Consider the following 250,429-nt stretch of genomic DNA (forward strand, 5'->3'; position numbering starts at 1 on the left):
CTCCAGAGCATGCTTTCACCTTCCTCTCCCACTCTTCTGTTTTTCTTCTTTTCAACTCTTCTTACTTCCCTTTTCCCCTCAAAACCCCAAGTAGTGGATGAGTAAGGAACTACACTACCTTTTGCATGTTCATAGTTTGCTTTTTGAAACTTGAAGGCTGTCTCCTAGTTGCAGCACTTGGAGTTTACATAAGTCAGTCTGTGTTCCCGCTATTCATTCCTCTCCTTAGAAAGGATCTATGCCCCCAACTGCAGTCTTTAGTAAATACTTTTAAAATGATAGTCATCTGTAGACAGGCAAGTATTCCAGACCATAAAAGTTCAGTTAAGGAAGGCTCTTTTGAGGTAACTATCTCTTGCAAAAGAAACCAACAGAGGTGTGAACTGTCCACAGGGCCCTTTTAGGCAATGAGGTGTATTTTCCTGGACTCAGATGTAGATCTTAATGTGGGAACCATTCTCTGTCTTGCTAGCATCTGTTCTTCTTTTCTTGCTTAGACATTTAATAAGTGGGATAAAAGGGAAAAAGTCAAAGTTTTGAAAGAAAAATGCTTAGACCAGTTGTCTAGGCAAGAGAGCAGAGTAGTCATACTACATTCTTCTTAACAAAAATCAGAATGATTAAAAACAAAAACAAGTTAGTATCCAGATCAGGTACAACCACCACTCACCTTCTGAATTCCAATTTTACATTCCTTCCCACATTCATGAGTAATAATGATGTACTTTCAGCTTTGTTGGAAACCCTATTTGTATATTTTACAAGGTCATTACCTTCAGTAACAGATACCTGCTCTGAGCCCAGCAATTACCACCTCTGTCTCTGCACACATTAACGCACATACACACCACTGATTTGTACTTTCCTATAAAATTACTCTTTCCCTTTTTAATTAGAATGTTTTCAGAAGTAAACCCTATCGTTAAGGCCATGTACGCTTCTATTATAAATACCTGTTGCCAGCCATTAATTATCTCCTGATGAATTACTTTAGAAGATTTTTTAATGCTTACTTTTAGAAGTGGGATTTCTTTTCCTTACTTGTGATGCCCCCATCTTCACACTTACTTAGCCCACTTTGAATTCCACATAAGAAAATGTTCCCTTTTCTTCTGCTCCAGGGGACTTAGATGTGATCTGTCCTCATTTAGTACGAAGATTTTTCTCATACTTTAAGGTGGAAACTTTCTGTATGCCTGGACCTCACTGCTCAAGAATTTCTTGGCTAATTGTGAGGGAAGAATATAAGAATGTTGGGTAGAAACACCTGAATAGTCTCTGAGAACAAAACACCTTCACATTGCATAAATATCTACAGTTGCATAACCATTTTAGTGACTGAAGTGCTGCGAGTCATCCAATAATATTGTGGTTTAGTAATTACACAGTTGTGGATTTATGCTGCGTTTGAATTGGGGAGACGTCCTGGTGCATACAGGCCAGTCCTTTTTTGTGTCATTATATATAAATGTATACATCCACTTAGCAATTGAACTGTGATACCTCCCAGCATAAAATACTTAGAAAATTTTAAGTTAGCTAGTGCTAAAGTGAGTGTTCCTGTACTAGGTTTCCTGCTTATCTCATGGATGGCAGAGAATTTTGGATTCCTAGTTAAGATACCACTCATCATGTAGTACATACACATGAGGAACAGCTCATTATACAAGGACAATCTCAAATTTTCCTCTTCTTGACATCAATTAAATTGAAATAGTCACATTCCTAAAACGGCAGCAATATGTCAAGAATTCCAAATTATAATTTCTTATATTATTTATACCCTTAATCAGAGCAGAGACAATTAGTTGAAGAGTCTGGCTCCTAATTCTCAGAACTAGTTTGAATCTTAAGATTAGCTCCTGCCTTCTGGAACTTGTCCTCTGTTTGACTGAACCTGGTGGACCTCTCAGAATGTGGGTCTTCATTGTGCACTTACTCCATGCTCTATGCAAGATAAACAACCAGCTACTGTGGGGTTTACAAACATGAGTGAGAGATGGTTCCTGTGTTCATACTGTTTACAGTCCAGTTTGTATAGGCCACCTCAGTTCATTCCTATCTTGTAGGCTGGGGACAGGACGAAATGAAGTAGCCTTAGAATCAATCACAATGCTCTCTACTTTCCTACAGCCCCATGCTTTATCTCTGTCGTAGCTATGTTATTCGTATGTTGGCTTTCCTGAATGCACTGTGATCTCCAGAGAACAAGGGCTGGGTCTGATACATGTCTGTAGGGCCACAGAGTCAAGGATGTGCTTTGCAGAGGGTAGGCTCTCAAAAAATGTGTTTAAATCAAAGAATGTATTTGCTTGCTTGGCCTTCCTGATTACAGTGAGTCAGCTTGTTTTGTACCAATATGGTGGACTTCACCAATATGGTGAAGCTGGTGGACCTTTGCCCAGAGGTGTCCACACTTAAGATTGTCTTGGATGTTCTTCATTACTGTTGCAGGAAGAGAAAGTAGAATGAGACTGAATAAGAAGTCAGAAACAGCAGGAGTTTTGTCTCAGCTGTCATTCATTAATTACTTGATCTTGGGCAAGGCACTTAAACTCTATCTCAGTTTCTTCATCTGTGAAATGGGGGATAATAATGACTGGCTTGGCTGTTTCCCATGACTTCTTTGTGAATCAAATGAGATAATATACTTCAAAGTGTTCTGAAAAGCCTAAAGCACTGCACAAGTGCAAGGTATTATTTTGCGAAGAAATCTTCCTTTTAATTCTTGCTTCCACAAACACTTTATCACACACCTCCAGGTTCCTGGCTTATGTGGTAAGATGTGTGGAGTAGCTCAACCTAAGCTTGATACGTACACCAGAATCTCTTCTTCAACATCTATAGCATTGAACTGATTCAGCCTAGGATTCTCCAAAAGACCTAGACAGTTATGCACCTCTCTCCAATTCATATAGATATATATGCCCCTCATTCAGCATTTATTCAAAACATATACCATGAGCACTTACGTGTACTATTGTGTGAGGAACTGGGGCAAAATGGACAACATAAGCTCTCTGTCTTTGAGGGGTTTGGTAGCCTACAGGATCTGAGAGAATAGACTTGAGAACAAATAAGTGCCTAATTCTACATTTGTCTTGGGAGGCAATTTTACCTGAGTTTACATTAGTAAAGACATCTATGTATATTTTTAGTTTTGACTAAAATGAAAGCTAGTGCTGGCCCTTATTCATGTTTTTCTACTGCTAATGGTCTGTTGATTTTAATGGGGCCCCAGAGACTGAGGTTCTTTTGTTTATTTATTCAGATGAAAGTTTGCGGGATCCCATTTTTCTTTGGTTTGGTGAAATTATGAAACTTCAAGAAATAGCAATAGCTAATTAGTTATGGGATCACCTGGATATTTTCCTGCCAATTTTTCCTATAAAGTAGGATTTGCTTTGATTAGAGGCACTGTCCTGGGGAAGACCACTCCCAAGTCCAGTTGAGTATTTAAACTGCAGAGTACATTTGGGGCTGACCTCTCCAGGCAGATTCTGGCATTTCAAGTCTTTGGCTGCTACTCAAGTTTTGAGACACCACCACATGACCCCCTGGCTCCTGACAGGGATTAGGGAACTAGTCACCTAACTGCACACAGAATTTCAGCTTAGCTTTGGGGAGAGCTGAACAGGAGAAAATATATTTCAGTGCAATTCCATCCTGCTAATCAGCCAGGTTCCTAAAGTAATGAACAGCTGTGGGGCTGCTCTACGCAAACATAACTCTCCCCCTTTCAGCTACATTGATCTCTTCCCAGTTTTATCTACTCTACCAAACCTCCTTTTCCTTCTCTTATATTTTCTGTATCTGAGAATAGCCCATGATGCTCCAAGATACTGAGGTCATTGCTGATTCTTTGACCTATATTTCCTCTCTCATCTAAGCAATTACTAGCCTTAGGAGCCAATGCCCATCTTTTCTGCATCCCCACAGCTCCTGCTGTTCCTATCTTGCCGCATTAGGGAATAGGCTCAGGTCTTTATTGTTTGCCTGTGTCTCTACTTGTTCCCTACGTCTGAAAAAGCCTTAGACCTCTAAACATGAGAAAGCTCTTCTTTACCTGATTAATCTTTTGGTTCTTCAATTCTTAGTCCAGGTTTCGAGGTCTTCCCAGAAGCCTTCCCTGCCCATTCCTAGGCTGGGACAGGACTCATAGTCCATCAGCTGTGAACCCCCAACATTCTACTTGTCATAACGGGTTTTCATGGCTGGTGACTGGTCTGTCTTTATTCCTCAGCTACTCACACAGGATTTGGCCCATGGTAATATTCACCAATATGCTATAGGATGGGTTGGACTGACTTGTTCTCCTCTCTCAGTGTTTGCCAACTCCAGTTTTTCCCTTGATTTTCAGCTCCCATTTTGTTTTGTTTTGACTACTTTATATCCATAGCTTCCTTCAAGACATGTGTTTTAAAACACCTCTTTGGTCATAAACTTCTCCTGCTTTCATTCATAACATCTAATCTTTATTCCTCTTGTCCTTGTGGGAATGTATGTGTAAGTTTAAAATTATAACAAATCCAACAAAAGTTATATGTGAACATAATAATTGTTTTTCTTAAAACAGTCACCTTGGGAAACTGCACACCTATTTTAATTAGTCATAGCCACAGTCATTTCTGGAGACACTCTTTGGGGATGAGTACCTTCACATTTTTCTGAATATATTTTAATAGTGACAAATCTAGTCTTTGCAGGTGATGTTTAAAATTTGTATACAGCCAAGTCACCATGAACTATATTTAGTGAGTAAAGAGAATGCTCTAACTGGTAACTCTATTGGTCACAACTAAAAAGTAATGTTATTATCTTTCTCTGAACATATTTGTGCAAGGGAAATTCCAAAGCTATTTTGACTAATTATGTTATTTTTGAAAAGAGTTTCTAGCATCCCAAGGTGACTACTTTCAATAACAATACTTGCTTATTTATTGTAAAGTGCTTATTCAAATCCAGTTTGGAACTTTATAAGCCTATACTCATACCGACTTGTACTTGTGTAGTGTTGTTTTACATTCTAGTTCAACCTCTATTATGTGATAGACACTGGGAATCAGTAAGGCCACGATCTGTGCCCATAAGGACCTCCTAATTAGTTGAGAAGACAGAAATACCAACAGTCCTGTGTAAAAAAGAGATATTTTAATAAGATAAGGAAGCAGTCCAGTGGAGAGACTGTTTGTGAGAGGGAGGAATTTGTTACAGTGTCAGCAAAACCTTTTCAGGACTGAAGGATTAATGATGATTAGAAATTCACTAAGAGAAGGAGGGAAAGGAAGGAAGGACAAGAGTCCTTCCAAACCGAGGGAACAGCAGGTACAGAGACTGAAACAAGAAGATGTATTTGGGGGAATCTCAAGTCGTTCAATACTGTTATTGTGTAAAGTTCACAATAGGGGCAGAGCGGATGAGATGGGGCCCAATGAAGGAAAGGCCTTGTATCTACTGCTTTTAAAAGTTTGGACTTTATCCTGTAAGGGGCAGGGAGATGTTCTGTGGGTAGAATTTTCCTTTCCAGTAGGATTGAAAACTCTCACATCCAATTAGTCACATAGGTTTGTACCCTCCCCAAGATTGTCTCAGATACGTCTCTTCCTTTCCATTCTGACATTTATATCATTAGTTCAGGCCTTCATCTCCCCATGCCTGGAGTGTCTCACAAACTCCTGACTGGTCCTTGGGCTCCAGTTCACCTTTTGCTCCTGACAATCAATTTTACACATGATTATCAGAGCAATTTTCCTTTCCATCAAGTCTCACTCCTGTTCAAAAGCCTTCAGTGGTTTTCCATGATCTGAGAGATAACTACTCCTCCCCCTTCTCGGCTTGTCCTTCAAGATCTCACCAATCTGGTGCCAAGCCCCCTTCCCTCCTTGACTCCTGTCACTGCAAATAGTGCCAGAACTCATCTACTTATTCCCTTATCTGTACCTTTGCTTTTATGGTGGCTGGACTCTGGAATGTTACAACCACACAAAACTTTTTGCTTGTTCTGTTTTCAGCTGTTTTCTTTTACAGATAGTAAGCCCACATGTACCCATGCTTGATCATATGTCCCATTCTCCTCCCTGGAAGTAACCACTATTCTGGTTATATTCTTTTTTTTTTTTTTTAAAGATTTTATTCATTTATTCGACAGGATAGAGACAGCCAGAGAGAGAGGGAACACAAGCAGGGGGAGTGGGAGAGGAAGAAGCAGGCTCATAGCGGAGGAGCCTGATGTGGGGCTCGATCCCAGATCGCCGGGATCACGCCCTGAGCCGAAGGCAGACGCTTAACCGCTGTGCCACCCAGGCGCCCCTCTGGTTATATTCTATTACTATATATTGTATGGTATGCATCCATAAATAATATATAGTATTGTTTTGAAAAAATTTAAACATACATGAATGATACACTTTATATCTCCTTTTGCACTGAGCTTTTCAGTGTCATTTTATTCTTGAGTTATCCCTATTGAATATATGCATGTAGTCTCTTCAATTGCTGTATTTAATTTCATTTTATAAATATACCATACATTATTCATAGGTGGGATTTAGGTTGTTTCCAATTGTTGGCTTTTACAGGGATTCGGGGTGTCATATATGTCCATTGTTGGTTTTTACAAACAATGTTACAATGAATATCTTTAGCAAAACCTTCCTTGAATCCTGCAGGATTCTCCTCAAAAGTGCATCCTGCGTCTTTAGTATCATCCTATTGTGCTGAGCACACTGATACACAAAGTAAGGGAGTTAAAGAAATATTTGCTGAATGAATGAATGAATGAATGAATGAATGGTGTAGCACAACCTAGTTGATGGCCATGTTCCTTTTCAATGGGCTTTGGCGCCTGAGCCCCCATTTCCTTCTTTGACAGCGCTGGACCTTCCCCACCGCATTCCTCCAGCTGGCCCGGGAGTGAGTGTAAGTGTGGGTGTGTGGGGGCGATATCTATCTCACTGGAAGAGGTCTGTCTTTCCGGCAAGTTCAGGATCTTGGCAACCCTAGCGTCTGAAGTTCAGGGTCCTATCACCCACTTACTGCTGCAGAGGCCCGGCCCAGAGGGGCAGTCCAGCGTTGACTGAGTTAAGGCGCGTCGAGACCCGACGCGGGTTGGAGAAAGCTGGAGGGGCAGTCGAGGACTCGTAGTAGATCCCTCCGCGCGCAGCTCGGGCCGGCGCTTCTTCCTGCGGGAAACCCCTGGGTGCCGAAGGCGGCGGAGCCCGGCCGCGGCGACATGGGGGCGGGGTTTGCGGTGGGAGGAGGCGGCCGAGGCGGAAGGACACACGAGGCTGCTTCGCTGCACAGGCGAGAAAGTTTCAGCCAAACTTCGGGCGGCGGCTGAGGCGGCGGCCCAGGAGCGGCAGGCTTGGGGTGTGGGGAGTGGGGGCATTTATTCCTGAGCTTCGGGGCACCGCGCGAGGCCGTGAGCCGCAGAAGCAGGAGGAGGAGAGGAGCGAGTGGGGGACCCTCTGTGGGGACCCCCTCCTCATGTGGATCTGCGCAGGCGGCGGCGGCGGAGGAGGCGACCGAGAAGATGCCCGCCCTGCGCCCCGCTCCGCTGTGGGCGCTGCTGGCGCTCTGGCTGTGCCGCGCGGCCCCCGCGCGTGGTGAGTATCGGGCCGAGGGGTGCTGTCCCCTGCGCCGGGGCCCGCGCACCGCCTCCCTGGCCCGACCGGCCACCTGGGGCGATCAGTGCCCCCCCCCCCTTCCGTCCTCCTCTCTGCGAGAAGGCCGGGCTCCGAGCGAGGCCACTCGGTTCCCCAAAGTTTGGACACCGTCAGGGCCTCCTCCCCCGCACTCCCCGCCGCCTCCTACGCCCCTGGGCCGGTAGCCCCACACACGCCTCCTCCACAGAAGGGGGGCCGGGCCGCGAGCCTCAGAAACTCGCTTTCCCAGGCACTTGAGTTCGGGGAGTTCGGGTGTTTTGCCCTTTGGTTCCGCGTTTCCTGGGGTCGAGGGAGAGCCGAGTGCCGGCTGACCGAGACGAACCCTCGCCGGCCGAGGACCGCAGATGGGCTGAGCAAAGGAATGCCAGATTCTGGCGTGGAGGGAGCGGGGGCAGGGCCTCCGAGCCGCTCAACGGCTTATACCTCCACTGCCAGACTTAGCTTTACCAAAGGGAGGCACACAGTCCGGGTTGGGTGGGTTTGGTTTGGATGGGGACAGGGTTTCCCGGTGCGCCTGAGTCATGACACTCCGAATCCCTGGTCCCCATGAATCCAGTGTGTTTTGCTCGAGTCTTCGAAAGGTGGAGGCAGGAGCAGTAGGGAAACTGGTGTGGCTGCAATGCTGAGCCACATGATTTAAAAATCTCAACTGCTGTTATTCTTTCCGAGGCGCTGAGCTCGGGCGCTGTTTCAGAGTCTGTGTCCAGCCCCAGGAATGTGGTGTGACGATCACCAACCCCTCCAACCTGGCAGCAGCTTTTGCTGTGCTTTTGGCATGGTTGGGGGTGGGGCAGGGGCGGGTGAGGAAAAGTGGATACGTCAATTCAAAGTGCTTCCTTGGAAAGCCTCTTTATGGTTGGATATTAGCAACAGTCTTTGTGAACACGGTTGGACCAAGGAAGGGGAAATCGAATCACGTCTTGTCCATCCCGCCCCACAGTCTTAGATTCCGAATTTCTTCAGACTGTTTAGTAGAAAGAGCTTGGGTTTTGGAGCCCTCTGTAATCCTGGGTTCAAATCCAGCTCTGCTGTGTGAACTCACCAATCAAATGGCAATGAAATTACCCAGCTAATAGGATTAATTAAGAGGATGTATATTAAACCCATGGCAGTCAAAAGGTATTCAGAAAGTCCTTTCAGGGCAGGGCTGTGTTTTGTTTTTTATGAACTCTGCTTCCAGAGGGTTGGTAGCTTTTGCATGTTTGTTCAACTGATTGGGACTTCTTTTCCTGGTCTAATCCGAGGGAAGATTTTACCTTTACCAAAAAAACTAGTACATGAACTATGTCTTTTTGCAAAGAAAAGGTTAAGAAGATGATGAGCTTCAGAAAAATTTGCTCTTTGTTCATTGTTAACAGAGAGTTGGCATGCCAATCACAGATGTTTAAAAGAGAACAAGGTTTTTTGTTGCTGTTGTTTTGTTTTTTTAAAATCTTTTTATCACAGTACAGAGTTGTTCAGCACCAACCAGATCCTTCTTGGACAGCTCAAATTCCATGCACCTCTATGTCCCTAAGAATTTCAGAAGTGGACCAGGAGGGTGTGTGATGATGAACCAAAAATCATTGTTTCAGAAGCATTTAACAAAACAGGGTGGCATTTTTGCCTTTTCTTTTTCTTTTGAGTGAAAGCTTGACTGTAAGTGTAGATTTATGATAAAAAGGACTATAAACAGTGGGCTAATCTGACGATTACAATCCTTGGTTTCTACCATTAACTTGCTTTAGTAAATAACTTAATCTTCATGATAGGTACTCTCCCCACTTATGAAAAGAACTAAAGAAATAATCTCCTTTAGAGAGTTGCAGGGAATAATAAATAGGATTGCAAAGTGATTTGCAAAATTAAGTGTTAAATGGTAAGATCAATGTCAGAAATTGGATTACTTTGACACACAGGACTTCTCTCATTCTAGGACCTCAGTACATAGAATGATAGCCTCTTTCATACTTCTGTACTGATGAGGTATTGCTATTACCAGCTAGCTGTTAGGTGGGCAAGTTGAGTGTTAGTTACTTCAAAGGACTAGATATGGATATTTGATTTTTAGACTGGTGTTCTTCAGATGCGAAACGACTGCAATAAAAGAGATTAAAGAACCTGTTTTTTGGTATAAATCTTAAATCTTTTCAGAGTCTAGCAGAGAAGTCTTCTTGAATCTTCTTAATCTGTTATTGTGTTTTTGTCAAGGTACCAATTATAACACACTCTTCCAAATTTTTGAGTGTTCCTGTATTTGGGATTGGGGCCAGTTGTTAATTTAAGTGTCACTGAGTTCCTAAGTCAAGCAGTCAACCCATCTGTCTAATTGTCTAAACAGCTATCCAAGACCACCTCTTGCTCCTTGTTTTCTTTTGCTTTGTAATGGGAAGTGATTCCCTGGTTTTGAAGCCTGCTAGATAATTTCGCAGCTGAATTCTTCTGTTGCTTAAAAAAAAAAAATCACAAAGAATTTTTTTTTCTTTCGGATGACGATGAAGTTTATCCTAAAACTATTTTCCTTTTTCTTTCTTCTTGTTCTTTCTATATTATTATTCTTTTGCAGGGGTGGAGTGCAGAGGAAGGAGAGTGATTATCTCTTGTCTCTCTTTTCTTTTTCCTGATGTTTTGATTTTTGAAAATATTTACCCACATCTCCTTGGCATTCTTCTGCGCTATTCCCACTCAACTGTCTCTTCCATAGGCTTCCTGTGGTATAGAGGAATAACTTTTGGTTTACCTGAATTGTATTTGTTGAACTTGTATTTGCTGACTTCAGGACCTTTAGAAAATGTTTAAATTGAGTGGGATATGCTTGGATGCTTCAGAGCAGCTTTACAATACATTTTAAAAATATCATACCCGCAGAAATTCTATTTTGCCCACAAAATTTGCATTGATCTAGTTCCCACTCTGATGCCATTCCTAGTGGTTCTTCTCCTTACCCTGTCTGCTGTGGTAGAACAAATCTCCATGTCCTGGCTGCATCAAAAACAGCTGAGGTGACTCTTGGACTCAGCACCCAGGGATTCTGATACAGTAGGTCTGAGAATCTGTATTTTTCAAGGTTTACAGTAACTTGTTGGAACCCACTGTTAGTTCATTATTCTGCCTTGAAGTGTATATAGTGTGTATATGGGGGTCTTTCCTTCTTAATTTTAATAATTTCAAGAATTAATCTAACCTTAGTCAGCTATTCCAGTGTTTAACCCTCTGACTATCAAAGATTTTTAAAATTGCTAACATAAAAGCTGTTGAGTATAATGCCATTTCTTCTTGTTCCCTGGACACAGTGGGTCCCCATTGTCTCTTTAGAAGGGCTTCATATATTTGAATGATATATTATAAATCCTCTCCCTGATCCTTTTCTTCTCTGTTGTCTTTTTTCCCTCAAGCTTCATTCATATACATAGTTTTTGGCTCTCTTTATTTGTCCTTAGTGGTTTTAGAGTAAAAAATCCTAAGCCATGATTTGAATGAAAATATAATAAGAGATTTTACATTATCCTTATATTGTGTTTCCACTCGTTATTTAAGTGCTTTCTTTCTTGACATCTTTATCTGGATTTCACAACTTGAACCTTTCATTTTCCTCCTACTTTTTCCTGATTCTCCTTCTCCTGTCTTCTTCCCCTTCTTTGCAAGTGACTTGAAACTTGAAGGTTTTATTTTCTTCTACTCTGCTCTTTTTTATTGGTCTACCATATGGATAATATTTTGGAAAGATCACTGGACTGGGAGCCAGAAGACCAGCATTCTCTTCCAGGCCCGTATTTAATTAGTGTTGTAATCTTGTGGGAGGGATTTTGGTCCTCCATTTGCTCAGGTATGTTGTCCATACTCACTGAGCCAATTAGAGTCGAGACTAGAATTTCTCTCGTTTGGTCCTCAGTCCAGTGCCTCCTCCATTCTCTACACCACTTCTGTCTTTTGTACAAATGAGCTCATGTACATGAAAACACTTAGAACATCCTCAAGTGCTTATTGTTAATGTGTACTTCTTGAGGAAGAGAATTGTGTTTTTTCATTTATGTGTTTTTTTCTAATACCTTTACCCTGTAGCTGGCACAGTGCCTTAGCATCTAATAGACACTCAATAAATATTTGTTCCATTGAACAATTACTTTTAGTCATTTTCTTATTCTAGACTACTATGGTAATCCAAGACAATTAATATTATTATTATTATTATTTTTTGGTAGTATTTGCAAGAGTCATTGCTTACCTTACATTTGGGGAAAAACCAAATGTTTCCCTTCCCCAGATGTTTTATTTAAACTTGCCATTTTGAATTTCAGTGTGTGTGTGTGGTTTCTTCTCTCTTTCTTTTTTTTCCTGATCACTTCTGCAAATCATAAAGGTCACTTTGACTTTGGAATTTAACCTCAAAGGTGCTGGCATCCACCCCCTGCCTCTCACTTGAACTGTTTCTACTGTTTCCTTTATTACCTAGACCAGCAATTTCTGTTCTTTTGTTCAGAGTTGCCACACTTTATTGTAATTTGGTCATTTGAGGAATTATTGGAATGGTATTTTTAAAATTAGAGTTAACTAAGGTTATGTTTGTTTTGATGTTTTTTTTTGAGATTTTTTTTTCATTATGAGCTGGATATCGCTAACTAGTATTAGACTAAAAAGATATATACATTTAGTAAAGGCTTTTTCCTACCAAGAGAGGTCCCTAAAAACCACTACCACAAACAAAACTCTAAAGATGAGAGGTGATAAATAAAACTCTGGCAGAACCATATAGTGCCTGAGCTATCTCTGCAACAAGATTTGCTCCTTGAGGGTAGGCACTGTGTCACACACGTCCCTTCTCTGGTCCATAAAACTTGTTTGGCATATGCCGAACATGTAGAGTCATCCAGGCAGCAGGTCGGCTTTGTCACAGCACCTGGGACTCCTGCTCTGCCCTCCCCACCTTTGGGACATTCTGGAGGAGAGGCTGATGGTGAATCAGGGGTGTGTCTTTATGCTCCTTTCTTCTTTGAAGAGAGAAGATCAGTTGAAAGGTGACCCCACCTACAGACTTTATACTATCTCTTTTTATAAGTTAATGGGTAGCTGAAATTTTCCTCTTTGTTGACTTATGTGTTGGCAGAAACTTTAAACTTCATCTAGTCCTTCTATCCTTTCCTTGCTGTATCTGCTCCTCTTACAACATCCTGGTCAAGAGGTAGTCTGCGTTTGTGCTTGAACAACTCTTGTGGTAGCTTCCTGCTTTTGGAAGCAGCTTAGTTCATCTCTGGACAACTCTGATTTTTAGAAAGATTTTCTTATATTCAGTTGTAACCTGTCTCCATATGACTTGTGCCCCTTGGCATCTTCTCAAGAATTTGCCTTATAGAGTCCTGAGCCGTGCATGAGTAACAAGGATCCAAAGGGGTACACTTTACTGAATTGATACCTATCCCTCCATAAAAGGAGTTAGACCTAGTGAGGGGCGTGAAGATGATTCCATCTGGGTTGTTTTCCTGGAGATTCTGATTCAGTGGGTCTGAAATAGTATCTGGGAATTTGTAGATTTAAGAAATAGCCAGTTAATTTATATATTAGGGAAATTTGGAATCATTGCAGAATGAATCTGGGGAAACCAAGGATTTTTTGGTTTAGTTTTTGTTTGTTTGTTTGTTTGTTTGTTCTTTGATAGTACTAGAGATAGGTTGCTCTGTTTGGGTGTTGTGGTCATTTTTTTATCCTTGAAAGTGCTTGCTTCTTGCTACATGTCTAGCTTGCCGGTGAAGTTGCTCTGGTATCCCTATAAGGCTAGTAAAGTTGTTCGTTTTGTCTCAAAAAAATAATCTACAAACTATTCAGAATCTTAGGGCTGCTGCGTATGTGTTGTATATGACTTTGGTGGAAGCTTCCTTATCCACTTCATCAGAATGTTAGCAGAGATGCCAGAATACATAGGTGTTCCATGATTTTTTGGTGTCCACTAAGAAATTCTGTCCTAGTCCTTGTGCCGACACTGCCTTTGAGGATGTCTGCTGTGTTCACCCGTGAACACGTATCTGGTGTCAGGAATTTCCCTCAGATGTGTTAGTGCAAAAAGATATAAAGATCACTCATTTCATGCAGTCTTGCCTTTGGGCTGTCTGGGCTGCTGCAGCAAATGGAATAAGGAAGGAAGAATAAAGAAGGAATCAAGGGTCTCTTGAGTAGAACGGAGCATTCTTCAAGAAGGGGCCCGGGAGTGCTCCTCTGACAAAGACACTTAATGTTGCTGTCCTTTACAGGAAGTAGAGAGTGGCTTCAGATATGAAAGGTTAGGCTCATGGCCTCTGGATGGGACAAACTGCAGTGTTCATTTGTAGTGGTAGGTTTGCTGCAGATCCGTGCTTCCTGTCTTCTCCTTTTTGAGGCAAATACCAGTTGTGTGGCAGAAAATACATTGTGACCTTAAAAAGAAGAGTAAAACCAAGAAGGGGGGGGGCATGATAAAAGCCAGAGCTTGGAGTGAGAAAAGTGAGGTGATTATTGTATTAATTTATTTGTATGTGTAAATATGTAAGCTTCTATATAAAACTCTGGTAGGAGCCCTAGCTGTTCGCTCAGAGATTTATTATCTTCGTAGCTCTGCTGTCCCAGTGGTGTGTTAGGGAGGATTGTGGTGTGTTGTTATCCTTAATTTGTGTGTTTCATCATGTGGTAGGGAGTACAGGGTATTCTGCTTTTGTAGATGTGTGGGAATCATTGACCAAGCCGAAGATAGGGCTCTGCCCCCAGGGAGCTGACATCATCGTGGAGATAAGGCAGATGAGCACACAATTAGGAATATGAAATACAAGTCATTTAAGTCACTTATCTACAGTCTCAGAAAGCAGTTTCCTGCAGTCAGGGTGACTGAGAGCTGTAGGGTCTAGGGGAGTAAGCTGCAGGTCTACTAAGGAATAGTGACTCCCATCGCGTTCCTGCTAGGCTTGTCTGCTATTCTCCCCTTTCTCTTTTGTAATTTGGAAGTATCAAAACTTAACTTGGGGAAAAGATAAAGACCCCTTTGTCTGGTGGGGGTCTAAATGTAAATTTGGCATTTGGTATCTATTATATCTATCAGTGGGTTTGTGGCAAGAGAGAGGGCTGTGTTCTTAGTCCTGGATGCCCATAGGCCTGATCTAGGACAAGTTAAGGTGGAGATATCTTCTTTGGAAGATCTAGTTCTCAGTGGTAGTAGCTGAAGGAACTTCTTGTCATGGCCAGGCAATGACTGAGGTACAGTATGGACACACCCAGAGCTGTTGCCTTAGGTGGCATTGATTAATCATACTAACATCTCCCTCACCCACTGTGCTTGTCTTGGCAAAACCCTGTTCCACCAGCTCCTCAAAGTTTGTGTTTTACTAGATATGATTGAGCAAGTCTTGGGGGTCATTTTACTGTCCTTTGCCACTCTTGAACTGTGGGCCAGTTACTTTGGTCCAGCTCTGGTGCCCTTGGACTTTGGCCATTCAGTGAGTGGCCTTGGACTTTCTTCTCATTGGACTGAAGCACCTTCCCCAGAGGCCTGCCTGAGGCAGTTTCTAGTCTTCAAGTCAGTTGCTTTCAGAATGTTGGCACCTGGGCAGCGACTCTGGGTCTTTGAATACATCAGTCAAACATCATGCCAAGATGGACTCATCGCTTCACAAAGACAGGTTGGATCTATGGGTGTTGCAGAACCTGTTTCTGGGTTAAGAGTAGCTCTCCCTCCCTTGTATATATTTAATCATATGAAGAAAGCATGTGTGTATTTTATGAAGTAAGGAAAACATGACGATAATATTTTGATTGGAGTTGGATATCGTCTCCTTAATAATATATTGTCTTTTAACAAATAGCATCACTTTAAAATACAATTTTGCTTGCTGAATAAAGTGTTGTACGAGAAGCTGTGGTTACATTCTAAAGTATACTACCTTGTTCAGAGGCAGGTGCATTTTACAATTGTTGTTGTTTGCTTCTTTTTCGTCTCGTTTTACTCTCATCTGCCTTGTAAGGAGATTCTGGAAAGTTTTTAAGCCTTGAGGGTTAAAGAGTGTATTTTCACTAGACCCTAAGAGGGGCAGGTTGCTATGCTGGCGTAATTATCCAATATTCCAACATTCAAGTAAGAATAATTGGATAGTGTTTACTCACTAATATCTTCTGTTGAGTTTCTGAATATGAATAGTCAGAAAACTAGACAGTGCTAATGTGTTAACTTCTCTAAATGGTAATTGTAGTAAGCTGCAAAGAAACCGTTGTTTAATTCTCTGCTTTCACATGCTTTTGTCTGTCCACAAAGTGTTGAGACTCCTTGAAGTTTGAGGACGTGTATATTTTGATTATGATGTTTATTATGTTTTTCTTTGCTGTGAACATGCCTTTATTTATTTGCTAGATCTTCTTTAATTGGAAATGTTAAGGACATTTACTTTATTACAACATTTAAAGCACTTTCTAATCTTTATGAGGATTATTAGAGAAAAGACATATCTTATGAATCATTCAAGTCCTTGGTCCGGTGTTACTATTTAAAGTAAGTGAGAATATTTCATGACTCCTGTGACATATACTTCCTAAGAGATTTAAGGAAAATGGTTGTAACTAAAAACAAACATTGTAATATTTTAAGGTAGGTTTATGTAGTAATAATTATTCCTCGTGTTTATACGTAATTAACTTATACTTTGTTGATTTTCTCTGGCACCTTTACAAGATTATTTTGGAGGGGAGGTTACTTAAAAAGTAATTACATTTAGAGGTAGTTAAGGACATTGAAAAATCTAGGAAAGTGTGAGAAAAATAGTCACAATCATACCACTCTTCATATTTTGGTGTACATCTTTTGGTCTTTTTTTTCTACCTTTAGTTTTAAAGTGTTGTTGATTCATAATATATACACAATTTTCTGTACTGCCTTTCTTTGATGGTTATAAATATTTCTTATATTTTTAAACATTTTTCATAAATTGAATTTTATTGGTTAAATAATATTCTTTTTTTTAATATTCTTATTTTCTAAAAGACTTTTGTTAAGATTTATTTTAGAGAGGCATGGAGGGGCAGAGGGAGAGGGAGAGAGAGAGTCTTTTTTTTTTAAAATAATTTTTATTTTGTTATATTAGTCACCATACAGTACATCCCCAGTTTTTGATGCAATGTTCCATGATTCATTATTTGCATGTAACACCCAGTGCACCAAAAAAGACAATTATCATATGGTTTCACTCCTTTATGGAATATAAGAAATAGGAAGATAGGTAGGAGAAGGAAGGGAAGAATGAAGGGGGGTTAAACAGAAGGGGGAATGAACCATGAGAGACTGTGGACTCTGGGAAACAAACTGAGGGCCGGTGATGAGAGAGTCTTAAGCAGACTTTGTGCTGAGTGTGGAGCCTGATGCAGGGCTTGATCACATGACCCTGGGCTGAAACCAAGAGTTGGGTTATTAACTGACTGTGCCACCCAGGTGTCCAATAATATTCTTATTAGTAGGGTTACTATGTTTTGACCATTCTTTGGTTTGATTGCGTATTTAGTTGGTTCCATTTTTTTCCTATATAAATGATACACATCTTCATAGAGAAAAAAAATTCCTCATTAGGATTTTTCCTCATTAAGCTAGATTTGCAGAAGAAAAATTGCTATGTCAAAGAGTGATTTAAAAAAATTGGGAAACAGAATTTAAAAAAAACAAACGAAAATAAAAGAAAATAAAAATTTCCAATAATTCCATCACCTCCAACCAAAACCCACTAATATTTTGATACATTGTAGACAGTTTTTTTTCTGTGTCTATTATTGCAGTTGGGATTTTAGCATATGTATAGTTTTATCATCTGCTTCTGCACTACTTAAAATACTGTGAATGTTTTCCTATATATATAAATGTTCTTTAACAATATTAAAGGCCGCATACTGTTCTGTCTTAAGGATCAGTTATATATATAATTTAAACTGAAATCAGTTCTTAGTTTGTAATTTTTCATAATCATAAATAATGCTATAATGAAATTCTTATATATAAATCTTGGTAGGAATATTTATTTTGTTAACACTAAGCTCTCAGAAGTCAAGTTATTGCATCAAAGAGTATGGATCTTTTTGTGACTTTGATACACACTGCCAAATTCCATTCCATTATAGTTTGACCAAGCTATAGTTCCATCAGCAGAATATGAAACTGTCAGTGTTGCCAACTGTGTTCAACACTGGTTTTTGTTTTTAAAACCTAACCAATTCGGTAGGTGGTAAACGCTACCTCACCTTAATTTGCCTCCCTGATTACACAGTGATATTGAATGGTTTCGCATATGGTCAGTGGCCGCTTCTGATTTACTTATTTTGGTAAACTGTGTCTTTTACCCCTCATGTATTCATTTTTTGGTTACTGATTTGAAAAAGCTATTTATATACATTAAGGATATTAGTCCTTTGTCTTGAATGTGTTGCAACATTTCAAATTGCTACCAGTATGTGTATTTTTTTCTTCTAAATATTTATTTAAATTCTAGTTAGCATAGAGTGTAATATTGGTTTCAGGAGTAGAATTTAGTGATTCATCACTTACATATAACACCCAGTGCTCATCTTAACAAGTGCCCTCCTTAATACCCATTGCTACCAATATTGATATCAAAAACGGTTTATTCAATAGGTTAATTTTTTAATCCTTTACTTGAAATGAGCTTGTTCAGTTTTCCTTGTATTTGTTAACTGGTATTTTCTTTAGCCAATTTAAAATTCTAATATGTATCATCAAACAACAAGCTGTCAGTTGTATGTGCTCAGGAAATGCACATTTAACATTTTATAAAAAGATCCTGGAGGAAAACAGTATATTCTGGAGCTAAATATGTGGGTTTTTGTGGGTTGAGGGTAATCTGCTTATGTCCTGTCTTCCTCGATAGCCAAGGTTTTTCAAGTATGTAACATCCGTAAAAGGCAGGGCTTGTGCACTGCTAAATCTGACATTTTGACCTAATTGATAATTGTACTGTGGTCTAGCCAGTCAGTTTGGTCAGACAACAGGATGACTAAGATTCCCTCCCCTCTCTCCTCACCAAATTGATTAGTTGTGGGACAGAACTGACTGAATCAACCTGTTGTTTTGGCACCCCATGGACACCACCTGTTTCTTCCTTTTCTCCCTCCAGCTTCCCACTGCCTTAGTGCAATGCTGTGTGCGCAGTGGGTAGGAGATCCATGTTGTTGCTGAAGAATGTTGCAATAAAGAAGAGTAGACTGCTTGTTTTTCAAGCTTGTATGTTCTTAAGGTATCCTGCTGCTTTTGACATTAAGAGCTCCAGCTGAACTGTTGTATGTGGAAGCCCTGCAGATCTTAAGTGTTTGATTCAGAGTAATTTCAGGCAATATGAATGCTTTCTTAAGTATCATTGGAATTTACTGAGCTGGTTGTTTGCCAGCTATTGCCATATTTAGCATGAAGAGACCTGGGGAACAAGGACATTTCTGACCAACCAAAGAAGGAAACCTTTCTGAAGAGGATTGCGACTCTTTTTGTTTTGTTTTGTTTCTTAGGTGTGGTTTAGAGAATGCCAGTTAAGAGATTTGGTTTGTGTCCACTGGTCTTTGTTTCTGTGCCCCATCCACAAAATTAATTTATGGGTGGGAAGAGAGATTTGATAGTGAAGCTCTTTCTTACCCTGAAGTCTAATACTATTTCTGGGAGGTAATTAGAGAATTCTTATGCCTAGACTGTGCATTGAGAGGCTTAATCAGCAGGTGAAGCTGTTGATTAAAAACAGGTTGATGGGTGTTTATTCTCATCTTTCTTCTTGAAGGCTTATTCGTTTTCTGCTCTGTCACGGTCTGAATTTATTTTGGCCCAGTCCTTTTCTCCATCCTTCTTTTGGAACGATCAGCCTTCCCTCTATGGCTTAAAATTTCTCTGCCTGTTTTTCCATTTTAAAGATGAAGATAGTATTTGGAAGGGGATCAGTCAATATCACTAACATACAACTTATTTTCATAAGGTAAAACAACCCCAACATTTACATAGCAATGTAGAGTTTACAGAACCCTCTTATATAATTTCCTCGTTTATTCTTCACAAAACCTTGGTGGAAACTGAGCCTCAGAGGAGTTACTGGCTTGTATACCATTGTTTAGCTCTAGATAATAAGTGACAGAGCTGGGACTAAAACTTGTGGTTTGACTTTTTAAACCTCAGCTTTTTTTCTTTTTAAACATTTTATTGAATTCTTACTGTGTGTCTGTCATTTTGCTGGGGCTTTACATGTATTTCCTCATTTAATTCACATGGCTGTCCTTTGGGGTAGACAGTATATAACTGTTACAGATAAGGAAATTGGAACTTAGATTCATAGCTTTGGGTGTTGAGGTGAGTAATGTTCTTAATGAAGAATGGAGCCAGGAGTCAGACCTCTGGCTCCAGGGCCTCTATAGTCAACCATGGTACTTTATGTGCATTCATTAGTTCTACCGCACAACAACACAACAACTCTATGAGATGGGGAGTAGCTTAAGTGGGGAAACTGAGGCTTATAAAATGCCCAGAATAATGCAGTTAGTTAAGTGGCAGAGTTGGGATTTAAAGCTATGTCTGTCTGGCTCAGCAATCCTTACTCATTCCAGTATACTAAAGATGCATGTTTTTATGATATGAATTAGTTCATTAGACTGACAGTTCTTTGAATGTAGAGGTCAGCTATTTTTTTTTAAAGATATGTATTTTTTTTTTTAAGATTTTATTTATTTATTCGACAGAGATAGAGACAGCCAGCGAGAAAGGGAACACAAGCAGGGGGAGTGGGAGAGGAAGAAGCAGGCTCATAGCGGAGGAGCCTGATGTGGGGCTCGATCCCATAACACCAGGATCATGCCCTGAGCCGAAGGCAGATGCTTAACCCCTGTGCCACCCAGGCACCCCTGTAGAGGTCAGCTATTAGTAATCCTTTGTATCTTCTGAATAAAAAAGAAATGGATGCACATTAGTTGACTGATGGCCCTTGACTTCCTTCAGTTGATTTCTATCACTAGGTCAAGCAAATTGAATTTGGGTTGAGAGGAGGGGAGTTCTCATAAGGATGAGTCTTTAAGCCAAAATGGGCCAGAGCTATGAGATCTTCAGAGGACTGCTCTCAGGAGCAATGGTCTGACTCCTGAGGGTGCTGCCTGGGGACATTCCTGGCTGTGTTTCTGGAGACTTCCTTAAGAGGGAATTGTCACTATGGGGAGAGAAGGTGGGGATATATTTAAGTCTGGCTCTGAACATACTGGCCCCATGTCCTTGGGCAAGTTTCTTAAGCACTCTGTGCCTCAAATTCATTATTAATAAAATGAAGATTATAGGAGCATGTAATTATTAGGGTTGTTATGAGGATTAAATAAATTAATAAAAGTGTATAATGTAATAAAAATTCATAGTACAATGCCTGGCACATAGTAAGAGTGCAGTAAATAGTAGTTGTTGGTGTGAGTATTATTTTATGTTGCAATATGGACTTTTTGTTGCTTTCACTTTAATCAAAAGTGTTTGAGTGATTTGGACCCTTGGTGAGTAATAGGAGCTTCACCTTTGCAGCATGTAGATTGTTCACTGGTTTTCAGTGACCCTATAAATATTTAGGAGTATTATATTTGAGTCTGTTCCGTTAATGGTGTGTACTTGCAACTTGGAGAAATTTTGTCTATTACACAAATTTCACTGATAGGTGTTAATTCATTTCCCCATTATTTACTAATCAGACATTTGTGGTTGGATGTTATGCTTACTACAGAAATGGCGATTTTTCTGAGGTGTATCTTTCAGGATAATATCAGTTGTTCCCCAGTTTCATATGATGTGGCAAACATCATCACATGGCATTCTGTTTCCCCATGTGCAATACTAGTCTAAACCCCAAATATTTAATGTTTTGATTAGCCTTATAGCCCTTAATGGGCTATCTCTGTTAGGTATTTTGAAATAATGAAAATATCCTATAGTCTGTTATTACACCTTTGCGGGCTCCTGGAAATTTGGGGACTCTCAGGGGTTACCCATCTAGTCCATCCTTGTTTTATAGATGTGGAAACCAAAGCCCAAAGAAGTGACTGGCCAAAGGACCCAGAGCTAGGTCAAGGTTGGGGCCTGAATCCAAGCTCTTATTTTCTAGTGATCTTTCCTCTGCATTCATTATTCAAATGGTCTGTCAGTATAGCGACCGTCTTTTTTTTTTTTTTTTTTGGAGATCCAAAAAGGGAACAGAGAAGGAGTGGAAGAATGGCGGAGGGGAGAGGTGTGTCCATATTGAAAATGTCAGTGACAGCAGAGAAAATATTTGCCCGTGAGCCCCTGCCTGTCCCTTTGGACTTCTCTGTAGTGGTTAAGACAAGCTAGCAGGGCTGGTGTCATTAGTGATTCAGGATTGGATTAGCCAGGACTGGTGGAGTTACTTTCTCAGAAAAGGGTTTCGTATTTTAACATTTGTTTCCCATGACAGTTTGCTTATTCTCAAGTTTTGGCAGCCTTGACCAAATGGTTGTCAGGTTTTTGTTTTGTTTTGTTTTAAGACAAAACTCCACATTTTATGTTGCTGATTTAGTAAACTGTCTTCTACCTACCACTCCCTTCTGCTCCCTCTATAATTATTTCTAAGACTTTGTTTTTCAGTTGTGGGAATACTATGAAAGGTTTTCTTTTATAGTCTGAGATATTTATAATTATGTGTAAGCACACTGTTTACAGAAAATGTAAGTGGTGCATATGGTAACTCAAATACTCTTAAAACACTTAAAATATTTTCCAATAATTTAAATCTTTGCAAAGAAACAGCTGAAAGCACTTATGGTAGAAGAGAGGAGGTGTACACTAAGGATAGCAGCATTTGAACGTAATTAATGTAGATAAAAGTGAATGTCACTTTGGAGGAACGGGGAGTATATGCCTGAAAGTGGACCGAAGCGTGCCTCCTTCTTAATAAAGTGAACAAAACAGACAAAAATCTCTCCTTATGGAGCTTATATGCAGTAACAATAGCTTTCCTATACTGAGGATTTATTGTGTGACAGATGCATGACAGTACTTGGTCAAAGTACTTCAGCTGTTTCCTTTGGTCCTTATAGTAGGTATTTGATTCCTATTTACTGAGAGGTTAAGGGATGGTCATCTAGGCCACTCAGCTGATCATTGGTATAGGCCAGCAATTGGAACCCCTCTTGTACAACTCCAGAGCTCACACACTTAACCACTATAAATAATGCCATCGTTGGATTTGGTGGAATCCTGTAGTCACAGATAATGTAACTTTGGATGTAATAATATTTTGTGTACCAAACTGCCTTAAGTTGTACCCTTCTTAACACGTTACCGCTGAATGAACATTTGCATTATATGGGAATTATTTAAACTTCAAAATTCCATTTTGAGGATTTGCAGTCCTTTCTACATCTTTTTGAAAGTGGGAAGAATGGATTTATGTTTGTCATAATCCAAGGAAAGTTGTTTAGCATTTCTTTCCCTTTTATTTCTTGATCCTAAAAGAAATTCTTTGGTAGATTAAGATCAGGAATGAATGAGTAGCTTTTTTTTCCCCTTAATAAAAAACATTTTGAAAGATTGAAAATGGCCATCCAGAGTCATATTTGTGCCAGTCTTTTTAGTTATGGAGAGCTTTTTTTTTTTCCAGATAGCTCTTTCTTGACTGTGCACATGCATGTGTATTCTTATTTAATTTTGAAAGGGATGTAAGAAACCACATAAAACAATTGGAATTCCTCAGCATATGAACAATGGACGTAACCAATTACTGAAACTACCCAGTACTAACTTATTTTGGCCTGGAAAGTGCAGCATTTCTACATATATCATTATAGAAAAAGCACACTTTTTTCTGTGAACTTTTTCTGTATTATTATTTCCTTTGTTACTCATAATCAATAGTCGTCTGTACTAATAGATGAGAGAATGTGTCGGACACCAACAGATAATTCCAGATAATCCTGTCTGTTTTAAAATAGAGCCCTACACATGCATCCTCACACATGTGGGTCCTTTCAAACATACTGGACTCTGCTCAAGGTTTAGTTGTGTTAGCTGCCCTTTGAATGGTGAAGGGGAGAATGCTCAGAGATATTACGGAAATGAAAGAGATAAATGACAGTGTAGGTTGATTGTTTGTTTTTAATTCTCTCTTGGATTGATTTTAGGTACCCTTTCCTACTACTTTTTGATTTTTGCTTTAGCATAGCTGGTGAGTTTTGGAACCACCTAGACGTGGCTCTGATTCTTAGTTAAGAATATTGTGCAAGCCACTTAACTTCTCTAAGTCTTGGTTCCCTTATTTATGTAGCAGGGATAATAGTAATACCTAATTTGCAGGATTATTTGCAGAGATATTAGAAACAACATGTTTAATTGCATGGTTCTAGGCACAAAACAGACACTCAATGGGGGGGGGCACCCAAAGTTTAAAACTTCATTAGCCTCATGATAATTCCCCTCTTTGGAAGATATGGTCTGGAAGTACTTGTCTCTGACCCTTCTTGTTTCAGTTTCTTCCAAGGATTCCCTTTAGACTCTGCTTCATTGCCAAGGCAAGATTATGGATCACCTGAAGAGCAGACTAAAGCTCTATTGTCTAGTAACTTCAAATTTGTATATTAACTTCATGTGAATTAAAAGCCTTTCTAACATTTTGTCAACTCAAGTTTGCAGCATCTTGCACCTGTCCCTTCAGAAACAGTTGATTCATGGAAAAAATTATTTAGTATTTCAAGTTAAAGCCAGAGAATTTTTTTAATAAGGAAGATCTATTTGGTTGGCTTATTTGTTTCCAGCTTTCTCCCCTGAGTCTTAATGGAAATCAGGTTTGAAATGTTAGAAGCAGTTGGTTTTCAGCATTGGGAAAGCTTATTTAATCAGGCATGTGAAGTGGCCTATGTTGGATTTCTGTGCCAGGGAAGGCTAGGGGAGGTTGAGGAGATTATCACTCTTATAATTCCTGAGCATTGTCGAGACACTGGGTGAGCAGTAGGGATATTTAAAAAAAAATGTTGAACTTAGTTAGACCAGTCCAACACACATCCCACTCATAACACAGGTGTAGGTGAGCAAATTTGAATCATGTAAAAGTTTGTCATTTCTGGGCTTGATGGTGAGGATTTCCTGTTTCACAGAATTTCGGATTGGAAGTTTTACATTAAATAGTGCTTTCTGGTGTATAGTCACTTTTGTAAACATGATCCCATTTGAGCCACAAATAAAGTCTTCTAAGGAGGGAGGCTGGTGACATTACTTTAGTTTTACACGTGAGAATAGTTAAGTCTCAAATAGCTCAAAGGAATTCCTCTAGATCACATGGTGAGTATAGAGCAAAGCTGGGGTTCGAACTCAGGTCCTGATTTCTAGGGCAGTTCTTGCTTCATTATACCACACTGCTGCCTGCATAATGTACCTGAATCTGACTTCTGTGCCCCAAGATAGGAAAGGATTCTCTTCCTTTCTGTTTGATTAGCCGTGCCAGAGCATGACAGCAGTGAAGCAGAAGTTGAGGATTCTTTCCCCAGATGATCGGTTAGCTTTTCCTAAAGCTCTTCTGTGTCCCCAGTTGTTACTGTTACCACTGTTACCTGGACAGGATGTTGATCCAAAGTGAAATAGGCAGGAGAGTGTGGCTGACTCAGCTTAGTCCATCACAGCTTTCCATGTGTTCTGCCAGTGGGTCTGTAATGTCATGTTCGTTTACACGCATTTTATGTGCTCTGGGGTCTATTTCTTAGTATTTTTTCTCAGCTGTTTTTAATGTCTCAAGCCTTAGTTCTTCCTGAGTGGCCTGAAGTGACTTTCCTATTCCTTACAGTTTCTCTAAAATCTCTCAAGAGCATGCAGCATGGGCTTCTCCTCGATGTAATTTTATTTCATAGCCCCTGGCAGTTCTCTGCTTAACTTAAGCAGAATATAAATTGTGAATGCAGATAGGCGTGTCAATATTGCACTGTCACTTATGTAAGTGCACTTTAGCTTTTCTTCTTTCCTTTTAACCAAAATGAGGAAATAGAGAATGTTTTGTTATGGTAGTTTTACACATACACCCACGAGGAAATGCGTAGTTAGCTTCTGTGGGAAATGTAACTGATACATTTCAGGGAACAAAGTGCATGGTGGCTAAAATTTTAAGTCTGCCAAATGTTCATAGGGAAGGAAAGAAAAATGATCAAGCTCTCATATTGTACTTCAGTTTAGCTTATTAATTCTAAGGTTAATGATTATAGGAGTCTCTGCCTTATTTACACCTATCAGTATATGAAAGTATGCTTGTCTTTCCACAGAATCCATTTCACAAGTTGTGCTTTTCATTCAAGGGAACTATCTCAACAAGTGTTCTTTCAAGGGGAACAGCGTAGGAAAGCTTTCCACCCAGTGGCCAACTGGTTGAAGGTTTGATACCTCAATATCAGCAAAATGTCAAGTGGACCATTTTGACCCCTCCAGCAATCCAGCTGGACATTTGGCTGTGCCCTGTGGTCAGCTGATAGCTTCCTTGATGAAGGCGACTGTCATCCAGCCACACCAGGGCCATGCACCCTTCCTCACTAGGAAGTCTTTGAGACCTGGGATTCCCCAGTCTCTATCACCCTGAGGAGACCTTTACTAGCACAGGGATAGCAGTGTTGCTCCTGAGGTACATAGCTTATTCAAAATGAATATAATTTGTTCTTAGAAAGTTGGGAATTGATGACAGTTTTTCTTCATGACGGGTTGAAATGAACAGTCTTATAACATTCACTCAAGTAAAAGAATATTCATGGTTTTGGTAAAGTGTTAAATTTCAAATTTGATAATTTGGAATTTGAATTAAACAAACATCCCTACTTTGTGTGTGTGTGTGTGTGTGTGTGTGCGCGTGTGTGTGTGTGTCTTTTGGGAGGAGGAATAGACCTTGGAACTGTTAAAAAAATGTTTTTTATAATAGTGCCCATTCTCAGGTGGCAGAGAATAGCTATCCAAATGTTGCTCAGGTCTAGCAAAAAGATTTAGGGAAGTTGTAACGAGTTTAATAACCATTTGTGGAGTGACATAGATCGACACACCCAATTACACAAGACCTGAGTCTGAGAACTGTTGATGTGCAATCATCCCATCAGCATCTGCTCATCATTATCAAGAACATAATGGCTCAACTATTTCTTTGGGGCCACATGAAAAGACAGTGTACCCATAGCAAAGGGTAAGTCAGACCTGACAAAAACATAGCTCTCCCTAACCCTTTGTTCCCAAACTTCTCTTTAAACGTTTCCTTTTGTTTGGTTTTGAAATATCTCACGTTATTTCTTGCTTGCCATTCATTTTCCTACTTAAATATCATGTCTTTCTAGCTCAAATTTTTGCCAAAACCATGAAGGGCCAATGTGTCTGGGTTATTTTTCTAATCCATTTCTTTGTCATTTGAAAGCCTTCATGTCTCTGGCTTCATGCTGCTTTATGTGTACAAAGGTATTCAGTATCTTTTCTAGTTTACATTTTTGTTACAACTGCTGTCAAACCACTTATGAGCTCTTTCTAATATAAATCATTTTGGTCACTGTGAGTGGGAGGGGAGGAATCGGTTCACAGGAATAAATTTGCATGTTGAGAAGATAATATGTAATAATTTTCAGAGCACTTTCAAGTGCACTGTATCTTTTATAAGACTATGTGTTCATTTCTGGAGACTGCAAGAGAGACCCTCTGAGACCTATTCGAAAGTCACGCTGTCAAGTCCCAGGACTGGCTGGAGAATCAAAGCCAGGTCTTTATTCTCTTCCTTGGCGTATAACTGGATCATTATTTTATTGGCAGGAATATGGAATCTTTCAGTTTTTAAAAGGTATTCGCTTGCCTTTTGGAAGGTATGTTAGCAGCCCTTTCCAGAGTGGAAAGAAGATAGTTATATTTTCCAGCCTTTTGATAAAATATCATTGTGTTATCTCCAGATCTTATTGTTTCTAACTAGAGTCTGATGGCACTGCATGGCTTCTAAGTTACCTTTTGGAAAATTAAGGTTTTATAGAAATTAGTGTGCTTTTCCATGACTTTCTGAAGGAAGAGACTCAATCTAGTGATACAAATGTGTTCTTTGATTTATTAACACATTATAAACTTTAATTTTGGGGTTTTAGTATTTGATTAACTTCTTTCTGAAGCATGTGTTTGTACACAAAATGGATGCTTAAGTAGTGCTTATTGATTTCGGCAATTGGCCAAATGCAAGATGAGTATTGGTACAACAGTATCGTACAACTTCAGTGCCAGAGTTGCTGTGTGCAGACTGGCTGTGAGACCTACTTTACCTTTTGAGAACAAATGTAGATTTTTCAGAAATCACCCCAAGCCTGTGGTCCAGAAGTCTCGGAATGGGGCACAGTAAGCCCAGGGAATGTACTTAGGTAAGAGAACATTTAGGGAGTAGGTTTTGTATTCCTTCTAAGAGTTAGGCCTTGTGCTGAATGTTAAAGTAATCGTTTCAGAGGTTTTCGTTTTGTTTTGTTTTGGTTGTCTAGTTTAGGCTCCTAGTGGTGAGCTGAGGAGAAGCAAAAGAGAAGAAGCCATTCTAGGGGATTTCCTTGGAGATTGTAGCTGGCTCTAAGGAGTCCTGGTTGAACTAGATGAGTAACTGGTTCCTATGACTAATGAACTTTGCAGGAGTCCTTTTGGTTGCACATGTAGCTCTCTGGGATTGCTATAAGGTTCTAAGTCATCACAGTTTGGAATAATGGTTTTCAAACTTGAGTGGGCATTTGGAAGGTTTATGAGAACACAGATTCCTGGGCCCAGGGCCCACCCCTCGAGTTTCTGATTCTGTAGGCCTTCAGTGGGACCTGATAATTTGCATTTCTGACAAGTTCCCAGATGCTGCCGCTGCTGTTTTGGAAATTATACTTTGAGAACCATTGGCTTAGAGCAACATCACGTGTTTGAGTTTTGGGGCAAAGAGAGCTATGCAAGCTTGGCTGGGATCTTTTCACAGCTCTTCCAGTGCACAGAGGTGAGCCTCCAGATGTATTAATTAATTCATCCAACAAGTACGTGAGTGTCTGCCATGTGTCAGCCACTGTTATAGTTGTTAGGGGATACTGTGAAGAAAGCACACAAAAATCCCTTTGTTTGTGGAACTTCCATGAGCATAGGTTGGAATTAACTTGATATCAGTCCTGCTGCTCATTGATGCTTGCAGGTGAGCCTGTTCCTTTTCTTAGCTCCCTTCTACTTATTTTACTTTCTTTTGGAATCTTTGAATTTAGTAATAATGACATCGATATTACTAATCATCACCACCACTTTTTATTGAGTGCTTGTTCTGTGTTAGAAACATTGTAGTTATAGGTGGAGCTAGGTCTGTCTGATTGCAAGGCCATACTCTTTACTACCATGCTGTAGTCCAGGGTTTTTAAACTGCAGATTGTGACTGCTAGTGGGTCATGAAACCAATTTAGTGTAGGTCTCAGGCAGCACTGTGGGGGGAGGGGGGGAAGAATTGGAACCGAATAGAAAATATCACATAGGATAAGCATTGCTTTTTGAAATTTTTTCTGAGTATGTATATGTGTGAATATTGAGTTCTGACTTAAAATATATTTCTTACTGTAGATCACAGTAAGAACTGTTTGTAAACTACTGCTGTGGGACCATAGGTCATCACTTAAAAAAAAAGATTAGAAAATTTAAGCCTTAGAAAAATAAGTAATTTTTCAAGGGCACAGAATAGTCAGTGGCAGTACCAAGACAAGGTATTTGAGTTTTAGCCCCTGGTTCACTGCTTCCTTTCTCACACCATGCCGCTTCCTTAAAAGGGCACTATATTGCCTGGGAATTGAGTCTTATCTTTTCACGTGATGGAAATATGCCATGGAACCTTTAGAGATGTTGACAAAACCTGAAAAGGGAAGTTGAATGTCCATCTGTTCTGAATAGGTGAAAATTCTGCCATGAAACCCCCAAAGCGTGCAGATGAAGATGTAACATTTCTCCTGTTAGTTGTATACTTGGTAGAATGAGGATGATGATATTAACTAACAGTACCAGGCTCTAAGCGTGTTTCATATGTTAACTCATGTAATTACTAATAATATTGGCATGGCCGTGGCTGGGACATGAATTTGGCGGTTTGGAGTGAGAGGGGGCGTCCTACCAGCATGAGTTAACACTTCTCTATGCTGTCCCCAGTTCCTCATTTTGTTCTTGTCGAATTCAGGGCTATTTTCCTCATAGCCTGGCTTACCTAGGCATGGTTTCAGCTTTTCTTTTCTTTTCTTTTCTTTTCTCTTCTTTTCTTTCTTCTTTCTTTTTTTTCTAGAATATATACCTTCATTATGTGGCAATTTAGGTACCTAATACTTTAACCCTTTAATCAGTGCATTGCTGGTTTGCATCAGGGGCAGGGCTGTGGATTGTCAGCATGATCAGGTGGTGATATATGTCGGTCGTTCTAGAGAATGCTGCCCCAACACTTTATATCAAGGGGCTTAACGGTCTGTCCAAGAGTAATGGGAGACACTTGGAAATAACTTGAGAATGCTTACAGACCCTTTCAGCAAGTGCCCTTTGTGTATCATACCAATGGTCCATGGAAGCTGAGGATATGCAAAGTCAAGGCCTCATCAGGAGGGCCGCAGGGATGGAGATTGGTGGGGAGGAGAGGCTAATACATTCTTGTTAAAAAAAATGACAGGTAGAAGTAGGTAGGGATGGGATGAAAATCTTAACTTGTGTATCATAAAATTCAAGTGAGAAGGAGCCTAAAAGGCCTGGAGGAGTGAGGTGCTTGGCCTTCAGTCAGATGGCTAGATGATAGGGAACAGGCAGGGTTCCTAGGTTATCATTCTGTGGCCCCTTTCATTCTAAGACATGTTCACCAGTGTTGTCTTCCAAAGCACCTGGTCACAGGAAGGAGTGACTGTCACTTACCCTACAGGGAATGAAATAGAGGCACCAGGAACATGTACCAGGTTTATCTTTGCATTTTCTCCAGTTTGTTTGCTTTTTCCCTCAAATGCTGTGTACCCGCAGGGCTATGTGTGTCCTATTTCATGAAATGCAGGGGTAAAGCAAGAACCTCCAACCTTTAATAAAATATATGCCCCAAGAGAAACAGTTTTTTTGAGCATGGACCCCCTCCTCCAACTAGGTAAATAAATATTTTCGAATTATATACATGTACAACTATTAAACCATACATGCATATGTTAACTCTTAGTAAAGCTTAGTTATGTGTTTTTTAGACTGTAAATATTTAGACAGTCTTAAAGTGCTTCTTGTGCCCCATGGGATCGTCGTGCACCCCTCTACTTCTGGGATATACACATCTCATTTTGCAGACCACTGGTCCAGAATGAAAATTGAAGAGTTTAATGTCAAAGCTGTTGGTTCTTTCATTAAATAGATTTTTTACTCTCAATATTTCTAATGTCCCTCTAGAAAATAGTTTTTGAATGAAAGTTTTGAATTAAAATGCTATCTTTGGGTGATGGACATTAAGGAGGGCATGTGATGTGATGAGCACTGGGTGTTCTATGCAACTGATAAATTATTGAACACTACATCTGAAACTAATGATGTATTATAAGTTGGCTAATTGAATTAAAAAAAAAAGGCTTTCTTTCCAGAGTGGATTATGTGAGAATGGAGGATGTACAAGAATTAAGTTGAATCCTTGAGAAAGAATGCTGGTTTTGATCTAAGGAAAATGAACAACCCCCCATTCTTTCCAGTTAAAATTTTTTTGTTTTTGTTTTTTAAAGTAAACTCTTACTCCCAGCGTGGGCCTCGAACTCACGACTTGGAGATGAAGAATCTCATATTCCATGGATGGAAGCCAGCTAGGTACCCTACAACTTTCCCTTTCTTGGTCTGTGTTGGTACAAAACCCTTGTTTGATGTCATTAAGACTTCCCTCCCACCATTATACTGATTAACCTCATACTCTGTATTAGGGCTTGGTAAATGTTTGCTGATTTTTAAAAAAATTCCTTCAGTCTTAACTGGAGAGCAAACTAGAAATGACAGCAGTAGAATGGACAGTATACCACACTTTGCTGTGGAGCTGCTGGTAAATGTATTGGTAACACGCAATGGTTGTTGAATTGTTGTAGGCCTTCTACAGTATCACCCAAAGTTGAGCAGGACTTGTAATCAGAAGTAAAGAAAATAAATTCGTTCATTTCATTTCAGACTTTGGAAGCCCAGGACTATGGGGATTAGTTAAGACAAAGATATACTGAGTAAATGCAGTGAAAGATTATTTTGGTAATTAGAAGAAATTTCATTTTCGTAATGAAGTAAGAAGGAATAACACTTCATTATTTGTGGAGAGACTGCAGAGCAAATTAGAGAGGAATAAAACTCATTTTGGCTACACAGCAGAGCCAGACAAACGCAGGGACATGTATTCTATATATATAGATATTTCCAAATATTTTTTCAGTTGTGAGGATGCAAATCATTAGAATATTAGAGTAGCTTGCTTAGTTACTGTTACTGGAAAAACGAGTTAAACCAAGCACATGTCCTACTGAGGGTGAGTCAACAGTGTCATTTTAACATAAGGAGGGACAGTACATTAAGTGAGTTATTCCAAGTCCTGTGGTTTTCCTCCAGCTGAGCAAAGACAGCTCTTGTTTCAGAAGTGGGGCTTACGTGCAAAAAAAGAAGTTGCCCATTTCCTTTCTTTCTCAATTATAGCTGGTTTTCTTTTTGCCCGACACTTTTCAAAACTCCATTTTCTCCTTAGATTTATATCATTTGATTTTCTGAATTTTGATGGAATATTTATTTGTGGAAAGTATATTATTTATTATAGACCAATTGTATTTTAAAGTCTTATTTCAAATTCATCTACCAATTCATAGACCAGGGTTCGTATATGGTGTCAGATGTCCTTTAAAAAAATGTCGTAAGAGATACAGAAAAGTAATCTATTTTAACATGTCATTATTTTTCTAAGTTTTTTAGTGGTATGGACATGAAATAGGGTGGTATTTTCTGGAACATTATACCAAACTGTAATGATGAAATTTATCCTTTTGACTTTGGAAGACAAGAGTGTGGTGTTCTGAGACTTGTGGAAAAATAGTGCTGTGAGATGTTTGAGGTTTTCTCAAACGGGATCCAAAATGATTAAGGGTATGTGTCTGGATACTGTATTCCTTGGTTTGGGAAGGTGAGTTTTTGTCTTTTTTTCCATCTCAGTTGATTTCCTTTAATTAGGAGAGAAGCAGACCAGATGAAGAAAATATTCTGTGTCTTATGGCATTCTTGGTTTACCACATTAGTTATTACATGCCTTCTCTGACTAGCAGGCCGCACTTTTTCTGTTTAGAGGTTCAGTTTTCACTAACTTAACTGCAGATGTGTTCTTTGGAGGAATTTATTTCCGATCAGTTGAATTATGGGTAGCTTGATCAAATTATGATGGGTTGCCTACTTTTAATAGGGTCACTGTTCTTAAGAGTAAAATCTTGTCAACATAAGATGTGATCATTCTTATGATCTGGTTCATAATTTCTTTTTGCTTCTTGATGCTACACTGAATTGAGAAGAAATGGTATCTAATTATAATTTTGCAAAGGAAGAACTCTGTACAATTCCACCCATTCTTTTACCTCATAGGGTAGTTTGTTTTTGTGTTTTTCCTGAGAAATAATACATAGCAGTATATTGAATCCTAGAGTTGGCAAGTTTTCAAAAGTGGGGTTCTTTTGTTGTGGAGGTAGGAGTGATACTAATGAATGTCCTTGTTAGGGCATGTGCATGAAGAGTGGTTCTGAAATACAGCGTTGGTGGCCCCTCTTATCCTAGGAACTCTGTCTTGTTCTGGTTTTTGACAAGCATGTGGCCATTAGCTGGTCTTTGGCATAAATGTGTTTTATGTACATAGCTGGTATGTGGGTGCTTATCTGCATGAGAATATTCTGTTAATGAGGTTCGCAGGTTTGGGTGGACATCAGGTTTTTTGACTGCATTTCAACAGATGTAGTGAGTGGAAGGATGCTGGACTGGTAGATAAAAGGCTTGTGTTCTGGTACAGGTTTGGCCATCTTGAATGACTTTGGGCAAGTTCCTTATTTCTTTGAGTTGCAGTTTCCTCTTCTGTAAATGGTGCTAATACCAATTTGCATGCCTTAAAGGGTTGTTGTGGGGATCAAATGAAATCATTTGTATGAAAATGTTTTGTAAACTTTGAGGGTATTTTTATTGTAGCATTGCCTTTGGTCAGACTTCTCAGGGGTGAGAAAGCAAGAGTTTGGGGAGCTAAGGTTCTGATTTGTTTGGCCAGTGTTCACATTGGTCTTAGAATACTTGTAGGTTTGGGTGGGGGAACATAGCTGGAAATCAGCTAGAAATCCCTGCCCACTAGAAGCTGAGATGTTAATCCTAAGCATGTGTTGCCAAGTCAATACCACCTCCATCTTTAGGTACAGCAGGTGTTTGTTACTCTCATTTTACTGGAAGGACACCGACCAGCCAACTAACCTAGGATGTGACCGGCTACTTTCTGAATCCACATCATTAGAATTACTCCTTAAGGTTAAGATATTGTATTGTAGGAAGGTTGCTGATTTGGGGGTATTTTCAGTGGAGTTGGAAGAGCACATACAGAAGCCCACTGTGTGCAAATTTATAAACTTGTTCTATTTAACTCAAAAATCCAGATCACATGAGGAGGAGGATACTTGATTCACTTGACATTTTTAATACAAAACTTAAAGTATTTGAGACTTTCCATGGTAACTTCTATTTAGGCTTATAGCCAAAGTGATTACAATGCCTTGGTTTTCATATTTTCGATGAGGTAATGTGTGCTTTGGTGGGGAGGAGGAGAAATGTTATTTAATCACCAGCACTACGCTAATAACCGCATTAGCTAAATCCTTTGTCCCTTTGCTTGAACTCAGGGTTACTTGCTTTAATACTGGTTTTCCAAAGGACTTAATCCAGTTAATGTGAAGAGGTGAGGGTGGGAAGGACATTCCCACTGGGCCTGGAGTGGTGTAACTGGTAAAACTCCCTTTCTAAATCCCTCTTGTTCTATATGAATATACCTCCCATGTCCCTAAAGTGGAATGAGTTTTTACTGAGGAGAGTATTTTAAGAGTGATAAACAAAAGAGATGAAAATATCTCCTCTGCCAGGTCTTTGTGACCTTAGAAAGCTAGAATAAACTATTATTTTGCAGATTTTATTTTTGTCTTCTTTTGTGGGAAATTAGGGACTTGTTTATGTTCTCTTGGAGGGAGATAGAAAACTGGCCAGATCTTTCAACAGTTTGGCTTTAAAAACATTTTCCAAACATTTACCATATGCCTAGCATTACATAGCTGGGTTAAACCTATAGGTAGGACAGACGTGGTTATAGGTATTGCTGAGTCCCAAATCTGTCTTTTGCTGGACACCCTTGGGCTGCCAGGCAGGAGGAGTGGCAGCAAGGGAGATGAAAGGGGTGGTAGGTTAGGGCATCTGCTTTTTTTTTTTTTAATTCCTCTAGGAATTTATGACTCATTCATGGTAGTTGGGGAAGACCAGGCTCCAGAAAGCCAATACCCCTTATAGGATTTACCCCCCAAATTTTAATTTAATATATTGAGGTTTAGATTATTTTTGTAGCTCTTTCTGAGAACTCTGGACTGAAGCTGAAACAAGAGAAGTCAACGAAGAAAACTTTTGTCGAAGGCAACATAAATCTTGGGTTTGCCAAATCAGGTATTGCTGCAAATGGAGAAACCTAGATTTCCTTCCCGTTTTAAAAAACACAAACATGGAATGCTCAAGTTCTGATATGGTCCTGTATTAAAGGAAGCAAAATTTTCTGTCTTTGCTGCCTTTCTTTGCTCATCCAGCAAGAACTGGATGAGCAAGAACGGCTGTGCCCATTTGCAAATCAAGTTGTGGCTGTCAGTGTGTGGGGCTGTTTTTGTTAAAATGACTGTTACAATTCCATAGAAATGTAGGTAGGCTTAGAGATAAATTCTTACCTACATTCACAGTAAAGAAAGAATATGAGTAGTCGAAAGGTTTGTGAGTCAGGAGAGGAATTTTAAAGAGGCTTGATTAAACATTGAAATTATCAGCTCTTCATCAAACATCTTTAAGTGTGTGTTATTACCACTTTTTTCTGTTGACCCTGGGACCCAAGTTCTGTTGGTGTGAGTTGGCATTGATCTGTGTTTGAAGAAATAAGTGAGACGAAGGGAGCAATTGAAAACAAAACTAAATAAAAATTAAAGTTTGGAGCTATAGTACGTGTTTTCTTCCCTCAGTAGTTAATAAAAATTTGATATTTTCCTAGTGTTTACCTTCTTCTATTCCAGGGTTGTTGTCCCAGACATGTTCTCTGGAAATGGAAACAATATGCATTTACCATCTCCAGATTGAGACATTTTACTCACAATGCTGGTTTCTGTGCTTATCTGGAATGTTCTGGGTACGAGCCCAGGGTTTAGGGCCTTTTGAGCTCTTGAGTTTAAACAATTCTCAGTGGAACATAATAAAAAAATAAATAAATTAATTTAAAAAACCCAAACAGTTCTCAGTGATGTGAGTTTTGTATTGAATATTGTCCACAGGTGAATAGGGTTTGGTTTTGGCTGAAGGTGTAGAACCTCTGTCACCCACATAATATAGAAATAACCCAAGTGTTAGGACCTTAATTTTTGCAAGCCCTGGCTTCAGAACAGTTAGCTAGAATGGAATGGTGCTTTATGCTGGACTCAGATTTTTTGTCATACAATGACACTTTATGGTTTTGTGGTGACCTCATTCTTGGGATTAGCCTTAATTGTTACAATGAAAGTTCTTTAAAAAAGGCCGTGGGGAAGGATACTCATGAGGAAATCTGGGGCTGTTCTCTGGATTTTTTCCCCATTTGGTTTTGGGAAGTCTCCTTGATTTTATTTTTTTATTTATGATTTTTTTAAAATTTGATTTTATTTAAATTCAAGTAATTAACATAGAGTGTATTGTTAATTTCAGAGGTAGAGTTCAGTGATTCATCAGTTGCACATAACACCCAGTGCTCATTACATTATGTGCCCTCCTTAATTCCTTGATTTTATATAATGTAACGATCTTAGGTTTTTCCATTTTTATTTTTAACATAATTTTGTCCCTTATTCTTTCTTTTTGGAGTCTACCTCTAGATAAATAATAGAAATTGTCTACTCCATTTTAAAAGTTTCCTGAACAATTTAAGCTAAAAGAACACTTTGTTTATTTTGGGTGGGTAGCAAGAAGATTATATATATTTATAAAATTCTTTTCCAGCAAGGGTACTTAAAAGCATGTATTTAAAATTAAGAGCTTTTAAAAAAAATGAAGCTGTACTTAACAAAATTGTCTTTAAAAAGCTTTAAAAAGGGAGCGTTTACTAAAAGCACAGGAAATTGGTGACAGGCTGAATTTGTTTCTGATAACAGAACAGATAGATCATAGAGGAGATGATAGAAGGTAGAGGACAATAGGATATCACCTCAGGTTGGCCTTTTTTGACCACTATATATAGAGAAATGAACTTCTTCATAGAGAATAATTTAACTTCTAGATTCGGTATAGCTTCTTCCCTTTTCATAGAGGATAATTTAACTTCTAAATCCAATATAGCTTCTTCCCTCTTGGGTTTTATTACACCGAGATCTTGAACCTTTTGGATATAAAAATCCTGTAATTGTTTTGGCCAGTGTCATTTTACAAAGTGTTAGATACTTAATAGAAAAGAAATACATCGGGGCTACTTTGGATCAGATCGGCGCTTATCTTTCTATGGATGTGTATCAGTGCATCTACTCATGGGGAAAATGGTACTATATAATGAAAACATGATTTTAGCTTACCATTCACTTGAAATTTTTCTTACTGTGTTTTCTGCATTTGCCATTTAGATGTAAATTATTTTGGTTTCTGTTCATCCCATTTAAATCAATTCTTAACCACAATAGACATGGCTTAAGATTCATGGGGAAGAGTAGGGGAGTATGTATTATCTTTATGCAAATTTTAAGGCAGGAATTTCCAAATATGTTTCAGTTTTATGAAGATTAGAAAAGTGTAGTTCCACTTTCTCAACTTCTCATCCTTGTTAAAGGCCAGGAGATTTGCACCATTTTTTCCTTCTTACTTTACTTTTCTACTACTTATACAAAATGAAATCAGAATTATTAGACACAGTCACATTTGGGTATCACTATGCTTATTAAAATTGAAGCCTTAGAAAATTCTGAACACATAAAGTGGTTGTTGACTTTGTCAAAAGGTTTTGTGTTAAAGATAGTTCAGTGAATATCTTATGAGTATTGACTATACCTGCTATGGTCCAGGCACTGTGCTAGGTCCTGGGTATACAAAGATGAGCCAATTATGATCACGGTCTTTAGAGGATTTACACAGAGGTAGGGGAGAGAGACAGGTGAGCCAGCACTTTATTAAATCTGCCTAGGAAGTAATGGGAGTACAGAGGAGGAACATCTAAATCAGACTGGAGGGTGTCTGAGGGCTTCTTAAGGAAGGTAATGTTTTTTTCTATGATTTGAAATGTAGGTGGGAGTAAGCGAGATGGATAAGAAAGGGAGGGGAAGTATTTTCCAAATGAAAGAATGTATGTATGTGTAGAGGTGATTATTAACAAATTTACCACATCTGATTTATAAATATGTTTTTTTAATTTTTCATTTTATTTAACTCAAATTAAAAATTTTCTGCAGTCTTTAAGAAGACAGAAAAATGAAGGAAATAGCACAGTGTATAGTATATGTCAGTAGAGCACAGCAAATATTGATGGATTTTGCTCTTTGCAATAAATAAATCCAGTAGTATAAAATAGGGCAAAATCGTAACTTTTTAAATCAAAGATTATTCTGGACTCATCAACTCAGTAAGACAAATATCTTTATAAAACAAAAATTCTACTAATAATGTCGAAAACACCCTTATGTTATTTATAACTTCAGTTTTTGTTGGTTATATTTTCTTTAGTCAAGGTATACCTGTTTTTGAAAAGTAGTAATATTTTGCTATGAACTCTGTAGCCTAAGCCTTAATCTATGGGTCTGATATCAGCATCTCTTAAGTGGGAAACACATTTTCTATTAGATGATATCTGTAAAGGACAGAGAAATCCTTGTAACACTGTCAGGAAAATAAAATTGGTATCTCCCTTGTTGCATTCATTTGCCTTTTAATCAAGAGGAATTTCAAGGAGGAAGACAGATGTTTCTCTACTTTGTTTTTATTTAAATGTACCACTTGGGATTTGAAGCTTCTGCACTTTTGTTTGTTTGTTTGTTTGTTTTTTCATGGCTTGATCCCCAAAAATGGAGTAAAAAAATTAGTGGAAGTTTGTTGTTTGAAATCACAGGGTGCTATGAGAATTATTGCAAATCCCTGATGTCTCTCTGCCTGCCCTCAACTCTCTTACTTTTGGTAATAATGCAAGCAGTCATTTTAGAAAACCTTGCTTGGTTTTACTGAGCCCCTTCCAAACACCATGTGCCTGAAGCAACAGCAGCCAGCTGTAGCCAAGTTCCTAGGGCATAAACTCAGACTTCTTCTCTCTCAAATGCTGCTACTTGAGATTTGCATAAACGTTGAAGAGAAAATTAAAAGGGCCCTGTATGCTGTCTCTTCACATATTTTAGGAACCCCACCCATTTAAGATATTAAAACGTCTTTTGAGTGAGCGGTGGATATGAACACAGATATCACACTGCAGACTGACAGAGCAGGATATGGAAAAAAAAATCATGTGAGATAGACAACAGACAGAGGCTTATTTGAAGAGGCTGCAAAGCAACAAGTAATGCCAATTTACACCGATTACATGTTAATGTAACAAGTGAGACACATTGAAGGCTGCTCAGATTACAGCCGGCTGGGGTGCAGACTTAATTACTCATGTTAGAGATTCCTAAAACAAAGGCAGGCTTTTAAACCAGTGATATATAACTGTCATGATACTGAAAAGCCCTAGAAAACCTAGGCAAATGCCTGGACGAAATTTTAAGGATGATTCCAATCTATCAGGATACTTTGGGCCAGTCCCTAAATGGGCTTATTCCTGAGGTGCTAGAACTGGTTAAAATCAATGACAGCTTATTCTGTTGTTTGCAGTATTTATAGACAAATGAGGCCAATAAACTTGAGTAAATACCAGGACCTTGTCTGTACTGAATTACACAGTGCTAAGCACAAGGGTTTGGTCTTTTTTTTCTTTTTTCTTTTCTTTTTCTTTTTTTTTTTTTTTTTACAGATTTTATTTATTTATTTGACAGAGAGATAGGCAGCCAGTGCGAGAGGGAACACAAGCAGGGGGCGTGGGAGAGGAAAAAGCAGGCTCCCAGCAGAGGAGCCCGATGCGGGGCTCCATCCCAGGACCTTGGGATCACGCCCTGAACCAAAGGCAGATGCTTAACGATTGAGCCACCCAGGCGCCCGTGCGTTGTATTTCTTAGAGGTTCTTTCTGGAGTGGTCCTGAAATTGACATTTAGAGGGTCTGCTAAAGTTATTTAATAAAAGCAATTTTTATTTTGTTTATATTTATCTTAGAGTCATTTGGGTAAATCATATTCTCTTTGCCCCTGCCCCTAACTTCCCTCCATTATGCTGTATGGACTGTAAGGATAGGAATTGTTTTACTTCTGTTTGATTTCCATTCTATGCCTAGTAGAGGGCCATGCTCACAATAAGTTCTTCAACAAATATAGAACTGTATTAAAATTGAAAGGCATTTTTGCTCATATATAGTGTTTATTTTACCTTTACTGTGTCACTTCTTATTCCTACAGTGCTACACCTTTTTTTTAAAAAGCTGTGACCTCTGATTTTTTTTTTTTTGTAGTTGTAGTAGTAGTTCAGTATTTCTTTCATTAGACTGTTAGTGATGGCAGCTGGGAAGAATTTATTCCACTTATTGATATTACATCTTAAATTGCCTAGGGCTCTTCTATTTTTCCAGATTTCTCAGTTTGTTTAAACTGGGGTGTGATTGATTTAACAAGTTTATCATGCATTCATTTAACAAGTTTATCATGATAGCATTTATCATGCATTCTTTCACTTACCAAGAATTTAAGTACCTACTATGTGAGCTAGGCTTTTTTGAGCTCTTACTGTGTATCAGGCATTCGAGGTTAAGTGTATTAATTCATTTAGTTCTTACCAGGGCTCTGAGAGATGATTTTACAGGTGAAGAAACTAAAAGAGAAAGAGATACAGATATAGATAGTAAATGGAGGAGCTAGAATCCAAACTCAGATCCTGATTTTAGCATCTGTGCATGAAATTATATTGCCTCAAATATACAGAAAAGAAGAAATGTTTTCTATCCTCTAGGAACTTTAACATGGAAAAATAGAGAAGACAGCATAGAATTAAGTGCTAAACTATGAGTGAGTTATGAATGTCTTAAGAGTCAGGGGCTCTGAGGGTGAGGCAAGAGGTGGGCTGGGCCTCAGCCGAATGAATAGAGTTGTCGATAGTGAAGGGAAAGTGGCAGCCAAGGAAGCTGAGATGTGGGTAGACATGGAGCTGAGTGCAGTGGTGATCCATGCAAGAGACTGCATGTATTATGGTGGGAGGATCCCAGGAGTGTAAGGTGGGCTGTAATCTTGAAGGTGAGCCTGAGGGTTTAGACTGGAAAAAGTAAGAAATGGCTCGTCCCTGGAAAAAGTGCCGTCTGTGCCATTATGTGAAGGAACTGTATAGACCTCTCAGCTGGTTCTTCTGAAGCCAAACTGAGAGTAAGTTCTGAGAATTAAGAACTGAAAGCCAATGCAGATTAGAGAGTGCTGTACCAACACTTTGCAAGTGGGGCTTCTGGGAGGTTGGATGAGATTAGAATAAAATCCTTACCACTTTGGGGGAGCTGAGAAAATAGATGTCTTCAACTTAGTTTAAGAAGGGCTGACTTGAATAAGCTTATATAAAAAAGAAAAAAAGCCCCTTTACTCACTGGAACATTTTACAAATGTGACCGTTTTCCTTCCTTCCTTCCTTCCTTCCTTCCTTCCTTCCTTCCTTCCTTCTTTCCTTCCTTCCTTCTTCTTTCTCTTTTTTTTCTTTTTTCTTTTCTTTTCTTTTCTTTTTTTTTCTTTCCCAAAGATTTATTTATTTAAGTGAGAGAGAGAGTGAGCACAGTGGGGAGGAGCAGAGGGAGAGGGAGAGAGAATCTCAAGCAGACTCCATGCTGAGTGTGGAGGCTGATGTGGGGCTTGATCCCAAGACCCTGAGATCAGACCTGAGCTGAAACCAAGAGTCAGACGCTGAACTGACTGCACCACCCAGGCGCCCCTACAATTGTTGACTGTTTTCAAACACAAATCTGATTGTGTCATTTTCCTTGCTTAAAGCTGAGCAGTACTTACCCTTGCACTTAGACCAGAAGCTGGGGTCCAACCCCTGCCTTCCTCTTATTACTTTCCCTCCTTGCTTAATAGTCTCCAACCACGTGAACTTGGAATACCAGTCTCATTCCCATCTTAAGGCCTCTGCACTTGCTCTTTCTTCAGTTTGGGGTTGCTCTTTCCCGCATCTTCATGATTCTTCTTCATTTAAATCTTAGCTCAAAGGTACCTTCTGAGAGAGGCCTTTCCTACTCATCCTATCTAAAGGAGGTCTCTGTACGTCCAGCCTTTGTGATTACTCTGTCTCCCATATCTGGGTTCTGTTTCCAACAGAATCTATCACTTAGCACTGTCTAAAATGACATTATTTATTTATTTATTCATGTATTGTCTATCTTTCCCTAATAGAAGGTTCATGGGGACAGGGACTTTATTCTGTTAAGTATGGAATCCCTGACATTAGGGTCTGCACCTCATGGAGTAGATGCTTTGTAAGTATGTTCTTTTTTTTTTTTTTTTAATTATATTATGTTAGTCACCATACAGTACATCCCTGGTTTTTGATGTAAGGTTCGATGATTCATTAGTTGCGTATAACACCCAGTGCACCATGCAATACGTGCCCTCCTTACTACCCATCACCAGCCTATCCCATTTCCCCACCCCTCTCCCCTCTGAAGCCCTCAGATTTTTTCTTAGAGTCCATAGTCTCTCATGCTTCATTCCCCCTTCTGTGTAAGTATGTTCTGAATATTAGAAGCCCATTCCCTAAAATGTTGCACAGAAAATGTGTGAAAATTAGAAATTGGTCTCTAAATTTTGTGTCACATTGCCAAGTTGATGGAGTGATGAAACTGGAATCTCCTGCTTCTCTTGACTTTTGCCCTTTTTTGGGGGGAGGGAGGCATGCACACGGAGACACACACACACAGTATATGAGATTGATTCCAGTCAACAGTGTTTATTGAGTGATCACTGTGGCTTAAGATGAAAACTCCTTTTGTGAGTGACTCATTTCTCTGAGTCTACTAAAACATCAGGTAAGCATCTGTTCTCTAAATGGGATATGATTGAGCATTTCGTTTTTTACTCTACAAATAGAAAGGTGCTTTCAATTTCACTGTTAAATTTAAGTGTTTTACATTGGAAAAAGAGCACATTGAATTTTAAAATGAGATCTTTTCTGGTTTCACTGTAATATTTTGAGTTATCAAAGTTTTAATTTCTCTTTGAATGGCAAAGAATTACAGTATTCCTTTAGAAATACCCCTGAGCAAAGTCACAAGTCTCAAATTTTACTTTATTTTTCTTTTGTCTATTCAGGCAGTATATTGCTGTCTAGATTACACAAGACCTCTAGTGGATTCTGTAGTCCTAGGGGATTCCTTAACATGCGCACTCATGCTTTAGTTGTTCTCAAAGTATGGTTCCTCAGACTTGTAGCATCAGCATCACCTGGGAACATGTTAGGAATGCAAGTGCCCAGGCCCCCTCTAGACCTCCTCAATCAGAAACTCTGGCGGTGGTGTCTGGGAAGCCCTCCAGTTGATTCTGATGCACACTTTGAGCACCATGGCTTAGTAAATGTTAAAGGGTCAAGGTAGCATGATCCTACAGATTAGCCAAATGGCATTAATTATTAGCCCTGTAAGCCCACCTCCTTTTTGGTCACTGAATTTGATTGGTTCACTGAGGCTAGGCTGTAAAGTTATTTGCTTGATGGGTTGCCACATATTGACTTTGGGTTGTTTGTATTTCTCTGAACCTGTCACTGTAATGATTTGCCAGGACACTTAATAGGAACAGACTGTAATTTTTTTGCACCCATGGCTTTCTGAGTCATGAGTGACTAGGCTCTTAATGTCCTTCTGCGTAGATTTCTCCAGGTACCAGGCATGCCTTTCACATACTTTTAATGAGGGAGGTGTCACTCTTGGATCATAGGAGACCTTCAAGAGCATTTAGTTCTCCCCAGTTTAGTTTACTGGTAGGGAAATTGAGCCCCCATGAGGTTGTGCTTTACTTACAGTAGTACAGCTAGTTAGTGGTAGAGGTAAGATTTCAGGTTTCTGGACTCCACTGAGCCAGGATTCCTGCAGGGGGAGGACAGAGCTGCAGCTTAACTTGCTCTGTGCCTGCAGGACATTCCTTTCCTACTGACAGGTTTTCTTTTTTATTTAAAGGGAAAAAAAGCAAATAGAAAAAAGTCAGGAAGTTCTCATTGAAACTAATAAAAGTGTCTAAAGAGAATGAAAAAAGCAGTTTGAGAACTTTGGTATGGAGGAAATAACCTGACATTAACTGTTTTAATTATAGTTGTCGCATTGGCCTTATCAGTGTGGGAAGAGGGAGCATTTGAGCCCTACAGGGAAGTGGGATATGGACAACAAGATGACCCTCTTCCTGAATCTGCCTGTTCGGGCTGCAACTTAGTGACTGTGTGATCCCAGCAGCTGTCAGACATGGGGCTGGACTCAGCAAGAGACCTGGGTCTCAGGCCTAACACTGCCACAGCTAGTGGTGTGATGTTCCATGAGGAGGTCACCTAACCTCCTTGGCCTGCACTTTCTAGTAAATGGGTATAACAATGCCTATCCTGCCCATCTGAGAAGAAAAATGTCAGATAGTGGGAAACAGTGTATCATTGTAGTTAGGAGCACAGACTCTCTTGCAGGTTCCAGACTCCCTAAGGTTCAAATTCTGGCTCTTTAACCCACTGGTGTGGTAGTAGCAGGTCACTTAGCCTTTTTTGTGGAACACAGATAATGAAATTAACTGCTTCACAGCATTGTAGGGAACATTGTATTAGTTAGTCTGTGTAAAATGCATAAAATAGTATCTGGGATTTAGTAAGCGCAATGTGTTAGCTGCAGTGGTTATTACTATTTTAAAAATATTATTTTAAGAGATGTAATTTCTGTAAACATGTTCTCAAATGATTCCATCACTTGGTAATGGTTACTGGGCAAATAGTGGGTTCTTATGCAGTAATTTTTTTTTTTAAGGAAAGCACTTCATTTTTTTTTTTTTAAGATTTTTGAGAGAGAGAGAGAGAGCATGCGCACGCGCACACACACACACACACACACACGCACAAGAGAGACACAAGCAGGGGGAGGAGCAGTAGGAGAGGGAGAAGCAGGCTTTCCACTGAGCAGGGAGCCCGATGCGGGACTCGATCCCAGGACTCTGGGATCATGACCTGAGCCAAAGACAGATGCTTAACCAACTGAGCCACCCAGGTGCCCATCTTAGCAGTAATTGTTAATGGAGGAATTGTTCTAGCGTCCAGCTTGTGCCTGGGCTCCCCTGTGAAGCAGCTGATTTTGATGCCCTAGAATGTCAGGCCTAGAGCCTGTGATATTGAGCAGTTTATTCATAGAATGGTATGGCTAGAGAAAAGTCACAGGTGGAGACTTCTCAATTTTGCTTTCAGGTATTTGTATATAAACCGTCCTAGCAGATGGACATCTTAATAATCTTATAGAAAAAGTTCATTAACTTCATTTTTAGCTTTTGTTGTTTGACTAGGTTTCTTTCTGGCTTGCCTTTCCAGTTGTTGTAAGGATTCTTGGTAAGGATTTTGGTAATGAAAATTCTAATTCTAAAAGCTAAATAATCAAGTTATCCAGCAAGTGAGTGGTAGACTTTAGGAGTCTTTCTCCTCTTGTGGCTGAAATCCATGAAAATTTCTACTATTGCTGTTTATCTCTGAGTAGTCTGTTTTTGGAAGGGATTATGGCGTGAGGTGCCTTTTCACTGCCTTGTAAAAGAACTGGAGTTTCAGAATTTGAGAATTGTTGTTCTATCTGCATATATAAAATTAGCTTTTTATTTTCTTTACTTTCACCCCCCCCCCCACAATCTGTATTCATGGTCTACTCCCCCGTCTTTTTGTGAATCTCTTAAGGCTAGAGGTTATGCTGTATTGATTTCTTATGTATTCCATTTCTCCTTTTCCTCTGGATCCTAATATTGTGCCAGGCATATACTAGGCTCTCAGTTACAGTTTGTTCAATGAATATCGTTGATGTTTCTGATTAGTTATTAAAGTGGCCTGTTCTGAAACCTCACTTGAAGGCTCAAGTAATTCATTTGTATCGTGGTGACCTAGTATTTACCCAGGTCTTCCTAATTCACTGATGAATCCTTATATTATTTATCTGAAGTATTTAAATTTCAAGATGCTTATGGCATGTCATGTTTGTTAAGAGGTTTAGTTTTCTTGTTGCAGCAAATGTTGAGAAATCGTTCTTTTTCATGGTGAGTAATATGCACCATGGACGGGACTGGAGGAGATAATGCTAAGCCAAACAAGTCAAGCAGAGAAAGACAATTATCATATGGTTTCACTCATCTATGGAACATAAGAAGTAGGAAGATCGGTAGGAGAAGAAAAGGAAGAAGAAAGGGGGGGTAAACAGAAGGGGGAATGAACCATGAGAGACTATGGACTCTGGGAAACAAACTGAGGGTTTCAGGGCGGTGGGGGAATGGGATAGGCTGGTGATGGGTAGTAAGGAGGGCGCGTATTGCATGGTGCACTGGGTGTTATACGCAACTAATGAATCATGGAACTTTACATCAAAAACTATGGATGTACTGTATGGTGATTAACATAATAATAAAATATTATTTAAAAAAAAGAGCTTTAGTTTTCTTGAGTATCGTTAGAAGATAGGGATGCAATTGCTGGGAAGCTAGAGGCACAGAGAATTAAGAGTATCATTCAAGATTGTAAAGTAGTTATTGAAGGAAGAGACTCCTAGGATGACCTTCCATGCTTCTATGACCCCAGAAGCCAAAGGACAAATACAAAACAAAACAAACAAACCAAAAAACCTGATGAAAGCTCTAAAGGGAAACCCAGATCAGGTTGGATATGGGAACGGATGTCGACCTGAATTGGGTAACATTTCTTTGCTGTCTGATGAGTGACTTATTTCTAATGTGCATTTGTTTTTATTTTTAGCATTGCAGTGTCGGGATGGCTATGAGCCCTGTGTAAATGAAGGAGTGTGTGTTACCTACCACAATGGGACAGGATACTGCAAGTAAGTTTTTCTCTGTTTGTTTGTTTTTTTCCTTTTTATACATTTTATTTTTCCTCAGTGGAACCCTGGACAAGATTTGGTTCTACTAATTCTATTTTCAATACTTCTGTGAAATGTTACTGGATCTTTAACTTTTCTGATATAGTCTTTGCGGGGGATAAGGATGGAAGGATGTAGATGTCAGATAAATGGTTAACAAGAACTTCTTATTATCTTATCACTATCTTTTTCATTATGAAAAAGACTTTTCAGTGAGTGGCTAGTTACTGCATATTGAGTACATTCTTAGAATCACTCCTCAACATGTTAGTTACGATCTTGTTTTTAAGTCAAACCACAATAGATATTAACTTTAATTCTGCCTAGCGTAAGTGAATATTACAACATGAAACTATGTTTCTGGTGTAAAAAAGTCTAGTTCCTAAAAGAGACCATGAGAAAGATGCAGATGCACCTGTAGGGATGGGATGGGGAGCAGGCACTGTGGAAAATATCATTAGATGGGTTTACAAGACAAAGGGTATGGACAAGATTAGGGAGTATAGGCTGGTTCTTAAGAGCATTTTTTCTTTTTCTCCAACACCTAGTTTAGCTATACTTTTTGTTTCTTTGAGGAGGCCTGTGAGATTATCTTATAAATAGCTCCTCTTTGTGTCCTGTGGACCACATTTTTTTCCTTCTGGCTCTAGCTCAATGGAAAAAAAAATTTTTTTAAGATTTTATTTATTTATTTGTCAGAGCACACGTGCACAAGCAGAGGGAGAGGCGGGCAGAGGGCGAAGCTCAGAAGGGAGTCCCAAGTGGTACTCTGTCCCAAGGATGCTAGGATCATGACCTGGGCCAAAGGCAGACACTTAACTGATCCACCCAGGTGTCCCTCAATTGAAAATTTTTGACAGAAACATGTATCCATTGTACTTATATCATGGGAAATAAGATTGATCATATAACTTTTCTTTAACACTTGCATAGAGTATACTTGTTCTCTGCTTCGGTAGCAGTACTTGCTTAATAAGCATTTTAAATGAGTTTATCCAACATGCTTTTCTTTGTTTTCTGGATATTTAATTGAATAACATAAATATAATAATGACATTGGTTCCAGTCAAGTCCATTCTGACACCAGGATCTAAGTGCCTTTTTTTTTTTTTTTAAAGATTTATTTATTTATTTATCGGAGAGAGGGAGAGAGAGAGCATGCAAGCCTGCACGCACAAGCAGGGGGAGCAGCAGGCAGAGGAAGAAGCAGGCTCCATGCTGAGCAGGACCCTGAGATCATGACCTGAGCTGAGGGCAGACACTTAACCTACTGAGCCACCCTGGCGTCCCAGGATCTAAGTTCTTTAATGTCATAAGTGAGGATTTTTGCAAGTCAGAGAAGATGCTCTTGAGCAAAGTGACAATATTTTAGGCTATGATGACAGTAGAGTTGTTTCTTTAGTTAAAGATTTTTATTTATCTGAGAGAGAGAATGAGAGAGAAAGCACAAACAGGGGAAGAGGGGCAGAGGGAAAGGGAGAGGCAGGCTCAGCAGGGAGCCCGAGGTGGGGTCAGGGGACGCAGTGGACCCGGGGGACACAACATGGGGCTCGATTCCAGGACCCTGGGCTCATGACCTGAGCTGAAACAGCCGCTTAACCAGCTGAGCCACCCCGGCGCCCCAGATGACAGTAAAGTTTCACCATAGGTTGTTTGGATTGGAATAAAGATAATGCTGGAAATGAAATGTTTTTTTGTGACTGATAATGAGCTGCTTATGTAGTTTTTCTAACTCGAAAATAAAAAACAAAAACATGTGATGTAGTCTTCTCTCCGAATGGTAACACAGCTGGAGATAATAAAGGGGAGGAACTATTAAGTTAGAACTGGCTACCAAAATGTTCAGTCCCTTTTTGGCACCTGCTGTCATAGATACTTGCTTTATTCTATCATTCAGCTCTCTGTGGTAGTTAACCCATTAAATTATGATCATTTGTGGATGTGTTTGTTTCTCCTACTGGATTTTGAGGTCCTTGTCTTAAGTGTTTTTGTATAGTTAGTGCTTAATATAGTGCCTGGTATGTAGCTAGAGCTTAACAATGCGTTTCTTGAACCAAAAGGTGCTCGACAGATTTCCTCATTCACATGCTTTTTTAATCTATGTCTTAAATAAGAAGGTACTGTCCTCTCCTCTGAGAATTTTATTTGCTTCACACAGCATCTAGGATGGTAGTACTATACCGAGAAGCACTTTAGTTCTATTTGGACATAATTCAACGTGGTGACTTACGTAGGGGGAATTTCAAGTAGGTTCTAATTGTTGGCCTACATATTTGTGGTCTGCTGTGGGAAGAGAGACTAGTCTCTGAGCACTTACCAGGAGAGGACACTAAGGGTCACTTTTGGGAGAAAAGGGATTTGTGGGCCGTTAGTCTCAAACTCTCCAACCAAGGTGAGAGAGACAAAGTTGCCCCTGATTTCTAGAAGAAGCACTGCTAGGGAAGAGGGAATTCACTTTGTGGTTAACAAAAACGGAGCTGCCCAAAATCTGTCCATGGATGCTTATTAATTGTTGATGGGATAGGTTGCTTAGGGATATAGTTCTGGGCAAGTCCCTCAGATGTCTTCCAGCCCTTTGTGAGGGAAACAAGCCCTCTGAGAAAGGAAAATAAGGAAAAAAGTGGGCAAGACTGTCCTTTTGGGAGACCCATATGAACAACAAAACTTGTAAAAAGAGAGTATTTCTCTGTGTCGGTAAAAGCAATATTAGCATCTTTAGGAGTGGCAGTGTCAACATAAGTGGACACAGGAAAAGCAAGAAAAATATCAGGGAGGCCAACTCAGTCATCCCTACAATGCCACAGGATGTAAAGCAAAATGTTAAGCAAAAATAACACCTATTTAGCAGATCTTTAAGTATATCTTCACGAACTTTGCTTTTTTCCTTGGAGAAAAAAGGTAATTCAGCTTGTTCAGTAAATATTATTTTCCCAAAATGGTAAATGGATATTAGAACACTTAGAAGGTCTGTAAAAATTACATCAGACATGCAGGGCATATGATTATCTTTTTGTTCATGAGATTGCTTAGTAGATTAAGAAAAGAAAGTTGAAGCCAAATTCTTTTTACAGGGGATTGGGGGTGGGTATTAGTGGAAAATGTTTTAAAGTAGAAGGTATCTGACTATCTGCTTAAAGAGCATAATGCTACTGATTCAGCTAAAATATAATGGTTGTTTATAGAAATTATAGAAATCCTTGATAAGATCACATTGACAGATGAGGATAAGTACTTTTAAAGGTTAGTTTTGTACACAGCTCAACTGTTTTTTCTCACTGTTAGGAGCCTAAGTATTCTATCAGTCTATGATTAGACTGGGATGCCAGACAAGGAAAACCTGTGTTAATCTTGCATAAAACTCAATTATTGTTCCTAAATAGTTGTTGTCAGATCTTAATAAAGCCCTCTCTCTACAGAGAGATAAGACATTTTATTCTCTCCCTTGTCCTACTGGGAGGTGTAAATATATAATTAAGTTTGGCTGTCATTAATCACTTTCAAGTTGTTTGTCTCAGGCTTTCAAAGATAAACCATTCCAAATCCCAATTGATTGAAAATCATGGGTAACTCAAGTTCACTAGAATGTTGGGGGAGGGTAAGGTTTTGATTTGTAAAATTCACAAGATGTGCGTTTTTTAAAAAAAAGATTTTTATTTATTTATTTATTTGACAGAGAGAGAAAGAGAGCTAGAGAGGGAGAGAGGGAACACAAGCAGGGGCAGAGGGAGAGGGAGAAGAAGGCTTCCCGCTGAGTAGGGAGCCTGATGCGGGGCTCGATCCCAGGATCATGACCTGAGCCGAAGGCAGACGCTTAACGACTGAGCCACCCAGGCGCCCCAAAGTGTGTATTTTTAAGGACATATTTATCATAGTTATTTAAAGTTCTTATCTGTCAGTTCTTAACTGGGTTGTCTTTGGGTATGTCGGTATCAACAGCTCTTTCTGTTGACTGTGGGTACAATTTCCCTTTACTTTTCATTTATGGTAGTTTTGTTATTTAGTGGACATTGTGAGTAATGCATTTTAGTGTTTACCTTCCACTCAAGAATGGTGAGTTTTGTTCTTACAGGCAGTTACATCACTGGAAGATCACCTTGATCCTATGAAGGCTTGGTTTTAGACTTTGCTCTGGCGGATCTGTTTTGCCTTGAGTCTGACAGTATTGTGTCTTAGTCCTGGGATGTGGTCCTTACTCCCAAGTATGACCCCTCAAGGGGATCAATGGGAAGTGTGAGGTGCTTGTCAAGCCTGGTGTTTCCCAAACCCCTCTAATTTAGTAGGACCCGAATTCAAGCTTCTGACTTCCTAGAACCATGCTCAGCCTTTCAGCCAGCCTTCCAGCTCTTGCTTTCCTTTGGGTTCCTAAATACTTTGTTCATGCACAGCCAGGAATCATTTAAGGATTTGTGTGGAGTCATATACATATTTTAGGGCTACCTGCTCTGTGGTTCTGTCTTTTCCAGGATTTCTCCTCCAGATTCTAGCTGCTTTGACAGTTCCAGATACCTTTGACTCTTCAGCCCAGTAAGACTTCCATTTTCTGCTTGCATTCTGTTCCTCATGTGCTGTATGGACTGAGGAAAACCTTCAGCGAACGAGCTATAGAAATGTAGGTTTCATATAGTTTGGTTTTCTGTTTTTGAGGCTCATATCCCAGTTTCTGCCTGCTTTGGTTACTCTTTGGTACCTTTAATATATTGTCTACAGTGTCTAATTATTGTAAGTAAGAGAGTTGATCTGATATAATTACTCTGCCATTATTTTTAATGATAAAAATTATCATTATAAAGGACTCTTTCAAAAAATTCTACATGCCACTTAGGAGGTAACTATAGCACAGTGTTTATTAAACACTGGAAAGTCACCAGGAGTTACTTAGGTACCTGTGGATGGGGGATTGCATTTGAGAGTCTCTGCTTTTTGCCAAAGTACCTAAGTAGGAACTACATTTTGAAGTAATCATTATCAAAGTAAATTATTTTTACTTTATATTATCAAAGTAAACAAAGTAAATCATTATAAATATAAAATGTTATAAAGTATAACTTTGTTTCACAATTTGCCTAAAATTTGTCTACTAACTGTAAGAAACATTAACAACCAACAACTTTCCTGGCCAGGATTAGGAGTAATGTTGGTGGTCCAGGCCTCCTAAAGCCATTCAAGAAAACTATAGCCATTGCCTTCTTTGTCCTCTTGATATGTTTCTATATAATCGGAAGAGAACAGAGACACCTGGAATCTTCCAGAGCCTGGCTTAGAGTAGAGGATGCACTATCAATATTTGTGTTGTAGTGGTGCTCTCCTAGAAAGGCATTTTTAAAAGTTAAGGCTGACTCAGTGTTTTCCCCTTTCACCTGCCTTGTTAGTGCGTTCAGTGCTGTTCAGGGCAATATCAGATCAAAGAGATCCACTGGGAAAAATGTCAGCTGTTAAATCACTTTCTCTTTCTTTGCTGAAACTGGCTGTGCCAAGAAGATTCCTTCAAGTAGAGTGTCCTATTTTGCAGAAAGCATCATATATACAGTTCTTCTGGCAGATGCTAGCAGAAGCCTGGCCACTTTTCCGTAGTTCTTTTATCTTTACCGTAAAATGAAGAATATTGTCTTTTGCTCACTAAATACCTTTCACAGAGTAATGTTTCTTTTTTTTTAAATAATGTGGTACTTAAGAAGCTATTAATTCAGGAATTAACTTATTGTATGCTCTTTATGTATACCACATATAACAGATAACTGAAGTCTGTGGTAGTAGTTGCAAGTAATTGATAGTGTTACCCCATTATTTCACACTCTTTGGGAAGTCATAAAATAATTATCAATTCATTAACCTGGGCTTTTTAAAGAGGTTCACAGTGAGTCTTACTAGACTAATGCAAAGTGAATTGTGAAATGACTGTAATGTCAGAGCAGAAACTGTTAGTGACTGGTAGGGCTGGGACCAGGGTGAGGTGAGTGAAGCTTTCAGCTCAGGTGTAAAATTTTAGAGGGTGTCAGAAAACCCAGTTAGCAAGATAAATAATATTTTAAGAGTCTCATGCTCTGCTGCCTGAGCTAGCCAGGCAGTTATACTTTAATGCAGTAGTTCAGAATGTCAAAATTAATACAAAAAAACTGTGATAAAAATACCCAAATTTTAAATAAAGAGATCAGTATTACTGACTTTTCCTTTTGCCTCGGGCTTTGGTATGGTTCATTGTGGTACTGGTGTGTGGATTAAGGTATCTGAAAGAGCCCTGTCTGGTGACATGGAGAGGGCATAGGTTTTTATGCCAGATAGACTGCAGTTTGAATCCTAATTCTTGTTAGCAATCAGACCTTTGGCAAGTTAAAGAATATTATGCTAGCCAGTGTTTATTGAGCACTTATTATATGCCAGGCTCTGTGCTTAATTAACCTTTTTATATGTGTCATTGTAGTCCTCATGTAAGTTACATGTCTTAATATCCCTGTTTTACTGATGAGTATATGTGGAAACTCAAAGAAGTTAAATAATTTTCTAAAGATCACATAACTTTTATTTTTTTAATTTTTAAGTTTTTTTTTAAAAGTTAACATATAATGTTATATTAGCTTCAGGTGTACAATATAGCGATTCAACACTTCCATATGTTACCCTGTACTCATCATGACAAGTACACGTCTTAATCCCCATCATCTATTGAACCAATCTCCTCCTCCCCTCTGGTAACCATCAATTCGTTCTCTATAATTAAGAGTCTGTTTCTTTAGGGGGCGCCTGGATGGCGCAGTCGTTAAGCCTCTGCCTTTGGCTCAGGGCGTGATCCCAGTGTTCTGGGATTGAGCCCCACATCAGGCTCCTCCTCTAGGAGCCTGCTTCTTCCTCTCCCACTCCCCCTGCTTGTGTTCCCTCTTTTGCTGGCTGTCTTTGTCAAATAAATAAAATCTTTAAAAAAAAAAAAGTCTGTTTCTTTAAAAAAAGAAGTTTATTTCTTGATTTCTCTCTCTCTCTCTTTTCCTGTGCTCATTTGTTGTTCCTTAAATTCCACATATGAGTGAAATCATATGGTATTTGTCTTTCTCTGACTGACTTATTTCACTTAGCATTGTCCTCTCTAGCTTCATCCAAGTCATTGCAAGTGGTAAAATTTCCTTCTTTCTGATGACTGAATAATATTCCATTGTATATAATACCCCATCTTCTTTATCCATTTATCAGTTGATGGGACACTTGGGCTGCTTCCATTTCTTGGCTATTGTAATTAATGCTGTTTTAAACATAGAGGTGCATGTATCCCTTTGAATTGGTGTTTTGTATTCGTTGGGTAAATACCCAGGAGTGCGATTCCTGGATCATAAAGTAGTTCTATTTTTAACCTTTTGAGAAATCTTCATATTGTTTTCCATAGTGGCTGCACCAGTTTGCATTCCCACCAATAGTGCAGGAGGATTCCCTTTTCTCCACATTCTTGCCAACACTTGTTGTTTCTCGTGTTTTTGTTTTTGGGTTTTTTTAGCCATTCTGACAGGTGTAAGGTGATATTTCCTTGTAGTTTTGATTTGTATTTTCCTGATGGTGAGTGTTGATGAGCATCTTTTCATGTGTCTTTTGGCCATCTGTATGTCTTCTTTGGAGAAATGTCTGTTCATGTCTTCTGCCCATTTTTTAATGGATTATTTGTTTTTTGGTTGTTGAGTTTTGTAAGTTCTTTATTTTGGATATTAAGCCTTTTTGAATATGTCATTTGCAAACATCTCCCATTTGGTAGGTCGCCTTTAGCTTTGTTGATTTTTTCCTTACTTATGCAGAAGGTTTTTATTTTGATATAGTCCCAGTAGTTTATTTTTGCTTTTGTTTGCCTTGTCCCGGGAGACTATCTAGAAAAAAGTTGCATTTGTGTGATGTCCAATGTCAAAGAGTTTACTACCTGTATTCTCTTCTGGGATTTTTATGGTTTCAGATCTCACATTTAAGTTTTTAGTCCATTTTAAATTTACTTTTGTGTATGGCTTAATAAAGTGGTCCAGTTTCTTTCTTTTGCATGTTGCTGTCCAGTTTTCCCATCACCATTTGTTGAAGAGACTGTCTTTATCCCATTGGGTATTCTTTCCTGCTTTGTCAAAGATTAATTGACCGTATAATTATGGGTTCATTTCTGGTCTTTCTGTTCTGTTCCATTGATCTATGTGTCTATTTTTGTGCCAGTACCATACTGTTTTGGTTACTACAGCTTTGTAATATAACTTGAAGTCTGAAATTGTGATGCCTCCAGTTTTGCTTTTCTTATTTTATTTTATTTTATTTTATTTTATTTTATTTTATTTTATTTTATTTTATTTTAGAGAGATAGCACAAGCAGGGGGAGGGGCAAAGGGAGAGGGAGAAGCAGACTCCCTGCTGAGCAGGGAGCCCAATGTGAGCTCGATCCCAGGACCCCGAGATCATGACCTGAGACAAAGACAGATGCGTAACCCACTGAGCCACCCAGGCACTCCTTTGCTTTTCTTTTTCAAGATTGCTTTGGCTATACAGGGTCTTCCATCTTTTTATAAAAATTTTAGAATTGTTTGTTCTAGTTCTGTAAAAAACGCTGTTGGTATTTTGATAGGGATCACATTAAATGTATAGCTTGCTTTGGGTAGTATAGACATTTTAACAATATTTGTTTTTCCAATCCATGAGCATGGAATGGCTTTCCATTTCTTTGTGTCGGTCTTCAATTTCTTTCATCAGTGTTTTATAGTTTTTAGAGTATAGATCTTTTAACTCTTTGGTAAGATTTATTCATAAGTATTTTATTATTTTTGGTGCAACTGTAAATGGGATTGTTTTCTTAATTTCTCTTTCTGCTCATTATTCGTGTTTGAAATGCAACAGATTTCTATACATTGATTTAATATCCCGTGACTTTACTGAATTTATCAGTTCTAGCAGTTTTTTGGTGGAGTCTTTCGGGTTTTCTATATATATAGTATCATGTCATCTGCAAATAGAGAAAGTTTTACTTCTTCCTTACCGATTTGGATGCCTTTTCTTTCCTTTTGTTTTCTGATTGCTGTGGCTAGGACTTCCAGTACTATGTTGAATAAAAATGGTGAGAGTGGACGCCCTTGTCTTGTTCCTGACCTTAAGGGAAAGAAAGTTTGTTAGTTTTTCCCCTTTAAGGATGATGTCAGCTGTGGGTTTTTCATAAATGGCCTTTATTATATTGAGGTATGTTCGCTCTAAACCTACTTTGTTGAGGGTTTTTATCATGAATGGATGTTGTATTTTGTCAAATGCTTTTCCTGCATCTATTGAAGTGATCATATGGTTCTTATCCTTTCTCTTATTGATATGATGCATCATGTTGGTTGATTCGCAGATATCGAACCACCCTTGCAACCCAGCAATAAATCCCAGTTGATTGTGGTGAATGATTTTATTAATGTATTGTTGGATTCTGCTTACTAGTATTTTGTTGAGAATTTTTGCATCTGTGTTCATCAGGGATATTGGCCTATATGATCACATACCTTTTAAGTAGCTGACCTGATACATGCTCTTGGAAAATGTGCCGTCACTCTAAGTCTCAGTTTGCCTATCAGTAAAATGGGACAAAATTACTTACTTTAATTTTTAAAAAATTTTATTTGTTTATTTGTCAGAGAGAGTGAGAGAGCGAGTGCAAGGAGGGGGAGTGGAGGCGAGGGAGAATTCTGCAGGCTCCTCACCATGCAAGGAGCCCAATGTGGGACTTGATCCCAGGATCCTGGGATCATGACTTGAGCTGAAGACAGATGCTTAACTGACTGAGCCACCCAGGCATCCCCAAAATTACCTATTTTAACGTGGGTAGTTCAAATAGGACTTTCTGAAAAGGAAATATGGGACATTGAAAGACTGAAAGTGACTCTTTAGATCAGGAATGTGATTATAACTCTACATAGTTTCTGATTTTAAACAGAGACAGTATCGTTAAGTAGACCTGTGCAGCTGACATATCTGAGTATTGAACCTGCTTGTAGCTCTGTGAGTGGACATGGGCCACGCTTGGCTAATGCTGCATTTCTGAGAAGTGGCCTTTGACCTGAAAGCTCAGTGCAGTTACTGCAGATGAAATATAAGAAGGCAGTGAAGGTGGGGATGGAGACTGCTATCTATTAAAATGATCTTTGGTCGAGAAAACTAAATTGAAAAACTTGAAACTTCTCTCTTCTTTTTCTTAATGGAAAATGAACAAGTCCAGACAGATTTTATGCAGCTGTGAAATTGAGACAGGTCAAATTCAACAACTTCTGATAAATTTTGCTGCCAGCCCAAAAGTCACACGTTGTTAAACATAGTGCCTTACATTTGCATAGTGAGTTACAGATGTACAGATGTATGTCCCGTGAGGCTTTCCTTATTTAGGACATGAGATCTGGACACTTCAACAGTATCATTCCTAAGTAATTCTTCTTATTAACACTATGTGTTTGAAAAATACTTTAACAAATATATTAGGTGTCCCTGAGGAATTTTTTATAAAGTAAGTCTTGATTATCAGCTTCTTATAGAACAATGGGATTCCCATACTCTTTTCAACTAATCTTTATTCTTCAGGTTGGAACCTTTATAAACTTCAGTGTTCGGTAAAGAAGTAGGAGAAGGTGATTCTTAAACTCTGCCTGTATCCTTTTTGCCTGTCTTGGGTCATTGCCAATAAGTTAAATCAACTAATTTTGTCCTGCAAACCTGGCATGAATAGATGTGGGTTTAGCTAGGCTTCTTTCAACACAGTCCCCAAGTTAACCGTAATCCTCTGTAAAGTTTCTTTCTTATTGTTCCATTGTGGCATGTCAGCACCATCAATTTCACGTAGGAATTCTTTTCTCCCCTTTTTTCTTGTGACTAAGCAGGATGAGAAATATTTTTCTTCCAGGATCTGGAGTAGCTTAATTAAGTACTTCACTTTAAATTTTGGCTGTCTTTCATCAAGGCCAGCAAGATTGAATACAGAGGGGTGGGGATATCAGAATGTGATAAAAATGTAATTATCTAAAAATTTCCAAATACTTTTTTTTTCGTTAAGCTACCATAAATATGTGGGCATGAAGGAGGTTTTCTTTAAGTGCTCTTCTAAATGTCCCATAACTAGGAATTTTGTAGCTAGGAATAAAGTTTGGTGTCTCCTCCATCCCTACAGTCTCGTGTGTGTGTGTGTGTGTGTGTGTGTGTGTGTGTGTGTGAGATGTGAGTTTTTTTGTTTTTGTGTTTGTCTTAGTTGTGTTTTACTTTACATTTCGATGTAAGGTAAATTACAATTTCTCTGGGGTTCCCCAAAGTTTTTTATATTCTATTTACCTATTATCAGTAATTTTTGCTAGCACTTCATACTGTATGTCCAAAAATGTCTTACTGACTTTTATACTGATGCTTTCAGGCTTCCCTTATTAATGCAATTACCTTCTGTTTAAAATGGTCCTCTCCTAAGCAAACTATTACTTCAATCTTTATCAAAAGGCTTTTATGAAAGAAAAGTGAAAGCAAAGACTAAGAAAGGCATTATTTCAGTGACGGGTGCTATTACTCAGTGAACCCATCCAACTGGAACATCATATCCAGTTTTTTTTCTTCACGTAAGTATGAGGAGAAGGTAGGTGGTAATGAGAAAATAACCTGATTAGGACTTGTGTAGGATAGTGGCATTTAGGGTACTGAAGCTCTACAGATTCAGGCCACTTTCCTATACTTGCTCTGTCTATAATCCTGTATCCTGAACACTGAACGTCAGGTGGACTGAAGCACTGAGTGATTCTTCCTCTTGGTCTTAGTCAGCTCAGGCTGCTATAACAAACTACCACAGACTGGGTGGCTTAAACGGGAGACATTTATTTCTCATAGTTCTGGAGGCTGAGAAGTCTAAGATCAAGGTCCTGGCAGATTCAGTTCCCTGTGAGATGGCCACCTTCTCACTGTATATATTTTCACATGGTAGGGAGAGAAAGCTCTAATCCGATCACGAGGACCCTACCCTCATGATTTTATCTACCTAATTACCTCCCAAAGGCCCCACCTCCAGATATCATCATATTGGGGATTAGAATTTCACTGTATGAATTTGGGGGGGGGATGCATACCTTCAGTCCATAGCACTCTTCAAACAAAAGTTTAATTTTCATCAAACTAGTATTTATTGAGCTGGCTACACTGAGCACTGTGCTATATATTATGAATAGACATAAAAGACAAAGAGGCCTGTGCTCTCTGACTTACTTATTTATGAGTATAAAATACCTTGGGAGTGTCTGCTAATGAATGTCATATTTCTCACATAAAACATGGTGGCAGTCCTCTGACATCTTGCCATCTTGTTAGGGAGATGAAGCATACATATATGTATAAAATATAGTAGTCTGTAACTACCCGATGTGTCAGCACAGATGATATGAACTATGGTGATTCAGACAAGGGAACAACTACTGCAGGACAGAAGACTAAAATCAGGATTTTTAGTGGCTCACTTAGATTATAAATCTGAGAATATTGACGGAGATGGGTAGTAGAAGGATGGAAGTAGAGAGACTGAGGGGACCAGAAGGGCTGTTGTTTCCTGGAATAATCATTACCAGTATCTTCATCATTTTGTTCTTAATGACATAGTTTTAAAACTTTTCTACATCTTGGTTGCTCTCGTCTGTCTATACTTTAATATGTGTGAGGTTTTACTAAACTAGTATGTGGATTCATCTGGTTTCATGGTGATAGATAACTGATTTTAAAAATATCATTCCTTTAACACATGTTGGCTTGAATGCTTGAAGACAGAATGTCTAGAATGAGGAGTAGAGGGGAAGACTAGGGGACAGGAAAGGAGGACAGCTGGGAGCAATCACCTCTCCTACTCCTAGAACTTTTTGGTTTTGACTTGATTTTTATGCTGCTTTCAGAAGCAGCCAGGTAAGCTCGTCGACACCATTTACAAGGTGTCTCTGAGGCAAGGAAGAGAATGGGTTAAGATAGCAGAATGATTGAAAAACAGACACTGAGAATAGGATCAGTTCATTCTCCTTGCTGAGAATTTAGGTATCCCGTCCTCTGACCTCTTCTGTCCAGCATATCATTGGCCTGATCTAGTTTGTTGCAGGGATCCAGAGTAAGCAAGTATCTGTTAGCCAAATCTTTGGTTAGCCCAAATTAGCTCATGTCCTTTACTGCTTGTTTCCTTTGATTATATAGTACATATCCAAACCCTCAATTATCCAGAATAAAGCAGGGCTGCCTATTCTGTGTGGAAAACATTTGACAATGGTTATGATTCTCTTGGCTAGACCGTGGTAGGGCCTTAGCCATTTAACTGCCTGTCCCTTTAAGATTTTGAAATGCCTGTTCTTGTGTAAGCCAGGCACATCTCCTTGATGAATTATTTTACTGGGCCCCTTCTGAAACTTCAGTCATCCTGAAAAATACCTCAGGAACCTCTTTGACTTTAATTCTCTGTCTTAGTCCTATTTGTGTATAATATTTGTGGTATCTGATTCTCTGCCTCATATCGCTAAAACTCATGGCCTTGCATTTCTGGGTCACTCTTAAAAAAATGGAGGCAACTTGATTACTAATGAAAAGTTGACTCATTTCCTTCCAGGCAAAGGCTGACACTGAGTATCAAGAGTTCATAATTAGTCTCCTCAGAAGCGATCTCTTTAATTGTAGGGCATCACTTATTCTTTCTTAAATTTTATAAGAATTAATGAGAGCATCAAGAGTGGAAAAAATGATTAAGATAGGCATTGATGCTGTGTTGAGGGGATATATAAAAATGGTATCTGGAAAAAGGTCCCACATGAATTTAAGTGGTTTATTCCCTGCAAGTTTAAATTTGGAGCAGATCTTCCCAGATCATTGTTTTATACGCGCATCATTTTTAGCCTTGTGAAATTTATCAGCAGGTCAGATTCCATAAAGAGGTTTGCGGTGTCTACCACCGTTCTGGTCTGAAGAAAATAGGCTGTCATGGTTTGGCCAGTTTGTTTTGGAGAAGATGGTAAGGCCTTTCTTTCCCTTTTAGGTTCAGGATTCTTATTTATTCTCCATATCTTGTTTAAATGTATTGTTCTTTGCCTCTCTGTACTTCCTGTGAGGGGTTAGCTGAAGTGTGAGTTGTGCAGCAGTTCATTTACACCAGTGAGCACCGAACTGTCTGTGCATTTAGAACAGTGATTGGTAGGCAGTGTGGAGGACATAAGAGACACAAGGCACAAATTTTGTGCCAGGAGCCTGTCTCGGAGTGGGTCAATGGTCAAGACACACACACAAGCACTGACTCCAAGCGTTAACATTAGCAAGTATAGTTATCCTTGGGCAGTATTGCTGAGGGAGTTCAAAGCCAAAATTGTAGAGTTATCATACTTAGGAGGTTAAAAGGACTTCGACAAGCACTTTGCCTACTCACTTGGTTTATATGTGAGGAGCCCAGGGCTTACTCTGGCCAAGTGACCTCCCCTGGATTACATAACTGATTAGAATGTAGACTGGGACTAAAATTGTTCCTGAGACCCCTCTAGGCAATCTAAAGATTCAGCACTATTTCCTCTCATTCTTGGTACCAACCCTCAAGGAACTAATGTGGGTGAACACGTATATGTGTATGTGTGTATAGATGTATCTGTATCTCTAAATAGAGCTATGTATGTATCTAACGATATATAAAGAGATAAAAATGGAATAAAAAAAACCTTAGTGCTTTGTGAGGCAATTTAAAGTCCAAGAATTTGAACTCTAGCTATACATTTTATTTTTTAACATTCCATGAAATGATACAGTGTGCAAATTCTTTTCAGTGCCTCATAAGGGAGGTCTATCCTATATTAGTATCCCAGGGGCCATGGAACATACAAAATGGAATCATACAATTTTAGAGCTAAAGGGAATATTAGAGTTTTTTGGCCTAGGATGTTTTAATGCATGAGGAGGCTGAAGCTCAGAGAATTAAAGTGGGCTGGTACAAGGTTAATTTCTAGTGGCTATCAAAAAGATCTGGGGACATGCTCAAGTCTTCGGTAAGAGATTTGTAAAACAATATACTAGTTACATTTTTATTCTTATTCAGATAAAGAATAAACTCATGACTTTATATGTATATATGTAATACCTATATTTTAGAAAATATATTTGTTCAAGTATGCCCTAAATACATCTCACCTGCCACTAGGCAAGGGTTTTTTAAGCAGAATGATACAGGAGAATGTAGCCACGTCAGGTATGGCTTTACCTTGACTCAGTTTAGTAGGCAAAGTGCCTCCTCAGAGTTAGTGTGAAAACATGGGTTGGGCCGTGATTTATATTATGGTATCTACCATAGTGCTGTTTTTTATTTAGATTTGGGAGATTTTATTTAGAACTTCAACTTGGTTGCTAAGTACAGGTCCAGCCTGGGCCATTTCAGGGTTCATAGTGTCTGTTTTACTTACTGCTCCATCTTTTTGGGGTAATGCATTTGTCTTCACTTTGAGTAAACTTGAGTGTACACTTTCAGGATGCTTGTTTGAGACTCAGTTTCTCTGGTTTGGAGGGCTATAAATCATTGTAATATCTAAATTTTTTTTTTTTTTTGATCCCTTGGGCCATGGTCCTCTTAAGGTAAGTAGTGGTTTTTGTCATAAGTCACCATATGAGGGTTATACACCATAATTTTTTCCCATGATGTCCATTATTTTATTATCTTTGGTTCTAATTATGCAGAGATGTGGCCGTTGACAGTGATGACTTTTTGACCATTCGATTGCCTCTCTGAAATTAAACATACTTCATTACAAGTGCTACTAAAGTTGCCTGACTTCTAGTAAACAAGAAGTTACCTAAATTTCAAGCATATGTTTTGAAAGTGTTTTCGCCTACGTATACTTTAATGCTGCCATGGCCTTAGAGCAGGGATCATAAACTAGTAAATGTGTTAGGCTTTGCTGGCCAAGAGGCACATTGAGGATATTATACAGGTACTAGTATACCCCTTTAAAATGTAACCATTAAAAAAATGTCAAAGCCAGCTCCTGGGGTGGAGATCCAAAATCAGCTGGTCTTCACCCAGGGCAATATTTGCTGACCTTTACCTTAGAGCCTAATAGCCACTGGAAACATCTTTCAAGTGCGTATGGTATAAACTGGAAAAACCATTCTTTGTGGTAGGTTTTTTTTTTGTTTTTTTTGTTTTTGTTTTTAGCATACAAAAGAAGTTCTTGAAGCAGATGTTGCTGAAGTTAGAACAAAGAATTATGTCTGAGTCCTCCTGTGTTAGTTTTTAGTTGATGCTGCTTTTCTAGTTGAGATGATCTATACTGGAGGTCTACACAAAAGTAAGATTCTGTTAAATTAGTGAGTGGTATTAATAAAATAAATGAAAACATTACATTTTTTTGACAATAACTTTTCTGTTACTGCCATAAAAGTAATAAATGCTGATGTCATTAACTTTGTGAAAGTTATCCTTTGTGTGGAAAGATTTTGGGTGATTATTGTGATGGTGATGGTTTTAATAATTGTTCTCAAAAGCTTGTAATCTAGAAGAAAGCATAAATAAAGCAAATCTAATCCCAGCAATATAGTTAGTGTAGAGTATGCTTCCAAGGATAGGCACCAGTAGGCTAAGACGCACATGCGCTGCTAGTATCTTCCATATGAGGAGGGTTTTTGGGCTTTGCTGTTGTTTTTGTTGTTACAAGACTGCAAGAATATGTAAAATAATGATAGTGTTGTATTTTTACAAGAAATAATCTGTATGGTATCTAGATGTGTGTCAAATAAATTTTCTCATTAGACCACTATTTAGTTTTGCAGGATTTTCACTTTGTTCCTGTGGAGGCATAGACTTGGATTTTATACAGCAGATCAGATACAGAGGAAGGAATTTCCAAAGCTGAGGAACACTTTATTTTCAAGACACTTGAATTTGAATATGTAGTTGACCCTTGAACAACACAGGGCTTTGGGGCAGCGACGCCTGCACAGTTGAAAATCCCCATAACTTTTGACTCCCCAACAAACTATGATTGCCTACTATTAACCAGAAGCCTTAGTGATAACGTAAACAGTCAATTAACACATATTTTGTATATGTATTATATGCTGTATTCTTAAAGTAAGTTGGAGAAGAGATTATGTTATTAAGAAAATCATAAGAGAAAATACATTTATGGTACTGTACTGTATCGAAAGAAATCTGCTTATATGTAAATGGACCTGCCAAGTTCAAACTCCTGTTGTTCAAGGATCAACTGTGTACTAATACAGGCATCATTTGTGGGAAACTTTTCTATTCTGTTCAACATTTATGAGCATTGTGAAGTGCCAGATCATAGGCTAAGAATTACTTTATTTGTATATGCTTTCTCAGTGTTTTTCAGTCTTTTTATCATTATCACTCTTGCCCCAAAGAAGTCTTTTAGATGTTTTTCCCTAATTCCCCCATACTCCCAAAGCAGTTTTAATATCACAGATATACCGCACTTTTTTTAAATCTCCTCTGGCTCTTTGGAAGGCCATAAACCATTGTAATATCTAAGAATGACCCCCAAGAACCAGTTTTTTACCCCTTGGGCCATGATCTTATCCTTAAGGGAAGTTTTTTTCTCGCAGTAGGGTTAGTCACTGTTAATTTCTTTCCCCGTGATGTCCATTATTTTTTATTATCTGTGGTTCTAATTAAGGAAATTTAAGTTGGGTTTTGTAGTGTTTCAGGGCATTCTGAAATTATATTTAATTTCCAATTATCCATGGGATAATTTTTGCATACCTGCATGTGTGAGTCTCCCCTCCCCCCTTTTTTGGGGAGAATGATTTATTTAGAACCTATAAAGGAATATTTTTTATCCTCTTCAAGTTTAAAGAAATGCAGATTTTTCTCCAGCCTTCTCTTACATTCAGGTTTGGTTTGATAGGATTTGGGTGCAATTATCATCATTTATTTTTTGGGGGGAAGGGGGAAGGAGAGAGAGAATCTCAAGCAGACTTCACGCCCAACGTGGAGCCCAGTGCGGGGCCCAAACCGACAACCCTGAGATCATGACCTGAGATGAAATCAAGAGTTGGATGCCCAACCAACTGAGCCACCCTGGTGCCCCTGGGTACAATTATTTTTGAACTAGGAATCTTTTCAGACCAAACCATAAGCTTTTGGAGCTGTTTCACTTTCAGACATTTTTTTGGACTTTAGAACTTTGAAGGCAGTCATCCACTCGCGCTGGGGAACAGAAAGCAGGCACCCATACTCATTTTTCTTCTCTGAAATCTTGTTTAATTTTTACTGTTCAGTCTCTTAAGAATCTAGCAGTTCATGCTACTGAGGCTACTTCGTAGGATGTTCTATTCCTCAGGATTCCAGGCTTCTGGTGGTTCATATAACCAATGTTTTATCAAAGGTTAATAAAAGATTAATAGAAGTACAAGAGAAAAAAAGGTGCTGTGTGTGTGTGTATGTGCTTGCACGCTCATGCGTGTACACACACATGCATGTTTTAGGTAACTTCATATTTGGGGGGAAAATGTGATTTAAAAAATCTCCATGTGGGGTTGACTAGTCCATTTTGAATGATTTAGGGGTGAATGAGGGTTAAGAAGTCCTCTGTATTAGGAATCTTAATTAGGTTTGATAATCCTTTGGATAAATAGTTCAACCTGATGGTTCCCAAACTTTGAGTATAATTAAAGAGCCTTTTTAGGATTCCATGGACCCTTGCATTTTCCTTTTTACTTCCATTAAGAATGTGAGCACTGCATAATTGAAAGCTTTCTATATACTAATTATTGTGTTAGTGTGGTGGTGAACGGTTCTTAGTCTGTTGGGAAGACAAATAATCGAAATAAAGGATAATGAGTGATATGATATATTAAGGTTATGGGAGTGTGCAGTGGGGGAATCAAGCCTGTTTCTCAGAGGAAAACATTTAAGCAGAAGTTTGAAGGAATTTTAGGGCTTAGTTCTGAGAAAAGGGTCAGGAAAAGTGTCTTGGGCTGAGTGAGCAGCATGTACAAAGGTCTGGAGGTGAGAAGTGGTGCACTGTAGCACTTTCTGGGAGCTGACAGAAGAATGTAATGCATAACGGAGAGATGATCTTGAGTTGAGACCATTTTCCATCTCTTGTTTGAAGTGCAATGCATAATACCAAACTCCACTAAAAAAATCAATAGCCACTATATAATACCTTTATATGTTAATAATCCTAATAATATCTGCAGTCCATTTAAATAAGGACACAGGACATTCTTTAGTAGTCTAGAGAATGCTCTGTAAGTGTTTGCAGACTCCTTGCAGTGATAGTACAGTGAAAAGCTTGGGAAAAACTGGCTTAAGTCATTCATTTTTGCCTATTATTGTGGAGGGTGCTTTTTGTAAACTCAGATGTTTGGAGTATGTTTGCCATGCTGTAATCAGAAGTAGACATTTTCTCAGGGTTAGCGCAGTAGAATATGGCAAGGCACTGAATAAGTGCTGGAAGACAGAGGGAAGACCACCTTCTATTATAGCAGCAACGCAAGTCTTTCAGCACTGTTTGTGTGCCCTTGCCCAGTCTTTCAAGTGATGATTGAAGAGCCTGGGTGCTTGGTTCAGCTTTTGAGTTCTGATAAATGAGCCCGGACTGTAAACTGGAAGATAAGGGTGTTTGCAAATTCTTGTGTAAATAAAGCATGGTTTCCCATTGCAGTGGTTACTGATTTCATAGTCTCTGATGAAGATGAATGATGCCCTGAATTAACAGCTTTAAAACTAGTACCACTGCAGCTTCTTTTTTTTTAGTTTGGATTCATTAAAATACATGTCTGTTTATTGCTTTATTTGAATGGAGAAGGGGGTGAAAAACCTGCACACACAGAAACCAAGTGAGGTGGAGTTTCAGAAGATAATTCCCAGCCACACAGTTCCCCGTAAAATTCTTTTCCTGTGGGAAACTTTTAATTTGGAAGCTTTCAGCCTAATGTGGGAACCAAGATTAACATTTTCTGAAATACTTCTACAAGAAAAGCAGAAATGTACTGTTCAGGAAGCTGAATTTACATAGTAGAAAAATGGGCTGTCCTGCAGTATTTGGTAGTCTTTGTTTATTAGTTGTGGTAAAAACTTGTGTGTGCGTGTGCATGAGTTTGTGTGTGTGTGTGTGTGTGTGTGTGTGAGAGAGAGAGTATTGATTGTATATTTGTCTTTATTTCCTTTACATCAAACCAGCAAAGCCCTAGAAAGTGTGTTTTACCACAAACCAGCCCAGTACTGGGCCCTAAGCATACACAGATACTTTTTTTTTTTTTTTTTAGCTCTTTTTGTTTTCTCTTCTTGCTGAGTAAGCTGTAGTATTTCCTTTTCTTTCTTTCTTTCTTTTTGGGGGAGGGGAGTGATTGTGGGAGTAGGAATGGCAAGAAGTCAACATGACGGAGCTTCTTCCCTTTTCTTCCCCACTTTACCAGGAAGTTAACTAGGAGTCTTCCTGTGTTGTTTTTTAATACCAAGTCAGTAATTAGCGTAACCCAGTTAGTTATCTTTACACAGAGTTATAGAATGAAAAAGTTGACAGTCTGATGAGATATCAAACTGGAGGCATGGAGTAGGGGGACAATGAGGTTAGACTAGTGGGATGGTCCTCTTGAATGCCACCCTCAGTGTATGTAGGCTTGATTCCGTAGGCTCTGGGGCATCTAGAAGTATGTAGCTGGAGCCTTGGGAATTAAATGCTATAGAGGAACTTTCACTGGTTACAGTTAGCCTTGGCTGTTAGCAATTATTTTTATCTACTTTAACATGGGGAGCGGGGGAGGGGGCAGGAAACTGAACTGGCATTATGGTCACAGGAAAGAACAGACTGATTTGGGGACTTTTCAAACTGCAGAACTTTGTTACTGACCAATGCTTTATTTGGTTTCTGGGTTTTGTTATTTTTTTCTCCTGTCTTTACCTCATTTACCTTAACGACAGCTTCCCCCCTCTAGAGCTCAGCTAGGGCAGGCTGCCAGTGTGGATTGGGGGGCCGAGAGGTCCAGAGCAAGAAGAAAGTGGGTTGAAAGCAGAGTTCTGTTTAAAGAATTTTCTGCTGGAAACTAGCCCAGAGGGAGTAAAGAGGCGCTTTAATGAGGAGCAGCTGCGGGGCCGACGCAACCCACATGAGACATTTTTTTCCCCTCCGTTCCACATTCTGTATAGTTTTTTAAAAAATCATGATTTTGAAATGGCTGTTTTGTGAAGCACGCTTCTCTTTTTCTTCCACTTGTATGCGGTGGAGTTTTGCTTTGTTGTTTTATTTTCTTAATGACCAAATCCTCACTAAAAAAAGCTAAAGGCAGAGCTGCAGCAAAGCCCTGGATGCAATTTGGGCTCACCCTGCTGATATAGAACATTTGGTGGAGAAAACAAGGAGAGAGAACACTGGCTTTTATTTGGAAAAGGGTGCTTATTTCCTGCTCAGGCTTCAGTCATCTTGGAGCTGACACAAGCTGCTACAGTGTTTTAAGCTTTTCTCTAGATGAGTGGCTATTCACTTAGGAAACTTGAAAGAACAACATTTTCTGTCCTGTATTACTGGGGAGACTGGTGTTGAGCTGCAGCCTTTGTCAGATAGGTTGGAATTGCTATTCAAATCCCAGCTTCCTTGAAATCTGTAAAGTGGCTACATGTAAATGTATCCAGGCTGCTGGTGACATGTGAGAGTTGGGGTCTGCTTCTCATCTGTTTTACTGGGGGGGACGGGGGAGGGGGCAGTATGGGCGTCCTTCCAGTTGGAATACTTTCTAGTTCCAGGAGGAGGAATCCCTTGTTTTTCTCTTCCTTCCTTCTCTCCCCCCTCCCCCATCCCCCATGTGTGTTTGAACAGTAACAATGAAAGAGTGGACTTCTTCATGTCAGAAATGGCAGACTTTTTTAGAAGAAAGGCAAGTATGTATCTGTGTATGGGCCTGCTAAATATTCAGATTAGTTCATGGAATTATTTTATGGGGAAAAGCCCCCCAAAACTTTTCCTGTATTCACAGCCTCCTCTGTTAACTGTAGTCTTTCAGAGTTCCAAAACTAGAGAAGGGGGACAGAATAGAAGGAAGTCACTGAGAGAACTACTAAAATAAGTGAAAAATTCCTTTCAGAAGGGAGGCATTCAGACAGTTTTGGGAACAAAAGGCAGCTGTTAGATTTATTTGTTTATTTGTGTTTTTTTTTTTTAAGAAATTTTTTAACACATACCTCTAGTTCAAGATACAGGCTATTTTCCAAAAATTATACTTGAGGTAATAACTTACTGGAACTACAGATTTCTGAGAGAATTTGAATGATTAGCCCATGTTTCCAGCCTCTGACCAAACTCAACTTGAGCCATCTCAAGAAGGGAGCTATGGAAGTTCTTCTTTTCAGGCCGAGAGTCTTAATTTCCACTCAGACTAACATGGTATATGGTATACTTGTATTACATTTGAACAGGGACTGGCAAATTTGAAAGATCTCTTGCCTTAGGAAATAGGGGTCCTTTATTTCTGTCTCATTTACCCATTTATCTCCTTTCTTCCCCTGTCCATAATTCTCCTTAGCCTCCTGGGACATGAGGATAATCTTATACCTCAGAATGATTCTTAGGGTTGATTTGGCCCATGTTCTACCAGGCAGAGCACAGTGTGGGTTTGGTAGGGGATTTGGAAACGTATTTGGATCGAGAGACCGACTTTATCTATCACATGAAATTTAACCTTTTTTGGAACCAGTTGCTTAGGAGCTCATGGTATTCAAGGTACCTGTACCAAGTATCTAAAGACATGACCTTCTGTACAAGATATGAAATGGGAGTCTGAGAAACTCAGGAAAGACATAACGTAACAGTTGCTTAAAGTAGTGCCATACCGGTAGAGAGATGGGTGAGATGGTTTGGAAGATGGATGGTAATGGAAGACACAGATTTTGAGCAGATGGAAAAGTTTTAGAAGATTTTTATATAGGGAACAGTAGGCAAGAGTATGGAAGTAATCTGGAGTGTTTTACTAAGGAGTAAGGGAGTTGATGATAGAAGTAGGGCAGACAAGTAGGCGATAGATTCTAGGAAACTTGGATACGAAGTGCTGGATGCTAATGCTGGTTTCTGAGCAGAGAAGTGACATGATCAAAATTATGCTTGAAAAGGATTTTCTGTAAGTAGTATTAGCAAGGGATTTCCTGGCTATCCTTATGGAGAGATGTGAATTAGGATGCTGGTGCAACCAAGATGGTAGAGCTGACTGAATAGATGCCAGTGTTGGGGCAAGACCTAGTAGAATATGTTCAGTTAAGTACTGTTTTATGTTTTGATAAAAGATCTAGGTAAAGATAGAGATATAGTTGTAGATGGTGCAAAACTGGGGGAAATTACTAGATTCACAGACGGCAAATTTGGGGCAGGTCAGTTAGCTTTGGTGTTCTTATCAGTAAAATAGGGGTTCAGACTAGTTGATTTCTGAGATATGGTGCAGTGCTGAAATTCTGTGATTATAGAAATAAAGTGTAAAAGTTATCTCAGTCAAAGAAACTTGGGGTAAAGATTCAGCATGGTGACAGTCCAATTACTGCGTTGAAAAACGTGTTGTAGGGGTGCCTGGGTGGCTCAGTCGTTAAGCGTCTGCCTTCAGCTCAGGGCGTGATCCCGGCTTTCTGGGATCGAGCCTCGCATCAGGCTCCTCTGCTGGGAGCCTGCTTCTTCCTCTCCCACTCCCCCTGCTTGTGTTCCCTCTCTCGCTGGCTGTCTCTCTCTCTGTCAAATAGATAAATTAAAAAAAAAAGTGTAAAGTATACGATGCAAGAAATATGGCATGAGTAGTTCGTGTGAAAAAAAAAGATCTGGCATTTTAACTGTATGTTCAGTAGCTCATAATAGTATTTTGTGGCCTCTAAAAAAGTGAACATAGCTTTATGCTGCAATATAGTAAAAATACAGTGTCCAGATAGTCCAAGCTTTATGCTGTGCTGGTAAGATCATGTGTGTTTTCTTCCCCCTCATTTGTGGCCCTTTGTTTGTTGTTTTGTTTTTTAAGATTTTATTTATTTATTTATGAGAGAGAGAGAGGGAGCATGAGCTGGGGTGGGAGGGAGAACAGAGGGAGAGGGAGAAGCAGTCTTCTTGCTGAGCAGGGAACCCTGAGATCATGACCTGAGCTGAAGGCAGATGCTTAACGGACTGAGCCACCCAGTGCCCCTGGGGCCCTATGTTTTAAAGAGGTTTTTGATGAACTGGAATCATCTCATAGGAGGAGGCAGGATGGCCCAGTGTTCGGGGTACATGAGCTTTGGAGTCATATGTGGGTTTGAACTCTGCCTCTGCTATCTCTTAGCTGTGAAATCTTAATCCTTCTAAGCTTCAAGGTCCTCATATGCAGAATGTGGATCATAATATACCAATACTGTTATAGGGAATAATAAAAGAGATAATAGCTATAAAATGCGTGGCAAATACATAATACACAGTAAGTGCTTTAAAAATGTTGGTCACTATTATTACTATTATTAACTTAAGCATGGAAGAGCCACTAAAATGGTGAGGAGATCTGGAAATAATTTTATACTAAGAAATAGTCCAAAGTACTGAATCCTGTAAAAAAGAAACCAAAGGGTCAATATAACTATATTTAAGTTCTTAAAGGACTACTCGTTAGAGAAGCAGAAGGCTCATTTTTTATTCTAGAGAATGGTGATAGCCACTAAGTGAAAATTATAGGGAGGCAAAAAAATTTTTAGATGAGATATAAATCACATAGTATTAGATTTACTCTTTTAAAGTGTGCAGTTCAGTGGTGTTTAGTATATTCCAGATATGTGTAACCATCAACAGTATCTAGTTTCAAAATGTGTTTTATTATCTGCACCCTCAAGAAGCTCTCTGTGGTTTCTGTTTTCCCCTCCTCCCAGCCCCTGGCAACAATAATCTCTTTTCTAACTCTGTGGATTTGCCTATTCTGGACGTTTCCTAAAAATGAAATCATACACCATGTGGTGTTTTGTGTCCGGCTTCTTTCAGTTAGCATTATGTTTTCAAGGTTCATCCATGTCATAGCATGTATCAGATCACCATTCCTTTTCATGGCCAAATAATATTTTATTGTATGGATATACCACATTTTATGTATCCATTTATCCATTTTTAAATTTTATTTATCCATTTATCAGCTTATGGACATTTGGGTTGTTTCTACTTTTTGCTATTATGACTAATACTACTATGAATATTCTTTACAAATTTTTGTGTGGACTTACATTTTTAGCTCTCTTGGATATATACCAAGGAGGAGAGACAGAATTTAAGACATCAGAAAGAAAAAGCTTTTTTTTTTCCTTTTTCATTTATTTATTTTTTTAATTCAAATTCAATTAATTAACATATATTATTGATTTCAGAGGTAGAGGTCAGTGATTCATCCATCTTATGTAATACCCAGTGCTCATTACATCCCATGCCCTCCCTAATGTCCATTGCCCAGCTACCCCATCCCCCTAGTTACCCCATCCCCCCAGCTCCCTCCCTTCTAGCAACCCTCAGTTTGTTTCCTATGATTAAGAGTCAAGAAAGAGCTTTCTGATAATGCAGTCCACCCACACTGAAAACTATTCTGTTGTTGAAGTAGTGAGCTGTTAATTTTATTTTACTTAACAAATGCATGGTGTTTACTATGTGCCAGATACCATTCTAAGCACTTTACAATTATTTAAAAACCCTATGAGGTAAGCACTATTATTAAATCCATTTTACAACAAGAAAGTTTAATAACTTGCTCAGGGTCACACATCAAGTAAATGTGGAGCTGTAATTGAAATCCATGTGCTCTGGTTCTAGAATCTGTACTCTTAATAGCAAGAACAATAATAACTTCAAGCATTTATTCAATTCTTACTACTACTCAGGCACCATGCTTAACTGCTTACATTCAAGTAGAGACTGGCAATCATCTTCTAAGGATATCTTAGAAAGAATTATCTCATTGGGTAGAGATTACCTTAGGGTGTGTTGAGTCTCAAGATTCTGTTATTCCAAGGATAATATCTGGCCTGAGGCTTTTAAGATGATCAGAATTGATATCAAAAAGGAAACTGTAAATATGAATGGGGAGTGTTGTAGGAATTCACTTAATAAGACTTGTCAGAATATGATAATGTTACATATAACTTAAAAGCAGTAACCAAAAGTGAATGGAATTGATATCAAAAAGGAAACTGTAAATATGAATGGGGAGTGTTGTAGGAATTCACTTAATAAGACTTGTCAGAATATGATAATGTTACATATAACTTAAAAGCAGTAACCAAAAGTGAATGGAGACCTTAGAAAAATGGAAGAATTAAAGTTTCATGTGAAAATGATCCTACTTTTCAAATGTTCAGTTTCAAGTACTGCAGAGTATATTAGGGTAGGTAGATGACGTTTAGTAAACGGAACATATGGAGCTGGAGCTGTTCATGTGGGTACATGAAGGTAGTTCTTCAGAACCAAATCAACAGCAACAACAGTAAGAAATGCATATGAGAGGAAAGAGCAGTGCATCCCAAACTTAAAGTTTCCCCATAATTGATGGGGAAGAAGGAGAAGAGGAATCAGCAACCTAGACTAAGAATTTACCAAGCTTTGAGATAGAGGGAGTCCTAGAAACCAAATGTAAAAAGATTAAAATGATAGGAGATGTGGTCAGAGACACCTCCTATAGGACAGATAATTTCCTTAAATATTTTTAGGTTTATTCTTAATTAATCAACTTATTTAGAGAAGGGGTGGGGAGGGGTAGAGGCAGAGAGAGAGAGAGAGAATCTCAAGCAGGTTTCACGCCCAGCTTGGAGGAGCCCAACTCGAGGCTCTCTCTCACAGCCCTGAGATCATGACCTGAGCTGAAATCAAGAGTCGGCTGAGCCACCCAGGTGCTCCAGGAAAGAGAATTTCTTTATGATGAAATTTCAGACTGAACTTGACAAAGGGAGAGTCATTGCTCTGAGAGCATAATTTCTGGGTGATAATTAGAATGAAAGTTTTGTTGCAAAGGGACAAGTAAGAACTAGATGGAAGAGAAAGGGAAACTCTCTGTAAAATTAAGCCGCAGTTACAGGAGTTTGGTTGTGGTGGAAGAAGAATTTGGAAAGGGAAATAGGGCTTAGTGAAAAATGTTCACTAAAACATTTTAAAAGAGATTTGTTAATTTAAGAGATTTGTTAGGTTAAAAGAGATTTGTACATGTTTTAAGGTAAAGGAATAGGCTGATTGATGTCTAGCCCTCTAGAACATTTTAAATAAGAAACTGAGTATTATTATATTAACAGTAGGTCTAGTTTCACATAGAAATAAGATCTAGTTCTATTTATGAACTTTGGGAAAGTAAGTCAGTTGTACGTTATATTATCTTACCTAGAGTAAAAACCTCAAGCTTTCTTCATGGTGGTCTACAGACTCCTCATGATCTGCCTCACAGTACGGCTCTCATCCATTTATCTGCTACTCTTTTTCTTAATCCTTTTGGGAGAGCCACAAAGGTCTCCTGGCTATTCCTCAAACATGCCAGGACTGTTTCCTATTTTAGGTCCATTGTATTTGCTGTTCCCCCCTCCTTGAACACACTTCCCCTGCATGGCTAGTCCTTCACCTCATTTACGTGTTGACTGAAATGTGCCTTCTCAGGGAGGCCTTCTCTGATTTTCCTATTTAAAATCAAAATATTTCATTTAACTACATCCTACTGTTCCCACTTCCATCCCTTCCCATCCCCCGTTTCCTGTTTTATTATTTTTTTCATAGCACTTAACTCTACCAAACAAATTATGTATTTTACTTACTAATCTTATTTTTTGTCTTCTGTTACTAGAATTTAAACTCCACAAGTTCAAGGACTTTCCTAGCACTAGAACAATATCTGGCACGTAATAGGCACTTACTAAATGTTTGTTTCATGAATGAATGAGTGCAATATTCTTTGAAGAAACTGAAATGAGAACATTCTTCTTTGTCATCATTAACATCATTATTAATAAGCATGTTGGATGCTCTATATAGCATTGGGCATCATATATTTTCTTACCGAGGAGTTGGCAAACTTTCTCTTTTCTTTATTTTCTTTATTTATTTGAGAGAGAGAGAGCGCGAGAGATAGAGCACAAGTGGGGAGAGGGGTAGAGGGAGAGAGAAAAGCAGACTCCCCGCTGAGCAGGGAGCTCAAGGTAGGACTCGATCCCAGGACCTTGGGATTGTGACCTGAGCCAAAGGCAGATGCTTAACTGACTGAGCCACCCAGGCACCCGTCAAACTTTTCTATAAAGCACCATATAGTAAATATTTTTCAGGCTAAATGGTCTCATCACAACTACTTAACCCAGTAATGCATAAGTAGCCATAGACAATCCATAAATGAATGAGTGTGACTGTGTTCCAATATGACTATTTATGGACACCAAAATTGAATTTTACATAATTTTCAAATGTAGAATATTATCTTTTTTTTTTTTTTGGCATTTTTCTAACCATTCAGAAATGTAAAAACTACTCTTCGCTCATGGGCCATACAAAAATAGGCAGTGGACCATAGTAGGTCTACTAGCTGTATTTGCCCACCTCTGCTTTTACTGGTTTCTTTTTTTCGTTTTTTTTTAAAGATTTTATTTATTTATTTATTTGACAGAGATAGAGACAGCCAGCGAGAGAGGGAACACAAGCAGGGGGAGTGGGAGAGGAAGAAGCAGGCTTCCAGCGGAGGAGGCTGATGTGGGGCTTGATCCCAGAACGCCGAGATCACACCCTGAGCCGAAGGCAGACGGTTAATGACTGAGCCACGCAGGCGCCCTTGCTTTTACTGGTTTCTTAAACATACCTTAGTTGAAACTTATTTTCCTGTACTTCGTAGGGAACAACAATGAAGATTAAACCCTAGTGACGTATAATTCAGGAATATTCTTCTTTGGCTCCAGAAAGTTTCATATTGTTTCATTTCTGTTTTCCTGGGAACCTTATGTTTTCTTTACATGTTTATGATATTAACATTTAAATAAACTTGCATTCTCTGAGCAGATGCCATCTGATAGTGTTGGGGAGGCGGTGGTGGTGTAATAGTCCAGGAGCAAAGCTGGGAAAAGCCCACCCAGGTTTAAAAGTTTGCCATTATTTATAAGGTGAATAATTTCCGTATGGGTGAATCTAGAGTTGTCAGCCAGGCTTAACGCCCATAGGACTGCCACTGTGAGTGAGAATTGTGTTGCAGTTTTTAACATCATCCATAACAGACTTCTTACATAACTTACAAATGCTTTTAATAATATAGCTCAGGGATAATTTTGGCTATGCTACATTGACAGATTTTGTTCTTCTACTTTAAAAAAATCAGAAAATAACCTAGTATCAAATCAAGCTGTGATTTGAATAAAGCATCATATTTTCCTCAATAAGTTTAAAGAGAGAAAAAATGTTTTTCATTTGCAAAACTTTTTAACATACGGCTCTTCACATACTTGATTTTGTTCAGTTCTTACAACAATGTAGGTAGCTTTATTAACTGTTTAAAATGTGAGAGAACTAACAGTGAAGTTAAGTAACATGTCTAAGGTCACAGCACCAGGACTCACTCCAAACAGGCCTTCTGACCGTATGAGATGCAGACGCCTCACAGACACTTCAGCCAGTCTTTGGTTTTAGTGCTGTGCCCCCTCCTTACTGCCTCTCCATTTCTAGCTTCACCTGCTCATGAAGATGCTCAGAACTCGAGCTGCTCCTGGCTCTGCCATGCTTACTGTATTCAGGTCTAGGAAGAGGGGAGGAGTATGTCACCAGTTACATCACTACCACTGGAGCTACCTACCAGCTCTGTTTCCTCCTCCAGCCATGTTAACTACTGCACAATTCTTCTGGGCGTGTTCTGTCTTAGTTCCTTAATATCTGGTCCCCCTCCTTTTCTCAATAACTGGGACCTCTGAAGACCTCACCTTGCCAACCAGTGCCTAATGAAACATCTTGGATATGATTCGGCAAAGATAGGAAGGAGGAAAACACAACCCCGGTGCTTTAAGTCTGGGCGATAGGGAGAATCAGGACATAGAATCTGCACATAGGGAGGGGTGATGGGAGCTGGTGTTGAGGGGGGGAGTTTTATTGGTTTAAGTGTGTCATCTTTGAGGTAATGATGGAGCAGCCTTGTAGACCTAGTTTTCTATCCTCCAAAAAGTAAAATGGAGAAATAGGTTCAACCAAATATCTGAGGCGACAGCCACATGGTAAAATTTATAGTTAGAATCAAAGTCTTTGTGTTACGTTTGAATGCTTCTTAGAGGTCTCATTTAAATAACCTCTATATTAGGAAAATGGGACTATCCATTCCTTTTTTTTTTTTAATGCTGTTTAGAGAATGTAGGATTGTTGTAAATACTACACACAATTTGGGATGGTTGCATATCTTATGAATCAATGGGTGCATATAAAAAGATTCCTCAACACACCACATGGAGAATGTTATAGAATGTTATTCTTGAATTGTTTTCTCTTCTTCACTTTGGCATTTGCATGGTACCTTAGGTATTTTTGTGTTATTTTCATTATATTTTGTGCTTTTTTATTTGGTTAAAAAAAGCTGCCTGCTATTTATATCTGAACAGATTTAAGTTTTTAAAAAGCTCCTTTGAATCCTTCCCCTTTCCTGTACCGCCTTTTTCTTTCTCCATCATAGAGAAATGTAACCCCTGAACATAACCCAGAAATCTAGATACAGGCCAGTTGATGTCTCAATAGAAACAAGAAAAGAACTTACTATCTCTCAGTGCTTAATTGAGAGAAAGCGCATGATATTTTCTATATTCTAAATTGGAGAGGAGAAGTGGGTCAGTCCATGCATTATCATGTGAATGTCTTAATCCTAACAAATGACTTAGTCAAAATGAGAAAGGTAATGAATTTAAATAGACAAGTATCAACAATGCTGCACAAAAAAGTGCTGGTACACCATGCCAGCCTATACCTACATGAGAAAAGCTGTGGTTGCATTTTCCCTTGATAAAGATTATGCTGACCGGCCATGGCAGACCATGCTGGGTCACCCACCTGGTATTCTGTCACCAACCAAGACTTGAAAGGACAGGAGAGTGTGTGGTTCTCTAAGCACTTTTTTTTTTTTTTTTTTTTTTTTTAAGTTTTTGTTTATTTGAGAGAGAGAGCAGGAGCAGGGGGAGGAGCCAAGGGAGAGGGAAAGGGAGAAGCAGACTCCCCGCTGAGCATAGAGCCAGATGCGGGTCTCATCCCAGGAGAGATCATGACCTGAGCCGAAGTCAGACTCTTAACCAGCTGAGCCACCCAGGCACCCCAGCCTTAGTATTTTTATTTATTTATTTATTTATTTATTTATTTATTTATTTATTTATTATATTATATTATATTATATTAGTCACCATACAGTACATCCCTGGTTTTTGATGTAAAGTTCGACGATTCATTAGTTGCGTATAACACCCAGTGCACCATGCAATACATGCCCTCCTTACTACCCATCACCAGCCTTTCCCATTCCCCCACCCCCTCCCCTCTGAAGCCCTCAGATTGTTTCTTAGAGTCAATAGTCTCTCATGCTTCTGAACAAAGGCAGTTTTATAGGTTGCACCTTTAGGTCTCTCAATTCACAGTCTATAGTGTTTTCTTGAATGCACTGCGTTATCTTTTAAGTTTTTGGACTTACAAGAAGTCAGGTGTTTTCATGGATTCCTCCTCTCTTTTCCAGATGTCTGGAGGGTTTTTTGGGAGAATATTGTCAACATCGAGACCCCTGTGAGAAGAATCGCTGCCAGAATGGTGGGACGTGTATGGCCCAGGCCATGTTGGGGAAAGCCACATGCCGATGTGCCCTGGGGTTCACAGGAGATGATTGCCAGTACTCGACCACTCACCCCTGCTTTGTTTCTCACCCCTGCTTGAATGGAGGCACCTGCCACGTGCGTAGCCGGGATGACTATGAGTGCACCTGCCAAGTTGGTTTCACAGGTAATAAATGTGACTCTGGGCTATATTTTCCTATTCTCAGCAGATACCTTTCCTTAGCATCTCTTAGATCTTGACATGTAGTTCTTAAGGATCCTCTAACTCTGGTGTATGTTTAACATTATGATAAGGAACTAGAGTGTTCCAGACAACTATCTTTAACTTCCTTTTGAGATTTCTAAGAGGAGAGAAAGAGAAAGGCAGAAATATTTGACTGCCTAAAGTATATATGTCAAGATTGGGGATCAGAACTTTATTTCACCATCCCTAGAAGAAAAGCTGTCTGTGCTATTGATTACTTGCTGCTTGAAATCTCTCCCTAGACATTCAGGGCCCTGGTTTTCTGGTTTTCTGTACTCTGACTATTCCTTTTGCTTCTGCATTGCTTTGTCCTCATCCATGAAATTTTTGTGTTCCTTGGAACTCTGTTTTGAGCCCTCTTTTGAGTCTTATCACAGCTCCCCCAGCTATCTCCAGTGGCTTCAGCTGTCATTATCTTCATCAGTTGCTGGTGACTCTTCTAGTCATCCATTTCACTCCCCCCTAGCCTACATTCAGGCTCATATTTCTAACTATGTGCTGCATATTATCCTTGGAAACTTGACAAGTACCTCACATTCAACATGTTGATATAAATGGGGTGGTAGTGATGTATAGTCCATGTATTTCAAACTAGATCCCCCTTCTCCCTTACCCCACTTAGAGTCAGGCCCCTAACCTAGCCCCTGAAGCACCTCTCACCTGTTTACTCTTCTCCATTTCCTCTCCTGCTCTGCAGTTGAGGTCTATCCTGTCCACGTTGGTGACAGGTCAGTCCTCACCTGGGCTTCTGCAGTTGTTTCCTAACTGGTTTCCTTGCTTTTACTTTCTGTCCATCTTGTTCATCTGTCCCATTGCCACATCTTTGATCGTGGATGCCAGTCATCTCACAAACTCACCTGCTTACAATGTCTAATGACTTTTTATCATCTGTAGAGTCGACTGCAAACCCTTTTACGTGGCTTCCATAGCCTGTCATGGTCTCGGCCTTACATCTTTTTATAGCTTTACTTCCCACAAGCATCTAGCTCTAGTCACACCAACATTCTCATCATTTCCTGAAAATGTCATATTTCCTGTTGCCTCCATGCTGTTGCACACCCCTTTGCCTGGAATGCCCTCTTCTACAATTGGTGATTGCCCAATGTTATTTAAAATTCTGTCTTAGTGACATTTTTGTGTGTGATTCCTTTAAGCAGTCTCTATGTTCTGTTATCTAATGTATCACATTTTATTGTAATATTTTTTTATATGTCTTTCATCTGACTAGATTGTGAGTTCTTCAAAGGTGGGTCTGAGCTTTATTCAAAATGAGCCATAGATGTTTATTAAGTTAGATGAGGAAAGCAGAACCATTCAATATCTTGTTGCCCGCTACACTAGCAATTCTGTAAATCTGATGAACAAAAATTAAAAACGTACTCAGTAAACTAGACTGGATTGGTTAGTTTGGAACACTTGTTTTATTGATTTTTCATTAAAAGATGTTGGTGGTGGTAGAGGATAGTTAGAATGGTCCATTATCTTCATCACGACCATGACAGAATTGTTGTGATTCATTGAAGAGATTTGGTGGTTAAAAGAATAATTTTTTCCTGATTGTCAGTTTTGAATTGTTTTGCTCCACAAGCAAAGGGAAGGCATAGCCATTTAAAACATTTTAATCCTGACTAGTGAAAATGGCAGTAATGTCTTCTTAATAATTAAGATGTTACTCTGAAATGATCCCCATATTAAAACTTCTTCCTTTGCCCTTAAAAGGATCTCGTCTTGGTGTTTTGCAGGGCTCTGATTATTTTCACACATCTGCCACTTTTGTCTGTCTTTAGGAATTACAACAGTTAAGTTTACCCTTTTGGTTTTGTGGTAGCCCTTATACCCCACCTAGTCAGACCTTCTTGGGTTTATCTCCACTCATAGTTGAAGAAGCAGAGGTGGGAAGTTAGTGCCTGTACGTAGCACAGGTTCAGGGACCTTTCTGTTTCAGTTGTAGGCAAATACTCTATACACATAGTTGCCAGAAGGAACCATTTTTATCTCTTCCCTACTGTAGGTAAGTTCCTCTCAGAGGAATGAAGAAAAAATAGGAAGAAGAATTTTAGTTCCTTCTTTTTCTCTCTGCTTAACATCTTGAGATACATGTGCTGTGCCCAGTTTTTTTTTTTTTTTTAAGATTTTATTTATTTATTTGAGAGTGGGAGAGAGAGAGCTCGCGTGCACACACATAAGTGGGGAAAGGGGCAGAGGGAGAAGCAGACTCCCTGCTGACCAGGGAGCTGGACATGGGGCTTGATCCCAGGACCTCAGGATCATGACCTGAGCTGAAAGCAGATGCTTAACTGACTGAGCCACACAGGCGCCCCTGCTGTGCCCAAATTTTTAGTGTACCTTTCCCCTTTGATGTGACATTCCTTGATAGAGAACACTTCTGTGTGCTCATGTGTCACCTCCTTCTTCCTTTTAGAAAAGCTGTCATGGCTTTCATTTGTTTTTCTATGGGGGTCAGATATTTGGATGTTTACCTAGACAACCAATTGGAATACTAACAAGTTCAGGGGGTTCTCATAATCTTAGGTAAAAACAAAAAGCTTAAGCTAATGAAAACAAAAATCCATATGAATACCAGATTTACTAATAGCATGGGAATTTTTCTTTTTTCTCTGTCTTTCTGCCTCAAAGACGTGCCTTAGGATCCAACACATCAGAGTCTTCTGGCTTCCTCTTATATTTTCCTACTTCAGAGTCCACAAGACGTACCTTTCTAGACCTTTATTCTCATAACAGCTTCTAGTTTTTTTCATAGATAAGTAGCCAGAGATTCTTCATCCTCTTCAAACACATCAAGCAGTATTTATAGCAAGACCACAATTAGTAAAATGTTTCCCAGAATACGTGTGTGGGTTGTGTTTAAAGGAAATAAAAGTAGCATTGACTTGTTTCTATCATATAAGAGGTCTGTTAGTGATTGTATATTGTGGAAAAGATCAATGCATTCTTCTATTCACTCAGAAGACATGCTTTGAGAGTCTACTACAGGGATCCAGCCCCTGCCCATGTTATGGGTGATATAAATGGAAACAGCAGATTTGGGGTGTGTATATACATGTGCAGATATGTGTGTGAGAGAGAATGATTTAGGGAGCTGAGAAGGGCAATAAGGTAACTTATGAGTAGAGTTGTCAAGTGGAAGTTCACTAGGTAAACAAAAAGGAAGATGGCATTCCAAAGAGAGGCGCAGCTTATGCAAAGACAAGGTGTGAGACAGTAGGGAGATCCATACCTTTCTTTGCCCCTGAAGGGATGGCTGGAATCCTGCAAGGATGGGCTTCATATGACTAGCCTACAGTCCCTGCAATGTGCTCCACTAAGTCTTTGTATTTGCCTGAGGGCGCCAGGCAGTGACTATATCAGGTGATCTTGAGGAGGCTCTGATTTGGGCCTCCTGTGAAGTTCAGTGAGTTTAGGGAGTCTCCACACAGTAGAGCTGTTGAATGGGTGGGAGACGTGGAATGTTGAGGCTGAGGCTGGCTCCCACTTCAGTGGGGAGCACTGAGTTCTGTTCTCCTTCCATAGGTAAGCTGTGCCAGTGGACTGATGCCTGCCTGTCTCATCCCTGTGCAAATGGAAGTACCTGTACCACTGTGGCCAACCAGTTCTCCTGCAAATGCCTCACAGGCTTCACAGGACAGAAGTGTGAGACTGATGTCAATGAGTGTGACATTCCAGGACAGTGCCAGCATGGTGGCACCTGCCTCAACCTACCAGGTTCCTATCAGTGCCAGTGCCCCCAGGGCTTCACAGGTCAGCACTGTGACAGCCCCTACGTGCCCTGTGCACCCTCCCCCTGTGTCAATGGTGGCACCTGCCGGCAGACTGGTGACTTCACGTTTGAATGCAACTGCCTTCCAGGTAAGGACAGCCCCTAGTGTCTTGGGGTTGGGGGAAACACCTTCAGTGCAGAAGAAAGGTGGTGGGAGTGGCTCAGTTGCTCCTTTAGGAAATATCCTTCTGAGCAGGAAGAAGGGGAAATAGGGATTTTGTGTGGGGTGGGTTGCTGGTGAGGGAAGAGTTTTATGAGCTAATAGGGTCCATAAACTGAGTAGGGGGTAATTTAACATGTCAGATTTTATGATGATGAGTGGCTAGGAAATTGTTTATTGTCCTTTTTGGAGGAACAGCAAGAAATAAGAGAAACAGCTCTGAGAAGGAGACAGATAGGCCTATGGAATGGAAGGGAACACAATGAGAATTAGCTGTTGAAAAATATGTGTGATTAGTAAAGTGCTTTAAACTGAATTGACAATAATAGTAGGTGATCAACTTTCCTATATGCTTTCACCTCTGAAGGAATAATAGATTATTTTCCTACCTACCTAAATGTACCCGTGTACTCTTTTGTAATGTTCCCTGGGCTCCTGGCCCTCTCCATGTACCCTCTCTGACTTTGAGTAACCTTGCTCTGACTTGAAGCTAGAGAATTTTGGAACTGGGGTAATGCTGTGTTACTCAATGGGTACTTCTTGATGCATGCTGATAGATAAGGTATGTCACATCCAGACATAACTACAAAATAGAAGCCAAGAAAAGAGCAATACATGGGAGCTTGGGGCCCAGGATTCTGTAGAGATGGAGAAAGGAGCAAGCCCAGCCAATTCGCTAACCTCTTGTAAAAATGACGAGGAGGTTGAAAACCGAGAATTTTGATTGGGAACAGAACACAAGCAGCTGGAGCAGATGAATTAGTAAGCAACAAAGATTCCGTTTTTTTGTTTTTTTTTTAAGATTTTATTTATTTATTTGACAGAGACAGAGACAGCCAGCGAGAGAGGGAACACAAGCAGGGGGAGTGGGAGAGGAAGAAGCAGGCTCACAGCAGAGGAGCCTGATGTGGGGCTCGATCCCAGCACGCCAGGATCACGCCCTGAGCCGAAGGCAGACACTCAACAGCTGTGCCACCCACGCGCCCCCAAAGATTCCGTTTTTATACAAATATCCTTAGTTCAAAAACAAAAGAAGGAAAACTGTAGGGGGGAATAAAGTGCTAAGTAAGCAGAAGTGCCTCAGAAAGAAGTTGTTCTAGCTGCTCTTTCAGAAAATGAGAATCTTAGATTCTGGTGTCGTGGATGTGTTTCACATATAATGGGATTGCGTGTTTTATCTTTTGGGGATTAAAGGTCGTATGTTGGTTCTTGGTATAAAACCAAATGGTAATTAATTCATTTCATTCACTAAAAATTATTGACGCCACTTGTTTTCTGGGCACTGTGCTATGTGCTTGGAAAAGAGTGATACAGGATGCTGCCACATAATAAAAAACTTCATCCCATTTAACTGTAAGCCGCAAGAACAAGCTCTTAATTGTATTGCTTTCGGTTTCTCTTTCAATGAAGAATAGGTAATGCTATCATTGTAGACACTAAGTAAATTTTATTGACTGAGTATTATTGTCATCCACATTATCTTGTAGAAGAAATAACTAAAAGATATCTTTCTTCACTCCCATATCTGTTGGCCATATTTTAAGGGTTAAAGAAGGAGACAAATGTAAACAATTTAATTTTACACATATTCTAATAATCTAATAGTCTAAGTGGCGAATAATTGAGATTAGCATGATTTATTATTGAAAGCTAAATGTGTTTTTTCATTTCAAGAAAATTATTTTTAATAGTTGCCCAGAACAAGAGGTTGATTTGGCAGAGAAATACTGACGGGAAGTCAGAGAAGTCAATAAAGGAAGTTTTTAGCTAAGAGAGAGTGATTGTTCACTCCCATAGTCTCTGCATTGTTATCCATTAGCCACGATAAGAACCTTAGGGAATTCTGAGAGTGTGTCCAGGAAAGGATCTGTCAAACCAGAATAGTATCTCCTCCTTGAGAAAGGAAATAACCAGGGATTCCACAGCTGAGAGGCTGCCAGGGCTCGTGGGATGAAGTAAGGAGATCTTGGCTGTCTTTTACGCTCTGCTTGTACTTTAAAGCAAGACATTTGTTTACTCACTAATGAAGTGGGCCTGTGTGTGTGTGTGTGTGGTTGTGGGTGTGTCTGTGTGTCTGTGTCTGTGTTGGGGTTCGGGATGGGGATGTGGGGGGGGGGAGAAGATTTGGCAAAGAGAAAACTAACATTTATCCAATGCCTTTTATGAGTTAGGCACTGTGCCAGGTACTTCTGCCTCCATTAGCTCAATTATACAAAAACCTTGGGGAAAGGTAATATTTTTCTAGTTTTCCCAGGTGAAACAGCTCAAGTTTGGAGATGTTAAGTGATTTACCCATAGTTCAAGTTTGGAGATGTTAAGTTTTACCCAAAGTTGCACAGCTAACATGTGGTTAGGCTGAGGCCTGAAAACCAGAGACGTTATTTCTAAAGCCTCTACATCTTACCGCATCGTACTGCACTGCTTGTCTATCCCTGAAGGTACTTTGAAAATGTGTGACACTTTTTGTTAAATGCTTTGACATGTTTGGATTAAAAAAAAAAAGTAGGAGATACTCAAATACTCTGTTACATATCAGCCTATGTATGGCACCATGCAGATATTTAAGATACTTAAGTAGACTAGTTCTTGCCTTTTGGGGTCGCATGATCTAAAACAGATGACATCAGCTTAGACAATGTATAAAAAGAAATTTAAAGAGAATTCAAAACAATAGATGATGCAGTATGTATTTACACAATTTGTAAGATTTTATGCTCATTGTTTTTATGTCCCAGGTGGAGTTTGGAAAGTATTAACTTTATTTCCATATAGGGAAATAGTGCCTGGAGATTATTTTTTCTGAGAAAGTCCTTTTCATAATGCAATACCATTCTCCTTGCCCCTCCTTCCATTGTGCTGCACACTATTCAAGAGACTAAAATGTTACTTAAAATAATAATCACTATCTCCATGTAAATAATACCCTTATTTGAAGAGAATCATTGTTTCAGTTCTAAAAATGGAGAAACCAAGTCAGCAGGAGGGACAAAGGCTTGTTATGGTATTAAGCAACTCCCGTGTGTGCTTCCTGCCACATTTCAAGTCGTTGCACTTTTAATTGAGGCCTACCCTAATCACCCTATTTCAAATAGTAACCATCTCCCTCCCCCCTTAATTATTGGCCCTGGTCTACTTTTTCTTTTTCTGTAACACTTATCATCTGCTTAGTATATAATTTGCACTATATAATTTACTTCATTATGTCTATTGTTTATTGTCTGTCTTTTCCAAATTCTGCCGCCCCTTCCCCTCTTCAGAGTGAAAGCTAGAATCTTTGTTTTTGTTTAGTGATGTATCCCAAGCACCCCAAAACAGTGCCAAGTTCATAAGAGGCACACAAATATTTATCAACCAAGTGAGTTTAGTGTTGAGAATGTAATTTTGGTCTTCTCCTTTTCTTCCTGGTACCATACTTCCTAGACTTAGTGTGGCTTCTCCTTTAGTTCTTGTGTACTCTGGTACTGGATAAGAATTTCAGAGTCCTTTTCAACTCTGAAAGTCAGTGAACCACACATAAGTTAGTGACTATTCAAATGGTCAAGTTATACTTCTTTTCCTGCAAACGACACTATAGTTACTGTGAGTTGATTTTTAAATTTTTATTATTGAAGTATAGTTGACATACAATGTTATATTAGTTTCAGGTGTACAACATAGTGTTTCGACAATTTTATACATTATACAGTGCTCACCACAGTAAGTGTAGTCACTGTCTCCATACAACACTATTACGATATTACAGACTATATTCCCTCTGCTGTTCTTTTCACCTCCGTGATGTATTTATTTTATTACTGGAAGTTTGTCCCTCTTTATCCCTTTTACTTCTTTTGCCCATCCTCCCACCCCTACCTCCTTTCTGGCAACTACTGGTTTGTTCTCTATATTTAAGAGTCTGTTTTGTTTTTTAGATTCTACGTATAAGTGAAATGATATGGTATTTGTCTTTCTCTGTCTGACTTATTTCTTTTAATGTATAATACCCTCTAGGTCCATCCATGTTGTCATAAATGGCAAGATTTCTTTCCTTTTTATGGTTGAGTAATATGAGTCTAGTATTTGAGTATTACCGTAAGACTCATGGAGAGGGAATTAAAACTGCAAAAGTGACTCATCTTGTGTAACAGAGAAAGAAGTGTTTCTCCACAGAGGGAAGAAAAAAGGAATATATTCAAGAGGGAACTAATCGAATCAAACCAAGGAACCATATTTCATTTTCTCCTTGGATGATCAACTGTTAATAATCCAGATCCTTTGTGGGCTACCATTAAATAAGTCTTTAGCAGAAGCCCTGAAGAGGGACACTCAGCCCGAATAATTTTAATGTAAGAGCAACATAGAAAATAAATTATTGGATCATCAATTCCCAGTATTTTTGGGTTAGGGCCGAATAGTGGGGAGAGAATGAATTAGGCTGTTTTTGTGTTTGTGAATATTTTAAAAAGTAGCACAGATGGTCAGAGAACAGTAGATTGTTTGGATCTGTTGGCTGTGCCTTGTGAGTTCACATTTGGGTTGGCCAGTCCTCAATGTACTTTACTTTTCTTTCTCTGCTATACCTGTCTATTCCTTTATGATTTTTAAAAAAATTTCATAAGAAGCTGTCTGATCTGTCCTCTCCAAACAATGGAGGCTTATTCTTCGTGAACTACCTCTGTACTTTACAGGCTGATTATACGTGATACCCCCATATCATTAAAATAAAGCTTAAGCCCATTTTGTGGCTTTTGTGTCTGAGCTTAAAAACTGTTAGAAATAATTCCCTTTTGTATTCTCATATGCAGGGGCATGTAACTTTCTCTTGGGTATTATCCTAGTCATACTTTGGCAGATTTCTCTGGAGCTGCTGCAGAAATGATCATACCACTTTCCAGGGTGCATTATTTTAGTGCCAGTTTTAGTTGATGTTCCTGGAAGTCTTTCCAATTCTCCTATGCTCAGTAGTTTGGACCATGCTATCTCCTTAGCTTTCTGTCACCTTCCCTGCCCACATTGCCTTTTTATATAGAAATTATTCTTTTGTAAAAAAAGATTTTATTTATTTATTTATTTAGAGACTGTGAGTGGGGGAGGGGCAAAGGGAGAGAGAGAAAGAAAGAGAGAAACTCTAGCTGACTCTACCCGGAGCACAGAGCGTGATACGGGGCTCCATGCCACGACCCTGAGATCATGACCTGAGCCAAAATCAACAGTTGGATGCTCAACTGACTGAGCCACCCACGTGCCCCTAGAGCTTATTCTTTATGATGTGTCAAAGGCACCTCTTTCACTGAAATGCCTTCTATGTTCCCAATCCCCATGGGGATTGGAGACTTTCCCCAAGGTCTTTTGGTAACTTGTATACCTCTAGCACAGCACGTATCAAACTGATTGTTTATTTGTTCGTCTTTCCCAGTAGACGCTCTCATTTTAACTCTTCCTCCCAGTACCAACTTAGTGTGTGGCACAAAATTTAGACCCAGTGAATATTTGACAAATGAATGAATTGAATGTGATAGAAAAGAGAATTATTGTATTCCATAATTTACAATATATATATACCGAATTTCTTTCTTTTTGATTCACCTTATTTCTTTTACTTTTTCGGTGATGAATTCAGAAGAGTGGAGATCATTAGGGAGATATCAAGAGAGGCATGTAGGAGCAGCAGCCTGGGTGGGTGGTAGGGCCCAGGGATACATGGGCCAGTCATGAGGGTCAGCAAGCTCATCTGGGCCCATTTGGAGAATGGTAGATGTTGGCCAAGAAAACCAACTGGACAGATATGGGAGCAGTTTGCTTTTGTGTCAGATTTCTTCTTGGGGGCTTGGAGGAGAAAGTAGACTTGTACCTTTTTTTTTGCCTTTGTCCAGTTTCAGACATTCCTGTTTTTTTCCCTCACTCTTTCATCGCTGTGGACTAAAGCTCTTCCAGGGGACTTTTAGCCTGGTTTGAGAGAATCCTAGTTGTGTCATCTTATCTTCCTCTGTCTGCTCTCTTCTTTGTGTCTCTCTGTAAGGCTTTCCATCCTCACACATCCCAGTGTATGAAAATGGAAAGATGTGGATGCTTTCTTGAGAGATGCTGTTCTCTGTGTGGGATGACAAGTTCAAAAGATTCTTTTCTGCTCCCCACCCTCACTGTCATCATTTATCAGTTACGTGGGCCATGGTTTTATAACAGCACAGTCTTAAAATGTTCCTTCTAAGTTTAATTTCTCTCCTTTTGGCCTTTTAAGGATGTGAATTGGCTTTAAGCAGTAGACTCTTTTTAGTATGATCATGTGAGCCTCTTTGTAAGCCTGCTACACCCATCCCACCCACAGGTCTGGAGACTTGTCTGTTTCCCTTTCCCCTAGAACCTTAAAATACATTTTTAAGAAGTGATTGCACTGTAACTTATTCATATAACCCTTACCACCACCTCCCCTCCTTGGGTGGACTTTCTTACAAGAATTTGCTAGCTATTTCCAAAAAGAGGTCTGGATCTCTATTTTTAAAGCATAAATCCTGTCTTAACTCTGGAGGAGAACTGATTTGGCCTGAGTTTTCTCAGACATGGGAGATTTTATCCTTAGGTTAGTTTTGCAGATTTTTGCTAGGGAGCTCTGGGATCCCAGACAGCATACTGATTAAAACTGGTTCAGTACTGACTCCTACCTACTAGCCATGTAAACTTGATAAGTCAGCCATATGGCCCTCAACTTCTTCATCTTTAACATGAAGGGATTAGAGTAGATAATTTCTAAGGGCTGTTTGGATGCTACTCATATGTAATAGTATTAGCTAATATGTATAGATCACTTATTATGCATCAGGCATTGTTTTAAGTGTATTCCCCCTAATGTAATAGCTTTATTGAGATACAATTTGCATACCATATAATTTGCTCTTGGAAGTGTACAATTCAGGGGTTTTCAGTGTGTTCACAGATATGTGTAACCATCACCACAATCAATTTTAGAACATTTTTATCACTCCAGAAAAAACCCTGTACTCTCAGTAGTCACATTACCTTGGTCCCTAATTCTCTGCCAGCACCAGGCAACTACTAATCTACTTTCTGTCTCTATAGATTTGCCTGTTCTGGACATTTCATATAAATGGAAACGTATGTGATCATTTGTGATTGGCTCCTTTCACCTAATGTTTTCAAAGTTCATTCATGTTATAGGAGGTATCAGTGCTTCACTCCTTTCATGGCTGAGTAATATTCCATTGTAGATTTACCACATTTTCCCCTACTTTTTAAAAATTGAAGTATGATTAACATACAATATTACATTAGTTTCAGGTGTAAAACATTGGTTCAACAATCCTATGCATTACTCAGTGCTCACCACATTTTATTTATCCATTCCTCAGTTAGCTGACAGTTGGGCTACTTCTGCTTTTTTGGCTATTATGAATAATGCCACTGTGAACATTTTTATGCAGGTTTTTGTGTGGACATGTATTTTCATTTCTCTAGGGTCTATATTTAAGAGAGGACTTTCTGGGTGATATGGTAACTCTGTTTAACCTTTTCAGGAACTGCCAGACTGTTCCAAAGTGGCTGCACTATTTTATATTTCAACCAGCAGTATATGAGGGTTCCAATTTCTCCACATCCTCACCAATACTTGTTTTTGTCTGTCTTTTTGATTATAGCCATGCTAGTTGGTATGAAATGACATCTCATTGTGGTTTTGATGGGCATTTCTGTGATGGCTAATGATGTTGAGCATCTTTTCATGTGCTTATGGCCATTTATATATCATCTTTGGAGGAATGTCTGTTCAGGTCCTTTGCCCATTCTACAATGGGCTAGTTGCCTCTTTATTATTATATTATTTATACTGTATTTTTATTATTGCTGTAAGAGTTCTTTGTATATTCTGGATCCAAGTCTCTTATCAGATAAATGATTTACAAATATTTTCTTTCATCTTGTGGGCTGTCTTTTCACTTTCTTGATGGTATCTTTTTTTTTATAATAATATTTTTTATTATATTATCTTAGTCACCATACAGTTCATCCCTAGTTTTTGATGTAAAGTTCCATGATTCATTACTTGCGTATAACAGCCAGCACACCATGCAATATGTGCCCTCCTTAATACCCATCACCAGCCTATCCCATTCTCCTACCCCTCTCCCCAAATGTTTTTAATTTTGATGAAGTCCAGACTTTCTAATTTTTCTTTTGTTGCTTGTGCTTTTGTTCATATTTATGAAAGCTTTGCCTAGGCCAAGTTATAGAGCTTCACTCCTATGTTTTCTTATGAGAGTCTTATAATTTTAACTCTTAGATTTTAAGTTAATTTTTGTGTTATGGTATGGGAAAGAAGTCCAATTTATTCTTTTGTCTGTAGATGTTCAGTTGTCCCAGCACCATGTACTGAAGTAAGTGCTCTGTGTATCTAATTTATTCTTTATAGTAACCCTTTGTGGTAAACCCTGTTAATTCCCCCAGAGAGGAAAGAAAGTTCCAGTATCTTGCCCCTGTTCACTCACCTATTACATGGGAAGGTTGAAAGTTGAACCTAGGCCCCAGAGGCCATGCTTTAATAATGAATTAACTCTTAGCAACCTGCCTTTTTACCTACTTACTTTTGACAGGGTAGAACTACCTTGAAAATAGTCATAAAAAGAAAACATGTCATTTCTTATAGTTGTGGTTATGCTGAAATGCTTCTGCTTTCTTAATCTGTCTGTGGTTAGTGAATTCGGTTAGTTGTAGCATTGGCTAATATAAATTCAGGGTCACAGTTTCAATTGCTAATAGTTTGGCTACCAGGGCTTTATCACCTCCCTGACACTGTCGTCAACCATATTAGTCTTAGTCACCAGAGAGATCAAGTTACCAGTTCCAGAATACCACTAGACCACACAGGTTCCAGCAGTGGTGGGCCAGGAGCCACACTCTAAAACTCTGTTTTTAACTTTTCTGAGGAATGTTTCTATTAAGAGTGCTAGAGTAGGAGCAAAGACCTCAGTTTTTCTTCAGACACTGCTGCTTGGTAGATCTGTAGATTTGCCCTTACTTTATCTTAGTTAATGGGTGGGCTTAAACCAGAATTTTCTGAGTCAGTTCATCTGTAAGGCTTTCATACAATTAAACAGATATATGAGTAATACGATAAATTTTTAAAAATCTGAGTCTATAAAAGTTTTCAGTCTTTCTCAGGCTTACTTAGTGATTCATCTGCTTGAATGGACTGAATACCAGATGCCTAGAGAAATAGAATTCTCTTTAGTCAAGCTTTCAATTATCCCCATCTTCTATGAAGTGATTTCCTTTGATGTTAGTTTTTTTTTTTTTTTTTTTTTTTGCCACTTGGTTCATACCCATTTACATGACTGCCACTTTATTCAGAGAAACCAGCCATGTTGCATTGTAACAGAGCAGATGTAGACTATCACAGTGGCTTGTGGTAGGAATGAATAAAGCAAGGTGTGATTGCTGTCTGTTCCACTCACCAGGCTGTAAATACCCCCAAAGCAAGGACATTCTGTCTTTTTTACTCACAGTTACATCCCCAGTGTTTCGAGTGAGAGAAGAAGAACCTTAGGGACATTTTGAAGAGGCCAAATACTTAGTCATAGTATATTTCAAATAGGAGAATGACCAGTTGAACATTCAGTTTTAAAGCTGGTAGTTTTCTATTTTAATAGGTAAGGGATTTGGTAGCCAAGGAGAAAAAAGGAAGAAGCTTGATGTATAAACTACAGAGAAACACACTGTGAGCAGTAAGGGTGAAGTTTGGTGTGTTGGTTTCATTTTTCACAAAAGGGAAAAATCAAGAGGAAGGAAGTAATGCCATAAATGTGGAGAGGCGGATAAAGTTTGAGGGGTTGGTAAGTTTAATTAATAATGCCACCCCAATTTCAAATAGCTTTATAATATTTATAATGTACTTTACTCATGATATGGCACTTATAACAACCTAGAAAGGCAGGTTGGGCAGGTGGAATCAGCCTCATTTTACAGATGAGGAAGCTAATTCAGAGTTTGTAATTTACCATGTATTAAATAGCTTATAGGTAGTGAGACTGGAACTTGACCCATATCTTTAGACTGTGAGCTCAATACTTTTCTTACGTTCCCTGCCCCCACCTAGTTTTCCCAAGCAAACATCCTAAGAAGAAAGTAAGTGATTTAAATTTAATTAGATGATCTTTTGTCTGTTCTTCCCATTAATCTAGCATGGAGCTGGGGAAAATCTAATATCCCCCCCCCCGCCCTTTTTAAAGAACCAGTGAATAGTTATCTAAGTAGACATTTATCTTCACTGGGATTTTATTTCATAAAAACACTTTGAAATACTTGTGAGGTAACTGTGGAGGCATGTCATTGGCATAATGAGTCACTTTAACTGTCTAGCTTCTCTTGAGGCAAGAGAAGACAGAAGATTGGGCAATTTTTTGTATGGTGAGGCCTGGGTTGACCAGCTGCTGGCTACTGAACTGAAATCATGTAGTAAGTCTGTTCTGATGACCATGTTCTGTAGAAGAGCTGACCACTTACTTCTGCATGAGAATTCATTATTTTCTCTTGTTCTTCCCTATCCAGGTTTTGAGGGGATCACCTGTGAGCGGAATATTGATGACTGCCCTAACCACAAGTGTCAGAATGGAGGGGTTTGTGTGGATGGGGTTAATACTTACAACTGTCGCTGCCCCCCTCAGTGGACAGGTATGTACACTGTGGTCAGTCAGTCAGAATGGGGCATGGATTGGTAACCAGAGGCAGGCTGTTATTGAAGGTGGGCACCTTTTACAAGGGTCTCTGTGCTACATCACTGGGTATAGTGCTAACCCCATATGTTCTCCTATGCTCTTAAAGAAAAAATGTTTTCACAGGTATTTATTGGGCCACTGCTCTGAACTCAGTACCTCAGCACCACGCTAAGGTGCTATGGCAGATATGAGAGAAGAGCATTACTGATAGACTCTGAGGTATGGGAAAAGCAGCACATTGCCTAGGATATAGCAGATACTTAATACATATTTGAAAGGAAAAGAACACAATTAACTATGAAAATATAAATGTTCTCACCACACTTATAAAAAAATAGGTACTATGGGAAGTAATTGATGTGTTCACTAATATTATTGTGGTAATCATTTTGCTACACATAATATAAACATATATCAAATCATCACACTGTATACTTTATTTTTTTCACATTGTATACTTAAAAATTATACAATGTTATATGTCAAAAATATCTCAGTAAAGCTGGAGAAAAAAAAGAAACTACAACTTGTTAGGTTTTGGTATAGTATCAAACAATAATCATAATTATATGAAAGGCTATTAAAATACTCTTCTTTCTTCCAACTAAAAAGTGAAAATATAAGATATAGACACTACAAGAGTTCAGAGCTTATTCATGGACAGAAATCTATCTCATCTTATTGCCATGTCCTATAATTATGCAAAGGGTTGAGTAGGCACCCTTGATGACATTATTTTTATGACACCCATCTACATTTCTATTTTTTTCCTTTTTTGTATCCCTTTTTGCACATAGGATAAGAATAGATTTTTAGGCCTCAGACATTAGTCTTGCTTAATTTTACAATCTCTTAAGTGTCTGATGTCTTACGCAGATTTTCCACTTATTTTTGAAAGTTAAGTGATTTTATGTAGACATTTGGTTCTAATTTCTGTTTATATCTATTTATCTAACTGAAAGTGGAAACAATTAAGAACTGATTAAGTGACTAAGAACTAAGCCTTTTTGAGAGAACTTGATGATTTAATGTGGAAACCCAAGAATAAGTTAATGTTATAAGGAAGAAACTTTAGGGGCGCCTGGGTGGCTCAGTCAGTTAAGTGGCTGCCTTGGCTCAGGTCATGATCCCAGGGTCCTGGGATTGAGCCCCATATCGGGCTCCCTGCCCGATGGGCAGCCTGCTTCTCCCTCGCCACCGCTTATGCTCTCTTGAGCGTGCACTCTGTCTGTCTCTCAAATAAATAAATAAATAAATAAAATCTTAAAAAAAAAAAAAAAAAAAAAAAGAAACTTCAGCACCAGTGAGGGATTTTGCCCAGCGAAGAAGTCTTGATGTTGGATTGCTGCCATCACTACCTGGTGTTCTTTAGAATCTCCAAATTGCTTTCCCTTATCTGTAGGAGCTAATTATTTAGAGTACTCTTTAGAGCTGTACACTATGAATAGAAAAAGATTAAAAGGGTTTAAAACTTTAGTAACATGATTTCCTGGAAGGGCACACATTTCTGATTTTAATCTCCAGGCTGTCCTTTTTAATACTTTCCCACTGGGTTTCCCTAGAATTGGACTTCCCTAGAATTTCTTCTTGGTGTCTTGATCCTAGGACTTCACTCCCAACACTCTGCACTTTTGTCATATTCTTTTCTCTTTAGCTTTTGCCATTTCTCTGGTAGATTTTTTTCAGAGGCCATTTTTCTTTTCAACTCAAAGAAATTGCTGTGAAGTTCATTACATGACAGTAAAAACTGGAAAGATTTACATTTTTCTCTTTTTTAATGGTCCTTACAGTGGTATTGGACTGGATGAGATGCTTGTTAGGAACTTGACCCCATCCTAATCTCTCCTTTGTTGTACATGGTATTAAGGCTTCTGATGCCAATGAAGATTAAATAATATTGTGATTTCATTGCTGAATTTTCTTTGATGCTATACTCCGTTTTCTGCTTTGATATTAATTAGGAAAGTGCAATCTTGGGAAAAGTTCTCCCAATGAAATGATATTTTATCAAAATTTCTTACCCCAGGATGTTTAATAAGTACCTCTTTTTATGAAAGTCCTTATAACATGTTTTTTTCTCCATGTGTTTTTGTATTTTCTAGAAAGGATGGCAGATTTCTAGATAAGTTCAATGTGGCAATATTTATTTCTTTTGATCTGCTGTCTTTTAAAGTGACTCTCAGTCTTCGGTTTCCCACCACAGGTTTCCTTCCTTTTTTTCACTCATGCCAATTCTTTGATTTCCAGCAGCAGCCTTGTTTTTTGCTATCCCCATCACTAACAGGATCGAGTCCGAGGTCCTTCCTCTGCTATATGAATTCCTTCCTGGTCTCAACCCTGTTTGCTTCTCCGGTCTTCTCATGTATCCAACACAATAAGAACTGCTTCCAGTTCTCTTGTATCTCCTGCGTCCTATGTCTTCACTCACACCATTCCTTTTCTACAGATTTCCCTTCTCTACTCCTCTCCCTGTTGTCCTCACCAATTTTGCCTGCCTGGCTCAGGTCAAGTGGCTGCCTCCTTCAGGGAACTTTCTGTGACCTCTCCAGGCTGAGCTAGGTAAACTCCTCTGGATTCCCTTACTACACTGTACATTCCTCAGTGATAATGCTCACCATATTAATATTGGCATTATTATATTCTTGAGGTGAGGGAAATACCGAGTTATAGGATGACTGAACTGTTGTTGATGATACCAGTTACTAGAGCTCTCTATATACCTTTGTTCTCAGTAGCATACAGCTGAACTGTTCACCATCCCAGCCCTTACCTCATTCTGAGAAGAATAGAGAAAAAATTGGGAGTCATAGCATTCCTATTTCTATTGATATTAGAGCTATAAATTCAGATTAGTATTTTCTGCTTTGTACAAATTAAAGAAATGAATGGGTTTAGGGGCTGGGAGTTAACTAATGTTTATTAGTAACCAAATACTGTGCTAATTACGATGTTTTATTTTGTGTAATCTTTGTGTTAACTGTATTAGGGGTAAAGTTTATTGAATACCCTTTTTACAGATGATGATGGATGTGCAGAAGGTTTAAACAGTTTACTCAAGGCACATAGTGGTTGGGTTAGGGTTTGAATCTAGCTTTGTTGAACCCCAAGTCTGTGCTCAAATCTGTGGTCTTTTTCTATACAAATTGACTCTGTGGGTTGTCCTTTTTTATTTTTTAAGGATTTTGAATCTTTTTAATAGACAATGTTCAATTTATAATTTTATTATTCTAGGATGTGTTGATTTATTCTTTATTTTTTTCCCATTTTAGAAATTTTCCTGGTTACTTGGAAATTAGAAGTCAATATCGAATGAATATTTTATATTCAGTCCGGAGATTTTTTCACTATACCCAAGAGCCTTATTGCAACTTTATTCAGACCTCCCCCTATAATTCACAGCTATAGAGTTGAGGCATGAACTGTTTTGTCTGGCTTTGAGACAATAGAAAAAGAAGGGTTGGAGTTAGTCTACTAGGAAAGAAATGAAGTTTCCAGGTATCTGAAAAAGAATGGATGGGATTATATAGCTGAAGAAACTAGATATCAATTTGAAATAAAGGAGATTTGTGAATTTGCCATGTTTTTTTAAATTAAGTTTTGTATTTTAATTCCAGCGTAGTTAACATTTAGCATTGTATTTATAAGTTTTTAATGAGACAGCCTGATAGGTACTATGTTGTTTTATAAATACATATGCAGAGAAGGTTTGGTCTTTAGTAGCAAGTTCTGGGTATCAAGATGACCAGAAATTTTTTCCGAGTCTTTTCACGGCTTGATTTGGGATAAATGAGTCAGCTTCCTTTTCTTCAGAAGGCTTTATTTGCTATCCATGGAACTAATATCTCTTAGTTACTTTATTGGGGTATTTGGGAGAATAAATGGTACAATTAAAAACCTTTTGAGCCTCTCATTTATCATGTAAATTAAATTATATCTAATAGTAATTATAAATTACAACTACAACTGTAAATTGCACTTATCACATAAAACATTCCAGATCCATGCTGTTTGATATGGTAGTCATTAGCCATTTTTTGCTATTGATTATCTGAAGTGTGACAGGTCAAATTGAGGTGCGCTGCAGCTGTAAAATACCTGATTTTGAAGACTTAGTATGAAAAACAAAAGCAAATGTCTCACTAATAATGTTTTAAATATTGGTTTATATACTAAAATGATAGTGTTTTGGATATATTGAGTTAAATAAAATATGATATTGAAGTTGACTCCATCAGTTTCTTTTTCTTTTAAGTTCTACCAGAAAATTTTAAATTGAAAATGAAGATGTTCTATAGGTATTAGCACTGCTGCTACTATGTAGGAGTATCCTCTCTGATATGGGGTGGTAGAGGGATAGATTTGCAACTATTTGTACAGGGGACCTTGGGTTTGTTTCACTAGAAGAGAGCATGTTGGCCTTCCTCTGGTGTGGTTTCCACATCGGTTATGGACAGAACTGTGTTCTGATCTAGTCTTTTCACCTGACATGGCCATCTAGAACAGTATTCAAATCTACCACTCTTCTGGATGAACTAAAGCCCAGGTGGAAGAAAGAAATTGGTGTTGGGAATTGGGCAAATGGTTTACTTTTTTATAGGAATTTTGTTATAAAGATGTCTGAGTAGTTGGATGTTCCTTTAGGAAATGGAAATAAACCTAAGGATTTGATGAAGCCTGAGCACAAAAGTCTTTACTATTACTGTATTTGGCCTCAAGCCATTTTATGAGAGAAGTTCTGCTCTGGCAGATATCCACTTAAGAAAAAAAAAAAGTTATAAAAGGCTCCCAAATTAATTAAAGCAGTGTAGATTAATGTTTTGTCTACGTAGATTGTTATTTGAATTTTCTTTTTAAAGGTTCATTTCCTTCAGAGTTAAAGTTGCCTCTAAACTCAACTCACAAATTCCTCTCTGGCAGCTTTTGGTTTGGGTTCACTCCTAGGGCAGACGTGATTTATTTTCCTGTGCTTGTTGTTAACCCAGAAATGTAATTTTAGCTTGGGCTTGGAATAGTGCTTTGGGACGCTAAGCAGAAGTGAACAATGGAAGTTAGGTGGACATGAGTCAAATAAAACCAACCACATTTTCTCTCAGCTCTCCTTTTATAACTGATGAGCCCAAAGAGTTGGTTAAGATTCCCTTTACCGTCGGTTGCTCCAATTTCAGTAAAAATTTTTTGGCATGAATCAGCAAGTACATACTGCCAGAGGTGGTGCGTTATCTCCTATGTCTGGGAATGGAGTCTTTTCATGGCAGTATTTTGATTTTGAACTACATGCCTTGTTTCAGTCAAGCCTCTAGTTGGTGACAAGCTGTTCTCTAGGATGAGGTTTTTGTTACAACCACTTTTCTGTTTTTTAAATACTATAGGAATGGAGGCTTTTGGTTGAGAGTGGAAACTATTTATATCTGGGGCTGCAAAAGTATTCTCATTTGTATTCTGCATGGGGGAATGGGAAAATGCATCTCCCATTTCAGTTTCTCTGCTGTGAACTTGATTGTGAGGACTTGATAAAAGCCTGTTTTCTGGAATTCTGCTTCACCCAATTTCAGTTTGCTATCAGTTGGGCAGACTGCCAGAGTACTAACCTGAAGCATCCTCATCCTAAAGGTCTCAGAGTTGATGAGCAGTCATGTTGGTGTGAACAGGGATGGGTGATTAGGATAGCTCCCCCCCCCCTCCAAATATAGGAGGTGAGACTGAGGGATCTTTTGTGTTCTTGTGGTCCATGACTCAGTGTCTGACTTTGGCTACTTTCCAGGCAAGATCTAGTTTCATTCCATGGCTTTTCAAGCCCCCGCAGAATTGTTGTAAGGTAGCTTCAATAACATATTTATTGAATATTTCACTGTTATATCCAATATACTATGCTGGATGATATAAGAGACACGAAGAAATTAATCAGTTCTTGTCTTTTAAGGATGGTCAGATTCACTAAGAAGAAAGAAGAAAGTCTACACATAACCACAGTAGGAGGTAGAAACTATAAATGAACATGAGTTTGAGAGAAGACATGGATAGAAATTAGGGGCTAAGTACTTGGTTGGATGAAGGGGGAAATAGAGCAGAGTTAACTTCTGTTTGAATCTGTGTAATGAGAGAATGTGGGTTCTATTGACAGAGATAGAGAAATGGGCTAGAGATGCTGGTGAGTTTGAGGTGAGTTTCCCAGAGAAAAGCACTTAACAGTAAGACCCAGAAGGTCAGATTAGAGGTAGGAGCTCTAGACTCAGATTTTAGATCTTGTTTTTGGTTGCCCTGGGAATGTATCAGGTCTATAAGGAAAAGTGCATGGTGTGAGAAGAACAGAGAGTTTGGACCTAAATTGTGAGAAATGTCCACACTTAAAATGGAGGAGGAAAGGGATCCAAAGAAGGAAGGTGAGAGAAAGGGGTGTGTGTGAGTTGAGGAGCTCTGCCATGACAGCATCCCTGAGCCAGTGGCTGCGTTTTAAGACTGGGCCCTTGCCTCAGCTCTGCATACCTCTCTGGTACCATCTGTGGTGTTTTACCACTGTTCCTGGTTTATATACTTCCCTCACCCTAGGGGCGCTCAGCCTCTGGATGATGGGGGTGGTGTTACTTATTTTGGCATTCTTGGGACCAATTTTAACAAATAGTAGTTGTTGAATGAATGACAAACAGGAGACTGAAATAAGAATGATAATTGCAAAGAGTTAATCAAAATTTTTGAGGTCGTTGGAAATCTTCTAAAATGTAGTTTCAATATTAAAGAGAGAAGAACTCCAAATTGCAAAGGGTTAAATTAGAAAAAACGTGGGTGTTGAGGAAGGAGGAAGAGCAGGAGTGGGTATAGATCACTTATTCAAGATTTTGTACAGCTAAAAGAGGGAGAAATGCAGGGCAGTAGCTACAGGGGACGGAAACTTCATTCATGTGACCCTTGGCCATAGACTCTTGGCTAGACCGAGTTAAGGCAGCTGGAAGGGGGTTGGTTAAAGAACTGGGTTATTTAGGAGGGCTTGACTCTTACAAGTGTTAGTGGGGGATAATTAGGTGAAATGGTTGTTGGGAATGGAGGAAGAGGGAGATGGGAGGTTACAGTCAGAGTTGAAGTACCAAATTTGAGATCTTGCTGTTGGAACAATGAGTGTCTCGTAATGAGATCCAAAATGTGAGTGTGCTTGTGATATGGAGTGGATGTGGAAGCTGTTGAGTTGAGAAAAGTAAAGAACTCTTGGCCTGGGTGACCTCAACCCAGATATTAATTTCATGGGAGATGGGAAAGGAAAGAGTGAGAAGATCTTAAGTCATGTGTTTAAATCTTTTAAGGAGGTGGAATTTGGTCCATGAGGATAACAGATAGAGGTGAGATGATTTAAATTATAGTATTTTGTGTTTTTTAAAAAGGTATACATGTTTAGAAAAATTTGGATTTGAATCCATCTCTTATTTTTTTAGTGTCAAAAGTGAAACTGCATGTACTAATTGCCTCTTCTGTAAGATGAGGAATAAGCATACTTTTGGTTCTCTTACATCTTCTTTTCACTCTTCAGATTTTGTTTATATGATCTGGGATTTAAAAATGCATACCATAGTATTGCTATTGAATTTTAAAATTTTATACATTTTCTTATAAAAATATTCTTGATATTTACATTGCTTTATAATCCAATTTATAATATTTTGGACTTAATTCTATATGTAACTTGCTTTGTGTTAACTACCAGTACATTTATGTTACAACCTTTTCATTCTTGGATTCTTTATTTTGATATATTTTTTCAGTCAAATGAATACATCCTGGAGTAATTTTTTTTTTCCCCCAGAAAAGTTGCATGTTGGCATATCTTCAGAGCTCTTAGATATTTGAAAAATACCTTTTGATTTAGTTGCCTTCATACAAAATGGCATCTTGTCTAGAAACTGAATTCTTGAGTCACAAGTCAATCTTACCAAGTTCCTGGACATTGTTCCTTTGCATCTTGTGAGCATTATAGGGAGGTCCGACATCAGACAAGTCAGGCTGTCTCCCCTCTCCCTTCTCTCCTCTCTCTTTAAAGTAAAATATTTAACCAGTATTGGTATAGGTATATCCCTATTATTTTTTCTCTTAGCACTTTTGAGCCCTTTGGATCTGCAAGCTTAGGTCTATTTTCACTTCAGAAAAGATTTTTCTTTTCATTTTTTTTTCATTTGTTTCTGTGTCTTCAGAAACATCTAGTATCTTAATTAGGTCTTCATTCTTTCTCATAGCTACGATCTTGTCTCTTGATATTTTAATTTCCTTTGCATTTTATGAGAGCGTCTTAAGCTTTTCCTTTATAACACTGATTTATTTTTCTTCATGATCAGTTCTGTCCTTTATGGCTTCTGATTCTGATTTTTATTTGAATTGCATTTTAAAAAATTTTTGTAGTATTTACTCATTGCATCTAGGTCCTCTGTAATTCTGCTTTTTTCTCAGCCTGTCCTTCTTCATCAGAGTCCAACATCTTGTATTATTTTTCATTTCTTTTTAAAACCTACATTTCCCTACATTTCTTGAGACTACAGAGCCAATTCCTTCTATTCTGGAAGGGAACTTTTTTCACAGGTATGGTCTTTATCTACATCTTAAGGGGTACCTTTTCCATCTTTTATACTACAGAATGTTTTAATAGGTCCCATTTTCCCCTCATTTTACTCATTCTGCTCATAGTAACTGCTTGCCTGTAAATAGAGTCCGTTGATTCTTTTTCGAACCCCTGCTGCGGTGAGGTGAGGGGCTCTTTATGTAAATTGGTTTAACAGCCCAGCAACCCAAGAAGGTGGTGAGAGAACCAGAGTGTGGGCCTCCTAGCAGGGGGACTGAAGCTTGGCACTGTTTTCTTCTTCTTGTGTGGAGAAGCCTTTGTGTCAGGGTCAGCTTTCTGAACATCCAGCATTGGCAGAGCGTCCATTGCCCTCCATACAGTGGCTGAGCCTGGATGCTCTTTGGTGCCGCTGCATCCGGAATTTGCCCCAGATGCACTGCAGACTCTCTCGTTGCTATAGCGGCCACAGGAACCCTGGGACTCCCCAGGGCTTTAAATTGCTATTGACCTGGAGGGGTGAGGTGGAGTTCAGTCCTTTCTCCTCACAGCAGCAGAGTGGGCTTTCTGAAACACAAATGGGATCGTGCTATTTCTTTGCTTAAAATGCTTCAGTGGGTCCTCCTTGTCTTTGGATAGAGTTCCAAGGCTCCGTACATAACTCTCTCTCCAGCCGTATCTCCCCTGATCCATGCCTTATAAGTGAACCACACTGATTTTTTTTCATTGACTCAAATGAGGCATGCTTTCTCTTCTATTCAAACCAATATACATATACTTACTTCTGCCTGAAATACTCCCCACTCTGGCGTCTTCCTACACACGTTTCCACACATATACACACTCTTATACAACCCAGTTAACATATAAAGCACTTTCTCTCTCTCTTGGTAATGGTAATTTAAAGTTTGTTCAGCTATACTGCAAGTTATTCTGACTTTAAGGTTGCATCCCATGGCATACTTCTGAGTTTATTCTCAAGATATTCTGTTGTACTTATCTCTGTCTGTTTTATAGATTTAAAAAGGCTCTGGTACTAAGGGGTCGTCTGGGTTTGGATCACATAGCAGTGAAGAAATGGATAAAAAAACTTTAGAAATAGTTAAAATAGGAGACCACTGTGATCTTCAAATGCCGGGACAAATGCTGCCATTACTGTTAATATTTGGATGATAAATTCTTGTTATAAATGCAACCTTAGGTGGTTTGAAGGGGTAAGTTTGTAGGAAAATAAAATGCAAAAAAAAAAAAAAATTGCACTTGCCTTGACGTGGGCTGTCATTAGGTCCCATAATTGTGGCTTGCCAATGAAACATACCATCCCTAACCGGACCTGCAGAACATAGTTCTCTGTTCTCCTACTTTATGCTCCTAAGGCAATCTGTATCCATTAGAGCACTTACCACTGTCTGTTATAATTGTGGGTTTGGTTGTAAAACCCCTATTTACAGTGTAGAAGCCACAACTGTTTTCTTTACCATTATAATTTCACTGTATATAGGTCAGTGCCTGGCACATGGTATGTACATATTGAATGAATGAATGAATGAATGAATGAATGAATGAATGAGAACATTAAAATTTTCAGTTGTTGCTGGCCCAGCCACATCCTTTGAAATTCAGGGCTGTTACTGGGTTCTATCAGGGTCTCTTCTCCCTACCCCTGAGATACTTTAGTATCTTTCTTCAGTGTGGACCAGGTCTGCACTATGTCTGTGAAACTGGTCTAATTGTATGAGAAGATTACATCTGACAACAATATAAGCACTTATCACAGAGTCTGGTACCTAGAAATTGCTTAATAAATAAATTTTTATTGTTTGAAGTTAGTAGCAGCATTAAGGAATAAAGAAAACATTGATTCTTTGCCTACTTACCTTCATGCAAATGGAACACTACATCAAAAACTAATGATGTACTGTATGGTGACTAACATATCATTAAAAAAAAAAGAAATGGAAAAAAAATTAAGGCAATTAGAAGAGGAGATGAGGACTCTACTGAAGAAGGCTGACGAGGGTGTAGTCTTTTGGGAAATCTTATGTTTCAGTCAAAGAGGGAAGGTACCCGCCATAGAGTAGAATTACCCTTGAGACATAGAGTAAAAAGGCAAGGTGAATTAGGTGTGGCATAAATGGGATGGAGTTTAGCAAGTAAGGAAGGGGGTAGAATGAGAAGTTTGGGTATTGACTGGTAGATGTCAATAAGGGGAAAATGGAAACTTTGGGAGTATGAATAGAATAGAGACACCCTAAAGGTGTGAGGGAGATGAGTTGAAAGATGATATTATTTTGGGATTGAAATGACCTAAGAAAGAGTAGACAGGTACAGATAAACTTTTTTTTAACAAATATTTTTGAATACTTCTCAAGAAATATTATCTGGGCACCATGTTAAGTGCTTGGAATTCACAGATGAAGCAAATAGCTACTACCCATTTCTTCATGAAATTTACAGTCTAGTGAGGAACACAGACATAAATCATACAACTATCTGTAAAATTTTGAACTGTAATAAATGCCTTCAGGAAAAGTAGAGGTTATTAGGACAGCATATTAACAGGCAGAATTGAGTTGGGGGTAGGCATGTGATGTCTCTTTGAGAAGCTGGTATTTCAGCTGTGGACAGGGAATAAGAATTAGTTAGGAAAGAGTGGAGATAAGAGTGTTCCAGACACAGGGAACAGCGTGTACAAAGACCCTGAGTGGCGGGGGGGTGGGGGGGGAAGGTTACGATCATTTTGAGAAATGAAAAAAAGCCAGAGTGGCTAGAGCTAGTGGTGTTTCCAAAGGAAAGACTAGAGAGATTGGCAGAAAACATGGATAGGATTTAGAATTTCATCCTAAGTATGGAGTTATCAAACCCTTTGTCATCAAAAGGTTTGATCAGGCAAGTGGCATGATATACTGTATAGAGATCATTCTGGTGATTCTTTAGGAAATATATTGGTCAGGATACAGGGAAAACAGACTTTTGAAGAGTCATAGAAAAGATGATGGTGTCTAGGTTTGGGGGGGGCATTCATTGAGATTCTTGTATTTATCCATATGTTTACCCCCTACTCCTGCATTATCCCCTTAGCCACTTGCATACCCTCCAGGCCTCTTATACACATTTGTGTGCTTGCGCATTAGTGCCCACATTTCCTCATTAGGCAGACCCTATAGACTCCAGTGTTTATACAAAATGTTTCAACCTGTCTAGACCCAGGAGGAGTAGGATAGTCAAGCTTGTGTTCTGTTCTTTCACTTCAGCAGTGGAATAGAACATCTGTGTAGAGAGAAGGTAGGGCAGAGGTTAGAACAGTGCTCTGCTATAATATGGAAAGATGGAACTCCACACTCAGGAGCTTGGGTGGTTGCTGGCTGGAAGGAGATATTGGAGCCTGAATTCTCTTGACTTAACCATAGAAGAGGAGGTAGTGGGGTCAGGGCAAGGGTCAGCCAAGCTCATTTTTATATGTTCCTCATGTGCTGATTGTTGTTGCAATGAGAGTTGACCCTTAACAGGGCCATTGATGTGATAAAAGTTTTTCCCACACACTTCACAGCTGAGAGATGACTAGGAAGGGTAAGGGCTTTATCCTAAAGTGCTAAGGCTCAGTGATCATTTCTTTTCTTTTTTTCCCCTCCTCTCACTTCCCAGTCACTTGTTACTCCAAGTCAGATTGATGGTTTGTTTGTGGTACCTTGAGAGAGCCATAATGAACTGTTTGTATCCCAGTGTGTTGCAACTCATAAATGATATCTGTTTAGTGGTCCACGGCTCACTGGGCTAGAGCTTGAGGCTAATGAAGCCTAGGTCATGGTTTCCATTTCAGTACAGTTCTCTTGGGTTCACTCTGTTCTATTTACTGCCAGAGGCTATGCCCACAATCTTACGCATTCACCCTTTGGTTTTTAAGATCATAGAATGAGGCAGTAAGAAAAGATCAACATGAAAGTGACCTACTCCTACAAAACTAACACAGCATACTCATTTTTCTGTTGGTGGGTTATTAGTGTTGTCTTCATTAGTAACACTACCGAAGCATCTTGCTCTTCCCCTGTGTCTCTCAACAGCCAGGTCAGAGTCCCTTTCCTTATTTAGAAGACTAACTTGATCTGCTATGACCTCACACCCGCAACATCCTTTTTAGCACTTAATGATTTCCATTTTTAATTTTGTCTATTTCTAACATTCTTCCAGCTAGCTGTACAAATGTGGACAAGTCACTACACATCTCTGGTCATAGTTTCCTCATCTGTAGAGTGAGCATGTTAGATTAAATCTAAGTTCTACTATAGTCAATTTCACCACTGATGCCAAGTACCTAATAAAGTGCCAGATATGTAAACTGAGGTGAATGGCAGACACAGTTCCTATCGTCAAGGAGCTTGTAATCTAACAGGGACAGGGACTATACATAATAAATAAATAAATAAATAAATATAAAAATAAATAAATATAAAAGTACAACTTTGGATGTTGGCAGGATGGATTGAATGGAATAGGTGCAATGGTGGAGAAAATTGGGGAGATGTGAATTTGAAGATCTAGTTAGAAGTCAAAGGATGAGAAGTTACTAGCGGTATAAATAAGAGGGGGAGGAATATTTGAGGCAGAGAGAATAGGATATGCAGAGGTTCTGAGGTAAGTAAGAACTTAATGTTTAAGGAACCAACAGTAAGTCACTGTGTCTGGAGTAAAATATATGAAGGGGAGATATGGATTTGAGGTGTATTTAAGAGGCAAAAGTGATCAGCCAGAAAATTATCAGGAGCTATGGGTGGCTCCAGGTATTTAAGGTGTTAGGTAAGGTTGGTAGTGTGACACTTCATACCAAGTTAGCCCACACTCACGGTGGCAATAGAGAAAGTAGTTGCTAAAAGCAAGTTATTTCTTTTCCCCTTTGCTGATAGGAAATGGGGAGGGCCTAATAGCCCACTGCCTTAGTGTCAACATTAAATGGCAGTAGCCCGCAATATCTGGCAGGTGGAAATTACTAAGAGGGATAATTGATGCCCTTAAAAACTTGCCTAACTGAGCTTTGTGCAACATATTTTGGGAGTTCACCAGCAAAGTTTGTATGTTGACACAGGTGATATCCATGCTGAGACTTGTTTGGGTGGAAGATTTAGTAGCTTGGTAGGGCACGGATACAACACCGCTCTCCCTTTTTACCAGATGCGTTTATATGCTAGGTAGCTCATAACTTTGTTCTTTCTCCTTCTGTCCCTACCAACAGAGAGCCATCTGCTTTTAGTCCCTCCTGTATTCTACTGGCAGGCTAATCTCCAAATGCAGTTTTGATCATGTTTTCCCCCATCCGTGAACCTGTGATAGCTCCCCTTTACTTGTATCATGTTCAGAATTCATACTAGAATTCAAAGCCTTCAATGATCTCCAGCCTTTTCTCCTTTTAAACCCCAGCCAGAGAATACCCTTCAGTAATTTGGATGTCTTCAGGACCTAGCCCTACCACCCTCAGTGAGCCTTCTCCCTCCAGCCCGGATTTACGCTTTCTTGTCATAGAGTAGTGGGAACAGCCCCTCCGGATGATCACCATAAACTTTTTCTATTTCAATAGTTATTGATCTTCTGCCTTTATTCATTTGTTCCAAGGGTGTTCTTTAATTGTCGCATGCTTTTGTGCTTTCTCGGTGTGTTTTAAGACCCTAGGAGCAGGGACCTATTCTGTAGATCTTGTTGATCAAAACCAAGGCTTGGAAACTTAACGCTGCTGCAGTGAGAAGGGCAGTAGATTTGGAGTCAGACTGATCTGGGTTTGAATGGCAGTGCTCTCACTAGTTTATCACCTCGGGAAGACTACTTTGCCTTTCCAGCCCTTATGTTTCTTATTCTTAGGCTTCTGTATTGATTTCTTCCTGTGCTGAGAAGTGGTGGCATGTAGGAAGTGCAGTACCTTAGCAGACATTCCACTGGGAGTTTTGAAGTAAACACTTGTAGTAGCCACCCAGGTTACCATTTTCCTCATTCTGGTTGTTCGAATTGGAATGAAGAGAAAAAAAAATTCTGGCAGAAATGAGCCTGGGAGGGAATATTTTTCTGGAGAAATGTACCTGAATCTTAGAGAAAAAATGATCCATTTTGTAGAAAATAATTTATGAGCCAGTGTGCTTTTGGCTCTCTAGATTTGATTTCTCTAACAAACAGTATCTAACAGATACACAGTTGTCAGGTGTTCTAATCTTCAACAACAGTCTTCATTCAAAAAATTGTGAACTGTACGTACATTTGATTTTTGGATAGTAATTTTGAGTCCTAAGTTTTTCCAGTAATCTGATCACGTGAATAATGATTTTAATCCTCCCCTTCCTTCTTCATCCTCTCTACTTCCTTAGGCCTATGTGCACTTGGGAAACTGAGGCACACAAAGATGGTTTTGATGTAGTCAGACTCATACCTCAAGTCTTTGTTTAGAGTTTTATTTTTTTAAGATTTTATTTATTTATTTTTCAAAGAAAGAGAGAGCACAAGCAGAGGGAGAAGCAGGCTCCCTGCTGAGCAAGGAGCCCGACTCGGGGCTCCATCCCAGGACCCTGGGATCATGACCTGAGCTGAAGGCAGACTCTTAACCAACTGAGCCACCTAGGCGTCCCTTTGTTAAGAGTTTTAGGGGCAGGCAGCTCTGGTTTAAACCCCACTTCTGCACTTCCTGCCTCCTGCTAGGCAGATTATTTTACCTCTCTGAGCCTATTTCCTCAACTATAAATGAGTTAAATTTTGTGACAGCTTAAGCACACCTGGTTCATAGCAGACAAGCAATGACTCTTCGTTTCCTTTCCCAAGGGTGCCAAATTTCCATTCCAAGCATTGTTTTATTTACCTAGTCTGTCTTCCTGCAATATTTAAGTGTCTGGATATTATATTGCATAAGAAATATATATGAGATATTTTTAAACACACAGTGTCTTATACTCAGAATTATCACAGAGACAGTCAAAAAGAAAAATAACATCAAAATTGCTCACAGTCAGCAAGTAAGTTTGGTTTGAGGGTAGCATAGATATTTGAGTTAGCCTAAGTGTAAGAGACAAGGCTCTCAGTAATTTCCAGGTTACAGCCACTCTTCCCCTACTTCTTAGTCATGTTTTCATTTCTAAATCCCACCTGTACCCTAATCCCACCTGTACCCATCTGTCTTTACTCTGAGGTAGCATTTCTGCCAGGATAGTAAGGAAGCAAAGCTTTCTGTAATAAATGACATCATCTGCCCTGGGGAAATGATTGCCAATGTATGTACTCACTCACTCACTCATTCAGTCTGTATTAGTTAATACCATGGGTTGCAGTTGACAGAGCCCCATCTGAAATATTGGATACCTGTTGGAAGGGCCATCTCTCATTAGAAGCAGTTAGGCTTCAGGAAAAGCTGGAACCAGTAAGTTGAATGCCACCATGATTCTGCTTTTCTCTTCTCTGCAATTCTGATTTCACCCTTATCACTTTGTCTGTCACCAGCCACTTTATCCTTTTGGTCCATGTGTCAAAGAGTCCCTAATCCAAAAATTTAGAAAAGGGACACAGTGATATAGCTTGTATCAGATGCCCATCCTGGGTCAGTCAGCTAGAGTAGGAGGGCATGGTCATGTAAACACATGGTGGCTCAGGGTGCCTGGGTGGCTCAGCTGTTAAGCATCTGCCTTCTGCTCAGGTCATGATCCCAGCGTTCTGAGATTGAGCCCCGCATCGGGCTCCCTGCTCAGCGGGAAGCCTGCTTCTCCCTCTCCCACTCCTCCTGCTTGTGTTCCCTCTCTCGCTGCCTCTCTGTCAAATAAATAGATAAAATCTTTAGGGAAAAAAAAGACATGGTGGGTCCTTCAAGAATTATGTGTAAAAAAAAATAATTATATGGTTGAAGTGGGGTGAGGAGAAGCACACAGAAGAAGGGTGATGAACACAGAGTTCCAAAGATGCCCACACACCCATCCTGCCATCCTGGGCAGTGGGATCTTAGGTTAAGAATACGAAAAAATATTCCTGAACTGAGCTTGCTTGTAGCCAAGTGATGGGAGATGGATGTGTAATGAAATAAGTGCAATAGAGTGATCCCAGTTCTGTGTAATGGAGATATATGTAGATAGGGGTAAAGAATAGATGGTCAGTTAGGTGAGATCAGACACAACTAACCTCTGTTGTTATGAAGGCTACACAGCTGGGTACATTGAAGCCCTTCTGAAAATACTTGAGCCCCTGAATTATTGTTCAATAATGCCTTGGCATTTTCAGAGTATAAACATCATGTGCCTTTTCATTAAGAGGCCTCTTCACCAGAATGCCTTTTTAAATGATTCATTGACTTTTTTAACAAAGATAGACTTAAAGGACACCTTGAGGTTTTTTGCATTTTAGCCACTTGTCCTGTTGTGTTTTAGAGAATTCGGATGATCTGAGTATGAGTTCCCTTTGGTAGCTCATTAAACCGGTATTAACAAGGACAATTCATCAACTTGTTTTATAACTTGGGTGGTCTGGCACTAAACTCTTGTTAATCACAGATGTCTTGCTTATAAGTTGAAGATACATTTTTGTTCCTTGTGACAGAGCCTGAGAGCCTTTGCCATAGCCCCCCATCCTTTGCTATTGTAGTGACCTGCATTATATCCATAAGTGGTCTTGTGTATCATCCTTCAGTTTGCTCTTTTTCAGGCAGATCAAACTGAGCCTTTTCGTATCTTCTATTGCACTGAGTCAACTTTCTGCATTTTACTCCACAAATCCACATCTTTGAGGGTTGGGTGCCTCAGGCTATGCAGTTTGCTCCAGTTTCATCATCTTGGTGTTGCCCTTCACCTCTGCAGTTTACCAAGGCTTTTCATTGTCCTTCATCTCTTCTCACTACCTGCACTTGCCCTTTTATTTTTTAATTGAACTTTTTATTTTGAGATAATTATAGTTTCACACGCAGTTGTAAGAATTAATACAGAGAAATACCCTATACCAAGTCTCCCCCGATGGTAACGTTGTCTTGCAAAACTGTTGTACAGTTCATAACCAGGATGTTAACATTGATACAGTCAGGATATAGAACAACTGCCCTGACATTTTGACCTTTGGGTTCCTTCTCATCATTCTGTTTCTTACTCATCTCATACACTCTCTTCCGTTGCTCTTCTCACTTACATATTCATTGTCCTAGGGATTTAACTGAGTCAAGGATGCTACAAAGAAAAGACTAATCTTTTCTTTGATAGGTTGGGTTAATTTTCATGTATTTCTAGGAATAGCAGTTTCCATTCTTTTAAGTTATTTGCCTGGAATAAATATCATGTGGATGGTTCATGATAGCCTTAAGATTTATGTGAAGACCTGGTCTGCTGGAAGATCTGTTTGCCTTAATTTCAGGCAGGTCACATGAGGGTGAAGAATGTTGTGGGTATGGTACTAATCCTTTGAGACTTAAGAGCCCTAATCAAAGGCACTTTTTTCCCCCAAAGGACAGTTTTGCACAGAGGATGTGGATGAGTGTCTGCTGCAACCTAATGCTTGTCAGAATGGGGGCACCTGTACCAACCGCAATGGGGGCTATGGCTGTGTATGTGTTAATGGCTGGAGTGGAGATGACTGCAGTGAGAACATTGATGACTGTGCCTTCGCCTCCTGCACTCCGGGCTCCACCTGCATTGACCGTGTGGCCTCCTTCTCTTGCATGTGCCCAGAAGGAAAGGCAGGTAAGGCCAGCAGGGCAGAACTGGAGTTCAGGGACGGGGCCAGTGAGCATTCGGGATCTCTTTCATTCCCTGAGTTGTGTCCTTTTAATTAGCATCTGTAGGAACATGTTACTCAAGACTGTCCTGGAAATATAATTGCTAGCCAAAGTACTATGAAATTAGTCTTCTTCTTTAGGACTTTTGGCTCTCATCTCAAGTCTGCATACCTCAGTTTTTCATTCCCCCCAAAAATGAAAGTAACTATTGCCTTGGGAGCATCTGTTGACCTCAAGATTTAGGCGAAAAACACCTCAGAAATTAAGATTAATGTCTCGAAAATTAAGACAAAATTACTAATAAATGGATTTAGAGACTTCATTTTGAGAAGAAACGTTTTACTCGGAAGGAGTTGGGAGGAGAGAAGCATTTGAATGCATTCCAGCTCTCAGTGTCTATGAAAATATTCCTCTAAGGGAGGAATTTTACTAACTGCAAAGTTAACATTGCTCTAGCCTCTCAAGTTAACAGCTCCCGGTCCTAGGAGTAGAGAGCAGTGAAAGGAGGAATGTGAAGGAAGAAGATAGCTTAACTGAGAGAACTTGTGCCCAGCACTTTTGAAGTGTTCTTATATCTATGCCTTTCCAAAAGTCCCACGTCCAGCTTTGTAAGAAGCCTTGGTTACCTGTTCTTAAGGTAATTGCAGACTGGAAAATCCAGTTCCCATGTGAACTACACAGAACGTGGGGCCTAGTAATACCTTCAGAGTCCTGAGGGCACTTGAGCCAGGAATGTTGACACTGTTTAAAAGGCTGCCCTAGTACAGGCTGATGATATTCAGCTGTTTTTTTCCTTCTGAGGCTAGTGAAATACCGGTGGCCCTTGACCATCAGGTAGCATTATTTGGGGAAAGTATGTTGCTAAGTAAGATCTAAGGTGCATGCAGTATTTGGAATATATGGCAAAAATTATTTGTTTATTTGAAATTCAGATTGAACTGGGCATCCTCTATTTTTATTTGCTAAATCTGGCAGCACTATCAGAAGGATATCTTCATTGTCTGACCATCTCACTTTATGGCCTGTAGATGACTAGACCCTTGAGGAGAGGTCTAGCTGAGAGCTCAGGGTCAGAGCACCAGAGTTGTCTGCAGAAGCTCTTTGCTTGCTGTTAGATGCAGCACATCCCTAAGATGTAGGATTAGGTAAAGGGGAAGTTGCCTGTAAATCTCCATATTGGATTTTGGTGAGGTGACCATAAGGTTTTCCCTCCTCCATGAAAGAGAAAACTCTTCCTCAAGTAAGAGACAGTTTCTCTTCATTCTCCTTGCTCCACCCTATGACAGGTCTCTTATGTCATCTGGATGATGCATGCATCAGCAATCCTTGCCACAAGGGGGCACTGTGTGATACCAACCCCCTGAATGGGCAGTATATTTGCACCTGCCCCCAAGGCTACAAAGGGGCTGACTGCACAGAAGATGTGGATGAGTGTGCCATGGGTGAGTATGTGGAACCTTTCCTATTCCTCATGGTGTCTGTCGAGCTCAGCAAGCATTCAAACAGAAGCAAAACCTCAGATCTCTCCTGCTACATGTCCACTGTTTATGAATTCTCAGTGTAAACATATATTCTCTTTTGAGAATTGAATATATGGAAGGTCTGTACCTGCTTCTTAGTAGAAAGCCCTACTTTGGTGACAGTTTGGGGAAAAGAACAGCAGAGATGCAAAAGAGTTGAGATTACCTTAGTCTGTCTTTCCTTTGTTTTCCCTTTCCCCTACCCTTTCCTTTCCCTTCTTTCCTTGTTTTTTAAGGAAGAAAATTAGAAATTGAGAACCTGATTATTAAAGGCTTGGCTCTTATGCCGTAATAATCAGACCTACTTCTGTAATCCACATTTGTGGAAACTCCATCAAAGTACTTTGATCCCAGTAATTGGTGCTTGTATTTTCCAGCCAATAGCAATCCTTGTGAGCACGCAGGAAAATGTGTGAACACAGATGGTGCCTTCCACTGTGAATGTCTGAAGGGCTATGCAGGGCCTCGTTGTGAGATGGACATCAATGAGTGCCATTCCGACCCCTGCCAGAACGATGCAACCTGTCTGGATAAGATTGGAGGCTTCACGTGTCTGTGCATGCCAGGTACATGGGCCCATCAGTGTGTGGGGTCTACACAAAAGGCACTGCCCTGCACTTTTCAGTATAGGGTGGCAATTCCATGAACTCTGTCAGCATTTAATTCCCAATAATGACAGGGTTCCCAGCCAAGGGGACCTTTAAGGAGTAATGCGGTGCTAGAATTCTTAGAGCTCTGGAGACCAAGTTAAACAAGTCCATATGTCAGCATCACTACATGTAAGAGAAAAATTCAGAAGTGATTGTTTTTATGCAAGTATTATTTGATTTAATAAAGGATTTACCCTAAGAATCCTTTAAATAGCAAGCTTTTCGGATCTCTTGATATATTATAAATATCATACTATTCCATTTATAGAAATTATTTTACCCATAATTGTATAGGAACTTGCCATCTGTCCATAGTGATGTGCATATAATTAGTTGTATTCTGGAGTTCTTCTGCAGAAACCATTTCTTGAATCCTTAGAGAGCTCAGGTAAATCTAGTTTAAAGTGACATACGACAGTAGTTCCTTTGCCAGATTAAGGCTGCTAGCCACTGTAGCATTGGGAGGCCCTCCTGACCTTAACTTGTACCCTGAGAGCAACAGCATCTCCAGCGCAGCAGGTCTTTAGGAACATTAACTAGAGAACCTGTGGGCCTGGTACTGCTCTGAAAGTGAAGCAGGGACTGGTCAGAGAACGTGGGACAGTCTTTGCTGGCATGCTATGTTTTGCCAGTGTCTTTGGAAGTAACCTCTTCTCCCTCTTCACAGTGACATGGCTACCTTGCTGTATTCTCCTCTCTTGCTGATACTTGCAGGGACTATTTCCCATCATGGCAGAGTCCCCTTTGCCTTCTGCAGAAATGTTCATGCTCGTAGGGGATATAGTCATCTCTGCAAATTTGTGCTTTCTTGGCTAGAGTATGCCTTTCTCTCTTTCTAAGCCACTTGTGTGGTCCAATTTGTTCAGGTTTCAAAGGTGTGCATTGTGAATTGGAGATAAACGAATGTCAGAGCAACCCTTGTGTGAACAATGGTCAGTGTGTGGATAAAGTCAATCGCTTCCAGTGTCTGTGTCCGCCTGGTAAGTGCCCACCACCTGCCCCTGTTTTCTTTGAAAGCACAAAGCTGGCTGACCACAAGGAAGGGAGGAGGAGAGAATGTGTGTGGGCTGTACATGAGGAAGTCATTAAAGTGAGCACTTCAGGATAGGAGTGTTACAGAAATGGGGAGTTTGTTTCAGCTAGTGTATCATCCAGATCCTTTCTGGCCAGAAGTCCAAGTCTATTCTGAATGGCCCATGACCTCTCTGTCTGTGTATATATTTCAGAAAGGTCATACCTCACAGAAGCCTGTTGTAGGCTGTTCAGGGTTCTCCGCTCCCCCGGGTCATATTCTTGAAGCCCCTCTGTGAGATTTTTATTTTTAGATATTTCACCCTGGATCCAGAAACAGGCAACACAAGTCAGTTTTTTCCAAAGAACACTCTGTGTCTCCTTTTGCTCCCCAAAGCTATTCTTGAAGACATGCCAGATTTTCTGGCACAGACTATAGTCTCTCATGTTGTTTCTTCAGAGAGGTTCCAGTTCCTCTGAAGCTGTACTCACTTGTTTGAGGGCTCCGTATATAACTATTTAGTCCCTACTTCAGGTAGAAGTGAAATCTGCAGTAGGAAGAAGCAGAAGTGGAGACACACCCAGTTGCCTCTGATGCCCTGAGCTTCACCCAATTATCCTAGTTACCTGTTGGGGAGAATAATTTTATGTTTGCTGAGCCATTGTTTTAAGACCTGCTGGTAACTTAGCCCAACCTTTCTTGGGCATCTTTCTCATGGGATATCATAGGTAGACCTTAGACACACATAGGATAGCCCTTTGACTTATGTCATCACTGTCCTTTTAAGGTTTCACTGGGCCAGTTTGCCAGATTGATATTGATGACTGTTCCAGTACTCCATGTCTGAATGGGGCAAAGTGTATTGATCACCCGAATGGCTATGAATGCCAGTGTGCCACAGGTAAGATTGTTCTCACTTTTCATCCCCTCTGATGGGTCCATTTGAACAAAATAGGAGACTGTCCTCTTCTAACTGTCCTACCGAGCCAGTCCACTAACGGGCTGCTCTGTGTTTAGAGAGAGCTGCTTCTAGCGTATTTTTTGTTGCTCTCCTTGTTTCCTTCTACAACACCTGCCTCCTTTTCCACCACAGTAGTGGCCTGGCTTGGACATTTCCATTTGGTGTCCATGTCTTTCTGTGACAGATTTTGGCAGTGGTGAGTTTCCAGCTGGCTTGACTTACTCCTTTGGGAAAGGGAAGAATTCCAGCTGAAAGCTATTTTTCACTGGGGCTTCTCAGCAGGAGGCCTGTCTCTGTGTTTCTTGGGGCAAGTGATTGAACAAAGGCCCAGAAACCTAAGGGCCATTGTGTGCAAGTGCAGAGGTTTTCTGCATAAAAAAACTGCTCAGGCCCTGAGAGTCAGGTGTGTATCTGAACGGGAGAGAGAGTTCTGTCTGGGAAAGTTTAGGTCCTCTTTCCTGACTTCTGCTACTACAGTGACAAAAAAATCTGTTTACAAATAGTCTACGTTTCTGATCTGTGGCCACATTTTTCATTTGGGAGTGGATTTGAATAAGCCCAACGTCCCTTGTTACACATTTGCTTCTGCACAGACCAGTATTATAGAGAAAGACTAAAAATTATTAGAAAAGATGATTTCCCAATTTGTCTTTTGTATGACCACTTAAGGAAGAAAGAAGTTGTGGATATAACTTAAGACCTTTTTCTTATTTTAGAAGATGGATTCTTAAAGGATTTTAAACATCATGTGCATGATTTTTTTCTGATGACAGAAAAGGGAACTAAGTCACAAAAATAAACACAGAGAATGAGTGTTTTGGTAGTACTGGAACATTACCATTTACTGCGCCTCCTTAGATTAGGTCCTGTCAGATGAACCACTTAACTGCTTTCTCTTTTCACGAACTGTTGTCCTTGGTTGGAGAAGTTCCAGGTTTTGTCCTCCTCTGGCCAGATTATCCTCGTAGAGAATAACCTTCACTGGAGAGCGTTTAAAAACCTTGAATTCATGTTTAAAAAAGAAGAGAGCCCCTCTTCCTTTAAAATCCTTTAAAAGAATGGATTGAATGAAGGAGGCTTTATTTGCCTCTTTTTCTTTTAAACACTCACAAATTTTCATTCATTTTATTTAACAGGTATTTATTAAAAGCTTAGTAGATAAGCAAAGTACTCTGGGAGGGTTTGAGAGGGATTAAGAAAAGTTCTCTGTCCTCTAAGGTCAGAATTGGGGAGATAAGGTACATGTAACCATTAATACTATATCTGTATGTTGGTTTTGGGAAGAAAGGAATATAGAGGTAAATATATAATGGAAAAATCTTGAGAACTATTCCCCGTTGAGGCTCAGCATGAAATGAAGATGCAGTTGAAGTATCTCTGCAGTGAAACCATTGATCATTTAAAAAAGGTATTTGAATTCTACAAATCATTTGAAAAACTTTATTTTAAGCACAACTCTAAGCTTGCCTTATAAATCAGGCAAATAGTTGGCTTCAGCTGCTCATTGTGTGCAGCATGAACTGTTTTAAGACCTGAGGTCTGTAGGATAAGTGGATGCGGCCATACTTACGTGCAGGTGTGGAGTGTCTGACATGGTTTTAAGCCTCCTTGGTAAAATTCCTTCCCAGGATTCACTGGTGTGTTGTGTGATGAGAACATCGACAACTGTGACCCTGATCCTTGCCACCACGGCCAGTGTCAGGATGGGATTGATTCCTACACCTGCATCTGCAACCCAGGGTACATGGGTGCCATCTGCAGTGACCAGATAGATGAGTGTTACAGCAGCCCCTGCCTGAATGACGGCCGCTGCATCGACCTGGTGAATGGCTACCAGTGCAATTGCCAGCCCGGCACGTCAGGTAAGCTGCGCTGACTGTGTCTCCTCTGGGCTCTCACTGTTCCCCCCAGACAGTGTACACACATGTCTCTGGCTGTCATGGCATAGGCTCAGATAACTGAGAAATAATCCTGATTCTGAGATGCACAGCCAGAGCTAGAGCCAGAAACATCTCAGAGGCAGATGTCTCTAGCCACTGGAGAAATTGGAGGCAATAGCTTTTCAAAACTGATGATTTTGGGTGTGTGTTTTTCATTAAGAGGAGACATACAGCTTCAAAAAATTGAAATTATTATTTAAAACTGGAAATCCTGTTGGCTTTGTGGCTTGATTTGATTGCCTTTTTTCTTTAGCCTCCACCACACTCAGATTAATGAAGCTGGCCCTTTCCCTTCTCTCTCCCTCCTGTCCTTCCAGTTGTGTTTTTCTCTATTTCAGAGTCCAGTATCTTTAATGTGACAGTTTTCTTCCACCATGTGTCTCTGGTGGGTCTTTGGCATTTGCGGGGATTCTCAGGGATTGGGGAGACTTTGCAGCACCTCCCACTCATTGTAAATTAGAATGCAGAGCCACCATTTCCATCCCCGAGTTCATTGCTGTTTCCCTACACTGGTTGAGTGACTGCTTGTTAGTTGGGAGGGCATGCTGCTCCTTACTGGGGGAATGTTGAATTATTTTCTCAGGCAGCAGCATTTCACAGGTTTCACTGGAGTCTGTTTTACTTATTCGAGGAATAATTATGGTCACAACTGTGGTTAATGGACAGAGAAGTACTATGTCTCAGATCAAAGAAAATGTATTAGTGGAAGATTAACTAGTGTGTGCCTTTGTTAGAAGGAACCCGCCAATACAAGGGAGTGATTTATTGAGAACTCATTCTTGATTTAAGGAAAATGGCCTATGTAGGGGGCAGAGGTGGGGGAGGTGGTTAACTGCCCTCATTTTATTTTGTTATTTCCAAATCCATTTCTTCAAACTTGTCAAAGGCCCTGGTCTTCATCCAGGACCTCGTACATGCCAAGTTTGAAAACAAAGTCCTTTTTGAGTTGCTCAAGCATACGAAAAACATCCCATGCCTTCACAGTTGAAAATGCCTTCCCCCTCCCCACGTTTAGATAACTCACTAAAAGGGCTGAATAGATCTTTGTGAAACCTTCCAAAAGCAATTTGCTTCCGGGCTGGTCCCCAGACATGAGAAATTGCAGTACGAAAAGAAATTTGAGAGATTTACAAGTGATTGAAAGGATGCCTTTAGAATAGTGGGGCTGTTTTAGGCTTTGCTATCATCCCCATTATAGCAAATGTACTGGAAACCTGGGTGAGTGGTGGGTTGGCAAACACTTTGTTTTCTCTGGGATTATATCTTTATGCCAGGATGTATCAGGTGTATTCCCTGGGGAGGACAGAGAAGACAAGGTGTAAGTAGCTGTCACTGAGAAATGCAAGAAGTAAATATGAGTAGTGTGCAGGCAGCGTAGAATGAAGGCCCAGAATCTCTCAGAAAACTGCAAAATCGCTTCCTGTGGCTGTTGGGAGAATTAAAGCAAAAAGATGCAGGCATCATGAAAAATCTTGGTCTGTAATGGGTGGAGAAAGCCCTGACATGTACTAGGGGCCTGGATGAACAGGTCTATTTAGTCATTATGAGTAGACTCTTGAGTTCTAGAGGAAGAATCCATGACCCATTCATAACATGGCCCTGAGTTGGTAGGTTGGGGTTTGGATGAGTATAGACAGAAGGGATGCTTTACAATGTGCTGGTTATAATTGTGGTTTCTCACTTACTGGGTACTTAAAGTGAGATACACTGCCTAGAATCACATCTGAAGCTTCTTTCACCTGTGGTCTTACGATGGGAAACTGTTCTCAGTAAGTTTCTTTAGGTTTTAAATCACAGAAACCAACTTGACTAGTTTAAAGACTCTTTAGCAAACAAGCAAACAATAACTACAAAACAGACCAAGAATTTAGTGAAAGCACACAGAAGTATCTTACAGATTCCAAGTGAGAATTGATCAATAAGGCTTTGCAGAAATCAGCAGGAAGCAGAGCAATTTGTAGACCATAGTTCCCACAGTTCATAATCCAATGTTCAATGAGAAAATCTCATTGTCCCATCTTGGGCAGGGTGTCTGCTCTTGCTCGAATAAATATAGCCTCCTGTGGCCTGCCGTGGTCAATTTTGGGTAATTGGGGGTTATCAGCCAATGGCTAGACACTTCTCCTAAAAGTGTGCACTTGTATACAAGGAATATGGAAACTCTTGCCTCATTTGTGGCTAGTGAGGCAGCATGACCTCATTAATCACAGAGTGACCAGTATGGTGTGGCAAAGAGTGTAGAATCCAAAGTGCCTGGCTCACATCCTGGCTGTGCTGGAGTAATTGTGCAAGTGCATGATAAAATGGGTGTAACGCAACTTGATATGCCACTTGAGTGAGAAGACTAGAGAAAAGTTATGTAAAGTGGGAGGCAAAGTACTTGCATGCTCAGTAAATTTTTAATGTAATTATTAATAAATATTAATACAAAGTGTTGAGTAAATTTTTAATGTAATTATTAATAAATATTAATACAAAGTGTGAGTAAACCAAAATGTTCACATTTTTTCAAGGAAATTTTGTTAGTTTATATCCTTTTTACCAGGCTTTATTTTTAGATTTTTAGACTACCAAGGCATTTTTCTATGAATGGGAAATAAAGCATCACTAAATTCATGTTAAGTAAATGACAAAATATCATGAGTATTTTTAGAAAATGATGGTAAAAATTATGATTGGTATAGTTTAGTTACCCATATCTACAATTAAGCCTTTCTTAATATAGCCAGACTCTACCATTCATCTGGGGAATGGGCCAGAAGGGAGGCAGCACAGCCCCAGAGGAAGATACCAGACCCTTTAAGATATATCCTTATGTCCATAATAGTGACAGTTTCAAGCTTCTGGCAGTGGATACAAGTTCCAAAATTCTAGTTTTCATGCAAAAGCTTAAATCTTATTTTTGGAACACAGTACTGCCAGTTGTTTTCCTTGAAATGACAGGTTTACTTCTTTCACTTAATGTTTGCTAAATACTTAGGTCTGAATAGCCCTGGTTCCCCTGTCAGTTGTTCTCTCGATTACAATGGGATTCCATGAAAAAAGCGTGTTCAGCGCAGAGCTCAAACAGTCAAACAACTGCTTTTCCTGGAAGCAACTGTATACTTTGGCATGCTGCAGAATTACTTTATTTCCCATTTCATTACACAGCACAGTAGATGTATATTCAAGGGTTAAGATATAATAAAAATATAAAGTTAATAATTTGACTTCTTCACCAAAGTCATTCTTAAGTGAGACTGTCTTTTTGTTTGGTTTAAATTGTGAGTGCATGGAGGTTAAGAATATAATGACCACTAAGTAGTACCATTTGGCACCACTACCTTGATTCCTGCTAATATGCCAGTAATCACTCCTATTGCTTTTGCACCATGAGTGCAGATGCCAACACACTGGAACAGTGAGATAGTGACTTAATATGATTCATAAAATAGTTTTGACCTCATAATCCCTCTTGACGGGGTCTGGAGGACTACACTTTGGAGATCTGATGCTTTATTCTATCCAGGGTTGTCTGGATGCTCTTTAGATTTCTCAACACCTAGTATCTCACACTATTTTTGTGGTAATGCTGGTTTCTTTTTGCTTTTATCTTTGCAGGTATTAATTGTGAAATCAATTTTGATGACTGTGCAAGTAACCCTTGTGTCCATGGAGTCTGTATGGATGGCATTAATCGTTACAGTTGTGTCTGCTCACCAGGATTCACAGGTAACAAACATTTTTTTTTTGTCCGGAGGTCCCAGCCCTATTGGGAAAGCGGCATCTAAAGGAAAATCACTTTTCAAATGTTTCCTGTTTCTTTATCTCTTGGAAGGTAGAAGTTTGTACCTGTACTTCTCTGGCCCAGTTTTCTACTTTCAGGACTTCCCCAAACTGTAACATGAAGTTTTTCATTAGTTAGAGTTTTTAGACCACGTGTTATAGCTACCTGAAAAGCATTTCTAGAAACCAGAGTTTCTGTCACTGTGCTTGAGTTATAAAACATCTAATGCCACCTTTAATTTGCTACATTTAGTAGTGAATGCCTTCCATAAAAGTATAGCCAAGATAAAATTCTCTGAAGAAACTAAATGCTTTTTTCTGAGTATTTCCTCTTGTGGGAGATTGTTAGATGAGGCCAGAACTTGGGAGGACCAAGCTAACTTGGCTGGCGCAAGGGAGATCTTTTCTCACTAGGAGGAAGAAAGTAGATGACTAAAATAAAATTGGTTGTAATTATTGTAAGTAGCTAGAACATTTACACACACATGCTTGTGTACACACACACCAACATAAATCTTCTCTCTCTTGTTAATAAGATTGCCTTTATCTTTTACCCTCCTGATCAAAAACTGGTAGGGGCTCCTGAGAAATCTGAGGCACCTTACTGACACAGCTGTTTGTTAATGGCACCATCAGAGGGCATATATGATGTCTATCCTGTTCTTTCTAGACGGTGCCACACACAAGCAGGCACTTAACATAATAATGTTACCATTTAATAAATACCATGTGGTCATTTGCAACCAGTGTGAGAAATTTCCCTCAGAGCTTTTTAAACGGTGATGTCAAAAGGCATTCAGGGCCAAGTAAAGTGAATGTCTGCCTCTTGCTTGCCGGGAACTTACTTTCCTGTATATTTCACAATCCTCTCTCCTGCTTGGTATGATTGTGAATGCAAGGGAGTAATGTATGTGGCTCGCACGGGTCACTGCGATCTCTGCTCAGTGAAAGAGCACTCAGAGACAGGCATGATGAAAGCTGTCCTATCTAGTGCCCAGCACTGCTCATAGTAGCCAGCTGTACTTCTGAGTCCTGGAACTTGTTACTCCAAGATTAAGTGACAGCGAATTAAATACACAAAAATTCCTGCCAGATAGGATAATAGGTGCATTTTTGTTAAATAGGTAATAAGAGAATAGCTACCATTTATTAAGAGCTTATTTTGAGCTAGGGGGTAGGTGCCTAATCTCATTTAATTATCACAGTCATTATCATTCCTATGGTATTGATGAGAAACCCAGAGCTTAGAGAGGTTAAGTAACATTACAGGTGTGCTGTGGCCAGGGTTCCAGTCCAGTGGTCCTACTCTAGAGCCCATGCCCATTCTCACCTCACCAGACAGCCTAAGTGGGTGCCTGTTCTGGTCTTTTTAGATACATGAGCCTTGCACTGGGCTTTTTTTTTTTTTTTTTTTTTTTTTTTGAAATGCCAGTAAATCATATTCTCTCTCTTTTTAACATTCAGCAAACCAAGGAGGTCAAGGAGGGAGGACATAGGCTAAAAATATCCTAAAATAAACCTAAGGTGTAGCATGAAATTACATAACCAAGAACTGGAATGTTTTGGTTACTGGGTGGTACTCTGTTCTTGGAACGATTTTCTATGTCTATTTTTTTTCGTTGTGTTTTTTTTTTTTTTTTTTCATTTTTTGTTTTTTTAATCAGCCACCGAAAATACCACAGACAACTCTGGTATTACATATACATGACCCTAAATGTGAGGTGTTTTGTCCTTTTCTTTTGTTTTATTTTAACATACTATTTTTTTTTTTTTAACAATTCTCATGACAGCTTTGACAGATGTAAATGAGTTTTTCTTTTTAAGGCTAAATTCTGTATTCTCCTCAGACCTCTTTATACTTACTGATTGACTGGGAAATGTAAGAAATCAAATGACACTTCTCCAAGCTACTTTTCAGTTTTACAAACTATTTTTTTCAGTTTTGCCTTCATATCTATTATTTTGCTGGCTTCTCATAGTAGTCCATAAAAGCAGATACGTTGAATAAGAAACCAAAAGAACAGGCAACAAAAACTAAAGTAAACAAGTGGGGCTACTTATACTAAAGTGCTTCTGCACAGCAAGGAACAATAACTTGAAAAGGCAGCCTATAGAATGGGATAAAATATTTGTAAACAATATATCTGAAAAGGGGTTAATAATATCTAAAATATATAAAGAGCTCATAAAAGCCAATAGTAAAGAAGCAAATAATCCAATTTAAAAACAGGCAAGAAGCAAGAAAAAAATTTTGGAACTATGTATGGCGATGGATGTTAACTAGACTTATGGTGATCATTTTGCAGTATATACAAATATCACATCATTCTGTTGCACACCGTAACTAATATGTTATATGTCACTTATAGCTCAATTTTTAAAAAACACATTAGGCAGAAGTAGCTAAACACAATTTTAGAAACTATTTTTGGAAAATTCCCAGTAATTTCCAGATAGAGGATACTGGAAGTATCCACTGTAATTTTCAGAGCTACATGATTTAACCACAGACTGATTGTATTTTTAAGCTGTAAATCATTATTTGTACTTAGAAACCCAGTATCATCTCAAACAGGTGAAGTTTTGAAAGCTTCACTATCTACCAAAACCTATTAGTTTTCAAAAAGCATTTGAAAGGCTAATCATGAGTAACAGATCTACCAAGGTAGCAAATCCTCATTATAATATCATTATAAAACTATATAAAAATCACCAAAGTACAATAAGAAAACATATATATGAGTTTTATAATCTCTTCTCTCTCTAAATCTCTTAGTTTCTAATCAGTAGTAGAGTGTATAATTTATATATACAAATATATAAATTTGTAATTTATAAACATTTAACATGCAATTGCTTTTTGGTTCTTTGGCCCTTAGTGCACCTAATAATACCATATCCCAAAGAGGCACACTGCTAAGAACAAGGAATCTTGCAATAATACTGAAATCAATTTGTATTACTTAGCCATAAAAAGGAATAAAATCTTGCTATTTGAGACAACATGGATGAACCTTTAGGGCTTTATGCTAAGTGAAATAAGTCAGTCAGAGAAAGACAAATACTCTATGATATCACTTGTATGCAGAATACGAAAATGCCAAATGCATAAAAATAGAGTAGAATGGTGGCTAGCAGGGGTTGGGCTAATTGGGGAGACGTATTTAAGAGTACAGACTTGAAACTAGTAGATAAATAAGGTCTGGAGACCTATCACAGCACAGTGATTATAGTCAGCACTACTGTATAATAAACTTCAGAGTTACTAAGAGAGTAAGTCTTAATTGTTCCCACCACAAAAAAGAAATGATAATTATGTGACATAATAGAGGTGTTAGCTAACATTAAAGTGATAATCTATTGCAATATATAAATGTATCAAATCAGTATGCCCTATACCTTTTTTTTAAAAGATTTTATTTATTTATTTGAGAAAGAGAGAGCATGACCTGGGAGGAGGGGCAGAAGGAGAGGGAGAAGCAGACTCCCTGCTCAGCCAACGTGGGGTTCTATCCCAGGACTCTGGGATCGTGACCTGAGCCAAAGGCAGACACTTAACTGACTGAGCCATCCAGGCACCCCAGTATGTCTTTTGTATACTTTAAACTTATATGGTGTTATACATCAATTATATCTCAAAAAAATCTCAAAATATTAACAAGACAAAACACAAAAAGTAGATAAGGAAGTTTTTCTATCCCCGTTTAACAAGTAAGACAACTGAGGGATAGAGCTTGATGTGTCCATGCAATGTATACAAATATATTTTGTATGTGTCAAGTCGCACAGCTAGGACTGTGAGTTCCCAGAAGGCAGAAACCTCCCTAATCATCTTTTTAGCCAATGTCTAAAACAGTGTCTAGCATGGAGAAACACAAATATTGCTGAGTGAATGAATAGAACTCACATATGGGACTTCCAGCGTCCAACTCCAGTCTCTCAAGTGGACTATACCATGCTTTTGCTCATTAAACACTAATTTTTTTAGTACCTGCAAGGGAGAAACATTGGTTAACTTCTCATTCGGTAGTTCCTGAGCCCGATAAGATGCATAGCCTTGTGCTGGGCATTTCTGATGCTGGGTGGAAACTCCTTAAGGGTGGGACCTTGATAGTGAAGCAGTGGTCAGTCCATATGGTAGACTGCACAAGGAGGCATTCAACCCTCTCTGTTAAGGATGACTTGGAAATTGATTTTGAGAAGAGTTTTTAAAGCAAATGAGGAAAACCTGGGAGGAGAGACTTCTGAGAATATGCTTTCTAAAAAGGACAGAAAAAGAAGGCTTTTTCCTCATTCTCCACTGTCTAGCAGGCCAAGGATAGTTGTGCAGTTGAACAGTTCTGGCTCCTATCTTGGTGCCAGTGGCAAACATCTAAAAAAAATCTGAGGTTGAGGCTAAGAAAATAGTATTTTAAAATAAGTTATTAATAAAACACTTAAGAGGAAAACAGCAACCACTACCAGATTATGGGTCTTTACCACAAGAACCACCAATAATGGTTTAGAGAGCAATGGAGAGTGCAAAAATGTTAATACCCATACTTTAAAGGGGTGTGGATCTATTTCATTTGGAATTTCCTGTTCTAAATGCAGGGTTACTCTTTCTTAAATAAAAATGCATGTTTTTATCTGAATCAGAAAATTGCATTCTTTGAAATATATAAATTCCTTCACAGCAGTTGCTTGTTGCCACTCATTTACAGAATTATGGGTTATTTTAAAATTTTATATCATTTTGGAATATATAGTTAAATCTCAATTATTCAAAGTTTAGCAAAGCAGAACTCATATAAGTGGCACACTTTATTCAGCTTAAAGCAACAAATGTCAAGGTTAGAGCTGACATCTTTTCAAAGTGCAGCCTTGCATAGGTTTTAGAGGAAGAATATATAGTCACTTAATTTCATATATTCTGAGCATTTACATTATTGCGTGATGATAAATTAATAATTGTCTACATCAAAGTTTTTCAAAATATAGTATTTGAACCATCTGCATTATTTAAAATATGGTTTGCTGGACTCCACCCATCACAATCTATGGTGATAGGGCCTAAGAATCTCCCTTTAAAACAAGGTTTTTAAATGACTTTTTTTGCACATTAAAGTTTGAGAACCACTGGTCTAGATTAAGAGACCCTGGATTATTTTCTCAATTATCAGAAGACAATAAAATTATGTTCAGAATACCCTTCTTTCTGAGGCAGAAAATGGATTAATACAACTCTAAGAATGAAAGCAAAATGGCTTTCTTTTTAACCAATATAATCATTAAATTAATAATTTATTCACTAAGTATTCCAGGTAATTGAGATATACCATATGTAGAAATGTAAGAGGTTGACTAACTGAAAAAATTAGTTTGCGGTGAGCCAGCTGAGAGCAGTGATAAAAGCTTTTTCGAGAGTACTCAGAACAGCAGCAAGAGGAACAGCCAGCTTTGGTAACATTTGATGATCTCTTTTTGAAGTTTCCCTATTTCTAAGATGGAATAAAGAAGAAATATATATCAAAACAGTGCAGTGCTTCTCCAGCGTTTTGTTAACATGACTGCATTATCGAAAGACTGACTATGCTCTTTGCTACTTCCTCCCATGGTGCTAAGTGCTTTTGGGTGTTTATTATTTAAATCTTGCATTTGGTGCCCAAGGCATCTTATAGCCTGTACAGGTGGCAGGTGTCAACACAGTATCTCTCATAGTTCTGTGTCTCTTCCCTAAGCATTTTGGATTTGACAAAAATTTTCCCTTCTCTACAGGGCAGAGATGTAACATTGACATTGATGAGTGTGCCTCCAATCCCTGTCGCAAGGGTGCAACGTGCATCAACGATGTGAATGGTTTCCGCTGTCTGTGCCCTGAGGGTCCCCATCACCCCAGCTGCTACTCACAGGTGAACGAGTGCCTGAGCAGCCCCTGCATCCATGGAAACTGTACTGGGGGCCTCAGTGGGTGAGTAGCTGCCATGTATGAAGAGTTCCTTATTGATTTGTAGCAAGCCAGTTGGGTTTCAGTACAGGCCATGTCCTATGAAACATGGGGCTTGAGCTGAGACTGGGTTGCAGATTTTGGTAGTCTCCTTCAGTCTTCCAAACCACCACTTCTGTTCTACCTTCCATGACTGAATAGGTAGAAAACAGGGGGTAGTCAGCTCATGGGAGAGGTCCAGCATTATTTTGTGAGTCTTTGGCAATTGTGCTTTTAGAAATTATTGCAAGATTGAGTTCTGAGGGAGGTTCTATTTGATCTTTCCCCCTGCTTAAAAAAAGCTCAATTCTGTTCTGTCACGGTACCAGTGTGTGCCACTGGAGTGGAGTTGGTCTCAGCTAACTTTAGACATGGCCCTGATGAAACATTCGTGGTTTGTAAGCCCCTGAGAGTTGTGATGTGTTGATAGGTACTTTTCTAGAAACTCAGAGTGTGAGATTAGCTTACCCATGAGCTCCTCTGTCCCTCATTTCTTCACCAACCCCTGTATTTCACCTAAGACTCAATTGTACATTCAGCCCCCCCACAGTAAAGAATGCTCTCTCCTTTCAGATACAAGTGCCTCTGTGATGCAGGCTGGGTTGGCATCAACTGCGAAGTGGACAGAAATGAATGTCTTTCTAACCCATGCCAGAATGGAGGAACTTGTGACAATCTGGTGAATGGATACAGGTGTACTTGCAAGAAGGGCTTTAAAGGTGAAAACAAAAGTGCTTATTTCTGTCTCCTTGTATGCCTTTTTCTTATTGCATATTCTTTGACTTCTTTCTTTCCCTTTCTTTGTTCCTATTCACTCTTACAGCAAACATAATTTGAGAATTTAATATTTATAAGAACTTAATATTTTTTCATGTGGGGAATAAAAACCTAAAGAGATATAGAGTCTACTCGCAGGGAGATGAGCTACAGAACTATTTAAGGTGAGCAGCTAGGACTCCACTTACACAACTCTGGACAGATGTTCTAATTGTAAGCTCCCTGGTGCTGGTTTGATTCTATGGTAATTCAAAAGAGATTTGGGAGAGAGGGGGTGCCTGGATGGCTCAGTCATTAAGCATCTCCCTTCAGCTCAGGTCATGATCCCAGCATCCTGGGATCGAGCCCCACATCAGGCTCCCTGCTCAGCAGGGAGTCTGCTTCTCCCTCTCCGTCTCCCCCTGCCTGTGTTCCCTCTCTTGCTGTCTCTCTTGCTGTCTCTCTCTCTGTCCAATAAATAAATAAAAAATCTTTAAAAACAAAACGAGAGATTTGGAGAGTAGAATGAGAATATTGTCTTACTGTAATTATGATAGCAATTATGTCATGGAAGAATCCATGTATTCCAAACCCTTCCAACAAATTATCTTAAACATTGAGATAAGGTAAGTATATAGTCTACCTATGGCTTTCTGGAAAAATGTATTACAGTGGGTGTTGTGTAAAATCATTTTTTGAGTTGTCATTGTTGTATTTCCACCGTCAGTTTTCTCTTAGAATCTCATGAGAGTGAAGTCTGTGGGTAAATCATTTTATTTTGCACTCCTGTATCCACTTGTCACGGATTTCCCCACTCAAAAATTGTGCCAGGCTACCATGATACATCAATATGTTTCAGGGTCAATTTATTTGATTATTTGAAAATTTTCTGGGACTATATTTTAGTCATTAGTTTTCTGATACGTTACATTTGCAAAGAAATTTAAAAGTGCTTTTATTTCTTTGTCTCATTGAGACTTGCTGATCAACAAACAAAATAAAAATCAAAATGTAAAATCCAAAATCGTATGAGTGGTGAGTAGCAGAGTCCTGTTTGAACCCAGACCTCTGTACTCCCAGACCTCCTGTGCTTGTAGTTCCTCTGTTTTGAGGCTCTGTGTCAGGCCCTGTTGAAGATGCAAAGGTGTGTAATATTTGGGTGCCGTCCTGTCCCATTAATGCTTCGTTACTTTTCTCTTTTTCATAGTGGGAATAGATTCCATGTCTTGGATCAGGGGAAAACAGTTTTATAGCTTCAGGAAGTACTACTACATCGATGGTAGAGACTGTGCATATGAAAGAGGGGGCATAAACCAGAGGCTTTGATTATGTATTTAAAAATACTATCCCTTGAGGCACTTGGGTGGCTCAGTCGGTTGAGCAGCCGACTCTTGATTTCAGGTCAGGTCATGATCTCAGGGTCCTGGGATTGAGCCCCATATTGGGGCTCCACACTCAGCAGGGAGTCTGCTTGAGATTCTCTCCCTCTCCCTCTGCCCCTCCCCATGCTCACACTCACTTTCCCTCTCTCTCTCAAATAAATGAATAAATCTTAAAAAAAAATATTATCCCTTGATAAATTATACCTCTTTTTAGGCCCTGACCAGCTACTTTGTATAGAACGAGCTGATATTTAGATATAACAGCAGAGTTTTAACCTCAATGAGCTTCTTGGTCCATTGTTGAGGAATTACTTGTATTTGGAGGTGCATTCAAGCTTTAGACTGTTAGAATATACTTCTTCCATTCATCATTTTGACTGTCTTTTACTGACTGTATGTATATCAGGGGCTTGCACTGAAATGAATGAACAGGTATTCCAGTGGCCTAAAGAAATTCAATTTCTGAAGCAGTTAATATTTACCATGAGGGGCTCCTGGGTGGCTCAGTTGGTTAAGCGTCTGCCTTCGGCTTAGGTCATGATCTCGGGGTCCTGGGATTGAGCCCCACGTCTAGCTCCCTGCTCAGCGGGGAGCTTGCTTCTTCCTCTCCCTCTGCCCGTTCCCCCTGCGTGTGTTTTCTCTCTCTCAAGTAAATAAATAAAATCTTTAAAATAAAGTATTTACCATGAAGAGGTTTGCTTAGTAATTTAGATAATGAGGAGGCTAACAGTTTCTCTGGGGGTTTTCACCTTTTCTGTCTGCAGGCTATAACTGTCAGGTGAATATTGATGAATGTGCTTCAAATCCGTGTCTGAACCAAGGAACCTGCTTTGATGACATAAGTGGCTATACTTGCCAGTGTGTGCTGCCATACACAGGTGAGCTCTGCAGGTGAAAGGACCAGAGGGAATGTGTGTTCTTGCCTTGTTGTTCTAAATTCCTGAGTCTTGGAGACAGGGTCTATAGGGCAGTGATGCCGCTCTGAGGAATCACTCCCTGGTCACCCATCCTGCCCTCACTGACTAGATCTTGAGCTCTGAGAAAACACTGTGTCCTCCCTAGATGCAAATGGTAGGGGAACTCATTTGCTTTCTTTGTACTTTGGAGTTTAAAATGTTTTTTAAAATTATGTATGGCTGCTGGTTTCATTCATTATTTGAATGGACCCAGTGTTGTCATGGCCTCTGTTCTTAGTCTTAGTTCAATAATACAACAACCACCACGTACTGATAATTTACTATATGCCAGACACTTTGTATACTTTGGATTCCTTAATTAGTACTCACAATAGTTCTGTAAAGTAGAAGTTCCTACGACCATTTTGTGCTGAGGCAAAGAGAAGTTACCTGCCGAAGGTCACATAGGTAAGTGGTAGATTTGCCCCTAAGTCCTTCTCAGTCTAAAGCTTGTCCTCTTAACAGCCCTTCTTCTCCTTAATTCAGTAACACTACGTCTCATTCAGAGAGGTATTGCCCCTCGGACAGCGATTACACACACAGAAGACATGGGTGTGACTTCATTTCGTATCAAGTGTTCTTTGCTTCAGGTGGTATTTTAGGAGTGTGCCTAGACATTTGTTTCTTCTTTGTATTTTCCTGCCTCCTTGCTGCTGTCTTGTGATTGTTTTGTGTGGTTGTGTTCGTGTGGCTGGTTTTCCTCCTCACCATCCATTTTCTTCATATGTGGAGAACAAAACAGAAATATGGATGATTGCTTTGCACGTTTCCCCAGTATGCAGCATGCACCAGGAGCATGGCTGAGTTCTTACTCCCCTGGTGGGCTGTTAGTAGTAGCTGTTACTAGTGACTCCAGCTATTTAGAATGGCAGGGTGGCCAAAACCATAACTCTGTTACCGTAGAGACTTGATGCTACATTGTTACCTTTGCCCCTCTTTGGAAGAAATGTTCATGGAAGCAAACTGCATTTAGCCAGCCTCGTAGATAAAACTGAAGTTATGGGAGACCCCTAGCTATCTCCAGACAAAGGAAGTCTAAAAAATACACTTCATAATGGCAGCACTGATCACATTTGTTGGTAGTAAGAAGAGCGTCTCACAGCCAGAAAGACTGAGACTTGATGGCTGCAGGGAGACATAAGCAGGTGTCGCTATGCTCAGTTATAGCATAGGCTTACTGAGTGTGATGTAGGTGTGAAAGTATTTATTTTGTCTTCTTGCTATTCAGATACTGTAAGAATATTTGACTCTATGCTGGCTATTAGTTTTTCTTCAGATTAGGATCCCAATAAAAAATTTACTGTGTATGAACTTTGGGAAATTATATTAGACTGAAAGCCTATGTAGATTAAAATTTCAGTGCTGAATGTAGATAAGGGTTCTGTCATTGAGCTTTGCCAGCATGAAGGGAACTAAACAACATTGCCTTCTCTTGCGAGCCGCTATTCTGACCAGATACCTTAAAAACTGGTTGAGTATGTTGGTAAAAATTTGTGGTAATTTTTTTTCTTTCTGAATATGAAATTTTAGGATAGAATTTTAAGTTGAGTTGTTGTAACCTGACTTTAAAAAAACCTCTTTCCCTTTTAATAAATGCATTCCCCCCCCCTTTTTTTTTCCCTGTGCTGGAAGCTTATATGCAGTATGCTAAGGCAAGAAATATTGGTATGCAAATATCAATGTCATGTCGTTGATATTGGTATAAGGAGACATGTTACCAGGCAATCAACATTACCTCACTGTTTCCTGCTTCCCATAGCCTTCTGATCAACTCCATTGCCTTTTGGAATAGGCTAGCAGAGGTTGTGAGGAGTAGGAGGCTGTGTTATTGCTTCTTCCTGGCTCACATGAAGGAGGATCTGTGTGGCTGAGGTTCTGAGTGGCTGACTCCTAGCTATGGAGATGCAGAAACTGTCGCGCTTGACTGATACAGGTGTCCAAATCCATGATAATAACTACCCATGTTAATAAAGACAAGAGCAGCCCAATAGTTGTTGAACACTCACTCTATGCGCAAGGCTTTATGCTAATAAAGACTTTGTAAACATTTTTTCATTTAGTTCTTAAAAAGCCTCTATGAGTTATGTACCATCCTGGTTCTTATTTTGCTTATGTGGAAGGCTCAGAGCAGATAAATAACTTGCCTGAGGTCACACGGTTAGTAATCAAGTTAGAGCTAAGACTCAAAGAACCTAGGTCTCTCAGATTCCAGAGTTCTTAACTGCTACCTTAGACTTGAATTCAGAGAGCACCCTTTGGTATAGAATTTGCAAAATTTCTGTTTCCTTGACTGTTTCTCTAAATTCCGTCATTTTCTTTACAGGCAAGAATTGTCAGACAGTGTTGGCTCCCTGTTCCCCAAACCCGTGTGAGAATGCTGCTGTTTGCAAAGAGGCACCAAATTTTGAGAGTTACACCTGCCTGTGTGCCCCTGGCTGGCAAGGTAACAACACAGGAGTTAGAGAAACCAGGACTTTTAAACAAAGTGGTCAGATATCAGATTAACATGGAAGGCCCGCGTCTTCTGAGGCCTGCCCATCATCAAGAACATGGGCCTTGTATAGGAGCTGCTAACTGGCATGACTTAGAAAGCTTTGTTCATTTTCATGTCTTTGGGGCCCCCCAGTGGCTGGAAGAGTCCAGCCTGAGTCTGAAACCATGAGGTTTTAAGGGAGTTTTACCATGTGGGCAAAACTTGCCCAGAATAATTTTGTGACAGGGACACAAAACCTTACAGGACTTCCTAAAGCAGGAGCCCAACCAGAATATCCCCATCTACCACACCTGAAGCCTGGATCCCCCATACACATCTGTGGAACTCACCTTGCAAAGACAGGACCATTCATTGCACCTGTATTTCTAGGTCAGCGGTGTACAGTTGACATTGATGAGTGTGTCTCCAAGCCCTGCATGAACCACGGTCTCTGCCATAACACCCAGGGCAGCTATATGTGTGAGTGTCCTCCAGGCTTCAGTGGTATGGACTGTGAGGAGGACATCGATGACTGCCTTGCCAGTGAGTATGCCAGCCAACTCGTAAGCCCCGTGAGGCACACAGGGAGCAGAGCAGAGCCCCATCAAGGCAGTTGCCCCTCAGTGCTGAGACTGGCCATCCCAATAGTTTATCACGTGTCTTTAATATTAGGATTTTTTAAATCTTCTTTCAAAGCTAGTGGCTTTAGGAGTTGAGTCAGTAGAATCTCTTTAAGCATTCCCTTACTGATTTTATATACTGACAAAGTGGGGACAATGCTATGATAGTTGTTATTTTCAAGCAGATCTATTGAGGTATAATTAATATAAAGTATACTACCAATATTTTAAATGTATAATTCAATAAATTTTGACATTTGAAAACTGAAACCATCTCTAAAAATAATGAACATACCCATCCCCCTAAAAATATTTTCTTTTGTAATTTCCCCTCCTTTCCCCTTCCTTGTCCCAGGCAACCAGGGATCTACCTCTGTCGCTACAGATTTATTTGCATTTTTTATAATTTTGCATAAATGGAATCATCTCTTCCAAACTTTTTTTGGGAGAGGGAATATGACTTCTGTCACTTAGCATATTATTTGAGACTCGGCTATGTTACATGTATTAATAATTCATTCTATTTTATTGCTAAGTAGTATTCCATTATTTGGATATCCTGTAATTCACTAGTGGGACACTTAGCTTTTTTTAGGTTTGGGGATATTATAAATAAAACTGCTATGAGTGAGTCTGTGTAGACATGTGATTTTATTTCTCTTGAGTAAATATCTAGGAGTGGAATTAGATGAATTATGTGGTAGGTATATGTTTCACAAAATTGCCAAAATGTTTTCCAAGGTGGTTATACCATTTTTGTCCCCACAAGCACTGTCTGAGAGTTCCAGTTGAACCACATCCTCAAGAACACTTGGATATGATTGCCCTTAATTTTAGCCTTTCCTGTGGCTGTATGTGGTATTTCCCAATGGTTTTAACTTGAATTTCCCTACTTATTAATGATTATGAGCATCTTTTCATGTGCTTATTGGTCAGCCATCTATATTACTTGCTATGCTGTCTATCCAGAATTTCTGTTCACTTGAAAAATTGGATTGTCTTATTATTGTGTTGAAAGAGTTCTTTATATTCTAGATACAAGTTCTTTGTCAGATATTTGCCTTACAATTATCTTCTCCCAATTATAGCTTCTGTTTTGACTTTCTTTTGAAGAAGAAGCGTTTAATTTTGATGAAGTTCAGTATAATCTTCAGAGTTCATCTTTCTTAAATGTTGTTTAACAAACCTTTGCCTAACCCAAGGTCCTTTGATTTCTTCTAAAGGTTTTATACTTTTAGCACTGACCTTTAAGTCCACAATCTATTTTGAGTTAATTTTTACATGTAGTGTGAGTTTTAAAGGTTTTAAAGAGTAATTTTGTGTGGTAATCTTGCTAACCTCACTTATTAATTCTAGATTAGTTTAGCTTCGTTTAGTTTACATTTTCAGGAATTTGTGTTTTTTACAGATAATCATGTTATCTCTAAATAAGTACAGCCATATACATTTTATTTCTTTTTCAATCTATATATTTTATTTTTCTTGCATTATTATACCATCTAAGACATAGTAAATGCAGAATAGAAATGGTAAGAGAAGCAAACCTTTCTTTGTACTTGATTCTGGCGGGGTGGGGGGAAGCATGTGTGTAGTCTTTTGCCACTAAATGTGATGTTACTTGTAGGTTTGGTGTTTTTTTGGTGTTTTTTGTTTGTTTGTTGGTTGGCTTTTTTTTTGGTCTTCTATCAAATTGAGGAATTTACCATATACTCCTGGTGTGCTGAGAGTTTTTTTTCTTTTTATAATGAATAAATGTTGATTTTTTTCAAATGATTTTTCTTTATCTGTTGAGGTAGTAATATTTTTTTAATGTAGGTGAATTACGTTAATTGATTTTCAAATGTTTAACCAACCTTAAATTCCCTGGGATAAATTCTAATTGGTCTTGATGTACATATTTATTGGACATGATTTCAGTGTTTTGTTATGAATTTTTGTATCTATGTTCGTGAGGGATATTGTTCCCCAGCTTTCTTGTGCTATTTTTGTATGGTTTTGGTAAGAGGGCAATGCCAGCCTCAGAACCAATTGGTAATTGTTTCCTTTCTGTTTACTGAAAGAGTTTGTGTACAGTTGGTATTACATCTACTAAACATCTAGGTCTGGAACTTTCTTTTCTTAGAAGGTTTTAAGTGTAAATTTAATATCTTTAATAGATACAGTTATTCAGGGTATCTATTTCTTTTTTATTGAGCTTCGGTAACTTGTATCTTTCAAGGAATGCGTTTTACTTTTTCTAAGTTGTCAGAATTATTGGCATTCATAATATTCCGTTATTGTACTTTTAATGTTTCTAAGATCTGTCGTGATTTCCCTTCACTGATTTCAGATATTGGTAATTTATGTCTTCTCTCTTTTCTTTGTGATTGCTCTTAGTAGAAGGTTATTGATTTTAGTAATCTTTTTAGTGAACCCATTTTTAGTTTCATGATTTTTCACAGCTGGTTTACTGTTTTCTACTTCTTCATTGATTTCTGCTGTTTATTCTTCCTAGTTTGGATCTAGCTTGCCCTTCCTTTTCTAGTTTAAGATGGATGCTTAGACCGTTAATTTTATTTCTGTCTACTTTTCTAACATAATAAACATTTAGTGACATATATTTTTCCCTCAAAACACTGATTTAGCTGTATTTCACAAATTTTGATATATCATGCTTTGTTTCAGCTCAGAATACTTTCTAATTTCCATTTTGATTTGTTCTTTGACTCATAGATTATTTAGAAGTGTGTTCTTTAATTCCAAATATCTTTTTTATTAATTTTTAAATCTTAATTCCAATATAGTTAACATACAGTGTCCTATTAGTTTCAGTTGTACAATATAGTGTTTCAGCAATTCTACACATCACTCAGTGCTTATCATAAATGTACTCTTTAATCCCCATCACCTATTTCACCCATCCCCCCACCCACCTCCCCTCTGGTAACCATCAGTTTGTTCTCTATAGTTGAGTCTGTTTCTTGGTTTCTTTCTCTCTCTTTCTCCCTCTCCCTCTCTCTTTCTCTTTTCCCTTTGCTCATTCGTTTATTTTCTTAAATTACACATTTTAGTGAAATCATATGGCATTTGTCTCTCTCTAACTTATTTTGCTTAGCGTTATACTGTCTAGCTCCATCTCTGTTGTTGCTAATTCCAAATATCTTTTGTTGCTGATTCCTTCCAGATAGTTTTTGTTATTCATATCTAGTTCAATTCCATTGTGATCAGAGAACATACTTTACATCGTTTCGTTTATTTTAAATGTAATAAATCATGTCTTATGGCCTAGTCTGTGGTCTGTTTTGGTAAATGTTCTGTGTGCACTCGAAAAGAATATCTGTTTTGCTGTTTTTTTTTGGTGTGTTCTATAAATGTTACTAATTCAAATTGGTTAACAGTATTTTTAGGTCTTCCCTGATTTTCTTTCTGCTTATTCTATAAATTATTGACAGTGATATTGAAATCTCTCACTATTACTGCGCATTTGCCTATTTCTTCTTGTAATTCTATCAGTTTTTGCTTAATGTATTTTGAAGCTCTGATTTTAAGTACATAAACATTTAAGATTGTTATGGTCTCTTGAAGAATTGAGTCCTTTGTCATGAAATGACCTTGTTTAACCCTTGTAATATTCCTTGTTCTGAAGTCTCTTTTGTTTGATATTAATGTAACTACCCTCCCTTTCTTTTGATTATTGTTAGGTATTTTTTCCATCCTTTTGCTTTTGGTTTATCTGTGTCTTTAAGGTATGTTTCTTATAGAGACCATATATTGAGTCTTGCTTTTTCTCTCTGATACGACAGTGCCTAACTTCTGACTGAGATGTTCATGCCATTTAAGTTTAATGGTTGATGGCAATATGACTGAGTTCAGTATTTGCCATCTTGCATTTTACTTTATCTTTTTCCTTCTCTTTCCATTTCCCTCTTTTTTTGCCTTCTTTTGGAATTATTGAGCATTTTTATGATTATATTTTATTTCTTCACTGGCATATTAACCATATATTTTTGTGTGTGTGTGTGGTGGTGGTGGTGGTTTTGGGTTTGCAGTATACAACTTTTACTCATTACCTTCAACCATACTACTTTGTATAGTACATAAAAACCTTATAACAGTATACGTATATTTTCACTCCTGCCCTCTGTTCTGTTGTTGTCATATATGTATCATAAACCCCCCAAAATATTATTTTTGCTTCAAATGGTCAATAATTTTTCAAGATATATAAAAATAAATTAACAATCTTTATACTTAACAACATATTTATAGTTTCTAGTGTTTTTCATTCTTTTTACATAGATCTGCATTTCTGTCAAGTATCATTTTCCTTCAACCTGAAGAAATTCCTTTAATAATTCTTGTAGTGCTTATCTCCTAGTGATTAATTCTTTCTGTTTTTCTGTGTCTGAAAAGATTTTTATTTTGCCTTAGTTTTCAAAGATATTTTCATAGGGAGTAGAATTGTAGGTTGACTTTTCCCTCCAGCACTTCCATTGTTTTCTACCTTGCATTATTTCTGAGGAGCAATCTGCAATAATTCTTATATTTGTTTCTTTATATGTTATTTTCTCTCCTTTGGCTGTTTTTTAAGATATTTTCTTTCCACTGATTTTTAGCAATTTGACTATAATGCCCCTTATTGTTCTTCATGTTTCTTTTTGGGGGGGGGTTCATTGACCTTTTTGGATATATGGGTCCAAATTTGGAAAATATTCAAGCACTGTTTTTTCGAAACCTCTTTGCTCCCCTTTACAACTTTCATCATACATCTTTTAGGTTGCTTGAAGTTGTCTCTCTGTTCATCAATACTGTGTTTTATTTATTTTTTAGAGTTCTTTTTTCCTCAGTGCTTCATTTTAGATAATTTTATTATTTGAAGATATTTTGATATATCTTCAAGTTCACTAGTCATTTCCTCTGTTGTGTTTTGTTTGCTGTTAATCCCATCCAGTATATTTTTTTCTCTTCATTGTATTTTTATCTCTAGAAGTTTGAGTCTTTCTTATGCCTTTATCTCTCTCCTTGTCATGTTCATACTTTCTTCTCCTTGAACATACAGAGTATATTTATCATAGTTGTTTTATTGTCCTCACATTAATTCTATCATATGGGAAATTCCTGGGTCTGTTTCTGTTGTTGACTTTTATCTTTATCCTGAGTTATATTTCTTGCTTCTTTGCCTACCTGGTAATTTTTTATTGGATGCTAGACTTTTAAAAAATCTTTAGAATATATTCAAGCTTTGTTTAAGGATCATTTGGAAACAGTTTGATCCTTTTGGTTCTTTTCTGCAGGGTTTGTTAGGTCCAGAACAGCCTTTGGTGTAGTAGTAAAATGGCTCACTATTGAGATAGTACTCTCCGAGGATCCTACTTAGTGTTTAGTTAGGGCGTCTTTTCATTTTGACTGTCACGAACATGAGCTATTCTCAGCCTAGTGTAAACTCTTGGGATTGTTCTGCCTACGTCTTTCTGGTGGTTCTTTCCCCAGCTTTGATAGTGTCATCACATGCACGTGATATACTCAGTTACTTATCAGTACTCACTGCTTATCAGTACTCAGTTACTTGTGTGGTTATTAAATCATTAAACTTCAAACAAGGTTATCACAATGTGTTAGGTATAATGGCACCTAATTCACAGCATACATAATTTCAGATCACCATACGGATGGCACCAGACTAGGTCCTGGCATTGCCAAGGTAGATAAAACCCAGTGTTTACATTCGTGAAACTCAGTCTATTGGCACAGAAAGATATGCAGACAGATTCAACATTGTATAGCAAATAGTGAGGAAAAATATGTCCACAGTAGTTGATGGAGAAATTTAAGGGAGTAGGATCAAATTATTTGGATTTCTTTTCCATGTTAATTATTTTATCAGTCAAAATTTTCAGTATTTAAAATTTTTCCTATTGGAAGTAAAGTTAGCAATATTTATAATTAATTTAAAACAATTCAGTAAGTTATGGTGAGTTTCCTGAAAGATGCTATGGAAATTACAGTGTGCTATGCACTGTGGATAAGAAGGGATAATATGGTTTTTACAATTTTTCCAGTAAAGATTGCAGATGAGTGGAATTAGCCTAATAGATGAATAAGGTTTTCAATAAGCCTCTTATCAAATTGGGGCTACATTACCCACCTGATGTTTAGTTCTTTTTTTATGTAGATGAGCTGTCTTTGCAATTATATTTTAAGGTCCTTAAGAGCAGGAGCTAACTCTTATTTTTCTTGTTCTGACTTATATGTCATCTATATTTCAGAGGACTGTGCCATAATAGTAGCTTAAAATTTGTTGATTAATTGCTGTGAGCCTGAAGTGTTCTGAGATTGAGCTGTGTGATATATAAAGTTTTTTTAAATGTTTCCTGATTTTGCCTAAATCTAGAAAACAAAAACAAACAAGAAAGAGAAGAGGGAAGGAGAGGAAATGAAAGATGAAGGGAGGGAAAAGATAGGAAAGACAGATCAGCACAGAGGGCTGCTTGGTATATATTCTTTCCTATGTTACCCACTCCCATCACCGCATACACCTTTTGAAAATCTTTATTGATATTTTTGAGATTCTGTGTATTGGGAGCACATATTTGATTAGCAAATGTGGGGGACCACTGTAAGTTTTAGGACTCTTAATTTTGCAAAACTGCTAGTGGTGTATGCATAGTTCATTCCAGTTATCAAACAGGTTAAGAATCTCAGGCAAGTGTTACTGCACTTATTTTCGTAAATGGAGGAGTCAAGGCAAAATAGATGTAAAGTACAAGTAGAGAAAAGTTGAAATTGTTACTGTTCTTAGTCTGACTCGGTTCAGGTCACTCACCTTTATAGGTCTAAGATTAAATTGATGCTGTAGTTCAGAGCTCTAATTCTTGTGTGTAATGACTTAGATCCTTGCCAGAATGGAGGTTCCTGTGTAGATGGAGTGAATACTTTCTCCTGCCTGTGCCATCCTGGCTTTATTGGGGATAAGTGTCAGACAGACATGAATGAGTGTCTGAGTGAACCCTGTAAGAATGGAGGGACCTGCTCTGACTATGTCAACAGTTACACTTGCAAGTGCCAGTCGGGATTTGATGGAGTCCACTGTGAGAACAACATTGACGAGTGCACTGAGAGGTGAGCAACCCATATTCTCAGCCACAAGTGTCTTATGGGAAAAAGAGGGAAAGGAGGGAAAACTACAGAGCACAATGCTGGGGTTACAGGGCAAGGATAAGGGTCCACCTGGGTCCCATTCCATCGTCTTCTATTGCCTACTTCCTGATTCTCTGTAGATGTATAGTTAGCAGGTCAAAGGTGAGAGGTTGTAAAGCTTAGTGGGATGGACCATCATTTATTTCTAATGCTTAGGGAAAAGGAAGAGTTATAATTCTGTTCCATTCTCCTCTTGGTCCCTTGTTCATTTCCTTTGACATTTTAAAAATTCCTATTTTTTTTGCATATTTGTCATCACTCTATGGTAATTTCTAGGTGGGTTTTTTTTTTTTTTCAACAAGTTTGTTCTGTTTCTCTTTCAGAAAGAAACCTAGAGTCAAGAGCTACTTATTTAGCACTTTCCTTATAAATTAAATTGACTTAGGGGTAAAATGAAATGTGATACGTGGAAAACTACAGGACTGGGTAAAACCTGGTAACCTTCACTTTCTCTGGGAATCTCTAATAAACTCAGCCTTTTATATACTCCTGTAACCTTTTTGGTTGTAGAAATGAAGCTGGGACTCAGGCTGATCGACACCCAGTCTAATTTGGAAAAAGAAAATGTATTAGATGTAGGAATTTAAGACGTTCAGGAGTATTTGCCTCTGTAACATGTTAGATTCTAGGATCCGTACTTTTAAATAGCAGGTCAGAGGAACCAGATTACATAGCTGGCATTGTTCTCTCTGCTTCTCAGCTCCTGTTTCAATGGTGGCACCTGTATCGACGGGATTAACTCCTTCTCTTGCTTGTGCCCTGTGGGCTTCACTGGCCCCTTCTGCCTCCATGAGATCAATGAATGCAACTCTCATCCATGCCTAAATGAAGGAATATGTGTCGATGGCCTGGGTACTTACCGCTGCACCTGCCCCTTGGGCTACACTGGGAAAAACTGTCAGGTAATTAAATTTCAGCCCACTCAGCTCCCACAGAGTAGCTGAATATTACACGTATTTCTCTTCTAAGCAAAATGAGCCCCTCCTAAAAAGGAAAATTCTGGCTCTCAGGGGGGAGGTCTCTGAGATAAATCTGCATAACTTCTTAATAGCTGGCAGATTCCAAAATGGTGACTGGCAAGATTATACAGATTAACAAGCATGAGATGATTATAACAAGCTAACCAAGAACTGCAGAGAAATACATGTGGGAAATAAGTGCATAAGCAGTACTTATGTTGGAAATACAAAAAGGGAAATAAAGAACAGTCTAAGTAAAGTCTTTAAAGCTCAGATACAGTATCTAAGGGGAATATAATAATTATTATTATGTCTTACAGTGTTGTAACATTCTCAAAACCAAGCTAGTTACATGTCTTTTAAATTCAAATATGTGAATATGCATTTTTATAGACTCTCAGAGCCAACGAGGGCAGCCTTTCATTTCATGAAAGAAGAAACTGAGTCCCAAAGGGGGCAAAGAAACCTTTCCAAGGTTGCGTACCAAACAATATTGTCTTTATTTATTTTTACTTTTTAAATTTATTTGAGAGAGAACGAACAAGTGAGGGGAGGGACAGAGGGACAGAGGGACAAGCAGACTCCCCGCTGAGTGCAGAGCCTGACATGGAGCCAGATGCAGGGATTGATCCCAGGACCCTGAGATCATGACCTGAGCTGAAGTCAGATGCTGACTGAGCCATCCAGGCACCCACATTGTATTTAATTTTATGCTATTTTTACCTCTTAAACAATGCTAGAATGATAGAATAACAGAACTCCAAAGAATTTAGGACTAAGTGGCCAAATTTAACTAGCGTTACGAGGTGCACTTCAGTTAGGCTTTGGCTATATTGGACGTGCAAATACTTACCTCTGCATATTAAACAGCTTGATGCTGATTCTGTGGATCAGAAGTTTATTCTTCCTTGGGCTCTTGCTCATTTTCACAGTGTGAGGTTACAGGTACCAGGGAGTGCTCCACACATACCCACTGACCCCTTCTTTTACAAACACTCCATGAGTGTGACCTTGCTCTCCTGGGGGTCAGCTCACCCCATGCGAGTTATGGAGAAAGGGACTAGTCTGCTCATATTCTCTGCCTCATGGTTTTCATAAGCCTAATTTTCTCCCCTCTAAATAAGCTCTGTGACAGCTTTTAGGTTTATTGATAGGCTTTAAGTCCTTTTACTCATATTTACCGTGGACAGATTTGATTGAGACCCATGTGGATTTCTCCCACAGGATTAGCACAGATGTTATGGACCTGACAGCTATAATTTCTTTCTTTCTGGCTGTACAGGGTGGCCACAGATCTGGACATAATCATAACATAGTGAATAACTTAAACTATTAGGATCCCTCAAATTCTTAAACTTCCGTGGTAAGAACTTTTTAAATAGCAGAGCTAAGAAGAATTAGACTATATTAAATGATTGAATTACCTGAGAACATTGGACTGTTTTAAGACTTGGCCGAGGGCTCTTTTTTTTTTTTTAATTAGTGTGCTTTCCTTTGATTCTTAAAAAGCAGTGTGACTTATTTTCTTCTTTTTTGATATGTGGATGTTGGATGTATCCTTCTGTTTCAGACCCTGGTGAACCTCTGTAGTCGGTCTCCATGTAAGAACAAAGGTACCTGCATTCAGGAAAAAGCAGAGTCCCGGTGCCTGTGTCCATCCGGATGGGCTGGTGCTTACTGTGATGTGCCCAATGTATCCTGTGAGGTGGCGGCCTTCCACAGAGGTGAGCTCTGCCCCCTCAGGCTCCAGGGTCACTCCCCAAAGTATTGGCCAACTAGCAGCGTTTTAGGGGCAGGTATTGTTACCCTGGGAAGAGCGGACAGTGGTGGGTGGTCAAGGCTCTACAGAAAGGTCTGAGACGGAAGGTGAAAAGGCAGAGGCACAGGCTTAGAGATTCTAAAAAAGAAGTGTGTGTAAAATGAAATGAGGGCATAGTCCACTTTTAGCACTTATTTCTTTTCTTTTTAAAGATTTATTTATTTATTTTAGAAAGAGAGAGTGAGAGAGCAGCGGATAGAAAGGGGAGGGTGGACAGAGAAAGGGAGAATCTCAAGCAGACTCCATGCTCAGCATGGAGCCCAACATGGGGTCTCCATCCCACAACCCTGAGGTCGCTACCTGAGCTTGAAGTCAAGAGTTGGACGCTTCACTGAGCCACCCAGGCACCCCAGGGCTGGTTTATTTTCAATATAAATCTGGTGCTAAGGGCCATGAACTAGATAAGACCATAATTAGTTGGTCTGAACCTGACACATTGTGTGCTCTTCTGTGATGTTTCTTCTTGTACTTGGTTTCCTAGGGGTGTCCACTGACCACCTGTGCCAGCACTCCGGCGTCTGCATCAATGCTGGCAACTCACATCACTGCCAGTGCCCCCTGGGCTACACTGGGAGCTACTGTGAGGAGCAGCTTGATGAGTGCTCATCCAATCCCTGCCAGCACGGAGCCACCTGCAGGGACTTCATCGGCGGGTACAGATGTGAGGTAAGATGAGCGGGCAGGGGTCAGAGACCTCCCAATGATGGTGCAACTATTGTGAGCACTAGCGTACTGAAGTTAGCTGCTTATGACTTATTTTTATAATTTATAGATTTTTTTTTTAACCAATCACTATTATATTGTTTACCAACCACCACTGGCTTCAGTCTCCTTGTGTAATAAGTTCACATGGCTCCAGTAAGGTATTTTTATAGAGGTCTGGAACCATCTCACTTGCATAGAGTTGCCTCCGGATTCAGAGCCAGCATTCACTTCCAGAGTGTATTTCACAGGCCAGCAGTTCCGTGGCCCCTGGGACTTCCCTGAATAGCAGCTGAGATAGGAGAAGCCACTTTGAGGTGTGTCCCAAGGTTGCTTAGCCTGTTCCGTGTAGCATCACACTAAGTATGACATGTATATATTTGAGGAAGTGTTGTGTCTGTTAAGGAACATGTCACTGTCTTCCTAATGGTTGGGCTGATAATGGGTAGTGCAAGATGTTAACAAAACACCAGGGATTTGGATTTCACAGCAATTCAGGCCACCAAGGAACATTGAGAAAAGCTTTACTTTTCATGAAGGAGCTAAAGATGGCCTCTTTATATTGGCCCTGCAGTTATTCCTTCACAGTGGGCTGGGACCTGTTAGTTCAAAAGCCACCAGTGCCAAACTCAAATTTTTACACATCCAGTTGTTCTAAAAATAGCCCTAATAAAGCAGATTTTTAGCCATGTAGAGCCTTTCTTCTTTGCATATTCTGCAAAGCTGTACCCAATATCTGCAATCCATAGGTAAGCCCCAGGACAGAAAGACCCCAAGCCAGTGCTGCCCTTCAGAGCTCTCTGACACAGAGACTGTGGCCTGGCTGCACCAAACATGTAAGCCTCCTCTCTGCTACCCCCTTCCCTTGGAATTCATTTGCCCTCTTCTCCTTACCTTCCTCTCTGCTCTGGACAGTCTCATGCTGAGGGATGCCCTCACATGCAAACCTGTCAAAGCATTGCCCGATAAAGCCACTTCATGGTCAGGGTCTTTTTCCTCGATCAGCCCTGAAATCCCTCAAACAGCTACATCTACCATGTTAGCTAACACACCCCTCCCCCATCTCAACCAGTTTCTCATACATATGTGCAGTTTCCTGAGTGTAGAGATCAATAAATGCAGTGTGTTTCCTGCTATCCACACATACCGTTGAACTGAGTCATAGGGTCCTCATTGCGTACCAAGGAATGCATATTTTAAAGATGGGAAAACCTGCATTGAGGAGCAATGCAAGTTTTGCACAGGCATCAACTCTGAAATATCCCTCAGAATGTTGAGTCCTTGCCTTTGTTATAAGGTGGCTTTTCAGCTGGAAGATGTTAATGTCAGCAGTCTGCAAGTTGGCCGTGCGCAGGATGATTGGTAGAGCGGGTGATGGTGCTGGAGAAGCATAGAAGAGCTGGATGAGGGCAGGGGGTGGGCAGAGGTATGCAGCAACCTTCAGATCTCATTTGCTGTGGTGGTCTGTTTCCAATAATGGTCCAATGTTTCTTCCTTTTTGCTTGTTCCTGTCAGTGTGTCCCAGGCTATCAGGGCGTCAATTGCGAGTATGAAGTAGATGAGTGCCAGAATCAGCCATGCCAGAACGGGGGCACCTGTGTCGACCTTGTGAACCACTTCAAATGCTCCTGTCCACCAGGCACTCGAGGTATGATGTCAGCCCTGCCTGTCTCCATCTAGGGCATTTTCTTCAGTTGTAAATCCATTTTTAGTGTGGAGGAGGTTTTAAAAAATTAACCATTTAGTTCTGGATTCTGGTAACTCAGGCCATCTCATTCTCTCATCTCTTGCCTAGCTCTGATGTTCTGACTCATGTTCTCCGTTCTGTCTGGTTGTTGTTGACATCTTATGTTCCATGAAACACAGAATGTGGAAATGATGCAGTGTTGCAACAAAATTAGCCTGGTTAGCAAGATTTCTTGGTACTTCAAGGGAAAATAACTAGTGGTCTCTTGAGTAAGCAATTCACATTTACTAGCTTGTGTGTTTTTTTAAACTTGCCAAGTATTGCCTCCATAAGGTGGGGGAATGAATGAAATGAAAACATTTGCCTATTTTCATAAGCCCAGGGGAGGAAGCTAGTGGCCTAAGGCTGTAACTAAGAATTGTGGTAAAGCTTACGGAGTCCAGCCCTAGACTGAATGATGGGTCATCAGTCTACCATGGGCATTGCCCCTGCCTCCAAACAATCTTCTGGAGAGAGCTTGGAATACTGTTTCTTAGAAGAGGTGTAGTTATAACCGTTCTGAGCAGCCTGTAAAAAGTAAAGCTGAGGCCATCCACAATGGTGAGAAATTCATCTCAGTGTTGAAGAGAATAGAATGTCAGGGAAGTATTTACACTTTCTTAGACCTTTGTGCCAGTGAACTTTGATAATTTATCTTCCTTGAGTTCAGGGTTTGGCTAAATTAAAATAGGAGAGAGGGCCCCAGTAATAGGATAGTTATCAAGCAATGAGGTTGAAGGGGAAGAGAAAACTCAAGAGAAACAGCCTTTAAATATTTAAAGGTTTGTCCTATGAAAAGGGGATTTGTTCTCTGCTTTAGAAATCAATAGTTGAAAGAGAAGTAGAAGTGATTTTTATTCATTATTAGTTTGTTCCTTTTAATAATTTTACTGTTTAGGATAAGCTCCGATTCTGGTGGTAGCGATTAAGCCTCAGATCTCAGTGGCTTCACACAACAATGGGGTTTTTTTTTGTCACTTGAAGTCTTGAGTGTCTCTGAGATATGAGGTTGCAAGCACTTGGCCTCCAAGGCCTCCACAACAGAGGAGGAGGCACAGACTTGTAGGGTCATGGAGTAGCTCTCCCTACCTCAGTCTGGACATGACACCCATCCTTATTGCTCATAGTACGTTGGCCAGAATTAGTAAAATGGTGTCAGTCTGACTCAGCGGGAGACTGGGAGTGTGGGAGAGCACATGGATATTCATTGCACGCTAAGATTTCTGCTGTACCATAAATGTTTTATGAATTACAGGTGTCAGTCCTAGGATGGACCATTTCATAAGGCAACAGAAGTTCTCTCTTCTGTTTGTTAAGGATGGCTTAAACAATAGTTTTGCTATTAGTATTGACAGTCATTTTCTTTCAATACTTTGAATATGTCATCCTACTGCTTTTTGACCTCTAGGTTTTTGTTTTTGTCTTTTAATGAGAAATCAGCTGTTAACCTTATTGAGGATCCCTTGTACGTGATAAGTTGCTTCTCCCTTGGTACTTTCAAAATTCTCTCATTGTTTTTGTCTTATGACCTTTTGGTTATGATATGTGTAGGTATGGATCTCTGAGTTTATCATGCTTAGAATTCATTGAGTTATCTATCATATTCTGTGTGCTCGGTTAGATACGTAGAGTGGTATTTATTTCTCCTTTCTTGACTTCTCTGGCCATTGGTGAACCTTCAGGAGACTGTCAAATCCTGTAAGTTCATTGTGAGAGTTATCACAATGATTGTTTTTATTTCAGTACTCCTGATCTTTGGATCTTGGCCTGGGGGCGCCTCAGGTTCGAGTTCAAGGCTAACTGTTCTATGTATCCCTACTACTTTGCTTCAGGCTGAGGTTGAGCTCTTCTCACTTGATAGGTCTGTCTTTTACTGCTGGTTCCATTCTGATGGGATGATAGGCATCAGTGTTCATTTTACTAGCAGCCCCTAATTACCAAGTATTCTGTGTAAGGGGAATCACAAACTGGTTTTGTTTTTTACTGTCTTGTTTTTGATTTAGTTTGTAATTAGGTAATATATGTACATGTCCCAAATTTTATATATAGACACACACACACTTAAGTACATACACATGTAGCAGAAGCATAAAGTGAAAATTCTTTCCAGTCCTCTTCCCCATACCTAGTTCTCCCTCTCCCACAAACAAGTAACTTCCACTTTATTTTAGTTTCTTGTGTTATCTTCTATTTTTTATGTGTCCTTCAGAATTTCTTTATGTATATAGAAGCCAAATACAAAGATATTTTTATTTACCCCACTTGTTACTCTGAAGATAAGGCATTAGATAAATTCTTGCATTGATTTTTTTTTTACATAATTGGAGATGTTTCTATATTAATTTATAGAACTTCCTTCATCTTTTTCATCCTGCAGAATTTTGAGCATAATATATTGAACCAGTATCCTAGTGATAAAACTTTGGGTTTCTTGCATGTGTATATTTGTAGATAAATTTTCAGAAATGGAATCGCTGGATTAGAGAATTAATGTATATTTGTAATTCTGATTGATATTCCTGATTCTTGGCATATGAGCATATTGGCTTCTCCTCAGTGAGGATGACTGTATTCTCATCTATGAGTCATTTGGTTTTCCTCTTTCAGTGGCTTCTCTGTTTGTATCTATATCCTTTTTTCCCTATTACATTGTTCACCTTAATATTCTACAGAGATTAACTATGATACAAAATATTCTCAATTTATTATTTTTTGTCTTTGATTTTCTTTATGATTTTTTTCATGCAGAGCTTTTTATTTTTATTTTTTTAAGATTTATTTATTTATTTTAGAGGGAGAGGGTGGGGAGGGGGCAGAGAGAGAGGGAGAGAGGGAATCTAAAGCAGACTCAGCGCTGAGCACAGAGCTTAAGTGGGGCTCGATCTTAGGACCCCAAGATCAGTGACCTGAGCTGAAACCATGAGTGAGATGCTCAACCAACTGAGCCACCCAGGCACCCCGGAGCTTTTTCAGCAACACGTTCTACACTCTAAGATTATAAAGGCATTCTCCCATATTTTCTTTAAGTACTAGAATACCGGAGCACTTTTTCCGTGTGGCTACTGATTTGTCCCAACACAATTTACTCAATATTTGATCTTTTATACAATAATTTGAGATGGCAACTTTATCAAATTCTAGATTCCCTTGTGTATTTAGGTGTTTTTCTGGACTTTTTTTCTTTATTGTTCTATTAATTTATCAATACCACTCTGTTTTAATTATTAAGGATCTTTGTTTTCGGGGTTTTCCAGGCTATGGTTATAGTTTCTTTTTTCATGTAACTTTAGAGTCAGATTGTCTATTAAAAAATCCTGGTGGCATTTTTTATGGGGATCACATTACATTTATGAATCTGCATAAGGAAACCTGACATCTTTACGATGAAGAATCTTCCTGGCCAAATCATAACATCTTTTCATTTATTCAGATCTCCTTTTGTGTCTTTCAGGGCTATTTTAAAGTTTTCATATAGGTATAGTACATTTCTTTTTAAGATTATTCCTATAATTTTGTCTCTTTCTATTGCTATTGAAAATGAGGTCTTTTTTTCCTTTTTTATTTTTTTAAAGATTTTATTTATTTATTTGAGAGAGAGACAGAGCATGAGCAGGGGGCAGGGGCAGAGAGAGAGAGGGAGAGAGTCAAGTAGACTCCCTACTGAGCACGGAGCCCGAGATGGGGCTTCATCCCAGGACCCTGGATCAGGACTTGAGCCAAAGTCAGACGCTTAACCAACTGAGCCACCCAGGTTCCCTCTTTTTCCTTTTTAATAGTCTTGCTTGTATGCTACAAATATAAGTGGCAAGAATACAGAACTGTTTTCCTTTCTTTTGTAATTTTTTGAATCATTCATGGAATCATCTCTAGAATTGTCATTGATTTCCTTCGTACTCTCAAAAATATATACAGATATTCATACTAGATAGCTCATTTACATCTATAGTACATTAAATGAGTTCTATTTTAAATGGAATAACCTTTGAGCTCTCAACAGGATATTTCCTCTATAATTTTTAAAAATAAGAAACTTAGTACACATTATTTTACAGAAGAAAAGTCAGTGGTCTAAAACTTAAATATATCACTCAAAAATTTAGTTCCAGTTCTTACCAATATTTTTACATACTTATAATCTATGTGTTGATTGTGATAGTCTCTTTTGAACTGTTTTTATAGTTTGAATAAAAGGAATAAATTAATGAAAAATTGCTGGGTGTCTCTTGAGCTCCAGTTTCCTCATCTCTCAGGTGGCATGAAGAATGCCGGCTACTGCCCAGCGGCTGCTTCGGTGGGTTGGGTGGGAGAGTATCCGTGAGGCCCTGAGCATATTCTTTCCGTGTTTCTTACTGATCACTGGGAGGTTGGCAGCTATCATGGATCAGGAGTGCGCTGCGCCCTGCCCAACCTAAAAGGTCCTATCGCGGATCGAGATGTGTAACCTGAATAACTGCAAAATGCCAACGGGTGGCTCTTTGGCTGGAAAGCAGCGTTCCAAAGAATGTCATCATTCTCTGTCTCTTCTCTCTTTCCCGCAGGCCTGCTTTGTGAAGAGAACATCGATGACTGTGCCGGGGGCCCCCGCTGCCTTAACGGTGGTCAGTGTGTGGATAGGATCGGGGGCTACAGCTGTCGCTGCTTGCCTGGCTTTGCCGGAGAGCGGTGTGAAGGGGACATCAACGAGTGCCTCTCGAACCCCTGCAGCTCTGAGGGCAGCCTGGACTGCATCCAGCTAACCAACGACTACCTGTGTGTCTGCCGCAACGCCTTCACTGGTGAGAGCCTCTCTCGCGCCCTCAGCACTCTGCCTCAAAGGGGCTTCGCGTGAGGAAATTGGGCCCCGTATGTCATGTCCCAGAACCAAGTGAAGCTTTTCTCTTACATAGGAAAAACTAGACCAGCTTAATTCAGAGCCCATTTTTCCTTAGGTCTGTGCTTCATGGATGTTACAGTCCACCTCTGCCTTTTTTGTTTTTCCTGAGATGCTTTCTCTTTTGTTATACACTGATTATATCACACTGTAGCGGAAATAGGAAAAAAGAAATAGAAGGTTGAGAGTGGTTGAGCAAAATAACACTTTTTAATTGGGGCAAAATACCCATAACATAAAGTGTACCATCTTAACCATTTTTAAGTGTACAATTCAGTGGTATTAAATATATTCACATTGCTGTGCTGCCAGCGCCAAATCCATCCACAGAACTCTTTCATCTGAGGAAAATAATGTCTTGTGTTCTGAAACCATACATCTGCTCTGGTTTCATCACCCTATCTCCTTTGGCACGTAATGGCCTGGGTTACTGGGTAGTCACTGCCACGATGAGCTTTCCACCTCTGGGACCCAGAGAGGATTAGGATCTTCTAGGTCATCTAAGGGGAGGAGGTCTGATTTGGAGTGTGTTTAAGCAAAAACCAGTTTATGAGGGTATGTACTGGAAAGCTGCAGGGGTATGACCTGCGCAGCTAAGAGTTGGCCATGTTCCCAGTCTCTTCTCAAGCTTCTTCCTTTTCATCACAGATCATAAAGATGACCAAGTCCTGCCTCAGAATAGGGGCTTGTCATAGACACTTATTATTTCTGAAGATGGGCAGCTTGGTGACTTTGGGGGACCACAGTAGTATCTAACAGTGGCAGGGTCATCAGATACTCAGACGTCTGCCTGGCATTTCTGGAGTCTTTCCAGACTTTATGCTGTAGTAGTATTCCTTGGAAGTCAGATAATAGGCTACAGTAGTCTTCTTAGTAATAATTTGGCAAGTTGGACTCTGCTATACTGTGAGCCCATCTCTAGACTTCCTTCCTTCCTTCCAATTTTAAAGAACCTTGGTAATTTATGAAGAATGGGAGGGATTTTGCACTGTGGAAAATGCCTGGATGTGATATCAAAAGAGAATCAGTCCATGAAGAACATCATACCTATTGAGGCAATGCTGGACGCAAAGAGTGTGAACAGTCTGTCCTACAGCCTCATGTTAGCCATGAGGTGCTTGGGAAGCCAGAGAAGCAAAACTGGCTGCTCTTTCTTTCATTGTCTCTGAGGCTTCCTTTATCTGGAAACCCTGACAATCACAAGAAAGGGGGAAACAGATGAAGGAAGGACTGAAGACCACCTTAAATTAGGGCTCTGCCACCAGGAAGTAGTGGTGATGCATTGTCCACACTTGCGATTCAAAAGAATCCCTCAAGCTCATTGGTTGTAATTATTGTGGGATGCGGTTGCTAGATGAACATTGAGGGGTCATCTGTCCCTGAGCCGCATGTCCATGTGACGGCTGCTCTTGGGTAATGGCTGCTGCTGTGATTTGAAGAGACAGGCACCTATAACCCTTGCCTTTTAATTCTGACTGGCCAAAGCTATGACTATGTTAATTTCCTTTTGAAAGCCCCTCTTCTCTTCGTCAGCGGCTACAGGCCAGCGGGGGCCCATCTCTTGCTGTTTGCTAGGAGGCAACAGCTGTGTCTCCAGGTCTCCCGCTCGGTTCCAGTTGCTTACTTCACTTGATCATTCAGCAGTGGCCTCAAGGTGCCTTCTGTTTTAGAACCGTTTCTAGAGGAAATTAACTCTGGAAAAATTAAGCTGTACTTTAAAGCAGTGCTGATCAGATTATAGAAAGGCTAGAAAATGATTGAAAAGAGATATTATGGATGAAAATACTCTGTAAGGTACAAATCACCACTTGGATGTGTTGGCCTGGTGTAGCTGCTCCTGTTGAAGTTGACTCTTTTAATGAAATGCACTGAACAGTTTTGCTAAATGTTTCTTTTGTCTTATGAAAGCTAAAGTAGCTTCAAAAAAATTAAAAAGGTGAGGTGTCCTTTTCTTTTTCTTCTCTTCCCTTTTTTCTTTCTTTTGGTTGGATTAGAGTGATTTTTCACATCCATGTCCATTCTGTTTTATGAATCTCTTCAGGGATGTGTGTCATGTGTACTTATAGTGTGGGCAAGAAAGATGGGAGTATTAGCCTGAGCCAGTGGCGGTCCAATGAGTGTTTTCCTCATCTTCTCATGTTCCCTTGGGCTTAGAACTCAGCTCGCACCTCTTGCCCCATCCCTCACCATTTGGCTCATTCCCGTCCCAGCAGCACTCTGTTCAGTAACATGCAGCTACTACTTCTGCCTTTTAAAATTCCTTTCCATTTTTTGCTTTGAGGTCGTCACTGTGAAACTTTCATTGATGTGTGTCCCCAGATGCCTTGCCTGAATGGGGGGACTTGTGCTGTGGCCAGCAACATGCCTGATGGTTTCATTTGTCGTTGTCCCCCGGTAAGTGCCATGGTGTCTATTTAAGGGGCATGCTGTCTTTCATACAGTCTGGACAAAGCTGAGATTAGACCTGGTTTTTCCAAGCTCCATTTGGAACTTTCTTGGTGGGGAGATTTCTTAATTTTAGGTCCTTCACAAAAAAGTGCTGGGGTTTCCCATTTAAAGCTGTTAAGATACTCCCAGAAACAGTGAGCTCCCTAATCTGTGACTCTCAGTCTTTAGAAGCACGGGAAGTGGTGGGATGTTCCTTTGAAAACGGGCTTCTGGGTCCCGTGCCGGAGGGTAGTCTTGCCTCTCAGATTGGGGCAGAGTTGGCTGGAAATGCTACTCTGCTTACATTCCTTAGCAGGGATTATTTGGGAGCAAGCTTCTTGTTACACTAGAAGGAAGCCTATTTTTAGCCATTTGCTGTGCAAACTCTTTGGCCTCTGCCAGAGACTAAAACCTCCCTGAAACAGATCACTACGTGTGAGGACATACCAAAAGGAAACCTGTGCAGCAACTTTGGTCTGGCTGAGCAGGAAATCTAAGAATAAAATGACACGGAAAGCTTTTTAGATGCCCCAGACTCCTGAAATAACGCCCCCCCCCTTCCAAGCCATTATATGAGTGGTCTAAGGACAGCTAGGGAAAGTGCTTATAGATACAATGTCATCTGAGTCTTATCCCACGTAAGACCTATGGATTTAATTTCTGGAAGTGAGCTCTCAATGTGAGAGAATTCTTCATTCATCCCATGGAACCTTCATCTCTGACCTTAGGTTAACTTGAAGAGGCTTCTTCCTAGAATGTGGTACAGGAGGCTATGTGGAGGGATCTTAGCCATGTGTCTAATCTTCATCTTTCTAGAGGTGTGGCAGAGAAGTGTTTGGGAGGAAAAACGAGGCCCACTGTCCTCATTTGTTCGCTGATTTCCACAGGGATTCTCCGGGGCAAGATGCCAGAGCAGCTGTGGACAAGTGAAGTGCAGGAGAGGGGAGCAGTGTGTGCACACGGCCTCGGGACCTCGCTGCTTCTGTCCCAACCCCCAGGACTGCGAATCAGGCTGTGCCAGTAGCCCCTGCCAGCATGGGGGTAGCTGCTATCCTCAACGCCAGCCTCCTTACTACTCTTGCCAGTGTTCTCCACCATTCTGGGGCAGCCACTGTGAACTTTACACGGCCCCCACCAGCACTCCTCCTGCCACGTGCCTGAGCCAGTACTGTGCCGACAAAGCTCGGGATGGTGTCTGTGATGAGGCCTGCAATAGCCATGCCTGCCAGTGGGATGGGGGTGACTGTTCCCTGACCATGGAAAACCCCTGGGCCAACTGCTCTTCCCCACTTCCCTGCTGGGATTACATCAACAACCAGTGCGATGAGCTGTGCAACACAGCTGAGTGCCTTTTTGACAATTTTGAGTGCCAGGGGAACAGCAAGACGTGCAAGTAAGGGTCCAGGGTCCCCAGAAGCTGAGAGAGACTATCACTAACACACCTCAGTTCCTCGTTCTTGCTCCTAACCACTCCAGGGCTTCAGCCCAAGCTGCCTCTGCTTTCCAGACTCATGCCCTGAGGCCCTCTTCCTGGTGTTAGCCTTGCCCCATCGCACGCTGCCCTGTGCTCTCCCTTGCTGACAGAGGTCCAAGAATGCTCATGCACGGCCACACTCTCTCTGCCTCTCTCTGCCTTCTCACCTGCTGCTCTCACGACCTCCTAGGGGAAATAACTTTTGGAAGTGGTGTTACCCATTCCCAGGCAGCCTCTCACATAACCTGCCTGCAGGATGAATGGAAAGGTCTGTACCTCTCTCTGTTCACCTCATTCCTTTCTTTTAGACAGGGTTTCCCCATTTAGATTAATCAGAAAGCATAAGAGAGATCAGGCCACTTAACCCTCCTGGTCATCACTATGGCAGGTAAAAGGTGCTTTATGGTTAAATGGCAGCTTTCCTTGTAGCCGTCCCATTTCATTTAACCTCAGTGAGCTTTCAACAACCTTATGAGGCATAGGTACTGTTAATGGTCTTTCACAGGTGAGGGAATTGAGACCTGGGAGGTTAGAGAACTTGCCAGAGCACATACAGCTATTGCTGACTCCCAAGCTCTTCATTGAGCCAGTGTGGCAAGTCGTACCAATGGCATAACTATCAAGGGGTGGGAGTAGGGAGGAGAGTGGAGATGAAATGGTCTGTGCGTTTAGGTTTGGGGACTCAATTTCCTTTTCCCAGTATTTGAAAGAGGCTGTGGGTGCTCTGGCACAGATTTAAATCTGGTCTCCTGTATGGAGCACACCTGTCCCCACCTGCCTTCCAGAGCTAAGATTCAGTCGTGTTTGGGAAGGAAATGGGCCTTATTGACATGGTCCTCTGTAGAGCCCTGATGGTTCAGTTCCTGGAGGCACCTTTTACTTCCAGAAGCTCATTGTTAACTCACTAGGGATAGCGGATAAAAAAAGAGAGGATGCATGTACCTGGTTGATTTTTGTTTCAGGTAAGCAGCTTTGCTTACAAATCTGACTTAACAAAATTACCAGCTGCCTGGGGGGCTGTAAGCCATGGAGCATAGGGAGCACTCACTGATATTGAGTGGTGTAGATGATATGCACTCTATGCTGTTGGGGATAGGAGATTTGACAAAGGGACCTGATCTGGCCACAGAAGATAGGTGGGAAAAGCCACAGTAGTTCCAAGTAGAAAACCAAATAGCACTGCAGTCTGTTCTGAACTGTTTCCTTGTTCTCTCCCTCTTCTGCTTCCCCCTGCCTAGGTATGACAAATACTGTGCAGACCACTTCAAAGACAACCATTGTGACCAGGGATGCAACAGTGAGGAGTGTGGCTGGGACGGGCTGGACTGTGCTGCTGACCGGCCAGAGAACCTGGCAGAGGGGACCCTGGTTATAGTGGTGCTCATGCCCCCGGAGCAGCTGCTCCAGGACGCCCGCAGCTTCCTGCGGGCGCTGGGCACCCTGCTCCATACCAACCTGCACATTAAACGGGACTCGCAGGGGGCACTCATGGTCTACCCCTATTATGGTGAGAAGTCAGCTGCCATGAAGAAGCAGAAGATGACTCGCAGGTCCCTTCCTGGTGATCAAGAGCAGGAGGTGGCTGGGTAGGTTTTTGGTTTCTAGACTTCTTAAGCTTAATTTTTCTTAAAGCTTATAAAGCTAAGTACTTTGATACACAGAAGTTGTAACTGAACGTATAAAAATGCAGAGCTCAGACAAGTAGGACAGCCCACCAAGTACAACAAACCCATTATGCCAGTACGTGTGTTTAAGGGTAAAGGTTTGCCTTGGTCTTGGTGTCCTGAGAGGTGTGTTGGAGCAAGCAGAAGGCAGATGTCAGGGAGGCCTCCTCAAATGCCAGAGTCCATAACCCTTTGCCATGATTCCCTCAGATCCCTTTAATACTGACTCTTCTTTTATAGTATTCACTGCCTTCTGTTCAAGGCTCTGTGTTTATCATAGAAGTCTATGTAATAATCTTGAATTGTTCTGTCATTGCACCCCACTATTTGTTGGTTATCCCACAACTTTCGACTCTGTAGCTAGCTAGGATCCAGATGTAGAGACAGAGGAGAATAAGGACCAGCTTTATCCACTTTCCTCACTTCATCTTGTGTTGCCTCAGTCAGAAGGCACAGACTCAGCCAGGCCAAGGAAGGTGAGACATAGTCCAAGTGGGACTTAGTGGTTAGGATCTAAAGGGACAGGATCTTAATTTTCTGAGATCTTTCGGAGGCACCATCACAGAGCTGGAGAGCCCAATGCCGAAGGTGAGGAAGGAAGGCTCGTGTAATCCTTTTTAACTTCAGTTGCTTAATTGACACCCTTCTGTTTTACTCACCATTTCCCTTTTACCTCTTTTCCCTTGGCATCCCACAGCTCTAAGGTATTTCTGGAAATTGACAACCGCCAGTGTGTTCAAGATTCAGACCAGTGTTTCAAGAACACAGATGCAGCGGCAGCTCTTCTGGCTTCTCATGCCATCCAGGGGACCTTGTCCTACCCTCTTGTGTCTGTCGTCAGTAAGTAGCACTGGTGTTAAGGGGAAAGTTTGGGGGTGGGGAGGCATTACTTGGCAGTGAGAAAAGGGCACACTTTTCAATGTGCAGCTCCCTTTCTCAGGGCTGGTGAGGTCAGTCAGTCCATGCCTTCTAAATGAATTTGGTGCTAATATTGAGAGGTTTATTCAGCACTTTCCTTGTCCCTCTGCACTTCCAGGTGAATCTCTGACTCCAAAACGCACTCAGCTTCTCTATCTACTTGCTGTGGCTGTCGTCATTATCCTGTTTATTATCCTGCTGGGAGTTATCATGGCGAAACGAAAGCGCAAGCATGGCTCCCTCTGGCTGCCTGAAGGTTTCACCCTTCGCCGAGACTCCAGCAATCACAAGCGTCGTGAGCCAGTGGGACAGGATGCCGTGGGGCTGAAGTAAGATGGTTTGCCAACAAACTACTAGTCACAGTAGTAATAAGCCAGGGACAAATCAGAAAGGAGATCTTGTCGATTTATGATTTTAAGTTTCCAGCTCTGGCTACACCACATTACCACACTTGACCATGATTCTGAATTCCTGCTGAGTGACTATGAAATAATAGAGTCTGGATGCTTCTATTTGGTACATGTTCAAACGGTGGTGCTCAGCTTCTTTGCCGAGGCACACTTTTTGTTGTAAGCTCTTGATCCATGGGAAAGGAAAGGGTGTTTACTCAGGCAGTGGTACATAAAATACTGCCCGTCCTTTCTGGGCCAAGGCCCCTGAAAGTCTTTGAGGGTAGCCATGGAAAAAGTATTAAAAACCATTATATTCGTTTATGATATAACCTCTGCTCTTGTTTTTCCTCTTCTTAATCTTGTCCTATCAGAAATCTCTCAGTGCAAGTCTCAGAAGCTAACCTAATTGGTTCTGGAACAAGTGAACATTGGGTTGATGATGAAGGGCCCCAGCCAAAGAAAGCCAAGGTAAGCTGGTCATGGTAGAACCACCATTGTCAGCCACTATCTGGTCACATTTCAGATTTCTGTCCTTTGGTATCTAGAGTGTCCCAAATGGGAGAAAAGGGTGGTAGTCTTTATATGCTGCCCAGACAATGGCTACCCCCAGCTGTCATGAAAGGCAGAAATCATTAGCCTTGGGTTTCCTCTATATGTGTTTCAATAAGAACTATTTAAAAGTAATGAAAAAGGGAAGAAGAAGGGGGGCTAAACAGAAGGGGGAATGAACCATGACAGACTATGGACTCTGGGAAACAAACTGAGGGCTTCAGAGGGCAGGGGGGTGGGGGAATGGGATAGACCAGTGATGGGTAGTAAGGAGGGCACGTATTGCATGGTGCACTGGGTGTTATATGCAAGTAATGAATCATGGAACTTTATATCAAAAACTAGGGATGTACTGTATGGTGACTAACATAATAAAATATTATAAAAAATAAATAAAAATAATGAAACAAACATGCTTCCTTCCTTAAGAATCATGCTGATGATAGCCAAATAAGGACTGATGTGTATAAATAGCGATTTCCCTTATGGCTAAGTCTCTCCCTTATCCTCTCTGGATACTCCTGGAAAGGAAGGTGCGGTTCCACAGTGAAGAAAGGCAGTGACCATTGAGTTTGGAGGTTCTGCTGCATCTTGAGCCCAGGAAATTAAAACCATATAGAAGTAAGAGGTGGATCAGGCTGAAGCTGGTGTGAAAAAGGAGACAGTCCATCCATAGCTGTACATGGCTGGGATATGCACATACCCATGATATTCTAAAGCAGCTTGAAGATTGCATGCTTAAGGGATACAGGGTACAATACCAGATGATGGTTAAGAACATTGCTGTAGTTACAATCAGAATTGGATTCAGATCCAAGACTCTGCTACTCGGTAGCTAGAAAATTCCTTAACTTCTTTGTACCTAATTATCATTATCTGTAAAATAGGGAGTTGTTGTGAAGATGAAATACGGCAATACGTGTGAAGCATCCTACCCGTTTTCTGTCACAGTAAATATTCAATAAAGGGTAGCCGCTTTTTAAATTATAATAGTAATTATTGCCCAGCAAATATTTCCCTGGGTGCTTGCTATGCGCTGGGCACTGTGTTAAGTACAGGGAGGTGGTGTTGAGAAGGCTTGTTTCCTGTTTTCATGAACCTTACCATCTAGTGGTAGAGACTGTCATGTGAACACATAGTTAAGTGGAGGTAAGCAGAGGGTGCTTTTTGGGACCCACCAGAGGAATTAAAGTCCAATTCTATTTGAAGGGTAGGTAGGGTTAGACAAAGACTTGGGAGAGGACATGGCAGACAGAGGGGACAACACAGGCAAAAGTCCAGAAGCAAGGAAATGGTGCTTTGGGGATCTGTAGATAGCATATTTGGTAGGCAAAATAGATGGCATGTTAAGGCTGAAGCCTGGAGTTTGGGATGAGGAGGTTGGGAGAGTTGTACAGATAGCACAGGAGAGGGTGACAGGAACCACTTCCAGCTGGTGTGGATGATGCCTAGGAGGGTGTAGTAAGAGAGACGTGGGTAGAAGACTCTGGACTAGCTCCTTGTCCTCAGTTCCTAATGGTGGGCCAGGTCAACAGGGAGCATTGTTTTCCCGTCAGGCTGAAGATGAGGCTTTACTCTCAGAGGAAGATGATGCCATTGATCGACGTCCATGGACACAGCAGCACCTTGAGGCTGCAGATATCCGCAGGACACCATCGCTGGCGCTCACTCCTCCACAGGCGGAGCAGGAGGTAGACGTGCTGGACGTGAATGTCCGTGGCCCAGGTCAGCACCTAAGCCTCCCCGCTTCCACCTGCCATGCCTGCCCTTGGCTCTGTGTTGTGCTTGAGTTTGCTCCACTTGGTGATATGCCCTCTGCCAATTGCACAGACTAAATCAGCATGAGGAAATGAATGCTTAGGGAATACAGGCATGCAGAGATTATAAACCTATGTGAGAAGAAGGGAAGGAATTCACATTGCCTCTCATACAGCATGCTTGGGAATAGATAGGCTGATTATATGGGAAAGATTTTAGTAGGATAGAGAAATAATATCCCAAAGCAGAAGGTTAGAAAATTAGTTTAGTTGATACCTTAGTGCATATCATTCTGTTAATAATGGACATTTTAAAAATGTGGCCCAATTAAAATAACACAGTGCTTAGGAACTTAAACAGAAAGACTTATTTAATTTAGAGGAGAGCCCCAGCTTAAAAAGACTCTTATTTTCCCATTACTCTTCACAGAAAGGACATTATTGGAGGAAAAGTAGGTGGCAGATGTAAAACTAATTGCCAATTACCACAAGACCCCCGGGATTTTTTTTTTTCCCCATAAGAATAACTTTATTCAAACGAACTATTCCAACAGTTGGGCTAATTGAACATTAATGGTCTTCTCCTCCTTGAATACATTTTGGAAAATTCCTTTCTTATAGATGGGTGCACCCCACTGATGCTGGCTTCTCTCCGAGGAGGCAGCTCAGATATGAGCGATGAAGATGAAGATGGAGAGGACTCTTCGGCCAACATCATCACAGACTTGGTCTACCAGGGTGCCAGCCTGCAGGCCCAGACAGACCGGACAGGTGAAATGGCACTGCACCTTGCGGCCCGCTACTCGAGGGCTGATGCTGCCAAGCGTCTCCTGGATGCAGGTGCGGACGCCAACGCGCAGGACAACATGGGCCGCTGCCCTCTCCATGCTGCAGTGGCAGCTGACGCCCAGGGGGTCTTCCAGGTAAAAAACAGGAGTAGGGGGGCACCTGGGTGGCTCAGCTGTTAAGCGTCTGCCTTCGGCTCAGGTCATTATCCCAGGGTCCTGGGATTGAGCCCTGCATCAGGCTTCTTGCCCTGTAGGAAGCCTGCTTCTCCCTCTCACACTCCCCGTGCTTGTGTTCCCTCTCTGCTGTCTCTCTCTGTCAAATAAATAAATAAAATCTTTAAAAAACAACAACAACAAAAAAACAGGAGTAGGGCTGGTTCCTCATGGATTTATAATGTTTCCTCTTTGCTAAGGCACTTAATATCTGATTACATTCATTCAAAAATTCTTTGAGAGAATAGGGCTGGTGGTGGAGTCATGCTTGCTGGATGGGAGAGCAGGAAAAGAATGGCAGCAAACTGACCTAACTCTAACAGTCAGATAGCGATAGAGTCAACAGCAGATCACACCACTTTTCTGATTCTTAATCACTGTCCTTTTTGATGTGCCAAAATGCATCCCAAGTGAATAGATCAGAGGGGAGAGGTACCTGTTCTGAAGCTTTCGACTAGTGTCAGCTTCTCCCTGTAGATTTATCTAGCCATATGGACTTGCAGCTGCTCTTGGTGGTTTTCTTGACATGAATTTGCAGTGTATTCCTTGTTGCCCTTTTATTTTACCCTTCTGAGGAAACTGGAAGCATTCTGATTCATCTTAAACTATACACCATAATTGAGGTTGTGATACATTCCCACATCCCTCCTTTCTTTAGAAAGTAGAAGGCATCACTTTCCATGAGCCATTGTCTCTTGAGCACCCATTTGTTCATTCATTCATTCATTCATTCATTCAATACCTATTGATTGAGGATGATAGAATCTTGGACACAAAGATAACAAGCATTCCCTGCCCTCCAGGTAGCTTACAGTGTAGCATCAGCTCTGTCACTCTTGTTTCTTATCTTAGCTTCATTATTTTCTTTTATCCGGTGACTCTCTTTTCTGTACTTTCTCATCTTCTAGATTCTGATCCGCAACCGAGTAACTGATCTGGATGCCAGGATGAACGATGGCACTACACCGCTGATCCTGGCCGCCCGCCTAGCTGTGGAGGGAATGGTGGCAGAACTGATCAACTGCCAAGCAGATGTGAACGCAGTGGATGACCATGGTAGGGCCGAGAGGCAGGGAGCCGGACTCTTGCCTGCAAAGCATGCCTCTTCAGGGAGAATCATTACACGATCCTTGAAGAACTGTCCCAGATTTGAATCCACTGTAGATTCTTTCGTTCATTTGTTCCTCCTTTCAGCATTTTGAGTTCAGAGAACTGAGCTGGTGGGAAATCCATAGACAAAGAGGGGAAGGGACTTTAAGTGAGGGTTCTTGGATCTCAAAGCCAATCTGTGAAAGGCTTGCCTCTCTAGGTTCCCAGACATATCATGCTCGATATGAGGACTTGTGAACTGACTTCACTAGAGGAGTATGGGCAATATCTTAAATAGACATTCTGGTGTGTGATAGATAGGTTCTCATCCTCAGTGTGGGATTCTGTCATGTGGAGGATGTGGGTACCATAGACAAATGATCCTTTTACCCACATGTCTTCTGAAGGCTAGGCAGCCTGTATTAAAGTATTTCTAGAACAGAAAAGTAAGATAATACTTTGGTTTTTTTCCCATGGGCCCCCACAGATAACTGGCTTGCTGCTCTCTGGGAAGTTCAACGTTTCCTTGTATAAGTCATGATGCTTTTTTATACTGGGAGTAGGACATGTCCCTTTACTCTGTCTGCTTGTAAAAATGTTTTTCCCTGCAGGGAAATCTGCTCTTCACTGGGCAGCTGCTGTCAATAACGTGGAGGCAACCCTTTTGCTGTTGAAAAACGGGGCCAACCGAGACATGCAGGACAACAAGGTACAGTCTGGGCTCTGAGCTGGAGGGCAGACTTAGCAGTGCCTCGGGTGATGAAGCCTTTGCTTCTCTCCTTTAACTCCTCCTGTGTTGAGCTGAGACAAAGAGGGACGCAGGTTGGACAGAAACTGGCTCCGAAGAGCTCAAGGGCAGGGCATTGGGCTCACCCAGGGAAGTGTCAGGACTGAGCCCTCTGCCTCCGCAGTACTCATTCTGAAGCAGGCCATCCTATAAATAACGTCAGTGTAGCCTTCTCTGCCTTTCTGTTCTTTGACGTTGCTCTTTCTCCCGTTCTCTGTTCTGCTCATGCTCACTTCCTTTTCTCTCGTTCATTTTCATTTTCTTTGCTGTGGCTCTTGTTTTCTGTTCTTGGGCACTATGGGTGTTTTCCCGTTTGCTTTTCTTCCTGCGAGTCTTAGGTCATGTTTCCCCTCTCTTGCTCATCTTATCTTGTGTATTTTCTCTCTTCCCTTATTTTAAATCTTTCTTGAACATGTTTTGTTTCCTTTTGCTTTTGCTTTCCCTTATTTTCCTGCTTTAGGTTCTTCCCCTCCTACCTTTCTTATTTCTAACTCCTTTTCCTCTTAGAATCCTATTTTCATAAGCCCAGTGCTCTTTTAAGCAAATCTCTGGCTCAGAGGCATGCTTTATTTCACATATTCCCAACTAAGGAGATATCGCCCTCAATAGGGCAAAATTGATTCTTGGGGAAGGGTGAAATAATCTTACTCTTTTTATGTATAAAGCCACAGATATCCAGTCAGTACACAGGCAGATAGACATTTTATCTGTGGTATTAAAATTTCATACAGGGAGGCAGTTAGAAAAAAATGTCTATGGGGTTGATAATAACAAAAAGTTCGAGAAACACTAGCATATTCTCCAGAGTGTTGCTAATTTTAATGAGCTCTGTGGGCCTTTTCTGTAGGAAGAGACACCTCTGTTTCTTGCTGCCCGGGAGGGAAGCTATGAAGCAGCCAAGATCCTGTTAGACCATTTTGCCAATCGGGACATCACAGACCACATGGATCGTCTTCCCCGGGATGTGGCTCGAGACCGCATGCACCATGACATTGTGCGCCTCCTGGATGAGTACAATGTGACACCAAGCCCTCCAGGCACTGTGCTGACTTCTGCCCTCTCACCTGTGATCTGTGGGCCCAACAGATCTTTCCTCAGCCTAAAGCATACCCCAATGGGCAAGAAGCCTAGACGGCCCAATACCAAGAGTACCATGCCCACTAGCCTCCCTAACCTTGCCAAGGAGGGCAAGGATGCCAAGGGTAGTAGGAGGAAAAAGTCTCTGAGTGACAAGGGTCAGCTGTCTGAGAGCTCAGTGACTTTATCCCCCGTTGATTCCTTAGAATCTCCTCACACATATGTTTCTGACACCACATCCTCTCCAATGATTACATCCCCTGGAATCTTACAGGCCTCGCCCAACCCTATGTTGGCCACTGCTGCCCCCCCTGCCCCAGTCCATGCCCAGCATGCACTGTCTTTCTCTAACCTGCATGAAATGCAGCCTTTGGCTCATGGGGCCAGCACTGTGCTTCCCTCAGTGAGCCAGCTGCTGTCCCACCACCACATTGTCCCCCCAGGCAGTAGCAGTGCGGGAAGCTTGAGTAGGCTCCATCCTGTCACTGTTCCGGCAGATTGGATGAACCGCATGGAGATGAATGAGACCCAGTACAATGAGATGTTTGGTATGGTTCTGGCTCCAGCTGAGGGCACGCACCCTGGCATAGCTCCCCAGAGCAGGCCACCTGAAGGGAAGCACATAACTACCCCTCGGGAGCCTTTGCCCCCCATTGTGACTTTCCAGCTAATCCCCAAAGGCAATATTGCCCAACCGGCTGGGACTCCCCAGCCTCAGTCCAACTGCCCTCCTCCTGTTGCAGGCCCTGTGCCCACCATGTACCAGATTCCAGAAATGGCTCGTTTGCCCAGTATGGCTTTCCCCACTGCCATGATGCCCCAGCAGGATGGGCAGGTTGCTCAGACCATTCTCCCTGCCTATCATCCTTTTCCAGCCTCTGTGGGCAAGTACCCTACACCACCTTCACAGCATAGTTATGCTTCCTCAAATGCTGCTGAGCGAACACCCAGTCACAGTGGTCACCTGCAGGGTGAACATCCCTACCTGACACCATCCCCAGAGTCTCCTGACCAGTGGTCAAGTTCATCACCCCACTCTGCTTCTGACTGGTCAGATGTGACCACCAGCCCTACCCCTGGGGGTGCTGGAGGAGGTCAGCGGGGACCTGGAACACACATGTCTGAGCCACCACGCAGCAACATGCAGGTTTATGCATGAAAGAGTCTGCCTCCAGTGTAGGGACAGAACTGGCTATTGTAAATGCTGCTGAGGAACAAATGAAGGTCATCCGGGAGAGAAATGAAGAAATCTCTGGAACCAGCTTCTGGAGGCAGGAGAAAGAAGATGCTTTTATCTTTTAGATAACGCAAGGAAGCAATTTTGTCAGCTTCACTGGGTATCTGCAGGAATTGGGGTTGGGGAACATGGCTCCTTTTAATCTCTTACCCATCAAGCCAAGTTTGTGGAGATGCAAAACGAGTATAAGACTTGGGACCATGTTTACTCTTTTCTATTTGGAGAAAAGAATGGATGCCTGTCATAGCCCAGACATTCTTGCAGCTTGGACTGCATTTTAAGCCCTGGGGGCTTCTGCCATATCCATGAGAAGATTCTACAGTACGCCCCTGTTGGAAATTGTACCCTGGAATTCTGCCTACGTTGACCTGTCTCATCTTATCTTCCTAGGAAATTCTTTTGACTTCATGTGGTGCTTTAATTTTTACACCTCTCTGTGGTTGTGTACCCCTGCCCCCACCATGTTTGAGGGCAAGACCTTTGTGCTTTTAATCATTGCTGCTCTATAAAGCAACTTCAGCCTCCTTTTTCCTCTTTTCCCAGTGTCCCCAGGAGTATCACAGGGTTTGCTTTGGTTATGGTTCTCAGCATACATCTTCCAAGTATGTTTCTTTAGAAGACGGATCTATTGCATTCTCCTACATATCATTCCTACAAGAGGAAGGGGAGCAAGAAAGTTTTCTTTTAACCCATTCTGGGGGATAGAAGACCCTTTCAAGAGACTGCACCTTAATTCTCTTGCTTGCATGTAGGGTTTTAGATAAACCTTACCAGGAGGAAGGATAAGAGTTGGCTGTTTTTTCATTTGTGGGTATAGTAAGTGTGAAGTTTTATTGTTGGCAGTGCGGGTACTCTGACCCCTTTAAAAAAAAAAAAAAGATTTGAAATGTTGGAATGACTAAGAGATAAGCTAACTCATGTGAGAAGTGGTTACCCACTGTCAAGGCCCTTTCCTTCCTGCCCAGTACTCCACTGATGGCCCCTGCGAAACAAATTTGTTCCCAGATCTCAGAACCCCTGGCCCGCTTCACTCATCCTTCCAGCAGGGGAAGCTAGCCTTAGCTGTTGAGCCCCTCCTCCCAGCTATCTCCATAGAAGAAGGTGTATCTCAAATGATGCTCCCTTGCCACAGAGAACTGAACTCTGCTCGGCTCGAGGGACCCCATAACAGCTGTGCTCCTTTTGTGGGGGGGTTGCAGTCTCCATCCCTTGAGTCCGTTTCTGACCACACCCCTGCTCACCAGTCTTCCCTCCACACCATGTGCTCTGAGTTTTCAGTGCACCCAAATAGGTTCTTGCTGAACACAGGAATTTTCTCTGTTCAAGGGCAGGAAACAGAAAGCCGGCCTAGTTTTCTAGGGTCCAAGCCAGCCCTGTAAGAAAGTTGGAACCATGAAGCAGCCTTTGCTATGTTTTTGCTACCATTCCTTTTCCTTCATGGCAGTCATGACATTCCCATTTAGGCAACTAACATAGAAACTTATGGGGACATTTTCCTTTCCTAGAGTCACCTTCTAGATGATGATGGACAATGAAAGACTTACTGTCTTTGTCATGCTCATGCTCAGATTGTGATTATGTTATACTTGAGTCTGCTCTCTATATTTGTGGTCTTGGCACCTTCTGTGACCCTCTGTCAAGGGCAGAAGCATTCTATTCAATACTGGAAATAGGAAAATAGTTTTCTTCCTCTTCTCCCTGAGTCAGCTAATAGTTGGTCCTGTGACCACACTGTCATCTGTACCTGGTGCTGTGATGTCATGACACCTGGGAAGTTAGTTTTGCTGGGGCATTTGGTAGGTATTGACAGGCGAATTTCCTACTCTGTTTCGGCTTGAGTGATAATCTTCATTCCTGCCTTGGCTAGGAAAGCTCAGCAGAGCATTCCACTTAACCTGATTTATCTGTCTGTGGCCCCATACGGAACCCCTATGTGTCTGTTAACATGCAGTCTACAAATGTTTTGGGTTGTTTTTTTTTTTTTTCAGTCCTGCCCAAGTTCATTGAACCAACAAAAATAATTAGTTCTGCCCCAGTATAAGCAGACTGTTCATTCTGTATCTTATTCTGTTATGTGGCAGCTCTGCCAGCCCTTTTGTAGCATGTGACATTTTATCTTCTGAATGGTGACTCTCTACCTTGGACCCATTGTTATTTCACAGATGGGGAGAACCTCATGGACCACTATGGACGCCACCACATCTGCCCTCTCTGTCATCCTGTCTCATCCCCACTTCCTGAAAGTATCAGCCTCTGACTCAACAGCTTGTCTCTTCTATAACCTCCTCCTTCCCCAACCACAGTGTAGGTCTAACTTGTTTCTCCTTCTTGGGATCCTTTGGGTTTGAGGGAAGGGACTGTGAAAGCTGCCATTACAGACAACAGGCTTCAGTGATGAAGAGGAAGACATTGCCTTTCAAGCATTTATCAATCCCTTAGATTTTAAGAACCCTTGTGTTGTATAGTGCCTAATAAAAGAGAAGGTGAGATGGAGAATCACTTTCTGAATTAGAGACTAAGTTTTTATAGAACATATCTTTTATGCCATGTATAGGTCACTGCCCCCCATTTTTGGTTTATTTTTATTTTTATAAATTCTTCCTTTGACTCCTTTTCTGTCCACCTTTGGGGACACATTTTTCTGTTTGTTTCTTCTGTTTTGTGTTAAGCATCATTTTCTGACTTACATGATGGTGAGGGAGGGAAAGGTGTAAGGGAAAGAGAGAGTGAAAGACTTTGATGTAAGCAATCAGCCATGATGCTCAAGCCCATTATACCATCTTATTACGTTTGCTGGTACACAATTCTTGCATAGAAAGAACCAAAGGTATAATGTTTTGTTGGCAGGCAGTTTGGAGATTTTGGTTTTAACCAACACATTGAATGTATGATGCCTATTTGAGAGGACATGATTATATGACCTGACGCTCCCACTTGTAACCATTTGGTACTATGACTCCTTCCTTGTGTACATTTCTCTTAAAAGTGATATTATATCTGTTTGTATGAGAAACCCAGTAACCAAGAAAAATGACTGCATGTTCCTATGACATAGTAAGGAAAATGCACAATGTTTTTACTTTTCAAAGTTTCATTCTAAAGTAGTTAAGATGAAATTTATATGAAAGCATTTTTATCACAAAATAAAAAAGATTACATGTCAAGCTCTGTGGCATTGCAGTTTTTATTTTCCATTCCTGTGTCCCTGGTCTTCAGTGATATACCTGAGATGTCAGAATTTGCTGAGAGAGATAATTTTCTTTTCATTCTGAGTCCCACAAAGCCCAGCACTACCTAGTGCTTTTTTTCTTTCTCCAGTGATTGCAAAGAAATGCTTTTGAGGAAAAAACTTCTGTCAAACAGGAAGCATCACAAGACAGTCACTTTTCTGTGCGCTAGTTGGTGACAAATAACACACTTGCTCAGGACAGGGTGCCTTCCAGTGGAGATGGAGAGTGTTTGCTAAATTGAATTGCCAGAATTGAAAAGTGGGGTAAAACTAATACTGATGGTGCTGTTACCTAAGCTGTTAGCTTGCAATATTATTCCTCAAAGTAAATTTTGTATAGAACTTAATATATACAATTCTTTAAAATAGTATTTTGCGTATAAATAGGTTACCAAGTTCCCTTATACATTTACTTGTAAAAGTCAATCAGGGAGACAACTGAACACAAATATTTGACATTGGTGATATTTATGGCATTAACCGCCTTGTATCAACTTTAGTATTGAGTTTATTTCCATATTCTGTTAGCTTTGCAGAAACTTCTGAACCACACATATGTAATTCTAAATGGTAGAAGTATTTGTTTAAATGACTGGAAATACTACGATATGCTTCAATTAAATAGTTGAAGCATTATTCAAGTTCTGCACAAATAGGTTTTAACAACTGGGTTAGGTTTTAGCACATATTGGTGATCCTGAGAGCATTATATTTTCATATAAAACACATTTAAGTCTTCATGTTAGGTTTTGTAATGGTGTAAAAGGAAAATGAATTTGAGAGCTAAGGAATGGTTTGCCCAAGTCTGGTCCTCTGGAGGCTGGTATCTCAGAGCTCGACTTGTCTCCTCAGACAATTTAGGAACTAAGACTTGCCGGAAACTGCTTTCATGGATCTGAACTGCAGGCTGCTAGCTTGCTCACCACGTCCTACCTGTGGCAGTTGCAAGCCTACAAACCAAGCCCTCGATTGTGGCGGAAGGATCCAGGCCTCTCCCAACCATGAAATCCAAGGAGGGAGGGCAGGGCTGGAGGCCAAGGGCTACCCCATCACAGCTGGAACAGTAGGCTTGGACACCAGGTTACAGTTGTGCCGGGGAGGGACTGCTGCTTCCCTCAGTCTTGCAGCCCAAGGAGAGGCGGCTGAGGTCTTCTTTCCAAACACGATGGATACAGCAACCACCCTTAATGCCTGCACACAGTCTAAGATGTGATGGGCAGTGGGGGAACTGAGCTTGCTCACTGCCTCTGCTTCTGCAACCTCTCCCAGTAAACATCGCTCTGAGCTGGCTGTGCGTGTCCTCAGCCTCCATCTCCTCATCTGCCTGATGGTGCTTTGAAGATGAAATGAGAATCAAGTGCTTGCAAAAGCCCTGAAGAGAGAGAGGATGTATGTGAAGTGTGTGAGTAGGTGAGGAGGCGTAGGTGTGTGAGTGTGTGTGAAACAGAAAATACAACTCTTCTTTTGACTTTTGGCTTAGCAAAACACATCAAAAACATTTACAGCAGTACATCCTGCCTGCCAAGTGTGGGCCAACTCCAGTCGGGATACAAGAGGACTACTTAGGAAGCGTGCATAGGTGAGCTGTAGGGGAACTCTTGGAGGCGGTGCAGAAAGTGGTGGCTAGCACAGCAGAGCTACGACTACTGGGTCCAAAGGGAGGTGGCCAGGAGAGGTTACTAGAACCCGGAGAGAGACCTGTGGAGAAAGTTACCTCGCGAAGAGCTGAGACTTCTGTCAGGGGTGAATCCCAGGCCCCTTCACGGGGAGGAAGCCAGGGAATGAGAACTCTGATCTCATTCCCCACCCAACTCCCACCCAGACTTTCTTTTTTCTTTTTTTTTTTTTTTTTGGTATTCTTTTTTTTTTTTAATTTAATGATTTTTTTATCATATTATGTTAGTCACCATACAGTACATCCCCGGTTTCCGATGTAAAGCTCGATGATTCATTAGTTGCGTATAACACCCAGTGCACCATGCAATACGTGCCCTCCTTACTACCCATCACTGGTCTATCCTATTCTCCCACCCCCCTCCCCTCTGAGGCCCTCAGTTTGTTTCTCATAGTCCATAGTCTCTCATGTTTCATTCCCCCTTCTGATTACCCCCCTTTCTTTATCCCTTTCTTCCCCTACCGATCTTCCTAGTTCTTATGTTCCATAGATGAGAGAAATCATATGATAGTTGTCTTTCTCTGCTTGACTTATTTCATTTAGCATTATCTCCTCCAGTGCCGTCCATGTTGCAGCAAATGTTGAGAATTCGTTCTTTCTGATAGCTGAGTAATATTCCATTGTATATATGGACCACAACTTCTTAATCCAGTCATCTGTTGAAGGGCATCTTGGCTCCTTCCACGATTTAGCTATTGTGGACATTGCTGCTATGAACATTGGGTACATTCTCTTCACTACGTCTGTATCTTTAGGGTAAACACCCAGTAGTGCAATGGCTGGATCACAGGGTAGCTCAATTTTTAACTTTTTAAGGGACCTCCACACTGTTTTCCAGAGTGGCTGTACCAACTTGCATTCCCACCAACAATGTAGGAGGGATCCCCTTTCTCCACATCCTCTCCAACAATTGTTGTTTCTTGCCTTGTCTATTTTTGCCATTCTAACTGGCGTAAGGTAGTATCTCGGTGTGGTTTTGATTTGAATTTCCCTGATCCACCCAGACTTTCTATCTGCTGAAGATGAAGGGAAGTCTGGAAATACAGGAGCCTGTGGAATTCAATCCATTGATACGTGTCAGCTTCCTGGGGGTGGAGAGCTTGGTGGAGAAAGGAAGAGAGTGGACCTGCGGATGCAAACCTATCCTTATCCAAAACTTTCTCCTGACAGCACATTTCTAAGAAAGTTCTACTGGCAGCCTGTCATTGATGTGTCAAAGCAGGAAACACAAAGTAAAAAGAATTACGTATTGATAATCCTGACTCAACTTCTTTTCCTAATCTCCTAGTGTGTTTCTTCACCACTTTGGCTTGGAGCACTCAACATGAAGACAATCAGCAGTAGGAGGGACAGATTATGCTACCTCCTGTCAGTGGAATACTACACAGAAATGAAAAAGAAAACACGCAACCATATGAAGAATTGTCATTGACGTAATGTTGAGCAAATTAAGCCGGACACAAAAGAATACATTCTGTATGATTCCATTATATACGTTCAAGAAAAAGAAACCAGTGGCAAATAGGGATCGAAATACTGGATATTCTTCTGGGAGAAGGGTCTTGACTGAGAAGAGGGCAAGAAAAATCTTTCTGGAGTCTAAAAATATCTTGACCTGGATGGTGATTGGATAAATGTATACATACGTACAGTTTTGTAGAAAGTACACTTAGGATTTGTGCATTTTACTCAGGTAAATTGAACTTCAATAAAACATATATATAATAACTGACAGAAATGTATAAATACCTAGGATCAAAGTTATAATATGTAATTATATGTTTTACATTGTAAAGTGCTAATATCATATTTGTTTCAGATGTTTAACAATGATATACATATAATGAAGACTCCTGTATTTCCCTCTCGTTCCATTCCCCTCCCTTTCTTCCTCCCTCTTTCCTTTACCAGTCACTTGATTTCATAAATTTGGTTTGTGGGGATTATTTTAGTCTTCAAAACATTGTTATTTGCAATAGCTAATCCATGAAAGAAATATATTTTCAATGCAACTGTATAAAATGTGGGATTGCATAATTGCAAACTTGGTTATGTGAGTGAGGTGAGCCAGCTGTTGGCTAGCTGGGTGGGAGTTCTGGAGGCCAGCTGGATAATCTGTCTCTGGCCGGGTCCTGGCTACTATTTGCTACTATCCAGTGGCACTTGTCTGCCTCAGTACAAATGTTTGGGATTGAGTCTAGGTTCTGTAATCTGGCTGGGATTTGCAAGAACTTCACTTCAGATTATCCCCTGCTTCGTATGCCTATTACAGAAACTTTGGGTCAACCAAGTATGGGCTATAGGGACCCAGCTCCCGTTTCTCCGTCATGGAATTGTCTCATGTTTCTCTATTTCTCTCCACTTCCTCTCTTCTGTGTCCACTTTCTCTGTACTCTTAGAAAAGGTTTAAGAACATGGACCTGGCAGAGGACGGACACCAATATCAGAATCTGTGTTACTGTGGTTATTATAGGGCTTCGCACATAAGAATTGGAAAGGAGGAAGAGAAGCTGTCTACATCTGAGGTTAATAAGACAACCCAAGAAAACTTATTGAAATGCTTAACCATTAGAAATTCAGTGAATCAAATGATGTAAAATTAATTCATACAGAAACCTCTGTTACAAACAAAAACCAATTGGGAGATGTATTTGAAGAGAAGATCACATTTATAATAGCAAACACACACACCAATAACCTTTAAAAAATTACTAACTGCAAATACTACCAAATATACCTACTCCTGAAAACTTGAGTGGCTGTCGCCTCCTTAACAATTACAGCTTTAACTCTGCTCTATTCTTCCCACCTGCTAGATAAAAATCATACATATATCTGATCACACCTGCCACCTGGATAAAATTCACTAAGATACTCAAGACCTTGAACCCATCTCAATATCACCCAACATGAGTGCAGTCTAAGCCCTGCCTAACACCCACTTCCACATACCCGCATCTCCCCCCTCTGTGCAGTTTTCCCTGCAGCAAAGAGCATCAGTAACTCCATCTTTGTTTGGTTAGCCGGGGTGCTTCTGGTGGCCTTGTACGGACAGACATCAACAGAGGTCTGTGCTGAAGCTCCAACCCAGAAAGAATCCCATTTTCACACCCTGTTATACACAGAGCACTGACTGTGACAGTGAGTGCTCATGAATTCATTTTAAGACTACCTGGAACCTTCACAAAATGTGCACATGGATGAAGCCATGCTAAAATCTGAGTTCCAGAGAATCAGTATTATATAGACAGGTACCTCTAAACGTAGAAACTAGAAACACAACTAAAATGTAACCAACAGCCTTATGTGTATGAAGAATTATAAAACTTATAAATCAGTTATCAATACAAATATAAGTTAGAAGATATTTAGAAATAGGACAAAATACTTATCAAATAATAGCGCTACTTTTTAAAAATTTTGTCATTTCTTTTTTTTAAGATTTTATTTGAAAAAGAGAGAGAGATAGAGAAAGCAAAGCAGGGGAGTGGGGGTAGAGAGGGAGAAGCAGACTCCCCGCTGAGCAAGGAGCCTGACACGAGGGCTCCATCGCAGGATCCTGGGATCATTACTTGAGCTGAAGGTAGAGCTTAACCGGCTGAGCCACCCAGGTGACTCAGCACCACTACTTTTGAAATGCTAATTGCTAAGATTTAGGGAAAGCAATTCAAATTCTAATGATGAACTTACAGATTTATTTCCTTTGAAGTCAAGTATAATGCCCCTCTCACATGTTCTATACAACTTGGTCTGGAAGTCCTAGTTCTGGCCAGGAGAAATGGAAAGTCATTGCTTATAGACCATTTCATAAAAAGTCCAAGAAGAAACAAGAAGCTGTTGCCATTAAAGAGGACAGGAGAGAGTTGTTTTGTTCTGTTTTGTTTTCAACAGAATCTTTCCTGTTAGTGATTATTGACTCAACTGAATGGTGAAAGAAATCACATGCATTCTGGATGTTGGATACAGGAGTCTACCAAACCATGTCAGCTGAGAAAAACTGGGATGTTGGGAGCTATGGATTTAGGGGCCTCTGTTGACCTAATGGAGAACACTGGAAAGAAAAAATGTATTCAGCCATTCCTTCTGTGCCTTAGGAAGAGTCATACTGAATTCACATAGTCCTTGTTCCTTGTCCCAGCCTCAAATATCTGTGTGAGAGCCAAGAGAGCGCTAACTAGAATTCTGTAATCGTGCCTCTCCTGACTGGCAGGTCTAATTCCTTAGGGCAGACTGTGATTATCAGTTCATTGCCTCTTATCTCTGAAATCATCCCTTCTACCTGCTCTGTAAAGATGGGTATGGGACCTTTAAATATGTTTGCTTTGCTAGCTGGCACTATGTTAAGCTTTATCAGTAGAGGGTGCTAGAGAGATCTTATAGAAGTAAGAGGTTTTCCTTCTGAGTTCCAGGGACTCGCTGGTTAGACTCCCCCTGCGGTGTAAGGAGCTTCCCAAGTGCCAGGCTCCTAAGGCCTGGCAGCTTCTCCAGCACCCAGCGTCTGCAGCGTATGGCAGCCAGAGACAGCCAGCAGCCATTGCAATGCCAGGCAGTCCCTTTCCCCAGGGGGTTTTATAGCAGAATGTATTCGAGGTCCCCGGTGAGATGCTGTTCTGAACAACTTTCCCCAGTGCACTAGAGTGCCTCTGTGAGACACCTTCCTGTGAACAGCCTCCCCAGCACATTGGAGGTTGGAATTATGGCAAGATCCACCAGAGTGCTACCTCACTGACTTTTCTGCCATTCAAGCATCCAAGGCTGTGGCATCTAACAAGATCTGATCTCAGCCCTAGAAGGAGGGTAGCTCTTCCTGGATGGCCTATTTCACCCCTCAGGTTGGTAGGTCTACTATACTATATAATATATTGTATTATATTTTATTTTATATATTTTTTACATTATACCATATCTTATTAAAGCCTTGCATATTTGCTGTATTAAGTATTCTATCCACAATTCCAATATTCTTTAGAATTCTTTTTGCAGTTTACCAGCAAATCCCTTACTCCTCCAATTCCCTGTTCAAATTAATAATACTCTATATTACATTTCCCCCTTCAACTATGATATGGATTGTCTCTCCTTGACTGAACCCAGACTGATACAGAAGGTAACTTTTGCAGAGAAATAAACATTGCTCTGTGTTGTGCTTAGTTTTATCTGAGTATCAACAAGTCAGAAGCTCTTCATCTATAAAATTTTCTTTTAATAATTATTTTCCAAAAGGGACATAATGAATGAATGATGGACCCCTCAAAAACTTGGAGCTATTCTTAAAAAAAGGGGGGGAAGGGACAAATACATCGGTGCTATAAAATTTTATGATGTAAGTTAAAAAAATAGTAGTCATAATTAATCTACTGGCACTATCCCTTCAACAGTATCTTTATGACTCCAAGCTACTCTTTCATTAAAGATTAATGAAAGCATATTTGTCTCATCTCAGAAAATAGACACAAATTTTTAGGTTATTAAAACATTTTTTTTCATTGTGAAATATAACATACACAGAAATGAGCATAAATGTTTAAGAATGGTTTAACACATATGTACAGCAAACCCCAGTGGTGAAGACATACACTACCAACACCTCCAGCACTCTAGAAGCCACGTGAACCATGCCCTGCCCCTCCCTCATCCACTCCTCATTACAGTCCCTTCTGCTCACCCTAGAAGTAGGGTTGACGGCTCACCCTCACCGTTCGGGTAATTATTTCCTTGATTTATTTTACCAACAATGCATGTATCCCTAAAAGTAAAGTTTAATTTTGTCTGATTTAGATCTTTACATTTATTTGTTTTTCTTTGTAATATTCATTCATATAGTGCATATAAATAACTCCCATACGTCATCTCTGTTGGGCAGTCACTTTTGATGGAATTTTGAATTGTTTCCAATTTGGAGAATGTTGCTGCTTGCATGTATCCTGGTAAATTTATGCACCCATTTCTGTAGGGTATATATCTAGGAGAGGAACTGCTGGATCATAGGGTCTGCATATTTTCAACTATATGAGATACTGCTAAACAGCTTTCTAACGTGGTTTAGCCTATTAAATTACCTCCAGAAATGTGTAAGAGTTGTTATCATTCTACACCCTCATCAAAATTTGCTATTGTCAGTTGTTTTAAAATAATTTTAATCCGTGGCCCTTTGTGGTCTCCTCCCTCACCCACCACTCATACTACAAACGTAACCACCGATTTGCCTTTCTCGGAGAACTCCTGGGCTTCTGCTCTCACAAGTGCATTCCTATTCCTAGATTCTCCCCCCGCTGCACACGCGCCCCAAATCCTGCTAGTCCCTGGCACCCAAGGACAAACAGCAGAAAGAGCCACCTGGCCAAATGAGCGGGAAACTTTCTCTTGCCGGAAGCCAGGCGCTGACCCGGGTAGGGGTGGGGATTAGACCCTTCGCTGATATCTCCGGCGCTGCCGCTACCCTTGGCGGTACGCGAGCCCAGCGGAAAGCTGGGAAAGGTGTGACGGTGCGGCGCGCGCAGGGCTTAGAAAGCATCTGACTCCCACGATGGAAAACATCAGGTGTGTCCTAGGGAGTACAGAAACAGACGCAACAGCCCAGGATGTAGTGACCCTCGAACGAGATCTCGTTTGTTCCTCCTTTTTCTCTATTCGTTCTCCTTTCTCCAGGCTGCTCTCTGCCCTTCCCCATCCCTCGTGCCAAGAGCCCTTCTTTCCTGTTTTATTCTCGAGCACCTTGCCCTCAGTTCTCTCCCTCGTGCGCCCAACGGCACCGCCCAGAAAACGAACTAGGTTCATTCAGGGAATGTCAACTAGACTGAGCCTTGGGAGGCTGGGGGGTTCCTGCATACCCTGCCCGAGGAGCTCCGCACTTCGCGCTCCCGCGCCTCTAGCGGCCGCGCCTGGAACCTGACTCGCCGGGGAGCTGCTGGGATTGACTCGCTAGGGCCACCCATCTGGGCCATGAGGTCAGTAAGGACCTTAATCCCCATGCTCGTCCTGGTGGCGCTCCTGGTTGACGCTCTTGGCGAGGATTTACTTTTTCACCCTGAGTGGGGATTTGAGTCCTATGAAATCATCATTCCCAAGAAGCTGAGCTTCCGGGGAGGGCAGCAGGGTGCCGTCCAGCAAGTGTCCTACCTCCTGCAGGTCAAAGACAAGAAGTATGTCCTCCACCTCTGGCCCAAGAGGTTTCTATTGCCCCGAAATCTAAAGGTTTTCTCCTTCACAGAACAAGAGAAACTCCTGGAGGATCACCCTTACATACCCAGGGACTGCAACTACATAGGCTTGGTTGAAGGAACTCAGGATTCGGAAGCTACTTTAAGTACATGCACCGGGAGTCTCCGAGGCATATTGAAAATTGATGAGGAACGTTATCAAATCGAGCCCCTCAAGGCCTCTTCCAGCTTTGAACATGTCATGTATCTCCTGAAGAAAGAGGACAAATTTCAGAATCAGACCTGTGGCTTAACTAATGATGAACTAGAAAAGCAGATGGCTCGGAGTGAGAATATGGCGAGGCTTAGGGACTATCCTGGATCCTATAAGCATCAGAAGTACATGGAACTAGCCCTGGTCTTTGATCACAGTAGATTTTTGTTTTCGGATTCCAATCTTACTCGACTCATACAGGATGCCATTCTTTTGACTGGGATTATGGACACCTTCTTTAGAGATGTCAATATGAGGCTACACTTACAAGGTGTTGAAATATGGACACATGGCGACAAATTAAATGTTCAGCAAATGACTTCACAAGAAATTCTAAGCACATTTTTAAAATATCGTACAACAGCCCTTTCTGCTCGGATTTCAGCAGATTGGGCACATTTGTATATTACAAGTGCTTTTATTCATAGTCTTGGATGGGCGTATATTGGAGGTGCATGTATGGAGAAGTACAGTGGATCAGTAAGTAGTTATACAAATCTAAATATCCTTGAAGCCAGCAGAATGTCTGCTCATGAACTGGGCCATGGTGTGGGAATGAGACATGATACAATATATTGTCAGTGTAGGGGTAAGCAAACTTGTATCATGGGCACTGGGAGTAGCGGGTTTAGTAATTGTAGTTATATCGAATATTTTAATCACGTATATTCAGGAGCAGAATGTCTAAATAATATCCCAGGACTGGGTTATGTGGTGGAGAGATGTGGAAACAAAATTGTGGAAGGCGATGAAGAATGTGATTGTGGTTCAAGAGAGGACTGTAAAAAAGACAGGTGTTGCCAACCGGATTGTAAACTCACACAAGGTGCCAATTGTAGCACTGGGCTTTGCTGTCATAACTGTCGCTTTCGTCCACTTGGGTACATGTGTCGAAAGGAAGAAAACGAATGTGACCTTGCGGAGTACTGTAATGGAATCTCAAGTTTCTGCCCGGATGATGCTTACAAGCATGATGGAACCATTTGCAAGAGTAACTCCCTTTGTTTCAAAAAAAGGTGCCATTCCAGATATGCACAGTGCCAAAACATTTTTGGACCTGATGCCAGGGAGGCTCCTGATCAGTGCTACCACGCAGTGAATTTAATGGGTGATCAATATGGGAACTGTGGTATTGTAGGAGTCCGTACCTACAAAGCCTGTACCAGGGAAAATGCAGTGTGTGGCCGGCTACAGTGTATAAATGTCAAGAGCATCCCTGAACTGCCAGACCATACGACCATCATCTCTACGCATCTGCGAGCGGAAAATCTCCTGTGCTGGGGGCTAGGCTACCACAAATCCATGATACCCATGGGAATACCTGACATCGGTGTCATAAGTGACGGCACCCCCTGTGGTTTTGACCGGCTCTGTGTGAACAGAACTTGCGTGCATATCTCCGTCTTGAACTTGGAGTGTTTACCGAAGAAGTGCAACCACCGAGGCGTTTGCAACAATAACCAAAACTGCCACTGTGTCTATGGCTGGGCCCCTCCTTTCTGCGAGGAGGTGGGGTATGGAGGGAGCATCGACAGCGGGCCTGCGAGACGCCTGAAAGAGGAGGTGCCCGCCCCGGTGCAGGTTGTGTCCATTATGTTAATGCGCCTTATTTTCTTAATCCTCTCCGTGATCGCTGTGTTTTTCAGGAGATTGATAGAACAGTATATAAAACCCACACAGAGAGAAACACCACCAATTAACATTCAAAATAAATAATCCAAGGCAAAAAAATGTCAAGAACCCAAACAAGTAAGCAGGCGATCCACAGTCCTTGAAGAACAGAGCCGTGTATTGAGCAAGCTTACCTCTTAGCCCAACGGCACTTTGTTCTTCTTCCAGTTCTTTTTTAGTGTAATTTGCCTTCAAGCTTCGCTCGGCAAATAAATGATATTCTTGTTTGGGAAACAAATCAGTGCATTTTGCTTTCTTAGTGTTCACTTGCTCCTTCATTTGTGATCAAGTTTGGTACATCCTGAAAAGAATGGCCCCGCGGCTTTTCTGAACCCTAAAGCTCTGAATATTGTTTCGCAGAATTGCATTGGTTTTCACGGTAGAGTCCTGTGGCTCAGGATCCCAGCACACAAAGTGATTGCCTTTCCCTCTGCCTCCCTCAGGTGATCAGGGAGAACTCCGTGCTAGGGCCCCTGCTGACTGATACCTGTGGACTACCACTTTTATAAATAGAAAGCCATCCTTTACAAGGGGGGCCCTCAGGTCCTTCTTTTTCCCTGTTATGATCCTTTTATGAGTCACTCCAGCTTTGTAGATGTGTGGTCTCTGACAGGCGTTTGGGGCAATCTCAGTTGGGTGAAGGACACTAATCTACCATGACTCTTGCATTTCACCACAGTCTGTAAACAATGCAAGCCCTGGCAACGTCCTGGGGACAAGACTTACAACAAAGTTCTGTGCTTTGGGCTTTTGCTGGTAGGAGCCTGTCTTTTGTGAATGTGTGCTGAGGGGACACGTGGCCCTAGGTTTGCCACACCCCTAAGCAGAGGAGAGGAGGGTGGGAACACCTTCCACCATGGACCCTCATGTCTGCCTCCAAATATTCTCGCCCCTTTGCCCGGTGCTAAGCGTGGGAGGAGGGGAGGACTAAGTGGCAGCTTTGGAGGCATCAGTGCTCACCTCTCATGCCCGGGAGGATCTCATCCTTCCCAGACCTGTGTCAGCCCAAGAGTTCACGGTCTTGTTCCAGGCCGAGCCTTACTGCTGTTGTCTTACCTCGCCCCCGTGCTCCGCCTTCCCCAAGCACCACTGCAGGCTCACTATCCTCACCCCTGTCTCCTCTTTTCTCAGCCACATTGTTCTTCTAACTGAAGAAGTTGCAGGAGGCTCACGGGAAAGAGTGGTCCCCTTGGACGGCTGGGGGACTGTTTTTTAGTCAGAGGAGAACAAGAAAATCCTGATGTTGTGATGATTATAACTCTAACGTTTGTCAAGCTTGGTCATCCCCAGAAAACATCTGAGAAAACAAGGACATTGAGTTGTAGCTGGAATATTGACGATGATGGCTACCATCTACGGAGCGTGCACTCCGTGCCAGGCAGGGTTCTAAATGCCTCACATGTCTTTCTGTATTTTCACTCCTGAAAATAACTGTGTGGTATGTGTTATTATTTCCCCCTCTCCAATAGAGAAATAAAGCACGATGAGGTGAAATAATCTGCTTAAGATGACGTAACTACTAAGTAATGATATCGTTACAAGGAGTGTTATATATGTGGGCTCTTGAGAAGACCATGCTATTGCTGGGTGGGGTACCCTATAAACGTTAATCAGGTAGAGTTGGTTGGTAGTGTTGTTTAAGGCTATGCTATCCTCGCTGTACTCAAGAACTACGACTCAGTCTGCAAGTGAAGTTGTCTCTTTCTCTTTGCCATTCTATCAGTTTGCAACATGTGCTTCGGAGCCGCCATCAGGTGCAGGAACTTGTGGGATTCTTACGTCGTCTTGATGAACTGACCTCTTTATTAATCTGAAATGACTATCTGATTCTGGTAATAGGTCTTGCTCTGCAGTCTGTAATAGCTGATAGTAATACAGTCACTCCAACTTCCTTTTGACTACTGTTCGTATAGCATACACACCTTTTTCCATTCTTTAGTTTAAATATATTAGTATCTCCATATTTATAGTGAGTTTCTAGTAGGCAACATATAGTTGAGTAGTTTTTAAAATCAAGACTGACAATTTCTGCTTTTTAATTAATGGTTTGACCATTAATATTTTATTTTATTTTTTTATTTATTTATTTTTTTTGACCATTAATATTTTAATGTGATTATTGAAAGAGATTTGAGTCTATTCACTTGCTATTAGTTTTTGGTTTGTCCCTTTTTTCCTTGCTTTTTTGAATTAAGCTAGTATTTTTTTTTATAATTCCATTTCATCTCCTTTGGTTACTAGCCATAACTCTTCATTATTTTAATGGTTGTGCTAAGATTTGTAGTATACATCCTCAATTTATCACAATCTACCTTCTAGCGATGTTATGCCACTTCATACACACTACAAGAATCTTAGACTAATATGCTTTGATAGTTCCCCTCCTGGCCTTTATATCATTGCAGCATGCATTTTATTTTTACAAATGCCATAAACCCCACAATAAATCATTATTATTATTTAAATGTTCATCTTTTAATGAGATTTAAAGAATAAAAAGGATATATATATGCCCATTTAGTTACCGTTTCTGGTGCTCTTTCTTCTTTTTGTGTGGATCCAGATATCCGTCTGGTATTATTTTCCTTCTGCTCAAAGATTATCCTTAAATTCTCATAGTGCACATCTATTGGCAATGAATTATTCTAGCTTTGTATGTCTGTCTTTCACCTTTTTAAAAAAGATAGCTGTGCTGGGTATAGATTTCTAGGTTGACACTTTTGGGGGGGGGGTCTTTGAGTATTTAAAGATATCGATCGTCTTGTTGCTACATTGTTTCCAGCAAGAAATCTGATGTTGTCTTTACCTTTTTTTTTCCTTGATAGGTAATATGTTTTTTTCTCCTACTTTTAAAATTTGCTGTTCATCATTATTTTTAGTAGTCTGATAATGATGGTCCTTCGTATAATTTTCTTCTCTCTCTAATAATTGAGTATGTTCAGATTCTTGGATCTGTGTATTTATAGTTTTTATTACACTTGGAAAGTTTTTGGCTATTATTTCTTTAAGTAGTTTTGTGCCTCCCTCTCCTTTTCCCCCATTCTTTCTTTCTCTCAGTGTTTCCTTTTGGATATCTTTTTCTAGGCCTCATATTCGCTAATTTTTTTCTTCTGCATTGTCTAATCTGCTATTAAGCTTAGCTGCTATTAGCTTAGGTCTTTTTTTATACCTTCCATTTGTCTATTTAACTTTTTGAACTTATAGGATATAGTTATAATAACAGTTTTAATGCCCTTCTCTGCTAATTCTAACATCTGTATCAATCTGGGTCAGTGTCAAATGATTGATTTGTATCCTTATTGTTGGCTATATTTTCCTTCTTCTTCAAATGTCAAGTAATATTTGGATGGTATATTTACTTTGTTGGTTGCTGAATGGTTTTATCTGCTATAAATTTTGAGTTTTGTTCAGTGATGCAAGTAAGTTACTTAGAAACAATTTGATCCTTTCAGGTTTTGATTTAATTATTTGTTAAGTGGTCTAGAACAGTGATCAGTCTACTGCTAATTATTTCCATCTACCTTCCTGAGTCCTCTTCCCAATTCCCTGTTAATTATAAGTTGTTCCACTGCGGTTGTTGGGAATAGGCCTATTTCCAGGCCTTTGTGAGTAACAGGCCCTTTAATCCTATTCTATCTTGGCCTTTGTGTAGTTTTCAGTATTCTTCTGAATATTAAAGGTAATTCCTCTGAAGTTTTTCATGATTTTCTTTTTGGAGATCTCCCCTTCTGAGACTCTGTCTTATGGATTATATCTCCCTTGACCTCCCTAAACTCTCAACTCAAAAGGGTCCGGTGGGCTCCTCCTCAGTGACTGGCTTGAAAACTCTTGTAAGGCAGTACATTTGGGACAGTAATAGGGCTCAGGGTTGACTAACTTTCTTGGCCTGCTGTCAGTGTTTTGAAAAGGTTCGTTTCATGTATTTTATCTGCTTTTTTAGTTGTTTCAGAAAGTAGAGCATATTTAGCCATTGTTACTTAGTCTTGGTCACTGTACCATCTTTTGAAGAAATCGGAGTTGAATATCAGTCTAGATTTTTAATATAGAAATTTACAAAATACAGAAAGAGCAATAGCCACAATCAGGTTAAAACCATAAATTAAAGAACCCTTTAAGTCTTGTTATAAAAAGCATCATACCAGTTATAAAGACAGGCTCTGTTTGACCCAAGATGGAGAGTGTACAAACTCCATTATCGCTCCCTGCCTCAAGAGCTGAACAGATGTTTCTGGGTAGTTGTAGTGACTATAGGAGCATGTCAGTCTTGATAATTTCTCCTATATCAAGGGTCCTCCAAAGAAAATATGAACAGTGATTATAACGTGGCCTCATGCAAAGTACTGTCTTCCTCTGTGCTTATTATGAGTTAACTCTACTTTTAAAACTCTCTATTGAATTATTCAGTTCAGTCATTGTATTTTTCAGCTCTAGATTTTATACGGTTGTGGGTTTTTTTTTAAAAGGTGATTTCTATTTATCTGTTGAAGTTATCATTTTGTTCATGGATTGTATTCCTAATTTTGTCAAGTTGTCTGTATGTGTGTTCTTGTAGTTGACTAAACTTCTTTAAGAGAATTATTCTGAATTCTTTGACTGACAGTTCATAGAGCTCCATTTCTTTAGGGTCAGCTATTGGAGTTTTATCAGTTTCCTTTGGTGGTGTCATATTTGCCTGATTTTGTGTGTGCACGTGCATGTGTGTGTGTGTGTGTGTGTGTGTGATCCTTGAGTCCCTATGTTGGTATTTGTCAATTTGAGTAAGCAGTCTCCTTTTCCAGACTTCACAGGTTTGCTTTGGCAGAGACAGTTCTTCACCATGTGAAGAACTTTGGGTATTGAGACATGTCTACTGGTAACATCCTTGGGGCCTGCTGTCAGGATTTATTTTGGGACAAGGCTAATGCCCAGGCTCTGATGTCAGGTTGGGGGGACGTACTGCTGGCTGAGAACATTTAGATAAGGTTGTTCCTTGGTTCCCTGCCCTAGCAATGCTAAATAAAAGATGAGCTCCATGATTGCCTAGATTCTTGTGTCAGGCTTATTAGATGGCTGGGAATGGGAACCAAATGCATTAGTTGGTGGGAATATGAACTAGCTTCTCAGTCCTGGTGAGGAAGCAGAATGGGACCCAGGGCCTGCACAGCTTGTTTGAGTACCCAAATCAGGCAAGATTATGAACTGAATTCCCCAGCTAGGTAAGGCCACTGACTTTGCTCATCAGATGGGGGAAGTCAGGGGCTGTGTTCTCTGTTCAAGAGTCACTGTAAACAGCACTCTTGGATGGGTTACACAGCTTTCTGTGTGTTCTGGTTAGGTTCCCTGGTCAGGCAGGCTGGCGGCCGTATTCAGCAATGAGTGGGGCTATGAATCAGTTTCCTTGCCCAGGTGCAGGAGGAGAACTACCTCTAAGACTTGTAAGGCTCTTTTTTTGTTTGTGGTCTTAACTCAAGCCAATTTTTGCCCCAGGTTCCCTGGTCAAACAGGGCTACTGGTTTTGCTCTGCACACTATCAGCTTTGCCCGCCCAGCTCTTGGTTTGAACTTACTGGACTATGTAGCCTCTAGGTATTCCTGCCAGCTCTTCTGACCACACTGGACAGGTGGGGCTACGACTCAGCTCCCATGCTTGGGTAGGGCAGGAGAGCCCACTCCAAGCTCTCTGTCTGGAGGTGCCAAGAGCTGTACTCAACAATGGGTGGAGCTATAAATTAACTCCCTTTGCCTGGGCATAGTAGGGAAACCTTCTATGACCCATGCTGGCTTTGTTTTTGGGGTGATCAGTTCTGCCTGCCCACTCTTAGTCTGAGCATGACTGGGCTATGTAGCTTCCATATGTTCACACCAGCCCTGCTGGTCAGATAAGCCTGGAAGCCATACTCAGTAGCAGATGGAGCTGTGACAGCTCCCCTGTCTGGGTTGGGGCAGACCAGGCTCCGGGGTTGGTGAAGCCCCTCATTTAAGGACCTGAATCAAGCAGATCTGTACTCCACCAAGTTCCCTGGTCAGACTGCACCACTAACTTGGTTCTGCAGGTGATCAAAGCCACTGGTTGGGACCACTACTTGGCCTCTGCAGGTAGGAATCTGAACTGCCAAGATCCCAGTGCTAATTATTGCAAGCCCCTCCCTCTTCTCTATCACAATCAGATTTCTAGGGGTTGAGCCCTAAAGATTCCCCTGCAATCCCCATACAGCAAGACCTGGGTAAGGACTCCCATAAAGTGACCCAAAATGCTAGGGGGGCTGGATGTCCCCAGCTCTCTTTTCCCACTGCAGGAACCATAGGCTCAGAGGAGACCTCTCCAGGTGGTGCTACACCAGCCTGGGGGAGGGGCAATTCAATCAGTATGGAGCCACTGCTCTTACACTCCTAATGTAGTCTACTGTGGTCTCTGTGGTGCAAGGGGTACTTCAACCTAACCCTCATGTACTAAGATTCTCTCACTGGTGTCTGGTCCATGAATAGTTGTTAGTTGTTCTTGTGAGGGGGAGGATAGTCAGGAGTGACATTTGTCTGATATTAAAATAGCCACCTCTGCTCTCTTTTGGTTACTATTTGCATGGAATATTTTTCTCTATCACTTTCAGTCTATATGTTCCTTAGAGCTAAACTGAGTCTCTTATAGGCAGTAGAAAATTGGATCCCTTTTTAAAATGCAATCTGCCAGTCTATGTCTTTTGATTGGAGAATTTACTTCATTTACATTTAAAGTAATTAGTAACAGGGAAAGATTTATTTCTGGCATTTTGTGATTTGTTTTCTGTATGTCTTATAGCTCTCTTGTCCATTTCCCCCATTATTGCCTTCCTTTATATTTAGTTGGGTTTTTGTAGTTTAAATTATTTTCTCATTTCCTTTTGTGTATATTCCATAGATAGTTCCTTTGTGATTACTACAAGGGTTACATATAATATCCTAAAGCTCTAACAATCTATTGAAAGTGACACCAACTTAACATCATTTACCGAAACTCTGTTCCTTTACAGCTCTAGATCCATAAACATTATATTGTTATTGTCACAAATTGCATCTATGTATTGTGTATTCATTACCATAGAGTTATAACTTTTTTTGCATTCGTCTTTTAGATCCTATAGTAAATAAAAAGTGACATTACAAACCCAAATTGCAAAAGTAGGTTTTCATGTACGTTCCTTGGCCCAGACTGTTTCTCCATTCTGAGGTTCAGCTTCCTGGGGATAATGATTTCATAAGAGTCAAAGCCCCACTGGAGATGGACATAAAAATCCTGTCCCAGGTACCTGGGCCAGTGTAGATGGCCAGCAGGTGAGTGGCAGAATGGAGTGATCCTGGGCCAAGGAGGTCCCCGTTGGCCTCCAGCCTGTGCCCAGGCCCAACGCCCAGCATAACCCACAGTGGCCAGTACCAGAGGTGCCAGAGGGACTCGGGCAGTGGAATCAGGCCACTGGAAGTCTCCAGTTTCTCAGCTTGTGTCAGTGTGTCTGTGGGCAGTGCAGGGCCCAGCACAGGTCAGGGTAGGGCAGATCAGGGCAGGGCAGGGCAGGTCAGGGTAGCGTAGGGCAGGGTAGGGCAGGTCAGGGTGGGCCCGCACCAGGTACTTCTGTACAGTTGAGCCTCCAGAGAAGTGGTCAGAGCAGAAGGGTGCCAGGAGACAAGACCCCAGGATGCGCAGAAGGTTTGGGAAGAAAAGGAGGGAGCATCTGGAATAAAGAAGAGGGGGCATTGGGTGCCTTCAGAGTCATAGAGACCAGCAATGTCTTCTCTTCTGGTGCCTGTCCTCTGCATCGCCTCACACTACTTTGGTGCTATATTTTAAGCATTGGAATTGTGCTTTGATCTAGAGTGCCTGGTGCTAGATGTTTTTAATTCTTCCTGGGCTTTGGGAAGCCCTGCTTACTGGGACAGTGCTCAGGAGCACTCTGATTGGATAATTGGATTACTGGAGAGCAGAGCAGTCTTACCCAATTGCCTTTTACCTGCCTATGCAAACAGTATGTTAGACCCATGTTAGGGATTTTTTTGGGAGACTAACAGACCCCTAACAAGTCAGTTCGGGGTGTCTCTGCATGAACCCACTGATTAGACTTATTTTCCCAGTGGCTCCTGTGACAGCCCCATGGGCTGGGCTGCCCCTTGCCTGGAACCTTTTGCCACCTCACCGAGAATCAGTCTGGGCTCAGAAACAATGACATACTTGTTTGAAGACTGCTCTGGGCCAGATCTTTCTGTGCTGTTTAACATGCATCATATTGAGGACATGCATGTGCTCAGCTTGTGCAGACACTAGTAGGAAAGCAGTGAGGGAAAGATACTGCACCAATGTATGTGCTCACCTTCTGATACTTGCTGAAAAAAACAGTAGATTCCTGAAGCTCTAGATTTGGCCAACTCAGATTTCCCTTTAACATGGTTTTGGAATGTTTTTCTGACTGTGAAGATTGCCTCGGGATAACATAGGTCTCCTACACAATAATTTCTTGGTTTACAGTTCCCTGCCCATCTTCCAAGTTTTATTGACATCAGCTGGAACTTTTGTGAAAGATTATTAATAACATACATCATGCCCCTTCTACTTTATGAATCTCTCACTTTTAAAAAATTGTAATCAAATTTACAACTTTATCATCAACAGGTAGTTTTACAAAGCAATAGAATCTTACTCATCGTTTTTCTTTATTCCTCAGATGTATCACTTTTGTGGATTCATATTTTATTTTGTCTGAATACAACGCCTTCCTCTTTTTAATGGAACATTTTAAAATTTGAATTTTCATCAGAATGTGCCCAGGTGTGTATGTGTGTGTGTGTGTGTGTGTGTGTGTGTGTGTGTATGATTGATCGATTATATATAGAGAGAGTGGGTGGGGAGGGAAGGGGAAGAGGGAGAAGGAGAGAGAATCCTTTTTTAAAAATTTTTTATTTAAATTCAATCAGCTGGGATGCCTGGGTGGCTCAGTCGGTTAAGCATCTGCCTTTTGCTCAGATCATGATCTCAGGGTCCTGGGATGGAGCCTCACATCGGGCTCCTTGCTCAGCACGGAGCCTGCTTCTCCCTCTGCCTGCCCCTCCTCCCACTTGTGATCTCTCTCTCTCTCTCTGACAAATAAATAAAATCTTTAAAAATAAATACATGCATACATAAATTCAATTAGCCAACATATAGTATATCATCAGTTTCAGATGTAGTGTTCAATAATTTATCAGCGGCATATAACTCCCAGTGCTGATCACATCATGTGCCCTCCTTAATGCCCATCACCCAGTTACCCCATCCCCCCACCCATCTCCCCTCCAGCAACCCTCAGTTTGTTTCCTATAGTTAAGATGTCTCTCATGGTTTTTCTCCCTCTCTGATGGCTTCCCCTTCAGTTTTCCCTCCCTTACCCTATGATCCTCTGCCCTGTTTCTTGTATTCCTCATATGAGTGAAACCATATGATAATTGTCTTCCTCTGATTGACTTACTTCACTCAGCATAATACCCTCCAGTCCCATCCATGTCAATGTAAATGGTAAGTATTCATCCCTTCTGATGGCTGAGTAATATTCCATACACACACACACACACACACACACACACACACACACACACACCATCTCCTTTATCCATTCAACTGTCGATGGACATCTCAGCTCTTTCCACAGTTTAGCTATTGTGTACATTGCTGCTATGAATATTGGGGTGCAGGTGCCCCTTTGGATAACTACATTTGTATCTTTGGGGTAATTACCTAGTAGTGCAATGGCTGGGTCATAGGGTAGCTCTACTTTTAACTTCTTGAGGAACCTCCATACCATTTTCCAGAATGGCTGTACCAGCTTGCATTACCACCAACAGTGTAAGATGGTTCCCCTTTCTCTGCATCCTCTCCAACATTTGTTGTTTCCTGTCTTGTTAATTTTAGCCATTTGGACTGATATGAGGTGGTATCTCATTGTGGTTTTGATTTGTATTTCCCTGATCCCAAGTGATGTTGAGCATTTTTTCATGCGTCTGTTGGCCATTTGTATGTCTTCTTTGGAAAAAGGTCTGTTCATGTCTTCTGCTCCTTTCTTGACTGGATTATTTGTTTTTTGGGTGTTGAGTTTGATAAGTTCTTTATAGATCTTGGGTACTAGCCCTTTGTCTGATATGTCATTTGCAAATATCTTCTCCCATTCCATAGGTTGCCTTTTCATTTTGTTGACTGTTTCCTTTGCTGTGTAGAAGGTTTTTATCTTGATTAAGTCCTGGTAGTTCATTTTCACTTTTGTTTCCCTTGCCTTTGGTGACATGTCTAGCAAGAAGTTGCTGCGGCCGAGGTCGAAGAGGTTGCTTCCTGTGTTCTCCTCTAGGATTTTGATGGATTCCTGTCTCACATTTAGGTCTTTTATCCATTTTGAGTTTATCTTTGTGTATGGTGTAAGAAAAAGGTCCAGTTTCATTCTTCTACATGTGGCTGTCCAATATTCCCAGCACCATTTATTGAAGAGACTGTCCTTTTTCCATTGGGTATTCTTTCCTGCTATGTCGAAGATTAGTTGACCATAGAGTTGAGGGTTCATTTCTGGGGTATCTATTCTGTTCCATTGATCTATGTGTCTGTTTTTGTGCCAGTACCATACTGTCTTGATGATTACAGCTTTGTGATATAGCCTAAAGTCAGGCATTGTGATACCCCCAGCTTTGGTTTTCTTTTTCAATATTCCTCTGGCTATTCAGGCTTTTTTCTGGTTCCATACACATTTTAGGATTATTTGTTCCAGCTCTGTGAAAAATGTCGATGGTATTTTGATAAAGATTGCATTGAATGGGTAGATTGCCCTGGGTAGCATAGACATTTTAACAATATTTATTCTTCCAGCCCCTAGTATGGAATGTTTTTTTTTCCATTTCCTTGTGTCTTCCTCAATTTCTTTCATAAGTGTTCTATAGTTTTTAGAGTAAAGATCCTTTACCTCCTTGGTTAGTTTATTCCTAGGTATCTTATGGTGTTTGGTGCAATTGTAAATGGGATTGTTTCCTTAATTTTTCTTTCTTCTGTCTCATTGTTAGTGTATAGAAATGCAACTGATTTCCGTGCATTGATCTTATATCCTGCCACACTGTTGAATTGTTATATGAGTTCTGGCAATTTTGGGGTGGCGTCTTTCCACATAAAGTATCATGTCATCTGTGAAGAGTGAGAGTTTGACTTCTTCTTTGCCGATTTGAATGCTTTTTATTTCTTTTTGTTGTCTGATTGCTGAGGCTAGGACTTCTAGTACTGTGTTGAGCAAGTGGTGACAATGGGCATCCCTATCATGCTCCTGACCTTAGGGGAAAACCTCTCAGTTTTTCCCCATTGAGAATGATATTCCCTGTGGCCATATATGGCTTTTATCATATTGAGGTATATCCCTACACTGCAGAAAGTTTTAATCAAGAAAGGACGCTGTATTTTGTCAAATGCTTTTTCTGTTTCAATTGAGAGGATCATATGGTTCTTGTCTCTTCTTTTGTGATGTGATGTATCATGTTGATTGAGTTGTGAATGTTGAACCACCCTTGCAGCCCAGAAATAAATCCCACTTGGTCACGGTGAATATTCCTTCTAAAGTACTGTTGGATCCTATTGGCTAGTATCTTGCTGAGTATTTTGACATCCATGTTTTTCAGGGAGATTGGTCTGTAATTCTCCTCTTTGATGGGGTCTTTGTCCGGTTTTGGGATCAAAGTAATGCCTCATAGAACAAGTTTGAAAGTTTTCCTTCCATTTCTATTTTTTGAAACAGCTTCAGTAGAATAGGTATTATTTCTTCTTTAAATGTTCGGTAGAATTTCCTCTGGGAAGCCATCTGACCTTGGATTCTTGTTTTTTGGGAGGTTTTTGATTACTGCTTTAATTTCCTTGGTGATTATGGGTCTGTTCAGATTTTCTATTTCTTCCTGTTTCAGTTTTGGTAGTTTATGTTTCCAGGAATGCACCCATTTCTTCTAGATTGCCTAGTTTGTTGGCATATAGTTGTTTATAATATGTTCTTAAAATTGTTTGTATTTTCTTGGTCTTGGTTGTGATCCCTCCTCTTTCATTCATGATTTTATTAATTTGGGTCCCTTCTCTTTTCTTTTTGATGAGTCTGGCTAGAGAATTATTGATCTTATTAATTCTTTCAAGGAGCCAGCTTCTAGTTTTGTTGATCTGTTTTACTATTCTTCTGGTTTCTTTTTCATTGATTTCTGCTCTCATCTTTTTTATTTCTCTTCTCCTGCTTGGTTTAGGCTTTATTTGATGTTCTTTCTCCAGCTCCTTTAGGTGTAAGTTTAGCTTATGTATTTGAGGTTTTTCTAATTTTTTGATAGAGGCTTGTATTGCAATGTACTTCCCTCTTAGGACCACCTTTGCTGTATCCCAAAGGTTTTGAACAGTTGTGTTTTCATTTTTCATTAGTTTCCATGATTTTTTAAAAATTCCTCTTTAATTTCCTGGTTGACCCATTCATTCTTTAGTAGGATGTTCTTTAACCTCCAAAATTTGAGTTCCTTCCAAATTTCCTCTTGTGATTGAGTTCAAGTTTCAAAGCATTGTGGTCTGAAAATATGCAGGAAATAATCCCAGTCTTTTGGTATCAGTTGAGACCTGATTTGTGACCCAGTATGTGATCTATTCTGGAGAATGTTCCATGTGAACCTGAGAAGAATGTGTATTCTGTTGCTTTAGGATGGAATGCTCTGTATTTATCTATAAAGTCCATCTGGTCCAGTGTCATTCAAAGTCCTTATTTCCTTGTTGACCTTCTGCTTAGATGATCTGTCCATTACCGTGAGTGGGGTGTTGAAGTCTCCTACTATTATTATATTATTTTCAATGTGTTTCTTTAATTTGGTTATTAATTGGTTGATAAAACTGGCTGCTCCCAAATTGGGGGCATAAGTATTTATAATTGTTAGATCTTCTTATAGGATAGACCCTTTATGATATAGTGTCCCTCTTCATCTCTAACTACAGTCTTTGGTTTAGAATCTAATTTGTCTAATATGAGGATTGCTACCCCAGCCTTCTTTTGAAATGATAATTGATTCTCCATCTGCTCACTTTCAGTCTGGAGATGTCTTTAGGTCTAAAGTGAGTCTCTTGTAGATAGCATATGGATGGATCTTGCTTTTTTTAATCTAATATGATACCCTGTGTCTTTTTATTGGAGAATTTAGGCCATTTACATTTAGAGTAACTGTTGAAAGATATGAATTTAGTGCCATTGTATTACCTGTAAAGTCCCTGTTTCTGTAGATTGTCTCTTTTTCTTTCTGGTTTATGTTACTCTTGGGCTCTCTCTTCGCTTATGGGAACCCCCTTAATATTTCTTGCAAGGCTGGCTTGGTGGTCACATATTCTTTCAGTTTCTGTCCATCTTGGATGTGCTTTATCTCTCCTTCCATTCTGAATGACAGCCTTGCTGGATAAAGTGTTCTTGCCTGCATGTTTTTCTCATCTAGTACCCTAAATATGTCTTGCAAGCCCTTTCTGGCCTGCCAGATTTCTGTGGATGGGTTTGGTGTCAGGTTAATGTTCCTATCATTGTAGGTTAGGAACTTCTTATCTTAAACTGATTTGGGGATTTTCTTTTTATCTCTGAAATTTGCAAAGTTCATTATTATATGTCAGGGTGTTGATCTATTTTTATTAATTTGGGAGGTGTCCTCTCTACCTCTTGGACATGAATGCCTGTTTCCTTCCCCAGATTAGGGAAGTTCTCAGATATGATTTGCTCAAATATACCTTCTGGCTCTCTCTCTCTTTCTTCTCCCTCAGGCATTCCAATAATTCTGATATTGTTTTGTTTTATAGCATCACTGATTTCTTGAAACCTCCCCTCCTGTTCCATTAGTTGTTTTTCTCTCTTTTCCTCAGCTTCCTTCCTTTCCATCAATTTGTCTTCAATGTCACTTACTCTCCTTCTGTATCATTGACCTTAGACGTTAGAGCATCTAATTTAGACTACATCTCAGTTACAGCATTTTTAATTTCAGCCCAATTAGATCTTATTTCTGCACTAAAAGATTCTCTAGTGTCTTTTTTTTAAATTTAATTTAATTTATTTATTTGACAGAGATAGCCAGCCAGGGAGAGAGAGGGAACACAAGAAGGGGGGAGTGGGAGAGGAAGAAGCAGGGTCCCAGTGGAGGAGCCTGATGTGGGGCTCGATCCCAGAATGCCGGGATCATGCCCTGAGCTGAAGGCAGACGCTTAATGACTGAGCCACCCAGGTGCCCCTATTCTCTAGTGTCTTTTATGCTTTTTTTCAAGTCCAGCTAGTAACTTTATAATTGTTACCCTGAATTCCAGCTCTGACATTTTACTTATATCCATATTGATTAGATCTGTGGCAGAGAATATTACCTCTGGTTCTTTTGTTGTGAATTCCTCCTTCTAATAATTTTGCCCAGAGATGAGTAGATGAACAAGTGAACAAAATAAAAAATAGGAACCACAATCCAAGCAAAATACACAGTAGACAAATCCAAAAAGGTCAGAATCCAAAAATAAAAGCAAAAGGAAAAGAAAAAAGGGGAGGGGGGGGAGGAAAGAATATAATCTCACAGGATGGACAAAACAGGGTGATCCACTTGGTCCTGAGTGTATTTTGGTCTGTGTGTTAGAAGACACTAAATCCCAAAGTTGTAAAGAAAGCAAAACTTATAGACATATACAAAAAAAAAAAAAAATGAGTAGAGTGAAAGGAAGCCTAAAATGAAGAATATATCTATAAAATGTAAATGTAAAAACTGAAATTTAAAAAAAGACTTAAATAGTTGATACAACAAGAAATTAGTTGAAAAGGGAAAAAAGAAAAGAAAGAAATGCAAAATTTTAAACTGAAAAATAAACAAATCATGAGAAGAAACCTCAAATTCTATATATTATTTGCTCCTAGTGATGTGAGGTCCATAAGCTTGCGGTTCACCTATTCTTCCAGCTGGTCTTCTGCGGGCAGGAGCCTGCTGCGCTGATTCTCATGTCTTTTGCCTGGGTGGAGTAGCCCTGCCCCTTGCCAGGGGCTGAGGTCAGGGTAAGCTGTTTTGGGCCTCTGTGTGGCTTTTGTTCCCTGAAGGCTTTCTGGCCTCCTTAGAGGGTCAAAATAAAAATGGCCATGCCCTGATCTCCAGCTCCAGAGCTGAAAGATCGCAGTCCCCTCTCTTCTGTAAATTCTCAGGGATAAACAGTCTTCACTTTTGTGTGTGCCAAATTTTGCAGACTCCTGCAGTGCTCACCCACACCGATCCTTCCAGGGGAAGGTGAAGGGTCCAGTGCTACTGCACTTTGTGCAGCCCTGGTACAGAACAAGGTCGCCTGATTGGATGCGAGCCTGCGCTGGCACCGCTGCTCCCGGGGGAAGGTGGAGGCTCCCTGCGTTCTAGTCCTTTTCATGGTCCCCAGGCAGAAAGCAGTCACCTGACTGGCCCTGGCTCTCAGCTTATGGTGGAATCAAGCTGAGAGCCCACTCCTGGGCTTGCTGACCATAGCCAGCTTCCCTGCTCCAATGCTTGGGAACTCTACAGACTCAGGCACCCCCGTTATTTCTGTGACTCTGGGGAACCTGAGATCCCACTGTCCCACCTAGAATTCTTACCCATTTCACCATGTGAGCACCTTTCAGGCAGGGATGTCTCTCCCTAGAGCAGATTTCTAGGGGTTCCAATTTTGTCCTCCATGTAGGGGTGCCTGGATAGCTCAGTCAGTTAAGTGTCCAACTTTTTATTTCAGCTCAGGTCATGATCTCAGGGTTCTGAGATTGAGCCCCATGTCAGGCTCTGAACTCAGTGCAGAGTCTGCTTGTCCTTCTCCTTCCCACTGCTTATGCATGCTCTCTCTCTCAAATAAATAAATAAAATCTTTAAAAAACAAGCAAATGAACAAACAAAAAACCCAAAAGGAAGTGTACACAATGTTCTGCATTGCTTTACTCACAGTAGCTCCAAATGGTAGCCATCGATAACGTCCATGAGCAGAAGAAAAAAGGTAGGGGCATCATACTCCCTGACTTCAAACTATATTACAAAGCTATCATAATCAAAACAATATAGTATTGGCATAAAAACAAACACATAGAGCAACAGAACAGAATAGAGAGCCCAGAAATAAACCCTTGCACATATAGTCAATTAATTTATGACAAGAGAGCCAGGAATATATGGTGGGGAATGGACTGTCTCTTCAATTAATGGTGTTGGGAAAACTGGACAGCCACATGCAAAAGAATGATATTGGGCTACTATCCTTTCACAATGTATATAATTATCAAATCATTCCGTGGTACACCTGAAACTAATATGATGTTCTATATCTGTTACACCTCCACAGAAGTGTCCAGTATCTGTGAACAGATAAACAAATTGTCCTATGTTACAATGGAATACTACTGAGGAATTAAAGGAAAACACTACTGATACTAACAATAACAATGAAGAATCTCAAAACTGTTCAGCTGAGCGAAAGAGGACAGATAACAAAAAGGTGTATAGCATATGAGTCCATTTCTATGAAGTGTTAGAGTAGGCTAAACTAATCTTCAATGACAGAAACCAGATCACTGTTTGCTTGAGTGAAGAACTGTCTGCCAACAGGCATGAGAGAACTTTCTGGATGACGGAAATATCTAGATCTCAACTGAGATTGTGGTTACACCAGCATATACATTTGTCAAAATGCATTAAATTATACACTTAAAAGGCACATTTTTATGCTTAAACTATATGTTATGAGGTTGATTAAGAACAATACTGTGGTATTGACATATAGATAGATGATAGGGAGATAGAGAGAGAGAGTGGAAGACTATAAAGAACTTAGAAATAGATCACAGTCTATAAAAATTAACATATGGTAATGGTATATCAGTAGGAAAATGATGATTTTTAAAAAAGAATCAATGCTGGCACAATTAGGTGTCTGTCCATTTGGAAGGAAATAGTATTGGACCTCTGCCTCTCCATACTCAAAAATGTAATTTCTAAATGGATTTAAACCTTAAACAGAAAGGTTTAATTCAAAAATTAAAAATTTCAATTTTTTGAAGTATATGTCTAATTTTGGTATTGGGGAGAAATTTTTCAACTAATCCTAGAAACCCAGGAGATACCAAGAAAAAAAATGATATATTTGATGACATCAAAGGATTCAATAAAGAAGACTCAGGCAAGTCTAAGGATTTCTTCTCTTCTTTCACATAAACAAGTTAATATGTAGAAACAAACCAGACTGGAGAAAGAAAAGTCAGAATCAGGACAGGAAAACAGTTGATATCCTCATGATTCATCCAAAGTGTCCTGTTGGAGGGCCTGATGTGAGGCTTTCTACTTCATGGGTTGGTACAGAATGTGGGAAGAGTCCGGAGAGCCATGGACTCAATGTACACTAGCTGGGGCTGTTGAACAGTTATGCTTCCTGCAGCTGGAAATGGGGGTGGTTATTTTCATGACCACTGCAGGTCCCCATAGGCTAGCACTACATGGAGAAGATCTAATAAGCCCAGGAGGTCTGGGTATTTCCCTCTCCCCAGCACCCCAGGAAATGTCTGCACTTTCCCTAAGGAAGGCCTGGGAAAGATTGATAGCATCCACTTGTGGCTGCTTTGCAGGGTTCATTCTTCCTCAGAGACTCAGTCTTTTCTCAGTAAAGGAGCTCCAGGTCTCAGGACTGGACAAGAGCTCACACATTCCCCCTATGGTGACTCAGTCAGGTCTCTGTTGCCCCAAACTTGAGTTTTTCTTATTATTATGTAAGTCAAACAATTTTATAGTAGGTTTCCCATTGATTTCACTCACAGGGACCCCAGGATGATGAATCACCACCACATGTCCTGCCCCCAAGGTAATTATTCCCATCTTGCCTGTAGGTGGTTAAGTGCCACCACCTGTTCTCTACTTCTCCAGGATCCTGTGATTCCCACTGACATCAGGAAGCCAAATCCATGGCAGCATCTCCCAACATTAGCGGCAGCCTGCAGAAGACACACCACAAGGTTCTTAAAATCTTGATGAAGAGATGTCTCCTGGGCCTTTGTTTGTGGGAGGCAAAGAAACAAGCAGAGAAATACAGCTACATGGAGCTCCTGAGAATTAGGACTCTGGAAGAGGGGCCACAGAAATAATGGAAGGATGCAAGTACTACCAGATTTCCAGTGTCAATGTAGGGAGGGTTGGGAAGGAAATACTGACCTCGCTCTCCTCTCACCTTCCAGGTTCCTTCTGGTGCCTTCCATTGACCAAACCTAACTGGAACCCTGTCAAAAAGAGAGCCCAGGGTGTGCATCCTGAAGAGGACAAAACAGGACAGAGATATATGGTCAGTAGTAGAGGTGTTGGGGGGCAGGGAGAGCAGAAGGAAAATACCAGCTAATAACATTAGGTATTACCAGTATCATATATTCTAGGCATTTTATATGTATTAAATGGATTTAATCACCACAGAAACTCTGCAGGGTAGAAACATTTTTTTTTAAAGATTTTATTTATTTATTTGACAGAGAGAGACAGCCAGCGAGAGAGGGAACACAAGCAGGGGGAGTGGGAGAGGAAGAAGCAGGCTCATAGCTGAAGAGCCTGATGTGGGGCTCGATCCCAGAAGGCCAGGATCACGCCCTGAGCCAAAGGCAGATGCTTAATCACTGCGCTACCCAGGTGCCCCCCCCCTTTTTTTTTAAGATTTTATTTATTTATTTGACAGAGAGAGACAGCCAGCGAGAGAGGGAACACAAGCAGGGGGAGTGGGAGAGGACAGGGTAGAAACATTTTTATTCCTGTCTTAGCAATGAGAAAACCGAAGCTAAACTCTTATACTGTCTGTGCTCATGCTCAGAAGAGAAAGTTCAGCATAAATCACTAACCTGGGAGTCAAAATATTGGGATTTCAACTGTCATTCCAACAGACATGTTATAAATGTTAAAATTTGACCTAAAGGGTTAGATAGCATTGGGGCTGGGGCAGCAGTGTTCAGTATTGTGCTGACGAATACACAAAGAAAGCCAGGCTGAGAGAAGAAGGAAGAGAGTAGAATAGATGCCCAAAGGGAACCACAGACCATGTGATCCCAGAGTCAGTGGCTGTGTCAACCACAAATGAAGGGCTTCTCATTTCCCCTAGGCATGCTTTGTTTCTGCGAGATGTTTCTTTATCCTCTCGATAAACCCACTTGAATTTGAGCTGACTGGAGTGTATTTCTCCATCACACACAAAATCTTAATTGTAACAATTTCCAATGAACTGTGAGCACAGAAGTTAGGCTTATTCCTGTTTCATTCCACTACCTCCCTTGTAAGCTGAGGAGGAGGTATCAATGACCTCCATGTTCTCCTCTGGCTCTGACATTCTGTAATTCTGGTTCCTTTTCGATGACTTTGCTTTTGGAAGCACATATCCTAAAGTATCCAGCTGAACACCTTCTGTCTCCCACATCCAAGCATTCCTAGGGCCATTTCAGATAAGAGGCTTTTATGTAACTATACTCACAAACATTGAACCAACTTTGTGACCATCTGTGTCATGGCCAACTGTTTGCTCATTTGATGTGTACATAAAGGGAGGAGACAGTAAGCTTGCATATTATAAATTACATCATCTTAAAAAGGAAATAAAGGGAAGACTTTGGAATAAAACCATAAAATTTGTTAATTTTAAGGCTGAGCTCTTTGAAGGATGCTCATAAAATCCTTATCTGAGGAATGTTTAGGGAATTGTTGAATAAGGAACATCGTCATTCAAAGAGATATGAAGCAGCATATGGGCTACCTCAGGTAGAAATGCAAACAAAGAATCCATCCCTACTCAGGAAAAACATGTGACTTCTTCAAAAAAAACTTCTGTATTTGACTCCTTCCTTACCTTGACCCACAGACTCAAATTTGATGCCTACTGGCTGCTTCTTGGCATTAACACTGCATTTGTCTCTTTTAAATTTTACTAAGATCTGGGTTTCTCCAGATATGATTATTTTGTTTGACCATCCTTATCTTTAGGGGTTGCCAAGAAGGGACAAAGAATGTATTTACTTGCCAGGTGGGCACAGGTGTAATTACTCATCACAGGACACTTACCAGTAATCCCAGGGCCCTCCTAAGCCCTAATCAATTGAGTACTTCATGTTGTCTGACCAGAACTCATGCTACTCCTAGGATTCCTTACACAATTAACCTAAGCTGCAGGAATGCAGCTTAGTGTGATGGTGGTGGTGGTGTTCCTGTATCCCATACTCATGTTCCTGAAGTCATCAACCATGTCTCTAGTTAGAAAAAGTCCTTTGGAAGTAGCAAAAGCTTTCTCCCTTCTCATACATAATTGATGAGTATGTAAAATGATTTAACTAAGGAATGTCTGGCAAATTCTTTTTTTTTTTTTTTAAGATTTTGTGTATTTATTTGACAGAGAGAGAGAGAGTGCAAGCAAGGAGAGCAGCAGGCAGAGGGAGAGAGAGAAGCAGGCTTCCTGCTGAGAAGGGAGCCCAGCGCGGGGCCCAATCCCAGGATCCTGGAATCTTAACCTGAGCTGAAGGCAGATGCTTAACTGAATGAGCCACCCAGGTGCACCAAAGTCTGGCAAATTCTTATAAAACTAAGCAACTACCTATTCTATGATACAGTGATTCCAAGGTATTTACCCAAGAGAAAGTAAAACATGTCCACAAAATGACTTATTGTACAAGAATGTTTACAGCAGTCTTAATACTATAAGAGCAAAGACTGGAAATGTTCAGGTACCTATCAATAGGATGGATAAACTGTGATATATTCATTCTATAGAATATTAAAAAGAACAATAAAAAGGAACAAATCACTGACACACAAAACAACCTGGAAGAAGGGTGCCTGGGTGGTTCAATCGGTTAAGCATCCGACTCTTGGTTTGGCTCAGGTCATGATCTCAGTGTTGTGGGATTGAGCCCCAAGTCAGGCTCTGTGCTCAGTGGGGAGTTTGCTTCAGATTCTTTCTCCCTCTTCCTCCTCTCTGCCCCTCTCTGCTTGCACATGTGCTCTCTCTCTCTCTCAAATAAATAAATAAAATATTTTAAAAAATACAACATGGATGAATCTCAAAAATATTTTATTGAGTATATGCTCTTTAATGCCATTGTTAGAAGTTCTGAAATTTAAAATTAATCTACAATGAAAAAAATCAGATCAGTACTTGCCTGTGGTTGAGGTAGGAATTGATTGAGAGGGGGCACAAGGAACTTTCTAGAGTGATGGAAATGTTCTATATCTTCATAAGGGTTTGGTATACACATTTGTGTGCACTTGTCAAAACTGAAAATCTATACTAGAGATTCGTGCATATGCTTTATGTAAATTTTACCTCAAAATAAAATCTGTAAGTAAATATTTAACCTAGTAAATGATAGGTATGCTGATGTATTTAGAGGAAAGCGTACTGATGTCTACAATCTACTTTGAAATGCATAAAAAAAGAAACTCAACATGGATGAATGGGTACACTGGGATTTGGGTAATTATATAAATATGTGATAAAGGAAGGATGGTAAAATGCTAATGATAGATTCTAAGTGATGAGTATACAGGTAAAAGTATACTACTTTTGTAAGAGCCTTTCAACTTTATGTTTGAAAATTTTTGTGATAATGAAGTACTGTACTTCAAGTCTTTTTTTTTAAATATTCAGTTAGCCACCATATAGCACATCATTAGTTTTTGATGTAGTGTTCAATGATTAATTAGTTGCATATAACACCCAGTGCTCATCACATGTGCCCTCCTTAATACCCATCACCTGCTTACCCCATCCCCTCACTCCCTCCCCTCTGAAGCCCTCAGGTTGTTTCCTGGAGTCACTACTAGGTATTTACCCCAAAGACACAGATGTAGTGAACAGAAGGGGCACCTGCACCTCAATATTCATAGCAGCAATGTCCACAATAGCCAAACTGTGGAAGGAGCCAAGATGCCCTTCAACAGATGAATGGATAAAGAAGATGTGGCGCATATACACAATGGAATATTACTCAGCCATCAGAAAGGATGAATCCCCACCATTCACATCAACATGGATGGAACTGGAGGGGATTGTGTACTTCAAGTCTTTGGAAATCCCACGAGGAGAAAAGTGCCATCCATGTCACAGCAGCCACACTAAGGATCGATCATGTTCATTAGAACACCACCTTTTCCCGAAGAATAGAGTGTTAAAAGACAGAGAGGGCCAGTAAAGTATCCTCCAGACTAAGAAGTCACTTTAAGGCTGAAAAATGAAGCAAGCCACTCCATATTATTTATACAGTTTTATTTAGGGTAACTTACTGCCAGGGGGTAGCCAGCATGCAGACAATCTAAGCAGTATGAGGCCATTCTCTGTCTCCACTCTGCCTCATTTGGACCTCAAGCCACAGCTTGTATAAAGCAAGGGGCATGGCAATAAGGCCACAGGGGAGTTATCTGGAGCAGCGCCATCTGTGCACCAGAGGGGAGAACAAGATGGAGTCAGTTTTGTCAGCATGCCTACAGAAAGTGTCCGTGTTTTTATAATCTGATATTTTTAAAAAGATTTTATTTATTTATTTGACAGAGAGAGAGAGAGAGCACGAGCGCACACAAGCAGGTGGAGCAGCAGGCAGAGGGAGAGGGAAAAGCAGACTCTCCACTGAGTGGGGAGCCTGATGTGGGGCTCAATCCCAGGACCCTGGGATCATGACCCGAGCTGAAGGCAGATGCTTCACAAGCTGAGCCACCCAGGTGCCCCTATAATCATATTGATTAAGTCTTCACGGTGTACTATGCAAAACTCCTTGCATTCATTATCTCATTTAATAGTCAAAACTTACCTATGGTAGGGCGCCTGGGTAGCGCAGTCATTAAAGCATCTGCCTTCGGCTCAGGGAGTGATCCTGGCGATCCGGGATCAAGTCCCACATTGGGCTCCTCCGCTGGGAGCCTGCTTCTTCCTCTCCCACTCCCCCTGCTGTGTTCCCTCTCTCACTGGCTGTCTCTCTGTCACATAAAAAAAAAAAATCTTAAAAAAAAAAAACTTACCTATGGTAGATGTATAATTCATACCTGAATTTATTAGTAAGAAAATAGAGTATTCTTGAGCCTAAGTATCTACCCAAAGACCTCCAGCTAGTCGGTGGCAGAGCCTGGTGAGAACCTGAATCTTGATACCAAAGGCCGTGCACTGACACTGGCTTGCCTTCCTCCAAATCCATTATCTGAGTTAGAAATGCTGCAGAAATCATCCACCCCAATGTTATTATTTTGGAGATAATTAAGAGGCCCACAAAGGACTACGATTCTCCCACATGTGAATGCCCTTCTCATTGAAATCTGAATCATTTTCTTTGGGTGGTTTTAATCCCTTATTCTGTGATAAATCACAGCACAGGAAATAGTATCAATAATTTTTGATTTAGGATGAAAGTATTAAAAGACTGACAATAGTCAAGTGTTACTGAGGATGTGGAGCACTTGGGACTCTTGTACATTGCTGGTGGGAGTGTACAATGGGAAACATTTATCACTTTCTAACAATGCACACCCAATGCATGAGCCAGCAATCCCACTCCAGTACTCTTGGAATGAAAACATATATTCACCAAGAGGCTAACAATGTTTATAGCAGCTTTAGTCAGAAGCTGATAATAGCTAAAATGTCCATCAATCAAGAATGAGGAATCATAAAAACAATGACCTGTGTTTTATTTATGCAATGGAGTACTACTAGGCAATAGAAAGAGCAAATTCACACAGGCAACAATGTGGAAGAATCACAAAAACACCAAGTCAAGTGAAACAATCCGGACATAACAGAGTACATATTTTATTCACATAAAGTTAAAAAAGGAAAAGGCAAGACTAATCTGTAGAGTGTCCCTCACCTCAGCGGGAGGGACAAGAGGGAATTTCCCGGTAATGGGAATGTTCTATATCCTGATTTGGGTTATTGTTACAGAGCTCTATAGATTCATCAAAATCCTTCAAGCTTAATATGTAAGATGTATACATTAAACCTAATATAGTAACATCATAATTAGAAAAAATCTTCTTAGAATGCAAAACAAAACACAATTAAACAAGGAATTTGGCCATAAGGGGAATACATTTTCACCTAGTCATCTTGAAGATGTGATATGGCAAGACCCAAGAGACGAGAAACAAGTGGATAGTACAGTGGAAATAAAATGACTTGAAGAAGAAGAAGGAAGGAAAGAAGGAAAGGACGGTGAGAAGAGGAAGTTTTGAAGCCACCAGAATTCCAAAACAAAATGAAAAGATAAATGAGAATGACCCCAAATCACATGCTATTGACCATCTGAAACAATGCAGAATTACATAAAAGGTAAAATCTCTTCCCTTTTCCTGTTCCCACCTCATTTTCCAGGGTAATCACAGAGAAATGCAGTTTGTATGCTTCTTCTAGGCACATAAATACATACACACATAAATATCTGGATAGCTTTGTTCTTTTACAAAAATGGGATTACAGTCTACATATAATACTGTAATTTTCCATTAATATTGTATGGTGAAATCCTAATAAAATAAAAGCAAACTAAAACCTTAGTCTGATAAGGTCTTTGTGAACATGACATAATTTATAAATCTCTTGGGAAATTGTAGAACAGTTTATATAGTAGTTTAAAAAATGGGTTTGATATTAGACAAACCTGTTTTTAAGTCTTTTGGGCATACAACAATGCCTCACTACCCCTCTCTCTCTCTTCTCTCGCCCTCCCCTCCCCTCTCTTTTTGCCCCTTGCTACCAAATTGCATGTTTATTGCTCAAAAGCAGAACTGTTTAGATATGTGTCTTATGCTTCCATCCTGCTAATCAATACTCTTAGGGTCATACTTTCCACTCCAATCAAGGGAATGTCTACGAAGACAACAGTTCCCAAATGAATTATAGGGCCTGGTATAACAATCTTTTCACACCTCCACATATGCATCTGTAAAATATGTATGTTTTCAGATAATAAGCCCAATCAAGTCAGTGGAAATCTTTAGAAGAAAGTATAGGAGATGGAAGATAACATACATTATACATCTTCCTTGTGTCAAGCACTGTCCTGGGCATTCCGATGTATTGAGTTTGGTCCAGCAAACACATTTTGAGGACCACCTAAGCGCCAGATATGCAGATAGAAATGGAAAGCCATATCCCTGTGCTTGAGAAGTGGCACCCGGTTGAGAGCAACAGGCCCATAAACAAATAATTTCTATACAACAAGGGGAATGGTATTACAGAAGGGGCAGGTTTAGGGCAGGGTTCCTGGAGGAGACAAGCCTGGGTTGAAAGCACTGAAGGACGAAGAAGAGAGTTAGTCGCGTGTACAGTTTTCAATTTACATCTCTGTGCCATAACTACCATCGTGCCTCTTGAGCAAATCAGCTGATGCTTTCTAGCTGGTAGAGCTTTCCACAGATATAGATAGTAGATTTCCTAGGAAATGAGGAGATGGGGAGATTCCTCTATGCCACCAGTCCCCCACATCAGGGCCGAGTGAGTGGGCAAAAACTCACCTATCCTCAAAGCAGGAGTTTCTCCAGACTAGCTATAAAAGTTAATGATCACCTCCTCAAGTGACTCATTTCCTCTCTCCTGTTGATACGACTGGTCCAGTATCATGGGATGTTGCAGGGCTTGTCTGTAGCAGTGTTCATGGTCAATATCTCTGTCAAATATAAAAGGATTAAGTCTGAGACTAAAAATTTGCACACTATGGGGGCGAAGAAGAACTCGTCCACAGTTGGGTTTTTTTTTTTAATAATAAGTAATTTATGCTGTTATCTTAAGATTTAGAATTGGAAAAAATTTCAAGACTTGCCTTCTTGTTACAGAGTTACTTCATGTTTTTCCCAAAAACCTCTACCAGACTTCATTTCTCACATTCCCCTAAAGCATTTTTCTTTAATCTCCTTCTCACACTGACCATTCCATTAGGTGCTCCCCACCACACTGCCCCTGCCTGGCTGAGGTTCTTTTCTCATGCTGATCTAAGAGTATTGAGATGCTTAGATGTCAAAAAATAATTGACCCTTTCAAAAAACTTCTAATAGGCATCAACAGTAAAGTAGAAATTGTTAAATCATTAGCTAAAATGGGTACAAAGTGAGTTGCTGCCATACCAAAGCTGGAAACGATTTATTCTTGACTTCAAATGAAGAAGCAGTGAGAAGCTCTACTCTTTGACTCAGAATGGCGTTAATCGGTCATTTGAAGAGGAAGGCAGAGGGATCACAGCCATCTGAGCTTCAATCAGGGAAACTAGAGTCAGAAAACTGTGGATATGACAAAGATTATTTACTGAAGTATAACCTAGGTGTCAGCTTGGAGATCAAATTGAATTTGACTCAAATCTCGGCTGTAGTTTTCCCCACAAACTCCCCACAATTCCTTCAAGTTCTTGGTACTTATTTCTACAAAGTTTCTCTGTCTCTAAGCTTCTTCAAAAATAGGAACAATTTCTCTTTTGTTTCACATTGATCTGTTTTGATAAGAAATCCTCTCCCATTTTTCTTGATTTCACTTATCCAGTATGGTAGCCACTAACCACATGTAGGCATTTACATTAAAATGTAGTCGACAAAAATTAGGCTTGTGATTCAGGCATCAAAGAAAAAGAGAATCATTCAGGCCTTGTGTTTTTCCCCAAAGCATCATCAGAATGCAAGAGGTTCTCTAAAACACACTTTGTACACCATGGAAACATGACTTTTTCCTGTCCTGCCACAGATGTATACACAGGCTAGAAAAAGCTGGTGGCAAAGCCTGAGTAGCATTGTAAAAAGAACCTTGGGTTAAGAGGAAGAAAGCCCAGCCTTTGATACAAACTTTACTCCAAACTAGCCGTGTATTGAGTCAGTCCTGGTGTTTCTCTGGGCCTCGGGGTCCTTACCGGTAGAGCAAAAGCACAGGACTTGAGAAATATCATTATCCTTCCCAGCCTTAACATTCTAGACCATTGAGGTTGAATAATCTCTGACACCTTCAACATAGTTTAATTTTTCGTTACCTACACCAGAGAAAGAAATTGTGTTGCCTTTCCAAATAGGCTATTTTCTTGATTAGACTTTGTGATTCAGGAAACAGAGAAGGCCTGATGTCAACGTCCAGCTCCAACACTGACCAGCATTATGACCTGACTGAGCAGGCTCTCTACTATCTCTTAACATCAGATTTCTTCCGTGTGAAATGGGGGTACATGTCCTACATCACACCCAGGGATTCTGTTAGGAGCTCATGTAATGACTCAGGTGAGAACACTGCATGGTAAAATATTGTATCAGTGTAAGCTATTTTGACATAATTGCCCTGCATTAGCACAAGATTTCAGTGCCTTGTTCCTGAGGAACAAGGAGAAGGAGCTGAAACAGGTATTTGAGGAATGGAGTGCATGCTGAGGGGGATGGAGTTGGTGCCTTAAAGAGAAAAGTCTGTATGGATCCCTCAAGCATACCACAGGGGTGCCTAACTTCCCAGTCTTGGTAGCAAATACTTTCTGCAAAGATAGACATATCCTGATTCTCCAGAGTTGAAGTGGGGCATCCTTATAGAAAGGAAGGAGAAATAAAGGAAATTGACAGTAGAACGGGATAAAAAGATTGACAGAAGGGACGCCTGGGTGGCTCAGTAGGTTAAACGTCTGCCTACGGCTCAGGTCTTGACCCCAGGGTTCTGGGATCGAGCCCCACATTGGGCTCTCTACTCAGTGGGGAGTCTGGTTCTCCCTCTCCCTCTGCCTGCCTCTCCCCCTGCTTGTGCTGTCTCTCTCTCTCTCTCTGTCAAATAAATAAATAAATAAATAAATAAATAAATAAATAAATAAAATCTTTAAAAAAAGAAAAAAGATTGACAGAAGAAAAAGTAAATCCAGGGAGAGAAGATGAGCTTCTAACAAATTACAGGATGTTGTCAGTTTTGATAAGGTGGGGTGGGAAGGAAAGACTATTTACAAACAGGGAGGGATTCTCTCTGGCTATCTGATTCTTTCTCAAGCCTTGTCTCACACATTCACTTTGACTGCAGATAAGACTTTTATGGATGGATTATTACTTCAAGCAATACTGTTGTTCTATGATTTAAACAAAGGTCATATAATTCCAGAAGCAAGAAGATATAAGAACTCAAGAGACTGCCTGGGATCTCTCAGGACACCGAAGAAGGCTGGGGTCCTCAAAGCCTTGAGGGCCAACCAGGTAATCCTCCACCCGGTTGAGGGCAGAAGGCTTTCTTTGAACATCTGTTTTCCTTTACCAGCTTTTCACTGGGTCAGAAATGACAAGCTCTGGGTCTAATGATGTTAGTCATGCTTTTTGCTGCTGTGTTTTTTAACGTGACCTACGCATTTCTTTCTTGCCTTGTTATGAAGAGTGTTGCCTTTGGTGTCAGCGTTGGGTTAAATCATGGCCGTGAAATCTAGCAGCTGCGAAACTCTGGGGAAGTTCCTTAATCTCAATGAAGTTTGTGTCTTCATGTGTAAAATAATGGTATCTACAAGGCAGCCTAGTTTTGATTAGATTAGGTGACATATGAGCATCCAGTGAATGTCAGGTTGTTAAGATCCACCTACAGATTATTCCAAAAGATGTTGTACCTCCCTTTCCCCAGACAGTTTGTTGGACAGAGAAGTCCTTGCTGTTTGTATTTTAAGGGGGTTGCAGGACATTGAACATACCTCCATCACCTTTGGAAGGGAGGTTCATCAGAGAAGCGCAGGGTTAATGCAATGATGTAAAAGGTTGTGGGAGGGGTCCATCACAATCTTCACCTTTTGGTTTCCTTCTTTATTCACACTGTGTCAGAGCACTCACATGGACCTGTGTATGGATCCAATCTTCAGATTGTCCAGGAAAGTTTGAATATTATGTTCCATCATTCCCTTTAAACAATCTATTATTTGATAGTTAGAATACATATTCCAATTTTTGGATCATAAAGTATGCTCAAGGGAAGATTCAATGAATTACTCATCCTAATAATTATTTGGGGAAAAAAATCTTAGACCCAATCTCATACTTACGCTAAAATAAATGCCAGATGGGTGAAAGTAAAAGAGAATGTGGGTAGATATTTTAATCTTATGTGGATGGTAATGGCCCATTTTTCTGATATAAATTCCAAATGTTATAAAGGAGAGGGTAAATACAATAATTTTTGAAATTTTCAGTGTGGCAAAAGATATAAACGAGGAGAAATACAAACTGGGAAATATTCTTAGTAATATATGAAAGACAATAAATGCACAAAGAAAGTCCTTACAAATTCCTGAGAAAAAAGATAATCAAACAGAAAAAATGTGCAAAGCTGTAAACCAAAAATTTACCAAAGAAATTTAAAAAGCGAATCAATCATTATATAAAAAGATGTTCAACTTCTTTTTAAATATTTTGACGAATTTTAAAAATTACTAATTTAAGTAATTTAATTATGAATATTTAAAAATACTAACCAGTGAGATTTTTCTTTATTATGCCAAAATTAGCAAGAAAAAAATGAACAGCTGTTCCTTGAAGTTTGGGGGAACCAGCATTGCTGTCTATGAGCTATTATTGGAATGTACTGAACAGCCCATTCAGAGAGATTTTAGCCAAGGGTATCAGTCTGACAGCAGGCATGTTTCGTCAAGTCACAGCCCTTTGTATGTGCATTTACACAAGGGGAAGAAGGTTCATTACAATCAATCAGTTTCTGAGAAACAAAACCAGGTAACAGAGTTCTATGACTCGATTTATATAAAATAATACACAAACCGAAAGATAGATGTATGTAGAAAGATGTCTATAAGCTATTCACTAAATTGTTTACCTCTGTGAGATAGAATTTACTTCCTAGTTTCTAGTTTTTCACGGATCCTTTAATAATTCATGTGCTGTCTGGTGGGGGAGAGATAACAAAGTTATTTTCTTTAAAAAAAAAAAACCAAAAACACAGTTATCACTGAAGCGTGAAGGAAAGAGGTTTGCCCTAAAGTCAGGATATCTAGTTGTAGCTGTGTGACAAGGAGCACACCACTGCATACCCATAGACCTCAGGTCCTCTCATCTGTAAAATGTGGGTATTGGACCATATATGCACTTTTAATTCTAACATAGACAAATTCACCCTTGTGACTGACTTGATTTGATTGAGGTGACGGCATAGAAAGTCCATTACCATCCCATCTGTGAGAAAGCTTGCCTTAGGCTCCCTCTGCTGGTCCACCTGAGAATAGCCGGAGCAGGCTCTTCCAATAATACTAAATGCCCCGTCCAGACTTTTTTGTTTTGTTTTGTTTTTTTATTATATTATGTTAGTCACTATACAGTACATCCCTGGTTTCTGATGTAAATTTCGATGATTCATTAGTTGCGTATAACACCCAGTGCACCATGCAATACGTGCCCTCCTTACTACCCATCACCAGCCTATCCCATTCCCCCACCCCCCTCCCCTTTGAAGGGATAAAGAAAGGGGGGTAATCAGAAGGGGGAATGAAGCATGAGAGGCTATGAGCCCGTCCAGACTTTTAAACTCTTCAGCTCAGTACAGTTACTGGACCAGAGGACTTGCAGGTGAATTAAATCTTCCTGATCGCTACATTTAGCTTGATATTCCCTTTATGGTATAATCTGGGTTTAGCTAGAAAAATATGTTTTCCTCTGTATGTGATTTGGCATCTAAATTCCTAGGTCTGTCTCACCCACTGTGTTCAGATTGCAGATCCAGGCAAATCCAGGAACTTCGAGGGAAAATTCAGAAGATCTCTGAGACCCTTATAGGAGAGGTTTCCGAAGCATTTCTGCTGCCTGGGGAAGAGGAAGATGGCTCCCCAAAGCATGTGGCTGCTCCTACTGCTGAGCTGTGTAGCCAGCACTGAAGTCCTAGCTGGTGAGTATCAGTGTTCGCGCAGCACACTGACACAGCCATCAACTTGCCCCACAAAATGTTAGGTGCTGCAGGCAATAGATGTCAAAGACAGGAACGAAAGACAGGGTCACATGGTAAAAAGTGCAAGGACTGTAGAGTCAAACAAATTCTAACTTGTGTGGTTGTGAGCCAAAGTTAAATTATCAAATGTATGTCGGTTATGAAGGGTGGACTTTTTGGTGAAGGGTGGAGATGATGTATTGAAAGCACCTGACACCCAGTAGTCAAGTGAGAGCCATAATTAGAGCTACCCAACGTTCATGCATCGTTTTCCCATTTGAACATACCAGGAGTTCTGGTTTGCCAGGGACTTCAGCCTCATTGGAGAGATGGCTCCTACACCCATGTAGACCCAGCATCAAGTACAAAGTAACATGTCAACAACGTGAGAATCAATACTGATCTTCCAGTGGAGAAAGCCGGGAAGAAAACTGTACACATGAGCTAAGAATAAGTATCGTAGAATATCTGAAATGGAAAGAAATGAAATGAGGGCACATCTGGCATAATACTTCTGTTTATGAGGAAGATGAGGCCCGAAGGAAGTGGAGACTCGCCCAAGATCACATAGCGAGATTACGTGATGTTCTGGCTCCTGGTCTGGGGTGGCTCTCCTAGTCCCATGTGGCTCCATGAGGAAAACCATGGCTGAGCATGTATATAACCTGGCACTCCTCCCACCAGGGAATACTTTGGCCAAGGGGGGATGCACTGGCAGGACAAAGAGAAGCAGGGTTCTTTGGGCACCATGTTGGTGTCCGTGGTGCATGTCTGTGGTCCTTGCCTTAGCCTACCTTTGATATGTCCTAGGGCTCAAAGGCTCTCCACCCTCCACCCCATGCCAACTGCCAGCCACCAGCTCTCTCAATCCTTATGGCTGCTTGGGACCTGGCGGATTCAGCCACTTTCTCCGACCCATGCTAGAGTGTGAAAGACTATGGGAGGCAGTCCCCAAGCCTTCCTGTGGAGCCAACTAACCAGAGAGTTAGCTCCCTGCTGTTCTGGTTCTTGCTTCCCTGCAGAGACTTGAAATTCACCCAAGCTAAAGCCAGGGAGTGAGAAACCAGTCACCCTACTCTGGGTCTTCACCAAAGCTCTCTGGTTCCTGTCCCCCAGAGGAGGTAGAGCCAGGACACTCCCACAGGTCATTCCATTGCTCTTCCATAGATCCTCTTCACAGCTGTAGAGACTTTCTGGGGTTGCTGCACAGGAAGATCCAGCTGGATAGGGCTGCGGGGCCGAGTCACGACAGCCCTTCCGTGCTAGCCTGCTAGCCAGAGTGGGGAGCTTATCTAAAAGCATAGGAGGCCCCTGGGGGATGAAAGAGAACAGGAGAATGGGGCGAACAAGGGACAGTGGTGTCATCTGAGTGGGGAGAGAGGAAGTGCTTGCTATGTGACAACAGTAGTCTGTGGACATCCTCTAGGAGCAGGAGGAGCCCCGCACTGGTGTCCAGCCCTGGAGCGCAGCCACAGGGTCACAAAGCCCAAATGTACCAGCCCTGCATTCCCTTCATCAGGCCCCCTGCATTTCCAGCCATCTTCTGGCTTCTTGAACCTTTAGATCTGGTGACGGGGCCCCCTCACTAATCAACTAGCAGGAAGAGCTTGTGCCTCTCTCCATCATGGTTTCCTTGGCTTCCAGGCCTTGGTTCTCCTTCTCCTTTCCACCGTGCTTGCCTGAAAGATGCCCTCAACTTAAGGCAAACCTCAGTGCTCGCTCTCGCTGTGCACAGCTTGTGAGCTTCTGCCCCCATGCCTCTGCTCACACACTCTCTTGGCCTAACATGTCCCCTTGCTACTGACTTACAGCCCAGCTCGCCCATCTTTGATTCTGTCCAAGTTGTCATCTAACATGTCCTGTGTCCCCCTGACCAAAAACACCACTCCTTCCTTGTGATGCTGAAAACTGCCGATTTATGCCCTTTGTCCACTGTGGTGCTGCCTTGAATTACGGCTGTTTGACCTTATGACCAAAGTGGGGATTCTGCCGGTTGCTGAGTATGTCTGCTCCAATTGTGCATTCCGTAACTGGGGAGTTAATTGCAGGGTGGTCTGGGGGTCCAACCAGGTCCGCTGTGAAACTCCTAGCTAAAATTCCTTGGCCACCTGGCCTCCATAAGCCCCTACTCTTACAGACCACAGTGATGTTTTGAGTCTCCTGGAGTTAGTGTCAGTTCAGAACCAGTATCCAATAATCCTCAAAAGATCTGATTGTATCCTTTTCTCCAATGCACAGTTACCCTTATAAAGGCCATAGTTCCCTTTGGAGAAGGCTGGGAGAAAGATTAACAGTATAAAGTTTTGGCAACATAGCAGGATCCTTCCTCAGGGCACCCAGCCTCCCCATCATTCTGGAAACTGACCAGTGTGGGAAGTGATTGTATTTGCCATCCTGACTTGTGATTGCTTCTGATGTCTGTGCAGACATCCTCATGAGACCCAGCTGCGCTCCTGGATGGTTTTACTACATGTCCAATTGCTACGGATACTTCCGGAAGCTGAGGAGCTGGTCTGAGGCCGAGGTAAGAAATCTGGCCCCGTGCTTGGATGGGTATCTCTAAAGGAGGGGGCCACCCAGAGCTGCAGGTCTTGTGTGACTCAGAATTAAGGGTCCTTCCTGGGCATTCTGAGGAGTCACCTGGCTGCTGAAATGGGAAGAAGACGGTTGTGTGTTCCACTCATTCAGTTCTCAAAGCATTGATGGAGCATGTGACGGACCCTAGATGGGCCGTGAAGATGTAAGAACAAGCAAGAAACAGCCATTACCGTCAAGGAGGTCACTGTCAGTAAGAAGGACAGAAATCCACAAATAGGGGAATAAGAAGATAAAGACCTTATAGAATCACTGAATGGCTGTACCCGATTTACCAGAAAGAGCAGTGTGCAGACAGGCATGGGGCATGGTCTTCAGAACCTCCTGACAGAAAGCGAAGCAGTCTAAACAAGTGGAAGCCTTCACCGTCTACACCACCCAACAAATGTACTGGTTTTGTTTCACTGAGGTTTTGTTTAGAAGATACTCCAGTGGCCACTCCACCTCAGAGGAGTGTGGGGAGCCCATGCTGCTGTTTCTCTGGGTTGTGGTTGTTTCATTGATGTGACTGGTTGGGGGCGCCTTACGGGGAAATGTGTGTGATCTGGGCCCAGAATAGCCTCAGAACTCTGTATATAAATACTTCAGCAATGATGGAGCACTTACCAAGTGATAGCTCTTGTGCATACAAAGTCTTCTCTGGCCTTAAAAAGTGCAGGAATTGTGCAAGATTGTGACATTTAAACAGAACGTTTCAATGCAGCGTGAACATGAGTGACTCTCCCAAGATTATACCCAGAGTAACTAGTGGAACAAACCCAGGGAAATCAGCCCTAATGCAATGCTTTCTGGGCTGATGTGGGTGATAGTTACAGAGAGAGAGAGGAAGAAAGAGAGAGAGAGAGAGAGAACACTAAATGAAGAAGGTGTTTCCCAGACACTGTTCTCTGAAAGAAAGCAAGCTGATGGAGAGCAATGAAGGTTTCCTCAATTCTTGAGAAGCAACTGGAAGAAATCTTGCAAAGCCACCTGTACTGCTTGTCTCCAGAGATTCCAACACGAATTCTGCCAACACAAAGAGGAAGATACCTGGGAGACTTTGGAGTAATAGAGACCTGAGTTTTAATAATGACCCTGCCTTACAGAGTTAAGCTGTACCTCACTTGCCTGGTTTCTTGCTTTAAAATGGGGATGACACTTTGTCCCACGGACTTCTCAGAAGAATTCATTAAAATAACTTGCAAAGAGCCTATGGCACATGCTGGGTGCTCAGTTGAGGTTCTCAAGGCAAAAACAGTCCACAGAATTGATTCGGAGCCTTAGCAGAATTAACCGGTTACTCCTGAACAGAATGCAGAGAAGGCGCTGGGAAAGGATCCAACAAAAGTTTACCATGGCCACTGCTGCTGCTTGACTAGTGGCCAGTATTGAGGGTCCGTCTTAGTTCTCGAGAGCCCTGGTATGGAGGGCTCGTGAAGATGACGGGTAGATCTGATCTCGGACATGAGAGGCAGAGAGGTCTGAGTTCCAGGCCAGTTTCCTCACTACCAGGAGTGGGAACCTGGAGGAAAAGCTCACTGAACCACTTGGAGCCCGTTTCCTCTTCTGTTCCAGGAATCCCTTGTGAATGGTACTCTCACTAAATGTTGACTGGCGATCTGGCTTCCATGCCTCACAAGTTTGAAAGTCAGATGAAATTAGGGGTCTGGAAGCATTCTGGTGTTGTGAAGTGGTGGGTAAATGGGAAGCCTGCATGAACATTCAACTCTATCCACATCTCGTCATGAACCCGATACTAGAGGGAAGCATTGGAAGAGCAACCACAGCCAAAGCCATGTTTTTATTCAATTAAATTGTATTGCTTTACCATGTAGGCAGATCCTGTAACACAACCCCCAAAGAGCATAAAATAAGTATATATCTATACGTAGCTATAAGATGTGTATACATAAAAGTTTGTCTTGTTTAATTGGACAGTAAGCTTCCGGTTAGGGAATGGTTATGCCGCATCTTCCATCCGATACCTGAAACAAAAGATGATTATCACTGTAACCGATAAGAAAAATCCAGATCACATTCTCTTGCATAGGAATGAAGGTAGCATCTTTGAAGAACAAGAATTTGGGATAAAAAAACACATATAGCAGTAAAACAAATTTGGGTCTGGAGCTGAGAGTTTTAAAAGTTGCAACAGAGCCGATAGTCATGCTCACATACCAGCCCCTAGTCTAGTTTAACTCGGATGAAGACACTCAAAAATCCAACTAGATTAAATCCTGTGGCTACCGCTGAGGAAAAGCAGACAGGCACATTCATCTAGAATCAGAAAGTCCCGAACACGGGATCTTCACTTCTAAACCAACATCCGAGGAGTCTCCCCTCTCCTGGAGGAAGCATCACCGAATTTTAGACAATCCACACTATTCCTATTTGGTACCAAATAAAGATAAGGTACAGAGCGCTGTTTATAATTTATAGTGTACTGTTCTTGTGCCATATAGGGCCAGCCAGAATAATTTAAAGTAAAACGGACATCGAACTTGGGAGTTACGCAGACCTGGGCTCTATTCTTGGGCAACTAAGTCTAACACCCTTTTCTGATCCTGCATTTCTCCACCATCAACTAAAGATGGGTCCTACTTCCTGAGACTGGCGTGAGGATTCAGTGGGCTAGCATGTGTGAGGCGCTCATGATTTTGGAGGTGCTCCGTGACGAACACCACCGTGCTGTACCTGTTCTGAGACGTATCCTGTTCACGTCTGAACGCCTCCAAAATCAGGTGTTCCCTTAGATAAAATAGCAGTGATCTTTTTCTCTCTTTCTTTTTGACATGAAACAAAGGGCACATTTTATAACCAGTGATTTCTTAGACTTGTTGAAATGCAGAATTAGAATATTATAATTATAGCCATTATTGCCTCACACAACTCCCTTGTGTAGCAGAATAATTATTTCTTCGACTTTACTGAGAAGGAGTGTGAGCCTCAGAGAGGCCACGTGACTTGTCAAGGTCACATACAGTAATGGGATGCAAGACCAGGAGGACCCCAGGCACGTCCACGGACCCTAAAGCTCACAACTTTGCCTCGAGCAGCCTCTTCTTCTGAGACCCCACCTCTGGGGATGGGCGGTGTCGTGGGGTGTAGACCTCCATTCTGGAGGAGGTGGGGCTGTGCACTCCATGTTGCTTCGTGCACTAGGGTTCTGGGGGGAGGACTATGCTTTTAAAACTTCAGAGATGTCTTGCCCACAGTTTGAGTGTCAGTCCTACGGAAACGGAGCCCACCTGGCATCTCTCCAGAGCACAGATGAAGCCACCATGGTAGCAAAGTACATAACTGGCTACCAAAGAAACCAGCCTGTGTGGATCGGCCTGCACGACCCAGAAAAGGTAACCTCAGACTTGGCCCATAGATGCCCCCTGGGGAGAGCTGGATAGATAGCCCTTAGTCTGGGAAACGGCCTCCAGCCCTACTGACAGGGGCACAGGTCCTGAACCTCCTTCAGTCACTGCCTCCAATCCATAGAGGCCAAAGCCTCAAGCTCTGGGTCTCACTTCTGGCTCTCAGTGGAGGAAATTATTTCAATGGCATCATTCTATAGAACTTCTATCTAAGTAAAGTCCTCCCAAATCTTAGAACACCAAATTACTGGCTTTTCAGAGCCTTAAAAAAAGTTGTGTAAGTATATATACGTATATACATACGTATATACATGTATATATACATACATATATACATGTATATATATACACATATACATAAATATAATCACACACACACCTGCTAGGGACCAGCTTAATTAAATTCCATTAGATCTTGAGTTAAAGTTGGGAACTTTCAGCCAAGTTTTTCCTAGATGGTATTGCGTTTTTTATGTCATCCATGACTTTTTTCACTAGGCCTTCGTTTCACTCTCCATCAATACCTCATTGTAAAGAATGGCATGTGTGTGGGCTGGTTGCAGAGGTCTCTATGTGGGACCTGCAGTTTACAGATTCTTTGTGGGGCTTCTATCATTAACCCAAACAAACATAAGAAACACAAGAAGAGAACCCCCAGGCTTTCTGTTTCTTGACAAAACTTTGCCATAGATGTTGCCAATATTTTATAAAATTATACATTTTTATGTATTCACATGCTATCAATCAGAACTCTCTTTCAGAGTCCAGACAAATATTTACAACTGTTTATACCAGATTTGTTTTGGTAATTTAATTTTCTACATTCATAACTGAAGAAAGTAAATAGCTCATAAAATCCTTTAAAAAATTGTGCAATGTCTCTAGTTATCAAAGAAATGCAAATTAAAATAGCAATATAATTTGATTTATCAGATTATCATACTTTTGCTTTCTCTTAATGCATAATATTTTTAGGGATATAAAGAAATATAAAGAAAGTCCCCAGTAGATGGGGACTTAAATTCCTACAGTTGAAAAATGTTTGGAAAGTAGTTTGGTCATGCATATCAGTACCCTCAACATATTGACGCCCTTTGACCCCTTCATTCTACTTCCGGGTTTCCATCCTAAGAAAATAAGTTTAAGCACAGAAACAGCTCTAGGAACAAAGTTGTTCATGTCAGTATTCTTTCTAATGAGAGTACGTTGGAAACAATGTAAACATCATCAACAGAATTAAGGCAAATTTTAGTATATTATTACCATTTAAAGATGTTTAGAAGCAAGAGGCACAGCTGAAGAGGTATTTTAAAGGTCACCACATATGTTAGCACATAAAAATACTGTGATAGAGAAAAACGTTTACACCAGAAGGAAGTACGCCAAATTGTTAGTGTTTTCCTCTCGGTGATTAAATGGGGTGAGTTTTCTATTTTTCATTCCGTGCACATTTCTGTGCCTCCCCAGTTTTTGCAACGACACATTTTTATAAGTTTCCAAGGTGCTGGAGGGGAGCGCCCGGCCGTGAGGCCTGCAGGTGACTGTCCTCCTTCTCTGGTCACTTGCAGAGGCAGCAGTGGCAATGGATCGATGGAGCCTTCTATGTATACAGAAGCTGGGCTGGCGGGTCCGAGCATGGGAACAAGTACTGTGCGGAGATGAGCTCCGAGAACGGTAAGTTCTCATGCACCTCACCTTGCCTCTTCCCAAATCGCAGCTCCTGCCCTTTACCTGTAAGAGCAAAAAATGGAACATCTGCTCCCCATCGCCCCATCCGCACCAGCAACTCTGTTTTCTATGGGACAGTGGCCTTGCCACAGACATGGTGTACCAACCTTCAGTCGGCTGTGACCATTTTACAGTCTTGGCCATACCCATGACTGTTCAGTTATTTACTTAACATGTTCTTGAAATCCACTCACTTTCTCACTTAAATACGCTTATTTTTAAATCTTATTATATTCACACCGTGAGGGAGAAAGATGCCACATTTTGGGAAACCCAGACTACCAGGTGCAAATATGTGAGACCCCTGCTGGCTTCTTGAGAGTCAGGGTTCCCCGGGAGCCCTGCGGACCTCCTCTTGGCCTGCATTCTTCCCTCTTGTTTGTTTCCCGGAGTTTTGTCCCGGAAGTGCAGGGCCCAGAACCTCAGGGGCAGGCTGCATACAGTCACGTGAGTCTCCTTGTTTCTCTTGTCTGCTTTCATTCCTTGCTTTTTGAGCCAATGAGGTAGAGTTTTCGACCTTTGTACCGATGACATTTGGGCTGGATAATTCTTCGTTGTGGGGGCTGCCCTGTTCATGGTAGTTTTAGGACGCCCTGGTCTCTAATCATCAGATGTCAGTAGAACCACCCCTCCCCCACCACAAGTTGTTTCCACCAAAAATATCTCTAGACATCGCCAAATATCCCTTTAGGGGCAAAACTGCTTGCATTTGAGAACCACAGCAGATAAGTGATGTGGAAGATCTCCGCTATGAAGCAAGAAAACAGAATATTAAAGGTAAAGAGGCTACTCAATGCCAAAGACAACATCCCAGTGGGTTTAAAAGGCCCCAAGTTGTCACCAGGACACCCCTCTGAGGCAGGAAGTGAGTCTGGGAAAGGCCTGGACTGAGGACTCAGGGACATGAGGCAGGGTGACTGTCATCTGAGGAATAAAGCTTATAAGCACAAAAAAGAGCAGGAAAACTTTCCAACAGCAAAGGATGAATGGTAGACGGAAGGCACCAACTCTGAGGCCAGGTCTAGACCCTTCACGCTACGAGGGTTTCCTCACAGACAAAGGAGGGACTTCTCACAGACTTGCAGAGACCGCAACCACTGCTGTGAACAGCTCAAGACAGCCAGATGGAAGGAACACAACTGAATCCATAGGTAGAAGCTAACAAAATGTGGATTTTTGTCTAAATTAAGGAAAAAATTTTAAACAATTAGCACTACCCAAAAATCGAATGGGCCACCCCTAGGAAGTAGTAAGAACCCCATCACTAGAGTTAACCAAGCAAAAGTGGACATTGTAGCTGCTACAGGTGTTAGAAGAGAAGCTCCAAGGCACATGGAGAATCGATTGAGGAACACTGTAAAAATACAAATTCTAGGCAACACTTTGGACCTATAACATCCGAAGCTCTAGGGCTGGAGGCCAGAGCAGCTTTGGGGAAGCCATGGACCGGATGCCCTCCAGAGTCCTTCCCCTGATCCTGAGATTTCAACAGGACCAAGTTCTCAAACACAAGTCTTTCCCGTCGGTCCACGTTCACAAGGGCACGTTCCCAGGAATGGAGCCACTTGTGTGGAAGCCGGAAACCTGACGTCCCCCTGAACACACCAGGTCTTTCAGAATCTCTTCCTTTCCTGGGGTCACTCAGCCCAGCTCTGAGCCACCAGAACACAGGTGCTCAAGCCAGAAAAGCACAAGGAACACAACAAGGATTAGTGAGAAACTGGTAGAAGATAGAATTTTAGAGAACCTTCCCTTGGCCCCATCAGTGTCATTTTATATTTGTGTAACAGATTTAGCCCCACCAACTCGGGGGCTGAATTGCTTCTTTAAGACACCAAAGGTATAGTACTAATGGACCAAAACACAGTCACACGCACACATACTGTGTGTGACTGGACTCGTTCCTCTGTTCCATCTTTTTAGAAGGACCCTCCCAGGGCATTTTGTCTGGTTGGTTCTTCTCTCGCACTCTCTGACTCCATTTCTGCACCACAGCGGCTCTCTTGTGACTCTCTGGCAAACCGCACTTCCCGCGCTTCCTGACATTTCTCTTGGTCCACTCTGACACATTTAATAATGATAACGAGGGTGCTATAATTTAAAGAGAAATTTCATATTCAGTGGAGTTGGGGTCAAGACCATGGGCTCTGCATTCTGAATGCCTGGGGTAGGATTCCATTCCTCCATGTAGCTGTGTGACCTTGCACAGTTTTCCTCCTTCTCTGGGCCTCAGTTGCCCCTCCGTAAAGACGGCAAACCAAGAGGACGAATCACGTGAATACGTAGCGGTGAGGTGCTTATCCCAGTGCGGGTTAGGCTCACGGTTCTCGCCACCTGGAGGGAAGGGCTGTGGTCCCTACACACACCTCGCTGGTGTTGAGGAAGGGAGGAGGCACCAGGGCGGGACCCGCAGGTCAGAGCCAGGCAGACATCCAGACGCGGCACTCTGTTGCTCACACCGCACGGTGACAAGTGACTCCATGCACGGCAATAGTTGGACCTCTCCTCAAAACCATTTCAGTTTCAAGAGACCACCTCCTGGGGCACCTGGGTGGCTCAGTCATTAAGCGTCTGCCTTCGGCTCAGGGTGTGATCCCAGGGTCCCGGGATCAAGCCCCGCATCGGGCTCCCTGCTCCACTGGGAGCCTGCTTCTTCCTCTCCCATGCCCCCCTGCTTCTTTTCCCTCTCTCACTGGCTGTGTCTCTCTCTGTCAAATAAATAAATCTTAAAAAAAAAAAAAGATCACTTCTTCCTTGCTCTAGATCCTTCTTTGTAAAGGGATGGCCTGCGGGCCATGACTGGCTCGGCAGCTTCCAATTCTTTGACCTTCCAACAGGTGCTGCTTAGTTCCTCAGCTGTGAACTCTGGAGAAATCACCCTCACAGCCTCACAGCACCCTGTTTCAAGCACAAAGGACCCCACTTTCTGTGGGTTCATGTCAAGCTCTGCCTTCCCTCCAAAGGAATGCTGGCATGGGGCTACAGCAATTGTGTGTGATGTTTAAATTATTTTTCTTTCTGGTAACAACGTTAGTTCCGGTATTAGTGTCTGGTTTTTCAGAGGGACAGAAGTTACAGTTTGAATTTGCAGAGAGACAGATTTCTTTTAAAGAACTGGCTCATGCGATTTTCGGGCTGGCAAAGCTGACGTGTGCAGGGCGGTCCAGCGACCAGAGACCCCACAATAGCTGATGTCACAGTCCTGGGCCGGGGGCACTTTGGACGCAGAATTCCGTGCTCCTTGGGGAAACTCCAGCTTTTCACTGATGGGATGATTACCCATATTATGGAGGATAATCTGCTTTACTCAGAGTCGACTAATTTAAATACTAACCACAGCTAAAAAACAAAAAAGCCCTTATGGCAGCATGTAGGGTGGCATTTGACCCAACACCTGGGCACACGTCCCAGCCTAGAGGACACATGAAATGAACCATGGCAGTACCTTCCCGGCGGTTCCAAGCAAAACACCCAGGTAGCGCGGGTCAGTGCAGGACAGAACTGGATAGATGTGAACGTCTGCTTCTTTTCTTCCAGATTTTTTAACCTGGAAGAGCAACCACTGCAGCAAGCGCCAGCACTTCTTGTGCAAGTACCGGCCGTAGAGCGAGCCTGGAGGCGGTGCCCACGCCGTGCGCAAGCCCCTGTCCTCTCCCTCTGGGCGTGCCGCCTGCGTCTGCTCATCATCTCGGAGTCGCAGCCACTGATGCTCATGAGGCCCTTACTGCACTCACTTCTTTAGGTTTATGAGCGCCAGGTCCTCAGCCCTGGCAGATGGTGGCTTCTAGCTCTAAAGGTCAGCCCGGGATCTGTCTCCACGGTCTTCTGCTTTCCTCCTCCTCACCTCCGGCTGTCGCGGAGGAGGGAGGGGACTGATGAAGTAGCCGGGTGCTGGGGCGTCAGGGGTAAAGGATTGAAGACAGGAGGAGGAGCCTCAGGAGTGAGCCCCCAGCCCCTTCAGCTTCTGCACCCTCTGCCCTTTCTCTAGTGCCCACACCCTCCTGCTCAGACACCTGCTTAGTTTTCCTTTCACTGTCTCCTTTCGGGAATGCTTACCAGTAAGGTCCCTATTAGGCTGACGTGGACCATAGATTCCAGAGCCATCGCTTAATAAATAGCTGTCTGCAGAGAAGATTGCTCTGTTCTAGTTCGGTAGTGATGGGAATGAAAAAGTGAAATAAGACTCAGAAAACATACCCGTGTGTTTCTTCATCTCTTTCTTCCTAGTCCCTGCCTTTCCTCAGAATAGCCCCCCCCCCCACCTCACTGCAGCCCGGGTCTGACTAGAGGAGAGAGGGAGGCGTCGTGCCTGGCCAACCTCTGTGTGAGGGTGAGTGGGTGGGGGTTATTTATGTGTGAGTGCAGAGGCTGACGAGGGAAGACACAAGTCACAGCGGTGCCCTGGTGCTGCCTTGGGCTGACATCCCTCTCTCCCTAGCCACTAACAACCCCATCACCTTGCTCAAGTCTCTCTGCCTGATGACACCTGAGATCCCTTATGAGGTGGTTGCTCCAATACTCAGGAGGTAATTTTTCCCTCATACAGATTTGTGACTTTCTAGGTCAGGAATCTACTTGGCCATGTAAAAAGAAATAATATGGACTTGACAATTACAGAATATGTGGCTTTGGTGTGATCACATTTGCATTTCTTAGAAGCACCAGAGAGGAGAGGACATGTGGCCAGGCCATGCAGTTGAGGCTGGGTGGATGGCCATTGGTTTCCCGCACATTGCTCTGCCAACCAGTCAACACAAAATCTACTACCCGAACCTGAGAATGCTCCCCTATGACCTTAGCAGGCTGAGACCAGCTGTCACATGTTGGCTCAGAGGAGAGTGCAATGAGGAGAAGGGAAGTGAGCAGGTAGAGCACTGGCTCTCTCAAGCCACTCTCCCACTTCTTCCTCCCTTCCCCCACACCCTTGTCACTCTTTTGGTAACCAAAGAGGAAGACATCAGAAATAATGTGTTTCTTTTTCTCCTTCTCCTTCTCCTCCTCCTCCTCCTCCTCCTTCTTCTTCTTCCTTTTTAAAGATTTTATTTATTTATTTGAGAGAGAGAGAGAGAGCACAAGCAGGGGGAGGAGCAGAGGGAAAGGGAGAAGCAGACTCCTCACTGAGCAGGGAGCCCAATGTGGGACTCAATCCCAAGACCCTGGGATCGTGACCTAACCCGAAGGCAGATGCTTAACCGACTGAGCCACACAGGCGCCCCTGTGTTGCTCCTTCTAAGGATGAAAAAGCTTATTAACCCAAAGGATAAATGTCTTAATGGTGGAAGCTCAGACAAGAGATGACAGGCAGATGGTAAAGGATCATTCTTTCTAAGCCGATATACCTTTAGCAAAAAGCAAGCACAAATTCCTACGAGTGTTCTGGGCAAGCCACCATCCAAGAAACAAACAAAGGTATCAGATTGTATAACAGAGATGGAAGATAAATCTGGAATGCCAGACTGATAGAAGCCATGTAAGAACCTCATCGGATTAAGTGCCAGATTCTGTGGTATTTCCTGTAAGAATTAACAGAATGTAAAGGAAACATGGATCACAATATCCCAAAAAGGTAGAGGTTTTCAATGTCCCCTGACTGTGGCACATAGGAGAGATAAAAGATACCATGGCCCACCCACGTCCCTTAACTCATTCATCTTCTCCTGAGAAAAAGCTCATCATAGCAAAATAAAAGAAACAAAATAAAAATCCAAAAAGTGACAAATAACAGATACACGGACACAAAACAAAGTAAAATCTAACAGTCATTCTGTAAATACATTAAAAATATTTAAAATATGTTTAAAACAGTTCCAACTGAATAGCATAACCAACCTAAAACACTCGTGGTGACGTGGCACTAAGCACCCTCCCTGAGATTGACGGAATGCCAACGAGCCGCGCATGCGCGAGCGCAGTGTAAGGCGCATGCGCGAGCGCAGTGTAAGCTCCGTGACGTTCCCAGACAAGGGCAAGCAGCCACACGTCTTATAAGAAGGTCGGTCCTTGGTTAACTTTAGAACTGTGCTGGTTTCCAGCTGTGCATATAGAACTTTAGTCATCTTTAATTATTCAGCGAGTAGGTATACCATCCAACAGAATTTTATTGAATGCATGCTATGTCCCCATCAGTGGACAAACACGATAAATCCCTTACGTTATAGAGCATGTATTTCAGCAGGGGTGAGGAGTGGAGGGAGAAACACAACTAACTAAAGAAGTAAATAATGTCCCATAAGGGGGTGACAGGCACTGTGATGGAGACACAGAGCCAGGAAGGGGTACGGGGAGCAGGCCTGGGTGTACTATGTATGGACTAGTTAGTGTGCTCTTGGTCACAACTGACAGCCGGACTCTCTAAGCAAAAAAGAGAATTTATTGGTATATGCTACTATGAGGAGCTGTGGGCTTCAGGCTTAATTGACCAAGTGCTCAACAAAGTCACCAGAATAGGGTTTTCTCTCTGCATTTTTAGACCTTTTTTGGTGGGAAGGAACCTCATTATCAAGCCCCTCTAGTTGCAAGATTGGCTGCCACAGCTGTAGTCCTCACCTTGGGAAAAAAAGAGACCCACAGCCATTTCCCTATGTGGGTTATGTGCTCAGTCCTCAGCCAATCACCACGGCCAGGAGGGTGGGATGTGGTGATTAACTTAGCAAGTGACAGCGCACGTGATTCCCCTTGGAACCCAGGGATTAGCTAGCTTCACCTAAAGGACAAGGCCACTATTAGCAGATACAGTGCCTTTGTGGGAACTAAAAATGATCCTCTGGGAAGACGCAGCCCCGCGGGCCCACAGGACAAAAGCAAGCTGGAATTCAGCCCTTACTTGCCCCCTTCGCTGTGTACTTTTGTGCAGTGCGCAAACTTCACCACCTTCCTCTGTGGCCCTGCTGACACATGCAGGTCTCTGCCAGCGGGCCAATGGCCATTATTTGGGAAACTCTGTCCAAAGGCCCCACTGCAGGACTTTAGAATCAGGTGTCTGAACTGAGACTGGAGACACATCTGATTTGAGAAAGACAACAATCAGGTGGATATTGTGTCCCAAGATGTGCTCAATCACATAAGACTCCAGCCACAGCCTGTGGTGGTTTATTACAGTGGGGAGAGCAAAGCACTTGGAATTAAGCCACTCGGAATCTCACGGACCCTGCCTCAAACTGACTGTATTATAGGGAGCCTGAAGTCTCTGAGCCTTCATTTTCTTCCTCAGGGATCTGAGGATTAAGTTAGTTAAAATATGTAAAAGGGTTTGGAATGGGGCCTGGCCTAACAAATGTCATCGTCTTCTGTGAAAGTTACGTGAGCTGTCATAATGAGTTGCTTGACTTCGCCACAGAAAGTAATGCCCTCTGCTGGAGCATGGGAGGACAGCTATAGAGGAGAGACCTTGGATTCCAGAAAATTCTGTGTGTGTGTCTACCTGGCTTTGCACAAACAGGAACATAGGTGGCAATGTGGACACCGGATAGTGAAGGAGGTACACACCAAGCATTAATTTAAAAACTTAACACATACTTCCGTCAAACTTACTATAACAAGTGAAATCTTTGTATTCACTACATAAATAAAGACAGAGGAGAGTAATCCGAGGGCATGAAGATTAAGCCAGAAACCATTTATTTAAAGGGTAAATATAGGCAGCAATCTTTGTGATCTTGGGTTAGACATCTTGGAACACTAAGCAAAAACCACAAGAGGAAAAAAAAAAAACGGGGAAACTGTACATCAAAATTTAATCCAAAACAACGGCAACAAAACCAAACGTGATGCCACAATACATCTTTCTGGAAAATGAAGAAGACTCGTCATACCAAGTGCTGGTGAGGAAGTGCAGCCACCGGAGCCCTCAAATATACCCAGCTGTGGGAACGCACAAGGGCGCTGTCACTGTGGGAGACCGTCTGGCAGTTTCTTATAAAGTTAAACATCTTCACCATATGACCCAACAGTCCTTTCCTGGCTGTTTACCTAAGAGTAAGGAGAACACATGTCCACAGAAAGACCTACATGCAATTGTTAATTACATTTTATTTTGTGATCGTTTAATTCATAATGGCACAAAACTGGGAAGAACCCAAAGGTGTTGACTCACCTATTGGTGAATAGATAAACAAACTGAAGCATATCCATCCAATGGAATATTGCTCGGTGGTAAAGGGAAACCAACTCTGGAGCCACGTAACATGGACAGATCGCAAAAATTATCATTATGCTATGTAAAAGAAGCCAGACACAAAGGGCTACATGCTGTAAGGTACAATCCACTTACCTGAAACTCTAGCAAAGGCGAAACTATAGTGACAGAGGCAGAGCAGTGCTGGCCAGCAGCCACACGTGGGGAAGGGGGTTGGCTGCAAAGGACCACAGGCGAATGCTTTGGGTGATGGAAATGTTCTAGATCACGGTTGTTGTGGAGGTCACACAACTGTATACAAGTGTCACCCCATCACACTGTGCACCTAAAAGGGGTGAATTTAAAATATATGAAGTATACATCAAATAAACTGACTTATAGTTATGGAAAAACTTTCCCAAAAGGGATGGAAAAATTCAGCTGGAAAGCCCGTTCAGTGGCTTCCCTGCTTCTGCAGAGCAATAGAGCTGAGTTAGTTCCACAACATGTCATGTTTGAAAAACCCTAAATCTTAACCCACTTATTTACAAAACCCCCTCACGTTCATGTTCCTCACCTCAGTCTCCTCTCTCAACCTCATCTCTATCAGAATTATCGATTTCCCTTCTCTCTGCCTCATTTCATCACTCATTCTTTTTATTGTTCCATCTATCTTCTTAATCTAATACCAAGCCACTTAACCCCATTATCTGTTAACACTTCAAAGGGCCCAATAAATTGAGAGACCAGTGGGATTAACCACTCTCCCTCCTTTCAAACATATCAGGTCTTCTGTCAGGAATACTCTAGAACCCCTTCACCTCCTAACAGATGTCTGCATGTGCTTCTGACCAAGTGCCCACCCCTCTTCAGGAGTCTCCCCTGGTTTTGCTAAGACTGTTTAAGAAGTCTTTTTCCTCCTAAGTGGGAGAACACATGGCCCATCTCTCAGTTTCATTGCCATTTTAAGTCTTTGTGGCCTGGGGCACCTGTCTCTTTCAAACCTCAGTTTATCTATAAAATGAGGGTCCTCAGTTAAACTCAAATGCTTACAGGGTCTGGTTAGATATGAGTAAGTGAAGTGGCCTGGTGTAAAGCAATTTGAACTGGCAAACAGTCACATGAATTTCTTTCTAGCTGTGCGTGAACCAAACAGAGCAGGCCCACTGAACTTCGCCCATGGAGGCCAGTTGGCAACCCTGGAATGAACAATCCTTTCCAATTCCAACATTCTCTCTCTCTCTCTCTCTTTTTTTTTTAAGATTTGTTTATGTATTTTGAGAGCAAGAGAGTGCGCACATAAGTGGGGGAGGGGCAGAGGGGGAGGGGGCGGGAATCCTCAAGCAGAGGATGGAGCATGGAGCTCAATGCAGGGCTCAATCCCAGGACCCGGAAATGATGACCTGAGCCAAAACCAGGAGTCAGACATCTAACTGACTGAGCCACCCAGGTGCCCCTCCAACATTTTCTTTTTCTGTTTCTGTATGGATCGTGTCGTTCCCTGAGTCAAGGATCAGTCTCTTGCATCATTGGGAACTTACAAAAGTTAACAATGGACATAAAATATAAGAAGACGCACCATGATGCGGGAACAGGTATGTGTCCTACTTGAGGACTGTCATTCCAGGCTATGTTGCAACCAAGAAACAGCTCAGACATAGAAACAAGTTGTAAAAGTAGAAGTAAGTTTATGAGCAACATCAAGGTGCCACCCTGCAGCCCGATGGCCTTCTGAGGGCTGCTGGAGAGGCAACGTCAGGGACAAAGTGGGGCAGAAAAGAATCTGCAGGAGGCAGCTTGGACTTTGTAGTCTTACCCAGAATTAAGGCCTTCTTAAGTTTCTAGAATATGAAATGCCATAATGCATACTTAGTAAGTAGTAAATACCTGGTTGATTGATCACATCTACCTTAAAACTACAGGATTGTTGCTCCCCCCAAAAGAAATTATTGGGAAGGTAATTAAAACCTGAAGTTTCTCTATGGGAATTTATTAGAAAAGATGGCTGGACAAAACCCGGGCTTCGCCTCCTCCCGAGAGAAGGTAATGTAGGTGATTTCCTATATAAAAACCACCATTAATTGGATACTTACTAAATGCCAAACATAGTGCTGATTTACATATATCTCATTTAATCCTCAAAAACACACCACCTTACAGATACAATCTCTGAGATGGTGAGCGATCTGCCCTTGATAATAAGTTGGCAGAGTCAGGATTCAAACACAGCAGTGTCTGACTCTGAAGGCCATGCTTTCAAACACTATGCTGCAGATGAAACACATTCACTACTTCTTCTTGTGGTCCAGTCTCAGTGACTGAGTCCACAGTCAAGTCTGCCGAGCAGAGGGAAGCAGTGCAGCATCATCTGCTCAGGGTGGCAGGGATCTAGTCCTGGTGATGCTATTGCTCACGTAAAGCTGCTGTGTGGTGACAGGAGGGACAGGAGGGACAGGGGTGGTCAGCATCATGTCCTGCAGAGCAGTCACATTCAGGGAGCAAGACATCATATGTGGGCATGTCCGGTTGAGTTATTTTCAACAAGCAGAAGTCAGAGTGACGTAGGAGGCAGAATATGGACCCCAAGTCTGAACAGACCAGGGATGATGCCCGTGAGAGGCTGAAGCTCAGACAGGGCAGCATAAAACCCTGCTGGTCTCTCTTTTGGACCAATTCAGTTCTTCCTCACCTGTCCTCAACCATCCAGCCTCCTGGAAGAATTAGATAAGAGCAGTTTATGCTATTTCCTGTTTTGACCCACCCAAAGTATCAAAAAAGAACAAACAATTATTCTGGTTGAAAAGTGGGTGAACATAAGCCTTACAGAGAAAAAGCTTCAGATAGAACCCATAGTATTAGTGACATAAAAGCACACGAATCCATCAAGCCTATAGTAAGAATATACCAAGAATATCTCAATACCTAAAATGAAGAGCCATTTTACAAATACTAAAAAACAATAGGTATTTTCATAACTATGTTTCAGATAAATGTTTTTCATCTCAAAGTTAGATATTTTGAGAGCAAAAAATTTTCCTTTTTTTTTATTTTTTTTATTTTAATAATGATTTTTTATTATATTATGTTAGTCACCATACAGTACATCCCCGGTTTTCGATGTAAGGCTCGATGATTCATTAGTTGTGTATAACACACAGTGCACCATGCAATATGTGCCCTCCTTACTACCCATCACCGGTCTATCCCATTCCCCCACCCCCCTCCCCTCTGTAGCCCTCAGTTTGTTTCTCATAGTCCATAGTCTCTCATGTTTCATTCCCCCTTCTGATTACCCCCCCTTTCTTTATCCCTTTCTTCCCCTACTGATCATTCTAGTTCTTATGTTCCATAGATGAGAGAAATCATATGATAGTTGTCTTTCTCTGCTTGACTTATTTCACTAAGCATTATCTCCTCCAGTGCCGTCCATGTTGTAGCAAATGTTGAGAACTCATTCTTTCTGATTGCTGAGTAATATTCCATTGTATATATGGACCACAACTTCTTAATCCAGTCATCTGTTGCAGGGCATCTCGGCTCCTTCCACGATTTAGCTATTGTGGACATTGCTGCTATGAACATTGGGGTGCATATGGCCCTTCTCTTCACTACGTCTGTATCTTTGGGGTAAACACCCAGTAGTGCAATGGCTGGATCATAGGGTAGCTGAGAGCAAAAAATTTTCAGTGTGATATTAGCATCTGCCCATGTAATGAATATGGAAATTGCCAGGTATAAAAAATTAAACACTGTCTATGTTTAGAATCTTCAGACCATTCCCACCAACAATGTAGGTGGGAATACAAGTTGGTACAGCCACTCTGGAAAACAGTGTGGAGGTCCCTTAAAAAGTTAAAAATTGAGCTACCCTATGATCCAGCAATTGCACTACTGGGTATTTACCCCAAAGGTACAGATGTACTGAAGAGAAGGGCCATATGCACCCCAATGTTCATAGCAGCATTGTCCACAATAGCTAAATCATGGAAGGAGCCAAGATGCCCTTCAACAGATGACTGGATTAAGAAGATGTGGTGCATATATACAATGGAATATTACTCAGCTATCAAAAAGAACGATTTCTCAACATTTGCTGCAACATGGACGGCACTGGAGGAGATAATTCTAAGTGAAATAAGTCAAGCAGAGAAAGACAACTATCATATGATTTCTCTCATCTATGGAACATAAGAACTAGGAAGATCGGTAGGAGAAGAAAGGGATAAAGAAGGGGGGTAATCAGAAGGGGGAATGAAACATGAGAGACTATGGACTCTGAGAAACAAACTGAGGGCTTCAGAGGGGAGGGGGTTGGGGGAATGGTATAGGCTGGTGATGGGTAGTAAGGAGGGCACGTATCGCATGGTGCACTGGGTGTTATACACAACTAATGAATCATCGAACTTTACATCAAAAACCAGGGATGTACTGTATGGTGACTAATATAATATAATAAAAAAATATTATTATAAAAAAAAGAATCTTCAAACCAATTTTACTGACACTTCCATATATTCTAAGTATTATAAATTTTTTTTAATGTAACAACAACAACATAAGAATAGATCGATGTTAGGTAAAAGATTCAGCAAGTCTAGAGTAGGTCCTAAGCTTGTATATTAATAAGCTCCATAAGTAACTGATGTCAACCTCTAATAATTGAAATTATAGCTAAGAACACTATGTCACTGTCTATATCAGGCAAAGCAGTGCCAGGACTGCTCAATAGCAGCATATTATAGACAGTGAGTACACTGACAAATTTCTAGCTACTTCTCACAGAAATATTCATACTAATAACATTTCACTTGTACAAACGTAGCATGGGAAGGCTAAGCATCTCTTCTGACTTGACAACTCTAGACCACTGCAGCTCGTCAATAACAACATAGCAGATAAATCCAATTATTTCTAACATTTCTCCTTTTATAAAGTGAAAAAACAAACTTCATGCTTTTCTAAGGCATCTCTAGGAAATCTCCAAGGTAGTTTAAGATGCAAAAGATACCCAGAAGAGATTATTTTAAAATTTTATTTTGAATTTAGAATTTGATTTTAGGAAGGCCAGAAATCAAGTTGTCAGAAGATTTGAACATTAACAATTGAAACAATACTTGGCTACTCATTTGAAAGTGCTGATAAAATACTAAAAGAGAGAGAGAGAGAGAGAAGATAACATGATTGTAAAGAACATCAGCTCTTTCCTAAGTGAGAAATCAAGGACATTATTCTGGTAGACACAGAATCTTTGTTGTTCTAGAGAGATTACACAGAAAAGAACAGAAAAGAGAACAACCTTCCATATTGTAGCTGCAGGCAATGAACAGTAAGCAGGAAACAAAGCACAATGAAGTTAAGCATACTTTCTCAAAAGATAAATATTACCTACTTTCCAAGCTAAAGTATAAACCAAGGCAAATAAAATTCATTTCAAATGTTGTCGTTCAATATCTTCTTTCATATTTGGGAACAAACTAATACTTTACTTTAGGATCACTGCAGGGGGGTTCATGAGGTTAAAATTAAGTTTATAACACTGTTAAGATAGTATTCATTTTCACTATCTTTAAATGAATCAATAAGTAAGCACTTTAAAATTTCTGTTTCAATTTTCAATATGGTAAACTTTTTTTGAGAGAGAAAGAGTGTGTAGTGGGGGAGGGGCAGAGGGAGAGGGAGAGAGAGAATCTCAAGCAGGCTCCACACTTGGTGTGCGATCCTGAGATCACGATCTGAGCTGAAATCAAAAGTTGGTCGCTTAACCGATTGAGCCACACAGGTGCCCCTCAATATGGTAAATACTAATAATTATAATCCATAAGTAAAGCTCCTTGGGGCCCCTCAGTAAGCTTCAAGAGTGCTGAGGGGAGGTAAACCAAATAGTCTTTTAGGACAGTACGCATCCTTTCCTTGACAAATAAAAGTATGTACACGGTTGTATTTCTCTGAAACTATTCCTCCTAAATAGAGCCTTATCACATATATTCTTTCTAAGTTTTGACCAAGGTAACTTCAAATTCACAGAGAAAACTGGGGGATGGGCAATGGGGCTTACACACCAGCTTCACTGCAGTCCTGCCGAGCTCATCAATACAACACAACTTTCTATAGCCATACTTTCTACAGCTTTTCAAAATAATAAAAATGAACACATTCATTCATAGACTCAAGAATATATAGTCTCCCTGTAGCATATAAGAAGAAGCAAAATCATATAAAGTTAAAATTATGCTTAGTAATTAATGTTTCAGTATTCATCTTACTTAGAAATGGTTGGTATTCAATGTGTAGCCATTAATTAATTCAACTTAATGTCAGTCTAAGTTTTATGTTACCTAAATATCTTGGAAATTATCTTCAAGTTGACATAGTACAAAACGTAATTGTTGTTGAAATCACATTTTATCAGAATACAATAAATCAATTTGGTAAAACACAAAGTTATATTTTTCGTAACTTTGAACATTAAGTAGAAGTAATGTTGGCTTATGTGGTCAGTAAATTGGCATAAGTTTGGGAAGAATATACCCACATAGAATAAAAATCTGCACTTTACACTGATTAAGCAGTGAAGACTTAGCTGTTTTTATTAAATTAAAACTACTAACCTAGCTAATTTGCCAAATTTATCAAAATTATGTGAACTTAAATTCTTAAAACATTTTTGAGTTAGTCTCCATAAGAATACTTTTTAATTCTAATACACTGAAAACATTAGCAGTTCAATTTCCTTATTTTCTGGGACTCTTGGAAATATTCAGTTTATATAAGCACTAATTTATCTCAATAAGCTAATCATAATAGAGATCTTCTCATTTAAGACAATTTATAATTCAATTTTTAATAACAACCATAAGAAACTATTATACCCTCACATGATGAGATGTAAAGGTCTTTCTGACATGTAGACATCCTGACTCAGATAGAGGGAGCTTATTACTTCAATTCTGGAATTCAGCCATGAGTCAAGAGTAAACACAAAATTATAAAACCCATTGGTCCGTAGAAGAAGATGTGGTACACATATATGGTACATATACGATATATATGAATATTACACAGCCATAAAAAAGGATGAGATCATGTCATTTGTGACGACATGGATAGGCCTAGAGGGTATTATGCTAAGTGAAATAAATCAGACAGACAACGATAAATACCATATGATTTCACTCATACATGAAATCTGAAAAAAAACCCAAATGAATAAACCAACAAAAAGTAGAATCAGACTTATCAATGCAGAGAACAAACTGATGGTTGCTGGGGGAGTGGAGTGGATGGACAAAATGGGTGAAGGCCAGTGAGAGGTACAGCCTTCCAGTCATGGAATGAATAAGTCACGGGAATAAAAGGCACGGCATAGGGAACATAGTCAATCATATTGTCATAGTGTTGTATGGTGAAAAATGGTAGCTACACTTGTGAGCATAACCTAACATACAGAAGAGTAAAAGGTCTATGTTGTGCACCTGAAACTAATGTAACATTGTGTGTCAACTATATGCAAATAAAAATTATCTTCTTACATGAAATATATATAAACATCAAAATAGGTATATATGCTTTATGCCTGTAGCTCTTACAAAATCAAGAAATACTAACATATTTAATGTTCAATTAAACATATTAAGTAGAAATAAAACTATATATCTGATAAACCTCAAATTCACATTTAACGTGCTTTAACAGAGAACGCTGGTGCTGCAACAAAACTAGGCTTACAAAAGGAGCCTGGGATGTTTTGCTTCAGCTCAGATTCTTCTAGAGTTCAACACTGACTTTGTGGCTCAAATATCACTTTGCTTTTCTGCATCCAAGCTACAAGGCCTTCATTGTGTGCAAGCCGAGCAGCAGCACTTGGCCTCTATCCCACACCACATTACATAGGAAATCAGCCTGTGTTTTCTCCCATTAGCTTGTAATTAAAGTAACACAACTTGGTGCCAATGAATTTTACCATAAATGCAAATGCAGCAGGAAAATCTCAAGGCATTACTCAGAAAGCAGTTAAGCATATTATACAGAAATTATCATTTCCCCCCACATTGTCATCAAAATGAAAATGCACTTTTAGAAGTTGTTCAGAGAACCAGCAAACTCCCTAAATTATTCCCATCGAGCATGAGGGGCACATGGCTCTAGTTTGAGAAACACTTTTCAGTGTTTAGATTCATAAGGAAATCTTTATATTCCCCCATCAGCTCAGGAGTTCTCTTTCTTTGTGTCGGAAGACAAGGAAAAAGCACGAATTTTGTTGTCAAACACACTTGGGTTCTAGTCCCTGATATGTCCATTAATAGCTGTGTGACCTTAAACAGCTCACTCAATTTCTCTGAGGCTGTTTTCCCTTTTGTAAAATGGAAAGAAAAAAAAAAGACTTTGTTTAAGGATCATTGAGTAGATTTAATGAAATTGTCCAGGAAAGTATTAAATTGGGAGAACAGTGATGTATGTCCCAAAGACTCCTGCAGCAAATCTTCTAGTTCAAGAAATAACACACTTGAGGGACGCCTGGGTGGCTCAGTCGTTAAGCGTCTGCCTTCAGCTCAGGGCGTGATCCCGGCGTTATGGGATCGAGCACCACATCAGGCTCCTCTGCTATGAGCCTGCTTCTTCCTCTCCCACTCCCCCTGCTTGTGTTCCCTCTCTCGCTGGCTGTCTCTATCTCTGTCAAATAAATAAAATCTTAAAAAAAAAAAGAAATAACACACTTGAATGTCTATTATAAGTATGTTGCAATTGTATATTGCCTGAGGCAATCAATGTCCTGGAATAAGGATTTAACAGAAAGTGTCAAGACTTGGTTAAAGTTCCTGAGATTCACAATTAGCAAAGTTGTCACAGAGAAAGTGGTGGATCATCACAAGCATAAGGTGCCCTGAAGAATGTGTGTATGGACATCAGCCCAGCCTTTAGCTGATTCTGCAGGCTCCTACAAGCTTCTCTCCCAGCATAGGGGTTATTCTTGGAGGAACACTGGTTGGTCATGGGAGGAAGGCCTGAGGCAGTGGAGAGCTTAAAGCCCAAGTGTGGGCCAACACCTGGACCAAAACTGCCTTTCCTGTGGCAGAGGACACATGCGTCAACTGAACGTGCCTGACCACTCTCTGATAACCAGAACAATAGCGAGACCAAGAGAGACAAGGGCAGAGCAGTATTTGAGAGAGTAGTCTGCCCCTGTGAAGGATCCATGTACACGACTGCCCCAATGCTCAGGGCCCCTGCTGATTTTGGAAGAGCAGTGGGCTGTGATGAGGTTGCAAAGGGATCCTACTTGAAGATTTTTTTAATGGGGGCAAATATAGTTTATGCAGTTATCCACAGGAGAAGAGAGGATGAATACAGTTTTATTAAGATGTTAATTTTCTGACTTCCAGGGTGATAATATAGCAGGGAAATAAATACCTTAAAAGTGATTTTTAAGGATTCTATTTTTGTCTCTGAATTTCTTAAAAGCTGAATCCTCTTCTTAGGCCTCTAGTGAACACAGCAGAGGCCTGGGTTACAGAAGCGTGCCTACTGCCCATGCTGGGACCAACCTACAGAAATGGGGGCTGACATGGGGAAGTCTCCATGCAGCCAGACTGAAATGCAAGATTCCAAAGAATCTGCCCCACCCTTCCCACTTGCACCTCATCTCTAGGGAGGAAATATTTCAATCTTGACTGGAAGCAGTACTGAAATGCTAGATAAAACAGGTTTCATAAAGCAAGAACAAGAGAAGGCTAAGTTGGTTCCACTCCATAGCTGTAGGGAAGCCTTTAGAAGCCTGTAGAACAGTCTTTGGAAATGCAGAGAGCTGCCAAATAATGTTAAATTTCTCCTAAATTCCTAGAGAGCATAGGAGAGAGTCTCAGCCGTATAGAACTTTAGAGGATTGCCTGACTTTGTAAGTCAAGTCGCTGACATACACAGGAAGAAGAGAAGAACTTTAAGTATCGTGTTGCAACCCAAGAGACTTTTGAGAGGAGCCGGGAATAAGGTCCAGGGAGACCTGACCTGGTCCTGACATTGGGAAAATCTGGTTCTGCTGGATCAAGTCCTCCAGAAGGAATTTAAAAAGAAGCATTATTGAAGAAACTTGTATGCACCAGACAACTGGTGGACCATCCACATATTTACCTTTAGTGAAAACAATTCACAAGGAACAAGAATGGATGACAAAGTTGGCTGTCCTCAGATAACAAATCAGAGGATTAAGTTGGGCCCGGAGGCTAGAAGCCTATCCCTGCCAGCAAGGTTGTAGGTAGGGAATGAAGAGAAACGAGTGGGTCGAAAGGTTCTTGGATTGAAAGCTTTCACATAGAATGTAGTTGTTTTCTATTGCTGCATACAAATGTACCGTGAACTTAGTGGCTTAAAGCAACACATATTTATTATCTCAGAGTTTCCCAGGGGCAAGAGCCTATGCATGGCTTAGGTGGATGTTCCTGCCTGGAGACTCCTAAGCCTACAATCCTGGAATCACTGGGTTACATTCTTATCTGGAGAAATATGAGAAAATCTCCTGCCAAACTCACGCAGGCTGTTGGCAGTGTTCATCTCCTTGCGGTTGTAGGACTGAGCACCCTGTTTTCCTGTTGGCTGTGGTCTGGAGGCAAGACCCAAATCCTGGAGGCCACCAAAATTTCTTGCCATGTGACCCACACACACAGCTCAGACATGGTGGTCTGCTTCTTCAAAACCAGCAGCAGAATCTCTCTCTCTAGTCTCCTATAATGTGACATAAGCCCAGGAGTGACGGTCCCATCACTTTTGCCCTAGTCTGTTGGCTGCAAGTAAGAACCAGGTTCCATCCACATTCAAGGGGGAGGGAGTACACAAGGGGTGTGACTCACCGGGGGTCACCTTAAGGTGATTCTGATATAATTCATTGTGTATATGTAGGTGTTCATGGCGCGTGGGCTCATGTATATGTTTCTGGGTCTGTGTCCCCCCAGACTCAGACACTGAGACAAAGATCCACTTGGAACTAGTCTATTTGGGAGATGATCCTAGGAAACCTCCAAGGGAGTGTGGAACTGGGACAAGGAAAGGAGGCAGCTATTAAAGGGTGTGTTAACAAATTACAGACTGTGGGCAGCTTCAGCTTTAATCCCTCTGGGGAACTCCAGAAGCCCGCCTACTGCACCCTCCTCGCTAGGACACCTCGCTTGGACTGATCGTATGTGAGGGGCCAGGGAGCTGAAGCATTTATACACCAGCAACAGGCACTAAGATGGAGGCCTGAGAAGATAGGGGCAGAGCCCAGATTGTGACTTGACAATGCAAATGTGACAAGTGTGATCACTCCTGGTGCTTAGCATCTCACTTCCCCAAGAGCAGGAGAGCCAAGAGAAGAACGAAGATGAAGAAATGCTTGAACTACAAGTTAGTGGGATACCAGCTCTCTTCTTCTAATCCATCCCTCAGAGAGAGAATTTATGAATCTAAAGTTGTAAATATTTGCAAATGCTTTTTCCAGGTGAAAATGTAATGGGACAGAGAACATTTTATTCACAAGAACTGTGGAAGTACCAGCGGAGGCCCGAAGGCCAGGCAGGGCCATTCTCTGAGACATAAGCAGGTAGAACGGAGACTATACCTTCCGGGAAGCCATGCAAAAACAAGGAAGGGCACATGTTCAGAGCAGGAGCTGAGACGCCTGAACATGAGCAGTGCAACAGGCACATGGCGGAGAGCTGAGAGAGGGACGACCCCTGCTTGGCCAGGCAGCCGAGGAGGGCCTTAGGGAAGAGCAGGAGTGTCTATTAAGTTTTCTTTCACTTTTACTGAGATAAATAATATGCACACAACAGTGTACACATATGGAAAGTGCACACCTCAGTGAACTTTCACAAACAGAACACACCCACAGAACCGACACCCAGATCAGGCACCCTGGGAGCTGCCCTTGAGTCCCTTCCGGTTATGACACTTCCCCCAAAGGGCAACATCCAGCCTGAATTTGAGCAGCATCTGCACTCATTTTTGCCTGTCTTCTTTCACTCAACACTGTGTTTGTGGGGTTCTCCATGTTGTTGCATAGTTGTAACTCATTTATTCTCATGCTGTGTAGTGTCCCATTCTGCAAATAAACTATGTTTTATTTGTCCATTGTACTGATGATGGACATTGGGGCAGCTTGTTTATTTCTTTATAATTTGAAACACCTTTGAAATTTTATTTATTTATTTATTTATTTATTTATTTATTTATTTATTTAATGGAGTTACAGTTGACATATAACACTATGCTAGTTTGGGGTGTACAGCATAATGATTTGATATTTGTACATATTGTGAAATGATTACCACAGTAGGTCTCGTTAACATCCTTCACCACATGTAGTTACAACATTTTTTTTCTTGCTATGAGGACTTTTAAGATCTACGCTCTTAGCAACTTTTGAATATTCCATACAGTATTATTAACTGTAGACATCCTATGACTGACTTGTTTTATCACTGAAAGTTTGTACGGTTTTCATTTTCTTCAGGTAAGTACCCAGAAGTGGAATTGCTGGATCATACGGTAATTCTGTTTTTAATTTTTGGGGGAACCTCCACACTGTTTCCCACAGGGGCTGCACCGATTTGCATTCCCACCCACAGTGCACGAGTGTTCCCTTTTCCCCACATCCTCTCCAGCACTTGTTATTTCTTGGGGGTAGTTTCTTAAGAGAATTTTAGTTCATTTGCTGCTTGGTGTATAATACAACCTTCTTCTCTGTCTCCACACAAAAATCTTCCATCAAGGATGCGTGCTTGAGGGGATTTTCTGAGGTGAGTACGAAGAACTGCCAGGTTTGCTGTCAGAAGTAGTTCCGGGTGGAACAGGAGCCACACGCAAACCAGCCTCCTCAGGCTGAGTTTTTCTTTTTCTAATATCTTGAATAACTCATTTAGAATTTGTTCAACATAAGTACATCAAGTCAGCCACTCAGGCTGAATGGACCCGGGTAGATCTATAGAAAGAACTCTAGTGGAAATCCGTGCATTTGTTCTTCTGTTTTTTCCTTCTTGAGAAATTCCATGTAGTTTGGAGTTGCTGGTTATAAAAATGCCACTTACTTATCAAGGGAATGGACATGTGACCCAATATAAACAATTTAAAGTTTCTTTCTCTGAAATTTGAGAGACAAAATTTGTTTGGAATTGAGTGACCTAATGTGTACCCTAAACAGATGGTTCATGAAGCCACGCTATAGCAATTCCCAAATGGTCCCCAGTTCCTACCCCTCTCAGGACTATGGTCAGCCCTTCTTTCAAGTCTGCTTAGGGTTCTTTTGTTTGCCACCAAAGAATCTGAACTGTTAAAGCTCCTTTGACCAAAAGCCTCTCCCCTTTTGCCTACCCAAATCCCCATACTGGTGATCCCTGAGGGTCAGAGAGGGAAGACATGCAATACTGAGCTATTGTATGAAAGTATTGGGGAAAGACTCCCTGCTGAGCTGAAATTAATTACTGAAACAAGTGTTGTCATAGATTTATCTGCTCTCATTTAGATCCATAAAGAAACAGAATATAGAATGGGTAATTTTGGGGGCGCCTGGGTGGCTCAGTTGGTTAAGCATCTGCCTTCAGCTCTGGTCATAATCCCAGGGTCCTGGGATCCAGCCCCGTATTAGGCTCCCTGCTTGGTCAGGAGTCTGCTTCTCCCTCTCCCACTGCCCCTCCCCCCTGCCCATGTTCTCTCTCCCTCTCGCAAATAAATAAACAAAATCTTTGGAGGGAAAAAAAAGAATGGGTAATTTTGGGGTTAGAAGGGGGCAGTCTGGCATATGACACATATCCAGATGACAAGCTCTGAGCAACTGGGAGAAAGCTCTTAACCACATCAGTGATTAGGTTGGTGTAACTCATTGTAGGTGCAGCTGTGTGACCTCCTCTCTAGAACAAATGACACAGGGAGAGTGTTTTCTGTGTTTTTGTTTCATTTCCCCTGGTGAGTCTCATGTGCAACAGGTTTGAGAACCTTGAAGTCAAATGACTTCTTTAGAATAACTTTGTGTTGGATTTTACCTTGATACACTCCTGTTGCTCATTTTTTTCTTTTTTAAGTTTTTATTTAAATTCCAGTTAGTTAACACAGTTTTATATTAGTTTCAGGTGTAGAATTTAGTGATTCATCACTTACATACAGTACCCAGTGCTCATTGCAAGTGCCCTCCTTAATCCCCATCACCTATTTCACCCATCCCCTCCACCTCCCCTCCAGCAGCCCTCAGTTTGTTCTCTATCATTAAGAGTCTGTTTTATGGTTTGCCTCTCTCTTTTCTTACCCTCTATGTTCATCTGTTTTGTTTCTTAAATTCCACATGAATGGAATCATATGGTATTTGTCTTTCTCTGACTGACTTATTTCACTTAGAATAATACTTTCCTGTTCCATCCATGTCATTGCAAATGGCAAGATTTTGCTTTTTTGATGGCTGAGTAATATTCCAGTGTGTGTGTGTGTGTGTGTGTGTGTGTGTGTGTGTGTGTGTGTATCCCACATCTTCTTTATCCATTCTTCAGTTGATGGACATCTGGGCTCTTGCCATGATTTGCCTATGGTTGATATTCTATAGCTCATTTTTATGCAATGTTTGTTTTCCTGAACTTTTAGAAGGTAGTGTGGTTCAGAGTAGATTTTCTAATTTTGCAGAGCTCCCTCTTGTTTTCCTGCAGTGTTCAAAAATATGGCAACTTGTTCTCTGAGACTTCCTGGCTCTGTTCCATTCCCCAATTTTTATCTCTTTTCCCTTTGTTGTTATTGCCCTTGTCTTTCTCAACTTTGATCCCACTAGTTCCTAGTCAGTATGCCACCACTCCTGGAAGAGGGCTCTGGTTCTTCCTAGCATTCATGGTTGGCTCCCACCTTACAAGTTTGGATTGTGCACCTCTCTCCCAACTTTGTGTCCATGTTGGTAGCATGCAGTGAACCATGATGGGAACATTTACACCATGGGAACTGGCAAACAATGCAAACTGAGTTTTTAAATAGTTAAATGGCACACCACTGACTATGCCGTTCCAGCTCTTCGAATCTTAGTGGGAAGCATCACACTCACTGGCATTGATGTGGGCAAAGCCACTCCCCTTTTGAGCTACTGCTCTCTAATTGGTTGGCCTGCTCTCCGGTGGTTTCTTGTTAGCTGTTCAGGAATTCTGTTCTCAGATTCCTCCAACAGGTTATTGCCGCCCTCTGCTTCCTCCCTTGCAGATGTCACCATAGGTTCTATGACTGTTGGCTTCTCCTCATCTGCTTGTATTGTGGAGCTCATAGGGACACAATATTACTTAGTTTTATTGCAAAAGTTCATGAGATTTTGGTTTTTACAGATTGCTGTCATCTAGGTTTTGTTATTCCATTTAGAGAGCACAGTCAGAGTAGACTTAGCATACTTCTTAAGGGTTCTAGGATTTTCAGAATGGTAAATGAGCACTAACTTTAACTTAAATTTACCAGCTGTATTAGCCTCTAACAAAAGAGTCAGCATGTCTTTCGAAGCTTTGAAGCCAGGCATTGACTTCTCTCTAACTATGAAAGTTCTAGATGGCATCTTCTTCTGATGTAAGGTTGTTTCATCTACATTGAAAATCTGTTTTTAGTATAGGCACCTTCACTAGTTATCTTAGCTGGATCTTCTGGAGAACTTGCTGCTGCTTCTACATCAGTACTTGCTGCTTCACTTTGTGCTTTTATGTTAACACTTCTTTCCTTAAACCTCACTAACCAATCTCTGCTATCTTCAGACTTTTCTTCTGCAGCTTTCTTGCTTCTCTCACCCTTCTTGAAATTGAAAAGAGTAAGGGCCCTGCTTTGGATTAGGCTTTGGCTCTTAAAGGAATGTTGTGGCTGCTGTGATCCTTATCCAGACCACTAGAACTTTCTCCCTATCACTAATTAGACTTGTTTCTCTCTCTCTCTCTCTCTCTCTTATTGTTCTTAGTTTCACTGTGGTAGCACTTTTAATTTCCTTCAAGAGCTTTTCCATTGTATTCGCAACTTGGCTAACCAGATGACACAAAAGGCCTAGCTTACAGGCTGTCTCAGCTTCAACATGTCTTCCTCGCTAAGCTTAATTATTCTACCCTTTCATTTATAAGAAGAGACAGGTGACTCTTCCTTTCACTTGAACACTTAGATGCCATTGCAGGGTTATTCATTGGCCTAATTTCAAAATTGTTGTGTCTTAGAGAATCAGGAGGCCTGAGGAAAAGGAGAAAGATGGTGGAACAGCCAGTCAGTGGAATAGTCAGAACACATACAATACTTACAGATTAAGTTCGCCATCTTATATGGGCATGGTTTATGGTGCTCCAAAATGATTACAATAATAACATCAAAGATCACTGATCACAGATCTCCATAATGAATATAATATTAATGAACAAGTTTGAAATATTTCAACAATTACCAAATTGTGACACAGAGACATGAAATGAGCAAATGCTATTGGAAAAATGGTGCCCATAGACTAGCTCAGCACAGGATTGCCACAAAACTTCAATTTGTAAAAAATGCAATATCTTCAGAGTGCCATAAGGCAAAGTGGAGTAAAGCAGGCACCAGAATTTTAATAGAAGTAAAAGTCCAAAGTCCTCCACTTGAGCAAACTGTTTCATTTTTCTGAGCCTGTTTACTCTGTTGAATGGCTTCATACCTGACTTTTGCCCTAGATCCTGCCTCCCCATAACCAAACACAAACAGATTTCAAAAAGGAAAGGAAGAAAGTTTCCAGTAGGCATAAGAGGAAACTTATTCTGCCTGTTATTCTGGGCTTGCTGGTCAGCCAAAGGCCAGACTAACCCAACTCACCATACATCTCATCAAGTTACAGTCAAAGATGACCCATCGGTATAATGATTGTGCTTTGATGTTCTAGATCTTGGAACCTGCAAAATTGCAGGCTGCCAAGTTCTTTCCTTCACAGCCAAATGATTCTTAATTTGTTGCTATGTCATAGCACTTGGTTTTGTACCTCTGACCACATTTCACTCATTATTTCTCCAATGATGGGCACCCAAATGATCTCCAACTCCCCATTTGAGTTCAGTTTTGTTTTGGTCCACAAAGTCCATCAGCTATTAGCTAATCTATCCTCTCCCAATTGATCTGTGGTGCAGTATGTGTCATAAAAATATCCATGTACATGTGAGTCTGTGGCTGAGCAACTTATTTTACCCCAGGGGTCTATTTTTCCACCAAAACCACACTGTTTTTATTACTAAGAATTTTTATAACTGGAAGAAGTCTCCCTCATTATTTTTATTTTTCAAGTTCAACTTGGTTATTTCTGGATCTTTATTTTTATATTTCAGAAAAATATATCAAGTTTCTCAAAATATCCACCTGAAGGGGTGCCTGGGTGACTTAGTCAGTTAGGTGTCTGCCTTCGGCTCAGGTCATGGTTCTGGGGTCCTGGGATCAAGTCTTGCATCAGGCCCCCTGCTCAGTGGGGAGTCTGCTTCTCCCTCTCCCTCTGCCTCTCCCCCGGCTTTGCTCTCTATCTCTTTCTCTCATGCTCAAATAAATAAATAAAATCTTTAAAAAAATCCACCTGAAATTTTTATTGGGTTGCTTTGAATTTGTGGATTAATTTGGGAAGAATAAATATCATCATTATATTAAGTTGTGCCATCCAAGAGCAGAGAATGCTTCTTTATTTTTTTCAAGTGACCTCCTATGTTATTTATTCAAATTTTACATTTTTTTCCATAGAGGTCCTGTCTAGTCTTGGTTAAATTAATTTCTGGGCCCTATATAGTTTGTGTTGTTATTGTTATTTTGATTCATTTTTTTGGTCATAGTTCCTAGCTGGTTGATGCTAATGTAGAGAAACCCTATTGATTTTTTAAATGGATGTTGTCTCTGACAGCTTTGTTGAATCCTTTCTTTATTTTTATTTATTTTTTTTTAAGATTTTATTTATTTATTTATTCGACAGAGATAGAGACAGCCAGCGAGAGAGGGAGCACAAGCAGGGGGAGTGGGAGAGGAAGAAGCAGGCTCATAGCAGAAGAGCCTGATGTGGGGCTCGATCCCATAACGCCGGGATCACGCCCTGAGCCGAAGGCAGACGCTTAACCGCTGTGCCACCCAGGCGCCCCTGAATCCTTTCTTTAGTTCAAATATTTCATTGACGTTAGTTGAGTTTTCTAACTAATCTACAAGTAATTATTTACATCTTCTCTTTAATCCTTTCAACTATTCTTTCTTTCTCTTTCTTAATAGCATTAGCCAGAATCTCTAGTATGACAAGGTAAAAGGTAATGGTCATCCTTGTCTTTTTTTTTTTTTAAGATTTTATTTATTTATGTGACAGAGAGACAGCCAGGGAGAGAGGGAACACAGCAGGGGAGAGGGAGAGGAAGAAGCAGGCTCCCAGCCGAGGAGCCCGATGTGGGACTCGATCCCGGAACGCCAGGATCACGCCCTGAGCTGAAGGCAGACGCTTAACGACTGCGCTACCCAGGCGCCCCATCCTTGTCTTATATCCGATCCTAAATGAATGTTTCTCCTTTATGTGCAGGTTTTTGGAATTTAGCATTTTAGGAAGTTTTACTCAGTTTTTCTGCGTATCTCCTATGTATACAGGTGGTATACCTGCTACTAAGCTTGTTTGTTTTTCTCTTGTTTATGTCTTTTATTATAAGGGAAGTCTTAGCCAAGAACCTAGACAGGTAAAGGGAAAATCATTTTTCCTCCCCGCAGCTTCTTATTAATACCTCGTAATACAAAATCTTCCTCTCCCTTCTTAAGTACACAGTATGATTATTTTAAATTCTTGGCCTGCCTGTTTCAAAAATTCTCTTTCAGGTGGTATGTATCATTCAGTGTGCTGTCTTTTTTATAGTCCTCAACATCTCCACTATTTTGAGTTCATGTGCCCTGGAGGTAATGACTGCTCTCTGGTTCTGTGTATTGGGGAAGCATGGAAAGCCTGGCCCCAGTCTGTGCTCCTCAAAGCGTATTTCAGGTGAGGGGTGGGAATAAACTCACAGTGGAGAGCCCCAGACATCACAGAACCACTGGTGACCATCCCTGTTTGCTGCCACTTCACCAGGAGACTCCCTTAAGGTTTCTCATTTAAACTGTTAGGAAACAATGGCCCCAGGAGAAAATATTGCTGGGCTACCAGCTTGGGGGTTCGAGAATGGAGGTTTGTCAGAGCGATTGTCAGAGCACGATTGGTCAATCTGCAACTCTTTTCAAGAACTGGGCACCAGGATAGGGCTTTTATGATGTTCTTCCTCCTACTGCTGCCTCCGGCCATCCTCCACCTCAGGCTTCAGCCCGCTTCCAATCTCATCCCTGCCTCCACTGCTACCCTGCATCCCGCACACCCATCCAGGCATCCCTCAGACTCCTCAGGGATTGCTCACAGCTTTTTAAAAAAGTGTTCTTCAGATTCATGCTTTTACTCATTTTGCTAGTGCATTCCAGGTTGATTTGGGAAGAGGCATTCAACAGCCTATGATAGTTTGCCATGTTGCTGAATAGAAAGTTTCAACAACAACAACAAAAAACACTATGCAAATATAAAAGAGGCTAATTAAGACAAATACTTGATAATTATCAAAATTCTGAGAGCTCAGAAAAAAATTTTTTATACTGATCGGTTATTTTGTGACATATTATTTATCATTGACATATTTTTTTTTAACTGCTTAAATGTCTGTGAAGATAGAGGTTTGACAATAAACCCAGAGAAGTGATGACAACTGACACTGGGGTCTGCTTATCAAGAATCATGGGCAACTGTACCATCGCTACACTGTGTTTCACTCACACAGATGTTGAATCTTCCCCACTTGAGACTACATATCATCTTGCTTGGTTTGTTCCCTTGGTGATACAACAGATGCAAGGTAACACTTGGAATGGTAAAACTTGAGAAACAACACAACACCAGCGCTCAGTGTTTGTCTGGGAAAACTCATCAGCCTCCATGCCCTTTCCCCTACTTTTCTCAAGACCTCTCACCTAATTAGATAGGAATCTATACAGACTGACTTCAAGGTTCAGTGCTCCTCCTTCATGAAACTCAAAACTCAGACGCTTTGGAATCAAAGGTCCGGATGTTACACCCAGCAATCACAAAAGGCAAGACCTGGCAAATAAGAGATTGGCTAACCAATCACAAAGCAGCTTTGGCTCCTCCCCTTGGACAGCAGAATCCACATGTAGATGCAGTGAGAGAGCCCTGGAAGTGGAGCTACAGCAATGATTTCTACTCCTAGCCCTTACCACAAACTAGTCATATACCCACAAGCCAGAGCACTTGTCACTCCAAGCCCCCATGTCCCAATCAACTTTGTGGAACTGCTGGGAGTAGAGAGTGCATGTAAAAGCACTTCAAAACTGATAAAGCACCAGGTATGTTCACATTGTATTACTATTAGCATGAAATAAACATGGTTAATTTCCCCAAACATAAAAACATTTCTCTAGGCCTAGGCTGTCCATAGAAATAACTGTCTAACATCCTGAAAGCGTCTTTCCTTTAGGTTGAGATATAAAGTGCAAATCTACATAGAGGGGGTCCACTTCAATTTATCAGTCATCAGAACCTAGGGTAAATGCATTTTCCATGCATTTGTTGAAATGAGGACCGTGAGTTTCTGAGGTAGAAGACAGGTGGATGTGGCTATAAGGGTAAATCTACCTGGGAATGTTGTTTATAATTTGCTCTCCTAAACCAGTGTTCTTGGTAGAATTACATAAAAAACAAACATTGTTTTTGCAAGACTTTCCCCTGGATATCTAAACTTTTTCATCTATGATAATCAATTTCTCTGATTCTTAATGCTTACCTAGCTCATGACACTCATTTTTGATTAATCAACACTCAGCTGAAAAGCTGTAGCCCAGGAGCTGAAAATCTCAAAGTAATAATAAAAATGTCTGTTTTCATTTAGGAAGTATGTATCAGAATGTGATACTCCATTTAAGTGTTCGAGAGGTATCTTCTTTAAACAAAACAGCCAGATTTTGTCATCTATTTCCTTCAAAATTTGGGGCTATTAATAGAAAAAAAAAACCAGTTACTTGATTGTGCTTGAGTACAAGTACTTAAGTCCACTAAATTCCCTTCACGATGGAAAGCTATCACATGGTGGTGTTTTGCTCCCAAGGCCCCCAATTTATACTTCACATAATGTATTACCAGTACTTCTTCAACTTATAAGTTTCCCTAATTCCAAAGGAACAACTTAATATTAGTTTGAACCACATGAAATTGCCACTTTTTCAGGTCAAAACTGGTTGAACACTGGCTCAGATTATGTGTAGTTCAGAGAGCCTAGATTCAAAGCCCATTTCAGCCACTTCCTAGGTCTAAAACCACAGGTGGTTGTGTATTTTTTCTAGACCTCAGTTTCCTTATCTGTATAATGGATGCTGTAATATTATCAGTCTCAGTTGTGAAAATTAAATGAGACAATGCACAAAAGTACTTAGCATAATACCTGGCACATGGTGATTTCTTAGTACATGCTGACCTCAACAACAGAAAGGAGTAAGGTTGATCTTTCCACTTGTATTCCCAGTGCTTAGCACAGTGCCTGGTTTGTTGTATATACCCAATAAAGTTTATACTAGATTGACTGATTTTGGTCTTCCATGTTATCAAAATGGCCTATTATGTGTCCATAATCTTGTGTGAATATTTGTATACTTTTGTCTCTGAACCTAATGTTCCTATTAGTTCCATCTATTTTCTCAGTGAGATGAGGAGTGTGGGGGAATCATCTGGAGCATTCCAACATTTAGAGAAAGATCAGCAGGGAGGAGTGGTAGGTGATATGGAGAAAAACATGGGAATGTCAGGTCCTATAAGGCAAATGAAAAGGGTATTTCAGGAAAGAGGGAGTGAGAAGCCTTGCCATACACTCCTGAGAGGTCTAGTAAGCTGAAGGTTCAGGACCAACCATTGGATTTGGCCATGACGAAGTTATTAATGACCTCTACAAAAGGAACTTCAAGGGGATGCTGGGGACAAAAGCCTAAAGGGATTGATTAAAGATAGAATGAGACTCTCCCACTACCACCACCTCCAGGGTCCCAGGGCAGTTCGGGACTCTGTACTCCAGAGCTGTTTACTCTAAGGCTGCTGTCTCCAAGCCAATGTGGACAAAAGGCTGGGGCCTATCTATTCATTCTTGTCCCTCTATCAAGGCAAAGTTATGGAGCTAGTAAGCAGCCCACTGACCATGCACGTTCTGGACACTCCCTCAGGGTTCCCAGCCCAGGGCCCCTACCTCCATCTCTTCAGGTTTGAGAACCATGGCCAGTAGTGGACAGAGCTGAGGAAAAGCTACACCGACTTGGATGGCTGCTGCCCAAGTCTCCTGGCACCAGGCCCTTTGAAGGCAGGCACTTATAAGCTATCCTTTGACACCAAGGGCTACTGGAAGAAGAGGGGGACAGAGAGTTTCTATTCATATGTGGAAGTCGCTTTCACCATCACCAATGAGACCCATAGGTTCTGTGCATCCCTGCTGCTGAGCCTGTGGTCCTATATCACATATCAAGGGAGCTAGGAGCTGAGCCATCGCCTCTGGCCAACTGCTGGTCCTATAAGCGTCAGTCCCATCCCCAAGGCTCACTGAGGCACTCCAACAGAGGGCACCAGGTCGTACTCCCTGTGGGAGATTCTAGCCCCCCAATTTCCAGTAGCAGCTGAGTCTCAGGCATCAATAAAGTCGGTGCTAGCAAAAAGAAGAAAAAAAAAGAAGAATGAGAGGTAAGGATGTAACACATTGAAAACAGAGAATATTTTTAATGGCTTTTGCTATAGAGTAGAGGATAGATTTGGTGGAACACCCAGTAAGACATATAGGGTCAAGAAGGAGTTTTTAAAAATGGGATTATATGCTTAGAAGAACAACCTAGTAAAAGGGAAATTGATCAGAAGGAAGAGAGGGGATAAGGGCAGAACCACAGTCCTTACTAGACCAGAGGTGATACAATCAGTGCGCAAGTGGTGACCTTGGCCTTAAACCTAACAAGGACTGTTCCTCTAGATAAGAAGTGGAAGGGCAGAGTGTAGGGTATAAAGGCAGGCAATTTGCTGAATTTGCTAATGAAAGACGAGTAGTTCTCCTCTGATTGTTTCTATATTCTTAGTGAAACGGGAGTCAATCAGCTAAGAATGAGCAAGTATGAGAAGAGAAACTATGATTGGCTCTACTGGGACTGAACGAGCCAATGGACTAGGAATATGTAGTAGAATTGTCAGGCTATGCTGGGAGTCCATCTGAAAAGTGTGGTAGTAAATTAAAAGCTAACAAGTCAGTACAGTACTGTTTTTCTTCAGCCATGCTTAGCTGCTCAAATAGAGGCACAGAGTAGACCAAGAGTGGCTTTCATCAAATGGTTTCATCAATGGTTTGCTTGGCCAGTCTGACAGAGAGAGTACGTGGCAAGGTGTGTGCAAGAGACTCTTTAGGGTGATGCACTATGGGTAATCTAAGCTGCATAAAGAGAGAAAAGAGGTCATTTAGAGGTATGATAAATGGCAAAAAAGTGGAGGAGCCAATGGTGGTCCCAGTGGGAGAAAAAGGTGGGGGTTCTTTTAAAGTGAGCTGGAAAGATAGAAGTTATTAGAAATTAAGTTGCATGAAATTAAAATTTAGGAGGTGGTATAGACACCGTACTGATAAGGTCAAGAGTATGAGTGTAGAGTGAGAGGCTAAAGTCATGTGGAGGACAAGATTATGGAAATAAGTGAAAGGCTAGAGTAGATGAATTATCTGTGTGGAGATTAACATTTTCACGAATGTTGAGAGAATTGATGTGGAGAGGAAGGCAGTGATTCATGTGCTTCAATCCTCACGAACAAGGGGAGTGGAGCGACTTGTCAGTTGACCTCAAGAATGAAGGGCACTGGGTGGCTCAGAGTGATGGCATGGGCTTGAAGAGAGTGGGGCTTTTGAGAGGAAAGAGAGGAAAAATACTCTGGCAGTATCACTGCAGAACAAAGAGGACACGTGCCTTACACTGAGTTCTTATAAGTATATCTTAGGGACTGGTGGCCGGGGGTGGATTTCGTGGGGCAGGCAAAGAACCCAACAACCATTTGAAAGCTGTAGGTTGAGACAGAGCAAGAAACAAAGGTCATTTTCAGAAAAGAAGTTGGAAATAAAGAATTTTAAACTGATGATAGCACTTTGCAAAAGGCTCAGTGGTAGGGCACAGGTGACAGAGTGAGGTGGAAGACTGGGTTAGAGCAGTAATGCACCAAGGTGTGTGGGGGCAAGAACCTAAACATGATGGAAGACCCAGGAGACTTGGACTTCTGGGGGAAACTAGAAGTCTCTGTCTGCAGGAAAATGAAGTCA

The 250,429-nt window shown here is 40.7% G+C and overlaps 3 protein-coding genes and 1 pseudogene across 5 annotated transcripts; 3 read left to right on the plus strand and 1 right to left on the minus strand.

Moving 5' to 3' along the window:
* Window positions 1-7,109: 7,109 nt before the first annotated feature.
* On the plus strand, window positions 7,110-168,659 carry NOTCH2 (notch receptor 2). Of its 3 annotated transcripts, XM_048220190.2 has the most exons (34): window positions 7,110-7,604; window positions 46,910-46,991; window positions 78,654-78,913; window positions 82,523-82,858; window positions 93,463-93,585; window positions 111,603-111,836; window positions 113,158-113,313; window positions 113,769-113,957; window positions 114,908-115,021; window positions 115,841-115,954; window positions 117,643-117,876; window positions 121,555-121,665; window positions 127,477-127,669; window positions 128,258-128,403; window positions 130,587-130,700; window positions 133,102-133,221; window positions 133,642-133,794; window positions 140,741-140,969; window positions 141,748-141,949; window positions 143,577-143,730; window positions 144,307-144,491; window positions 146,043-146,175; window positions 150,792-151,028; window positions 153,405-153,517; window positions 154,438-154,943; window positions 156,263-156,610; window positions 157,386-157,528; window positions 157,725-157,935; window positions 158,370-158,466; window positions 160,104-160,272; window positions 160,926-161,227; window positions 162,214-162,361; window positions 163,006-163,103; window positions 164,029-168,659. In XM_048220190.2, exons 1-34 carry the CDS (start codon window positions 7,532-7,534, stop codon window positions 165,415-165,417), a joined length of 7,416 nt encoding a protein of 2,471 aa, XP_048076147.1. In that variant the 5' UTR covers window positions 7,110-7,531; the 3' UTR covers window positions 165,418-168,659. The 3 variants fall into 3 exon arrangements, with proteins under 3 accessions (XP_048076147.1, XP_057166314.1, XP_048076148.2); XM_057310331.1 differs by lacking the exons at window positions 111,603-111,836; window positions 113,158-113,313; window positions 113,769-113,957; ... (24 more) ...; window positions 163,006-163,103; window positions 164,029-168,659 and adding an exon at window positions 96,899-103,416 and having other exon boundaries at window positions 7,256-7,604; XM_048220191.2 differs by lacking the exons at window positions 93,463-93,585; window positions 111,603-111,836; window positions 113,158-113,313; ... (25 more) ...; window positions 163,006-163,103; window positions 164,029-168,659 and adding an exon at window positions 83,754-84,286 and having other exon boundaries at window positions 7,256-7,604.
* LOC123000276 (ubiquitin-conjugating enzyme E2 D3-like) lies at window positions 100,099-103,478 on the minus strand (annotated as a pseudogene).
* Window positions 168,660-177,341: 8,682 nt separating the features above from the next.
* On the plus strand, window positions 177,342-179,528 carry ADAM30 (ADAM metallopeptidase domain 30). The gene has a single exon (XM_026483769.2). The coding sequence runs from the start codon at window positions 177,342-177,344 to the stop codon at window positions 179,526-179,528; it is 2,187 nt and encodes a 728-aa protein (XP_026339554.1).
* A 28,004-nt stretch (window positions 179,529-207,532) lies between these two features.
* Window positions 207,533-222,597, plus strand: REG4 (regenerating family member 4). The gene is made up of 6 exons (XM_026483776.3): window positions 207,533-207,622; window positions 210,119-210,293; window positions 212,759-212,856; window positions 216,122-216,259; window positions 217,840-217,945; window positions 221,537-222,597. Exons 2-6 carry the CDS (start codon window positions 210,227-210,229, stop codon window positions 221,602-221,604), a joined length of 477 nt encoding a protein of 158 aa, XP_026339561.1. The 5' UTR covers window positions 207,533-207,622; window positions 210,119-210,226; the 3' UTR covers window positions 221,605-222,597.
* Window positions 222,598-250,429: the final 27,832 nt, after the last annotated feature.

Source organism: Ursus arctos, unplaced genomic scaffold (genome assembly GCF_023065955.2).
Source record: "Ursus arctos isolate Adak ecotype North America unplaced genomic scaffold, UrsArc2.0 scaffold_12, whole genome shotgun sequence".
NCBI lineage: Eukaryota > Metazoa > Chordata > Mammalia > Carnivora > Ursidae > Ursus > Ursus arctos.

What these genes read in the sequence shown, in the direction of transcription:
- NOTCH2 (XM_048220190.2), top strand. Translation starts at nt 7,532, where the DNA reads ATGCCCGCCCTGCGCCCCGCTCCGCTGTGGGCGCTGCTGGCGCTCTGG. An exon ending in ACGCCCAGGGGGTCTTCCAG is followed by an intron (nt 161,228 to 162,213) that starts GTAAAAAACAGG and finishes CTCATCTTCTAG; the next exon opens with ATTCTGATCCGCAACCGAGT. An exon ending in GAGACATGCAGGACAACAAG is followed by an intron (nt 163,104 to 164,028) that starts GTACAGTCTGGG and finishes CCTTTTCTGTAG; the next exon opens with GAAGAGACACCTCTGTTTCT.
- REG4 (XM_026483776.3), top strand. Translation starts at nt 210,227, where the DNA reads ATGGCTCCCCAAAGCATGTGGCTGCTCCTACTGCTGAGCTGTGTAGCC. An exon ending in GCCTGCACGACCCAGAAAAG is followed by an intron (nt 216,260 to 217,839) that starts GTAACCTCAGAC and finishes GGTCACTTGCAG; the next exon opens with AGGCAGCAGTGGCAATGGAT. An exon ending in GGAGATGAGCTCCGAGAACG is followed by an intron (nt 217,946 to 221,536) that starts GTAAGTTCTCAT and finishes CTTTTCTTCCAG; the next exon opens with ATTTTTTAACCTGGAAGAGC.
- ADAM30 (XM_026483769.2), top strand. Translation starts at nt 177,342, where the DNA reads ATGAGGTCAGTAAGGACCTTAATCCCCATGCTCGTCCTGGTGGCGCTC.